This window comes from Lonchura striata, chromosome 4, assembly GCF_046129695.1.
Source record: "Lonchura striata isolate bLonStr1 chromosome 4, bLonStr1.mat, whole genome shotgun sequence".
In the NCBI taxonomy this organism is placed as follows: Eukaryota; Metazoa; Chordata; class Aves; order Passeriformes; family Estrildidae; genus Lonchura; species Lonchura striata.
This window is the reverse complement of record NC_134606.1, coordinates 62,026,318-62,269,624: the sequence shown is the minus strand read 5'-3', so window position 1 is coordinate 62,269,624 and position 243,307 is coordinate 62,026,318. Positions and strand designations below refer to the sequence as shown.

General features: G+C 40.7%; 4 protein-coding genes across 6 annotated transcripts; 1 reads left to right on the top strand and 3 right to left on the bottom strand.

Annotated features, from left to right (window-relative positions):
* The first annotated feature begins 8,290 nt into the window (after positions 1-8,290).
* On the top strand, positions 8,291-108,614 carry ZNF827 (zinc finger protein 827). Of its 3 annotated transcripts, none has more exons than XM_031504685.2 (15): positions 8,291-8,339; positions 8,574-8,642; positions 32,405-33,415; positions 37,296-37,468; positions 47,214-47,697; positions 58,829-59,062; positions 70,974-71,222; positions 71,904-71,961; positions 76,459-76,562; positions 94,899-95,036; positions 96,554-96,725; positions 98,202-98,368; positions 101,285-101,476; positions 101,570-101,747; positions 104,525-108,614. In XM_031504685.2, exons 2-15 carry the CDS (start codon positions 8,600-8,602, stop codon positions 105,330-105,332), a joined length of 4,011 nt encoding a protein of 1,336 aa, XP_031360545.2. In that variant the 5' UTR covers positions 8,291-8,339; positions 8,574-8,599; the 3' UTR covers positions 105,333-108,614. The 3 variants fall into 3 exon arrangements, 2 of the variants coding, with proteins under 2 accessions (XP_031360545.2, XP_031360546.2); XR_004148241.2 differs by lacking the exon at positions 8,291-8,339 and adding an exon at positions 103,028-103,173 and having other exon boundaries at positions 8,383-8,642; positions 104,093-104,632; XM_031504686.2 differs by lacking the exon at positions 8,291-8,339 and having other exon boundaries at positions 8,383-8,642; positions 103,028-104,632.
* On the bottom strand, positions 108,558-120,396 carry LOC144246230 (uncharacterized). The gene is made up of 5 exons (XM_077783009.1): positions 120,381-120,396; positions 113,746-114,016; positions 111,704-111,781; positions 111,096-111,225; positions 108,558-109,024 (listed from the first exon to the last, which is right to left on the bottom strand). Exons 2-5 carry the CDS (start codon positions 113,912-113,914, stop codon positions 109,000-109,002), a joined length of 402 nt encoding a protein of 133 aa, XP_077639135.1. The 5' UTR covers positions 113,915-114,016; positions 120,381-120,396; the 3' UTR covers positions 108,558-108,999.
* A 4,711-nt stretch (positions 120,397-125,107) lies between these two features.
* Positions 125,108-134,287, bottom strand: MMAA (metabolism of cobalamin associated A). Its single transcript, XM_021549234.3, has 7 exons — positions 134,268-134,287; positions 133,177-133,653; positions 132,040-132,162; positions 130,786-130,956; positions 130,397-130,482; positions 129,886-130,035; positions 125,108-128,614 (listed from the first exon to the last, which is right to left on the bottom strand). Exons 2-7 carry the CDS (start codon positions 133,595-133,597, stop codon positions 128,327-128,329), a joined length of 1,239 nt encoding a protein of 412 aa, XP_021404909.2. The 5' UTR covers positions 133,598-133,653; positions 134,268-134,287; the 3' UTR covers positions 125,108-128,326.
* Positions 134,288-150,863: 16,576 nt separating this feature from the next.
* On the bottom strand, positions 150,864-194,344 carry SMAD1 (SMAD family member 1). The gene is made up of 7 exons (XM_021549231.3): positions 194,195-194,344; positions 173,422-174,048; positions 161,664-161,921; positions 158,966-159,082; positions 155,869-156,090; positions 153,630-153,886; positions 150,864-152,246 (listed from the first exon to the last, which is right to left on the bottom strand). The coding sequence occupies exons 2-7, from the start codon at positions 173,819-173,821 to the stop codon at positions 152,103-152,105; spliced, it is 1,398 nt and encodes a 465-aa protein (XP_021404906.1). The 5' UTR covers positions 173,822-174,048; positions 194,195-194,344; the 3' UTR covers positions 150,864-152,102.
* Between the last annotated feature and the right edge of the window lie 48,963 nt (positions 194,345-243,307).

Below are 243,307 nucleotides of genomic sequence, written 5' to 3'. Positions count from 1 at the left end.
TGTTTGTTGTTCGAGTTGGGGGAAAAGAAGTTTGTGAGAGTGTGTTCCCTGGGACCGTGACTCCATCTGCAGGCAGGAGCACGCCATTCTTTACCGAGAGCCACCACGACCTCCGTGCAGCATATAGAGCCCCTTAGGTCTTGAGTGACACTGCTGAAATCCCCCGCTGTTTCTCAGTGCACAGCAGTATCTCTGTCCCTCCCAAAACCTAAATGAGAACTAGAGTAATAAAAAGTCAAATTATATGGGTACCTCATGAATTTTACTTCTGTGACCTAGGCACCTTCAGTGCAAGCAGCCAAATATATGAGGGGTTATATATTTGTGTGCTTAGTGGTGAAAGGAGAGAATAGCACTGAGGAAGTATGGCTGCAGGTTAGTGAAAAAAGCAATTAAATCCTGTGGCCACGGCACCTACATGTCAGGGATGTGTTGATGATAATGGTTTGCTGGGAACATCAGCCTTGAAATTCTTTATCTGGCTTTGTTGGTGAACTGGGGACATGCACTTTGCTGAAAGGTGGAAGTAATGATGCTTTGCAAATGTCTAAGAAAAAAGGCAGCCAACTTCCAGTGCTTGCATTTTAGAGGCATTAAAATACTGTCAGTCTTCTACTTGTTCTGCAGTTTCAAGTTAATTTAGTTTGTATAATCAGGATACTGAGGGAAGAAGAATGAGGAAGTAAAACACCAACCATGAGTTTGGAATGATTAATTAATGTTTTCCATTAAGTAGCTCATAAACCAGTAGCAATTCCAAGAAAAAGTATTTGGACATTAAAGAGTTCTGGATAACATAAGGATGTTTTTGATGAAGAGTCCTAGTAGCTAAAATAGCCTGGTGGAATATTTGTGTTCTGTAAACTACTCCCACAAAACTAGACATTAATATTATATTTAGGAAACAGTAAATGCTCATATTACAACTTTTTCACTTAGACTGGGAGAGTCCTTTTGAGATTATCTAGTCCAGTCTCAGTCCTCAAACAGGCAAGCTAAGTTGTTGAGGCAACCTCTCTGGTCAACTTGTGCCAGTGTTTGACTCTTCTAATGGTTAAAAAAAAAAAAAATATTGTCTTCTTGTGTTCAGATGGAGCACTGGTATTGTGGTGTTTGGTTTTGTTTTGGGGTGTTGCTCTGGTTCTGGTTGTTTTTTCCATTTTATGCCCCTTGCCTTTTTTCTGGCAATGGACACCCCTGAGAAGTGTCTGACTTCCTCAACCTCCTTCCCACCCATCAGACATTTGTACACATGGATGAGATGCCTCTGAGTCTTCTTTTCTCCAGGCCAGACAGTGTCAGTTTTTCAGCCTCTTCTCATGCAGTATATGCTCAAGTACTTTAATCATCTTTGTGGCTTGTACTGGACTAGCTCCAGTAAGTCCAGATCTTTCTTGTGCCAGGAAGCCCTGAATGAGATGCAGGATTCCAGAAACAGCCTCACCAGCACTGCACAGAGGTGCAGGATTACTTCTCTTGGCCTGCTGGCAGCTGTCTTCCTCCTGGTGGCCTTCTTGGCTGCAAGGGTGCATTGTTGACCTTCTTATTACAGGATCCCAAGGTCCTTCCTGGAAAAGCTGCTTTCCAGTGGGTAGATGCCTAGGATATGCTGGTGCTCAGGACTGTTCCTCATTACTTTGCATTTCCCCTTTTGAACTTTTGGACATTCCTCTGTTCACTTCTGTTGAGATAGTTGTGTCCTCTTTCAGAAGTACTATCTGGTTTTATCAGCCACTCCTTCCAGTTTTAAATAATTTGCACAATTGTTGAGGATGCAGTCCTCAACTTTTTTTTTGTATGGAAATGAAAGCTGCTTCTCTCCAGGTATTAATACTTCTCCTTTTTTCCTACTCATGAAGTTTAGCGCTTCTCTGTGGGGTTTTTTTAACTATTATTAGTCTATTTCTTTTTGACAAATAATTTGCATCTTCTGTAAACTACAGACTTGAAAGAGCATGCTGAAAAGTGGGGACTAGAAACAGAACTGCTGAAAAGTAAGGACTAGGAACAGTAATTCCATCAGTGTCAGCAGGGGTTGAGGAAGCCAACCTATATTTCTAATAACTCAAAAGACAAATACTTTTTTCCTATGTGTTGTGCAGCTCGATGGGGAAGTGCCAATGCAAGGAGAGACTTCCTGCAGGCTGCATGCCTTCATGCTCAGCAGGCTGCCTTGCAGCCCAAACCCTTCTGCCTGCCAGTAGGTGAGGGCTGGTCACTGAGAACATGAAGCATGGTCAAGCACAGCTGAATTCCCTGTGAAATTCATTACACCAGGCAGATGAACTCTGCTAGAAACTTGATCTCTATATGGTCCTTCCCTCCTTTATCCCAATGGGTTTCCTTCCCTTAGGAATGTAAATTCTCAGCACAACTGTATTTCCTTGTCTCCCAAATGCCCTTCTATCTTCACCCTTCTTTAGGTATTCCAAAGAGGGCATAGTTGGCACCAGTACCACTGCCATGCCCCCCTGTGCCTGCCTTCCTCCAGCTGTGTCAGAGGGAGATGTGAATGCACAGTCCTAGATGGTAGCTGAGCTCCTTGGGGTCTTGTCAGCTCTCATGGTCCAGTGCAGTCTCAGTATTACTCTGGTGTTTTAACAATAGAAAACTAGCTAGTTAATTGAGAAACCAGAATTGATTTCCCTGAGGAATTTGCCACCTTGTTGGTGCAGCAGAGACTCTGCCTTTCAACATAAATGTAACAAGGTGTTTAAAAACTTGGACACACTTCCATTTAGCAAACAGCTGTGGCTTAAAATGCTGTTGCCTTGCTACTTAACGAAGCTGCAAGACTTCTCACTGAAGTAGACAGGAGGATAAATACATTCTATTTTGCCAGTTTGGGAGGTGTTTTTTCCAGGAGGCAGTAATGCCTTAAACCATGGCAGGTGTTTGGTAAGACAGTGCCTAAATCTTCAGTTAACCAGTGACTAGCAAACTATTAAGCAGAAGCAAAATGAGAGAGAGAGTTCTCAGGGTCTTACTCTGATTTACCTTAGATGATTCTTAGGGTGGGTTAAAATTATTGATTTCAATGTACTTAAATGCAGTATAAAATTATGCAAAAATATCAGGATTGGAGCAGATAATTATTCTTTTTATTTCCATATTTGTAACTGCAGTAACCCTGAGCTAAGTGTTCCAGTCCTCAGTTGACTAAACAAATTCTTTTCATCAGTTCAGAAATTGCTTAGTGTTTTATGTTGTAAAATGTTAATTTATTTTTTCTATATTTAATCTGTACTGGGTAAGTGGTTGCTCACTCAGACTTGGGGGAGAAATTCTTCATTTCACATATCTGTAGGCCTAACTCCAATAGTCCTAGGGTCAGGTGAGTGGTTGGTTGTTTTTTGTTTTGGTGTTTGGTTGGTTTGGGGGTTTTTGTTTTTTTGCAAAATAGGCTTACAGTAAAGGGATGTGAAAGGGTGATATATAATATATGTAATTATATGTAATAACATTACATTATATATAAGTTATGGAATTATGAAATTGAAAAGCCAATTGCAGTTATGGTAAAATAATGAAACTCTTCAGTAACTCTGAAGAAGCATCCTATAGTATTTAAGTAGCAACAAAATTATATGGACACTAATATGTGGTCCTTCTTCAGACCCATAGACAATGAATTTCTGGCCTAAGAAATCTAGGATTTTATATCAGCATGGGTTTGAGGCCACCAGCCTTAAAGTGTTAATTTTTTTTTTTTTAATTGAAATTAGAAGCTATATCATCTTTCCTAGGTAGTGTGCTATTCTAACAGCTGAAAACTATGAACACAATGTTTTTTCTGAAGAAGTATTCATGTGTTAAATTTGCAGCTCAACTAGAAGCATCTTGTGCTAAAGTTTGTTATAAAGTGATGATGGCTAGTTAGTTTGCCAGGATTCAGACAAGATTCTGAGAAAACTGGTTGTGTTTTAGCAAAGAGGCATAGGTCATATTGCACTCTTTCTTCTTGATGCCTCTCCATTTGGAGGCTTTGAGACTGTAGTGGAATTCTTGGTCTTCAAGAACATTTGTGATTCAATATACCCTCTGCAAGAGTTCTTGCCTAGAAGTGGCTGTGGTCCTTTCATTTTAAGAAAGAAGAGGTCAAAAACTTTGCAGATGGAGAATTTGATGATCTTTTTTAAAAAGCTGAAGTCTTTGTGTCATTTAGGATCTACTGGTTATGTGAGTGCATCTCCCACTTGGTAATTGTTTGTTATCTGTCCTAGGATGATACTCATCAGGCAGCAATGGCTTCTGATGATTGCTCATTGGCCTTTGTGGGGTTGGTGGCTTTTCCAGTCACTAACTTGTCATTATTAATTATTCTTACAAACCTGTTACTTAATGCTATTTGTTTACAGAGCAACTTCAAGCATGGGATGGTGTCCATGAGCTGCTGTCCTGTGGGCTTGTTCATCCCTTTGTGTTTGCCTTTCAAATGTCTAGTAGCAAAGAGAAGTTTATAATCAAATGTTATTTGAAGGTCTGATTTGTAGTTACTGCTGAGCAAGGAAATACTGACATAAATTAAAGCCGTAGTAGTTTATGCTGTTAAGGGTAATGGCCAACACATGAGAGATGGTAATTTGAATTAAAACTAGTAGGCCTCATTGTCCAAAATGAAGATACAGAGGCTATAGCAGGTATTTGCCTATGTTCAACAGAAAATTAATCCAAAGATAGGAGTAACTTTTAAAAGAGCCTGTGGAGCCTGAATAATTCTCCGCTGCATCTTCAGGGACACACAGAACTGACCTGGCCTTCCTTTTGGTAGGTGATACTTAATGCAGAGGCAGCCATAGTTTCGTTTGAGAGGGCCCAGGAACTGGTTAAAATGGTCTCATTTTTCCTCTCAGTGCCCTTCTTTAAAAAAAATCTGACCCTGGGAGCAGAACTCTTTAAAGTTTCAAAGAATAAAGCAAGGATGCCAGCTATGTTTTAAGTTTCTGTTTAGCAACCTTTTCAAGTATTTGGTACATTGCATAAAGACAGTTTGGATGCTAGATATGCTGCAAAGGTTTTAGGTATGTTACATCATTTATTACTGTTTAAAACCTTATTTACTCAATTTATTTCATTTTCCTCATGTGCAAGTGAAGAAAATATTTACTTTGTTCAAAAGTGGTTCCTGCAGCTGAACTTAATTCATATGTGTAACTAGGTTTGGTGTTTGGAAGGTGCCATACAATCATTACTTATTAATAGCAGGACCTGCAAAAGCAATGCATTATTTATATTATGTTATCTGTGGAAGACTTGCAACTATTTTCTTGTGTTTGGACTAAAAATGTTCAAAAGTGTGGTCAGCTGACTTAATTTTTTCTTTTTGTGCTATACCACCAAACACATTATTGGAGATTATTTTTTAAATTATATTATGTCCTTAGTCACCTTCATTAAATCAATGTGTAAAATAGTGGGAAGGTGGGGACTGTTGTGCCTGTGGTTTCAGTGGGAAGGCTGGATACTAACCAGGACAAGACCTGGAGTAATGCACTTAGCCAGGATAGAGATGAAAAACCAAGTTGTTCCCAAAGAGAGTATTTCCAGGTGTGGGGCTAGAAACTCTTCAAAGCTCGAGTATATAAAGTTTCTCCCAAATAATTCATTCAAGCATTGGGATTTCTTTTACTGCAGAACACTCTTAAGGCTTGGCCCACTAAACTCCTAGGAAAATTGTTAGGATGTCTATGGAAGCCAAGGTCACCCTCAGAGAGATTTAATGCTGCTCTGCTGTGTGCCAGTCCCCATGGCCCTTTCAGAGAGCTGTGTTCCCGTGGTGCGTTTTTGCTGCAGCCACCTCAACTCCCCTAAAGGGGGTTTCAAATGATGGAGGGGAAAATAACCCACGTGGCACATTGTAAATTAATGCTGACAATGTCAACATTGATTTGTGCCAGAAACACATGAGGAATAGAGGGTGGAAAGAGTAATAGTGAAGAACAAAGTATTTCCTGTGTCCTGTTCTCCTAGAGCACCTGAGGAAGGGCTGTCACAGCAGTGGTGGATCATAGTACAGGGCCAGTACTCTTTCCCTCTCTGAAGGGGTTACTTTGTGGCCTCCTGCACAGACAGGATCACTGTGTCGCTGCTCACAAAGCTGGCTTATTTCAACACAGTTGCCATTAGAATGTATTGAAAAAAATAAGTGGGTCTAGCATTGCAACTCCTGCAGTGAACAAAGTTCTGTTGCTAGTTCCAGGCATGTCGACATTGAGGTTTGTGAGCAACAGAAAAGAACGCCTCTGATATTTTTGGTTATCACTACTAACATGGTAGGAATCGCCAAAACCCATATAAACTGGAGAACTGAGGGAAAAGACAGGACCTAAATCTTCTGAGGGAATTTGGTCCCTGGTACTCTTGGTCATGAGTAAGTGTAAGGCAGCTGCTTCGACTCATCCCTACCCCTAGAAATCTCCAGTACTGACAGTTACACACTTTGGTTTTACCCAGGGTTAAAAATAAATAAATCTCTCCATGAAAATGAAGCATTTTAGCTGTATTGTGGAATGATAAACCAGCTGAAGCCAGGAGGAATTTGTTTTGTTTCAGTAGATGTGTACCCTGTACATGCGGTTTCAAAACTCAGAATTGCATGGGCATGGTAGTGAACCTGAGATTGTCATATAGGTAATCTTTTAAATACTATTTAGATTTCTTTTTCTTTCTGAAAGGCTCAGTGTGGCTGTAAAATGAGTACGAGATTATGTGAAACCATTCTAAATTGAGGTGATTAAGAGTTTAAATTTGCTGTTTAAAAATATTTAGGTTTCAGATGTGGTGTTTTATGTTTGCCTCGGCAGCTGTTTATTTTTAAGAAATTGAAGTTAGGATGAAAAATAGTGTGATAAAATGTTGAGTCAGGTTCTTAAAAGCTGAAAGAATCTTAACAGGTATACATGCTAGAATAATGCTTATTTTTATTTTTGCAACATCTGACTCGTGATTTTGATTATGTATTCTGCTAAGTTCAAAGTTTTCTTACACAAAGAGAGAACTATACGAAACAACTATGCTTCAAATAATTTTACTTCAATTGTAGTAGCAGGTTTTGGCGTTTAAATCATTAACAACTTTTGTGTGAACTTTTATCCAAATGACTGCAAGTCACAAAGAGAACACTTCTCTTTCACGGAGTACCTTTTGTGCTTTAGTGAGACCCAATCCCTCTTCTATTTTTTTCTCCACCTTCATGTCTGTCTTTGAAGAAAGATGTGTGATTTGTGAAGTAATGAGAGTAAGTATCAGTTAATGAAAGCTGCTATCCTGGCTTCATAATGCACACTGGAATTGCTTCAGGATCAAGCTTCATATACCTGCATTACAGCAAGAAAAAAAAAGTAAATTTCAGAAGTCCAGATTGCTGTGTGCACTGTAGACATATCATGTAGCAGTTAAATCAACCATTAGGGGTGACCTAATCTTGATTTCCTCCCCCCTCCACACACACACACACACACACACACACACACACACACACACACACACTCTCAAGCAGTTGTGATTTTTGTGCTGTTTGTATTCTTCCCACTTTTTAAAACCTGCATTAGAAGTTGTCAGGATACCAACTTGCCCACCTTTCTTTCTGGCTTATTTTGGGTACTTGTTTTGGCCTGGAGGGAGTTGTATGTAAAGCAGCCTCTCCCTCCCACACCGAAGTTCGGCTGTATAAACCCCTTCGGCCCCTGTGCTTTATGAAGGGATAGCTGAGCCCATCCAAAAAATTCTATGGGGTTAGCTGTGCACCACCACAGTTTTGCTTTTCTAACACAGGATGACAAAACGCCTTAATTAAAAAAAAAAAAAAAAAAAAAAGGCTGATGCTATTATTTCCGTTCCCACCACAAACGAGGGGATTACACTGTGAATGGTCGAGACCCACAAATTCACACACACACACCTTTTTTTTAAAAAAAAATTAAATTTTTTTAATTTTTTTTTTTTTAAGAGCCGATTGGCAGCGGGTGCAGGACCGGGGCAGCGCATCCTCCGCCGCCGCGCAGCGCCGCGCCCGGAGCCCGTGGGGAGCGGGGGCACCGTCCCCTGCGCTCCAGCGGGGCGCGCGTGTGTCTGTGCGTGTGTCTGTGCGTGTGCCCGCCCGCCGGGGCTGTGCGGGGGTGTGTGCGGTGTCCCTGCCCGCCCGCGGGCGCGCCGGGAGCGCCGCCGCCGCCGCTGCCCTTTGATCCCGGCGTTAGTGTTAGTTAGGGGCCGGGAGGAGCGCGGGGCGCAGCCCTCGGCACCGCCGCGCCAGCCCTCGCCCCGGCACGGCGCCCGGCGCCCGCCCGCCCGCCGGGAACATCCCCGGCCGCTGAGGGATACTGCGACCGGGGACAAGCCAGGTGCACGACCGGGTTGCGGGGGGGTGGGGGGGTGGGGGGTGGGGGGGAGAGGAAAAGAAAGAGAGAGGGGGAGAGGGAGCCCTTCGCGGTGGCTCCGAGAAAACCGGCTTCAAGCCCCCTTTCCCCCGGCGAAGAGGGAAAACCCGCCCCGGCTAGCAGCTCCCCCGGGGGCCCCGGCTTTGTGCCTGTCCGTGCCCCCCCTCCCGGTCTTATTTGATCTCCCGTTAAACCAAGGAGGAGAATGTGAAAAAAGGGGGAAAATGCCCAGGAGGAAGCAGGAGCAGCCCAAGCGCCTCTCTTCACGTAAGTGCCCCCTCTTTTTGCCATTTTCTCCTTCCTCCTTTCCCCGTCTCCTTCCCCTCTGCAGCCGCCTCCGTCGTTTCGTGCATTAGTTTAGGGTTACAGAGGTGAAACTGACAAAGACACAGCCTGGGTTATTCCTCTTTTAGGTCTGAGCTAAGGCAGCCATGTTGGTGATGAACAGCCTTGTGCCCTTTTAATTTTTCCTCTCTCTCCTTTCCCCCCTTCTTTCTTCGCGTCTCTCGCCCTTTCCTCCCTCTCCCTCCCCTCGCCCGTGATTGTGCATTTGTGCTAAGGGGGGGCGGAGGGGGGGGCGGTGTGGGTTTCTCTTTGGGGCTGAAGGGAGGGGGGTCTGTTTTATTGGGGTGGGGAGGGGGGCTAAGCACGGGAGGGGAGGGCGGCGAGAGGGGAAGCGGCTGCTGGCGTCTTGTGCGGAACCAGCCGAGAGGTCTGTCCCCGGCTAAAGGTTGCGGCGGGGCTGGGCGGCCCGGGAGCGGGGGGTAGGCGGGCAGCGGTAGCGGAGGGGGCCGGCAGGGCACCCCACACCGACCCCAGGGCCACCCCGGAGGAGGCCGTGGCCGCCGGCGGCGGCGTGGGAGGGGGCGGCGGGGAGGCAGACCGTGGCAGGCGAGGTCCCTGCAGAGCAGGGAGAGGAGGCGGCGGCGGGCTCCGGGCTCCTCCTGGCCGCAGTGAAATGAAGGGTCAGGCGAGCTAGGCGAGACTCAGGCTTCGGCGGCGCTGCCCCAGACGAGAGCAGCAGAGCACAGGGCTAAAGTGCATCCGATCCTCCGCCCGCGGGCACCCACTGCGCTCGCACACACACACACGCACACACATCCCCTGACACGGCTCACCCTGCCCTGCTCCTGATCGCTCCCTCCCCCTCCCTGTTTTCTTCCCTCTTTGCAAAACAGTTAACTTTTCTCCCGCTCCCTCTCCCCCCCTCTCCTTGTATTCAGCGCTCGGCAGCTATTGAGAGGGAGGCGGAGAGGAGGGGAAGGGACCTAAAAATACCCTGCCCCTGCATGGCCCCAGGGCTGCTTGAAGGAGAGCGTGGGGTGGATGGAGGGGTCATTTGTCTGTCCCCGACACATCTGCTCTGAGCGTGCCTGCAGCCCCTCCGCGCCAAGCGCGGGGCAGGGCGAGAGCTGAGCCGCCGGTGCCGGAGCCGGGCTCGGTCACCGGGAGTTCACCGGGGCGGCTCCTGCCCCTGCCCGCGGGGCGCCGCTGCGGGCGGAGCGCGGCCCGGCCCCCGCTCCGCTCTGCGGGCAGAGGGGCTGGGGCAGCGCTCCCCGCGCCCTTCCCGCACCGGCACAGGGGCCAGGATGGGAGATCTGGGCGCGGGGGGCGGCAGGCTGGGGGCGAGGGGGAAGCACTTGCAACCCCGCAAAGATTTGTCTCCCTTTTTCCTTTCTTGCCGACTCGAGGCAAGGGCATGAGTTGTGGTGGGCTTTGCTTCGGCGGGGATTGATGTTTGAGGTTGGTTCTGGGGGATTTCCCCCCCCCCTTCCCTTCCTCTCGCCGTTTGCCCCCGCATAGCCCTTTGGCGGCCCGCCCGCCGGAGGAGCAGAGCCAGCAGCCCCGGTTCCTCCCGCAGGGCTCGGCTCGGCTCGTGGGGAGCGGCGGGAGCGCGGCGCTCGCCTCTGCAGCGCCCCGGCCCCGGCGCGGCGGGCGGGGGCAGGGGCCAAGCCCGGGCGCTCGGGGCCGAGCGCGGCCGCGCAGGGGCGTTCCGGGGGCGGCCGTGCGGGGCCCGGCTCGGCAGAAGCCCCGCGGGGCTCCCGGGGCGGGCGGAGGCGGCGGGGCCGCGCCGGGCTGGCGGCTGACCTTGCCCTCGCCCCCGCCCCGGCGCGCTGCCCTCCGCCCGCCCCTGGGGCTGACATCAAACCTGGGCTCCATCTTAGCTCGGCCGGGCGCCGCCGAGCGCGGCGGCGGGGGCTCGGCTCGGCTCGGCTCGGCTCGGCTCCGCCGGGCCCGGCCCGGCCCTGCGCTGCCCCCGCCTCCGGGTTGCGGCTGAGGCCGCCCGCGGCCCCGACCTCCTGACCGCCGCGCCGGGGGAAGTCACGGCTTTTTCTGGGCCGAGGAACAATTGCCTTCATTGTGCACATAAGTTCGGCGTGTGTTATTATTTTGATTTTTAATTTTTTTTTAATATACGGCCTAATTTGTACTTCTTTTGGATTAATTTTTTAGTTCAATTCATGGGAGGAGGGATTTTTTTTTTTTTTCCTGGTTTGTGAAAGGCACACCCACCTTCGTCCCACACAAATGCTACCTTTCAGTGGGATTTATTTATTTGAGTTTCTTTTGCAACTAGATTGCACTGGATCAAAAGCTGTTATCTGACAGTAGTAATAATACTTTGGATAACTCAATAATAGTGTTCTAGATTAAGAAAATACCTTAGAATTCAGTGTGCAGATGATATAAATTGTTATTTGGTTTGGGTGGATTTTTTTGTTTGATTCTTTTTTTCTTGTTTCGGGGTTGTTTTTTTTTTTTTAAGCAACACGTTGCTTTAATGGGTACTCAGTGTAAAATACTTCTATATTCTCTGTTTCTCGCTGGTTTCAGCAATACATTTCTTAGCAGGACAGAGGGTGTATTTCATGTTGAAGTATTAATGGTGGCAGAAGAATGTAAAGTGCCCCACGCACATCCCAAAAGAAGCTGTCAGCTGCTGTGCTCAACCTTGACTCTGTCCCACTGAGGGCATCGTGCTGTGATTCACTCCCAAGTCATGTTACAGGTTGCTGCTGGTGCGTGAATGCTCTCCAGGACACCTAAGCGATGTAGCATCTTACCGAACCTCCCTGGGATATTTTGGCTTCTGTTGCAATTGTTTGAGAAAAAATAATCATTTGTCGATACACAGAATAATTTGTGAGTGTTACAGTGTAACTGAGCAAATGTAACTTAGCTTGGCAAGTCCTTGTGGGCTCTAGTACTACTTGGGTAGGAAGCCCTGTTCTCAGGGTTTCTAGGCCTTCATTAATTCCTCACACATTGTTATATACCCTGCAGAGCACCTGAAGATTGCTCTCACTGCTGACAAGCACCCTGATTTTTTGCTTCTGCCCACTGACTCCACTGGACAGCCCACACCTACGTTTGCAGGTAGTTTCACTTGAGAAGACTGCACTGCCAAAAAACATACGACAGTGAAGAAGTTCTCTGTACAAGACTTTGCTGGAGACATACTGGGCTGCTGCAAAAGTTTAATACAGTTCCAAGGGAGTTGGTAGATACTAACACCTCAATGTTTGAGGGAAGATAGGGGTTGATATTATTGGATACAATAATAATGTGTTTGGGTGGCATCTGTTTAAAATGGCAGAGTTAAGGTTGAGCTTTCAGTCGCTGGAGTTTGCAGCATAATTTAGTTTGGAAGGGTCCTTTGCAGGTCGTCTGGCCTAGCCCCCTGCTCAAAGCAGGATGAGCTCCAGGGTTTGGTCAGATGGATGGGCCCTTTGAGGTTCCAGTATTTACGTGTATTGTGGAGTTTTTGCACCCAAAGAAGTTAGGTTTGGGGAACTGTTTAGTCACAGATGCCAGCAGAATGTCTTCAGTCACACTCTGTGAAACACAAAAGAAACTGCATCCTTTTTAATTTAAGATACAAATGAATGAGGAAAGGATTTTAGAAATTCCTGGACAGACAATGGCTTGTTCATACCCAAATGAAATACTGCAACTATGTGGACTTGGTTTGCAGTGTCAGAATTAAGTCTACAACTTAAAATTTTGCCCAGTACATGTGTGCCTTATGATTACCTTTGGTTGTGGCTAACTTGGGCAAGTCAATTCACTTTCACTGGAATGTTTTAAGATATTTTGCTCATTTCTGTGTGTATGTGTGTTAGGAGTTTTTTCCTTTCAGCTACTTTAGCAGTTAGATATTTGTTTCTCACTTACTCAGCAAAAGAATCTTTATATGCATAAACACAACCTTATCTTTCTTCTCCTTGTTGCCTCACTTTCCATTCTACCTCAGGCTGTTTTCTTTACCAAGGATTTCTGAAAGTCTGCTACCTCTGAACTGCTCCATGTGACTCGGAAGAGCTCAGCCTGAAAAGTAAAAGTTTTGGGAGGTCTTCAGGCACTCGAGTAAACATTTAAGATCTAGACCACTATGTTGCCTTAAGTGCAGCAATCGATACTCCTTGGGGTTTGGTTTTGTCTCAGGCTTGTCAGCAATGCAATTTGCGAATTAATGCCACAATTCAATTTATTCAAAACTTGCATTTATTACAGTCGCAGGCAGAATTAAATACTACATTGAGAAGTTTGAACTGCTGCTGGTTCCTGAGGAATGTTTTCAATGCAGGACAAACTGCAGTGGCAGTTTCTGTTGGATTTGTTTTGTTAAAGGAGGAGATGCAGAATTGATACAGTATTAATTTCCATATCAAAAGCTGGGTGTCTGACTATAAGCAGGTGTAACTCTTCTTTTCATGGTCAGGTACAGTGTTGGATGTTCCAGATACTGTGTTGAATTCTTCAGCTGTTTCTATACAGTAAAAAAAAGCATTGAACTCTGAAGCTTTTTATTATATTGTGTCTTTATTGCTTGATTATATCATCAGAGGGGGGAAAATGCTGTCAAATAAGTAAATTAACAGTGATTTAGAGCTTCCTTATTTTTTTATTTCTGCAGCTCGCTTAATCTGATACTTTCTGAAAGCAAGACAGGATGCATTGGATGGGTTTTTTAAAAGACTTCCCAATATCTAGAGTGTTTTTGCTGTTATTTGGTATTTAAGAGTTGCCTCCAGGACAAAACACTTTTGCCAGGAGCAGGAATCTTTCTTTCAGATGAATTTTTTACTTTACTAGTACACATGGCATGTATAAGGGGGAACCTTTTATTTATTCTTCTAACATGTTTTATTTATTCTTCTAACATACTATTTTTGACCTCTTAGCACTGCAGGGATCTTGATATGGCACATAGTCCACAAGAGAATCCACATAGGGAAAATTATTATTCTTTGGTATGATGAGGTTAATAATTTCAATGCTTTCATTATGGTTGTCCTGGTAGTGCTGTAATGCACCTCTCAAATAAACAGCAGTCTTCTGGTGGATTGAGTAACAACCCCATTACTCCATCTGAAAACACTTTTCTCATTTTGTTGTCTTGTGCTAATGAAATCCTCACAGATTTTTCAAAAATATCTTCTCCCTTTGTGGGGACCCTTTCTGACGTGTAATGTCTGTATCTTTAAATTTGTATGCTGATTTCTTTTTCTTTGCTTGTTATGCAACCTAAGTCACTTTTCTAAGATCATTCAGAGATAAATGTCTAAAGCACATCAATGGTAGGCTATGTCTTAGTGTTGTCTGATGGTACAAAATATGGATCCATCACTCTGGAGTATAGACTGGGCTACCAAAGAGTCAGTGTTATGCTCATTAAGTTAATTAAATCTTTAGGATCTTATGTGTGAGATTTTAGAGGGGGTAGGCATGCCAAAGATTTAGAACAAACCTGCAAACTTTATAGTTGACCAAACAGCAAAACCAGCAGGGAGAGCAGTGAAATAGGAAATGTAAGAAGATGTGGACAGAACACATTTTTACTTTTAAAATGGATGAAGAATTAGTATGACTTAGTCTTTCTAGCAGAGCGATTGTTGTCTGTTTCATATGTAAGAAGGCAGGAGTAGGAGGAATTAAGTTTAGAAAAAAAAGAAGGAAGACGAGGAGCCAGGAGGAGCTGGCTGTTCAAAGTGAAGTATTAGTAATTTCCTATAATTTAATCAGACCAGATCCCAGAGCAAGATAATGAGAGCATGACCTACAAAAGAGGACTTTTTGGAAGTTAAAAGGGTTTCTAACATGAAGCTTCACAAGGCATGTGATTTGTCATTAAGCACTCTATAGAGGACTTTTTTTTTCCCTTTCACATTGCAAAGAAATCATAATATAGACATGAGCTCAGATCTTAGGGAATCCTTTTACTATTGCAGCTTCTCTAGCATGACTCTGGAGTTCTTTAAGAGTTTATCTTCTAAGTATCAATTTGTTTTTTTTCTGTATTTTTTTGTTGCCTAGTTTGCAATTCATGGTACATGATTTGTATCATTTGGGTTTACACATACAAATCCCTCCAGGATTTTTGGAGGCTAAAGTACCATATGGCTTTCAATAATAATATTAATATACAAAATACCTGGACTGCAAAGTAGCCAGCAGTATGTATTAGAATTCAGTTTTCATGGGAATGGGGGGGAGTTTTCTTCCTCTTTCTTTTGCCTCCCAGAGTAAAACATATTTTTGTTTTGCCTTAAATGTTTTCTCTGAACAATACATGCTATGTATTGATATGGGCATGAAAAATAATAAATTATATTGGGGTAAAGAGAAGAAAAAAGCCAAACCTTCTAAAGGGTGGACAATATCCCTTTCTCCAGGGATTTTCTTTTTAAAATGTAATTAAATAATAAAACTCAGACCCATACTTCATTTGAAGGGGTACATTCTCTAGGGTACAGACAGCATCAATGCTGCACTTACACACTGTGTTGTGGCTACTACAGTGAAGGACAGAGCAACTCTACCCATAAGCTCACTTGAAAGCTTGTCTTTCAAGTTTTCTTTTTTGCAGACTTACAGTCACCTTTATGGTAATGTTATGCTCCCAAATACAGTTTCTCTTTTTCTCACTTGGTATCCTTCTTGATCTAGACACCGAATATTTTGAATGTCCAGATTGAATATCCTGTTTGAACCTGACAGCTTTGGAACTAGCTCTATTCCTTGAAATATCTCCTACCTTTCAAGGGATTTTCTCATTTGTGGCGTAATTATACTGAGTATTGGAGTTCCAAGTTAAGCCTAACACTGAAATAAGGCTGTTTCATTTTGCAGGTTAAGAATTCACAGAGTCTGAGTTAGGGTAGTTTAGGTAAAAACTCATGTTTGGGTTTTTTTTCTGAGAAACATTCAGTGAAGAGAGAAAAACTGTGCTGCATAAACAGTCCTTTCCCTCATTCTTTTCAGCAGATAGACAACAGGTTTGGGAGCAGAGGGGAAAGAGTGACTAGTGCTGATAGCACAGCAGATGAGGAGAGAGAAGGTTGCATGTGAGACTGATGATTTAGTTGCTGTTTAGAATAAATCCCATTAAAAATTAAAGGGTTACCAAGTGGTGGCGGTATTTTAATGAGTAGTATAATCAGCAGTTTCAGCAGATGAAATTAGGTTCTGAACACCTGCACTGTTTTTTTCTTTTATTTGGGGTGCTCTCACTAGAGTAAAAATAACATTTTTGAAGCAACTCAAAGCCAAGTTACTGTCATCATCTCTTTGAATTCCACATGGTCCTAATCTAAGGGGTTCCCTTCCTCAGGAAGGGTTTGTAGCTCTGCTGGCCCTCATCTGGGGTTTGCATCTTGGTTGTGGTTTTCCTCTGTTGCAAGGCTTTCTATGCAGGTGCTAATAATTCTCTCCTGCATGGACTCAAGTTTTATCTGAAAGGGAAAATATTTGGCATAAGCTTGCTTTAAAGTTACAACTTCTTAGTTTGAACTAATGTTTTGGACATGTCCTGAATGTTGGTGCCTGTTAGATTTTGTATCAGGGCAAGTAACTTTTAGAAAAAATGCATTAAAAGAACTGTTTTTACTTAGTGTGTATTTAGCTTAATGAATAATCCCCATGTGTGACTTTAATGAACACAAATTCTTTGCAAGCTTCTAGACTTCACTTTGATTTGTGTAGTAGGACAAATAATTACTCATCTCAAAAATTGAAATACGAACAGATCTTCCTCAACTAGATGATCATTATCTGGAGTGCAAAGTAAGGAACAGAGAGGGTGGCAGACAAGTGTATTTAGACAGCAGCTGGTGGTGTAGCTGTGTTTGTGTGCTTTCCTGAAGCACAGCCAGAGTCTCCCCCTTTATAAACCACTGTGCCAAATCTAGACCTGGCAAGTAATGACTGAGGACCCATTTCTTTATGTGTTTGGAGCAGACCTTCCTCTTACCTACCTCTGTTTCTGGCACTTCGAGCTGACGAGGAGCCCTTCTCAGGCACCAGAGTAAGCATAACAGCCTAGAGCTGCTCCAATTTCTGCTGCCCCCAGGCTCTCACCCTGCTTCTCATTCTGGAAAGGAAAGGCTGACATAATCCTTTTGTCAATTCTACATTGCCAAAGGGAGTTTTTGCACAGTGAATAGCTCTGAAGGGAGCTCTTCTGCCCACCTTGAGGTACTTGAACATTGCCCTTAAGACCTAACTATGCTTCATCATAATTGTTTATATTGTCTTCCTGCACCGTGCTGTGCCACACTGAGATAACAAAGCAAGCTCTAAATAAGCTGCCTTGTGTAGAGGAGGCCGTTATCACAGCAGTGTGCCCAGGTTAATTCTGCTCTACTACTTGTGGGTATACTCCAGTTGGCTCAGGTATCACCACATAGCACTGTGTTATTTAGTATGGACACACTCTCAGGAGGATCAAAATTGTTGTCTTTGAAGGCTTTTACTGGCCTTCATAAAAGTTCTTGGTAAAGCCCATGGAGTTCTCAGCCAAGAAATGCGCTTTGGAAAAATATAATCAAATTCCACTACCACTGTCACACCTGTTTGTTCTTTCTGCAGAAAAAGCCAGGAATGGATTGGACATGAACATGGAACTTCCTCTTCACTTCTAACTATTCCCCTTTATCATAATTTTAGGTGGATTTTTACACAGAATGTCAAAACACATTGCTGTCATTTCTGCTGTGCCTGTGCTCTAAGTAGTCATAGCAGTAATTTCTTGTCCTGGGAGCTTGGCACAGAATTCTAACTTTCTTTAAAATAAGATAAGGTTTGAGGAATGTCCACTTCTAGTTGAGTGCTTGCACATTAATTATATGACCTCTGAATTAAGGTTGAAAGCTGAGGTGTAGTGCCTAAAACCATGTGTCTGGGTGTGAGCAGTGCCTATTCCACATGGTCTGCTGCTGTGTGCTCTCCTGCCACTATGAGTAGCTTCCTAATCCTCTCTTATTTGGCTTTGTTTGTTAACCCCAAGCAATCCTCTCAGGGACAGAGAAAGCAGCTGTCTTTGGTAGCAAAGACAGCAAGACAAAAGAAATACTTCTTGAAACTTCCCTCAGATACCATAATATAATCCTTGTGGGAGGAATTAGAAACTCAGGGAATATAATTTGCCATTTTAAATCTGACTTTGGGAGAGAGGAAAAGATGAAATTATAGGCAACTAGATTCCTGTGATGTGTACAGGAGGGAATAATTTCAATATCTGGAATCTAAACTTTTTGTTTCTGAACTACTTGGAAGGCTAATGAGAACAAAATACCTTGGGTGAGTAATGGGGCAGAGTAAAATGGTAAATGAAGAGCCCGTTACTTACCAGAAATCAAGCAGGAGAAGTTTGCTTATAGCAAAAATAAACAGAAGCTAGTTAAAATGAAAAGGGTTTTTTGTTAAAGCAGGTGCTCTTGTTGTTGTCACCTGCTGTGGTTGAATATTGCCATCCACAGTTTGTGAGCTCCTCCCTTTGCTTTGTGACCCCTTGATAGGGGTTGTGAGCACAGTAGGGATAATTACAGGAACTGTAGCACCTTGATCTGAGGCTTCCCATGTTCTGTTTACTGCCACCTGCATATTAAGATGACAGGGATTTCTAGTTGACTTTGTTGTTTCTTTTACTTTATTGATCCCTGGAACATCTGTAATAAATGTGTTCTAAAGCAACAATTTCGTGTGTTTTAAAAGTCCTTCTCCAAGAGTCAATGTTTTGATGCTTAACATGGCTTTTTCTCTTTCTGTATATTAGTAAAAGATAAAGAAAATTCATAGTATTTGTTGTTGCTACCTTTCTGACTTCAATATTTAGAATAATTAAAGGGAAGTGCCCTTAACATTATTTTTAAAATTGCACTTAATTTCTCTTATCAGCAATGGGCCATCTTTGCAGCCTTCTTCTGATCTCCCTTGTAGTGCTAGGGTGATGCAAATGTTATGGAAGTTGTGTTGGTTCCCAGATGGAGATTCTTATTGCAGGGGGATGTTTCTAGGAGAGGAATAATCCTATTATTTCATACAACTTCATATCACTGCAGCTTGGCTGTGCATCAGAGATGGGAAGGGTTAGATGAAACCACAGCTGGAATGCATTCTGATCTACTTACTGCTTGTTAAGAGCCATTTCCAGCTGCTGCTGATAAGGTGATCTCCAGGCTGAGGCTGGGTTAGAAAACACAAGGTGCAATCAGAGCTCATGCTGTGTTCCTCCTTTGCCAAATACCCACGTATCTCACAGGAGAGAACCTGGGCCTGCATGGAAATTGGACAGAAGTGTTTGGATTATCGAATGTGTAGTGGTAACTATTCTTCTGAATTTAGTGTAATGAACTGCTTTTGCCAGGATACCACAGGGATTGCTGGGAAATTAGGATGTCTTATTAATGCTCAGAGAAGGAAATAATGAGCCAGCCAAAAAAAGTCAAAGTAGGCATAGGTCAGGATGTACAACAGCACATCATCTTATCAAGGTAGGCAAACAACCAGTTCTTTGACAGTTTTTCAAACTCCAGTATGTCCTTTATGTGAAGAGCAGCCAGCCAGACACCTGCAGCAATAGAGACAATATGTTGTTCTGCCTTCCCCAGAAGCTACCTAGGTTAACCTTGTACCTGGGAGATTAAAACCTCCCATCAGCAAGCAAGATTTTACTCTCTTCCAAATTTACTGGTGCTGTAACTGTGTTCCTTAAACAGTTTTGGGTCCAGGAGTTCTAGACTGCAATGACAGAGCTGTTGGGGTATATGATCATTGTGGAGGATGTTTGGAGGCTCAGCAGGATAGTATACAGACATCAGATCTCTCTTTTTGAGTGTTTGGTTATCTTTTTTTTTTTCCTTATGGCTCAACAGGAAATTTTCTTTAGAGAATCTTCACACCTATTGGCAGAGCTTCACACATGGCTTTTTTCAGCTTTAGCCCTTGTATAGTAATAGTGCAGTGATGAGATTTATTTTTCTTCTTTTTCTTCAGAAACACTTGTGGTGTAATCACTGCTTTTATCGCTGATAATTCTTCTCTTTTTCACCCTTGGCCAGTCAGTATTTATGATAAGCTTTCTATGCCATCTGAAGAAGATTGGTCAGGAAAAGGTAGGCAAGTAGAGAAAGAAATAGCTATTTTTCATTTTAGCAATAGCAGTATTTTATCAGTGTCACACCCTGAGTGCTATTGGTGGTTTCAGAAGTTAATAGAAAGGGAAGTTATTTGGAACCGGTTCAAGAGAAGATACAACATGCCTTTAAGCATTGGAAAGGAGAGGAAAAGTAAAGGTTGCCATTTGTATCATCCCTGACATTTTTGGCCTGCCTTAGGAAATTAGAGACAGTAGTCGTGGAGAGGGCAGATCAGAAGCACCATGTTCTTCTGTAGGACTTCTGATTACTCTTTCAGCTGAATGTCTCCTGAATTTCTATTTTCTGTGGTAGCAGTAAGACATTAGAAAGTGCTCTCAAAGATTACCTTGTGCACAAGAGACAAGGAAATTCTGTTTCCTCCACATTTGTTGGTTATGTACAGTGCATAGGAGTACAAGCCAGAGAGTTAAACTGCTGTCCTGGGCACATATGACCTACCAAAAAAATAGTTTCAGCCTAAATGACAGCCCAAGATACACTTAGTAGTTTCTTGGGGAAGCTGAGGTAAGTTAATGAGGTTGTGCACCTGTAGAGACTTGTGCCTCAGAGGAGCAGAGGTCAGTGGGGAAAAAGTTGGAAAACATGCTTCTTTAAATGACTAGATGTGTTCTGGATGCTGCTCTGTGTTTTGCAGTGCTGTTGAAAACTCCTAACAGAGCTTTCCTCAAGTATTGGAGCTGTGCTAGGTTTACATCAGTCTGACCCTGTACAAACCCTGGTCACAGTTTGTCACCTCTGAATTTCAAAACTTGACTATGTCTTTGAAGAGATACAGGAAACCAGTTCTATTGCACAGTCCATTGTGTTTAATAACTTCTATGTGTAGAGGAAGAAGGATGATGCATCCAATAATTCTTTCGGTTTTGGCATCTGTGAATGCGCATTTTCTGTTCTCCTGTTCTGGGAATCTCTTGCTATTATTGGTGAGAGAGGAGGTATGGAAAGGGAAATTTTGCCTGAGATCATGTGCCAAAAATGGAATATAAAACCTTGCCATAGATTTAATATTCCATTTTTAGCCCAAATCAGCTCACTGGCAAGGACCATGGCCTGTAGATTTTTTACAGTCTTCTGCCACCTGTGAGAATTGGACTGTTCTTTAGATTCCCACCAGGGGCACTGAAGCAGCTCTGCATTGAAGATTAAATCAATAATTGCAGTGTTTCAGTAGTGTTTGTTTGTCTTTACCTTCCTCTGTATGTTAAATATTTCTCCCTATTTTATAGACATGAGGGGAGTGCATGGCTTGGGGAGGAAGGTGATTTAGACATCATAGGAGAAGTTGAGGAGACTGGGACCCTCCTGCCCTGTGTTTGTGCTAGCCAGGCAAGGAGTAGTGATGGAGAGAATGCAGCTGCTCTGTCTGTGATGTTCAGGTGGGCTGAGGCAATTCTGAGGGTTCTACACAGAGCCAGAGTTAATGTGGAACCAGCAGCCTCAAATAATAACAGCAGGGGAGCTTTATTTTCTGGAACTATCACTTTGGTATTTAGAAACCTTTTTTAAACAAGACTGTTGTAATCTTGTTTATAGGAATTAAGGATTTGCTAGTAATTTAAATAGGTTTTGGCAACGTGCAGGTCATCTTCTTATAGGTATTGCTAATGTCAGGTTGAAAACATTTACACAAGAATAAAAATCAAGGAAGCAGGTAATTGACTGATTTATCAACCTTAGCAGACAATCTTTTCTGATACATTGTGATGGCTATGGTAAATTTACTCTGGATTGCTTAAGGGCACGATCCTATATGGTGTGTACAACACATGAGGGCAACTCCTTGGAATGAATGGGTGAAGGAGCAGGTAATCAGCCAGCCTGGTTTTGGTGCCTCAATTAGCCTTTTGGTCAATGGCTTGTCTCCTAGGAAAGTTGGGAATTGCTATGCACAGCTCAGAACATAGGTGATTTACAGCTTTTTCATGGAGATTTTAGATCAATTTTGGTCTTTCGGGTAATGTGAGAGCTTTTTAAAACTTACGACCATGCCTAGGCCATAATGCTGAATTGCAGTTGTGATCAGGGAATTATTTCTTTTCATTGAAAATTGTCTCTATGCAACCAAGTGATCTGTTTGAACACTTTTTTTCACTTCTTTTGCCAGCTGCATTGATGCTTGCAAGTTCTCTGCTTCCTTTCCACCTGTAAGGGTGGCAAAAATCATGTTGCTGTGGTGACCTTGTCAGTTTTAGATGACAGGCCACACTAAAATGGGTCACAGCTATTGAGGGTTAATCAGCAGTGCAATAATCTGTAGCACAAATGGATCACTTTGTTCTTGGCTGCTGTAAGTTGCAAGGAATATTTGAGAATTCCTGTGCCTCCTTTTTTTTACTGTTGGGGTTGTGGCTGCTGAAGTTTGCAGTGCATTTCAGGCAATGAAGATGCATTTTGTCACAGTAAATAGTTCGAGACACCTGTCACTGCACCCAGGTCTGGGGAGGTGGCAGGTCAGGGGCAAGCTTTAATGAAGATGAATTGTTGGCTGATGAAGACACTCAATAAGAGTAAGCAGTTTACAGATGTAGCTCAAGACCAGAGAACACAGGTATACAAGATATAGGTGACCACTAATTTTATTTGTTACCAGGTTAAATGAAGATTAGAAAGCAAAGCTTTCCTGTGGTTTTTTTGGGAGGTTTGGTTTTATTTTGTTTTTTGGCACCTAGAGGATACAAAATGTGACCTAAGAAACTGTAAAATTCATATTTACTTCAGTTTTGGTATGGAAGGCTCCTGTGGCCGCAAACTGAACTACCAGAAAGCACGTAGCCATTTGCTTATTTGGAAATGAGTAACTGAGCCTTTGCTTTGCAGCTAGACTGTGTTTAAGATAAGGTAGTTTTGTGTTTCTGCTTAGAATTTCCTAATAGACACCAGTTCTGTGTTTCACAGGCAACTTCTTAAAGAAGGTTTCATTAATGACCTGCCAAAATATATAAAATCTTATTAATGGAGTTAGATGCTGTTGAAGGATGGTGTTAAAATATTATGGATTACTATATTGAATATTTGGCATTTGTGTGATTCTCCCACAATAATTTGATCTAGAGTGGAAACTAAAATTCTTCCTTTAGAGACTTTTCTGGTTGTAGTCAGCTTTTGCAAATTGTTTGCTGAAGTTGTTTGAGGTTTCATTTTCATTGAAGGCCCATCTTATGAAATTTTGGAATATTTTCCCTCCTTTATGAGGTAAGCTGACATGATACGTCTTGTCTCTGTATGCTAAAGATAAGAGAAGTCTTGAGAGTAATCCTTAGCTCTTCTTATTTTGAAGGTGCCAGCATCCCTATTATCATTTGGTAGTTGATATTTTCTCACTGCAGCAGCCTATTGAGTTAGACATCTCTCTAGAGCAAAACAAATGAGCAAAGTAAATTTTGACTAACTAGGAGCAATTTTAAGGAGTTTTAAAGCTTCTTTATAACTAATAAAAGGTAGAATTTTTAATTGCTGTGCTGAACTTTATGTGTAGGTGGCAAGTGTTCATTGATGTCGAGGATACACTACAATTCCAGGTGCAGGGAATCTCTCTGGATAGACTTGCACGTGAACCATTTGAACAACCACAGATTTTTAATACTGTTTCCCATTTCCAGCAGAGCTGTGGGAAAAACAGTGGAACTCCTGTTCATACAGTTTTTCTTCTACTTTATAATAATCTATCAGAGTCAAAACCTGATATAATAGGTGGTTTTAAAAGACACAGGGAAGCCTGAAATTCCTTATGAGAAACTTCAATCTAGCTTAGAATTTGCTGCCTAAAAATTGTTTGGTTTTATAGGGAATGTTTTATCATCTTCTCTGTTTACATCAGGAAGAAGAGGTATACTCCTTTGATATGTTAATGTGCCAACTCTTAGGTTGTATATATGTAGTGTATAACTAGTCTGATCAGTATCATGTGGTCTATGAAAAGTGTGCCCAGCCTCAACTACAGGATGCTTGTAAGGACCTGTGGAAGAAACTTTCAGTAAGTCTGGCTCTGATATTTTGCTCAGCCTCCATAAAACTGTTGCAAGCACACTGGTAACATAAAATAGGTTTTGCAAGGAACATGATTCTTTATTGTTTTACTGACACTTCATGTGTTTTATGAACCTGTCTTGGGGCTACTAGGCAGCCTTTGCAGCATAAGTTGACCTTGGAAATATTTGTTTCTTCTGAAAACCTCTATCATAAAAATCAGCTGTCTTTGTATACCTTCTCTCCAGTTATTCTGTGTGTTGATCACAGAGCCACAGAATGGCTCAGGTTGGAGGGGACCACTGTGGGTCATCTGTTCCAACCTCCCTGCCCAAGCAGGGTCATCCCAGAGCACATGGCACAGGATTGTGTCCAGATGGTTCTTGAATATCTCCGGCAGGGGAGACTCCACAGCCTCTCTGGACAATCTGTTCCAGTGTGTGGTCACTGCACAGTAAAGAAGTTCTTCCTCATGTTCAGGTGGAACTTCCTGGGCCTCGGTTTCTGCTCATTGCCTCTTGTCTTATTGCCCAGTACCACTGAGCAGAGCCTAGACCATCCTCTTGACGCCCTCTCTTTTGGATACTTTTATATACTGATGGTCCCTTCTCGGTTGTCTCTCTACCTATTCTACTCTGAATGGGTCCAAGTTTCTTGTAAGAAAGATGCTCTAGTCCCTTAAATGTCTTTGTAGCTGGGCTGGAGCCCAACATCTCTCTTGTACTGAGGAGCCCAGAACTGGACACAGCCTTCCAGGTATGCATCACCAGAGCTGAGTAGAAAGGTCAGGATCACCTCCCTGGTGATCAAGTTGAGTAAAGTCAGCTGATGGCATCTTTTTGTGCAGGCTGTTCTTTTGTGCACTTCTTGAGAGATGGTCTTCAAAAACATTCTCCTCCTGTAAGGCTGTGTGAATTTTGTTCTGTTTCACATGCACACTGCAAGTTCTTCAGCTCACTGGGCCTAAAATACTGGCAAAATCCAGCTAGAGTTAACTAATTCTAAATTATAGTAAGCAAATATCAAATATCATACATGTATTAATATACATGTGTGCTATTTATATTTAACATTGTTATTGATTACTTTATAAGACATACTGCTCTGCCCTTCGACTTTCATGGTTGCTGATTACTGTGCCTCACTGTTAAGATATTATTTCTGGGTCTTTAGAACTCTTCTTATCTCAGAAAGATGCTGCCTACCAGTTTTAGAGAAGAGGGATTTTTAAATTAGGAGTATATGGGGCTAAGCCAGCTACCGATGTCCCAGATTAGACTGCTAAAGAATCCTATATGATATTGAGTGCTGTGGCCATCCTGACTGCAGAGGCCAGCTCTTCCCTGAGGGGTGTAGTATGTTGTTGATGTTTGGGATGGGAGAAAGAATCCTCAGTTGGTTTTTCACCAACAAGATATGATGTACTTCGTACCCCACACAAGACTAGAGGTTATAGGTGGCTCGGATTGTTGAGTCCACTTATTTTCTCATTCCTGTCTCCTTTGCATCAATTTTTTCTTGATTTCTTGACAGAGTGAATAGCTTTCTGCCAAATTAGTGAGTTGAAATTGGCTCATGAAGCCGTCAAACAACAGAGCAAATCTAAGGGAGGGCACAGGACCACCACTTCTGTTGGTCTTGAGCTTTTGTCACCTCACTGTACTTACTGTAAGGTGATGCCTGTTTCCTTGTGTTTCTTTGTAGCTTAAAACATCTGTGTCCCAGTGGAAGCAACCCTCCTCAAACACTAATCCCACATCTACTCACTATAACCTCCTGCTTAGAACAGAAGAATTGCTAATATTTCTTGGGGGAAATCAGTCATTCTAGGAGTTCTCTTTTGAACTTGCTTTTGGGAGAGATCAGACATGTCTTTGTAAGGTCCTATCTTGTGGTCTGTCAACCAGCCCTGAGAACCTTCAACAAGTAGTGACAGCTCTTCTCAGGAGAAACCATGTGTTTCTGTCCCCTTCCATGGATTCTAGCTAGAAAAAGATGGATCTTTTTGGCAGCTAGTGAAACATGCTTGGCACAATTATTCTGGGGTTTGTGAAAATAGAAGGCTACTGCCTCTGTTTCCCATCTACCACAACTTCTCTCTCCTCTGAGGATTAGGAAAAAAAGGTGGTTTTATGTTGTCTGTGACGAGCTTTTTCAGTAATTTGTCCTGCTTCCCTTTTTCCTTGGGAGAGTCCATCACACCTGCATTCTGCCTTTGAGAGGAAAGTAAGATGTTGTGCATGCATTTTTATAATCTATAGCTGTCTAGCAGTTTGAAACCTGATGTAATATTTGGGCACATTCAGTTGTTTGTGTGTATAGGCAAACCATCTTGAAGAGTTCTAGTTACTGCAAAATAATTATCATTGTCTAATCTTTTTTGGCTCCGAGTCCTTTTTAAAAAAAGCAGTACTAGAGAATTTGTTAGGTGAATATTCTGGGGTTTTCTTGTATGTTGATTTTTCAAAGTCACTTTAAGTTAGGGATAAAAGTAGGGAATGTATGCCCTGTCTTTAAAAGCTGTGCCTTCCTTTTCCCCTTTCCTCCTTCCCTCCAGTTAGGAAAATCATTATCTTGGAAGATGTGGAGATGAAATACAGAGTCCTACCTAGGGCTTCTTTCCCTGTCTAATTGTGTGACATAACCTAAACACAGGGGAGAAGGACAGAACAGAAGAGCTGTGGCTTTTTGGCAGATCCTTCTTGCAGCTGTGCTGCTCTCTTTAGGTCAGCCTGCAGTAGAGAAATTTGGTTCAAGCACCAGCAACACTACTAAACCATTTTGTGAGGAGGTCAAGAGTTGAATAATCATCCCGTTGATAAGGAGCGAGCCAGAAATTCCACTCAAAGAGGATGGTGACTTTCTGTGCTGCTTACCTATTATAGGTCACAGAAATCATGAAGGGAAAATGGGGGACCAACACCACTCCAGCACGACTATTTATGCAACTGTAACTTTTAAGTTTTATTTGCTGCTGTAGATATATTAAAAGGAGTTAAGGCAGGCCTTTGTGTTTTTATTAAAATCATGATTTTCTAGTGAGCATCCCTGTGGCAAAATCAACGCAGCTGCTGCTCTGGATATACAGCCTTATCACATGTGGCTGTAAATGATTTTTAGAGGTGGAAACTGTGGGTTGTGGGCACACAGTGTGCCCCACTTCTTGGGGGTAGTTTTACAGCACACACATCTGCATGGTTTGATGGGTGTGGAAACCCATGAAAGTTGTTCAGCCCAAAGATATTATGTTCACCTTTTTTTTTTATTTTTTCTAATGCTTAAAAATCAGCCTGAATACCAGAAGTGTAGTTTGTAGGCAGGCAGCTAGACTGCGTAATTTATGTAGGATACCACAGAATAGACTTTCCAGATATGACTGTCATTTTTAGGTCTCTGCCTTCTGATTTCTGTAGTACCTGACTGTGAAATAAGCAAGGGCTTATATGCAGCTGACACTCAGACAAAATGTGCAATAGAAAGTGATGTGATATTAGCAAGTGATCTCTTGCAATTATTCTTTACCCTTGCTAAAGTGATGCTCTTACACAGTTTACATAATTCACCTAAAGGTATCCATTGTATTTGGTCTTTAGCTCTTTCTTCCTTTTCTCCTCCATATTGTCTGGTCTGCAGAGGTAAGATAGGGACAAGAGGAGCCGGTGCTGATCTTGAATTAACAGCCACCATGTGATGGGAAAACATGTCTTGTTTGGATATGATGGTGATGACAAGTCATGATGGAACCTGGGTTACAGCAGGAGAGGGTAACCTGAACTGGACTGCCAGGACAGCGAATTCTGGCCTGTGGCCTGATTTCCCAGTCCTTATTTGAGGGTTCTAAGAAAACAATCAGGAAGGACTAGAACAAGAGAACCCATATTGGAGGCTGCATATGAGCTTTCCAGTTCACTCTCTGTTTCACCTCTCCTTGTCCATGACTGCTCAAAGGCCTTTACAGTTATCCTTGCCTTCTTGGTTGTTGACTGTTTCTTCTCTTCTCTCATTCCACTTTTCTTGCTGTCACTGATAAAAGTCACCCAAGGCTAAGTCCTAGCTTGCTCAGGTATTGTCTTTGCCTTATTTTTGATGCATCTGCCTATTTACTTGGCCTTAAACTGCTCAACCGACTCAGTGTTTCTGCAGAACTCCTCTTGGATGACTTCCTGCTTCATTTAAGTTTAATACATTCTTTTAAATTCTTTAGGTATCTTTGCAGAGCTCCTCAGTTCCCTAGTGTAAAGCTATCACTTAATCCCAGCTCTTTTAGTAAGCCTAGGTACAGGGCTCAGTGTAAAATAATCCAAAGGATGGTTTATGGTAGGCGTTAGAGATGAAATGATAGAATTGTTGGGGCAGCAAATTAGGAAGATGATCTGGGTGTCAAATGGACAACAAATGTAATTGTAACTTTATTTAGATTGATGCAAACTTGAATGATCATATCTGAAATACTTATACAAATCAGGGTAATTGATATCAAGATGGTAAAGATGAAGTTTGGCTCCCCTATATCTTTAAATCTTGGTTCTGTAGGTTCCCAGTTTTTCCTTGAAATGTAAGTGCTGAAAAAAGGGCAATTTTGATTAATTTATCTCATCAGCAATTTTTCTGTGTGCTTTTCTTTGAAATTATTTGACTTCTACCTACTTTAACGTTTGCTTTAATTTTCATTCTGTAATCCCGTCATTACTGTATGTTCCTTATCACTGTAGCATATGGATTTCTATATTGAAGTTCTGTAATTTACTCATTACATTGAATGATTAAAGTAAAATTTTGTCCTGTTTAGCATGAAAAATCATTCCCTGGGGTGGGTTCCTTAGCTGTAGACTCTTCTCAGATAATTTCTAGTGTTTCAAATGGTGTTCTTCCCATCATGCTTTCACTGCCCATGTCTGGTGCTTAGTAACACAACTTTGAGACTCTTCCTTTTCCTGGAGATCTAACTCACTGTGTTGATATTTCTCCCCTCCAAGTTCCACAAAGCGAAGTTGTGGATCATCTCACACTTGCCACTTTCTGGAATGGCATGTGTACATTGCAGTGGGTACAGTTAAAATTTCCAGCATTTGAACTGAGTGACTCAGTGTATAAATCAACAAACATGTTTGTCTTTTTCAATTTTCAGATATAAGTCGTTTGAGCAAGTTAATATTTACCTTTCTATTGGTACCAGGGTCAGATTCTAATCAGCACTCTAAATAAGAGGGCAGATGGTCACAAAGTGAAATAACATACTTTGGGATCAATAAGATTTGTCTGTCAAACTGGTCTCTTGAAGAAGAAAATGAACTTCTCTGTATTTGAAAGCAAGCAGATGAATTGGCAAGCGAGGGAAACTGGCATTTCTTCAAACAGTGCTTTCTGCACACATTTGTGGCTTTGCCAGAGATGGATACATGGGCTACATCAGTGGCAGCAGTCACCCAGCAGTACTTTGCTGCCTTTTGTCATTGCTGACAAGAGTGGAAAATATTTTTTGAGGCTCCTGGGTGGTGTGTAATGTGATAGTCCCGAAACATGTCGGCTGTCTGTAATTCCCAACTAGCCTCTGCCAGTTGCAAAAGGCTTAAGAAGCAGTTCTTGTTTCAGAATCGCTCTGGAAATCAGGACGTAGCAATAATGACAGGCCTCGGCTCTTGAAGCATGATGAGAAGAGCTCCATAACTGTGTTGTGGGAGAAGGGAAAAACATGTCATGCAGATTTCTGCCACAGATGTGAAATACAGCTGAAATTTCTTGACAGACATAGAGGTTGGGTCCTACTTCAGACAAACCTGTTCTGGGTGACCCATGAATCCCCTGGGTTCTGAGGGAGGCTCTTATATAATTTGAAATCATAAAGAAACTGTTGGGTTGATTTCTCCTGGAGTGTTCAAGCTTGTTCAAACTCACAAGTCAATGAGAATTAAAATTCTGCCCTGAAGGCCTTGAAAGGCAACTTTGCTTAGCAATGAAATTGCCAGGCTTCGCTGTTCTGCTTCTAAACCAATTCACTGGTGTTTAAAGGGAGGCTTGACTGAGCTTGTGATAAGACACTGATGCTGGCTTTTTCAGCATTAACCTTACAGCCTTCAAATACAGTGGGCTTGATGCTGCAGCAACTGGGAATTACTGAGAAGAGGAAAATTAGAACAGTGTCAGCAGTTAGAGGTCTGATTTCTGGCTACAGAAAGAAGCTGCACTGGTGGGGAAAAAAAGTATCCTGCTGGCTTTTGGGATAGTGAGACTGGAGAGAAAATTTGCCCTTTATTATAGAAACTGAATAGAGCTTTGAGAGGCCTTGAGTGGTCACAGGTAGATTAGCAACAGGAGAGGGAGCTCTCAGTGTGTTACCTAAAGAGGAGGGAAATGTTGAGCTTGGGAGCAAGCCTTTAAATGGAGAATCCCCCTCTCCTGCTGCTCCCTGTCAGTAACATTGTGGTGGCTGCCCTTTTGTATAGGCAAGACCAATGGGGAATGTGCATGTTTGGAAAAAGAAAGAAATTGAGGTACACTGCAAGGAACAGAGAATTTTGGATGCTTAGTAAGTTGTGGATTTCTCTAAAACAAAAGCAGTATCTATCTACACTTAAATATGCCTCAGACTGTAACATTTGAGTGGCTTTCTGGGTGAAGGGAAATTCAATTCTCCCTATGAATGGATGGGAAGTACAAAGACAGAGAGAGTGGGGTTTGCACGGGAGAGGAGAGATTGTTTCAACAGACAGATGAGTGGTAGGAAGCAGGCTGGCTCTGGCTCCAGAGCTGTGTAGTGGTGTCAGCTCCAGGCTGTGTCCCGGAGGATGTGCCCTGCACTTGGTGTATGAATTCAGACAAAGTGCCAGTAAGATGCTTTTTTGGCTTCCAATCCAGAACTTGTTTGCATCTGGGATGAGTGAATGGATCTCTCACGTGAGAGCACTCAGGTGTACAGACATGCTCAAGTTACTTTTTTAATGTTGATGGGGTGAAGAGGGAATACATTCAGTTCTCCTCTAACCTACATAAGTGCTGGTTCAACTGATTAGCATCTATCTCCTTTATTTAAATGTGCACAGTACTTGGCCTTTATGCACATGTTATTGCTGAGTCTGTGTTGTTAACTTGGACAATACCAAAATAATTCTAGCTAAGAGCTTGGATGTTTGTTTGGTTTTTGCTTGTTTTGAAAAGGGAATATGCTAACCTTCTTCTTGAATTACAAACCTAAGGTAATTGAGTTTATTGCCAGCTTCTAAAATATTGGTGACTTTTTTCCAAAGGGTTTTGAATAAAAGAAACTTTTTGTGAGAGACTGTGCCTCATATTCCATGTAACATAAAAAGCTCCAAAGACTTTACTTTCAGAGTGTGCATTTGTATCTCTATATTCATGATACATTTGTCTGAGGTTTTCCTCCTTAAATTCTTTGGATCAAAGCAATAATAGAAACCTAAGTTTAAATAATTAACTTCTCTCCAAGTTTTGTAATTTGCTGGAATTAAATTGGGAATCTGGGAATATTACATGATCATAGACACAATGCATATTATGCAGGCTTATTTCCAGAATGTCAGTGGAGGGTTATATTAAAAACTTTTGTCTTGCTGTAGTGTGATTACAAAGATGCTTGTGCAGCTTGGGACATTTTGTCTAAAAGCAAGAAATATGAGATGTATCTGGCAAGAGGAGATAATAATATGAATTTAATTCCAGCATTGCTGTTATTCTTTACTGTGTTCTGATTGGGTAAGAAGATCTGCCAAAAAAAAAAAAAAAGAATTGGTCACATCTGTATGACTTTGAATACCTGTCAGAAAGAGGAGCAATCCAGGGTCACAGTGCTTTAAACACTGGCAGGTCTCAGGAGAGACTCAGGTGTTTTGCAGTTACCAGAAAGGAGAAAATGTAATTTAACTGCAGTGAGACCAACACTTTCCCTTTTTTTTCTTTTCAGCTAAAATAAGTTGAGTTTAGGATGATCTTTAAAACTTTATTAAACAGTGACAAATAAATAAAAACAACTAGAGTCTGTATATGACAACACTGTGTGTATGATACTCCTTTCCCAAGTAGTTGGAGAGATGAGAGCTTTAGTCTGCATTGTTGTATTAGTCATTGCAGCTATTGAGGAATGAATTATCAGTACAAATTTATTTTATTTTATTTTAGATAGGGGTCACTGCAGGATTGGTCTGAGATTTGAGTAGCTACACACCTGATCTGCCTTTGAAGGCACACCTGTGCTGGCTGTACAAATACAGAAGTATCCAGTAATTTCTGATCTCTTAAATCCCTGCCTTATACCAGAGAGTTCATAATATTTTGCAGGATGTACAGACATGGCCAATAAAGAGTTGTTTGCAATATATGAATATATATTATGTTTATATGTATTGTTGCAGTTTTAGCTGCTTTAGTTATGCAGACTGGAAGATGACAGGTTTGTCATCATTTTGTCTTTTAAGAAAGATTTATTAATTTTAAAAAGCTCATTTACTGGTCACTGAATCCAGGCTGATTCCAAGCCCATCTACGTTAGGGGGATGTGCTAGGGGACTGTTTAGGAGGGTCATGCAGAGGTCAGATCAGGCATGCTTCATGCTAAGAACTGCTTTGCACAGATTTGGGAATAATGCTGTCGTTCATGGTTCCACACAGATGGTACCAGACAGGAAGAAGTGGAAGGTGAGCTCAGTGAAGAAGAACGCTGGTTTGGGAATTCTTCAGAAACTCCTTCAGAAGCATCATATGGAGAAGTCCAGGAGAACTTTAAGTTGTCTCTTGAGGACAGAATTCAAGAGCAGTCCACCTCCCCCGATACCTCTTTGGGAAGTGCAACGCCGAGCAGCAACACAGCGGAGCTGGGATCCATTGAAAATGAGGCACTAAGAGACACGCTACAGAGCAAGGAGCATCTTTCTCCAGATGTGTCTTCTCTGGGTGAGGAGGAACCTCCTGGTCCAAACAAGCCGCTGAGCAGTAACCTGAGGCGGCTCCTGGAGGCTGGCTCCCTCAAGCTAGATGCTGCTGTTACAGTCAATGGCAGAGTTGAGTCCCCCATAAATCTTGGCTCAAGCATCTCCTTCTCTCCTCCTGCTCACCATGCCCAGCAGCTAAGTGTGCTTGCCAGAAAGCTTGCTGAGAAACAGGAACAAAGTGACCAATACAATGCAGGCAGTCACTTTATATGGAATCAAGGTAAGTGGTTGCCAAACTCAACCACCACCTGTGGTTTGTCCCCTGATTCAGCTATCCTGAAGCTGAAAGCCGCAGCCAATGCCGTTCTGCAGGACAAATCTTTTTCCAGGACTGAGGACACGATACGATTCGAATCCTTTTCCTCACCTTTTAGCTCTCAGTCAGCCAGCTCCACGTTAGCAGCTTTATCTAAGAAAGTGAGTGAAAGAAGCATGACTCCTGGGCAGGAGCACCCGCCTCCAGCCAGCTCTTTCCTTTCCCTGGCTTCCATGACCTCTTCAGCTGCCCTTCTCAAGGAGGTTGCTGCAAGGGCTGCAGGCACCCTCCTGGCTGAGAAGAAGAAATCACTGGTTCCTGAGGATCCCCTGCAGCTTTCAGAGATGAAACAAGAGAAAGCAACTCCACCGCAGTCTTTGGAATTACTGTTACTACCAGTCCCGAAGGGAAGAGCATCCAAACCCACTAGTACAGGTATGGATACAATTTGAACCACAAAGTAGAATGTATTTGTTTTTCTATAGGCTTATATAACATCTCTTCAGTGGGTCTGGATTTGGTTGATTCCATGTCTTATGAAAATAAGAAATAGATACTTTAGGTGAACAATAGGAAAGCTTTTTGAAGTACCACTTTGAGACCAAGCTGTCACAAATGTTTCCCTGTTTTAAAGGTATGAGTGTACAGTTTGGTACATTTTTTCCCTATTTTATTCCACACAATAGTATTTTCCTCTCTTACCAAGTTTATTATGTGTCCACAAATATATTTAATAGAGAAGATCAAAGAATCCCTGTGAGAGAGCTCACAGTATCAGTGAGCATGTACAAAACTAGTGCTTTTGAAATATCTGACAAGGGAGAATTCTCCCTCCTGCTGTCTTTGTCACAAATGGACTTTTGTGTAATCGCTTACTATCCTGTCCTAATTTACCAGAGTATATTATTGAAAAGTTGCCACTTTTCATTAAAATTTTTTTACAATCCTTTGTTGTTAACAAAAAAAAAAAAAAAAAATCCAACTAAACTGCATTTCTCTAATTTGCTCAACAAGAACCATTTTACACATCTGATTTTCCTCCATCAGTTCCAGCTGTTGACAGTCAAGGAATCAGGGTTATAGGGGAGAAGAAGAAACTGTCTGGGTAACAAAAGCTTTAAAGAACTGGCAAGCCATGCAAGGGAATTAAAATGATCCATCTTCAAAATAGGGAAAAATAATTTTTTTCATCTCTTTCTATAAAAAGTTCACACATGAATTAAAATTTCCGGTGGAACATATGGCTTTAGGTGTCATCAGTGTTCTGCTGCAGAGGAAAAGGAAGCATGGCAGGTATCTTCATGAGATGCACAAGGTAGTTTAGTATATTCCAGCTTTATCAGGCTGAGTTTTATCAGGAATACTAGCCTGGTTGCACAGATGTAGCAAGCCAGATACGAAGTCTGACATGGATGTTGTGTAATTGGCCTGCTGATTTTCTGGCCTAACCTCTTTGTTTAGGGGTATCCTGAGGCCTGGTCTGTCCCTGTGCAGCTCTTGGCCAACACTCATGGGTTAGAATCTATTGGATGGACAGCAATGCTCATCCCTCCCTTGGGAGAGGAGGGAGAGGGATGCAATGAGTTACAACCAGTAACCAGTTTTCTGCTCTGTGTTGTACATGTGTTCTACAAATGCTTAACTGCTGTGTTTTGCCAAGGCAATTAAAATGGCAAACTATTCTTGGCATGGGTCTGGTCTAAGGTTTTCATTAGTTTAGATGAAGTCCTTCTTGGAGTAACATATGCTAAAAGCTGAATGTGTACATTTGCCATGAAAATAAATGCTATACGTTCCTGATTCCTTTTGCTCAGAGAGCCTTATGGCACTAAAATTTTTTTATTAAAAAAAGGCATACAGTTGCATAATGCTCTATCTTCTTGTGTCTGTCTGGTTGTTCCTTGAGACTTTTTTTGGCTTATTCCCAGAGAGAAGTATCTTTTCCCAGTAGGTATAGCTTGAGAGGTCTTTTTCCCCACACTCATACATTGAATTTTTAATGCACTGATGAGTTTGCTTTGCTGTTAAGAATCTGATTCACTTCCCCACCAGTAACATGTAGCTTTGGTTACGAGATCAATACTCAGTGAGATTAATTAGATGTAAGTAAGGAGCAGCAAGGATTGAGGCTGTTTAAAGAGGAGTAAGTTAATATCAAGAGCATGCCTGCTGCTCTTTTGTCCACCACGTTGAGCTATTTGCTTAGAATTATTTCAGGCAAGAAGCTGGAACCATGGCTTATCAGAGTGTAGCTGCCTCTGAAATGGCATGTCAGGTTTGGTCAACCTCATCATGACCTGCATGTTTATTACAGTAAATTGGTACAGAGGAGATTAACTTTTCTATCAATCTCTTAATATTGCTGGTTTTATAAACTGCTTACACATTTGGGATGAAGTTGAAAAGGAAGTCTGGAATATCTGTTAAGTTCTGATTGCTTTGAAAGAGTGTAGGTGACAGACCTTTCTTTTACTGATTGAATAATTATTTGGTGTAAAATAATGCCTGTGATACTTGTAATTTTGTTCCAAAACTTCTTTGGGAAGCACTGGCTGATTCTGTCCTCACTGGAGTAATATTGTGATATAAAACAGGCATCAATATAAATGCAGGAAAGCTGAAACCCCTGATTTTCTCTTTATTCTGAGCTTCATGAAGTATAGAGCTAACATGGTTCAACTTTGGAGCACGCTGACACAATTCCTGAGTAACACTTGTTGCCACTTTTATTGGTGAGGTCATATGCATTCATCCCACTTGTTTGCATATGTTGTAATGTGCTAAATCACCATTGGTTCATCTTGATTGCAGATTTATTTTTAAGGGGGTTAAAACCAGGTAATATCTTGTTACACATTTCTCTTCTGGGTGATAACTAGAAGCCGAAGAAAAGGTGTGATAGAAGGAAAAGATGTGATAGGTAAAAAAGCCACCCGTGTATTTTTTTCTGTGGTTTGTCTCTCTCCTGCCTTTTTTGAATAAAAAAGTAAAAATATTTTAAAACAAACGTAAGCAGTTATGACATTGATTTTGGCCTACTCTTTAGAGAGGCAGAGAGGGGAACAATTTGATATTTTAAGTGTGATAGAATATTTTACAAGGAGAATTTCTGAACTTGCAATATACATGCTTTGACATTGTGTCCCTTTCTGTACTTACATAATGGCTACCTAATCAGTTGAATTACAGTGGGTTTGTTTCCTACTTAATTGCAAGAATTGTATTTTGGGACGTGACAAATCTTTCTGGAGGTTTTTATCACTTAGTTCCTCATCAAGGGAATTTGATGTTTGCTAGATTCTTATCAGTGATAGTAATGAGATTAAATAGTCTGAGAGAATTTTTTGAATAGAGAGATGCACATCGCTGAGCTCTGGATATTTGAAAACAGTCTTGTCTTTTAAAGTGAGGAAAAGGACATAAATTCCACTGTAATAGTAGGCCTTCCTTTATAATAATGAGAGGAAATTGTTGTGAGATGTTGGATGGATGGAGGGTTAGTTGTGCAAAGTCAGCAGCAAGGAATTTCTCTCTCCTTCAACCTTATGATGCTTCTGCACTTGAGGTCTAACCATATTTTCCTGATCAGTGCCACAAAATATTTTTTTTAGGCGAATTGGACAGTAAAGCAGAGTGCAGACATTTAGGAAGGCAGTAGATTTAAAGCCCTGGCAATTAGAGGAGCAGAAGGAAGCCTATAATCTGAAGACGTTTGATGGCTGATCTGCAGCAGTATCTTCTTGAACTATAACTAGACAATTTCAGCAGCAGGACTTCCAAAGTCTTTCAGTTCTGGTGTTAAATATATTTGTTGTGCAATACCAGCATGCTTTTCAGTTAATTTGTGGATTCTTCTGTGTTTTATATCCTGCTTCCCTGCTGGCTAACCATCACATGTGGAAATGGATAATTTTTTAACAGTTATCCATATTTTCCATACTCTGCTACAACCAGCCTTTGATAGGAAATGAAGCAGAAAAGTGATGATTATGAGAGACATTCATCTCAATGGAGTTAAATTATAAGGAACATTAGGACCCAGGTGAGAGAGAGTAGCATCCTCTACTGATTAGCGAAAGGAAGTTTGGGGCATTAACCTTTTATAAATTATGGTGACCTTTCTCAGAGGGATAATAACTAGATCCAGGGGAAAAGGTATATGCAGGGGAGAATGGAAACTTCTGCTACCTGTTGTTTAACTGATGTCTTTACAGATGAAATTCTAGCATTGAGAAATGATATTTTGAGTATGTTTACAAGGGGAAAGTATTTGACAAGTGGCTGTAAAGGATCCTCTCTTTTTCTTCCTGCTAAGCCTCAGAAGAAGAAGGGGGAAAACCTTTCCAGTGTCCCATCTGTGGTTTGGTTATCAAGAGGAAGAGCTACTGGAAACGGCACATGGTGATTCACACAGGTTTGAAGAGCCATCAGTGCCCACTCTGTCCTTTCCGCTGTGCACGCAAGGACAATCTCAAATCACACATGAAGGTAAGGGAAATCTTTACTGACAATCAGAATACTCAAATCATCAATCAAAAACTGATAGTATAGCAAAGCTATTTCATTTGCATTTGCAAGAACAAAATTTCCCTAGTTGTACTACGAATTATGCCTGTACTTAAGTAAAGAAGCCATAAAAAGAAAGAAATAACTTTTATTCCATTGCTTGCTTTTCTATTTGATGCAATGTGGAAACTGCCTTGGGTTATGTCAATTGGGTGCAGCACAAGCTGTCTGTGACTGATTCAGTTCCAGACCTGGAACCACCAGAGGCAGGGATGTTGGTTGGGATGTGACACCAAGCAATCCTATCAGTGCTACTCCCAGGATGCCAGCTAATAACCCTACATGCCAGTGTCTCATTCTAACTGGGCAAACCAACTTGGCCAGCTCTAGCAGGGATCTCTCCATTGCTTTCTACAGGCAGGCCTGCAGTTTTAACTTTTTTCTTGCTGTAGCTTTTAACTGTGGGCATTTCAGCAGTGAATCATCTAAACCAAAATGAATGACAGATTATACTGTAATATTTTGTTTTCAAGTTTAAAGTGTGTTTTTTACTCAGCCTAAGTTTTTGGCTCATGCTGAGGATGACCTTCTGAAGGAAGCAACATCTGTGTTGATACAGAAAAATATAAAAATGTGAAGAAACTCATTGTCTGCTTAGCTGAAGTACTATGTGGTTGCAACACAAAGTGCTGAGTCTTGCAAGCTGTAGAATATTCTTGAGGATGTTAAAATGGTACCTGTCCTCAGCCCTTTGATAAGATGAAGTGAAAACATTTCCCTTGTTAATGCAGTTGAGTTTTATAACAATAGGGAAATGTTTTATTATAGTTACCATTTTGTCTGTTTTAGATGAATGTGTGTAACAGGGTATCAGACTGGTGTGAGGAGGGATAGAAATGCCTCTTCAGGTTTCATACATGCTATTGCAGAATCTGAACTTAGTGAGCTCACTTTCTTGAGTAGGGCCTTGCTTATACTCAAGAAGCTGTTCCCTTCTGTGTAAATTATTCAGATTCCTCTTGTCACAACATCAGATCTTGCTATGGTTTAAGTTGTTGCTAGATCTTAAATCATCCCCCCTGTAGTCTGAAGGCTCATTCCTCAACACTTTTACTGTAGATCAGTGCACTGTTCCCAGGCATCCTCAGTGTATCGTGCTAATCCTTACCAAGTAGGCTCAGTGCTTATGGCTCTCTCTTTTAGGACTTGCTGTTCCATGTTGACTAGGGGGCACAGATGGCCAACCTAACCAGAGGATGAATAGACAGGATGGGAACACAGCCTGGAAAGACAGTCTGGGGGTTTTTGTTTGTTTGTTTTCAGCTGTTGACAACCTGCTCAGAAGTGTGCATCACCTAGAAGCTTACTAGTCCCTGGCAAAGACCTGTTGTTATCCCCTGCTTTGTAAAGGACATCCCTATTGTTCCCTGCAGAGATAATGGTTCTCTGCATTTTTTTGCCTTACTGGCAAAAAATGTTGTTTGAAGGTTGAGGATCTATCCCTTCCTTTTTGGCATAGTGATTTCTGCAGGTGGTCACAGGTAGGATGTTGGACAAAATCAGGGATTTTTTCACTGTCTCTGTGTGTTCTCAAAGTGATGGCTTTCTGAGGTCCTTGTGCTCTTTTCTACTCCCCTCCCAGCATTAATGCTTTCATTAACTGAGCCTGCATCTGCTTAAAACATGCTTCCTTGTGCAATCATGTAGCATGTAGTGTTAATTATTTGGTAATATTTTAATTATGATTGGATAATGCTCAGTTAGAAACCCCTGAGGTCAGAGTCAGGCCTGTTTGACTCAATGTAAGCAATTACAGCCACCTTCAGCCTTACTGTGGAGGCCTGATCTGAAGTCTTCTCCATCACTGCAGTCCAGTCATAAAGGTTATGATGGACTTGGGCATCTTTGCTGGTAGAACTGTCCTTATTTGAGGTGAAAGCAATTGTCTTACAAAACCAGGTGGTTTGCATTTGTTTTTTGGTGTTACAGATAGATGCAAAGAATCACAAATACAACAATTTGAAAGATAATTTTACCCTAGTTTCAAACAGTTTCATACAGTTTTCTCAACTGACTAAGCCATTAATAAAATTATTTTCTATCACATCAAAACTGAAGTAGGTAAATGAGGAAGGGGCATATTAGTCTTGTGTCCAAAAGCATCAGGCATAATTTGAATTCCTTTTGGTGGAAGTATAAATTGATAACAAGATTAAAAATAAAATAAATACCAGATTTCTTTTCTCTTTATAAATAGTGCTTCCTTTAAATCTATATGTATATGATATTATAAAAACTGGAACATATATAATCCAACAGCATTCAAAATGGACGAATACACATGAGAAATTGTAAACTACGGCTAGAAGCTACTTAGGATGCAGTATTCTGGTCATGCCAACTGGATGTGTTGGTGTTCCTATTGTCTTAAAATCCTTTGGGAGCTACCTGACCTTATCTCCTTTCTGCCAGGCAGCCCATGAAGGTAGAACTGCTTCTGCTTCTCCACCCATTTCTCCCCATGTGTCAGCTGTGGCTACAGGTGAAGACACATTTTTCAAAACCAAAAAGGCCACTCAGAACTAAGGTACTGGGCTGGTCTTTGTCATTCATTACAAGCCAACTTTTATTCCAGGATGCTGAACCAAACCAAGCTTTTTTCCTTTATGCTGCACTTTGGTTTTCAGTTGTTTGTTTTTTTTTTCTCTATTGATAAGGATAACAGGCAAAATGTGTTTTGTTCAGCTGCAGTCCTCAAAATCTGATTATTTTGGTTTTGTGTCCTCATAGGCAGCATAGCCATGGGCTTGAACCACCTTGTTTTTTTTTCTAGGTTCTTGTAGGCATTCTCCACTGAAACTGGTTATTTGGAGATTTCATTTCCATGAGTGGTCTGTGTGTCCATGTGGGTTTTCCTTGCTGTGTCTTTAGGCTAATGACCAATAACTATATAATATATATACTGTGTAATTTTATGATAATTGCAACATGTCTAAATGACGGACCCAGAACACAACGTTGCCAACATTTTTGGTGTCCCATCCCCTGCTATGGAGAAAATCTTAATAGAGAGCTGGAATGATTCCAGCCCTGACCCGTATTCAGATCTGCATGTACTACCCACCACATGGATGAAGCTTTCTTCCACTAAGGGCATTTTGCCAGGGCCAGCTCACAACTGGAGGCGAGGAAGTGAAAGGCACAAGAAGGGAAACAGAAGGAAAGTTTCCACACACACAACAAACAAGGGGGGCTGAGTAGCCTGCCTTTTAAGGCACAGAGTGTTAACTATAATTTGTGTTTAGATTCCACAGTGATAGGCACCTTATAGAAATCCTAAAATAGATGCAGTACAGAATTTTATTAGGTTTTCTTTGGATGCAAACTGTAGTACATGTAGTGCACTCCTTGGTCTCTTACTCCCAAGAATCAGGAGGGAGCATCTCAGCAGCTGATTCTGGTATCACAGCATGGTTTCCAGGGGTGCTGAGAGCACTGAACTGAAAATGAAGCTGGACAAAATGAATGGGTAAGTGAGAGAGGTGTCTTGTCCAAGCAGGGAGCAAGTATTATGCTTAAGTCCTTCTCTCTGTTTATCAAAATATATGTTCAGTTGGATTGTGTTTTCTTCTTGAGACAGTATACTATGTACTTCTTCTGCAGAAAGCAATGGAAAGTTGTGGTGTAATTCAGCAATATGTAGTCAGGTTTTTCTGTTTTTCCTGGTAGGGATTACATTTTCCTCAGAGCAATACCACAAGCATCAGTCAGACTTGGCCAATTGGTGCCTTTGAATCATGCACATATCTTCCTCAGCAATTGGTGGACAGATAGGCTGTGAGATCATGCAGATATGTTCCAAGAAAGCAACGGGATATTAGCTGAGCACTTGGAAGGGGGAGTGAGGAAGAGGAGCATATGGCCAAAACCACTATCTATAAATGTTCCTTGTGCTTCTATATAGGCATAAGGCAGGAATGGGTGAGCTATCTGTTGTAGCAGTGGAAAAGAAGTTTGGCATTGTGAACATGTGGTGAAATATGAGGATTTGATAGAAAATGAGGAAAGGGAAGATGAAGCTTAACAGGAAGGCTCAATGCAGTGGTAGGCAGGTCATGTGATGCTCAACCACAGGGTTTTCCTGCTTATGAAGAGCAACCATCTCAGTGAGATCCACATTAGTGTTCGTGTCTAATACAAAGAGGGTTATAATCAGCCCTGCAGTTGGGAGCCTATTAATGATATGATAGTGGGAATCAGAAAAGGTCCTGAGGAATGGGGCCAGGTGTTCAGTTCTCCTTGGTGATTTCCTTTTTCTTCTTTCTTCCTCAGCTAGTGCCAGATAACTGAATAAGCTTTCCTAATCAATTTTGGTGAAGTATAGGACTGGTTATTTCAAAGCATCTTTATTTCTTGGGAGAGGGAGGTTGAATGTGTTTTATGGGAGGGGGTTTTGTTTATTTTCAAGTTAAACTTGAAGAGCCCTGGGAGGCAACTGTGATTCCATGACCTCCCCAGCAGCTGAGAGGAGCTAATGCAAACTTGCACAACTTTTCAGCACATAAAATGTGTGCCCAGAGTCTCAGACAGGCACCACAAATGACTGCAAGTATCTTTTAATCTCACTTTTTGCATATGAGACAAGGATAAAACAGGACCTTAAATTAAAAAAAAAAAAAAAACACCAAACCAAAAAAAAAAAAAAAAACCCAAAAAACTTAACACCTAATCCAGCAGTCCAGCACTGCAGAGAGGCCTTCCCCCCTCCCATCCCCCCCAGCCCTTGTTTTCAAGCAAAGCAAGGAAATGCTTTAAAAAAGAAAATACTATATAAATAACATATGTGTCTTGAGGGGAAAGGATCAAAACTAGCACCACAGCACTCAACTTTTGACAATGCAATATTTTTAAAATGAGGGAATTTGTTGGAAAAGAGCATGAAATGAAAAACCAGAGGGTACATACTAGATGTTAAAATGGAAAGTTTACTCAATTTTTAAAATAATTCTACAAAAGAAACGTGAATGCCTGTATCTCATAACCAGAAAGTAGAGTCTGTGCAAAGCATTACCCAGCTTTAGGGAAGGGGAAAGGAAAAGATCAACCTCAGCAGTACCACAGAATTGCAGGATGTGCCTGTGTCACCCTTTTTCTCACCCTTAATCCTTTTTTACCCTGTGTGGTGGGATCACATGTAACTGTGGTACATCTGTATGGCTGGTAAATTAGCAGGGCTGTTGCTTTTAAGTATGAAAAGATGACTTAAGAAATGGCTTATGATACCAGGAAAGTTACAATGTCCACAAAAAAAAAAAAAAAAAAAAAAAAAAAAGAAAAAACAACACAAAAACAAACAACCCAAAGAAAAGTAACAGAAAAAAGGAAAACCAGCACATTGATACAAATGATGTGATAGGATAGGGACATGTGGTTTCTGTAAAAGAAAATCATGTGTTCCTCTACTAAGATGTTTTGAGCATGTCAGGAAAATCATGGACTTTAAAATCAGTTAAAATTTATTTGGTCTATAAAAAAAGCCTTTGGCAAAGCTTCTCACAGAGACACTGCCAAATAAATTAAGCAATGTGATGTACTATGGCAAATTAGATATTCACCAAGAGACAGTAAAACAAAGGGTAGGAAGGAATTAGCAATTTTAAGCATGACAAAAGGCTAACAGAGGGGTGTTCCATTACTAAAAGTGAAATTGTGAATATTTTAGCAAACATGATCTACACAGACTGATGACTGTATGTAAAAGAATTATAGATGGTGCAACCTTATGTGCATGAATCAAAATTTAAAAAGGCAAAGCTTGAAAGGGAGCAAAAGGAGGCTGTCTGCCTGATAAACAAGGGGGCAAATGAAGTTATTGTTGACAAATAGAAGGTACTGTACCTTGGAAACCAGAGTCTAATAATGCACCTGCCTGATGGATATAATGAACTGCAACTGCTCAGGAAAAATATCTGGATATTGTTATAGGCAGTTCAATGAAAACCTTTTCTTAGCATGCACAGCAGTTGTTAAAAAGCACATTAGTTATTTGAGTGTCTGGAGAATAAAATAGAAATAACGCTGAAAATGTAACAATGTTACTATTAGCATACAGTATGCTGCTACTTCTGGTCACTGCATTAGAAAAGACATGAGAAATAGAAGGGATTTTAAAAGCTGGCAGTGAAAATTATTAGTGGGATGTCAAGAAAGGACTGCCTTTGAAGAAAGAAGCTGAAAAGAATGGGACTGCCAGGAGGGTGAGAAAGGTGTGATCATAATAATGCTTGATAAAGAAGATGAGCTGAATGGCCTTTTTTTCCTTTCTTGTAATGTGAGAATGAGGGGGCAGCAAGAGAAACTGAGAGAAACAAAAATTTAAAATTTTGACCAACCAATAACTTGTACCCAAGTCCTCAAACAAGGCCGAAAGTTTGTAAGGACACTGTAATTCTGTTGTCATAGCAAGCACACACTGAAAAAACTGCAGAACCACAAAATATCATTTGAGACTGGGCATCTGCAGGCTGCAGATGATACAAGTCCTTTGCCCAGTCAAGGAGAACATCCCTGGTTAAAGGAAATAAACTCCAAAGCCAGAAGCCCTTAAGTGGTTTGGCATAAGTCAAACAGTAGTTTTATGGGATTTTGAAAGAATCATTGTGTATGAGCAGGTTGTGCACTGTGCTTTGTTGCAGTGTAATCCAGGGAGATCCAAATCTGGCAGCAGCTGGGCTCAGACTGGCACTCTGGGGAAAACCTGCCAGCTGCACTCTTGTCTCCTCCTGCCTGTGGTTCTTGCAGGAAGAGCCTGTTGGAGTCTAAAGAAGACATCTGATGGTTTGGGTAGCATTAGCACAGTACAAGAGCCATTCTCTGCCTCGTGGAGGGAGCAGGCAGCTTTTTGGACTGTAATATTGCATGGCCTAAATCTCCCCTGTGGCTTTCTGTGTAGCTCTACGGGGTTTCTTGTTTTTTATTCTGCATCGAGTAGTTGCTGCCTTGACTCTAACCCCTAAATGGCAAAGAGTGGCAATTCTTGGCTCTTTTAGCTGCTGTTGAATCAGAGAATGAGGAATAGTTTTTCCTTTAGAGGGATTTTAGCTTAGCTTTAGTGTTCAGATTTTTAAATTAATGGTGGGAATGGACTCTGAACATGGGGGGGCTAAATCTTTGGCTTAATGTTTTTTTCTTTTTTTCTTTTTCTAGGTCTAAAATTTTTCCTTTCAATACTCAAAATATTTGGGTTTGAACTCTGTCATTCCTTGGCTGTGAGTTAGAAACGTTCTTTATTTTATGAGAAATCCATTGGTGATGAAGCTACTGTCTTTGGGCAGAAGAAAAAAATTCAAATCAAATGAATCAGTGGCTCCTATTTTCATCCATTCTCAAAAGATATTGCAGAGGTGGCATGCCATACTCCCAGGGAGAGGAGGTGGGCTCCCACACAGGCTCTGTCACCTGCCTGCAGCAGTGACAGCCTTCTGAAGGCATTGGATCGATGGTTGTGATAAGGAACTCTGGAAGATGTGGTTAAACACATAGGCAGGGAAATGCTGATTGAAAGGGATCCTGGAGAGAAACCCTGGCACACAGAATCTGTGGGTGTAAGAGATAAAGTTGCCATGGTGAGGGTGCTTGCTGCCCTGAGTACATCTCGGTGTTCTCTGTGAAGAGTGCTCACTCACTGCTGTGCTCACAGACCATCCTGCTTCCACTAGTGTACACAAGCAATCTGCTTGGCATTTTCATTGTAACCTGCTAATATTTAGAATTTATTGTGCTGCTGTACTTCTGCAAGGTTACTTTAAATATGTGTCAGGTTAGCACTAGCTTCTTTCTTTTTTTTTTTTTTTTTTCTTTTTGTTGTCAGGTGCAATTATAGGATTCCAGAATTGCTTTGTCTGTAAATGTCATGCTTAGATAGTATTGAGAATGTCATTCTGGCTAAGAGAAATTCTCTCTTGCTGTCTGTCTAGCACCTCCAGAGCCACCAAAGAACCACTGAATGAAAAGTTACGCAGCACTGGTGAAATGTGTCTTTACTGAATGCAAAAACTACAAAAAGAGGGACATCCCCAGCTTCACATTTCAGCACACCTGAGTTGAGGGTTTGTGTAGAACTGGAAATCCTGGATCTGAGCTTGTGACTGAGTTCCTCTTACAATATAGGAAATCAGTCAAGCCAAGCCTACTGCTATGTGAAACTCCAGCCTGAATTCTGAAGGAGCTTTGTTTGGGAAATGCTGCTGTTGCCCTGGAGCACTGTGGTGTCTGCCCCAGGATCCTCAGGATCTAGATCTCAGCTCTACAGGAGACTGGAAAGTGCTGAAAGCCTTAGCTAAAGTTAGGTTTTCCAAGCTCCCTCATGTAGATCTGAAGCCATCAGGGCTTTTGGACTCCCAGGCTGTAGCAGAAAGTCTTAGATCCCTGGCACAGCTGGCTGCTTCTGACCCAAGCCCAGGGAGCAGGGGAAAGGAAGAGTGCCACTCAGTAGGGTAGGGGAATCACACCTTGTTTGCCAAGAGTTCATCAAACCTCTCCATGTTTCAGGTGAAATATTTTACATTCAACAAATTGCCATTTTCCAACAAAAATCTGTCTCACTGAAATGTTTCCAACCAACTTGAGTCACAAGTGAAAGCAAATGTGTGGAGCTCAGCTGGTGCCAGTGTGCCCTGATCACATGTTCATCCATTAGTAAGGAACAAATGTATGTATTTTTTTTGCAGGGAGTAGCCTGGAGTGCTGCTGTCAGGATTTAAAATTTATTTGTGAAGCCATAGCGAAAAGATTTTTCAACAGCCTTGCTGCTATTATGCTGGGCTCAGTTGCTCCTTCTCTTTAATGAGTGCTGTATGAAGCAAGAAATTGTATAATTATATGTCTGTAGCTTATACAGTTTAATGAGTGTCTGTCCATATAATACGTGAGCCGTTACGTACGGATGGATGGAGTTCCCTCTCAAAGGTATTCGGGATTGAGCCTGAGGATGGTAAGTTTTGTATTCATATGGAGCATGCAGGCTCCATGACAAAGAGCCTGCAGTCCAAATATGAGGGCAGTAAGATTAACTGTGTTCCTTAATTGACTGATAAACTAGAATAAATGGCAGACACCATCTCTCATGTTTCTATTGTATCATAAAAGAGCTGTTTATTTTGTGGTAGAATTAATTTGCAGCAAAGTGTTTCACTAGCTGCTTGGTATTGCCAGGTGCTGTGTTTTTACTCTAATGATACATAAATCAGTGATGGACATTGCTGTGTTGGGGTTTTTTTTTAGCTGCATTGCTCTGAACAGTTTTTATTAGTTAGGTTGCACAGAGTGATGTTTGTTTTTTAATCAAGAAAGCTATTAGTTATAGCTTGAAAGTCTTTATGCACTGACAGGTCATCAGGATCTGATTGTAAGGAGTGTTTGATCCAAAGCAGACATCATCATTTCCAAGCTGCAGAAACAGATGTTCCTGATTGTTTTGTTTTGTTTTGTTTTCACTTTAATCTGATGCTTACGTTCTTCTTTGACTTGTGTGAAAGAATTCTACTATTCTTGGAGTCTGACCACTTTCCAAGTGCTCAGAATGAAGAGTTTACTCCTTAGTTAATATTTTCATGGTTTTTAGTTTGTTTTTTTTTTCAAACACTGTGAGAAACAGAGTTGAGATTTCTGCAATTCTATTAATCTGCTTGGTTTAATACAACATTTTGTCTTTCACCTCTTGAACCAGGTTCATCAGCATCAAGACAGAGGTGAGACCTTCCAATGCCAGCTATGCCCTTTTACCTCCTCCCGCCACTTCAGCCTGAAGCTCCACATGCGCTGCCATCAACATTTCCTCAGGACAGAGTCTAAAGTGAAGGAGGAAATGCCAGAAACTGAGGTGAAGGGGTCACCACAGCTAAACAGTGACTGCTGCCCGGGACCACAGAGGGAAGGAGCAGGGCCTGACCTTGCAGGATCAGCATCTGTATCCAAAACACCCGATGTGGCTGGGCAGCCTGGTGGGGGGGTTCCGCCTTTGCTGGTGAAAGAAGAGCCCAAAGATGACCCTGGCGCCTCAGCTGCACCTTTTGCTCTTAGCACGGCTGACAGAGCCCCAAACAACACAAAGCTGAAAGACTCCTCTGACTTCGTGGCCAATGCAGCATCAGCACTATTCAGCCAAGACATCTCTGTCAAGATGGCATCAGATTTTCTTATGAAGCTGTCAGGTAATTGAGCAGCAGCATTGCTGCTTCTACTCTCTTACAGGCTAAGAGACACTTTGTCTTGGTTTTACTAAGTCAAGGAATTGCTAGGAGCAAAAACATTGTAGCTTCTTAACTTATAATTTCCTGGTTTTTTTGATAGCAGAGGTGTATGGTGGAGGGCAGAGGGGAAACAGTGAGAGGAGAGAGGGGTTTTGCTATTTAATTGCTGGGATTAGGAGTGAGAACTGTTTATCCAGGCTTTCATGTTCATTAATATTTACCTTGGTAAATCTCTTGTGATGAATTTTCCAGGCATGCTAAGTACCTGTAGTTTCAGTTTGAAATCACTGAGGGTCACCCAAGTGCTCAGCATATTCAAAAATTCAGTTTTTAAGTTTTCTGCCTTCACTCATCTGTTAAAAAGGATCAATAAAATATTGCTCACCTTCCTTTTCAAGTAGTATTTGAGGCCTATGTAGTAAATGCATGTGAAGTGTGAATGTTATTGCTTTTGGGTTTTGTTGCTACTATTAAAAGAATAGTAGTCCTAAAGATTTATGTAGAGCTTGTAAAAATTATTATTTTAATTGGAATCCATATCTAATGCCAAACATGTGTTTAGTGCTTTTTCACTTTGAGAATATTGCTGTAAGAATGATATTCATGTGTCACACTCAAGTGTAGGACATGTTTAGGTTGGATCTGTTATATTTTATGTGCTCTTTTATTGATTTGACTGAATACTTCAGAACAGTTGATATGCTGGAGAGGTGTTCTATGCCAAATGTTTTTGAAATTGGCCTTGAATTTTTTGAAGAGAAAGAAGTCAGGAAAAATGTCACTCAAGGAGTTTCTGTTTCACAAGGAGATCTCAGTCCCTATGGGATATTTTAGGCTTTGGAGAGAGAAGAAAACCTTTATAACAGAAAATAATTCGTGAGCTTTCTCCTTTAAATGGAAAGTTGTATTTGAGCAAATTTTATTAACAGATAAACTAAGGAATTAGTTCTGTCTTAATGCCCAGTCTTGGTGAAACCTCAGCGGTTTGTTTAGGAAAATCTTTCTTTCCTCATCATCCCAGATCTTTATACTTCTGGGATCACTGTTCTGTGAGGAATTGAGTAGAATGGGTTAATACAAGAAATTGAGACTGAGGCTTCATAGAGCCATCCAGGAAAAGAGAAAACAGCTGAGGGCAAGCAAGAGGTGAATTGGGCTGGCACAAATGGCTTGCTGTGTTGGTTGGAAGAAGCCACAGGACTGCCCCCTGAAAAAAATATTAAATAATCCATCAATATAAGTGACTATTCTGACTGACAAAAAGGAGGCAGGATGAGTCTGTTTGGATTTGCTTGTACATTTCTCTAGTTGAGTTTCAAATTTGGATTTGATATGAAATCCATATTACACTGTCCAACAGCTGCCCCACATATGTTGCTGTTCGATGTCGATCTTAAATTCGGGCTGCTGTGCATGAAGAGGCTCTGCACATCAGCAGGGCTGGCCTGGGGAGGGTGGTGCTCGGGATGGCTGCATGTAGCAGGAATGAGAGCAGAGTGCAGGAGTGGTGGGGAAAGCCTGAAAGCTGAGAGAACATGCAACAATTTGGTGTGTGGCTTTTCATGTAGCAGTTGACGGGAAGCTGTTCACAGTTTGGCAGACAGTCATGTTTTCAGTGTCTGCTCTATTGGCATCAGAGAAAGGATACAAATGTACATTATTCATGCAAAAGGCCTATGCAGTTATTTTATGGTGACTTACTAAAGGTCTTGAAACCTGACTTGTATGCACTGTTACCTAGCAACATGTTATAAAGTCGCTGGGGGAGCAAGATGTATCTGTAATTTTGTATGTGCGCATATTTGGATTAAAATGTACTGCCAGTCACCAAGTTTGCCATGCAGGAAGAGCAATGTCAGAAGGAGAGGAATTTCTTTTCTTCTGAGATTTATATTGTTTTACATACATTTGGTTCATGCTTTCCTCTATACCGAGTGCATAAATTTAGAGTAGAACTAATTCTCTTTTAGCAAGTTGTCTGAGTATTAGCAGCAGTTTTGATAGTTCAGCTCTGCCGAACGAAGTTCCTTTGAGTGATTTATTTCTTTATTACTACAGTTTTGTTAGGCCCATCAGAGCTTCAATTATTTGCCCTACCTTTCCAATGATCTAAATCTTTTGACATCTCAAATTGTATATGCCAATTTTAACAGCCAGCACAGATTTTTCGAGACCAAATTATGTCAAAACAACCTAATTTTCTTCTCTGACAGGCCTTGTGGCTAGGAAAGAAGCAGTAGATAGATATATAGACTTTTAGAATTTGGCATTTATTCTTATTGAATATTGATCTTCTAAATTAACATTTAGAGGATGTTAATGCCTATGTTTATTGCTTCTCTTCTTGCTTGGTGTCAATCTGTAAGCTTTCAGTTTCATGGGAAACCTGCTGAAGTCCATCCATCATATCCATGTCTCTCCAGTTTAGAGACAAGGGTGTCACATATGACAGTGTCAAATGTTTGGCACAAGCCTGTTCTGCCCCTGTCCACAGGTGTTGTAGCTCCACCATAAAAAGCCACCAAATTTGTCAGGCGCGATTTGCCCCTGGTGAAGCCACATTGGCTGTCACCAGCCATTTCTTTGTTTTCCATGTGCCATAGCAGTTTCCAGGAGAATGGAGATTATAGTAAATAATCATAAATTCATTGTAATTAGGACCAAAAGTAACAGGATTGTATGGCTGTAAGGTTTAAGTTCGTATTAGGAAAATCTTTCCCAAGCTGAGGTATTTATACCTCTAGAATAGTTTGGATGGAGAGATTGAGGCAGCTCGGCCACTGGGGGGATGTAGGAACAGCTGCCTGTCAGATATGGCTGGTCATCTATTAAGCAGTAAGATGGACTACATCTGTGTATCTCAATCAGTGGACCATATAATGTCATTCATTAAACAGTGGCAAGAAATGTTATCTTAACAAAAACAAGCAGCAAGATACAGAGATGCAAATTGGGGGGAAATTTACAAATGTTCGAAGTTTAGGCCTGATTTGGAGTGGGCCAGAGATGAATTATGGAGACATGGTCCAAAACAGACACTCAGTTGTTTTTTTTTTTTTTTTTTTTTCCAAAAGGCCCAGGGGAGCTTTAGTTTTAAAGCGATTGAGAAATACTGGTGTAGGTGACCTTTTCAAGACCACTTCATGCCCAATTCTGTGCCATTGCTTGCCAGAAAGATCTTTAGTTATGTGTTTTATGAAATAAGGCATAACACAAATCACCAAATGTAAATCTAAAACTTAGACCAAATCTTGATTTTGTTTCCTAGATTCAATTCTCTAGGTCCTAGTTTAAGGTAGGAGAGGATATTAAATTAACAAGAAATTTAAGAGGGTTCTCAGAAACTTTATTCAGATTTTTTTGCAAAGATAATTAGCAGACTCAACACATAAAGAGAAGACTATTTAAGCATGGCCATGTTTTTACCTTCAAATCTTGCTCCTCTGATTTTAGTATGTCTGCTTGTACACTTTAAATTTTTACAGTATTTTGCTGAAGCAGTGCTTTGTCAGAATGTTTTCCTCCCCCAGTCCATTAATTCCATGTTGAAACTTTATAACAGCATTCATATCTTAACTTAAAGAGTATTTGATTTTCCTGTTTCAAAGGTTTCAGTGGCAGACATAATACAACACATTTCTTTAAATACTGGTGTCCTTCCACCCACTTTTCAGGCTTGAGGTTTTTTTTTTTTCTTCAATAAAAATTTCTTTCACAATGATCCAAACTACAATGGCCAGTGTACCCTAGTGATGTTATTACTGTGCCTACGTTATGTGCTGCAGTAACTTTTAACATTCGGAAATAAATGAATCCCAACACAATGAATGGGATTCTTGCACTATTGCTCTCCATGGGATTCTGTGTGGAAACAGTAATTGGTACACATCCTTCATTGCTGGCCTCTCTCCCCCACCTCTCTGGGTTTAAACAAGTGCATTGCTCCAGCAAGCAGGTCTCTTCATCTTGTGGAGTGGTATCAAGTGTGCCCTGCCTCTGCTGTTCTTTTAATGTTCCCCAAGTTACTTGCATGGAAAACCTTAAAAAAAAGACAGGAGGAAGAAGCAAAAATGCTGAGGGTTTGGGGCTGGCCATCTTAAACCAATTAGAAACTGCTTTCTCTCACTTTGTCCTATCTGCTGTCACTGTCATGTGAGGAGTCAAGTCTTTATTTTGGGAAATAAAGCCACCGTGGGACTTTTGTGACTGTCCAAAATATTTGGGCTTTTCATTTCTGTTTTGTTAGCTGATTCCATTAATGGAATAATGAGAGAGTAAATCATCAGACAGCTACATACAGTATATTAGTAGAAAAGCTAATTAATCACTTAGATTATTTGTTCTGTTTGGCTCTTAAAAATTGCTGCATTCCTTAAAGGTAACACAAGTAATTTGAAATGTTTTATAATTTGCCATTGACTGCGCTGAACTGGCTAGCTTGAACTCTTCAAACAGCTATTTTTAATAAAATAAAAGCATATCCAATTTAATTGCCATAATTGATGTATTTGAGTAGCAAGTTCCAGAGAAAAGACCAGGCTGTCTATATTTGGGATTCATAGTTTATGTCAGAATATGTAAGTGCACAGGACTGGCAATTATTGAGCCATGTCCTTAATTTTAAGAAACTGTGAATTCCATAATGCTGCTGTCAGTGCAAATACCCCTGATGTCATCAAGTTCTCTCTTTGAAGTCTCTCCAGATTCATTTTCCTAGTTTCCATACAGACCTTTAGTTTGAAGTAAAATTCTGATATGCAATATCACATCTACTTAAAACTTGGGCAAATAAAATCTTGTTCTAATCTTTGCTACTGATATATCATCACCGTTATAATCTCTTTTCAGCAATTTCTAGTCTTGCATCCACAGTTTCCCTGCATCCTAAAAATCACACTGTTGTGTTTTGCATCTTGAAAGAGTATGCAGAATTTAGCAAGATAAAGCAGTATAGTATCTGTTCTAATTCAGCAATTTAAAATGCAGAATAACAAACACCTTTTTTTTTTTTTTTGTGTACTCAGTCCAATACAACATAAAAGAAGCCAGCAATATAATTCTGGACCATGTCTGTGCTTACAATTTAGTTTTAATGTCTACACAAACTCTTACATTAGTAGTGTAGGACTGGACTAGGCTAATGGCTTCTTTGTTTCCCTGAATACACCATTACTCTGGGCAGAAGTCCGAGTTCATGAGCCTTTCTCTCTCATCTATCCAAAATGGGATTTGAAAACACTGTTAGTTTAATCATCTCTGATTGTTTGTTTTGTTTTTTGTTTTGTTAAACAAATATGAAGGCCAGTCTGGTGATATTTCTCTCCCCTGTTTTTGCTCCTTTGTAGCGAGAAGACATTCCAATATTGCAAGTAATTCTTTCTTATCAGCAATAAATTCCTTCTTGCTCCTTTCACTGCTCCCTCTCTTTTCTCCAGTATCCTCACAATCTTACCTGTTCTGTTGCTGTTTTGGTTTTTGCCTGGAAAGGAGGAAATGGTCTTAGCAGATGCTGCAGCCTTGTTTAGCCTGTGGGACTCTGGCTGCATAGGAGACATCTTGGGGTGTCAGGAGGGATGTGTGCTTCTGCACCTGTCTTAGCAATTTGCCTGATTCCTTCCTTCCACTTGGACTAGAACATGGGGAGATTTTGAAGGCATAGTAACAGGACTGGTCATTCTCCTTTGCTATGTCTCATTGTGTTTGACTCCAGCTTTCTAAACACAGAGCAGCTCTAAAGATCAGTTTACTTAGCTGGCCTTTCTTAACCTATGCTTGCAGTTTTTAATGTACTTAGGCAATATGGTTTGGAAGACCTACTATTTTAAGTGATGTCCTGAAGCCCAAGGGTGTCAAGTCATGGCATCATTGTATTTGTGATTGTCTATTCTGCCATTGCACTGCTTTGATAAAAAGAAATGTAATGCTGAGCACCCTTGAGTCAGGAGCAGCTTTTTCATTGGTAATGCCCATTCTGTCCCTTATAGTCCTATAGGTTAGTTAGGGCAGAGTAGAGAGCTTTAAAATTCAGGTGTAATTGACTGAGAATTCCTAGAAGGGTTAGGTAGTGCATGAAGTGCTCTGGGACATATTAATACTCCAGGGTAAAGGCACTAAAAGGAAATGATAGACCAGCTAGAATATCCTGCCAGAAGAACAGTATTTCTCCTTTTGGGCTACTTACAGTGTATACAGCCTCTGTGTTTAAAATAATTTATCAGCCCAATTGGATTTTAGTCTGGAGGTTCTCCAACAGGTTCCAATACCATAGATTTTTCTCACAAAGCAATTAGCTGACTGGGGGCTGCTTCTGCAGCGTTTGTGCCTCTTTCCTAGTTCTTGAATGTCATAAAATACAAGCCATGTTCACCATGCAGAATGCCAATTCCTACCTGGACATTTCAACTGCTAGAAAAAAAACAGTAGATGACCCAAGTCACACCGTTTATTGACCACAGCTGCCTTCAGGGTGATGTGATGCCCACGGTCATGGGACTGTGTCCCCCAAATACGGCAGAACTGATCTGTCAAAGGCCCTTGGTTCATTTTAACCTCCGCAGCTCAGAGCTTCATCACAGCTCCTTTCAACCCAGACTCTATGGATGCTGTTTCTCATGGCCTTTTTTGTGGCAGAATTTTTGTTGTGGATTCTGTTTTTTCCTTCATGTTTTTCCCTCAGACAGATGGAGCAGTGACCAGCTTCTTGCTAATTATGACTTGTAACATTGAGCTTGGCTTGGAAGTAATCAGCCCATTTTTCCTCATTCAGTTATAAACATTTTGAGCATTTAGAAATCCTCTTAAGTGGACTGATGGAGTTAGCAGCTTCTACTGAGTGTTGCAGATTAGTGGCAGATGCCCAAAGCTTTTCTTGTGGCATTTGGCAGTTTCAGGAAAGCGTTATAACTTTCATCATCTACTTTTGCCAAATGGCTCAAATGGTTCCAGTTGCCAGGAAGATAAAAATCAGCAGTCTGGAAGTTTCTTTGATCTGTGTTTTTTCTGGATATGGAATGGAACAAATGGAGCATTATCCACCGTGCTTGAGAGATTCCTGCCTGTTGGTTTCATTTGCTATGTGGGTTTGTTTTGTTTCCTCATTGTATATTTCAAAATTAAATTGCTGGGGTTTTTTTATTCAGTCTGCAGACAACACATCCTTCATTCTGTTCTCACTGCTGTTCAGAATGAATGTCAATTAAATACAAATTAGGATATGTGTGTGTATCTATTTTTGTATGTAGATAGAAGATACTTTTCCTTCTGGGGAGTAATAATTCTGTCATTAATAATATTCAACATATTCTTTTTAATTTTGGTCTAGTTCTAATTTTTTCTAAAGATTCCTCACTCATGGGATTTTTAAAAACTGGCCATGGCAAACTTTTATTTCCCTTATTTGTAATGTTTTTTTCTTACATCTGTTTATTGTTTTCCCTTAAATGACTAGTGGATGCATCACACTTGCTATTCCCCATGTGTTAGCAATTTTGTCCATAGTTGTGGATCCAAGATGGGACAGGGACAAGAGTGGTGGGGACTTTTGTTGTTTAGGAGTCTTTTTTGTATTGTGGGGCTTTTCCCCCCTCTGAATTTAATGCACGGATCTGATAAATGAGACAGCTTGCCCTTTTTTATTTGCCCTTGTGTTTTGAGCTTAATTTACATTAGAATCTGCTTTTATGTATTTCAAGAAAGAGTAAAAGTCATATTAATAGTAGCAATTGGCTTGAAACTGACCCAGTAGTTGTCTGGTTTTATTTTTTTTTTGCTGAGGGAAGAAAAATGAGACTAATAACTCTTCTAATTTTGTGATTAATCTAGAATTTAAATGGTTTTTAGAAAACATCATCAGTTCAAGGAATGTGCTGTCAGTTAATTAAAGAAATAAGACTCTACTTCTTTCCTAATTTCTTCATTCCCTCTTCTGTCCAAAACAAAGCAGGTAGAGGCAGAAGCAGTGACAAGGGTAAGAACAGTCTGGGTTTCTTTTCCTTCATGTAATACTGCCTAAGGCACACCTTCAGGGCTTCCACTTTGTTGGGGCACCCTGACTTTGTTTTATTTTTCTCATTGGTGAAGTATAATAAACACACAGAGGACACATATCTCATGAAGAGATAATTTAGATGATGTCTGATGTTGTGCTGGTAGATTTGTTATCAACGTGGTTTTGTTTACCATTGTTACCCTGGATGATGGCTCAGAAGAGTGAGGAGGCAGTGGCTCCTGGCAGCACGTGCTGTCACTGCAGGAGGGACATGTGGGGTAGGGACAGAAAGGAAAAGGTGTACAAAGGAAAAGAGGGAAACTTGATTCATTCTGGATCTATCACCTCATGGGGTCAATCAGGCTGGAAAAGACCTCTGAGATCATTGAGTCCAATCCATGACCAAACACCCCCTTGTCAACCAGGCCACAGTGCTGAGTGTAACATCCAGTCTTTCCCTAAACACCTCCAGGGACAGTGATTCCACCACCTCCCTGGGCAGCCCATTCCAATGTCTGATCACTCTTTCTGGAAGAAATTCTTCCTGACATCCAACTTAAACTTCCCTTGGTGGATCTTGGGTCTCCTCTGACCTATTAGAACTTGTCTTCATCTTAGTAGGGTTTGAGGTTACCCTGGGATGAAGAGCACAGAGGCTACACCTGCCCTGGGACTGGGTCAAATTGGCTGCTAACTTTTGCCTTGGTGATAAGAGGATTAAAATAAAAATGCTAATTTCTTCCAAAATCATTCCTTTTGATCCTTTTTCTTGTGGTAAGATAATGCAATAAGTGTCTGCCACTGCATACCATTGCACCTAACTCTTGTAATAAGTACCTTGCGTTAGTCTGTGATATTCTATGAATTCTGTTGCATTCTGTTTGTTTATGGATGTTTTTGCCATGGCATATGGTTGCAAACTTACACTGATCTATGCAAGTCTAATATCACCTCTATTTTAAATGGTGGAAGAGTGTAGGCTCACCCAGCCTGTAGTGCTTGCTCTACCTGGCTCATTTTCTGCCCTGGTTCATGGTAGAGACAAGGCTAGGTCCACAGGTTAATGGTTGTTCTCAGTGGGTCATCTTTTCCTCTTCACTCAGACTCATGCTTCCTTTATTTTCTGGGACAAATTTGAATTAATACCTTTTTGAAATGAATAAATTCAAAAGACCTTTTCTTTTCCCCAGTGTTCTCTGAAACTCATGCAGACTGCTCTCTCTCAGTTGCACTCAGATCCTGGTGGAGGTATTTTTCATACCAGCATAGCAGCTGGAGTGGAATGTTTTAAAAGCAAAGGACAGCAGAAGGTAATTCAGCAGAGAAGGTTTGGGTCTCTTTGTTTTTGTGACCATTCATCACCCCAGGTCAAACCCCAGAATAGACTGTGGCCAGGATAAAGAAGACGGATGGAATTTTTTTGTTAGTATCTTAGTAAAGTTAACAGTGACTTGAGAACTCTAACTTGTATTTTTATGGTTTAAAGCATGTTTTAATGTTTCATAGTTCTGCTTTTGCTCTTCTTTAAAAAAAAGTAAAAAATGCAAAAGCAATTCCTAGTGCTGCTAAATGTGCCTATAGGTCATGTTAAAAATTCCAGATATAAGGTAAGGTAATTTTTGAAGTGACTAGAACTAATATGTATGTGCACGTTGCTTTTGTAATGGCTTGCCAAGCAACAAGGAGGAAAATCAAATAACTCTGAAATATAGATTGAAAAGATGTGTTGTTTATCGAGTAATGCAGTAGCTTTAAAAATCATTGGCACACCCCCAAAGACAAACATGAAAAATTTGACCTGTGTGGAAATGAACAAAGGCTCCAAGTTGCAAATGTAAGTGTCTGATTCTGATAGAGATGGCAATTGTACCTCATATTTTGGAGTTCAGGTCTCTGGTAGGATGAAGGAATTCAAGTTCTTTAGAGGTTTTGGGAGAGTTGCTGAGAAGGAGTGTGTCTGAGGTAATAAGTCAAAAAAAGTGAGGAGACTGAGAGTAGGTAAGAAGCTGAATTGGAGGAGAGAGTAGACCAAGGGTTTAAGCAGGTAAATGTTGCCAGATTTTGTCAGGCACAGTGCTCTGTCTTCTGTGTTTGTGGAGACAGAAGTGTAGAGATGTGGGAAAAATGTAAACTTGCCAAAGTTAAAGGCACTCAACAAGTCATCTGCTATGTGTTACTGGGAATTTAGAATGATATTTTGGCCAAGAAAAGGTTGTGAAGAGACAGGGAAAGAAGTATCTCTTCATGGTTAAATTAAAAAAATATTAGAATATTTACTTGAAAAATAGTGCAAATTCATTAGCTTTCTGCTTGTCATGCTTCTGCCCATGAATTTATGTTGGCTGGGCTTGGAAGTATTGTTTAGGAGCTGTTCTGGTGTTATCCTTTTAACCAAACACCGTGCAGAGGTTCTGCTGCTGTCAAGGGGTATCGGAAAGACCCTTCAAGAGCAGCATTGCTCAGTGTGTAGATCTTCAGCAGCTTCCCAAAGTCTCCTTACCCTCCTCTGAGGCTGTACAGCTGCTAAGGAGGAGTATTTGAAAGGCATATTTTAAACTTTCTTTCTTTTTACGTATATAGAACTTGGAACAGTGCAGAGCTGTCTTCTGATAATCCCTTAGGTCTCTACTTAATACAGCAACTTTTAGGATTGAAGAATTTGCTATCTTTTCTCTTTTACTCCCCTCTTAGGTTTTCTTTCTTCCTCCTTCATATCTTGACTCTCTTTCATTAATTAAAACCTTAGTATGTTATACCCATGGGCTTTGCCAAATTTGCTTTTATGTGAAATGATGTTTTAAACTTCCACCAAGCCAGTAGAAAACCTACAAACCAATGACTAGGGAAGAGCTTTCAGGAGGAGTAGGGGGATACCAGTGAGAGAATGTTCTCCTGAGCTTCAGCACATGCAGTTGCTGTGTTTCAAAACTGCTCCTTTGTAGAAAAGGTGCAGAAGTTTGTCCCTTGAAGCATGTTTGAGCACAATTTGATGTGTCTGCTGCCTGTACCTGCTCTAGCATTTCTCAGGTTATGGTTTCTTCCTCTTACTAGCTGTTCTAGGATTATGTATTACACTAAGTCTCACTTCTTTCCTTCTCTTAACAGCTGCAAATCAAAAAGAGCCCTTGACTCCTAATTTTAAACTGAAAGAGGAGCCTAAGGATGAAGAAGCTGGAAGTTCAGCCGTGTCTCAGCCCAGCTATGTGTTCAGCCAAGAGCCTGAAGCCTCAGCTCCAAATGTCCCTGAAGAGAAACTCAAGCCACAAGAAGCACAGACAAATGTGATGAGGCAGGATGTGTCAGTCAAGGCAGCATCTGAGCTACTCATGAAACTCTCAGGTAGATATTTCATTTCATAATATTGAATTTTTTTTTTTATTTTTTTTTTTTTATATGTTGGCAGGGTTACCTTGCAAGAAGGTAGGTTCAGCTTTACCAGCAAGCCAAGGAGCAATTGAAAAGGCCTGTCTATGAAGTGTCACGTACATGAAACATCTGTTTGGTCTGTAGCCACACTATCTATTTATCTCTACTCTGATTTTCAAATTAATGACTATGGAATAAGTCAAAAGGATGATGCCTGATAGCTTTTAGGTGCTATAATTTCTTAAATGTACAAAACCATGTTAATATTAATTTATTCACAGGTGTCTCTTCATTAACATTGTAAGAACATTTTTGTACTTTACTGTACCTGACATATCTTTATAAAATATGACTTCTAAAGCTTTTATTTTTTCTGACAATATATTGTACTTAAAATTACAATATATACTGTTAAAAAAATGTGTAAACTGAGCCAGCTTTCTGCATTTAGCAAGACCACTTGAACTTGCTTACATTGCCTCAGTGATAGATTCTTCTGCCAGACAAGTAGACAGTGTACACACATAGGCAAGGTTAAAGCTGGAGTGAGTCAATTAAAATGTATGTTCTGCTGATTATGATTCGTCTACGTTTCAGAATCAAGGTTTAAGAGAAAGTAAAAAGGTTGAATTCTTCCCACTGGGATCAAGTTAAGTGAATGATGAAATGGCTTTGAACGTCTAACAGACCAATTTTTAGGACCAGGACATGAAAGTTGGTCTGGCAGGCTGGGTTTTGTGCATCTGCACCTGAACTGGATCTGATCGATTTTATGTCTTCTCCAAAACTGGAAAGACTTACTTTTTTAATTGTGCCAAAGTCATGCAACAAGTGCTGGTGGGAATGCTTACAGGTTTAGTAACTTCTGACATCCCTGTCAAACCTAAGTGAAACTGTAGGACACTGTCAGCTGTGAATTTGAACTCAAACTTCTATCTGAAAGACTTGAGCTGACTGGGATCTCCCCCATAAAACATGCAATTAATTCACTCCTGTTCATGCCTCCACATTTTAATTTGCAGAAGAATTTGAAGAAAGCCTTCCATGTTAGTGGTGCACAGTGTTTCCCAAGTACAAAGGCTGACCAGAGCACCAGTTTCCAGATTTTTTCTCAGACTCCCAAATACAAAACACTTGGTTATTGGTGTAATTCACAGTTGCTGCTGGTAACTGGTTTGAGTGAGGTGTTTTGGTAACAAAACTTTGCAGCCTAATGAATGCTAAGTTGTGACTATTTTTCTTGGTGCATATAAATTTACATAACTATATTTATGAACAAAGAGCTCTGTAATTTAATGTTTTGTGGAGTACTTCAGAGACATGAGGGTTCTGGATTGTCAGTCTGGAGTTCAGCACTGGCAGGCTGTGTTTAAATAGTTCTATTGCTGCCTATTATGTTAGAATATTTGTGTCTTAAAATACCTGTTTATATGAGAGAAATCCAGTTTGTATTAAACCTTGGTCAAGTCTTCAGCTTGTGTTGGGATCTCCCAGGCTTTAAAGGCTGTAGTAAGAAATACACCAGTGTGACACTTCTCTTACAAGCTCTTAGGGACTGAGCAGTTTTTGCTGACAGTGGTCTTTTTGGCTAATCCATAGTTAGGATGTGAAGAGTGATTTGGATTTACAGAGTCAGTGTTGCTGCCATCAGTATTCCCGCATCAGCCATGGGGTGGGGTTACACCCAGCTTTTCACAAGTTTTCAACTTGCACTCCCCTGAATTACCACCTAAGGCAGAAACTAGAGAGGAAAACACTGAGATACAGTTTAATGTAGGACAACTACAAGAGGAAAATCTTAAAATGATTAGCCTCTTTAGTGGTTTATTTGGGTTTCTTTGAATCTTTACCTTATCTGGTAGAATACTCGCATATCAATGTTGGCTTCACAGCCTACTGTAAGTAATTTTGCAGCGTGGTTTTGGTGGCTTAAAAATTAAGTCACTTCATAGAATCATAGAAGGTGCTGCTTTAAGTTTTAGCTTTCATATTTTCCAGATTCTGTACTGCATTAACTCTGAACTTCATATGAGGTGTTATCAAGTTCTCCTCAGAGTTTAGTTAGGCAAAACAATCCTTTTCCAGCCCTAGAACCAAGGACACCATTGCAGCTTCAGGCCCAAAAAGTGTAAACACAACAGATTGAGGAGAGCAATCTGGGAGGGTGGGACTTCATAACCTGAAGCTATAATTGGACATTTAACCCTGAGATGTAAATGTAAATTTATAAAAGTGTGAAAACTCATGACCCATCATCATCTTGGGTGTAGCCTCATCCAGGCTCTTGTACTGCCCACGGTGTATGCTTTGAAGGCCTTTTTAACAAACACCTACTTTGTTCCTTTAACAAGGTTTAGTATCTGTTCTAGGTAGCCTCTCAAGGCATCAGGGGATGTTAAAGATGACAGAATAATTTAGACTGGAAAAGACCACCAAGGTCATTCACTCCAGCCTCTGACTGATCGTCACCTTGTCCTGGGCCACAGCACTGAGTGCCACATCCAGTCTTTTCTTGAACACTTCCAGGGATGGTGGCTTCACCACCTCCCTGGGTAGCCTGTTCCAATGCTTGGCAAACTTTTCTGTGAAACAATTCCTGATGTCAAGCCTGAACCTCCCCTGGTGCAACTTGAGGCCATTTCCTCTTGTCCTGTTTATGGTTGCTTGGGAGAAGAGACTTCCCCAGCTACAACCTCCTTTCAGGGAGCTGTAGAGAACAATCATCTGGTTCCAACCCCCCTGCCATGGGCAGGAACATCTTCCACGAGAAGATACTGCTCAGAGCCTCATCCAATGTGGCCTTGAACACTTCTAGGGATGAGGCATCCACACTTTTTCCTAAGCCACCTCTTGAAATTAAAAGGAAAACAAGAACAAGCTTCCTCCTTTGTCATGGTACTGGAAAGAAAAAAAAAATAGAACGAGTCTGTCTTGATGTTTTATTCTCTGTGGGAATTCCTCAGTCAAGTGCCCTTGTTAGATCTGATATTTTATAATTGGGTTTAAATCAAGCCCTTACAGATTCTCTCTATGCTAGGTAAGGACCGAATGGATTGTGTTCTTGCTTTGTTCTTTTCACTTTCTTCTGCATTATACTAATCACCAAAAACTGTATCACATACAAATTCAGGAGGGAATTTCCAACATAGCAGTGTTGATCTTCCTGCATTCATGACATACATGCTGCTGTTATCCTCTAAGCAAGAATACTACTGATTGTTGCAGCTTCATCGGTGGGAGCCACTCAGGATTTTGGCATAGATCTTGCTGTTTCCTTCTATATGAAAGATAAACCGGTTTATATTTTTCACTGGGAAATCTTTTTTCCCAAACAGAGGTGCTGTGTTGTCAGTTCTTAGCTGTGTAGGGTAGTGGAAAGCACTTCTACCCCAGAGCGTGATTTGGTCTAGTGCATATTGTAAGGTAGGTTTACTCCAAATCCCAGCCCATTGTCAGCCTCCATTTGTCAGCTACTCAGAAATTACTCTAGACCTAGGAAAAGTTAGAAGAAAAAATGTATTTTCTTGTAGTAGAACATTAACAGAACATTTGTTAGCTGCTATTGTAGAAGCAGGTGGAAAGAGACAAGAGAAAATCACACACAGCTGTTATGTGTAGTAGATATAATTCGCGCCATTTCTAATATTGTATATGTGATATTGAATATTTGTTAGAGTATACACGTTTATATTAGGATTCCTCCCACCCTCGCAGGCGAGACCAGGTGTATATTGGAAACTGATTTACAAGTAAGAAGGTACAGCTCCCCAGGAGATGGGCCATGCCTGGAGAGATACGGGAACCCCAGGTGCTGATCATCGTGTGAATGACCCGAGATGGATGTCATGGAAATCCTCAGGCAGATACATGTGAATACAGCGTTCCCGAATTCCCGTAAATTTCATCAAGGGATTCAACAAACTCCAAACACTGAATTGTTCTCCCTCATCACCAAAAAAAAGAAAATCTTATTAACATATAAACTCTGAATAGAAGAAAAGACTGATTGCTGAAATCTTGGCCTCAGGCAGAATTTTTCCTATAAAAACCACTTGTGCCAAGATAGAGGTATGTAGGCATGGAGGAAAACCTCTGCTGAGGCTGACTCCTTGTTGCACACCCAGGGCCGCCCCGGGCTCAGCTCTGTTCTTTCCTTGTGGCTGGCTAGATAGAATTTGATTGCAAAATAAATATTTTATTTTTTCATATTAATTTGGCTAGACAAATTTTCATTTATAACAGCCATTTTAATTCTACAAGACAAGACTCTCTCCTTCAAGCTGAAGGGCTCTTTGGACACTTGCTTCTAGCAACATGACTAGAGTTTGGGATCAAGCCCTTTTCTCACACATTACTTTGGAATTTGACTTTTTACACCAGTTCTTTCTCTCCCATGTTCCTTGGGATTCAGGTGTCCTATCTCATGGTTCCTAGACTTGATACCTACTCACACCTCTTCCAAAGGATTATCCAGGCTCAGAGGGCTCAGGTCTCTTGGGCGTGTCTGGGCAGAACCCACTTCCACCCAAACGGCCAGGACAAAACTTTCTAACAATCAAACTGCTATTTCAGAATAAATCAAATGCCCATTTGAAAGAAACAGTGTTTGGGAGTTAACAGGTAGAGTTTGAGCAGATTTTCAACCTCCATTCTACAGAAGAAAATAAAACTACCACTGTGGTATATATGAGTGCACAAAGGTGAGCTGGGAATTCTGTCCATTGCTGAGTCTTGACTGAGACTAGGTCCAGTGGTTAGCAAATAGATTTGAAGAGATAGTGGAGTGGGGCAAATTGCTCTCATCTCTGTTTGGAAGGGTGCCATCCCTGAAAGATTTTAAATTCCCATAAAATATTGTAGAAAATCAGTTAGAAGAAATGGGAGTAATGTGTTTCAAATACACCTGTTTTTTACATTTTTACCAGTTCTCTTTCATGGAAAAGCTAATTTATTGCTCAAAATGTTTAATTAAGTGGTGCCCTCAATGATTCCTGGTCAGCTTTATACACTCAGTCTTGTAAATTGAAAGGTGCGTTTCAGAGGAGACTGAAATTAAAAATAAATATTTGCATTTACATGCTAATGTTAGAGATGAAAAACTCATTTTCTGCTGAAATTGTCATGCTGCTGATATGTTTGGGGCATGTATTAGCTTTCAGAAGCATATAATGTTTTGTCTTCTTGTCTAAAAATGAGTGTATAGGTGGAAGAGTATAAAATCTATCCCAGGTGCTAGCACTTTTTAAGTAATGTTTTACCCAGGGACATTAGCATGTCCTTGCCTTCCTTAGAAATGTTTTCTGAATCACATTTACCTTTATTTCACATGTATCTTATTTTTGAAATATGTTCATTTTGCATGTAACTCAGGTTGTTTTCTTCCTTTCTTTTTTCTGTGGGTCAGTTTCCCATGTATTGTACATCTCCTGGTCAGCCCAAGCAGGTGCATCACATTTGTACTCTTTGGTTCCTTTGGATTTTTTGTTCTTCAATCCTCAGTGATTTCTTGTAATACACCAGTACCACCAAAGTGTCTTAATTTTGGTTATCAATACATGCAGTTAGTGCAGACTTACTTCATGACCTCAGCACACAAAGTGAGGTCCTACCTACAACTGAGTCCAAAAGCATTCCTGATCAACTCCATTTATTACCAGCTAATTATATGATAGTTCCTCTTTTGGAACAACTGGTTATTACAGGGGAGAAGTGTGATGGAGGTTTTGGCATTTTTTTGATTAAGCCTTTACCCACTTAAAAGTGTTTATGGCAATTTTGTATTTCATGCCTTGTTGTTATTTTTTTTGACACTGTATCATACATTTAATTGAAATCACATGGATTAGAACAACTATTTCAAAATAATGAAATAAGGAGAAAAGAATGATAGTACAATTCTAGCATAAAGTAAAGGTCAGAACTAATCTTACTGCATATTTATTTTCCACAACATTGTGGACTGCTCTGGGAAGTGCCCATGTGAAGTTAGGCTGCTGTCTCTGGAGATCCCTGCTGCTGGTACCTTGTGAGAGTCCCTGCACCTGGATTGATTGCAGGAGAGTGGTCAAGGCTTTCATCCCTGCTTCGAAAGGGATATTGGGCAGAGAAGGGAAAGTACAGGGAAATCTTTTGTTCTTTGGGGCTTCTGTAGGAGCCCAGAACGTAAATGGGGAAGTGTATTATCCAAAATAAGACTTTTTCTTTGTGGGAAGTAGAGTAATGGCAAACCATGGCAAGTCACATTCCCAGATTAAACCCTGCCACTAGCCAAGTGGGTTTTGTTGGGGCTTTTTCTGGTTTTGGTTTTTTATTTTAACCAGGTTCTTCAAGTAGGGTCTTGCAGGTAAGCACCATGTTCCTACCATTTAAATGGAAGGGGCAGCTGATGTCTGTCACAACTCTAATTAGTCTATGGCTTTAATTTGTTCCATTTTTTTCCCCTTGGATCACATTTCTGTGAAGCAGCTTGTAGCTGCAAAATTCTGTAACATGGGAGTTCAAATGTTCCACTTTAATAAATGAGCCACTTCATGATATTTTTTTAATGCAGGATCCTGTTACATTGATTCATTGACATAGTCTTATATAAAACAGCAGTTTGAAAAAAATACTAGCAAAATAAAGCATCAAGCACAGTGCCCTAGGGAACGTCAGATGTTCCTTGTTGTGTCTCTGTAGCAAAACCTTCAGGGCTTGCCAACTGTTCCCTACCTCTGAGGTTTTATTTAAGCTGTTTTAGGGCATGTTTATTTCTAGCAAATCAGAACAATTAGCATAACAAAATGCCTGATTCTCCATGCTGAAAGCTTTTGAAGTTGGTACAAGTTGACCCACTATTTACCCCTGTCTGCTTCATTGTGGAGACTGGTACATCAGTCCAATTTATGAGACATATGGGAAAGGCTTTCTTCTCTAGATTGATTCATAAAGTTGATTTGTAAAGCTGATGGGCATTTCAGCAAATATGAGCAACTTCAAATTTTAGTAGTGAAGTTTTAGTGTGAAGTTTAGGGTGAAGTTTTAAGTAAAATGGTGGGAAGAAATAGGAATGATTTAACAAGTATTCATTTGCTTTTGGCAATGCAAAGTTATTGGACAGCTGTTGTGTCAGCCAAAGCAATATTTACTGCATGACTTGTGTTTTTTTATGAAATCTATCCCTTTTCTTGACTTAAATCTATCCCTTTTCTTGACTTCTATCTCAATAGGAAAAGCAGTGTGCTGCATTAGGAAGGGTACGTTCAGTGTCCCCTCCAGAGCATGTGAGTGCTGCATGGAATCACAGAATGGTCTGGGACAGAAGGGACCTTTAAAGGTCATCCAGTCCAACCCCTCAGCAATGAGCAGGGACATCTTCATCAAGATCAGGTTCCTCAGAGCCCTATCCTACCTGACCTTGAACGTTTCCAGGGATGGACCATTTACCACCTCTCTGGACGACCTGTTCCCATGTTTCAACACTCATATTGTAAAAAATTCTTCCCTTATATATAGTCTGAATCTACCTTCTTTTGGGTTAAAACCACTGTCTCTTATTATATTACAACAGGCTAAACAGCCTGTCCTCACCTCTCTCACAAGGCTGCTGTAAGGTCTCCCTGGAGCCTTCCCCTCTCCAGGCTGAGCAACCACAGCTCTCTCAGCCTGTCTCCACAGGGAAAGTGTTCCAGCCTTCTGATCAGGTCCATCAGATCATGGCTTCCATGTGCTGCAAGGCACTGGGGGAGCTGAGCCTGTTCAGCTTGGCACAGGGGAACAAAAGGCCAATCTAATTGCAGCCTGCACCTACTTGAAGGAAACTTAGAAAAGCAGTGGAGTTAAACTGTTCTCCCTCCTGGCAGATGGTAAAAGAAGGGGGAACAGCTGCCAGCTACAGTTTGGGAAGTTCAGAGTGGACATTAAGAAAAAATACTAATGCTGCATTAGAACAAGTCTTACCTTCCTTTTGAAAGTTCTGCAAGATGAACCTGCAGCTGGCCTAGTGCTGAAGGTTTATGAAATAATTTTGTTTAGAGGGGAACTCCAGGGTCATCTATTGCAGACCTTTGCTCAGAGATGGTCAAGCCAGGCAGGCTGCTGAGGGTTTTACCAGGTTTAGAATGTGTTCAGAGATGGAGAACCTAACCTCTCTCAGCAATGTTTGTCAGCATTTCCCCATCCTGATGGGAATTCTTTTTATTGTATTTCTAAACAGAATTCCCCATGTTCCATCTTGTCTGTTGACTCATACGATCACTGTGCATTTATGAGAGAAATCTGACTTGAGCTTCTCTGAACCTTCCCTTTATTCCTTAGAGAGCTGTTGACAGCAATAAAGTGTCCCTTTAGTGTTGTTTTCTTGAGGCTGAACAAACCCAGTTCTCACAGCTGATCTCCTCTTCTGTCTTGCAGCAGTACTCTGACAACCTCAGTTGCCTTCCAGTGAACATGCTCTGGGGATGTCAGTGGCTGTCCTGTACTGGGGAGCCCCAGATAGGGCACAATACCCTAAATGCAGCCTCATAAGTGCAGAATAGAGGATAAGAATCCCTTCCTCTGTTTGATGGCTGCAGATCTGATAATGGGGCCCATAATAGGGTTGGCCTTGGGTGCCACAAGGGCAGTTTGCTGACTTGTGCTCAATTGGACCTGGATTGTGATAGTCCCAACTTCCAGAGAGTTTGAATAATGTCTTTCTAGAACTTGCCAGCCTCTGTTCTAGACTGTAGAATGTGCTGTCTGAGACTAAATTCTGGAAGTACTGCTGCATGTTATAGAGGTGACACTGTCAGGCCTTCAGGGATAAATGTTGTACCCTGAGATGTTAGGGCTTTTAGGCTTTACTCAGCACAAGAATTGTTCAACATTTCTGCTGGTTTAGGTTTGGAGGGGCTTTTCAGCAAGTATCACTACTTTGTGATTCCTTGCATCTGGAATGCCTGAGAACCTGAAAACTGTGGAAGAAATTGCTTCCTCTTGGAATGAGCCTGTCCAGCACTCTATTTTTCATATCTGATGTGGAAAATTGTCTAGGATGACATTCATTAAGGCTTTTGTAGATAAGATGATTAAAAGTCACACTGCTCTGATGGCCTTCTTTACAGCCATCTCTGTGCCTTGATAAAGTACATCTATGTATAAAATAGTTTCCTGTTATTTTGTTAAGGTGTTTCTGTATCACAAAGTTAATAGCAGAAAAAGACATATTGGGTGATTTAGTTCATCTTTTGCCCTATGAAGTGTCTCAGCACTGCTGTGCTGTTATTATGAGCCTCACCCAGGTTAGTTTTGAATGAATAGCAGACTGTGTTTTGGAGATCATGGTCTTGGATACATCTGAGCTATTTGAGTCTCTTTAGCCCATAGAGTTTGCTGTACTATTATAGAAATCTGACCTGAAGAAAAAAACCTGACTCTCATATACTAACTTCATATTCTGATGCATTACAGATTATTTAACCAGCTCACCTACTAGGTCTCTTATAAAAGTCAAAGACAAAATGATAGAGTTATTTAAAGCAGGAGACTTTTTTGTGTACCTATACTTGACTTGAAAAACTTTAGCTGTGCTATAACCATGTGAGATACCTATGTAAAGAAATAAGGGCTATCACCTTACTCCACAATGAACAGCACAGAAGGAAAAATAATTCGCAAGAAGCTGGAGTTTGACTGCCTATATGGTGAGACAGGTATGGGCATAACCTTAATTATAGTGTTTTGCCAGCACAAGACCTAGCACAACAGGGTTTTATGCCTATGATTGCTGCTTGTGGGACAGACTGACTGTGTTTCCCTTTCATTATCTCTTGTAAAGTTATCAGAAGCCCTCCTTCAGTCTTCTCTTTGTGTGTTTGCTTTGGGGATTTAGAGTAGGACAGAATTCACATTTGGCAGGGACATTCTGTCAGATCAAAAGGGTGCAGCTGGAAAGATAAAGGTCAGAGGAAATGATCAAATATGTAGATGTAGTTAGGGCAATTGCAGTGCTCGCTGATGGCGAGGGAGAGAACGTCACTGGTATTGCTTGACTCTTGCCTTAGTTGGGGTCCTATCAGTTTGTCTGATACAAAAGCATTTGCAGGACAGGGAACTAAACTGTGTGGAGCAGGAACAGAAATAGAAAGAATATTTTAAAAGCAGAGAGAGCGGCAAAGGTCAGCTTGACTCTACACCTAAATTTGGCAGCTGGATGCAGAGCCCAGTCCGTCAGACATCTGAAGAACTCATTTGTTTGTGGAGTTACCTGAGCTTTTGATTGACACTGTTTGACACTGTTACCTGATGCATTCCTTTGCTGCTCTGTGTTCACTTTCAATGCACAGCATGGTATTTTTACACTTTTTAACACAGATGCAAGGTTCTGTGGTTTTATAATAAGAAAATAATGGAAGCTTTAAACAAAATTTTAAAAAGAGAAAAATCTTCTTAACAGGGCAAAAAAAAGGCATTATGATATTTTGACCTAGTCTTCAGCTGAGAATTCACTATAAAAAATTCTGAAGTCTGAGATGTATCTGTGGATAGTAGAGGGTAAAGATTTTTATCAATGTTTAGATGTGTCTTTTAAAGGTCAAGAAATGTCATAAAAAAAGATTGAAAGCACTTCATGTAAATTGTTCCTGGAACATATCCAAGTGGCATTTATCTCCTGGCTTCAATTTTTTTTTTTTTTTTTTTCTTTAAGAGCTGTAGGAAGTAAGGCTACTCTTTCTCTACTCCAGGAATGTGGAGAGAGGCAAAAACCAAGGTAATGAAAGAGGACTTGGTGATAACATATTTGTTTAATTTTAGGTAGAATGCTTATGCCTTCATGATAAAGGGATTCTGTCCATCTTTTGATGAAGGGGACAACATGACACCAACCAGCTGAGGAAGTTGAAAGCATTTTTGGGGATAACCAAACCATGTTTTGATGCCTCTGAGATCCATTGTAATATTGGGTAATTGAAAATGAAAGGCCTGAATCTTTCACACTTGGAATAAAATCTGTAAAGCTGACACACTCACACATGAGTTAGAAAGGATGGGAAAACCAGAGCAAACAAATTTTGTTGGAATGATTCGTTACCTGGATGTTCCTTGTGGTATTTAACTCTGGTCATGCATGTATTTACATTCTTGGTTCTCCAGACATATTGCCTTTTTTATGTTGTCTCTGGGATTTCTAGAACTTGGCTTCTAGACTATGGTTTTGTTTGCTATAGACCTGGGACACTGGAGAGGAAGGCAAGGAGGGGATGATATGGACTTAAGAAAACTGTTCATTAAAGTTAATGGACCTTGTAATGCATGAGGGAATATCTGTCAGCCTTGAGAAAAGCATGAACCTCAGAATATTCCTCTCATCTAGAAAGCTTGTGCAGGTGTAATGAACAGGTTCTTCACATGGTTGCCTGGAATTTTCCATAAAAGAGAAAGACAGGAGAAGATGAGGTTTCTTCCTCTGCCCCTATCCCCATACTGGTACTTCTGACTGTCAGTGCTGGTACTTCTGCTGAAACAGAGTAATTTGGAGTTTGTAAGAGGCCTTCAGTGGCCACTTCAGGAGAGCTGGGGTGGAGCTGCAACTTCATTTAATAAATAGAAACAAAGCTAGTGTCATCATACACACAGTATTCATAGAAAGTGATGTAACTCTCATATTTGCAAACATGCAACTGTTTTCTGCTTTCTAGTTTGAAAAATTATTTTCAAGAGCTTGCTTCTATTTATAACAGCCAGAAGAATACTGAGGCTGTCAGCTGCTTGCTTTCCTTCCCATTTGCAGGGATGCGGTACACAAATTATAACTTGGTAATTGTGATTTCTGCTTTGAGCACTCTGAAAAATTACTGCCTAATTAAATAATTATGGCAGTTGTTTATTCTTTTTTATTTATTATTTTTTTAATACATATTTACAGCTGAGAGTTTCAAGGAAATCCAGATGGTAAAGATAAAGGAAGAACCGATGGAAGTTGACATCCACGACTCGCAGGCTTCGGTGTCACCCAGCCAAGCCGGCCACAGCGTTGGCTACAGCACTTTATTGGGGCGGGACAGCAGCGAGCACATCCAGAAGGCACCCGAGGGCCGTGTGCTCCCAGAGAGAAATCTCTTCAGCCAGGACATATCAGTGAAGATGGCATCTGAGCTGCTCTTCCAGCTATCAGGTAAATCCAGTGCAAACTGCTCAATAGCTGAAGTTAAAGAGCAAAACCAGATATTTTTTTTGTGTAACCCCAAAGTTCTATGAAACTGTGAGATCACCAGAGCTGAAAACTAATACTCACACTTGAAACACAGAGGCCTTGCCAAATGTCCACCATAGCCTGCATATACTTTTAAAGCACTGTGGCAGCCAGGTCTCGCAGTATTTCAACCGAGTTGGAAAAGCCAGAGTTCAGCTCCTGTATTTTTGAAAGCTAATTAAATAATTTGTGACAACTGCTTTGATCCCTGTAGAGGGGAATCTGCAGATGGCAGTAGCTGGTCTAAGTGGCCAGTGGCTGCAGGATGCAGCTCTCCTGGGGCTGCATTGCCCACTTCCCTTGGCAAAGAAGGTGAATATCATCTGTCACCCAAAGGCAGTGGGACCAGCAGTGGGTTCAATGAACACTTGTATTGCACACTCTGCATGGAGCTCTAACGCTGACATGTGGAGCTGAAAAAACTTGTTGGGTATTAATTTAAATAAAGTCATGCCCATTCTCTAATAATGCTGGAAACCATTCACCCTAAATTACCCTGGGTTATGCTATTACTTGAAAGCATTAAAATAATTCTCTGAATAAAATTTGATAGAGAATATGTGGCATATACTAATCACAAAACTCATGTGTGTTCCTTTGCAGAAAAGGTGAGCAAAGAGCACAACCACAATAAAGATAACACGATCAGAACTACAGCCAGGTAAGTACAGCTGTGGTTACCTGCAAAACTGCACTTTTAATAGCACTAAATAGCATTGCCTCCTTTTGCCTTGTGAACTCAAACCTGTCTTCTTCTTGCAAAAATGACCTGATAGTACAAATGTAAGATATTTCCATGAGTAATGGAACCCATATCTGAAAAGCTACAACTATAGATCTGATTGCTTAGGGTTCATAAGTCAAAAAGGCCCAAAAGGCTTTTGTCTGTTCTCTGATCAAGCAGTCAAACATCATTTTAAGGATTATTTTTTCTATTTTTTTCACTAAAAATTGAAGCTTAAAAGAAACTGCATAGTACATGCAGTGCTTGAGGGAATACCAGACTGACCAACTGGGTTTTAAGACATGGACCAATGTAAGAAGAGGTGATTTTGATTGTTTTCTGTCTAACTAGATTTCTTTAGAAAATGTTCAATTTAGTATTTCTGTCATCTTAATACATTCTAGAGATGAGTTTTTTAAAGTCAGACTGTAAGACAGTGCTAACAAAATGTGTTAAAGATTACAGTTATATTATTATAATAATTTAAATTAAGTAGGAGTTAAAAACATGATCCTATTGCGGCCTGTGCTGTTAAACAAATGTGCACTTTACAGTACTATGGCTGCGAACAAGCCCACAAGGTGTTTATATATCCATGGGCAGCAAGGTGTCCCTATGGGAGGATATAAAGCTCTTATACAGTAAGTGGTATCTGGAATTGGTAAAGACTTAGGAGCCCTTGGTAGGGTAGGAGGAGTAGTCAGGAATTGGCAAGGATATATTTATTTCTTACCTTAAAGTTCCCTAAGTGTTGTGGATGGGTTGCAGGCTGAGAACACTGAAGTGATGAAGAGTTCATTCAAAGATAGAGTAAGAGCTTCTTGCCTCTGCAACCCCTTTACAAAAGTTCTCAATGCTAACTTATAACAACTTTGCCCAGACAGAATGGAAAAGCATTTCAATTGCAAAGAAAAGGTCTCTGAAACACATTGTACTTAAATTTCTAGGCCTATCCAATTCATTCATGGTAGCTGCAATAAATAACTTGTTTTTAATAAACTGACCAGCTCAGAAAATGTACATTAGGGACTTCTTGATGTTACAAGTTGGAAGATAATTCAATTGAGCTTTTGGCTTCTGGTTACAGTGAATGTTTCCCATATTTGCTAGCGTGGGAATTTGTCAGATATGCAGCCTGCACAGCCTTTCTGTGCTACTTAAAAAGCATAAGCCTGAGACACAAACAGAGAGAAATGCACATATTGTCCAACTACTCATTAACCATACAGGGTGTGCTGCAGGGATGGGCTGACAAATAGTTGAAAATAGATTTCAGTGTCTCATGATGTTACCAGCAGGACTGGTGTGAGAATCCAGAGCTACTTTTGGATCTATCAAAGATAATCCCAATTGGAAAGGTTGAGGACGGTTCAATGATAACTTGCCCTTCTTTTGGCTGCCAACTTTTAAGAGGATAGCACAGTTGGCTGTTGTCAAACTTGTGTTGAGCTTTACTGAGACGTCCTTACAGTGGCTACTACTCATCAGGGCATGAAATGCTAAGTGCCTGGTTCAGTTTCTCTGGGTGCTTTTCTTATCTTGCCTATTTATCAGCAGAAGAAGACATGAATGAGAAGAGCGTCTTAAGAGGGGAAGTGAGTCAATCTACTAAATCCTGTGAGTTCAAACAGATTGACTTGAAAAACCTTGCCAAAAAAAAACCCAACCAGTCCACCCCAAACCACGCAAACAGCTGGAAGTCTTTACTGGTGAGGGTATGACGCCTTCTCAAAAATAGAATGTGATGGAGTAGCTAGTGGAGGATAGAGGCACTTGGACTGCATTAAGAAAACATGTGGTGTTGCAGTTTGGCTCACCAACCCACATCTGGAGTAATGACAAAAAGGCATTTGAATCACAATTGCTGTGTGAAATGTGCTGACAGCTGCAGAGAGCCAAGGTCAGTGTTGTCCACCTGTGAGTAGCTGGGAAGCACAAAGATTTAGTGTCACTGGTGAGGCTTAAGTCAACAAACCCCAGCAAGATGGGTACACAAGCACTTTTTGCTGTCTTATTCCTTATTAACATTTCTAACTGTCCCCTATCTGTTGCTGTTCCTCCTGTGAGTATTGCTGGACTTTGCCAGCATATACTTCCATGTGACTTTGCTTAAGCAGCCAGAACTGGCAAGGATTCCTCCCAGTTCAGTGGCTGAGTGAGATGGTAGAGCCTGCCATCTGTGATGAGAAGACAGAAAGTGGAGAAGCGAGTGATCTGGAAGTGAGTATGCCAGCATAAGATGCCAAGATAAGTTTCTTTCATCTGGAGAACTGTTTAGCCATGAAACTGGAAAAGTGCAGCCAGAGGAAAAATAAAAAATATCCTAAAGCTTAGCCTTCATCAGAAAGGATTTTGCACAGTGATTGAGGACAATGTGTAATTTCTTGTTATGATGCAGAAGCGCCTCCCTCCACATTTTGCACTGGGAATCAGAGGACAGACCTGCTGAAATAGAAATAGTAATAGGGCCTCCTCTGAAGAGACTGCTGCCATTCTAGAGAGGAAGGCAGAAAAGAGGTATGCAAGGATGGTTCTGTAATTCACCAGAGGCCAATGAAGGAGAGGGAAATCCTTGGGATATGACATGATGAGGCGTTCAGCAGCACCTGCTCATGACCTATGGCCTAACCTGAAATAGATAAGCCCTGCACCATCTATTTTGCTTAGAGCCAGCAGTGAGCAGTATCCCAGTGACTGAATCTAAGACCCAAGCAGGAAGGCCAACATGAAAACCTGAGAAGATTACAAGATTTTGAAGAGTTACGAAAGTAATAAAGCATATTTATTGCTGTTTTTCTTTCAAATCATTATTAAACCAGTGAGAGGAATGTTGCAATAAATCATGGCGTATTTTTATACTGTGTCAGTCTGTTTTGTATTATGTCACCCCTGAGTGGGAGTGTGAGTCTTGGAAGAAGTTAAGTTTTGCACATGTGTGTTGGAGCTGTTTTGGTTTATCCTGTTCACTTGTTTTCTGGAGTATCCTGCATTGTTCAGCTATTGGCATTCACCAAACTGTTCAGGTTTGGGGCAACTTCACACCTTCCCCTCCAGCACAGCCTAATGCTGACTGCTTATGGTTGTGTTCAAACTTCTGTAGAAATACCAAAATATCCCATTAACTGTCAAATATGGAACAGCACAAAATGAATAGTGTCCAAAAATCTTAATAAGGAAGTAAAACAACATGGTTGCCAAAAGTGTTTCACAGTCAAGTCAACTAATTACCAGTAAGTTTCCCTGAGGCAGAAGAGATGTGACTAAGAATGCAAGTGACTTGGTGGGGACACCTTGTTCACTCTCTGCAGAAAAACTGCATGAGGGAAAGCACAAGCAAGTGATGCCTTTTGGACAGAAACTTTGGGTATCTGGACTGGTCAGGTCAGCTTGGGTGCAGTTGGCACATGCTTTGAGTCTGGACTAACCACTGTGCAACACCTGGTGAGGCCTCGTAGTAGGTCCTTTATCCTGAAATGATTCTTGGATTTTATTCCTGGGTAAGAAAAGGCTGCAGAAAAGGTTTGGCCTCCTGTTCTGTGCCTTTAAAACACCCACTGTATACCAGCCTGTTAAGGATTCTCAGTCTGGGAGAGATCAGATTTAAAGTGATTCTTACTTTGCTTAGAAGAAATTTATATTTTGCACGCAGGTAGAATACATCCCCTTAGAAAGCATTTTTCCAAGAAGACTGTAGTTTTCAATTTTGAATTTTTTAGGTACCTATTGCTGATGTCTTTCTGTACTGCAAACAAGGTATTCTTATTTCTGTTATGATCTTTAATTGAGCAGAAAGCAAATACTTTGCTGGAGATGCCATTTCACTATTGAAATTAACTTTCTTCTGCCTGTTAATTAAAAGTTAAAATATTCTTTTTGGAATCATGTAGCTGGTATTTTTTGTACTCTTTGGGATACACACATTCAGTTTATTAATTGTTTCCTGCTTTAAAAATCAAATTCAGGGAGGCATGGAATTCATGGAAGGCCATGTCAGGATAGAACTATGCAGCATCTTAACCTAGTATTTGGAAAGTTCTAGTTTAAAGATGACTACTTATGCTTCAGATTATTAAGTAATAATAATTTTTACCTTTCCTGATTGCCCTCTCTAGATATGACAATGGAATGTAAATTTTTGAAGTGTTAATTTTAATGATCCATATTGTGTTGTGATATAGCAAATGTGAGTTGTTGAAATGTAGCTAAAAGCCTTTTGTGAGGTCCTCACTTTTCACTCCAAAATGCAATTTTACCAAAGCATGCTGCTTCACGGTCTGCCTATTTTTCAGCATGAATTCTGTAAGTGAAACTGTTTCTTTAATAAGATGGTATTTCTTGCAATATTAAGATGTTGAGGTCAAAATTAATATTTACTTCTTCTTCTGTTAACTGCTGTTTTCTTTTAAAAAAGGCATCTTGTTTTTTTTCCTATAGCCCTTTCTTTTCTGAAGACACATTTAGACAATCACCATTCACTTCCAACTCAAAAGATCTCCTGCCCAGCGAAACTACTATTCATGGAAGGACGTCTGTACCAGGTCAGATACCTTTTTCTTCCATTACTCCCAGTTAACATATTTTAAAATTTTTCTTACTATAAACTCCACCAGCTGACCAATGCTCTTAAAATATGGTTTGCTTTGTCAAAAGACAGTTATTTCTCCATTATAATAAGTGCTTATTATTTAGAAGAAAAAGAGAAAAGTTAAATATTGCTGGAGCATTTGTGTTAATAGTCTTTAGGCTGCTGTTTCTATGAATTGTACAATAGTCTATAGCAGATTAAATGTAGCAATATCAAGAAAGGTGAGGAATTTTTTTTGTGTTTGTGTGTCTGCCACTGTACTGATGCTGAATTCCTGTCTGCTGTTCTCCTGTTCCTGGACATCTCCATCTCTGGAGTACAGATAAAATGTTTGCAGGACATGTACCAGGTGGCTGAGCTTGGCAATACAGTTTTCCTGCCTTTAGCAGTAATTTAGAACCCTTTCTGGAAGGATATGGAGTTCTTCAAATGTACTACTGGAAGGCCACAGTGTCTGTGGGTGCCTTCCCACTGATTTTCTGAACTAATTGACAGGCATTTTATGTCCAGATATAGCTTGGGTTATATTCTGCATTAAAATGGAAAATACAGGCATGTAATAATACTATTCAAGGTCACACTGAACACATGCAAAAACTTGATATGTGCCTTCACTGTTCTGCTGCAAAATAACTCGTTTGCTAGTTCACTGCTATCTGTTCTTAAATTAATAGCTCTGGGGTTCTAAAGGTCAGTAATTACACAGTCAGCTGTAGGGGGGGGTTATTCACCTTTTCTTAGCAATCAATAAACTTTTGGGCACGTTACTGCTAATTTTCAGCTATAGACTGTCATTTAATTTACAACTTAACAGACCCTTCATTTTTTTTTAATGCTTGAATAGTCATTTGACAGCTTGCAAAGTGGCAGATGAGGGTAAGAGCTAGATGCTGTCTAAGGGTAAATATGCATATCAAGAAGAAAAAAAAAATTGTAGGATAAGGACAAGGGTCTCCAGACTGTGCACAGACACACTTCTGCAAGGAGGCAGTGGATTCTGTACCTCTGGGTGAGGAGAACCAAATCAGGTGTGGTGTTCTAAGTATTAAAATGTAAACCAGGTTAGCACTTTCAATCCTGGCTATTGACCTTGGCATAACATGGAATATTCATTCATATGCCCAGATGAAAGATGAGAATTCACAGACTCCTCAGGCAGGGCTCAATACCTCAGAGGACATGGCCTCTAGCAGCAAGACTCTTACATCATACCAAGATAAATGCATAAGAATTTTAATTTTCTCTAAGACTTTACTTTCAGTGAGGCCACTAAAAATACAGGTGGGTTTTGGTGACATGTTTGATCTTCTGCTTAAAAGATGTAAAGTATCTTGTTGGTTAGATCATCCTGGAGTGTTAGAAAGGCTTCTGAGGAACTGGGTTTTCATATGTTTGTGCTGCTCCATAATCTGTTTTGTGACCGTGATAGGTCTGTGTATTATAATACATACTGCTCTGTGGTTATGAGAGTCTGATATATAATAGTAGCAAGTATACTGAAAATCTTAAAATGCCATTTCTGCTACATTTTAATTTTTGGAATGACTCTTATCATTCCAAATATGTTGTTTTTTTCTCAGCTTCACAACAAATTCTTGGGCTTGAAATGCAACTTCACAGTAGCACCAAGAATGTGATTTAAATTTGTAATCAATTACAAATATTTTATTCATGTAAAAGAACAGCAGAATACCCACAGGTAAATTTCCTATTAGTTTCAGCCTTGCAAGAAGAAATAGCCTATGTACTGCTATGGATAGCTCTGAAAACATTTTATCCCTTCAAAGAGCAGCATTAAGGAACGGAAACAAGCCATTGTGCAAGGCCTACAGAAAGTGTAATGGAAAATGCTGTGGAAGTGTGTATATGGTCTCCCACATAAAAATGCTTTCGTTTGAGATTTGTTTCATGTTATTCCATCCCTGAAACAGGACAGTAAGAAGTAGAAAAGAGCAGCATAAAAAAATGATAGGGAAGACCAGTGGCCCTGGTGTAACCCCATGTACATGGTTGCCGCTTCTCAAGTGAGCACCAAAACAACAGGCAGCTGTGTCCCCAGACTCCTGCAGCTTTCTGGCTGCAGACTTTTTGGCACCTTAGCTGCAGAGGAATTGGGAAAAGTGACAGGAACACAGGACAGTAGGATATTTCATGTGTCAAATTCAATTCTTTTCTGTACTAGGTAACATTATACAATCTTATTCATTACCAAGCTCCATCTTAAACCCCATCATCCTTATTATTTTTATGAGGGTGCTGTTTCAGAAGCTCACCCCCTTGAAGAACTGGGACCACACTCTTTCCAGCCTGAATTTATTCACAGCAAGTTCTACTTTTGTTATCTCACCAATGCTGTCCTTCAACTTTGATAATTCTTCCTTGTGATGTTCACCATCTGATGTGCCATTCCTTACATTCCTCTATTCCTGCCTTCATTTTGGGAAAGTGAGCCAGGCAGTCTTTTAGTCTCTTTTAGTACGATAGGGTTTCCATTTCCTACCCTTTTTCTGCCTCTGTTTAGGGGCATTAATTTCTGCAAATATGAGTAGTCAGAGCTATATGTGCTCTTTCATAGGAGGTTTTATCCCTGACTTTTTCAGCAGCCTGCAGTCTTCTGAGTGCATATTGGAAATGCCTCTCCTGATTAATCACTGCTTTGTAACTAGAACATGCTGGTGCCTCTCTTACTGGTCAAATAGTAACATGTTTTTCTTTGCTTTATAATTTCAGCTGATGATTTCAGCATGCAACAGAAATTCTTGTTCCTGCACTCTTAGGCATATGACCTTGTAATTTGAATTGTTTCATTTGTTATTCTAGCTCTCAAGATGATTTCTTTAGTACTCTGAAATTTCTTCATATTGATATTGCTTTCATTAATGCACTTCTGGTTTGTTTCGGGGTTTTTGTGTGTGTGTGTGTGTTGAAGCTATTAAAGAGGATTTTTAAGTACAGCCAGTCCAAAGTTCAGTCCTTGAGACTTAAGCTTAGTGGCCCCCTCAGTGCAAACAACTTCACTTTATAGCCAGTTTATAAGAAAATTGCAAATTTGGGTCTTTAGGTGGCAGAGCACTCTTTGTAGGACGTTGAGTAGATAAGATGCCCCAAGGAGTATGAAATAATTAGGGAAAAATATTAAAAGATGTGTGAATGCAATGCACTGATCAGGGCATTTAGTGGAGGAAGAAAATATTAAATAAATAATGATATTGTAATTGATTCAGCCTGAAAAAAGGGTGGAATGTTCCTAATCAGCAGCAGTATCACAGGCAGGAGAGTTAATTTTAATTCAGGTATCCAGGGAACTAACAATGAATTCTCCAACAGCTGTCAGAAAGGGACTCATCAGACACACAGAAGTCATGGTATCTCCCTGATAATCTGTGGTGAATTCCTAATACTCTGAGAAGGGAAAACAGAGTTTCCTAGGGCATATAGTTCAAATGTACTGGTTAGCTGTGGGGAATTGCTTCTCTCACTTTTTAAGGTATTTTCTATGCTAATAACTATATTATTATATTGCATTTTCTGTATTAGTCTTACTAATACAGAAAATGTCCAAATAACTTCATTTTTACTCAAAAATGGAAATAAAATAGTTTTGATATCTACATCAACCAAACACTTTGCTCAAAAATTACCATCGTATCAAAGTAATATCTATTACAAAGTCATATCCAAACCAATTCAATAATTTCAGCTACTCTCTCTAAGAATGTGGCCTCTTTTAATCTAGCAAAAGGTAGGGAGAAGAAATAATTTTTTTTATTTCAAACAGTCATTTTAAAAAAGGACATTTTCATCTTCTGTTTTATAAGGTTCTTCTTTTGACAGAATAATTTTATGTCAGACTATATAGTTCAGTTCAGATCACTGGATAAATTAAAAACTTGATCTTATGCTGCTTTTCCTGACCCTTAGTCAGTCTTTAATGTACTTTAATAGTTTTCCACCATCTCATTGACTCATTCTGTAAATCAAACCTGCCTTCATGGAAGCCAGATGAGTGATACTCATTATTTCTTTTCTGGATGGTTCATTAATATTAGTGAAAACCTCAGCCATGTTTTTTTGGGATTTTTTTTCTCTATATATATCTATTTGTGTGTAGTATATTAATATTTCATTATTTTCTTTCCTGTTTATCAAGGACTTGGTATTCTCCTTCATTTCCATTTACAGTGCCAAATACTAAAACAATCCCATCTGTAGTGGATTAATTTTTTTTAAATCCATCTTTTTGTGAGAATTTAGTACTACTTGCAACACTGTAATTTTGATGGTGGTAAATGAATTTCACATGGCTCAAATAAACTTTTGGAACTGGAAGATGTAGGTTTTGGGGAGTTGTAGTCTAGGAATACTCCTCTCTTTTCAAATTTTGCCACAGCTTAATTTACTGGTTGTTGGTTTGGTTCAGTGAGATAAAGCCAGTAAAGCTCTGGTCCCTTTTTGAAATACATCAGAGCCTGCTCTGCCATGTGTGTCCACACTGTGCACTGGCCTGTAAGATGGCAGACAGGCCGTGCTTCCTCTCCAGGATTGTCCAGAATCAGTAGCATAGTGCTTAGTTCAGTAGAAATTTGGAAACATAGTGCAAAATTTTTGCATTTTAGAAGTGTTAGTTGTTCTTTTAGTGATAATGTAATTAGTGGGATCAGCCCATTTTTATATTTATGGATCTAAGGTAATATGTGGAACAAAGATTGCAGTATGTTTGGAACTCCAGGACTGTTCTGCAAATGTGCAGGTTTCTCCTGTTACTGTTCATACTCACACTGGCCTTTTCTCTAGAGCAGTAATTCCCCTGTAACTTCACTAACACTAAAAGGTGAAAACCTGCCTCTCCCAGGACCTCATCTTGGCACATTCTGCTCTCAGCAGTACAAACACCTGTGTGGCCACAGCAGGGGAAGTAGTGAACCAATCTCCTTTTTTCCTCTCATAGCATGTGGGAATGGTAGGATGTGAGCAGGGTGAAGGGAGGCTGTATCCTTCAACCATGTGAAATTTCAGCATTTGTGTGACATTGGTGTGCCCATGAGCACATTTCATCTGGTTTATTTTCTTCTGTTACTGGAGCTGGAAAATACCTCCTGAGGGTTTAGAATTTTAGCTTGAATATGATAAATAATCGTGGTGGTGGTGTGCAGATACCACATTCTTTAGTATGAGTTTGCATGTATCTTCCTGCCTAATTCCTCTTTAAAGGTGCTTTAAGGCCAATATAGCTCTTGATGTTGTAATTTTCTGTGACATTTAAACATCTACGAAGTAGATAGCAAGAGCATTTTTGGTCCAACCAACAGAGGTGCTCATATTCACTATTTTCTGGCAGTATTTGTGGTCTGTTCTGATTTCCTGTACTCTGCTGGAAACTGAACTTCTGCAACCTTCTGCAGGGACCAGCTCTGAATTTTGGGTCATCACCATGAGACGACTGTAAGCACACTGCAAAATGAAGGGACACCTTAAGGGTTTGATTTCTGTGTGTGGGACCACTGCTGCTTCTGTCACCCTGGAAAATACCCTTAGGTCTTAGGGGACTATGAAACACACAAACCCTGTGAATTTCCACTGAAGTGACCAGCGGTGAAATGTTGGCATTTAAATTTCCCTTGGGTAGCTTCCCTGCTATGTACCTATGGAGTTAATTAGAATGATTCACACCTTCTTACTGTTGTTTGCTTACATCTGCCAAAAAGCCGCTAACTCCACATTGTGGGTAATCCTATTTACTGTAGGAAGACTTTCTTAAAATGTTCAAATGTTAGAATTTGTAAATGAAAGACAGGGCTTAAGAGCATGATTGCAAGCAATCAATTTTGAATTTATTCAGGACATAAGAACCCGTGGATTATTATTTTTGAGAGAATCACAGAATGGCTGAGGAATGAAGTCAAATTCCAGTCCCTTTCTCAGAGCAGAATCATCTTGCTGCTCAAGGCTATGTCCAGTCAGGTTCTGAATATCTCCAGGAATGGAGACTCTGGACATTCTCTAAGCCAGCCATGCCAGTGTTTGACCTTGCTCACCATAAGAAAAATTATTTTCTTATGTTTAAACGAATTTTCTTGTGTTTAATTTGTGCCCTTGCCTCTTCTCCACTGGCAGCGCTAAGAAGAGTTGTTCATCTTCTTCACTTCATCTTATTTCACCCTATCAGGTATTTATCCAGGTTGGAAAGATCCCACCAAGTCACCTTTTTTCCACACTGAGCAGTCCTAGTTCTCTCAGACTCTCCTTGTATGACATCTGCTGCATTCCCTTAATCATGTTTGCTGGACTTCAGACTTTTTTGAAAGCCTAAAAGAATATTTCATGCCCTTGCAGCTGTTTCCATCCCTGTGATGGAACAGCATTTTTTATTGCCCGTGTAATTGCGGGGGGGGGGGGGCGGGGTGGCCGTGCACGTGAATTGACTTACACGGTGCTTTTTCTCCACCTTGCTTTGTCCCATTATTAGTGCTTATGATCATTTTATCTGCTTTCGCTGTTGGTCTGAGTTATGAGCTCTGCCCATCCAAGACATTGGATACCCCTTTCAGATTTCCTGATGACAGGAGTCCCTGACCCCTGTTGGCTTCTTGTCAGGGTAGAAAAGTGAGAGTGGCACTTAATTCACTACCAAGGTATGTTCTATCAGGCACTTGGTCCTGCTCTTCATTTCTGTCTCAGAATTTCTGTGAATTGTGCTTGGGGAAAGTGGTGCTGGAAGCAGATGCCACACAGTCATTGCTGCCTTCAGGGCATAACTGTAGGTACTCCCTAAGCTGTGCAAAGTCTGCCTCTCTCAGTCCTCAAAAGCCCCCTTTTGATTTTATTTTTCTTCTGGTACTGGTCTGGGAATAAGATTCAACCAAATATTCTTCTTTGTGTGTGTACACATGGGTGTGCAAGTGTATGGCTGTGTAAAAATCCATGCAGATGCATGAAAAAGGATGCTGGAGAGATATCCCTCTTACAAATCCAACCTGTGTGACACCTTTATAGATGGTAGGAAAGGGTTTTTTTTTTTGTGAGAGAGTGGCAGATTGATTTTAGTAACTGATTTGAATTCCTTATCTCCCACATGCTAATTCTTCCCACAAAAAGAGTGACTTGTGGGTACAAGTGCCTCATGTGAACTCTCTGGAAGGCCCGGGACTGTCAGCCACTGGGATGGCTCTCTGCAGTCTGATAGCAGGAGACAGATAGCTGGTGACTTGTGGGAAGTCATTCTAGAAAGGTGAGATAGTTGGACTGCTGTAGAAGTGGGCTGTACTTGGCATAGTTCTCCAAAGTAAGACAGATTTTGCAGAATTTGTTCAACATAATTCAGTGCTAAAGTGCCCGATAGCAGCTCTGGCACGTTTTCCATCCTATCGCATCCTGTCTTCAGTCCCCATGCCCGTCTGCCTGCGTGCAGCCTTCCCCCTGTGCACTCAGCTGCCTTGACAACCACTCTGCACCACAGGCATCGAGCAGAGGCTTCCACATTTCTGAGTCAATCCATGGGATCATAACCAAGGCGGCTTCAACTGATTGCAGTGCTTTCTGGATCTGCTCCCAGGCAGGTTTGCATCTCCTGCACGTGAGGCACAGATCTGTGGTGCAGCAATAGAGGCTGTCTCCTGAGCAGCCACACAGTTTTCAATAGTAGCAGAGTCTCCTTCAGAGCTGAAAATATCATTTATTATGCAGAACAAACAATTTCAAATCAGCAGATTTGAAAAAAAATGCTCAAGCATGTGTATGCTGTGTTCTCTAGCTAAAGCAGGACAAGTTAAATGTGCAGCACGTGCATTGTTGTACATGTCTTAGGTTTTCTTAACCATCAGTATTTACTGGGCAGGGAATGTGATCATATCCTTCTGAGCATCCCATGAAACTCCTGGTGAATTGGCCAGTCTCTCAATACAGGCTAAACAGCAGGGCTTTGCACAAATTGATGTGGCCATATAGATAATTCCACTTCTTTTCCCTGTGAAGTCACTGCACTAATTATTTTGCCAATTGTTTACAGGACCTTCAAGATGAAAGGTGTGAATTAAAACAAGCAGAAGAGTTCATGACTAATGGCTGTCTTGGAAGGCACTTGACATCTATCTGAAAACTTGTGTTTCTTGTTTTACTATGGGCTGCCTTTATACAGGGGAAACCTTATTTTCCAGTACTATGCAGTGTTCTCTTACAGGCAAAAATACTTATTGACATCTCTTATTATTTAACTTATCATAATAAGTTTGCTGAGTAATAGTTACTCAATAATAAGTGATTTTTGAAAAAGCAAAATCACTGTTGCCATAAATATTTTTAACCATATAACACAAATGGAGGTCAAATTTGAGAAAGGTTTTTTGAGCAGCTACAATCATTGGAAGGACTTGGTGAGAAATGTGGGACTTTGTCTACCATGTGTTATTCTGGAAAGTGAATTTGGGACAGCACAGGCTGCCAAGCAAGTTCTTGGGAGCTGTCTTCTGATGCAGGTGATGGAAGACAGCTTGGGGGAGAATGACACAAAGTCATAGAATTGGTTTTGGGAAAGGGAGAAGGGAAAACAGCAAAATAAAGCCTGTCGGCTTCCGAAGGGCAACTGGAATCAACTTGGAGTGAAGCTTCTGTTGTGTCCTCCCACAATATGCCCATGGTGAGCAGGGAAACTCAGGGTAGGTACAGCTCTAATTAAGGCTGAAGTCAAAGCCCAGGGACCATGTGGGGTCTGCAAGAGGCTGTGCTTGCTCTGGCATTCATTCATTTATTTCATTAACATTGTGAATGATGGAGGAGAAAGGGTGTTTATTAAATGTCTGCGGCACACCTCGCAAGGAGGTGCTATGAGCACTTCAGAGGACAGAACTAGAGTTCAGACTTACCTTGAGGAACTGAAAAAATTATGAAAAATAGCAACCAATGCAGTGAGATCAAAGTCCTGTGCCTGGGGAATGGTGAGTGCCATGAAGAAAGGTGAGGGATGAATGCCCAGGCAGTGCAGCTTGAGGTAGGGATCTGGAGTAGTGTTGGTCAGACACTGTGTTTAGAGGTGGCATTGCAGAAAGGACAAACATCTGGCTGAGGTGTTGGGAATGTTGTCTGTAAGGCACATGTGGTAATTCTGCTCTGCAGCTGGAGCCCAGAGTTCAATTTTGGGCTCCGTAATCCAAGAACAATGTGGAGGAGACAGCAGTGGTCAGAGGTTTAGAACACATGAGCTGTGAATGAAGGATGAAGAATTTTACTAATTTATTTAGTCTGGAGAAGAAGAGAGGGGATATATGATAATGGCATTCAGATATGTAAAATGACAACTTTGAGAGGAAAATAATAAACTTTGCCTGTGTTGATATGAGCAGAATAAGGAATAACTAGCTTAAATGACAGCAGAGGAGATTGCAGCTAAACACCAAGTGAAACTTTCTAGAAATGGGGTGTTTTTTGCACTGGCACAACTGTCAGAGGAGCCTCTGGAGCCCCTGTCACAGGAGGGCTTTTTAAAAAAATTAGTAAGAAAAGCATCTGTTGGGACTGGTAGGTAAGTTTAGTGAGTTATGAGCCTCTGGGTGTGGGAGAGAAAAGCTGGCCTCTGGGAGTCCCTTCCTGCTCTAATTCTGGGATATAAATTTAGTAACAAAGCTACAGTGGTGATTGAACCACTTCCTGAAAAAGATTTGATAGATGAGGCATTTGGCTTACTGATACTCAGCATGCTGTGATTTAGAATCTGCATCTCATTCAAACCTATCTCTGGTTTCATATCCTCTTTTGTTTTTGCTAATATCAGAATCACTGAGCACTGAGTCAAATTGTTTCCCAAAGATTAAACTTTTCCAAATACAAGCTCAACTTGAAATAGAAAGACGAATTTTAAAATTACTTTTTTAGCTCTGCAAAAGGAATTGGAACACATAATTCCTGACATTTCTTTTTCGAGTTACCTTGAGACTCTTCAGTCCTCACCTATCTTACCTTGTACAAGTTTGTCTTCGATAACATTTGTCTGCCTAAGAGTAAATTAAGTGCAGAATTCATCAGCTGTTTGGACAGATGGATAGATAGACATAAAGAGCATTGTTTAAAAATCATCTAAGCAAAGCTGAAGACAGGTTTGGGTTTTTTTTCTTCTACAGTATGATTTCAATTTGAGTACAATTTGCCCTTATTTGTTGCTGAGTGTTTTAGTTGAGTTTGGGGCAGTTGTGGTGCTCACTGGTGCCCTGCAAAAGCAAAAGGCAGATGGGAGAATTATGCAGAAGAAGGGGATGATTTACAGATAGATGCATGTGCTGGTGATAGGAGAGAGAGCAAGGGGAGACGTTGGTATCTTAAAAAGAGTGAATTAAAGGCCTGAAGGAAATGGCAGATTCAAGTGTTTATCACTTGGGGAATCTGCAATAAAAGCAGCAAAAACGTTTTCTTTCACAGCAGCAATCACAAGCACCTTGGGAAAGGTGGCTCTGGCCAAATGCTTGTAGTTACTTGTTCATCCAGTGTTGATTATTTTGTGTTAATTCGCTCAGCTCAGGAACTCAACATGCATTTGGTGCTTTATTTTATTTTTATCCCTCACTGAGGTTGCTGCTCATCAGCTTCATCCAAGTACATAAAATTTTGCTTCACCCCAAAAGAGACAGCTGAAAAGAAAAATACACTTTGTCTTTATTTATATCTGAATGCTGGATGGGGAACTACTAGTGTTAGTCTCTGCAAAGTGCCTTAGGTGTGTTTATTATCTTTTCTTTAGAAAAGAAAAACCCTTATTTCCCGTGGACTTGCAAGCAGAAATTGTCGCATTGACAAAAACTAAAGGAAAAAGGAAAATTTGTATGCCCCATAATGGTCCTAATGTGCACAAATGTTTGAGTGATTTTTAAAAGTGTTTCTTGGAAGTGTGTCTTAAGCAGAATTGTATGGGAAAATTTAAAAGGTAGAAACCTGTTGGCATTATGGAAATTAATTAATTTTTATTTAAAAATAGCAATAGGAGCAAATTATAATTATAATTATAGGAACTCAGTGTTGGGGCACCCAAAAGAAGTGTTGCAAGCAGTGTAAATGCTTGAGATAGATGTGAGGGCTACCTGCCTGGGAGTAAATTAGAGGAAACTTATGCAAGTTTATTATGGTACAACTATTGTCATGAATATATTTTCAGGAGGAAATGAAATTAAATATATTATGCAAAGATAAGATAAGAGAGCACATTACCAGGTTTTTCTCTGACAATAGATGCAGGATTGAACTTCAGTTGTTATTTCTAAACAACAAAAAAAAAGTAATAATGGTGATAAAGCCTTTTGCTACTTAAAGGCTCAGTTGTTCTTGGTAACAACGATGAGGTAAAACTTTGAAAAACACTTTTTGGGGAGCAGATTTGTTGGTGCCTCCTTTGCCTTTCTTGAAATGTCTCGGCACCCTCAATGGAAAAAAAAAAAAAAAAGAAAAGGTGATTTTTCATCTGGGCCATACTGAATTACTTCATGTGCAATCACGAAACCCAGCTGATGTTCTCTGTGATAACTGTGAGTGATGGAGGAGCTCTTGGAGCCATGCAGTGAGATAATGGGATTCTCCCAGGACTGCTATTTCCCAACCAGCAAATTCACAGCTTGGGGAGGGTCTGACTTTGCATCTGTTGTGAATTTTACATTGTTCTATTCTTTCTTGTTGTCTAAGGGATGCAGTTACCACAAGACAGTGCTGTTTGTGCTTTATTCTGTAGCAAGGCAGTGGTAAATACAAGCTGGGGAAAAGAGAGGTTGTTGCCCAGCATTATCCTCAAATTGATGCCATGATGTACCCATTGTACATCATGGCATTGTACATCATGTACATTGTGGTTTTCAAGTAATGACTGCAACATAATTGTAGCTTTAAAGTTCCTTACAAATCTGCAACTTCAGCCACCTTGCACAGAATTCACTAGATTTTTTTTCTCTCTTCTTGGTTGTTTTTTAAGTTTTGAGTTTAATGCAGAGAATAAAAGCAAATCCCAGAGCTTTGTAATGCAGATGAAGGTTATCGCAAGGTATCTGATGGTTTGTTCAGAAGTCTTCTGTTGTAAAAGAGAAGTGAAAATAGGTGTGAGATTTGATGCAAAGGTAGAACATGGGAGTGGCTTTGTGTTTTAAAATCAGATGTTGTAGTCCCAATCTTTTCTTTGCCCTTTCTCCTGTTTCTGATTGTCCATTTCTGAGCAATGGGCTCAATCTTAGCAGTGAAGAGGGCTTCACTTTTATTCCCATGTTTCTCTATAGAATCAGCTTTAAAGTTCATCTTTTACCTGTTTTCACTCTTTTCCCAAACCCTGGCATCTTTATTGTTTCTCAGCAATCTTTTCAAGTGCTGCTGTCTGTTGTGCGCTTGGACTACTTCTGTGCACAATATTAATGTTTCTTTTGGTGGGCTGTGCAAGCACTTCAATGAAGTATTTCCAACTTTGATGGTTGCTGTTTTCAGAAAGAGCAGCTTAAGTACTGCACTACTGATAGATAAAATCACTTGGGTTCTACTTTCTTCCATATCAAGGATTTTAAATTATCATAACATTACTGCTTTTTATCAAGCTCCACAGTAACATTACACATTTGCAAAGCTTTAGAGGGAAAAAAAATAAGAGCATTAATTGGTAAAGTTTTTCTTTTGGAAAGTAGACTTTTTCTGCTTCCTCTGTGCATTTGTTCTGTCATTCAGGTTGATTATGTGCAGATTTTTGGGGATTATGAAACAAAAAGGACATGACTCCCTCACACATCGAGTTTTCTATCTTATTTGTATTTTTGTGGGGAATATTAGAAAATGTTATCCCTAGAAAACAACTGCTTATCTCAGTTAATAGTGGATGAGTCTGCTCACAGTAAAAGATACACCCTGAACCAAGACCAGACAGGATGCAACAATGCAGGGGGTGACAAATTAAGACTGCAGGGCCAGTCAGGGTCTCTGACACCTTAGATAAATTGAGAAATATCTTACTCAGGAACTACAGTACCTGGAAGGATTCCACTGTTTATTTTAACTGACTTACTAGAAATAAGGATTCTGGCCCTACAAATAAAACCTTTGTGGAAGCAAGTTGGAAAGGGAGTAAGAGATATAATATTTGGAACACTGCAATTCTGTACAGTCAATATATTTTTGAGCTTGGGAACATTTCACAGGCTTTTGGCAAACAAGCTTGCAACAGAGCCATAATTATATATTTCATAAAAGGAGTTTTCAATTTTTAAATACAGTGTGCTTGCCAGAGGTGATGGATGAACATGTAAGGGGAAGACTCCAAAGCAATAAAATGCATCTTTGATGATGGGAACACTGCAGAAATAGGAAGACTGTATAATAAGATAGTTAAATGCAAACAGAAGAAGGAAATAAAATTTCTTTAAGCAAATAAATGTTTTTAAAGCAATGTTTGCATGATTATCTGACCTTAAATAATTTCTTGAAGGTTTTGTCTTTTACACATAACCAAACAGAAATAGCCTTACAAATGGAGCAAGTTTTCAGACATTCCTGTAGAGCTGCATGCAGTGTATTTACCTCTTGGGTAAATGTGGTGTACTGGACAGATCTCAAAGGAAAAAGCAGCAATTCACCTCAGGCTGGAGCAGCCACAAGTTACCTGATGATTGTTTAGTGTCCCAAGTCTTTCTGTTGGACATCTGCACAGGAGTGTTCATCCTCTTGCCATGAGAATGAACTCACCAAACCCTGGTTACCTTGTCCACTGTTTCTCAGGCAGTTTATTAATTTTCTGGTTTGGTGGCTTGCAAGCAGCATTTATTGAAAACACTCTAACCACCACTCTCTATTTTCACAGGATTTCTGTTCATTTAATTTTCAAAATTACTTGCCCGGTTTCTCCTTGACCATTTGTATGGTGTCAAAATGTCTGAATAACCCAAAATACAACCCTGACACACACTTCCAGAAGAATGGAGAGAAAAGGAATTTTGACCTTCCATGCTAAGGCTTATCAGCACCTCTCAGTCTCATCTCTACATGGAATACTTATTGCAGAGAACAATCTATTTCATTTATATCCATGGGATTCCATCTGACCATAAGGATCTACCCTTTGGTATTTGTTTGCTTCCAAGGTCTATGGAGGTGTGAAGATAAAACAGAGAAGCAGCTGTTTTAAGTGAGTTACAGGATGTGAGAACAGTAAACCAGCAAAGGTTATAAACGTGATTTTGAATGATACCTCAGGACACTTTTTGTTTGTCTTCTTAGCCTTGTCTTTTTCACTTAAATAGTGGATTCATTCTTTCCATTGTTTATATCAAGAGATAAAGTTGGGTATGACATTGGACAGCATATGCAAACATAATGTAGCATAAAACATTGTGAAGCAGTAATTGACAAATACGTCAAAGTAAAAGAAAATAAATAATCAAAATATCAGAGTCCAAAGCCAGTTCCTGGGGAGTTCTTGAGATTGACAGCCACCAGCAGTCACAAGGCTGAGTGAGTGACTCCAGACAGTCACTTTTGTATGCAGGCCACACCTCGTCCTCTTCTTCAATTACAGCTTCCACTGGATATGGTGTCTTCTCTCCAAGCATATCCTGACAAGTTAGGGTGAAGACTTTTCAGAAGAGGTGGTTAACACATTCTCTCATGTGTAACAATAGAGCTCACCAGTTGGAGAGGGAGGGGAAAAGATTAATTACTAAATGTGAAAACTGAAAATACAAATGTGTTCAGAATTATGCCCAACACCTCAGGAAAGGGGTAAATGGTGACTCTTTTGAGCTGCAGTGCTTTGTTTGCCAGAAATTAAATCTGTTTGGAAGGGGCAGAGGAGGCAGGGAACAATGTTTCTGCAGTTGATGTCCTCATCTCGTAAAAAATAGAAATGGTGGCAGTTCCTAACCTTCTTGGATGATCAGCTCTACAGAGCTACTCATTATGAAGCTGACTTGCAGCTAGAAGGGGAGATACCAGGTGATGCAGGAGGGCAGGAAAGGTGTCCATAAAGATGTATTTCACTGTATTTATTAAGTCTTACCTTTACATAAGATTTTTAGCTCTTAAGTGTTCTGTGCAAAGTTATTTCAAAATAATTTTTTCGCTAGCTTTGGAATATCCAGAGTCTTAATCCTTCTGTTTCTTTTTAATGTTTCACTGGAGAACTTGGAGGCCTTTCATTTTACTGAGCATATTTTGTTTTAAACTCCAAAACTCATACAGAAATGCAATCTGTTGCTCAATAATTGCAATATAACTTTGTCTTTTATGATTTTCTAACATAGGAGTTTTGGAATTTACTGTGGACACTTAAAGCAGAAATCTTGTTTCAAGTCCTTTTTTTTTTTCCCCCTCTCTCTTTTTGTTTTCCTTTTCATTTTAGTATAGGGGATGTCATGGTGAACAATGGATTTCTTTGAGACACCTTTCACAACAGTGATTTATTATTTGACATTAGAGGGTCTCAGTTCATTTTCTTCCTGGCCACTGTGTAAGGTGTTCTTTAAGGCTAACAATACTGACTGCCTGGGAACAGGGCTTAGGCATGCACAGAGAGCACAGCCCAGTGTTGTGGTCTTGGAGTCACTGGGCCTGTACTCACTTCCCATTCCCTGGCATCAATTAGAGCAGTGCCCAAGGAATGCATGCAGAAGTTGACTCATGTGACTCTTCAGGTCACTGGCAAGGTCAGGTGCCAGACATGTTCTGGGAAGATTTCTGGACCACTGTGTGGACACAGAGCTCCAATTTCCAGGATGCAGTCAAAGCTTGCCCAGAGGGTAGGATGGATGGAAATAGGTGGTTTCCCTTGGGGCCGAGAAATCTCTCACAAAGTGCTGAGGCTCCTGTTGTAAGAGATCAGCTCTGGTTTGCCATGAGCAAGCTAAGAAGCAGCTGAATAGAAAAAGCACTTTGCTGCAGCAAGAAGGAAGAAGCACTGTAGTTATGACCTAACAAACACATCTTTCAAGTAAACAGAAGTACTTTCAAAACACTTCAGTGTCCTCTTTTGCATCAATGAAAAATATGCAGCTGCTTTGCAAGGGACTGGTTGTCAACAGTTTGACATTATCAGAAAGCTGCTGTTTTTCCAGCTTCCCATGAGCTTCTCCCAGGACAATCATAGGGAAGAAGTTATTATATTTCTTTTTCTTAAGAGATAAAAGAGGGCTGATGACTAATACTGAAGTGAATTGTTAAGAGACTTATTTACTTAATTGAGCCTTCTTGTTTGGTACATGTCCCAATTAATTCATTTTTTTGTTGTGACCATATTGAAGCAACCTACACCCTTGTGACCTTCTCTTATAATTATTACTATTTTCCTCATTTGAAGTACTGTTTTGATTATGTACTCAAAAAGCTCTGCTGAAACATCTGTAGTGCTACCAGAGTCAGATTTTTCTGTTGTCTGGAACTCAAGGGTAGCAAGAAAAAGAATCCTTCTTTATTGAAGTTCTTAGAGGTTATGGGTCACTTACAGCTCTTAGGGGATGGGGGGGGTGTCTTCCTTTTTAATCTTACAAAATGAGTATTTTGAATAGGTAGAACTTGTTTTCTAACTAGAAGTTTTTTTAAGAAAAATGCTTTGTTGGATGGTAGCACGCAGAGGTAGCTCAGAATTCCTCTGGTATGAATATTGTATATATTGTAGGATCACAGGAGAATGAAACAGCAGTGGAGAAGGGGCTGGCAAATATGGCCAGCCCTAAATTTGCTGAGATTGCTATGTGGACTCTCTGCCCCAAATGAGGCATTGTTTTTATTATTGCTTAAATTAAATACATTATTTGACAGCTCTTTGCTTAAACCACAGTAGAGCTGTCTGAAAAGCTCTCTCTGAAGGAGAGACTCTCTCAGCCATGGCAGCAACATCTGCAGCAGTAGCTGTCAGTGAGGGGCTGCCCATGCAGGGGGGGTGTTCATTCCTCAGTGCTTCATGGAATGAAGATTTTGCCATTTGTGCCAAACTCCACCATGTTGACTTCTGCACACTATAATGTTTTTGAGCTCCTGTCCCCAACTCCTCTCCCCACATTTACCTGGAAATGCCAGCCAAGTGGTTTTCCTCCATCAGGCCATGTTCACACGTGCTGGTGGAGCTTGTTCTGGGCAGCGATCCCAGAGGTGTTGTTGGTCTGGGGAAAGGTGCTCTGCCAGTGGCATCCTTCCTTCCAGTGGAACTAGAAGAGTTACACCAAGACCCTCACTGCTGGCTGCTGTGTTTAAAAAGTACCCTTGTAGTTCTGTGCAGCTCTTACAAAAGCAGTCCCTTCTTCTCAGGGAACAGGACCCCTGCAACAAGGTATTTTTTCACTCAAGGTTTGCTGATGCTCTTTCTCTTACTGTTTTAAGTAGTACACTGCTTTCCCCAGTCTCTCCCTGCTTTTTGCTCCATTCTGTCCAAATCAAAACTGGCTATGCTTTCAACTTCTTGAAGCATTGGGTAACCTTTTTCCCTCTTCTTCATTCTAAGTCCCTTTCCCTTGACTTCCTTACAAAGTGCTTTCATATCTGTGCTCTATGCTCTGAGGGCTTTCTTTTTTCTGTATTGCAGACTCTATCTGTTCCTGAAACAATTAAAACCACTTATTAAAAGATAATAGCTCACAGTGGGTCACAGTTTTTCCATGGCCCTCTAAGCAGCTGGGATTTTGATGCCAGAGGACAGCAGTGCTGGGTAGAGCTTATCTTGGATGCCAGCCAAATACTGGGGTGCTGTGTCCTTTTGTTTTAATGTTTGTCTGAGCAATCTTCTGGTCTCGTGTGTGTGTAGATGTGGCACTTTAGAACATGGTTTTAGTGATGAACCTGGCAGTGTCAGGTTAATAGGTAGACTTGATCCTAGAGGTCTTTTCCAACCTAAATGATTCTGTCATCTATGTAGCAAGAATTCCTGCCTCAGTAGAAAAGAAACTGTCTGAAAAATCTTTATTGAGCTTTGAATATTCCAGACAGACCATCTCAGACCAGGCTTCTTCATGCACCAGGCAAAGGTGGGTGACTGAAAAAGCCAAAGGAGTGGCTGTTCCACAAAACCATAATTAGGGCTTAATGCTTGCTCTGCTCACTCTTGACTTTCTCTCTGTACATAACCTGGTTTAACTTTTTGGTTGTGCCTATGTCCAGAGCACTTTGGCTCAGCATTCTGGTTTAGAATGTGTATGAAAGATTAATTTCCTTTCCAGCAATGGAGTTTCCTTTCTAAATGAACTCATGTGCCAGATCACACAGCATGCTGCAGAAGTGCTGCATTTTATATGACACCTACAGGGCTCTACTGAATGAAATCTGCAAGTCTTGAGTTCTGAAGATGGCTTTGTGTTTTTTGGCATAGAAACAGAAAAGCTGGGGCTGGAGGTGGGAAATGGATTGCCATCTTGGAAATTTAACGACCAGCTGTTTCCCTGTGATGTGTGTGGAAAAGTGTTTGGTCGCCAGCAGACTCTGTCCCGGCATCTCTCGTTGCACACAGGTAAGGCAGAGCTTGCCTGTGGTTGTCACTGCACTCGGGAATTCTGTGGGGTTTGTTTTAGGGAGGAGAAAGATGGTAAGGAGAGGAGTGTGCGAGCCATCCTCAGCTCACCTGGGGCATAGCCAAGTGCAGGAGCAGGACACAATGTCAGAGTGGGCTTGGAGTGAACATTTTATTTCTTTGCAGCCTTCTGAAATGTCTCCTTACAAAACCTGTCAATTCAAGTTTGTCCAGGTTCTAGCAGATCAGACTGTAGACACCAACTGATAACCAAGCTTGGTAATGGAGTTCTGAAGAGAAGGCAAAACTTTTTTTTTTTTTTTTGGCAGATTTGGGGTTTTTTTTAACAGAAATATCATTCACGTGATGAACTTTTCAAGTGTCACTGAACAACAAAAGATTGGCCTTGGTGTTCTGAAACTGAAAGGATTGAATAACTCATTCATCTTTGCTCTCATGATACAGTTCTGAGAGGAACAGGGGCTGTTCTACTCCATATCAACTTTCTTAAAGTGAATCTGCTCCAAATCATCTGAGACAGAGTTTCTATATGGATGATGCACTCTGTCAGCCTGCTGAGGTGCACTGCATAAAATAACATTTGGATGCAAGAATTTCCCATGTAGTGCTGAGAAATCCTGTTGGTATAATGTCAGTGTATGTTGAGCCATCCAGCAGAGCCGTCCTGAAAAGGCTCAGATGCTCCATGGTCTTAGTGGGGTTTCCTTAGTCCTAAGCTGTTTTATGGAATGTCTTTCCCCTCACACTTGCAGCATTATATTTCAATTTCAGAGGACTAGACCCTCAAAGGAAAAGGTTGTAAAAGCAGACATAATGTTTGGTTATTTTAATCAATGCTTTGCAAAATGCATGCACAAAAACTGTGCTGCCAGGATCTAGAAATGATTAATTTAAAACAAAAAAAGAGGAATATTTAAAATTGTGACGCATCAGAAACTCATGATGAATTAGTTTATTTTTTTGACTGTTCTTTGAGTCAGCTTTTTCATTAGTTCATTTTTGGAACTGGACTGATGATATACAGTGTTCTCCTTCCTCCTACCATCAGATATCATTACAAAATCATCAACTATCAGCTCTCTGCAAGTTATCACATGGGCAAACTCAACAATAATCAGGTCCAAAAATCAAATAAAATATGCTGGGTACAGGAAATAGTTGTAGACTATTGACCTGTTTCTCCACTGGCTTTGCTGCAGCTCCCAGAACAGCAGTTGCCCCAGTTTTCCAGTTTATAATTTTATATTGTCCAACTACAAAGAGTAGAGCAAATTAAAAAAAGCTTGCCCTAAACTACCTTCAAATTAGTTGGGGTTTTTTTCTGAGTAATTGCTGTGGACTCCTATAAACTTCTAAAATGTCAAGCTTCCAAAGTACCTCATCCTGAAAGCTGCTTGGAGAAACCCAAAGGAATGCACGCTTGGTTACTGGCAGCTTTCAAAGCAGCTGCCTTCAGGCTGAGGTATAAACTCATATCTTTCTGCTCCTTTTTTCAGAAGAGAGAAAATACAAATGCCACTTGTGCCCCTATGCTGCTAAGTGCCGTGCTAACCTGAACCAGCACCTGACTGTGCACTCGGTGAAGCTGGTGAGCACCGACACCGAGGACATCGTCAGCGCCGTCACGGCCGAGGGCAGCGATGGAAAGAAGCACCCTTATTACTACAGGTGAGCACCCAGGAGAGGGCTGTGCACCAGGCAGCACCCCCTGTGCCTGCTGAGGATGTGTGACAGGGCCACCCTTCTGGTGCTGCGGGCTTGGAGCCATGACTGCAGGATTTGTCTTGCCCATATCTGGCTTAGGATGAGCAGTGAACCCCCGCTGGCTGCTTCGTGCTGTTTGACTTGGCTGGCCATTGGGAAGGACCCGGGGGTTTGCTGTGGGGTTGGTGTGAGGCAGCTGGGCTGCTAGAAGCCCCTCTAACTTTTTAAGCAGTGTTCCTTTAAGTTTTGTGTTCGGAAGCATCCCATCATGTACACAGATACACAGTGAATCTAAAGCCCGGTGCTTCCAGTCGCCTCTGATTGTTCCAACCCTTGTCCTCAGCCAAATCTTTGAAATCAAGTAGCTTTAAAGTGTTATCAAGAATTTTTATATCAGTCTACACATTTCTTCTGTTTGTTAGAGGTATATACATTTGGTGAAATGTATATACATGGTGAAAGAAAGAAAACCTTCAGGAGAATTTGCCTGAAAAATTGAAAGGAATTTCCCAGATAAAATGGGTATTTAGACATTCTTCTTGTTGTATGCACTGTTGTGCACTTTGCAAACTGTGATGTGCACTCTAGTGGCCAAGCAGATTACCAAATAATTCTTACTTTTAGTCAAAGTGCCAGGAGCAGATTTAATTACAAAATCATAGAAGTAAGAAATAAATGAGACCTGCTGGATTAGATTATCTAGTGCTTCCCCTTGGGAAAGCAGAATAGTGCCCTGGAGTATATGCCTTTTGCAGTCTTTCTGGCTTGTTTTAAATGTTAATGGCCTAATCAAAGCAAGAGGAGGACTCTGCAAAGAAAGTTAAATTAAAGGGTCCTTTCCACTGCCTCTCAGTATCACTGTCTTTATGTACTAGCTGCAAAATCTGTATCCCTGCTAATTATTCGCATAGCTGAAGACTGCTGTTTTCCAGTCAAGCATAAGAAATGTTTGAACCCATTTTTACTTGCTTATACTGAAACTACCAGGCAGTTTTGCACAAGATCCCAGTTTGGCATGGGAACCATTCCAGGGCTTGAAAATCACTCCTGGAGTGTGCAGCAAGCTCTCTGTTTGTCAGTGTATCAGCTGTACTAAACATCTTGGCAAAGCTGCAGTGCCTCTTATTGCCCAAAGGAATCAGTTAGGTGATGCACAGCATCTGGAATCTGTAGTTTTTAATTAACTTTATGATTATTTAGCATCATTATAGCATGTACAGGATTGTTGCATTGTGCCTGCCCTTAATCACATTGGCATGGCCATCAGTTCAAAGGCAGTTCAGCAGACAAAAGAAATTTGCAGTGAACACTGAGCAGTGAGGAAGAGCAGAAAGCTGTGCTGTGAGTTTCTTTTTGCAAATTTGGTGAAAGGCGATAGCCTTCTGTTTGTGGTTTGGTTTTTAATGTTTCTTTTACTCTTGAATTCTCTTCTGCCTGCAGCTGCCATGTGTGTGGGTTTGAGACAGAGATGAATGTCCAGTTTGTCAGTCATATGTCCCTCCACGTGGATAAGGAGCAGTGGATGTTCTCCATTTGCTGCACGGCGTGCGATTTTGTCACTATGGAAGAGGCAGATATGAAGGCTCATGTCAACAACAAGCACACAGGTGATGATCCCTCTCTCCCAGCTGCAGTGATCTCTCTCTTCCTTGCTTTTTAGGTGCAACCTTCACACTTCCCATTAGCACTCTGCTTTCACTGAAATGCTTGCTAATTAAGGCCTGATCTCTCAAAGTTGAAGAGAATTGGACTCCAGCCAGGCAAATAATCTGGTAGTGCAGATCAATTTTCAAGCTTAGTGAAATAAATGAAGGACTACTTAGCCATTCTTCTTCCTATTCCCCTTATCCCACAAATCCCCTCTCCTACTGGAGTCAGTCAAATATTTCATTTGTTTTTCTGGTTTACTATTTCATCAAAATCCTGCTTTGACTTCAGCGATGATAAGGTGACTTTGTGCTAATTGTGCATACCTGGCTCTAGGTCTGAAATAAACATTATGTTGAGCTTTGCTCCTTGCTGTGTTTGCCCCCCCAGTCCATCAGTTTGGAATTTCATGCTGATGTTTAGTTGACACTGTGATTCAGCAATACTGTAAATGTACTTTATATTTAATAGCAGAAAAGTCATGCTCTCTCCCTGGTCCTGCTCACTTAATAGCCAAGGATAAGAGCAATAGCAGTTTTCAAACAAGCTCCATATGCTTAGTCCAACTCAAGAAGTCTGGCATAACTTAAGAAGAAGAAAATTGCAATCTTCTTAATTAATTTCTTTACTAAGACCAGGCAGAAGCATTTTTGCCGCCACAAGCTACTCACAGTTGTATTTACAGTACAGAACCTGATTTCATCCAGCACAACTTTTCCATTGCTAAGTTGCTTTTCTTGTCCTACCAGCAATAAAATTGGGAAAACAGGAGGGATGAAGAAGAGGGGAGAGAAGAATAAAACTGGTTGTGTTCACAGATACATAAGTTAAATGGAACTACAAAAATATGAACTACTGGAAAGCTCTCAAGGGATTTTATGCCAGCATAGCTCTCAGCACTACTTCACTTCATAAAGAGGAGTTCAAGGCAAATGAGAAACACCACCCATAGCTATGTGAAAAGCCTCAGAGCTCAAAAGTGAGCTATGCTCTGCTGTATTTTCCTATTGTGGCTAAAAGATTGAAACTGCTACTTGTCTTTTGATTATAGGCAAAACCCCCTTGTTCTTCCTTCACCCTGCCCAACTGAGCCCCTCAGCTGGTGATTCAGGCAAATGTTCACACAAATATGGCAAATACAGAGTAAAAAATAGAATGGATTTTCTGGGTCACTTGACTCCAGTTCCTTATCCTGTGATGTTACCAGGTCATAAAGGGACTGTTTGTGAGGATATTGCATATGCCTTCAAAGAAGTTTCATTGTTTTAAATGAACTATTTTGAGACAGGCAGCTGTAGGCTTCTTGCATTAAAAATTAGGGACCTTTTTAAAATTTCCAGTGTGTGTTGTAGTGATAATCAGAGTACATATACATTGTTCTTGTCCAGAACTGCCCTCTATCTGAAACAGCAGTCCTCCTTTTCCTCCCTCCACCTTTCATCCCTCTTTCCACGCTATTTATTCCCTTAGTAAATTTATGGAGAACAACACTCTGCCCTCTAAATGTACACTGAGCCTTTTCCTATATGGAACACAATTTTCCTGCTGTACCAATCCCTCACTGCATGTGTTCTTGTTGGAACCCCTGCTCTGGACATGTGCAATCACAGCTGTACATGGTGAAATGAAATAAGCAGTGGTGGCAGTACAAACCACCAGCAGCTACTGGGAATAGGTGACACAATAACATTCTGTGATCATATTTACCTTCCTTGAAGGCTCCCCAACACTGATTGCTCATATTCATCCCCTGTTCTGCTCCAATTCTGCTTTTGTTTTCCTTGACTGTTTCCAACCTAAGAACTTCTCATTTGTAGCAAAAATTCTTGTTACTGGCCCTTCAGGTCATAACCTTGTTCTCTGTGCTATTAAATTTCATTCCATTTGTATTACTCTTGTCCCCAAGGTCAGTGAATCTTTCTGTATGATATCCAGTCATCCTCCCTATTGGCAGCTCGGGTCATCAGATTTCATTAGTGCATTCCTGTGTTTTTATCTTAAAGGTGCCACTCAGTTTAAAGTTAAGTACACGTGTGCTGGTGTTTGCAGAGGCCTTGATCAGGGAATTGTATCACATGGAGAATTTGAAGTTTTAGTGAAGTCTCTTTTTAACACAGCTCTCGTTGAACCAGGACATGGGTGGGAGGGAATAATTTGCCCATCCTTGCCTCATGGGGTCATGGAAGTTCTCATGTGTGTGATAGGGTTTGGGATTTAGACTTCATGCATTTATTGCACACATAAGGAAGCTCTGATGCTTTCTTTCTTCCATAAAGAAGCTCTGTCTCTAGGTCCAGTTAAATAACATGCTTTTCAATTATCTTTGAAGGAGATCCTAATAAAAATATATAAATCTTGAGACCATGCTGTTACCTCTGCAATGATTACTGAGGACGCTCTTCAGTACAATGAGGAAGATTATTCTCCTTTATCCTTCATTCCAAATTTACTCGCTGGACCCACATAAATTGAAAGGTGGGGGAAGTTTAGCTTGGACCAGTAGGTACTTTTGATTTCTGCCTCTCAAACCTACAGAAATTCTGCTTCCTTTTTGAGTGACAAGTGTTTGAACTCAGAGTAATCAAAGTGTTTTCTTGGGATTCTTTTCAGTCCAGAAATGAGGTAGAATTGTATAATCCCTTACCTCTACCATCACAGAAGCACTCAATTGCAGGATAAACTGAGAGATGTACTGTGGTTAAAAGCTATTAAAAAGGAAGAAGGCCCAACAATGTTTTTTTTTTAATCAGCTCAATTAATTTCAGACTTGTTTTGCATTAACTTTGAATATAAGTATTTCCTGAATTTAAGTTTAAAACAGAATCATGGAGACTCCATCTAATCTGCTGAACTAGTTATTGTTCTTTGTTTTTCAGCTGAAGAGAGGAAGACACCCAGTGAATCTAACAGCCCATCTTCATCTTCGCTGTCAGCATTGAGTGACTCTGCCAACAGCAAAGAAGATGCAGATATAACCCCAAAAAACAAGGGGTCAAACAACCTACTGGTCATTTCTGTAGTGCCTGGTAGTCAGACCTCAGTGAACACTGAAGAGAAGTCAGAGAAAGGTAAAAAATTTGTTTAGCAAACACAAACTCTCACTCTCTATGCAATCAATCTGGCTACATTGTAAGGACTAAGTTTCCTGTTCTATTTTTCAGGCTTCGAATGTGTTTTCTGTAACTTTGTCTGCAAAACAAAAAATATGTTTGAGCGACACCTGCAAATCCACCTGATCACACGGATGTTCGAGTGTGATGTGTGCCACAAGTTCATGAAGACACCTGAGCAATTACTGGAGCACAAGAAATGCCACACTGTCCCCACCGGTGGGCTCAAGTAAGGAAAGCAAGTACACAAACTTTTACTGTGTTAAGCACCTTAATACTGTGGGAATAGAACAAAAGGAAATCAGTCAGAAAGGGTTGGTTAACTAATAATCCAGATTTGGGCCTTCCTTGTATTTAGATGACCCAAGACTATCCTTCAGCATGCAGATACCAATCTGCATCATTACAGCAGATTGGTAACCTAGCAGCAGAGGAGCTGTAACCCCATTCAAGTCAAAGGGGAAACAGGATATGATGGGCCCTATAGAGAATGAAGCAGTATTGCAAAGAGCTTTTGGCAAAATAAGGTTTTTTTCCAAGGCATCCGAGCAAAAAGAAGCACCCAGCACAGGCTCTGTTTTGCACCTGGCTCAAAAAAACTAAATCCTGTACAGCCTCTAGGTATGAAGTTACAACCCTGAGGTTATAGTCTTTGTATATGCAAAGTCACTTCTCCAAGAATGAACAACCTGGATGCTTTCTGCTTTGTTTGCATGCCCAGCAATATTCACTACTGTATAAATTAACATGTAATAAGTAATACAGTCTTTTAATATAAAACCGCTTTGGTTTTGGCTGTAGTGGCACCCTTTAAAGTCTTTTGGTGCAGAGCAGTGTTTCTAGAGAATGAGCGTGCCTTTTTGTCAAAGTCTGACCCCTGGGGGAAGGAGGAACTGCTGGGGCCATATGCTTGTCTCTGGGCAGGCAGTATGATGTTATGAAAGAGGCACATCCCTGACCTCTGTCTGGTCCAGCTGCTGCAGGAAAAAAGCTGGAACCACTTGGAGCCCAGCTAGGGTTCAGCACAGGGCTCCCAGCTTCTGCTGCTCTTGCTGAGCAGGCTGATGTTGGCGCGCTGCGGCTGCGACATGAGGAGCGCACCACGTCCAACGTTGCCGCGTGCAGCTCCCTCGGTTTGCGCTGCAGCTTTGGAAAATTGGTCCTGTTTGCCAGGCAGCCTCTGGTGTCCAGCTCAGTAGTTCCACAGACTGGGATCTGTGGTCACTTGAGATGAGATGACTGAATCTGGGAAGAAGACCAGATTGAGAAACAAGCACTGTCAGAACGACGGGATGTCTGCCTTGGAATACAGACCAGTTGTCTAATGCACATTTGGTTTAAGCTGAGTAAAATCTGTTCTGTTTACCAAGGAAAAACCATGACCATAATATGACTCAAGTCTTCCCTACAGAATGTGTTTCTCAGTCTATATTCCTGCCCAACTCAAGTAATAATTAGGTACCTTGAAAGCAGCATCTAAGAAAAAGCTCTGATTTATTTTTTTTTAAGGCATCCAGAAGAGCCTGAAGAGTTCTAAGTAAATTGTATTTTTCTGTCTCCTGTTTGCTGTGGGGGAAGAGAAAAAAAAACATGATTCTTCCAGCTCCAGGTCAAAATCTGAGATTCTGATCCAGAGAGCACCCAGCCCAGGAGAGGTATGTGTGCATTGACAGCCAAGTCCTCTGGTGAAAGAGAATCACATTAGAAGCCTCAGTGACAGGCTCCTTCTCTGCATCAGAGTACTTGATGTGCATCAGGAAATGTGTCCAGGTGTTTTAGTATCTCTTTGTCCTCCTGTTATTACTCACTTTCCTCAAAAATCTCTTGATTAACTTGTAGATTATTATTATACCTGTATATGCAACCAGATGTAGCAAGGAAAACAAGCTTAGGGAGAGAGAGAATCTCAGCTTAGAAATTATCCAAAATGACATGCTAAATAGTGAATGTTGATGTGTGGCAGCTAGGGATGTTGGAAGACAGCAGCCAGCTGCCTCAGCTGTAAGTTTTTATCCAGCCCTGCTCTCTGAGCTCACCAGTTCCATGTGAAAGGTGTGTGCTTGGTTCAGTACAGCAGAGACCCTTGGCAGGGAGCTGTCCCCAACTTCCTCTTAGCTGCACCAAGCAACAGTGGGTGTGATTTGGGTTTGGTGGGTGGCCAGGCTTGTTCAGCATGCAGCTCAGGCTTCCTTCCAAACTTTCATGATTCCCTCCTCTACCCTTCTCAGCCTCTCCTGGCTCAGGAACTGGGGTGAGGCCCTTTGCCATGTCCACCCCAGGCCGGATGCTTGCTGCTGTGAGTAAGAAGAACCCACATCCTGTTCCTACACAGGAGCAATTCCTGCCATGGCAGAGGCAGCTGTAGGCAAACATTGCCAAGCACACACCCCTTTCAGCATGGCTAGCTCATCTTCCAGAAATGGGAGTCCCTACAAATCATCCTAACAGCCTGGCTTTCAGCTGCTCCTAGCAGGATACCCAGCAAGCTTATTGTTCATGGTCACATAAAAGGGAATTCCTAAGCTTTTGCTGTACATGTGGTATTACAAGTTTATTCCATCTTTACTTAAACAGCTGTTTTCATACTCATCTGTAAACATTCACTTTAAACCACTTCTTAATGGAAAAAATGACCAAAGTGACTTCGTGCAAACACTAGGAATCGTTACACAAAGTACCTGTGCATCAGTCACCCACCCTGCACTCCCCGGCCTGCTTTGGGGGAAGACCCCATCAAGGTAAGCCAGAAGGTTAAAGGGTTGCTCCTTCAGAGCAAATCAATGTTTTTCTAGGAATGCCATTAAGTGGGCAAACCTCCTTTAAGTAGAGATGTGTCGAGGTGAACCAGATATTGGAAAGAGGCTTCACAAGGAGAACTGAGTGCCTTTTTCTCCTCCTTAGTAGGTCAGAAAGGGGCCGAGTGCCAGGGTTAAAGCAGGAAGGCAGGTCTGCCAGCCGAGTGACTCCTCTTTTCTTTATCCCTGCCCTTCCTTGCTGTGTTTCCAGGTGCCCGTTCTGCATCTACTCCACGAACCGCCCCGCAGCCATGGAGTGCCACCTGAAGACTCACTACAAGATGGAGTACAAGTGTCGGATCTGCCAGACAGTGAAAGCCAACCAGCTGGAGCTGGAGATGCACATCCGAGAGCACCGCCTTGGCAACCATTACAAGTGTGACCAGTGTGGCTACCTGTCCAAGACGGCCAACAAGCTGATCGAGCACGTGCGTGTCCACACCGGCGAGCGCCCTTTTCACTGTGACCAGTGCAGCTACAGCTGCAAACGCAAAGACAATCTCAACTTGCACAAGAAACTGAAGCACGCTCCACGCCAGACCTTCAGCTGTGACGAGTGCCTGTTCAAGACTACCCACCCTTTTGTCTTCAGCCGCCACGTGAAGAAGCACCAGAACGGGGACTGCTCTGAAGAGGAGAAGAAGGGCCAGTATTCAACCTCCAAGGAAGCCAGTCCGCTCCTACCAGTGATTAGCTCCAGGAACCTTCTGTCACCCTTCTCAGTTATGTCTGCCTCCCAGGCTCTGCAAACAGTAGCCATGTCAGCTGCACAAGGCAGCGGGGCAGAGCCAAACTTGGCGGTGAAAGCCTTGGCCATCAATGGCACTTCCCTGTGCTTTGATAAATACTGGAACTCAGAGTTTGCCCACCTTATTCCTTTAACAATGTTTTTCCCCAAAAACCACTACGATCTCACATTCCATCCACCCAGACCTCAGACTGCACCAGGGGGTGCCTCTTCACCTAAACACTCCTTCCTTGCCTACCTTGGACTAACAGAAAGGGCAGAAACTGTCTGAGGGCAGTTGCATTCTGTACCAAAAATCCCCCAACAAACCCAGCAGGTTACACATTGCTGCAAAACGTAGCCCCAAGAGGTAACGAACACTTGTACTATATCATTAGTAAGGTTTAGCAAATGGCTATGTGTGTATACTTATTGCATTGACATGAAAGCTGCTTTATTAAATCTCCAAGAGGTGACCTACTGCATACTTCTACCTTCAGAGGCATGTTCCCAGTACTCTTATCTAAGAAACTATTTTGTCTTGTTAAGCTGAAAAAAAAAAAAAAAAAGAGTGTCCTTATTGGCAATCAGCACTTGTAAGATGACATATTGACGCATTTTATTTTTGGGCTTCGTGCGGGTGCGTGGAAGAGAGGCTGCCTGTAGTGTGCCATGACATTGCTTTTGCACATCCCTTGGATTCGCTTCTTTAATCATCCTTCTTTTCCCCTTTCCACACCTTCACTCCCTGCCTTCCCCCTGCCTGCCCCTGAACTGTGGAGCAGTTCAGGAGCAATGTTTGGGGAGGGGCAGGTGGAAAACTGGTGTATTCTTTCAGTGCTGTTTGCAGCTTCCTTTAGTTTTTTGATGCCTTGTATTCAGTTGTCAAGGTTTGAGGCTTTGGGGTAGAACTGGTGAGGAAAAGAAGTTGCTTTCAGCATTGCAGGATGAGGGCATGACAATGAAAAGAGTGTGTATGTCCACACACATGCTGTGTGCAGCCTACACACCCACACAGCAGGCCCAATTCTCCACTCTTACACAGGTGTGACAAACACCTGCCCCTGGGCCACAGCATACATCTTTTGTTTTAAAAGGGCATATAAATATTATATATATACTGTATTATGCAGTGGTTACCTTTTACTTTGCAGGAACAACTTGTATAACTAGAATTCTATGGTGGAAAAAAAATCCAACAAGGGGATTTAAAAAAGGGTATGGATAAATTCTGGGTATAAATACTCAGACTAAAAAAAAATGGCAGTTTTGCACAGTGCTTTAGTCTTGCACTAGTTTGTTTCTCACTTGCAAAAAAAAAATAAAAAAAACAAATTGTGGGATGAAGTTAATAAGACTGTTTATTTGAAAAGGTACCAGTAACTTCTTTGAAATATAAAGCTATAAAAAGATGCTTTTGGAACCATAAAGTTCTCTTTTATACCCTCAGTATTTCACTTGTACTTGCAAATTTGACAGTCCTCTCACTCCCCTCCATGTCATCAGTAATACTTTATTCCTTTCTGTTGATGGCAGATAGAGTGTGTCCTGCTACGAAGATAACTTTGTACTTATTTAATGCTCCTACTTGTGGTCATTAAAATGACATGTTATATGTAGCACTTTATTGCAGGAAGAAGTGAATGCAGATTGGTTGTATAACCTTTGTTAATCTCAAAATGCCAAGAGTGATCTTAATGCAAGAGAAGCTAACCCACTGTTAATTGATTTCTGTTCCCTAGACAACTTAATACATTGGGAAGAAAGACTGGGATTAAAAGCACTCTGTTTTACAATTGGAAGTAAAAAATGTGAAGCATTTCAAAATGATCATGTGATGTACAGGAATGCCTTCATTCTGAATTATTGTTTTCCGTGGTGTCTCTTGGATTTGGATCTGGCTGTCCTTTACCAGCTATTAGAAGTGTCTGACCTAGCTTTTGCCACAGTCCCCTCCCTGTCCCTTGGCCAAGCCACTGTAGGAGGTGCCCTGAGTCACATCTTTCATGCTATCTACCCACCCTCATGCTTTCCTGAAGGAACTTCCTCTACAGGTTGTTGTGGGATGGGGGAATCCAACCACCCCAGCAGGAAAGCATTTCTTGTCCACAAGGGCTCTTAGCCATGTGGACAAGTAGAAATGTAACTCCATCTTCATTAGTTCTTAAATGAAACTTGTGTAGAAAGACTTTCTGGATGCAAAACTTGCATCATTTTAACCCATTTGCAAGATTCCTACATTTGTTTTGTACTGAGATGGCCAAACATTCTCCACTGTCATGACCAAATAGTTCCTGTATGTGGAGGACATCCTAATCTGCACACTCCTGTTACCATACTGGAAGCTAGTTACAAGGGGGAAATATCCAAAATCACAGCAGGTTATCATTTGGCATTATTAATTACAGGACAGAGAAGTCTCACCATTTGTTTACATTCCAGCAGACGGTTTTGGTTCTAATGAGCACTTGGCAGTTCTGTCTATGCAGTGAGGAAAACCCATCTGCTCCAAACTGCGTGTAAACCTCTGTAAACAACTTACCTAACTCAGGGCCCTGCTCTCCACACTTTACTCCATCAGAGCTCCTGCTCACACCTCCCTGGGAGTACAGACAAAATAGAAAACACTGTGTTGGAAAGTACTCAGAGCATAAAATAGTTACTATCTTGAAGCATGAAATCTGCACTCTGTATCCAGCAGCTCTACCAGTTCTGTAAAACACGCTCCACATGCACATCTCTGACCACACCACAGAAAACCAAACACTCCCAAATCAAAAACTTGTTTTTTACACCAACTACAGGTAAAGTACAGCTGTCCAGGAGGAAGAAGAAGGAGGAATGTTATAATAGTAGGCCACTGTATCTAAACCAAATGGCAGCTTAAGTGGGGCTGTAACTTCCAAGAATGGGCTGCCCGCATGCGACCACCACGTGTTTTTGACCATGTTCCACTGCACCAGTATCTGACCTGGCAATGTTTAGTGTACCTGGGAAATTTGTTTAGCACTTTGGAAAGGACAAATTCATCCTTTCTGGCAAGTTATAGAAGTTTTCTCTGTAAGGAAAAGTGTGTTAGGAGGCTTTTATTTTTTTAAGAAAAAAAATACCCTATTTATCAGAGCTCTTGCATATTAAAATAATTTGTTTGCAGTTCAAGACTAAAGACAGGAATGTTCTCCAGAGGTTTCCCCTACTGATTAATGACCAACAGTTCTGATAAATTCCCCCCACCATAAAGGTAATTTCATACTGGTTTTCACTATGCATTCTTTAATGAAAGCTGGAGTGTTTTTCCATTCAGTAATTCAGTTAAAGTTCTCAGCACTTTTTTCTTTCTTCCTTTTTTTTTTTTTTTTTTTTTTACTTGTTGTATTATGTTCAAATATTATTCTGTCAAGGTTTGTGTACATTAATTAAAATTTGTATTGTATAAAGCTTTTTGCATTATAAGGCTGTACAGGGTCATTTTGACAGTAACTGGTATATTTCTTTGCATTTTATGTTGCATTGCCAATTTCTAGTGTATCCAGTTTGGAAGTACAATATACTCTAATTAAAAAGGTTGGCTATATTCTGGTTTCTTTTGGTTTTCCTTCCTCTCTTTTCTTTTTACCTTAACTATATTTAGAGTTGATTTGTAGGGAGGGGGAAAAGATTCTCCTACAAGACAACATCTTTACTTTTTTTCTTCCTATCAGTGATATTAATCTTCAATTTTGAAATTGTAAAGGGAAGCTCTGTGTCTTACTCCTGATGAGGAAATACAGCAAATAGTCCGAGGACAGCTCCAGGATGTCACTCTGTGGGCTTGTAGCAACCTTCCAGGTCAGTCCTGCAAGGGGGATAATTCCTCTTCTGCGTACTCTGTCCTTCCTTCAGTTACACATTTCAAAAAATCAGATCCTTAAGCAGTAGTTTGGTGGACTTGCTCTTGCTTGGAAGTAGACCAAACGAAGTCAAGGAAATTTCATTAAAGATGAGCTAAGCAGTGAATGAAAGAACACAGTGCACTAAAACACTGTCATGAAAATAATTTATTTTTAATTGTAAAAATATTGTGTACTCATTTTATCAGCATTTTAGAAAAACCTGTTATTAACCACAGATTATTGGAACATTTAAAATGCACAGAGGACACTAAAGACGGAAACCCTAAGAGCAGACAATTTCCAAGAAGCAAAGGTACTATTGACTCCACTGAACAAGAAAAGATACTCAACATCTTCAAAGAAAATTAGACTACTTAAACACTAACCAAGGAAAGAAAATAATCTGGGTGTTCATTAGATAAGAATTATCCTCAGATATATTAATGTTAACACTAAATACATGTGGACTGCCTTTTTCTTGCAGCTAGGGCAATGCTAATGTCTACTCAACTGAAAAAACTTCTTACATTATTTCTACTCTCCTGAGATGTAAATACTAATTTTCAGGGCCTTTATCAGTACCTTGTACAGGTTGCTGGCTGTTGGAATGCACTGCTCCTCTTCTGCTGCTGACTAGCTGATACAAAAGCTTTGACACAGAGCTGGTAAGTGATGGTGTGTCTCTCTCTTCCTGCCCATGTTGTACCTCTAATAGAAAATATACAAGAGACTCTCTGTGGAGTTTTTTGCACTAGACATTAATAGTTATCCTAGCAATTAAAAGGCAATCGTGCAAATCATGCCCAGAGCAGCTGTGAATGCCCCATCCCTGTAAATGTTCAAGGCCAGCCTGGTGGGGACTCTGAACAATCTGGTCCAGCAGAAGGTGTCCCTGTCTGTGGCAGGAGGGTTGGAACTGAATGACTTTAAGGTCCCTTCCAGTGCAAACCATTCTGTGATTCTACGAAAAAGTGGCTTAATTGTTTAAATAAGTTCTAAATCACTAAAACCAGACTGAAGAATTACTTAAAATAAGCTGGGAGAGCCCTGAATTATCTTACTGAATTATTCTGACTGCCAGTCTCAACCAAAACATGAACTGCCTGCAATCAGCCCCTGTAGCTTTAGTCTGATAGAAAACCCCTGTGATCCCCCAAATAGGGGTGTTAGTGTGGCATGCTGAGATGTGATAAGAAGCCCCTGCCCTTTGCAGCAGGAGGCTATAACAGCCTTGTAGGCCTGCATGATTTTAATCAACTCAAATTTCCCTAGTCTGTATTTTCTGATAATATTCCAATAATGATGTTTGATTACAGAAAACAGCTCCAGTTGTGTACTGACTCTTTCAGGAAAACAAGAAGTGCCCTGTTTTCATTCTGAATCTATGTACATTTTTTAACCTATGTTTAGAAAAAATAAGCCTAAAATTGTCATTTTTTTCATAGTTATTTCTTACAATCCTACACATGCCATAGTCATAATGAGCCTAGCAGAACAAGGCTTTAAGAGAGAATTTACTGGAGGGAAAAAAAGCCAAACCAAACTAAAACAACAAACCTACAATTTTCTGTAACTCCACTGTCGAGAGGGCTTCTCGACAGTGGAGGGGATGGCATCATTTATGCAGAGCCATGTTTTAAGATCCTTGTTGTGTTAAAAATACATCAGTTATGCTCCTAACAGACAGACATCTGCATTATATCACCCACCATCTTATCTGCTGCTAATTGGCCTCCTTGTTGACAAGTCTTAGCAGCAAGGTTAAGTGCTGGCTGTAAAAGCAATGTAGCCTCTTGCCCGAGGGGTCAGAGCTCAGGCAGACTGTGCTGGAGCCTCCATGGCCTCTTTCCCTGCTATATATTTTCTGGTAGCTAATAAAACACCAGGGCAATCACTCCTGCCTGGAGTCTGCCAGCCACCACAGTGTCTGTGGAGCTGCAGCAAATGGAACATCATCTCCCCAGTGCAGAGCACTCAAGGAGTCTGCAAAGGAAAAAGGCATCTTCTCTTGCACCAAAGTTTTAAAAACTCCCTGAGATGCAATTAAAAATCCCTGAACTAACAGCTAACCTTGAACATGGGGCAGCTGATGCCTCAATGTCCAGCACAGCCCTTGGAAAAGGGATGGGGCACACCTCGACTGAATTCACAGGTTCCATTTGAACCAAATACTGGGATTTTACCTGGCTGCTGGGCTCCTTGCAGAGCTCTTGGGAACATATCCTAGAAAGCCATCCAGGTGGATTCCAGACAGTACATCAGGAATACAGCTGCTGGGCTTCCACATGGACACAACACCTGCCTTTGACCAACCTGTCAGGGGTTTGATTTACATGTATGACAAGGAAAGGGAAGGAAACTTAGAGCTGGAACTGAGCAGTGGTAGGGGTGGGGGAACACACTGACTGGAAATGTTTCATTAAGTAAAAAAAAGAACCCCCCCAACAACTGTACAGGAGAAGAACAGAGCATCAAGTGATAGCATGGCACTATTTTTGCAGCATATGACAGCCTATTTCCCTATTTTAAATCGAGAAGGGTTTCCATGCTTGGTTTTGCTTTGTTTTGGTTTTCCTCATAATTGTTCTGTTTCACTCCACCTTAATCATGATTAAAATCAACATATGGCACAACTCTAAAAAAAAAAAGTTAGTATCCCCCAGTTTCATTTCCAGTTTAGACTGTAATTAATTTTTAAAAACTTCCAAGTTTCTGTAGTAGAAGTTCCTCTTCTGTTTGCATTTAGTTCTGCTCTACTTTACTTTTCAGACCTCTAGTTTCTATCACTTACCTTTCTTTTTACAGCACTTCTCAGACAGCATTTCACTAGAAGTGTAAACCCTGGATTGTAACTCTTCTGGGAATGTGCCTGTTTAAATAAAAAAGAGAAAAATGTTCTTTCGCTGAGCCCCTAGACCTTCATGCCAATGTTTGCAGCACAGCCTAAGGTGACCAAACCCAAAAATAGGCCTTGCTTCCTGGCTGGTCAACAAAGCATCAAATACTTTCTTGACTCTTTCCCTGCTATTCACAAGCCAGGCCAAAGAATCTGATTTTTAAGGGATTCTCCAGGAAGCCAGATGGGAGGGTCAAAGCCCTAACGAAAGTGCTCACACATGGGTGGGTAGGACTCTGGAGCCAGAGATGCTAGACTGCATCAATGAACAGGAGCAGGTTTCTCCCAGTTTGCTCTCACTGCCTCAAGTTGCCACAGGTTACCACATGAGCCTGGTCTAGGCCCTGCTCCAGGCTCAAACCAGCAAAACAAATTAAGACAAACTGAATTATCCACGTCTGGTATTCCTTCACTGCAGGGATTAACACTTCCCTGGCATCCAGGCTTCCAGTACATAGTGTGCAGAATTAGAAGCAGGGCTTGTTTTAATAATAAAAATTACTGGATATTTCTTTCCTGAAACAGAGAAAAACATTTTAAATGGGACGGGAATGTAAGTAAAGAAGTAAGTAAGTAAGTAAGGAAAGTTCCTTCCATCAGCAGGGTTCTGAAGCAATATGAATACATTGGTGGCTGTCACTCATGCCAGTGACACTTTTTAAATGTACCAGAATAGCTCTACTCACAGGTGTTACCAGAGCAATGCCCACTTGCACACTGAATATTTAGTAAGCAAACATTAAGACTTCATGGTTTTATACTTAGCTCCCTATTTTAATGCAGTATTAAGTTCTGCATACCCAGAACTTAATGAAAATATCTAAATATAATGTCGGTGTGATTTAAAAATATGCACTGCATCTTTTAAGTTGACATTTCAATTAAAAATAAATAAGATCCATTTATATGGTGATACTGTGATAAGATTGCATCAGTCAAGTTTCATTCCTACTCAAAGTGACAGATTTCTCGACGTTAGAGCCAGGAAATTCAGTCCTCCAGCAACTCCAACCAGAAAAATATAACTGAGGGTGAATTTAAGTACTTCACAAAAATTAGGGTATCATGTTTCAAGGATAAATGTATTTCATTTCACAGACTCCTATAATCATTAAGGTGGGAAAAAACCTCCAAGGCCTTCCTTTTATTACTAATGAATTTATTTAGACACTTTTTAATTATCTTTCACAGGGAAGGCCAGATTGAGTTGCAGCTGACCTTTCACCTTTCTAATTTTCTCTCTACGTGACCTAATGACATCCTTGTACTTTTCCTGAGTTGTCTGCCTCTTCTTCTAAAGGTCAGAAATTATTTTTCTTCCCTGAGTTCACCAAAAGCTCCCTATGCAGCCAGGTCAGTCTTCTTCCCCATCTTCACACTGTTACTATCCTGTGGCTAGTCTATTAAAACTAATAACTGCACTCAACTTTTGTATTTGCCATTCAGCCCAAGTCACATGAGTGTTGTCATTAGGTTGTTTTTTTCTGTCACCTAATCAATAGCTTGTCAAGATCCAGGCCCTTATTTGGTGGCAGAGATTTCAAGAATCCTCCACATTTAGAGAGCCAAAAGAAAACGGATGGAGTACAGTTTTACAGTGCTCAGAAAATCTGCTTCCCATTGAACTTTTTCAGTTTCTTGGGCTAGTTCTAAGAGAGGAACTGAGACAACTCGATAGTAGCAACCAGATATAAATAAAAATATCACCCAAAACTGTCACTGGCAGCCAAGAGGCCAGGACCCTGAAATGTCTAGTGGGAAAGTTTCCTAATCCGCCAGAAGCTTGCATGGTTCAAAGCTTGCTCTTGGCACTGCCAGATGACCAGGGACTGCCTCCTCCCATGTCATCTGCCAGTTCATGACAGGCCAAAAACTCAGAAGAAATCCCTTAGCTCTGCAGCTCTTTCTAGAAACCTCAAAAAAGCCAGGCTACTTACCTCTGACTCCTCTGAGATCTGCTGTCTGTAAGTATGTTGACATTGAATTCACTGTGCAAACACTGAAAGCCAGAGAATTTCCACCCCAGCAGAAGTGCACAGACCTGCTCTCCTCTTGCTCTGCTTTTGCAGAGGGCTGACTGCTTATTGTAACAAGTTGCAGTGTCATAGCAAACTCCAATCAATTATCTTGCTTCCAACGTAAAACTGCCAAGTTCCTTGCATCATCTCATCACAAGCTTTCTGAAAGGGACTTTCTGAGACTCTTTTCCTGCTAACAAAAAAGGAAAAAAACCTTACCCAGGAACACAACTAATATTGTCAGTCAAGCCAAGTGAAATCTGACATCTTACACCATCCCAAGGATGCATTCAACCTGAATTCTGACAGTATCTTTGTTTACCCTGTCCCTCCTGGCTATAAAGGGGACAGCCAGCAAAGAAAGCTACCCTCAAGGAAAGATACCCTCCCACCTCTTCCAAAGATCTTTGAAAGGTCTCCCAGCAAGGTGAGAGAACACAGGGAAACCTTCCACAGACAGAGACTGCTGCTAAGTGCAGGGGAAAAGTCTCACCCTCTTCAACTCCAGCAGGCAATCTGGGACCCTGGGCAAAGGCCACAGAAGACAGCAGCCTGTCCTCACACCATCCATCTGCCCAGCCCTACAGATCTTGGGGGATTCTTGGCATTTAGCACAGTTTCTCTTGCTAGTGGAAAATTAAGCATGTGCCAGACCCTATCCAGTCTTCAGTTCATTACAGGGAGGAGCTGAGACTGGCAATAAAACTCTCCAGGAATGGAGAGGCAGGAGTTCCAGACTCTAATCAAGACCTGTTGGAGGGTCCTGAAACCAGCCCTTTCTCATCAGCAAGATCAATATGGCTATGCCCTGACAGGGGCTGCAGGTTTTTTTGGACATGAAAGGAGTCAGAAAACAGATTAATGCAGCTTAACTAGGAAATGGGTAATGCAGCTTCCATGTCTCATAGGCTGGCCATGAAGACAAGCAATTGTTTTTTTTTTTTTCTTGATTTATAAGGCATGGGGGTTAACCCTGAGGTACTTCAGTTCCAAATGTGGTTCTTTTTTCCTGATAATGATGAAACAGAACAATGTAATTCAAACCCACATCCCAAAAAGGTGAACAGCAGCCTGCCATACCAAGTGCTCAGGGCACCTGCTGCCAATGATCTACTCCCTCCCTTGAACAAATGTCAGAAGATTAACACCTTCTTTAAGTAATTCCCCTTCCTCATCCCCTGCCTGCACATCTTGGTTTGTCTGTGCTCATATCACCACATACACCTTCAACTATTCAGGATCTCTTTAATTCATAACACAAATTAACATAATTACACTACATACCATCCTGCAGTAACTTTTTTGACACATCAAAAACAATATTTTCATTTTTTTTTCAAGAAAAAAACTGTAGACAACTCATATCTGCAGACAGATAAAAACAAACCAGTCTTTCTGAAAAAAAGGTGCTCTTTCTAGAGAGTTGGGGTCATCCATTATCTCCAGCTTTAATGAACTGCAGACTCCTCAGCTCCTGGGAAATACAATTTGACAGTTTGTAGAGGACGATTGATTTTATTTATACACATCTATAAATAAAGGCTCCATACTGTGGCATCAGCCAGTCAGATGCACGATACAATTTCAGCATCTCTTGAAGAGAAACAGCCTGGATTTTGAGCAAGGGACTATAGTGTAGATCATTTTCTAGCTCCAGATGAAAAATGCATTTTCCCTTATCTAAGTGGTGAAGAGGGCTGCACCTGTGAGGTGCCCCTGCCAGGCTAGAAAGGGGTCTGCCAGCCTTTGCTAAACAACTCACAAGACAGAGATGGAAAGATACAGAGTGGAAAGAAATGAGAGAGAAGTGCTTTGCAAAAGCAGGACTTTGCCCTTAGTAATTAAAGGTAGCATGGATTTCAACCCAGCTCTAGCAGCTTTCCATCTACAGGGAGAAATAAGGAAAAGGAGAACAATACACAATACAATTTATTGTGTGAATTATACAAATACACCTTCATAAAAATCTAAAAGCGTGAGCAGAAGAAAGCTTTGAGAAATGGATAGTTATAGCAAGGCCATACCACATAAACAAAAGATATCCAGAAAAAAAAAAAAAAAAAGGTGTTTGTGAGATGATCCAGGTGGATTTTAATCTGTTTGGGCTACAGAAAACAGGTTTCCTGACTAAGAGAATGCCTTGAACTACTTAACCACAAACAAGCCTCTTCAAAAAAGTTATTCCCTTAAAGCTATTTACACAACAGTTGCAACTCCTTACTTTCCCAGTCCTGCTTCTTCTCCAGCAACAAAACATTTTATATCCTCAGTACCTCTTGCCTGTTGCAAAGCAGTGAAAAAACCCTTGCCAAAAAGAGTCAGAAATGCAGAACCCTGAAGGAAATGAGACCTGAGACATCTGATTTAGGACTCTGCTCACAATTTTTTTTTCCCTTGGTTCCGAGTAGCCCGATATGCTTCTGAAGGACCATGGGACCATGGAGCAGTTTGACACATTGAGGAGAGGGGAAAAAAAAAGATGGTAACAAGTGGTTGTTCTTTTTACCTCAGCTGTAAATCAGTGCACAACACCCAGGGCACAGCATCAATTCCAAACAAGCGCAGGCAGATATACAACGTGCTGCTTGCCCTGATCAAGCCACAGAGCGGCACAAAAAAAATAAGGCTCTCTAGCAAGACATAAAAATACTCAAATCCATTGTAAGCAGCTCAGTTTTGAGGAGGTTTAAACTCTCCTAACTCCAAAAAAACAACACCACTACCTAGACAAAGCAAGCCCACCCATAGTCCCAAACAGAATTCCTATAGCAGATGCAAATTTCAGCTGGTAATGTGAGCATTTTTAAGGAGCAGTGTGGTGCAAGAAGGCTAAAGACTGGGGAAAAACATATTCAAATCACCTAAAACAGAATCTTTGATAGGGGCAACATGATAGTTAGATTCTGATAAGTTTTTAGGGAGAATTAAAGAGGCTCTGAGAAAGCACAACTGTCCCCATGTCAACCATCCAGGAATTTTACAGTAGGCAATCTAATTGCCAGCACCATGATTGCTTTGCTCTAGGTCCAGCCAATCCAGATGCCACAAAATCCATGGGCTGTTCCATGCCATGCTTGGTGCTTTAATCCTGTATGTTTTGACAGGTTTGTACGGGGAAAGTTGAGGACTGAGAGCAACTCTCTGAGCTCCTGGAAAGGATTCACACTGTGAAGAACCACAAAAGCATGTGATGCCAGAAAATACAAACCTCCCTTTCTAGCACAAGAACTCAAGCATGCTCCAGACCAAGAGCATGAACTGAGACACTCTAGAGAGATCTTTTGTCTCTTTTTTTATAGGATGTTTTACTCGGGCCTCTCTTGAGTTCCCTAGCAGGGAAGGCAGATGTAGTCAAGGCTGAAATTATGTATCCTTTAGCATTTGCCATTAATCATTTGGCCTCAATCACAAGAAGGGGTTTTCATCTCTCTCAGAAAGTGTACTGGTTTTCCTGTGTGGCACTGCTTGACTACGTCTGGCTGACTTCATCATCTGCAGGAATGAAAGCAGGATGCCAAATCAAGTACCAAACATCACTCAAACCCACTAAGATTTACAATTCAATCTCTGATCAACCAGTTTCAGTTGTGAAAGCTCAACTGTTGTTCAAAAAACCAAACCAAAGGGAAGGAAACCAAATTTCAAAAACTATGAATCCACCAGAAGATAGTTTAAGAGATAAATTATTAAAACAAGAACAAAACAATCACAATTCAGCACAAACAACAAACTAGATAAAGGCAGGGAATACTGACATTGCTTTTTCAAAGCAGTGACTATTATGGCTGGTACCTCTGAGAATAAAACAGAGCAAGCTCTCCAGTGCTTTGACCTCCAGAAGGTCATGTTCACAAGTCAGTGACCTTAACAGCCAAGCTGCCATTCCCAATGCCCACAATAGATCCAATTACTTCAACCAACAAGCATTAAAAGGCACATGCAGCACATAAAGCTCACATTGCTCTGTTAATTCAAATACATGTATACACAGACATGAAGAGGAGAGAACAGCACCCTTGCCATCTCTGGATGCTGCACGTGCTATGCTTAACTTTCCTTACACATTTTGGCTTCCACATTTCTTTTCCTGATGTTTCCCTGTTTGGAGACTCTTCACCCAAACTCAAACCCTAATGAGACCGAATAAATTGATTCAATACCTATTTGCATTGTCATTCTTCCCATCGTTATTCACTGGAATTCTTCAGATTTGGCTAAGGCAAAATACCATTTTGTTCTTCTTTCAATTGCATAGATCCAGGTGAAAAAATAAACTTGTATCCTGCATAGCACTTTTCAATTTGCTGAATAACCTAGCAGGTCAAATAATCAATTCTGAGAAGAAACAAAATCCTTTGGTAAGTACATTGCTGAAGTACATGAGTTCAAAGGGGATCAACAGCATTTCATAAAAGTATGAAGTAGAAATCTACAAGATCCAACAACTGCTACCAAATACCCCATCTCCAAGGTCTTGTGAGGCACAGCTGGGACCAAATCTCAGTGAAAACCCCTTCACAAGTATTGGCACCCTCTACCCTGTCCCACTGGGTGGGGATGGGTTTGCCTGCCTCCCTAGGAGGCCTAAGGCCATCAGCAAACCTGGCAGCCCTGTGGGCTCCCATCACTGAACCCCAGCTCCTGCAGTGCCAGGTATGACTGCCACCAAAATCCCCTGTCACCTCTCTGTTCTCCACAGGCAGACAGAGCTGTGCTCAGTGGCTTCCAAGGGGCAGAGGAACTGTGCTGACCTGAAAGGTGAGCTGGATATTGCAGTTTAATGTGGCTGCTAATCAGGAGGCTTTTCATGCCTACTTAGTAAATGTCCCTATTTACTTTAAATAAAACTGTGTTAGAAGAGCCAAGACAAAAGTACCTATCCAGAGTAAAGCAGACAAAACTAACTGAAAGTGATACTGCTGCAGAAAAATATGATGTAGCACATTTTGCAAGGTTGCTAAATTATGTATTACTAAGATTGGCACACAGTTACCTATTAATACATCTAGAGCCCTTTGTTGCCCTATTATCAATAACAAACCTGCACTATTTTGGGAAATGACCTTACTCCACAGCCTGGTGTAGCACGAGCCAGGAACCTCCAGAGCTGTAATTCCAGCTCTGCCATTGACTTGCTGCATGGTGAGGGAAAGTGGCTTTAACCTCCCAGGTGCTGTTTCTTTTTCTATAAAGCTGTAGCAACACTGGCCTCCCTCTCAGCTCAATGGAGTGCCTTACTAAGTTCAAATACTTAAGCAGAGCTTTGGGTATGGAAAATGCCAGATCAGTGTGACACATTGCTGCAGCTGCTTAAATATATTAACAGTGCAGAAATTCAGCTGCAGCTGGAAGAACATATTGTGCAGAGCTACAAGGTTCACTTTTCACAGGTGAGAATTTATAGCCACCAACTTTAAGCTACAAATCACCACCCAGTAACTTGTCAGTGTTTTCAAGCCAGAGCTTCTTTCTCAACTCAAAGAAAATCTCAGTGCTTGGTCCCACCTACATAGCAGCAGAATTCAGGGTAATGTTAACAATCCACATAATGGTAAAGGATACACCTAAAATAACAGCATACAGGAACCACAGGATGAGAATTACTGGGACGAGAGGAACACACAGCAGATGCTCAGTTTATGCAGCCTGGGACATTTCAAATGTCAAAAAAGAAAAGCTGGGTTATAGGAAGTTCCAGAGATTGAAAAAATAGAGCAGAGAGAGCAGAGACTGTAACAACACGAGCTCTTTCTCTCTCACTTTAAATAAATAAAAGTTATGACTAAATGAAGTCATTCTGAAAACATGAACTATTTCATATTTCATTTGCTTTGGCAGAATATTCCCAGGCTTAACCCCCTCAAGCTGCAGGAACAGGTGGAAAACACTAACAAAATACAGGAATGTGCATGAGCACACAGTGAAGCTATAGGAAGGCTACATTCTCAACTTAGAAAAAAAAAAACCAGTCACAATTATTTTCCAAGGGGCAGAGATCAATTTGTTTTCAACACCTAACTTCTCTCCTGTGTTGTTACAAAAGATACCATCAGTATTTGAGAGTTGTCTAATAACCCTCTAATAATTTCACCAACAGTTTCCAAATAAAATTTACTTTGTGGCTTGAAACCCATCCTGCTAGAGGAAATTCCATTTCAATTCCATTGTAATTGACATCACAACTCAAATTCCTAAATCTGCATCCCTACTTCTTTAGAAATAGAGTTTCACGGTCTCGAAGATGTAACCCGAAAGCCACACCACCACACCCTTATTTGCCTGAGGAAGTTCCCAGGGTGAGCACTATTCTTCCATCAGGATGATCCTCAAATGCCCTTTAAAAACTCCTTAACTATTATTTAAAAGCCCTTTGTTTTACAGACAGAGAGCAATACATTTGCCATGGAAGTTTAAGCATGACATGATTCAAGTTTATAAGGATTAAATTACAGCAGCTATTGAAATCCATGTTTGAATTTAATATTTAATATGTCTCTATTGACAGATTTCATTTACTCATCCTAATTAACAGTGCCCAGAGATTGCTTTTTCACCTTCTTCGGACTGAACTGTGGCCAAATGCGAGCCCTAAGGTGGGGCACAGGCATCCCTGAGGCAGCGGAGGTGCCGGCGGGCCGAGCGCTGCCATACAGCACCATCTAAGGGCTCTCCATAAGTACTGCTCAGGGGATGTATGGAATGAGACCTATGGCTCGGCTCCTGGATGTCCCCAGCCAGCTCCCAGGCACACACCAGGGTCAGCACAGCAGAACCCTGAGCAACTGTTTCCTCTCCGAGTCGCTGCCAATGATTCGTCAGGAATCATCTGGAAAATGAAGTTAAGAGAAGCTGCCTGAGGAATAATTTTCAGAATAACCAGATTTACCCCTGTCATCAGCAGCAATTTGTTCCTCTCGGTGGCAATCTCTTGGCATGCAGACAAGGTGGTTTATTACTAACATTCTAGATTAAACACAGGAGGATAAAATGTTATGGCTTCAAGATTTATAAACTGAAAAACAAGAGTAGCTTTAATTCTATCCAGTTTGTACAGTATTTAAATCTCTATTTCAGCTTTTCCAGGCAAATTTTTTTCCTTTGTAATTTAATTTATACAAGTCTTGCTCGTAAAAATGTCTTCTTCCTGAGTGGTTTTGTGATGCAATCTACATAAGGAAATACCACACTAACCTGAGGATCCACTTAGTCCAGCCTTAATCTCAAGGAATACCCAATAAAGAAAAAAACTTATGAAAACAAAAGTATTCTAGCTGTCCCACAGAAATGCTCTTGCATGTTAGATGTTCATTAAGGTTCAATGTCCAAAAATGTCAGATGAGAGCTAGTCAGAGTAGACTAATTTATAAGATCTGTGCCTGTCTCCACAGCAATGTTTTCTGAGATGAAAGAATTGGCAATGGGCCAGACAAGTTTATTTTAATTATCCCAGTTTCCCTCTGAAATTTCCTGTCTCGTTGCATATGAAGTTTACCACCCCAAAAAAGGAAAAATGACCTGCCTAGCAGGACAAACCTCAGGCAGCCTGTATTCTAGGACCTTACTCCATCACGTGTAGGCACATGCTCCACTGCTGACCTCTCCCGACCTCAGGGTGTGGAGAGGCAGCAGCATTTCTAACATGGAAGGAATTGTGTGGTGAAAATGAGTGTCTGGAGCACTGTCTCCAGCTAAACTGAAAGCCACATGCAATGTGCAAGACATGAAACTGGGACTTTCAACGCACCATAATTCAAAATACCTGTTTAATGTCAGTACAGAAATAAAGCATTCAGTGGCTTTTAGCCATACTAATGCTGTACAGTAGGCCTGCTCTGCTCCATTGTTGCAAGTGTGGAAATGACAGTACTAAAGAAGCCCACATTAAAGACTCCTTCATTTCTAAGACTGTCACATGCTAATGATAGTGAAAAGGAAAAGTGAAGGACAACAATATTTGAAGCCTGAAATATTAATTTTCAAATATAATCAATTTCTATTGCCACTGCACACAGAAAGAACCAGTCTGGTTATAAATGCTGCATCGTACAACTCATAAACAACAAAAAAGGGTTTTTTTACTTTTACTGAAACTGTTTCTAAAAGCTTATTGATACTGAGTTCCCCACTTCTCCTGTAAATCCGAAGTTAAGAACATTACTTCAGCCTCTTGTTTTGAGTCCTGCAGATATCAGATATTAGCAGCTGTTCAGTAAAGACAGACAAATCATACTCACAGCTCAAAATAAAGAAATCCTGTTTGGATGAACACGTTCATCAAGCAAGGGCATGAAAAGTCGTTCTTCTCAGTCTCAGATACTAGTCAGGATTTCCAGGTGGATAATTTGGTTAAGATTCATGCAATATTTAAAAAAAAAAAAAAAAAAAAAAAAAAAAAAAAGAACAATATTTGCAATGTAATTCCTATTCCCACTTCTAATTATGAGTTGACTGAGCTCTGTCAGATACCATGCACTTGCCAGGCTTTTGACATGGCACTTGCGGCAGAAGCCAGTTTCTTATGTAGCTGCCTGTTCTGGAATGAACATCTGATCTCAATTAAGCAATTACAGCAATATTAGTAATCTCCACGAATTTTACAAGATTGGGATAGCTGAACAGCAGAGTTTCTCTTTAAACTTCAGAAGAGGAGGGACATGAGAGCTTAACAGGCTTATGAAACACATGCTGACCTTTTAACACATTGACCTGTAGTGCTCTGAAAAGCCACCAATGAATAAAGGGGAGAGGTCAGTGCGGGAGATGACAGGGTGGAAAGGAGAAAACCACCACACTGACAAGGTACAGTAATCCAGTGTCCATGAGCATAAAGGCGGCTCAGGATAACAACATTTCTGGCAGAAAAGGTATACAAATACTCATCTGTTTCTTATTCAGATCTAGGTGTGAAAGACAAACATCTGAGCAACAGTAAACGCTCCTGGTCTAAGCTTCTTAAGTGCTAAGGCACATTAAATGTTGCAGCTTCTGGTGTTACTAAAAAGCCTTTGTCCAGACAGACTAACAATTTACAGTTTAGAGTTAAGGTGAAACAAGCAACTTACTCCTTGCTCTTGTTTTACAGGCTTTGTCAGATTTGATCAGATAAAGGCACACATTCAGTGCAGACCCTCAATCATTTTCAGCCACATTCAATACCACTTCTGGTTCAGTTTGTGAAATCCCTTCTAAAAGATGTAAACCAAGAAATTCTTAGCGCCCTAATTGCCCTTTCCTCTATGGATTATTTTGCCTACTCTGAAATACTAGGAAAGCTTCTCTAAATAAGAAGAGACCTTACTGTGATGGCTGAAGTCTTTCTCCTTCCATGAGAGGAGGGTCTAACATCACAGACTGGGAACCAGCTTAGCTGCTCTTCCTGAAAAGAGGCAGGATACATCTTAGTATAGCTGACTTATCCCTCTATTTCCCATTCTCCAGACCTTCCTAGAACGTTGCCAGCTTTTTTCTAAGATTTGATGAGAGAGAGAAAGAGGAGTAAAGGGCAAAGGTAACCAAGAGGTCAAGAAGAGATGCTTTCCCTCTATGCTAACAAGGCACAGCACAGGAGTTTCACACAGCTTCAGAAACCCTTGTTCCCCGCTGGTGAGCTCCGTCCAAGCCCGGGTTCACCGAGGTTACAGCAAAAGAAAAGGTTGTACTTTTGTTGATCAACGCTGCTAAGCAACAAGTCATAAAAACCACCATCACCCTTGTCTTCTGCTGGCTGCAATTAGAGAACTACAAACAGGATCGCAGATTCAGGGCCGGGAGAAAACCTTTAGCAGTGTGAGTGTGCCCTGCTCCCAGCCACACAGCTCGTGCAGCAACTTCTCATTAGACACACAGCGGCATCCCCAGCCATTGCAGCCGCACAGGGCAGGTCAGCCCAGGCCTCTGAAGCTGCAATGGCCTTTGGCTTCTCACAAGCTGTAATCTTTAGGTTGCAGTGGTCACTTTCAATTGAAGAAACAAAGCAGAAGTGTTGTCAGTTCCAGATTAACTTCATGAATGCTAAAAGGTGCATAACTAAAGCTTTTATAGGCTACTCTACCAGTGGAAGAGACCGTAAGAGGAAACAAAGACACAGTGATAAAGAGCAGGAACTCACTTTGCCACAGTATTTTAAGGAAAAATACAGGAATTGTATCATGCATTCTGAAAGGTGAAGCTTTTAATTTGTTATAAGTAAACAACCTCTTACTCAAACTACAAGAACTTCTAACTATTCCCCACTTAGAGCACAATTACAAACAAACCAACCTAGTGCCAAAGGACAAGCACCACATGGTCCTATGCAACACACAAATCCAAAAGACAGGAACAGAGTTGAACTTATAATTTTTGTAAGCCTCACACAGCAAACATTGTCACTCACATCAGTTTCTGTGGCTTCACAGTGACTTATCTAAGATAATTCTTATGCTCCCTCGGGAGGAAAAATAGAGAAAAATATGTATTCCTCTTGCTGCTCCATAATATACCTTCTCCATACACTGTCATGGATGTCAGTCCCTCTTTTCTTTCCTTGTTCATCAGCTGAACCATGCCTTAGTATGACAGGAGGGAACAGAGTACGTTTGTCATCCTTCCATTCTAAGTTTGTACTCTAATTGCTTCTGAGTTTTTAATTTTGAAATTTTTATTCTCAATTTACAAATGCTGGTAATGTTCCATTATGAGGAGGTTTGGTTGCTTTTATTTAAACTGTAAGGAATACGACTGTGGAGTAGCTGGTTTTCCAAAGAGGAATCCTGTTGCTAGTCAGTGTGTGCACTGATGACTGTCAACTCTTCCAAGGAGCACACTAATGTTTCCTTAAATACACTCTTTATCAACTTTTGTTCAATCTTTCATCAAATTATAAATGTATTAGAACAGTCCAGCAGGAATAACTACAGAAGCACTAAACTCTGTAAAAATGTTTTTCTCATTTCAACTCATAGAGTATGTTACTTATCGACTGCATCCAAGGGGGAGCAACAGAGCACTCTGAGAAAGGAAAATAAAAAGGAAATAAGGATGTTTGTACCAGTACAGAGCAAGGCAGTAATTGAATCTTGCCACATTACAAAAGAAAACTTTAGGAAGGGAGCTTGCATACAGTTAAAAAAAAAAAGTTCCTTTGTATCCTTTAGCTTTACTCAGCTTTCATGCCCCAAAATCTCAAACAGCCAACACTTTGCAGATTGCACAAATAAGCAATGTGTGAGGAGAACATAAAGGCTGAAGCAGCATGCACAACAGGAAGTAATGCATTTACAGAAGGCAAGGGCAGATTAGATATCAAAGGAAAGTTTTTTATTACTTAAAGCAGGACATTACAACAGAACAGTAGTCAAGAAGGGGTCACTGGGTCCTGTCACTGAAAACAGAGAGATTAGATATGAAAGGAATAAGTCACACTAAGAGCATGAACTTGCTAAGAGCATTTTTCCAACCTTAAGTAACGTGGCTGTAAATATACGTGGGGCTCACAGTAAAGACTACTGAACTGTAACCCTTACACCCGCTGACCTGTTTCAGAGTCCTGGGTAAATCACTTGATCTCACCACACTTGTTTTCTCCAGCTGTGAAACACCAGCAACCTCTATTACACAGGGACCTGGGGAAAACTTTCACACTTACAGACAACTGCAAGACTTTGTAGAAAACAACTTTGTGTATCTAACCAGTTTATTCCTTACCTCCCATACTCGTGTGTCTAACAGTTTGTCATACCTCCAGCTACAAACTTCATCTTGCTATTGGCTTCTCATGAAGTTATATTATTTCCCCCTACTATTCTGCAATAGCTGTGGGTTTAAGTGTTAACATGAGAGCAGCTTGACAACTCCAGAAACTAAGAATATGTCAACATCCTACTCAACAGATTTGTTTACTATCTTTTTTCAGAAGGCTGTTTACTTGAAAAACAATATTTTAATGCATTTTAGCCAAGTTAATCCACAGAGCTAAAAATGATGAGCTGGAAACATTCTTCCCTATCTTGGACATAGTGGAATTTTATGGAATTGTAGCTGACCAGCTGAAGCTCTGCAGTCCTTCTAAAAACAATGCACCTGCCCAGCCCATGAGAACGTGAACAAAACTGCACAAACTGAGAAGCTGTTCATCACAGCAAAATTTTACAGGCTGTAAAACAAATGTTTTCATTAGCACATGGAAGGCTTAGTTCACAGTTTACACAGGACAGCTTTTCAGTTTGGTAGAGGAATCACTGAAAAACAAAACAGGGACCCTCATTTACTGTTTCATTTCCAAACACTCCTTTCAATATAAGGATATTACTCCATCTATTGAAGCATGAGACATAACTGAATACATAAAGAAGGCAAATCGTATTTTCATTTAATGCTCTGCTATAAGAGGAAAATGCAGTTCAAAGAACATGCTTAAGCCATTGCACTTTTGCTAAGAGTTCATTTGTAAATAAACAATATTATAAAAGAAGCAACAAAATGAGAAAATAATGATAGCCCACGGCTTGAGTGGATCAGTAGATCTGCATCCAGAAAATAAATACTGAAGAAGATGTACAACATATTCTGCATGAGCAGGTGTCATTTAAACAAAGCTGAAGGTTCTGTTTTACTTGGCAGCTCATGTATAACAGACATGAACAGTCCTGACAGAAGTAGTAATAACTATAATAAGGTTTTGATCTAACAGATAAACGCAAATGAGGTCACCTCAAAAACTGCCACCTGAAACAAGGGGACTATCAAAAAATTGAGAACTTACTGGTTAGAACTCTGCTGCTCTCATTAATTAATTTCCTACCTGACTGTCATTTCATCTACAAGGTACCAAAAAATACTTAAAGCTGAAAAGACGCAAAGGACACAAGACGTTGCTTTTGGTTTTGGGCACTCTCTGTCATATTCAATAGAGGTTGTTTAAATAAAAAAGAAACTGTAAGCACTGCATTTCTCTCACAATTCAGCATGGTCATAACGAAGTCACTGTACTTTTGCTACTCCATACATTCCTTCAGCTGCTTCTCTGTAACTGATTGCAGCAGCCCCAAAGCAGCGATTAAGAAACAGGAGTAAGTGGTCAGAGCTCAGAAGTTCTGACAATTTAGGTTGTGGACACCACTAACACCAGTTACCCCAGTGCAAACTTTCTTACCAAAGAAGTGCCTCAGCTGTACTGTGTGCCCCAGAACATCACAATGCTCTTCCTTAGTGTTTCACTGCAAACAGCGCCTAGCAGGCAAAAGGGATCATTATGTAACAACTGGAACAAGGGGAAAGGTAAAGGAAAAAATATTTTGAGGGGAAAAAAACACTGAAAAAAAAAAACCAAACATCATGAAGGTAAAAAGAGGATTTAAGTAACCCAATTCACTGCTATACTGGAATTAGGTTGCTAGAAGCCAAAAAGGTGATATTGAGCTTAAGTCACCATACCTTTTTACATGCATGTCCAGAAAATCAAAACTTTGAAAATTATCACTTCTGATATATTTCTTTTAAAATTAATTTATCTAAGTACCAACAGGCTCACAAATTCTCCTGTTTTACTGCTTTTACTGTCAGGTCTCCAAAAATCAGCACTTTTCCACTTCATCCTTCACATTTAGTGGGTACCAGATGAGCTCTGCCTTCTAGATCACGGATCAGGAAAGAGAAAATAGAAAATAAAACATGCTTTTGGTTGGAAGCAGTCCTGTCTTCTGCAAGAGGCAAAGAAAAAATACCAAGCACGACTGGCCATTTTGTTTGAATCCAAAAAACCTAAGTTAGATCAGAAAACCACAAAATATTATTTTTAGAGACAAATAATTATAGTATAAAGACATTTGCTATTAAAACATCATGGGTAACATTTGTCCAATCTGATGTCTGCATGTAAAAAAAAACTCTAACTACATTTTGCTCTTTAATAAAACATCTATTTTGAAACCAGATGGTTAAAATTCCCTTCTCCTACTGTACAGTGTGTAATAACTAACTACAGCTTCCAAAGAGGGACCAAACACCACTGTGTTCTATTTATATTCATACAATTTATTTAAAACTAAGGCTGTGGTCTGGTGCTGTCAGGCAGTGCAATGTTCTTGCTGTCACTCAAGGTGAGGAAAGAAAATGCAATCCATTCTGGCAACAGCTGCTGCTATATTAGAATGGAAAGCTGCAGTGTCAACTGCTCTGAGATGACCCCACAACGAGAATCAAACCCTGCACCACCAACCTCACTCTCCTGCCCTCCCCAAACCCAATCATTTTACATGGGCATCCAGTTTTTATCAACAGATCTACGGCATGTAGAAATAGAAGATTTGAAAATTCATTTTTTTCCAATAGTGTGCAGTAATCTCTTAATGAGTGTTTAGAATTGTCATGATCACTGCATATACAGAATCCAACAGAATTCTTTGAGTACTGGATAGGTTTTCTATTCATTTCTGCTGCAGCAAAACATCTGAACCCACACATAGAAAAAGTGTATTTAATGTTCACTTTTACATATCAAGAACAGAGTAGAAAACAATGCTTAGAGACCATCTTTGAATGCCTTCAGCAGCAGGTCTGCTGCCAGCCCAGGAGACAAGACTCCTCTGAGAACTTTTTCTTCCAGAAGTGGGATCTTATCCTTGACTGCCAAGTGATTCCGGAAATGCTCCAGCATGTTTTCCTGGATGAGGTTCCACATCCACACTTTCTGCTGCTTCCGCCGTTTGGCAAGCAGCTCGCCGCTTGTGAGCATGAGGTCCCGGAACTCGCTCATTTTATCCCACATATCCAAGATGCCCTCCCCGGTTTTGGCGGAGATGCGCATCACCTGAGGGATTCAGAGGAACTGTCAAAGCCAAGGCAGCTGCTGGCCTGGAGGCTTCAAGTATTGGATGAGGTAGATTGAATGGAAATTAAGAAATGTGTGAGGGAAGCTTTCTTCAATACTCGCTTCATGAGGCTCTAAGCATTTCTGTGCCTTCCCCCCCAATCCCCCCAAAAATCTAGGATTCTACTAACTAGAAGTAGACCCTGAGATTCATACTACTTGGGATATTTGTCCAGCTGCTTGTTATGAGAATCACTTTTAGCAAGTCCTTCAGCTAAGAGGCACATTATTACTCTTTTACTTAAATGCAGAGTTAAGTGCATATTCTGGTAGCTATTCTTTTGTACTTAAAATATGCCAGAAACAAGGATTTTTTGATTGGTCTTTTTTTTTTTTTTTTTTTGTCTTTTCTTTCCACACCAGGAATTAATTTTGCCAGTAATATTTCAGAAATTCAGCACAATCTTTCAAATTGAACAGATTGTCTTTTAAAAAAAAAAAAAAATTCAAGAAAGGCTAATCCTCAGGCAGCACAGCTGATTTAAACTCACCTTAATGGGTCAATTTCAATACCACAGTAGAACAAACCTCCTTTAGAGATAGCTTATTTATAAAGGAAGTGAGAGTGTGTGTGTGCTTATTCTATATACACATCTTAAAAACTAGCTCTGGATCTTCTCCTTAAAAATCCACCAAAACCTTTTAGTAGATAAAATACAGCAATAAAACTGAAGATCTACAGGATAAGAATTCCAATTATCTAGCCATTTCTATTATGTGAAAAACTAAAAAAAATTAAAGCAATAAAGGAAACACATGAACTAGTGAAAGAATAAAGATAATCACAGGCTTCAGAGTTAAAATGGAGGGAGAAGTAGACTAAGGGACATTTTTAGATATGAACAGTTTACAAAAAGCAAGTAAAGTTTGCACCACTCCTAATGTCAGTAATAGCTCTGCTAGTGCAGAGATTGTAGCTCAGGGCAGGAGTCCTGGGGAGGAGGACTGGCTCTGCAGTGTTTCATGTGGCACACCTGGAGACCAGAGGTGAGGCACAGACAGTAGCAATCACCTCTCCAGCACACCGAGACTAAACAACCAACTGTAATTTTTAAAAAGAGCCCAGGGAGACTAGGACAGCTAGATGAGAAGATACCAAATTTAAATCATTCAGCACATTTTCTGGGAGGGAAAAATACAAAAAAAAAAAAAACCAAACAAAACCAAACCAGACCCAAGGATCCCCACAAAACACAGTGAAGTGCACAGACCTTTGGCCTCCAAACCTTTGAACGCTTGCGAAGCAGCTTCATAGCACTGATGTACTCAGCCTGGATCCTCCGGGCAGGCACAACTAAATCACCATCAGCCTTATTGATAGCAACCAGGTCTGCCATCTCAATGATGCCCCGTTTGATGCCCTAAATGCAACAGGGACAGAAATCAGGAGTACCCAGAGGGGCTGTGACACGCTGATTCATCACAAAAAGCGGGTCAAAATGCTTTGGTAGTTTCTAGTTTTCCCCCCCAAAAAATATATATATAACTAGTAAACATGTTAAAGTCAACCACAGGGAATGAAAAGTTTATATCCTAATACTTTTAAAATCAAAAAAGGGAGCTTAACTGTGCAGTAAGTGGAAGACACTGAAAATACTTAATAATAACAGTATAATGGACAAAACACTATTGATATGGACTTTCTGCACAGATACGACATGCTGAATTTAAGTTTCTCTTTCTAGTCCCAGGTAGTAACCAATAAGAGAAACTGAAAAATACCTGTAATTCATCTCCACCCGCAGGTGGTAGTAGTAATATAAACATATCAACCATATCAGCCACAGCAAATTCTGACTGGCCCACACCTAAAAAATTAAATTCAGAATTTACCAATTGCTACAAACTTTCAGTCCCATTAATGACAGTAATTGTGATAGATGCCAGCATTGCCCCATGAACAAATCCCACTAACACAACAAAGGCAACAGGAAACATTACAGTATAGTAAAAGACATACAAGACTAGAAAACAAGACAGAATGAGTATTTGTGTTCAATCAGTGACCACATACAAAAACACAGGCAAAATCAAGGCAGAGGTATGCAATTATTAGCACAGCTTATTTTCATATCACAACAGGACAATCAAAGCAAACCCTAAGCACATACCTACTGTTTCCACAAGAACAATATCGTAGCCTCCTCCTTCACAGAGCAGAATGGCTTCATTTGTGGTCCTTGTGACACCTCCCAGTGTCCCACTGGTTGGAGATGGTCTGATGTATGCATTCATGTCTCTTGACAACTCAGTCATCCGTGTTTTATCACCCAGTAGGGAACCTTAATGTTAAATTATTTCTGAAGTGCAACACAGCCACACTCCCCCTTCTCCCCGCTCCACACCAATAAATGAGTGAGGAAAGACAGATTTCTTGTACAAAGTCAATCAAATAAGAATATCCTAGTCATAGTTGCTCAAGACTTAGCTGAGGACTAGGAAGCTACTGTCTGGTTCTTCTACTTCTCAGAAGCTGCAAAGGCCTGACAGACAGACCTTACTGCTACCAAACACAAAAAAATCCGTGCTAGGGCAGAATGAATTCTACAACTCCTGAATGGCTTTTTGAAGCCCACACGTCAGGCCACACAGCCGATTCTTGTCTGCTCCTGTCCAAAGGGACAAATCCCTGTGCATGATGATTCTGACACACCTGGATGCTGGATGTTTTAAGAGAGCTGACATGTGTCCCTGCCTTCCTTCTACTCAGACAATCTGCAAATCAGATTCAGCAAGATCTACGCACTCGACACACACTCCAAAAGATGAGAGATGCTCAATTCTTCCAGCTGCTGCAGTTGTGCTGTCACATTTTGCTACTCTACTGATGCATCCTGAAAGCATGCATTAAAGAACACAGTATGTCTTAGCTTTGTGTCATTGCAATGCTCTAGCTATTTCTTTATAAATAGTTACACACCTCTAACAGCACAGAAGCTGGAAAAACTAATGATGCTGCATGACAAACGGTCCCTTACAGAAAAATCAAAATCAATATTGTGTTATTTGTATCAGAGATACCACGAATCAGGTGTGGTCAGCTTGTAATTTCCCTACATTTTTTTAATGGAGAGTTACAGATTGCAGCCTGCCATGAGTAATCCTGCACGAGTTCAAAAAAAATTCAAATTTAGAAAAATAATTTGTCAGCCAACATTTGAACCCTGGAAAAGAGAAAATCTGAAAGAATTACAACACATATACCTATTTTCCAATTTTGTATCACATAGAAAGAAATATGAAAACTTGATTTATTTTACATTTTACTGTTATAGGCACCAAATTTTCTTTCACTTGGCCCAAAGACATACTTCTGTAGTTGACAAGGTATTAGAAACTTGACTCAAACTTTGATTCACACTCACCACCACTTGTACTAGAGGAAGGGTCCACAGCCAACACAGACACTTTATGGTTTCTTTCTGTAAGCATCTTCCCAAAGCATTCTATGAAGGTCGACTTTCCAGCACCAGGAGGACCGGACAACCCTAAATAATCACATTAGGAAGAAAAAAAATTTTGTTACAAAAAATACATCTCATGAATACCATCAACATCTACGTTGATTACAATTCATACTTTAATACAGCATCACAACAAAAGCAAATAAAAGCTATGCCAAAACAAAATAGGAGCTTGGCAACACAGCAGCACTTCACCACCCATCATCACACTGATACCAACGTAACACTGGGTTTATCTATTTCTTCCCCTCCAAATAAAAATACTTATACTATATGACTTTTCCTTTAGAACTTTCAAAATATTAGAACTGAATTTTTCATATTTACTACAAAAGAAACTCTCCAAAAGGAAAAGCAAGCCCTTACCTTGAAGAGCTGCTCTTTCAAAAAAATGAGGCCATTTATTTGCATGTCAAAGCTCACAAAGATTAGCACCAAACTTTTCTCATTCCCATGCCCCAGTTCTTGTTCTTATTACCTTTGTATGGGCAGGAGAGAAGACAGCTGGGCATGACTCATGTTAGCAAATCCTTCTCTTCACAAGGGAAAAATATTTTACAGCTTCCAAGAGAAGCAGGTTCAAGTCTCCTTCAGCAAAAAATCAGGCTGCTTAAGAGAGGGCCAGAAAACAGGAAGGTGCATGTTTTTCCTTCTGTAGACTAAAATGGGATTCAGGAAGTATTTGAGAAACTACCTTCTTTGGGAAGAGACCAGGTCTGCTAGACTACATCTTTCCCTAAGTGTAGATGACATCTGCATCAATCTGCAAACGAACTACTGTTTCACCTCACAATGGTTACAAAACCCACCATGGATAATACTCTGAAGAAGCAACAATAATTTCTAAATAATTTTCAAAACCATTTTTCATCTCATGCCATAATTCCACAGGACAAAGTAAGTAATCTAGATTGGTTATAAACAACAAAAAAATAACAATCCAAGACCACAGACCACAAACAACAGTGATAATAAAAGGTGAGGACAGTAATTACACGTAAGCAACTACTAGACAAGACAAAACATAAAAGGACTAACCCACTCTAAAGGCAAGTGGCCTTCCTTGATTTAACTTTTCTTGTTCCCTGTGGTAGGATAATACCTTCTGAAGGAGCACCTGTGCTACTTTCTTCTTCCCACTGTGAGTGGATTCTATGAGTGTAATGGCTTCGGCTAAAGAGGCTCTCTGGCGCTGGATTAGCCCATGGTAAAGTCTGTCTACAAGTCTCTGCTCCCGGTCAGAAAGTCCCTCTGCTTGCTGCTCAGGGGCTGCTTGCTGGCACAGCTCTCTCCTCAAACCATTCCATGAACAAATCCATTTTGTATGGCAGCGGTGCGCTGGCCCAAGAGACCCAGCACCCAGGAAATCTGCTCGGGAAGCGAAGCCAAAGTTCACGGAGTAAGTTCTTCTGGAGAAATAACAGCGAGGGAATCTCAGCAGCAAACAGGGGATCTTCATCTTGCTTGGAACTAAAAAGTACCAAAGTTGTCAGTTCACTTCTGTTTGCCAACACCCTAAAGAGAAGGAAAAACATTTTTACTTTCCTCAAAGCACTTGTGAGGACTCAAATTAAATTTACGTACACCTGTGATCATCAGCTTTAGTTTTATCTGTACCCACTGCCTTGAATAAAAAAAATTACCATCCCCTTTTCCCATTAAACAGACACAATAAAAACACGCTAGAATCAAAGGCACAGCATCTCTTTATTATCATACTTCATAAATGAAAATATTAAAAAAAACTACTTTCAAATAAGGCTCTGAGAGCAGCACACTAGAATCCAGAACACTCAATCCTTACACTTAGGTTAAGGACGGTATATTCTACTTTGACGGGCTATGCTGAGGGCTGTTTTTAACAATTTTTCGGGATGAGGGCATATTGGCACTTATTTCAATCAGAAAGAGGAAAACGGGGGGGTGGGGGAGAGTTCAGACACAAAAACATTTAGAAATAAACAGGAGAGCTGAAGCCTCCCCGAGGCACCGGCGGCCCCAGCCCCGCTCCCGCTTCGCCGCCGAGAGCGCGGCAGAGCCGCCACTGAGGGAACATCCCCGCCATTCCCGGCACATTCCCGGCACATCCCCGCCATCCCCGGCACATCCCCGCCATCCCCGGCACCTACCGGAGCCGCCCCGCTCCGCCCCGGGAAGTGACGCCCTCAGGCTGAGCCGGAACGCGCAGGGAAGGCCGGGCAGGGCTGGAGAGGCGATGCCGGAGGACGAGGAGCTGCCCCGCCACTCTCCAGGACCCCGGGGGAGCGGTCCGGGGCTCAGGGCTCAGCTCTGGCCATTCCACGAGCACGCGAACTTCCATGGCCGTGGAGTCACAGTCTCCCTGCCCCGGCCTTACAGTGCAGGTTGTTTCAAATCATAATTTCTCTCCTGATTTAGAGGTACTCACTCTGAATCTGTGCGGGGCGATTTACCAGTCCTCCCATTTCGCTTCATACACCAAGGAGGGAGAAGAAAAGCTTAAATCCCTGCATGTGCTTATTAAATCATGTTTATTTTCAGCCTTATTAAAGTTCCTCTTTAAACTTTCCTGATGTGGAATGTTGGTTTATTGTGAAGCAGTGTTTGTTTTGCTTCCTTAATTTTTTTTTTTTAACAGTTATTATTTCTCCAGTCATCTCAGCATCCTTTTTCTGCCTGGCTTCTTGTTAAAGTACACAGATCTACTTCCAATGAATGTAATCACACCGAATCCACTGGCTGTTCCCAGTGCCTCGCATTGTCCTGCAAAACTTTTTCACAGTGTCATCACACGAGCAGTGAAAATGACAGACTATTAAATGGCAAAAGTTTTGTTCTGAACTGCTGAATGCACAATTTAATCTCGCTGCTATTATTCGGCCCAGAAGATGATGATACATAGAGAACTGTACACTTCAGGGCTAAGAAAATATGCAATCTTCTGTGCCTATCAGCATGGGATGAAACCATGGCAGAAAGAGAACAGAAGTTCCATTTCAAAGTAGCCTTGTGAGGTCTTTCTGTTTAACAGGTCTTTATTCACCAGAGTTAGCCTGGATCACTATAATCTCTTCATTAACAAGGGTCTCTGTTTCAAGTGCTGTACTTGCACATCCCCACTACTATTTTAGAAACAGCAGAAGCAAAAAAAAAAAAAAAAAAAGACCACAAAACAAAACAATCAAACAAAACCCCACAAAATAGAAACACAACACATTCTAGTACTGCTTAATTGATCATTCAGTTTATGCCCCTTTGTGTTCTCCCAAATTGAATACTTTTGTCAGTGATCTTGATGGAAAACTGCACATTTCATGAATGCGGAAAAGGAGAGGGGATTGTTCAGTTCTCTATTATAACCTTGTGGACAGGAATAATGGGAGTGAGAGTAAAGTGTGCACTCAGCAGTTCACAACAAAACTGCTGCTCTTTTATACAGCCCATCAGGCTGTACTGCCAATTTGATATGGCCACAAGCAGGCATGAATGTGCTGTAGAGTCATCGTCCTGCAAGAACTGTTCTCAAGATTTTGCACACTGGTGAGGTCTGGAACTCCAAATTGCTCAAGTCATCCTCTTTATTATTCCCCTATCCCCCAACTCTGTTTTTCAACAAATTTGCTTTTCACCAGTCAGAGACTATGGTCTCCAAATGCCAGATATGCAAGCTAGACTTCCTATTGCCTTGTCAATTATATACATCCTTTCCTTCAATAGTCTTTCATATATCAGAGATTATATGGTCTTCTACCGTCTCTGATTTTCTTTTACTATAACCTCATACAAAATAGGCAAAATACTCCCTTAGAGCCTGGATCATATCTTGAGTCTTCTTAATCTACGTCCTGCCATACTGTACAGTGTTCTTGTGTTTCTCCTATGGTCTTCAATGTATGCACTAAAGACAGGGGTGTTTGGTTGTTATTACACACAGCCCAATAAATTTTGGTCAGACTCACTGCATTTGTGCTTTCTGATTTGCAATATACAGATTTTTCTTGGCTTCTGTATTCTTTATCCATTCATAATTAATTTACCTAACATTGTTGCTGAGCTATTCAGGAGGGTAATTCAGTAGCTTTCCACATCAAGCTCTGTTTCTCCTTTTTTTAAAAATTATCTTTCAAATTCGGGGTGAGGCGAGTGTATTTGTGGATCTGGGTTTTTTTAAATTTCAAATTTAACTCATATTCTGTGTTCTCTTTGCTTCTTTTCCCCATGGGTGTCAGAAGAATAAAAATGCATGCCCCATAGTTATTCCATCTCAGCCTGCAAACTTGTCCAAGATTTAAGAAAATTATCTGTTTTAACCTTCTTGCTGCAAATTTATCCCAGTGTTAAAGAAAAGAGTATTGCTGGTAACTCATGAAATAGCAGTCTTCCTTCTGAGCCAATACTAAATCAAACATCCTGTAAAGTGTTATAAATATTGGGCAATGAGCAAAAGGTGCAGGGAGGCACAGACATTCAGGCAAAATGTGCAACCGAATCCAGATCATTACAAAAGAATAGAAAAAGACCCTTCTGTAACTTCTCACAGCAGGAATAGAATTAACACTAGAATCTGCCAAATTCAACCATGCAAATTTACATTCCATCTAACTGGCTTCCCCTTGCAGTTTTAGCTGGATTAACTCATTCTTTCTCTGGCAACACTGATTTCCTTGCTCTGTTCACCTGCTCTTTAAGAAAACCCATAGTAATCTTTGTGCACATAATTAATACAATGATATTTAATATCATCAGAGACATTTCTCTACAGCAATATGCTGTAAAGGTCAATACAAAACCACATTCCCTGCCATGGTACAAACTGAAACTACAGAGGTGACCAAATGACCATTTGCCCTTTATTTCAGAATGCACCCCTCAATTAATTTCAGTTTTCACAGAAGCAGAAAGGTTTGATCCAACCTCCTTTTTACTGCAAAACATGAAGCAAGGTAACTACTGATTACAAGAAGAAAGGCTAAGCTTTTCAATGACAGTCTTAGCACTCTGGACAAAACACACCTCCTGCCTTATCTTGAAAGATAATTGGACACCTGAAATGCAAACACTAGAAAGCATAGTCACAGTGAAAGTTTGCCTGCTGAAATGCAATTTGAGTCCAGGCCTCAGATCTGCAATCACAACTCAGGCAAGGGAATACCAGAAAAAAAGGCCATTTCCCCAAAAGCTCTGTAGCAACTGCTACACAAATGGGTGTTTGCTGACTGTGAGCATCCCAAGGTTTTTCCACAAAGGCCATGACCAAGCAGCAGGACAGCTGCCTGCCTAGGTGTGGAGAAAGCCTTTCCACAGCTTCCCAGGGCCAGCCACCTACACAGAGGAGACAACTCCATGGCTGAGCAGACTCTCTGTACCTGTGCTGGTGAGAAGCCGTAAGGTTGTCAGGGCTGCTGGAGCCTGAAAGCCTGGAAGAAATTTGCTCTATTTGCTTTGGCTGAGACCTACAAGAGTGCAACTGAAGAAAACAGAAGGAAAAATGATCTTAAATAATTATGGTTTCTATTTGTGCAATGTTTTTATCAACAAGGGAGCTGAAGTTTCTTCACAAAACCTTAGAGCAGTAACTTCAATGTTTCCTTGTTGGTATGAACTGAGCAGTGATTGCACATTAGTGAGAAATGATATCAGCCATTACAGGAAAGTTTTCTAATGCTTATGCACAAGTTTTTAAATTGTTAATGATGAACTGCCTGATGTGAAATGATTTTTAAATGGGACAAATAAAACTATCTTTTCCTATAAAAGCAACTATCTCTTCTGTAAAAAAAGGAAGGACATTTACTATATAAGCAAAACCCCCAAATATTATTCATACATTACTAGTAGTTGTAAAAGCCATTTAAATAATGTTCTCAAAGACTGATTCATTGTTAAAATTATAAACCTGGAAAAGCAAGTCACTTGCCAGTAAAATATTTCTTTTTCTTTCAATTAAAAAAAGTATTTAAAAGCTTAGCTTAAAGAGTATGGTTTTTTCCGTGGCCACCAATGACTCATGATATCAAAGTATCTCTCATGTACTTCATTATTACACAGCCAGAAAGGAAATCATTAGTTGCCTTCTCCAGTTGTTTTTTTTTTTTTTCAATACAGCAATGAAAGCATACTAAGCATATTAGCAAACATAAAAAATATAATACAAAATATAATCTGACATTTGACTTTGCTGAGACACCCTCATTCCCAGCTACTTTTTGCTTAAGGAAAGGCCTGATTGGCCGCAGTTTTTAAGTTCTGTAGTTGCCAAAAACTCAGTCCTCAGCAGAGGACTGAGACTTTCAAGTGGCTAAATACAATCCTCCTTTCCTCCATCCCAGGGTACTAAAGGTTTATTAAGTCAGTTTGAAATGAGCACTACCTTATACACCAAAAAGTGAATACTGTAGTTCACAAGGTGAAGAATCAGTTGGGGCAAGGAATCAATGATGAATGCATAACTCAGTTTACCACTGAAGACAATCTGAACATCGAGATTGAAAGCATAGATCTCTCATATGTTCAGGTGTTTTCCCCTGCATCTCCAACAGCATTGGTGCTCAGAGTTCTTTGTCCCATGCTGAGTGCTTCACTAGCATGTGAAACTCACAAGTGGTAGACGTGAGACAGCGGGGAGAAGTAGCCATAGGAATATAACATTGCAGCAAAACATATCAAGACATTCTCTGTTCCAAGATGGCACAGCCAGGATGAAGAGGAAGACCAAGGCCATGGTAACTCTGATGGGCAGGATTCAAGACTGAGATGTAGGAAAACCTAAGTGTTTCCAGCTGGGACCAAACCTGTGGTGTGAACAGGGAAGGCTGTTTCTAGCAGGCCGCCTGAGCACCTTAAACAGAAGGTACTGCTTATCATGCTGGAAGTCTCTGTATTTGCTTGCTTACTCTCCAACATACCCACAAAAGCAAGACTTTGGTTTTACAGTCCAATATTGTGTGCAGGATAAATGTCCCATTTTTTCCAAGCAGCTATAGCAGATGGGCATGAAAAGGATAAAAAGGGAAGATTCTGCTAAGATTCAATGCTGTATGATCAGCCCATCCAGAAATACAGCACAACAGCATTCTAAAAGGCCGACTGACTCAGAAAGGGCTTGTTAAAAAGCCTGTTAGGTCATAAGGTGTGTCATTGCTTTACACCACTAAGTAGACAAATACCTTCATATAAGTACACCCTACATTTACTAAGCTTAGCCTAATGATACAAAATACCGTATCATAGAATTAAGATGAAAGACGAATCCTTAAATAAGGCAAAAAGGGAAGCAAAACTCCAATGTCCAAACAACAAACCTACTGCAATCATAATTGATGCAATTGCATGGGGAAAATTAGCATAGAGCATATAGAAAGAAGTAAAATGTTTGTTTTGAGGACCAGCTAATAGAGGTCCAGAAGGGAAATTTGGAATCTTTTTTTCAGAAGTTGGTATTTTCATCTAATTTCTTTCCTGACTAGGTCTATGTTTAGAAAAGAATTGTACATTCAAGCAGCAAGCCCATCTCAAATGTATCATTATATTATGTTGCAAGAATCAAAGATGTTCCACTTGCACTTCCCTGCCACTGGAAGTTAGCCATGAATTTGCTGTCTGAAAATTTGTGTTTATCTTTAGTGCAGAGGCGGCTTCCCTTACTCCTTCTGGCCAGAAGGGGAAGCTAGCGCCATGTGGCTGAGCCACACAGCCCGGATGGATCCTGAACACATGGTAAATCTGCCCTGTTTGGCCACGGCAGAGTTTAACTACCTGAGGAACTTAAACATACCGAGCATTTATTGAGAGCGCATCCAGGAGGCTTCAGAGTGTAAAATACAAGAGCAAGCTTGGGTTCCATCTCGATCTGGAAAATTACTCACAGAAGACCAGCAGCAAGTGGCTGTAACCCTGTTTAGCAGTCTCTTACAGCAAGTTTCTGACTTCCCAGCAGGATTTTGCTGTTGCCTTATCTCTGGTCTCTGCAGCAAGTCGGGGATTTCTGTGTAACACAAGATTTACATAGAAATGGCATCTTATTTCCACACCTAAACCAGAAACAAAATACAAAGTATACATTTTTAACCAGTATTCTGCTACTGTGTTAAGACACCCGCTCAGAGCATCAGTGTGGGAAACAAACAGAAAACTTTATAGGAAAAATATTAATAGTTGCCTTGTTGCATTAATATTAAAGGTTTTGTTCTGTTGTTTAGAATAAAGACAAGATCTCTGGCAGTACTCACAGCTCAAGATGGCTTGTGGTTATCAGCATCCTTCATTCTTTTCAGAGCAGATTCAACTGCATTTATTTCATATCTTGCAATTTTAGTATGGAAGTTGTTTTTTTCTGATCAGCTATTCCATTTCAGTTTCTCAGCATTAAAAACCCAGCTGTTTATTTGACTTAAGCTAATCTATCAGATAAGTTAGATGGCCCTTCCCACAGGGCTGTGGAAAGAAACAGCAGCAGTCAGATGCCAAAATCTCTAAGTAGGTCTGTCCAAAATTTCAAGTTTACTATCTATCTGCGTGTCTCTAGTCTGGCCTAGACTCAGGCTTCCTGCCATTTCTGAAAGGAAACTTCCAGGAATACTTCACTTCTAGGAACTTCCAGGAATGCTCTCTCTAGCTCAGCCAGAGGCAGACTATTCAAATCATCAGTAGATGAAATATTAAAAAAAGTAACATAGGAAGTCTTGAATACAAGTCTATGTTATATACACACACACATCATCCCTTGTCACTGTTTGCCATTTATTCCAAGAGAACATATCCCTGGTGCTACTTTCCTCTCATGAAGCAAGATGGATACTAAAACAGATGCTGAATATGTCAATGAGATGGCAGTCACCAATAGTGGAGGTCTAACAGAAGGCCTTACAAACCCATTCATTTTTAAAAATAATCTGAAAGGATGGAATAAGCAAAGAATTGATAGTGTGGCATTAAAAGTATTCTAGGAGGCCTCCTGTGTTGCATTCTCTCCCCATCATCATCTCTTTCTGCTGCTAACTTCTTGTATGGCCTTATTCTAAAAAAGACAGAATGAGCAGAGACTGAAAAGATTAAAACAGCAGTTACTTGCAAAATGAGATGTTCCTTGAAGGGAAGACATATGGATTTTGTCTTCTTATATTTTATACCGAACACTGAGCTATAAAGAATTTTTTGCTAATATCAAATCAAAAAATGCAAGAAAATTACAGTTCAAGTCAGAGCTCTCAGCTCTCACTTCACATTTCAGAATCACATGTCAATGACATTCCACCTTCCTAGTGCTCCCGTTCCAGTGAAGGAAAAGTATGCAGTCATTCAAATCCATACTTCCTTTAGCTGGTGTTCTGGAAAAACAACAGTACATATGTTAAAGCCTACCCATCTAGTTGTGGAAAGCATAACAATTCTGATATCATCTCCTTAGAGTGAATCCATTCTTGTAATTAAGCCTATGAAAAGAATAAATGTGGCATCAACAATCTGTTTTAATGACAGTATTTGTATCATTTCCAATTACACAAGTAACACTTCTCCAAAGTCATTAGTGCCCTGCCATTACAGCTGTCACTGCTTCTTCAGTCTTGCTGCTCTCAGAGCAAAGACTCTGTAGGTTCCTGTAAGGAATATTGATAAGCTTCAGGAAAAGCTCTTTTCCAGATGGTCTTGTATGAGACATTCATACTCCAGCATTCCCAGTGATGGTTAAACACTTGTACAGAACACACTCCTGAGCAGAAAGTGAGGTTTGCTACTAGCATAACTGTGCAAATCAATACATTTTTTAGCTGCAACTCATCTTTAACTACACAGGCATATGGAACAAGGAGAAGAGAAGGAAAATAGTTTTGCCTACTTTATATTAAATCACTATATCTCAGTAGGCATGAAAATATATTCAGGTGACAAAGGCATCTCAACATCTCTGACAGAATTCAGCTTTGCGAAGTTCAGACCAAGCCCTAAACACTCACAGCACACAGCAGGAAAGCATCAAGAAGACATTTGCTATTCCTAATATGCATTTTTCTAACCTGTCATTGACAATTGCCAATGACCAACTCTCCAAAACCTAGCTAGATAACTTATGTTTAGTATCTTAACTGACACAAATTTTTTCTCCCTGCCCTTAGCATTAGACTCAATTTTATTCTGTGCAGTTTAAGACTGCTATTTCTTGTCCTATTATGTGAAAGCAGAGAAAAGGAATTTAACTCTTCTTCATCAGAGTAGCTACCTACACATACTTCAAAACCTCCAGGTTTGACCCTTTCAGTTAATTTTAAAGCACATTTTACTTACCATGATGTTTTAGAACAAAATTCAGTGAGCAGGCAGTTTTCTCACTTGATTCTGGCGCCATGCACACAAACACTCTTGCATTAGTTACTGCTGCCTGCAGTGTCTCAGAGGCTCAGACAGCAGGGCAGCAAGTAATTCAGCAAAGGTTACTTCTGAAAACCCTTTGGTCAGCTTTTCTGGAAGAAGACTACAAATACCTAATGCTAGTTATCTAACCACATACTTTCTTAATTAATGCATTCTAAATAACAAAGACCACATTTTAAAGTCTGACCTGTAAAAGAAAACTCTTTTTAAGGTTCCTTGTGATCTAAGAAAAAGATGACAGCACACACATTTTTTTCCATTGAAATAAGACAAAATGAAAAAAAAACCCACCCAACTTTTGTCTCCTCACTTTAAGGCAATTTTTTAAAACAGTAACTCTCAGATGCTTCTTGGATAAATGTTTTAACTCTTATTTTAAAAAGAACAGTGAATACTTAGCAAACAAGCAAACAACAATTTTAAGACTTTTAGTATTAAAAGATACCAGAGAAACAGTCAAAAAAATAAAGGGCAAGAACAAAAATAACAGTTTAATCCAAGGGGATAATATTTGTCAATCAGTTCAACTAATATTTTCTGAGCACTAATCTGGACATTCCTGATCAATTTCCAGGAGATATAAAATTTTTAAATTTTAGCTCAATTATGTAAGAGTCCTGAGATTAGGCCAAGTTTTTCATAGAATCATTGCTCATTCTCACAAGAGCTTATGAAAGCATCATGAAATGAAGAATGCCTCAGGATTCCCAGGAAAACATGATAGAAACCCGCTGTATTCCTAGTGGAGTGACAATCATTAAAGGCAAATGCAAAAGACAATATAAAATACACAGACATAATACATAACTATAAAGAAAGCCCATTTTGTAGAACAGTGAATTTTAACCAAATAGTAGAAGAAACATTCTAACTACAAAAGTAATTAGTAAGTGGAAGATGGTATGCAGGGAAGCTGAAAATACCTTCTAAATTTTACTTTAATTCTACACAAAGCCCTTCTGACCATCCCATACACCACTGAAAGGATGCATGATGCAGCCAGCCCCTCACCTGACCAGCATTTACTGCACTTCTGCATGTGCAGAACATGTACAAGGCTCAAATATGCTTCCAATGCAGCATTCCTGAAAGAACTTCTCACAAATCTTTATGCACCCAAAGTGATGCTTTAGTTTTTCAAAGTTATTTTCCCACCCCTCACAGCCCTCTGGCTTTTAAACTGATTCTTTCAGAGGCTGAAATTCATAATTCATCTGAAGAACACTACATCTGTTCCATTTTGAGATCTCTCCCTGTAGCTGGGTCAGCTTTAGCCAGAGGGAAACCACATGGAGCAAGTCCCTCCAGATTTTTCCCCTTCCTCCCATAAAACTACAGAAGAATAATTCCTTCTGGGGAGGTGGAAGGGAAGAAAGTGAAGCAGATCCCTGTAGTCTTCCTCTGCAGGTATGAGGACTTAAATTTCTCACCTGTTTTCACCCAGCTTGCCAGAAAAACAAAACAAAAAACCAACCAAAAGTATTTCTTAAATGTAGGACTATTATCTTATAGAATGTGCCTTCTCTAGAAAAGGGAATTTTAAATTATTTCCAATTCTGTAATTTGTACCTTAGTAACAAACCTGCAATACCAGGTTAACCATCTCAGACTTGTAGTCTGGAAGCTACATTTCTAAAAAATCCACAAAAAAATAAACAGGATACTTCAAAAATACCCAACAACAGAAATTAAAATACCCCTCACACACCTGTTTGTTCTTCCAGGTGTGCACTAAGTATCTTCTCATGGTATCACATGAACTCATACTCTAATTTTTTTTCTGTAACCAGCCCTTTTACCATGCTCTCCAAATTTCTCTAAGAATGCAGGAAGAAAGGCTGTGGAAAGAGGGAGCAGGCTACAAGTACTGAGAGGTAGGAACTTCACAAGGAGCCTTCTGGTTCTGCATTTGGAAAACTAAAACCAGACACAGGATATAATCCATTGCCCATAAATTTGAAAATACAGAAATTAAGAGTGCCTAATTATTACATATGCCCTAAGAGGATATCATCAGTCTATTGTACATTCCATGGGGTTCTCTTTGAGGAAATGAGGCCAGCTTTCACAGACTTACTAGCCAGCACTTAGAAGTACAATGCATTCCACCTCTGACAACTGTGCATTTAATTTGCTACCTCTCGGGTTTGTAGTGCTTACTGTCAGCAGAAACTTCAGATGACCAGAGAAACCTCCACCCTGCCTCCAGTGGTGCAAGTCCAGCCATGTTCCTGTGCAAACACCAAAACATTCACATGTGCAGGCTTTCACCCACAAGTGCTGGAGATAGAACATTTGTGTCTCAGATGGAATTTAGAGAAAAAGAGCTGAATGAGTAAAGCAACATCTGGTACCCGCCATTCATCCCACATGTGGAAGCCAGTCACAACCACGATTTCCAAACTTGTGTGGCACTGAAAGGTTCCCAGATGGAGATGTTATTTGGGTTAGGCTTTCAGCTATGCTCAGTCCCTTACAAGGGCTGTTTCCTGTTTATGTGATGGGCAATGTCATATTTTTCAGGCATTCCAGATGCAGTTGTAGAGAGAATGAAGTTTTACTGAGCTTCTTGTATACCCCACCTGTGTCAGGCCATGGTAATTCCCAACACAAGGAGGCACAGTAATGTTTTACAAAATACAAGGGGTCAGCAGAACATGGACCAAAAAAAGAGGAAAGCCCACATATTCTGCATATCCTTTTATCCACCTTACTATCAAAAGAACAACAGTGCATGAGCACACAGACAACTCTGAAACAACAATTAAATAAACACCAAATACAACAAGAACACTCATAGTGTGGTCAGGTGATTCTTTCCCCCCACTTTACCCAACAAAATGCTCACATGCAACACCAGCCTCCATGCTCATTCAGCTATCAAGTTCCAGGTCTGACAATGCTTGGGATTGTTCCATGTCATGGCACTGCCACACCCCTGTCACCCACCCACTGCTGCTGGCACAGAAATGGGCATTTCCTGTACTTTCTCAGGTGATGGTAAGAAAACCTGGCTGTGAACCTTCCCTTGCCACGGTACACACATGGATTTTTTCCATTGCTTCTGTTGATCACTCACAATATGGATTCATCTGGGGTTCGTATGGTGCCAGCAGATCCTGTGAGGAAATGGATGGCCCCTTACTCAAAGTACACACTGCCAAATCAGGGTCCCCAGACTTGAGGTTCCCACCTTGAGGTGACAGCTCAAACTGCTGTACGTGCCCTTGCCAACATTAAGGCAACCCAGTGCTTTCCTAAGAATCTTTTTGAAGATGGTCAATTTCTAGAGACTTTAGTGGTTTAATATTTTGATCGTAAGTTGCTTTCTATCAGTGTAAGATCAAATTCAACTAAAGATCTACCGCTTTATCTGTTGAAACTTGCTCCTGTGACCTGGGGAAATCACAGGGACACCTGAGGCAATGACGTGATTCCTGAAAGACCAAGACCAAGTGGGTCAGAAAACTGAATGGCCTCAGTGCCCAGAATGTATTCTGAATTAGAGCCATATCAATCATTAACAGTAGGGGCTACAAAGAAACCCCACACTGCAATTAAAAGCTATCCCATGACACAGTATTTACAGAACTGCTCTCTTAGCACAAGATAAAAACCCAGTTCCTGGACTTTTGAGTCTCCCGTGCATGCAGATCAAGGTAGCTTTTTTCTGTGCTGCTTGAGAAAACAGAGGGATCAAGCTGTGTTTGAGAGGTTTGAAAAGCATTTGTAGTGAAACCATTGGCTGAATCACATTCAAAATTAAGCCATGCTTGGATCCAGTTTCTAAATAGTGCTGTTGCCAACACTATGGCCTATGGTGATTTTGACTTGAGGAGACTGGTCCACAAACTTGGAGAAATATCTGATGGGACAGCAGCCATCTTTCAGTCTCCACATGTATATCTGAAAACACTCAGGATTACCAATCTGTAAAGTATCAACAGAAGGCAGAAATGAAGGGCTTAGAGATGAGATAGACCCTGCTCTCCCGCCAAGAACCAAGTGCTCCAAAAAAATAGTAAAGTGTTACTGCAGCACTACACACATCAAGTCTCATTCTCCTGCTTGTTCTAAGCTCAGGCTCAGTAATCTAAAAGAACAGCAGACCAAGAAGTTCAAAGTTATATTAGGAGAAAGGGGAAGGCAAAGTTATGCACACCATTTTTCTTTATAGAAAAGAATGTTGTTACACATTACAGGGACACTGGGGAAAGCTGCAACAGAAAAATCAGAATCTATTTTAAAAAGGCAAACTGTGCTCTTCCCAGCATGTCTAAGCAAGTGACCACTCCACAAAAACCAAACTCCTTGAACAAATTAAGCCTGTAATATAATTATAGCTCATTTTCTATTTACTATAGAACACAACTGCAAGTGGCAAGTTTTTATCACTGCTATGAGATAGCTTAGCTCTGGGGCAAGTGGCAATGCTTACTTCTTCAAAATTAAACTACACCAGATTCTTTTGAGCTTTAGAGATTTAGAGTCTCAGATGAGCTGGCAGGATCATGAAGAGAACACGCAGATTTTTCAATTTATGCCTTAGCGGCAGGATTAAAAGGGGAAACCACAAGCCAATTCTTAAGAAAAAATGAACAATCTACACACATTAAAACAAAAAAATCTTAACATTCCTTAAAGATGATTTAATCAAATTCCACACTCTTGGACTGTTTGTAAAATTTGGGGGTTTGTTTGACATTACTTTTGATTACTTCGGTCGCACAAGATCAATTAACAACATACACTGAGGATCACTTTTAACTGCAAGGCATTCATCAGACCTGCATAAAAACTGTACCCATCTCGTCTATTCCCTGCAATAGACCCACTCAGCTCTGTAACCACATCAAGCCCAGTGGATGCTTACATTGTCAGTTTTACCGGAGCCACTTCTGTGCTTGCAAGAGGCTTTGATCAGGAGGCTGCCTCTCCATCACACCTGCCTCATGAAAAACAGTTCACCACACACCCCAGGGGACACAGCCCTCCCCGCTGAAGGGTCTGCAGGTGGGGTGAATGAAACAGGAGCCACCTGTCAGACACTTCCATTAAACTGAACGAAAGTGGGGAACCAGAGCCCTCTGCCTCAGCAGCTCCCAGCATATGGTGACACACAGACACATGATCCAGGGACAGCACCTCCTGGGGATGACAAAAAGCAATTTGCATGCAGAATTCAAAAAAAACAAGGACAGTCATCCAGAATATAGAAGTCAGTGAAGGGAGCTTAAGGAACAAAGACGAGAGAACGTCCCCTGAAGGACAAACATGGCAAGGGTGTCTTTCTTCACTGAATTAAGTCAAGGACAGAGAGGGCCAGAGGAAAATATTAGCCATTTTCCCTTCCCTCCTGCACAGAATCACAAATGTATTTAAGAAAATGAACTGTGAGATGATGCATGTAAAAAATATACTGCTCCACCACTGCTGGTGATGGTAGAGTTATGTTGTATATTTAGGCAAGTGTCCAGAAAAAGGTGACTGCCAGTTCATGGCCATGAATCACAAATCTCAAGAGCACACTAAGAAGCTTCAGTGTGCTTCACAGAACAAACCAGCAGCAGTTCCTAAAGAGAGCACCAAATCACAGCTAACTTCCAAGGTGTCCATCAAAGGTTTAGAGTGGGACAAGGCAAAGGAAAAATCAAAGAGATTGGCACACCAAAGAAGGTCCATATGAATTTCAGACACCTCTGCACTGATCTGGTGTCTTCAAACAGTGATACTCACACCTGTATTGCTTAGAGGCTAAAAAAGACAGCTATTGTTGTCTTAAGATAATAAAGGACAATAGCTACAGTAGCAAGAGCAGTGATTTAGCAGTAAATGGCTTTAACAAAGTAGACAGCAATACCAGGTTAGCAAGCATTAAAAGATCAGGCCCATGATTATGACACAGGATATGATACAACATGAATTATTTTTTCCATACCTTCCTAAACCCATAAAGGTATGTATAACTACCTCTCTTAGCTTTCAACAAATCTTTTAAGCATTCACCAGATCCTCCTAAATAATTAAAAAACCATCTCCACTCAGGGAGAATTATTTGATTTCCAGCACTTAAAAGCCAAAGCAGAGATTTCAAAACACATTCAACTCCATGGAATTATTTGTATCCACATATACTGCTTTTCCTTAATAAATATATCCCTGTCTTTTCAGTTTCTCCTAACAGAGACTTGTCTTGGCTTTTAAGTAGCGTCTTTTGTGTTTAACTCTTGTTCAGAAGATTAAATGGAGGAAATTATGAGGAAATAAAACCAAATAAGCAACAGAAACTTACCTGGTTACAGAGCTGACACTGTAGGCTCTGTCCATATTTTTAGTTCTCAGCATTCTCTGTTTTGTGAGAGGTCAGCAAGAAACTCTTTTCCTTTCACTCTTGTCTTGCCTTTAAAAACTTTCTGACTCCAACTATCCAAAGCAGGGCAAAGCAGAAGGAAGACTTCTTCTAAATGCTCCAAAAATTTTCACAACTTCCTGAAGCCAGCAGTTGCTTCCTCCCAGGTAACCTCTGTCCTACGTCTTCTGTTTCTGGCTGTTAGTTTGTTGTGGTTTGGCCTCAGCTGGTAACTAATCACCACTCAGTGGCTGCTCCTTCACTCACCCCAGGTGGGATGGAGAAGAAAATTGAAAGGGTGAAAGTAAGAACACTTGTGGGCTGAGATAATGTCAATTTAATAAGCAAAGCCAAAGTTGCACACACAAGGAAAGCAAAACCAGGAATTCATTCACTACTTCCCACGAGCAGGCAGGTGTTCAGCCATCTCCAGGAAACCCGGGCACCATCACACATAACTGTAACTTGGGAAGACAACTCCATCACTCCTAACACCCCTCCCTCCTTCTTCCCATTTTACATGCTGAGCATGACTCCATATGTTACAGGATATATGTTGGGTCATCTGGGGTTGGTTGTCCCAGCTGTGTCCTCTCCCAGCTCCTTATGCATCCCCAGTCTCTTCACTGGTGGGGTGGGAGGCAGAAAAATCCTTGGATCTATGCAAGCCCTGCTCAGCAATAAGGAAAACATCCCTGTGTTATCAGCACTGTTTCCAAATCTAAAACAGCCCCATACAAGTACTGTGAAAAAAAAATTAACACAGATAAAACCACCTGAGAGTCTCAGGTGCTACTCCAGTCCACTCATCTTATGTAATGAAATGCAGCTGAGATACCCTGTGCCATCATATGAAGGTACACGTTTTCTTTGCACTTAATATCACCACAACACAAGCAAAAAACTGGATAACAGATAACAAAAATATTATGTACCCAGCACTTCAACAGTATTATAGAAAAATTGACAACAGAAGGAACTCAGAAAAACGGGGATCCTGCACATCCCACTTAATTCAGATTACCACTGAAAGCTTCTGATGCATTGTAGAGCTACTATTTTCTAATTTTAATCCCTATTTAGGAAAAACAGAGAGGCATTACAGCCCAAAACATAAAAGACAGCAACATTCAAAGCAGTCACAACATAAAACTGTCTTTTCTTACTCCAACACTTTTTCAAAGTTTATCAAAACTTGCACAGGATCATCCAAATAGGAAAACATCCAAGTAGAAACACTCCTTAAGACTTGCATGATGGATGGTTACAGCACTAATTAAAAAAGAAGTCACTAACTCACAGCTGCATTCCATAAAAAGCAATGAAACTGTTGAGAACAGCTGGGAGTTTAAGCAGCAGGGGCTGAAGATATAAAAAAACAAAGACAGTGCCTGAGTAGCAAACAGCATTCTTCCACTTTTTGATCATCTCTAAATTTTATTTATTTTTAAGACTTACATTTCTGCTATGACCACTTCTTTATGAAAAAGATATGTTAAACTGAATCTGAAAAGAAACCAAAAAACCTGTTCTTCTTGGAATGTAAAAGTATCAGGTATTGGGTTCTTCTCCATAGAGAACTTATACATTATGGATTTTTTTTTTCCCTGAGCAAGGGGAGAATTTTTAGTTTTTAATTTAAAAAATGTATATACTGAGCCAAGTTGTAGAATTAACTTTAACAAAAACACACACACACACAAAAAAAATTAAAAAAAAAAAAAAGAAGAAGAGGGAAAAAAGAAGAGAAAAAGGTGGCATTGACTCATACTCCAAAAAGGGCTATTTACTCAATTACTCATTACACAGACAGAGATGCTTTCTCTGTCTGGCTGAACACACACTGAGCTCTGCTGCTCAGCCTCCCCTTGCTCCTGCGTTTAGCAGGGCTACTGACCTGTACTAATCACTACATTTAAGCTCAGCACATCTTCATTTCTAGTTGTTCCTCCCCCAAGTTCACACCTTTATCTGATTTGTTAAAGAGTCTGCTAAGAAGTGGACAAGACAAGGTTTTAATCAAATGTAAGCAGTAACAACAGGTTTTATTCAAAATTTCCAGTAAAGAGGACCCACTAGTTTTGGAATAAAAGTACTTGAAAGTATTACAGCTTACATGAATATAAAAGAGCAAAGAGAAGAAAATAAACCAAGCAGGGAAAAAAAAAAATTAAAAAAAAAATTCTTTTTGAGTTTGAAATTGACCCCCACAGGGATACTGAAGTCCTCCAGACAATTAACAGTTCCTTGGTTTGGCAAAACAAGATTATCTCACAGAATTAAAAGCCTACTTTTGTTACATAAACTGTATAAAACTGATCAATTGTTAAAGAGCACTCTGTACAAATTCGCCTTGAAATACATAGAGCTACAGCCTTCAAACTGCAAAAATTAATAAATTTTTCCTCTTCATGGGTAAAAGAAGTTGCACAATTGCTTTGGGTGAAAAGGAAGAGGCAAAAATAGTCAGAACTAACAAGATGAAGCCACTATGAAAACAAAATGCACAACAAAATTCAGACTTCAGTTTAAACTAACACACTATGTTTACAATATATTCTACATTTCAGCTGTCATTTTCCCCTCCCACTCCCACCTCCCCCCATTCAAATATTCCTAGTTCCTTTATGGTCTAAATCTAATTAATTTCTAAACTTTCAAATACACCATACATACATTTAGCGAAAGAACATACCTAACATTCTTACATCAGTACGGTCAGGACACAGTTTCAGAGATAGCACACAGTTATTGAGATTAAACCTTATGCCTTCTTTTACTTTGAAAGAGAACAGCAACCATCAGTGTAATGTTTCTAAGAGGTACTGAAGAGAGGCTGCAAAAAGCAGACTTGGCCAACATCCACTCTTCCCTCCAGAGGACGTGGGGGAAACCAGTGAGTGCTGAATGTAAGGAAGGAGAACCTTAAGAGTGACGGCTGCAGAAAAATCCTCGGGAACTCTGTCCAGCACGCTGAGTTTGGCTTTGGCTCTGTTGTCCCTCTTGTACTAAGCCCTGTAAATCAACTCCACAATAGTACATTACAATGTAAACTAAAATTCTTTATACCAACAGTATGTCAAAGGGGTTTATTTATCTTTGTTTTCTGAACCCAGCAGTTGGTCACAGAAGTCAAGTGTTTTCATGGCTCTTTTTCAGCTGTTGCCAGCTGAGGGGGGGAAAAAAGGAAAAACGTGTGTCTGACTCATACATCTTTCAAGTACATGCAAGGCTCAACTGTTTCCAAAATGCAGGAGCTTGGGACCTTTTAAGACACTGAAGAAATAGGATTATGAGGAGAGCCCATCTGAGTAAGTACTTTATCCAGCCACTGAAGGGGACCATGGAGATGTATCTCTATCCAGCATGGAGTGCTCGTTACATCCTGGCGATGATATTCAGCTCCCCAACCCTGGAAATAGAATCATAAGCAGGGAAAGAAAAAACAAATCACCTCATATTATAATACTAAATACCTGAAAAGCATACTTCTTCCAAAATAGCTTTCAACACTCATTATCAGCAGGGTGGCACAGCACCCACAGCACCCACCAACTATTATCACATTTCAATGAACAAATCAGAAGCTAAAAAATTATAAATGTGGAAAAGTATCATTTCGGATCTCTTGGAATGGAAATCTTTAAAGACGTAACTGCAAAATTTCCCCATACATCATTGCCAGCTGCCTGAGGTCCCTATAAAGCCTCTAAAGAGAGGGATATTCAAATACTCTCTGCCAAGACTGAAAACAGAACAAATTGGGTGGAAATGCTGTCAACAGATCGAAAAATTAAAAGATGAGGTGACAAGATTGATGTAGAAATGGGGGTGAAGTATCTGTTTGACAAGAACTAAAATATCATTCTCAGGATGGGGGTGATAAACTGAACAGTAAGTCAGAAGCATTCCTCCTTGGAGAAAGAGGGAATGGTTATCCCCCATCAGACTGTTTCTCAATTTAGTACAGATTTTGTTTCAGCTCATACCTGATTCTGTTACAGTAACTGCCGAAGATATAAAGAGATATTTAAAAGCATTCAAAATTGTTTTGTAATTGAACTAGTTTTGGGGCAGGTCTGAAGAGAAGACTATGACATCTGCAGGCACAGTTTGCTCCACTCTGTATTAATCCCTAATGAAGGGATTTCCCAGCTCCCAGCACAGCTGGCAGCAGCTCTGAACGACACTGTGCAGTGCAACTTCCAATGCACAAGACATCCTGTTTGACTCTTTAGGCAATACTGTCCTACACTCCATAGGATGCAGAGCTGTAAACAGCCTATTCCATTTTAGGAACCCCTGTCTTAATACACCTGAAAGTTTTCATCCTTCCATCATGGAGAGGAGTGCAGCATATCACCATCTTCATTTGATTACTTTCATTTAAGGACCAACCCTTTCATATCAGTACCTACGCTGGCACTCACACAACAGCCACATCACAAATCCTGACCTTGTGTGCCTTCCTAGAATAGACAGGTATGCATATAATTCTAAATAATGACTGCAGCTCCTAATCTGGGAGTTGCTGGTCAAGATTTAGAGGACTTATGTAAAGAAATATCTTCTGTAAGTCACCTCAAGCTTTCAAAGTATGTGAAAGATGTTTTTTTGTCCACAAATACTTCATTTCATTAAGATCTGTCTTAGACTTAATGAGCAATTCCATCCTTAAAATTCAACAACCATTAATAAGCTGATAAAGGGAGTTCCTGGACCATTCAAAATCACTGCATTAAGAAAAAATAATTTACTTTGCTTACAAAATAATCTCAAGCAAATATCCACATACCTTTACAAAACTCATCCGGAGAGTGCACATCTTAGTAAGCTCATACACTGTCTCAAAGCCATGGTTCACGGACTGAGCCAGGAGCTGAGCAAACTCTTGATTATTGAAAATCTTCAGACTGCAGCCACTGGGGATTTTGCAGACCGTGGTGGGATGGAACCCGTGGTGGTAGTTGCAGTTCCGACTTTGCACAAAGATGCTGCTGTCACTCAAACATTCAGCGTACACCTCCCCTCCAACGTAGTAGAGATGAACACCTGCGAGGAGAAGGTTGGTAAATTCACACTCTGTCTGTTTTCATGCTCTGTCTCCACAGAGATAGGCTTCTGTTCAAAGAGATAAACCTTAATTACATATCAGAGTATCATCTGTCTTCATTTTTGCTTTTCTCTTTCATCAGCAGGCCAATCTGAAAGAAGAGTATGTATGTATGTATGTATATATGTATGTATGGAGATTCAACATGTTGTATATTCAGCAACACCAAACTATCAAGCACAGTAGTTTTGATGCCTTCCATTGGACAACCTGACCACTTGAACTTTTTCTCATTACATTTAAGTGAAGCAGTAATTGGGAATGCAAGCAGAGAGAGCAGAAACCTGCCACATCAATTGTAGATACTGAAGCAGCCCCAAGCTCAATTCTCTGGAAAAGTCCTGAATACTAATTTGGGTAGCCTGAGTTTTGTCAACTAGCTTTAATTCCAGAAAGTTAGGTGGGGAAAAAAAGGCCTTTGTATTCCTCAAACCTATCTGCCAAATGAGGGTACACACCAATTTTACAGTCCTTTCCCCTACTAGTGCCTGCTCCTTCACCTGTCATCCACAGCAGAAAGGCCACAAAAAAAGTAACAGAGAACTTTGTGTCAGTAGGAGTCAATTCTAAAGGTTTTGAGAACGCAATAAAATTTACCTTCTGTGTTTAAAAATGGTTTATTTGCTACTTAAACCCTTCACCTCCCACAATGTCACAAATCACAGGGGTGAACACAGAGAATTAGAAAACTCGACTGCAGTCCAGTAAGAAAGCCTTGATTGTGCTCTGTCACATAAGATTTTGCCACTGACTGTGTGGGTAGATACATACTCCCACATGATCTGCAAAAAACATTTATGGCTATGTCTTCAAGTTTGGGATTTACTCCTCCTTTCTCAAAGACTAACAGTTCTACATCACCATTACTCATACACATTTACTTATTCAAACTGCATCCTTGTCTCTCCCACGCTCTGCTTTGGTACACATGCAGTTAAGTGCTTCAGCAGAACTCTGCCTGCAGCTGGGTTACTCCTAACAGGAAAAATGAATGAGGTGTTAAATAAATATCCTGATACTTGGGAAGATGGATGGGGAGGAAAAGAAGGAAGAAGTATTAACACTTGAGTGGCAGCACAACACAGGTGTGGTGCACTACTGAGAGCTACACAAGTTCTCACGAAGAGAAAAGCTCTCCAGACTGGGGGCTCAGACTTGAGGATCTGACAGTTCTCTTCAGCTTCAGCTCTTTCCTCCTCTACATGAACTCGCACATCTACCCCACTGTTTGGGCATGCTGAACCCTCAACTGTCTCAGAAACTTTACAGTTTACTAAAAATATAAATACCTAAAAAATGTGCCTTGCAGGAATGGCCCACTGGAGGGGGCAACATCAGCTTTGCCTGCCATTTGCATTACAGGTGAGTTCTCAGAAAAGAGGACTGTATTAGTCAGGCATAAAGGTGAAGATTTTCTCTTTTGCAAGACTTTCACAGACACAGAAGGGAAGCACAAAATTCCCTCTGAAAGGATCACCAGCCTGTGAAAAATGCACTTGGAATAAACTGTTTTAGCAGGTTATCTCCCAAAATACATGTTAGGATAGCTAATTTATGTTAGAACTAAGGTTAGCTAAAACATTTGGTGCCAAGAACCACAATTTGGATTTCCATATACAACAATAATCAAGATAAATCAAGACATTTCATTAGACAAACTGCCTTAACCTCTAATTTAGATTTCGATAGCCTTCAGGCAACTAAAAATTGATTAAGGGTAAAAGCTTCCTGTAATTACAAACTAGGTAGGAACAATACTTTGTTTATAAGACTAGGCCAGAAAATTACATGTTTACCAACACAAGCACTTCTCCCACATGCTAGGGAAGAGCAGTTTACTCTTGAGGGAAGTGGCCCAGGTTGTCAATGTCTCAGGAAACACCACCCCCACCCAAAATGGACGGCCAGATCCCAAACTCACCTTTGCCAATGTGCCGCCTCGTGTTCTCAATGGTGGAGTTGCGGTTGACGTTGGAGAGCAGCCCCAGGCAGAACCTGTTCTTGTTGTTGGAGGGGTCAGTGAAGCCATCCACCAGGATGCTGGTGGAGGACGCGTGGAACGCCTCCCCAACGCGGTTGTTCAGCTCGTAGTAGACAATGGAGCACCAGTGCTTCGGCTCTTCGTAAGCAACGGCCTGGACATCTGGAAAGCCACAATGGAAACCTTACAGCCTAACAGTGCTGGAACACAGGCTCGAGGAGAAAAGAGTCCTAACCTGGCAGATTTGGGTTACATAGAGTAAAATAATTTCAACTCAAGATTCAAGAGAGATGAAGGCTGGCACTAGGTATGAACAGAAAAGTATAGAAAGCTCCTGGGCACGTCCCAAGGAGTACCCTAATATCCTTGCCCCGTTTTCTCACAACATGCACAGGCCCAGAAAGCAGAGAAATGCTGTAACCCTACAACTCGGCTTTCTTTCCTACTCCGTAGACAGATTTTTACTTCAGTTCATTTTAATAACAAACTACAAGTCACCTGTTTGCTTACTGCAAAGTTGTACAGCAACTGGAAGAAACAGCATCACAAGTGCATCATAGACCATTCCTCACTTTACAAAGAAGTACAGCAAGGCAGCTTAAATATAGTCAGCAGATCAATCTTTCAGCATTCAGAGCATGAATCTTTCTCCTGGGTTTTTTGGGAGAACAGTAGCAGACTTCAAAAAACCTGAGAGGGATTGATATTTGTCTGCAGAACATGCATGAAGCACAGTCCCAAATTAAAAGGAGGCTACAGAGGGGTTGTGGCTGCTTTATGTGTGCCTTCTTTTAAATGAAGGACAGTATTTCACTACTAAGACTAGAAAAGTTGTACTTGCTGCTGAAACACCAACTTTGCAGATCTCACTACAGAGCAAAGTGCTAAAATGAAAATCAGACTGGTAATACGGGAAGACTTTTTTTTTCTGGCCAGAGGTTTCCTTCTCCCAGCTCCAAGATTTTACTGATATCAATCAACTAAGATTAGCGCTCATATTTTCCTCTGTTCACAGATCACACCACTATGAGTTTTTGTTACAAAAACACTAAACCTAAAGTCCCCCTCAAACCAGCAGTACACAGTAAATATAAAAGGTGGCAAATAATCAAGAGCAGGATAACACATCCACATCACTGTGGCAAAACTTCTGAGCATAGTGTTTATTGCTAATAACTTGCTTAAAAACATTGGTAAAAAAGCTGATCTTTCCTGATAATCTGGCAGTTTCTATCCCTTCACATCACTGTTGAAAAGGGAAAAAAAATGAAGAAAAAACAGTCTTTATTATTAAGAGGTTGCTACATTTTTAATTCCCATAAAGATGCCAGCAATTATCAAAGCTGCAGCTTTGCCCCAGTTCTCAAACTCAGGAAGAAATCTTGCCAGCTGGCCATTCTTACAGAATTAATCATATCTCTCTCATACAGATTTCATACTGACTTCCTTACATTTGCTTTAAGTCATGCAGAGCAGGTGCATTTAGTCTCTCTATTCCCAGCATGGGCCAACAATGGAAATTACCCAACTTCATTGACAGGATGCAGCTTGTTAAATCAAATCTCTTAAGAGTAATAAATCATCATGAAGAACACACTTCTATGAAGTTTGCAACAAGAAATGGTGCACTAAGTTCACAGTAAAATTTTTTCTTCTACAACCTGCAGCAATTTTTTTAAAGTCGTGCAATCACAGTATACGTATGTGAATAATAAACATGTGAAGGCACCTAAAAGTTTTTCTTTTTAATGAAGGGACAGAGAGGAAAATCAATTGTACTAAACTACTAGAAGGGGAAAATATCGATAGACAATTTTTATTTTTAAATGGCTGAATGATAAAGAGGAAGAAGAAAACTGTAAACTCTTTTTTATTTATAATCTCTCACATATTAGAGGAATTCTATAGTATGCATTTTGGTAGAGGGACACACATGCAGAGGTCTGCAGTTAGGCATAAAGTTTGAGAAATGTATTTTGGGGCAGTAAATTTCTGGACCAAAATTCCTGCAAACTACTCATACACTCAAAGTGTAATCTGTGTGGTCAACAAAAAGTGGAAGTGCTACCAACTGAGTTTATCACACGCAAAACTCATTCCAAGAAGAGAGTAAATGTGCTAACAGAAAAAGCCATCCAAATTGTGCTGAGGGCAGATACACTTCCTGAAACCAGACATCGAGCTTAGCAGCAAAACAAGTACAAAAAAAACCAAAAAAAACCCCACAAAAAAACCCACAAAAAAAACCAAACAAACAAACAAACAAAAACAAAAAAAAAAACCCAAAAAAACCCCCCAAAAAAAAAACAACCACAAAACCCCAAAAACCCCCACCAACACCGAAAACTCCAAAACACAACAGTTCAATTGTTCATAGCCTTGTGATCTTGATAATCGTTCTGGCACAGCATCCAGCTTGCTGCTCTTTCTTGGCATGGGCCACAAGTGTGTAAGCTGAAGTATTCTCTGAAGGGGTCATTTCTCACAATGTGATGATGAATGCACCGAATCCTTTACTCAGCAGCCACAGCCGCTGCTGCAGCTTTAACAAGCAACGTGTAAAAAGATGTCTGTGTCACAGTGCATGAAGCAATAGGCTTTTATTTCATATAGAATTCTAAAGTTTGCAGCAATACCACACCACAGGCAGATAATTCTGTATTCTGCAGCCTCAGAGGAGTTCTTTCCATTCAGAGATTAGTGGAAGTTCCCAATAGAAAACATAAAATTATTTTGGTCTTTTGAGTTGGCTGGGAGAAAGAAAGAAATAAACCCCATATATTTTACATTTTTAAAGAGTCATGGGATAGATTCCTCTCATAAATAAATATTTACATTTATAAATAATCTGCAGCTTTACTATCTTATCCCTTACAACAACAGAAGAAAAATTATGTGGACTTTTTTTTTTTCTTTTCCGCAGAAAAGAATTTTCATGAACATCCATCCAAAATTAAAACTCAGTTATTGCTCCTAAGTTCTGGAGGTTCTTTACTCTTAAGGAGAGAAACAGAAAACATGAAGGAAGTGTTCTTACCTCCTCTGTGCACGTCAGGGGGAATTGCAGGTGCCATCATGTTGGTATCCATGGGCTGGGAGGTATCGTGTGTCATCGGGTCTTCTGGAGGCAGGTAAGTGGGCGGGGGAGTATCAGCTAAATATAGAAAACATGAGTATATAGATACATGAGTCCTTTCCTCTCTTCAAAGCACATCTACATATCCACATAAACAGTTTGAGCCTGGAAATGCTTCCAGTCTGACTCAGCTATAAACTTCCACCCACCAGAAATCTGAAAAAGCAATCATGAACCTCGAATAAGGAAAGCAAAGAATTACTGTGTATATTAAGCACAACTCTAATAAAAACAAGTCACTTCACCCCCACATAAAGCCACAAAAGAAAGCTCAGCTGTGTTTCCAACCCAGAGTTCTGCAGGCTGAAAGTGCCATACAAACATCAGGGCACAAAGAGGTCTCAGGGCCCAGCCAGCAGTAGATACTGAGTATGTTAAAAGTGAACAGAAGCTTTTCTGTTTCAAACACAATTCTACCAGCAAATTATTTAAACATCCCAGCTAAATCCAGGGCCTTATCATTGTCAGTGCAAAGCATTAGCTCTGTTTCCCTAGACTGGGAATAGTAGAAACTGTTCAGGAACCCAAATCCTACAAAAATGGCCTTGTGGGTCTGGAATTTCTCTGTCAGTGTTTCTGTCCTGTCCCATTCAGGGCTGCATCACCAGCATGGGAGCCCATGCACAATGCCCACGCTCATTAACACATGGCTGTCAGCTCTCTTTGAAGTGTCCCAGCCAAGACTGCCCTTCAGCTGCCTATTCCACTCCTGGGAAAGCTTCCCAAAAGGTCTCCTACAAGCTGCAGGAAATTGCCAATGTCACCATTTCCCAATACACCAGAGGACACTCTCCTCCAGATCAATTGCACAGAGGAACATCCAAGAGCTAGAAACCCTTGCCTGATCCCTGCAAGCTTTTGCTGCAAAAACTGGGATTAGATTACCACTGTGATGTCTCTGCTGCTGCTCATCCCACATTTATTTCCATTACTGAGAGTATGGATTGTAAACTAGCTCAGCAAATAATCACAGGGGATTCCAAAACTCTGAAAACCAAATTAGCATCAACAAAAAGCAAAACTTACAGAATACCCTGTAAGTTTGGGGCTTTTTTGCGGAGTAGTAGTGTTTTTTGGATTTTTTAATGTATTTTTTTAAGAAAACGCATGTTCGTGAAATTTATTAACTAACTTATTGTTCAGCAGGTATTTTGTTGAGACCTTTACATCTAATGCTGGCAGGTGCCTGGCTAATTCCATTACTTGAACACATTCATGGGGATGAGAAAGCAGCAGAGAAATACAGAGATGGCAAAAGGGTTGCATTAAAAGCTTAACAAACTGCACTGGATTTTGAGTCTCATGTCTTACTAAGCCTTAAATACTTGTGTGTGTGCAAACATGATGCTGGTCATGCAAAAGATTCCCAGGCCACGGGCAACAAATTAAGCAGTATCTAGAAAGTTTTCAAGGCTAACTGCTTTGGACCTTTGTTTTTGTATTTTCCAGATGTCAGCCTCTTTCCCCATTAATGCAAGATGGACAACTGTCCAGGGCTAAGCATCAAGGACATCAGTATCCTGACCTCCCTCTAACTCAGTTTCTTCACTGCAGCTGCCAACATTAAGGGCATGTGGACAGAACAGACCTTCAAAGATCAAGTGAACTTCCACAAGCCAGCATTCTGGAAGACCTTGTTAGGTCTTTATCTCTGTTGGAAGGGCCCCAGCCACAACAATCATGTTAAAAAAAAAAAAAAAAGACAGCTGGTTTCACAGCAAATTCTCACATCTTTTAGAAAAGCCAATACAAACTCTTTCCTTCCTTCCAGCAAATTCAGTAGTTTTCACTCACAAAAGAAAAATTTGCAACAATGAGCAAGAGAAGAAATCTATCTATATTAATATCATGCAATAGGAAACAGATTTTCACAAATCCACTGCTTTGTTTACACATACCATCCCCTTAGCCCCTGAAGGAAACAGGCAAACAACATCAGTAAGCATTTATACTGCATCCTTCCCCCAGCATTTAGATCAAGAAATCCACCACAGACTGCTTCTGCAGTATTTTTATCCAGCTGCATGTAAAGTGCAAAAAAAGGCAGCTTCACGGAATTTTCTACAAACAGCAGTCAACAAAGGAAGGCTCTTCTCTAACTGTAGGTAGTAAAACAGCTTCAAGAGTTATTTCAAGGGCCTGTTTTTCAGTTGAAGCATCTTTGAATTACACCACAATGAGAAGAAATTGTGTATCAAGAAGCAATAACACGATCACCTTGAGAAATATCCATTTTCTGCAGAACTAAAGTCTTGTGCTGAACTCATGATCATATGCAAGGAGATCTCTAGTGTCACACCTCTGGTGCATTGAACACTACACTTTGTGGGCTAAACTTCTGAACTAGTACCCAAAACATTTTGGATCCCTCCCCACACCTCACAAGAGTTTTTCTGTAATGTTTTAAGTGGGTTTGAAAGAGGCACAGTACTAATTCCTTCAATATTACCAAAGAGATTCTATACTCTTTATTACCTTCCATCTCTTAGCTTGCTATTGAACACAAGTGTTGGTGATCATTTGGTGTTATTGAGCAAAAAATCCATGACAGAAGTGATGTCCAACCACCTTCTCCCTTCTCAAGGGAAGCTGACTGTACCTGGCATCTGGAAAGGGCTTCCTGGGTCTGAGCTGGCCGGAGAATGCGGGTAGGTGCTACTGCTGCTCCCAGGTGAGTTTGGGTAGCTGCTGCTGGGCGAGTGGGGGAAGGGGTGACTGCTGGGCTGCTGGAAAGAGTCTGGGAAGGTCGCGTTGTGCGGCATGTGGGGCTCGTTTTGCCCCAGGTTGCGGAACTGCGCCAAGAGGCTGTGCTGGGGGTTGTACTCGCTGTGCCTCGGAACCAGCACCGGAGGAAGAACTGGAAAGGGAGAAAGAGAGAAAAGCCAAGTGTTAAGAGACTCAGTTCTGAAGGTGTACAGGGGAAGAAAACCCACATTCTTCCCCTGCCCCGGCATATCTGCATCTGCCTCAGAAACAAGGTAGTCAAACCTAGAAGCACATGTCCAAGCAAGAACTCTTTCCCTCACATCCGGCTACTGCACGGCTCGAATCTGCAGCTCCCCGGTTTGCCAGATGGGAACTTGTTTTCACAGAGGGCCAGTGAAGAAGAGCCAAGAACAAACCACAGTTACGTGTTTCAAGCTCACTCGCTCAAAGAGATGCTGGGAAGTGTCTGACAATGCTGACATGCAGTTCCTCCTGCTGCACTTGTCATCTGACTAATCACCTAATGGCCTGTAACCCAATCCCTTGCTCATAAGAACACTTTTTTTGTTTTTTCTGAAGACAATACTAATAAGCCTTGAACTCAGTCTGGTTCCAACAGCTGTAATTTTATTTTTAACCTGAACTATGTTCTTACAAGTTTCTATTAAAACAGTTATTAACTCTTCAAGTCAGTTTACAAAATGTGCAATTTAAACAAAATTATGTAGTTCAAAGAAACCAACTGAGCAGCAATTGAGCTGCAACTATGTGCCACTATGGGATCAGAGAAACAGCAGAAACTACAAGTCTCACCACACTTCTGAAGCCTTCTCAACTGCAAAACAAAGGTCTCTTTCAAACTGGGAATATGAACATGATACCAGATACACTAAGATAAAAGAATCAATTCTTTTCCCAGTTCCTCAGATTCTATCTTTGAATGCTTCACAGCAAAATCCAAGCTAACCGAAGGATTAAAAGCTCTTCTTTCCACAGAAATTTTTGGGTGACGGATAGAAGAGGAGAGGCAAGTCAGGGAGAAAGAGGTCCATGCACAAAGTAGTGGAAGAGAAATAATAAATCAAGTCCTCTTCACGTCTTCCCCCTTTGGAACCTCCTTTTCCCAGCTCCAAATCTGAGCAGGACTGGAAGAAACACCCCCTTCTCCTCCCGACAGTCTGCCTTTAAGAGTGCCAAAAACTCAACAAAACCCAGGAAAAACAAGCCAAGGCCACCACCCCCCACCCCCTTTCCTTGAGACTCTTGCTCTGGTATCTACACCTGGATGCACAGAAGAGGAACAGGAGCATGTGTAGTCAACAAGCCTACACAGACGTAGCTATCATTCAGATTAAGAGAGGTGTTTTGGAGACAGCTGCTTTATTAAAAGCCTGAATTATAAACTAATTGAAAAAAAAAAAAAAAAAAAGCACCAAACAACACTTTCTTCACATGAAAAACAGGTTCTTCCAGGACACTGGGGCATCTTTATTTTTCCAGCTCTTTCTCTTTGCTATTACAGAAGCAGCACTCAGGCAGTTACTTTAGTGTCCTGGAGTCCAAGAGTACCAGGACAACCACACAACACATAGACCAGGTCTGAGGTCTAGGTTCATTCATTTATATCCCTTCTAAGCATGTCACACTAAAAACTAACTCTCTATTCCTATAGTCACAGATTAACTACAAAGAAAAAAAGTAGGTTTTCCTTGCTCAGATTTTTTTTTTTTTTGCATATGCCTAGGAGAGTAATTAAGCTCCCATTTTTGCCTGCTAGTGGCATTAATGCAGGAGCAGTCTGATCCCAGAAATCTTTATTGAACATCCACTGAAAAAACCCCAAACCCTCACTACTGAAATTTACGCTGCCCAAGCAGAAGCAGGTTTTAAGCATTTAATCTGATCTTTCAATTGCTTAGAGCAATTTTGCCGAGATTCCAAAATATCTCAAATATTTGAGGCAGATGTCACCCTTAAGTAATTTGTTTAGATGTCAAAAAATCCAACTCCACTTTACAAGGCATAGGCAAAGTTCCTAATTATGGTGTTTTCTGAAACAAAACACATCCATCTGTCATTCTGTGGAAGTTCTCTATTGCAAAACACCCCAGCAGAAGCTGCATCTCCCCCAGCTGTGCAGACTGTTTCTTGCTTCAGCACAACCATTCTGACATGCCACTGGAAAAGGCTGTTCAAAAAAAGTTACTCAGCATTCAGGTGGACATCACAAATCCCTCATTCTCAATATGTCAGAGCCAAGCTCTCTGAATATTACAGTTTCTGAGAATTAAGCTTGTTCTGTTACATCAAGCAGTCCTTCTGCAGCTAGGTCAAGTACTATTTAATTGTCATAGTCAACATTTGCTGGGCTAATAAATTACCAGTGAAAAAATTAACAATGAGATCATGTGCTAAAATGTATTTTCCCTTTCCTGTCTTTATGATTCTTCTGTACTTTTCTGAGCATTAAAAACACAGCTTTCCTACCTCTTCCTTTCCTATGGATGAAGGTCAAACCATTAACTTTTATGGAGTTAATTTGTGCAGAAAGTACATCACCTACCTTTCCCATCCCTTACCTCACATTAAACAATGACACACATGACATCAGAGGAAGCCAAATGATTTACAGCATTTTAACATAGCAGGAGAACAGGATATTTTCTGTATGTTTTCTGTAATTAAATTAATGCAGTGCCAGATTTTCCCAAGGTATATATACATGTTTTCTCCTGTTGGGCAGAACCACTGACAAAATTTAGAAGGACTTGAGATAAAAACAAGTCTCCTTTTCCCAGGTGTCCTTCATGCAAACCCACACTTTTTGTCCAAATCCACCAACCTCAAGTGATTAAATGCCAACTTCTTCATAATGCACATGGAAAAGGGGGGAAAAAGAATACAACTGGTATTGATACAAAACAAATAGTCTCAAAAATATCACTGCAGAATTTATATTAAGTGCTGCCCCTAATTCACATCCTCTCACAAAACCTTCAATGAGGAGGAAAAGTCCTGAAAGGCCACATCAGGTAGGATGGAGATTGCAGTGCTCCAATTAGTCCAGTCCAAGTCACTCACTGCCAGAACCTGATCTCTCTGCAGCTCCTGGCCATTTTTTTGCAGGGAGGCTGCTCCTAGTGGAGCCACAGAGGAGTTAATTTGAGCACTGTTCGCTCAGGAGTAAAGACACAAGCAGGGACTGGGCCCTTTGGAGCATGGAAGGCTGCCAGGAGTTCAAACCATAAAGGGGGATGTGCACCCTTCTTGCTCCCCTTGCCCCTGTGTAAGGCGCCGAGCTTCTGGTCAGGTTGCAGACCTCAGCCACATGGAATAACAAATTACTCAGGCTCAGTCCAGCAGGGGAGGAGGCTGATCTCTGCTGCAGCTGCCAGCTCCAGGAAGAGGTATAATTGAAGGGGAGAGAGCATGAGAGAGTTATTCAGTGCTAAGCCAGCACACCTGTTGCTATGAAATAATGAAGCAGCACACATCTTTGCTGTGCAGATCTCCGCAGGATGTGGCTCTGACCATTTGCAAACACAATTCCTCCCTTCCTTTTCAGCGGAAGGGAGCACTGATACAATAAAATATTAATTTTCTTTTTTTTTTTTTTTAATTTAACATCAGCATCATCAGCATATATTTAAAGGAAACATAATATTGAATACACTGTTGTCTTAAAAAGCTGCTGCAACAGATTTGCCAACTCAACCTCATTAAAGTTAATGGAGTAGAACCACAAGTCATTCAACAGCTTGATTTCGGTAATTCTTCAAACACCAGATTAAAAGGTTTTATGTGCTATATTGTGGCTAAATTTTGCTCCCAAGTTTTTCTATCAATGCCGACCTGCAGTTGAGAGTTAATACAGGACTACTACCAGTAAGGTTACTAGTAAGGAAGAGGGGGATAAACCCCCAGGAACCAGGCTGGGTATGTTTGTGGAACTGTAGCTGAGATCCTGTGTCTGTCAAGCCAGCCTGGGAATTGGGGAGCTTGTTTTTACCATGCAAATAAGACCAAGTATGCCTGCACCAAACAAGAGGAGCTATATTAATTAGAGCTACAGGGCAATTTAACCCACAGGGCTATTTCATCTAGGAGCCAAGAATGCCAAAAATACAGAAGATAGACCAAAGGCAACCTGGCTGTTCAGATAAATGTTCTGACTAACCACACCAAGGAAGAAATGCTTTTATGAAAATTTAATAGTGGCCTTTGAAGAAACTAACTGATCTCTACTCTTTTTATCTCCAGCATGTCACCCTGTTCTTCTTCAGAAAACTGTGCTATCCTAAATAAAGATCTTCTTACTTTTCTTTTTTGTTCTATTTTCACATTCCAGAGGTAATTATTTTAGCAAACACAGAAAGTATCCAATTTATGAACATAACTTCTTTTTTTTTTTAAGTTTCTCTATGAAAAACCTCAAACTAATTCAATCCTAAGGACCTGCTGTACTTTCAAAGAAGCGTATTTTCTATCCAGATGGGTTTTGATTACCTTACACAAGGCCCAGATGACAGCTATCTTCCCTCAAGGGCTCATTTTTTCCACACCCTTTGCATGTTATGTGAAAATTTGGGTAGGTATCTCTCTTTCCATGTATGGAAATTGGAAGACCATGTAAGGAAATACAAGGGGTCACATATAAGAGAGCAGACTTTAATCCACTTTCCTTGCCAAAGTAGATTCTACTTCCTCTGTAAAAAAATTATTTATAAAATAAATGAAAGAAGAAAAATATAAGCAATTGGTGCTCCACTTTTTGCTCTTAAAAACCATGCCTTGGTTGATACATGTTCTGTAAAAGGGTTTGTACCACAACAGGGTCCTCAGTGCTAATGAAGACCTGACAACACTATAATTAGATAGAGTACTTTTATTTCCAAGCATTACGTAGCTGCATTTTCATCTGAATTTATGCAAAGCCACATCTGTTTTGCCAAAAAAACAGAACTGAAGGTTGGGAAAGAGGAAAATCCTAAAACAAAAATTCATGCTATCTGGAAATAAGAAAATCCTGCAAAGACTAAATTGTAACAAAAAGGAAGAGTCAGGAGAAGGGGAAAAAAAACCAAAACCAACAAAAGACAACAGCAGTTAAACTAACAAATTTGAACCCTCCTCAAGACTCCCAGCTTCATTTCCTGCCTTTGAGGTTACAGCAGCTGAAGCTGTGGCATCCTGATGAGCACTCCAGTCCCACGGTGGGAGCAGAGCAGGTACCAACACATGCTCAGCTGAACGTGCTGCTCTCTGCAGCACCAGGGAGTCACTGAAGCATTTTGACTGCCAGCCCTTGCCAAGATCTTGCTTGTAAACAGTAAAATACTGTGTAGAGAGAAAACTTTTCATGTCATTAGGTTTTCTCATGTTGCCTGAATTATTCTCGGTTAAAAATATAAAATTAATAAGCATTGTGTCAAAAGCAATCTCTGAGGATCAAACTACTTAAAGCTCTTCCAACAACCCTTGGCTATGGTATCACAGTTTTGCTTTGCTGGTTTCTCAAAAGGAGAAATTTCAGTCTCTGAGACTTTCACTCCAAACTTCTGTTCTAGTATTTATAGCTGTTCAGCAATCTGTTTCGGGTGACAAGAAGACAAACTTTCTACTACAGGAGAAAGCTTACAGCTGTCTTGTTTCCTCAACTCTTAATTTTATTTTGCAGTTTTGGGAGACCCCAAAGCTTGATTTTTCATTTTGCATAGTTACAAATGAAGACTTTATGTCTTGGGGGGGGGGAGAAATAGCAGAACAGTTGTTACTTTACTGACTTTGCTTTTACATCAGACATCTGGTCCAAATGCATTTGACAAGTAATATTAGGACATTTCCTGCATTACAATATTCAGCTAACGTTAGATTTTATTTGCGGATGCTCTGATAAGCTGGCATTCTGATTAAACCGACATTTGTCAAGGTCAATTTCAGAATTTAGTACTAATTGTATGCACATTAGTGATGCAGTCTTTGTAAGCAGATTTGGTGGAGGAGCAGTCACAGCGATAGTGTGTATTAACCCAGACATTTACACAGACCAGAGTTCAAATTACCTGTACCAAAGCCACAGCCACCATCCTACTGAGTAGGTTAAAAATTGGAAGTCTGGTCTTTCCAATCAGAAGAAACATCTGTGTCTGGTTAATTTTGAAGAAAGAAAACACACATAAAATATGACAGAAACATATCTTTCTTTACAACTTTTATCCCTCTATTGCAGTTTCTCTTTCTGACACGTGGTGAGGCTAGACAAGGAAAGCCCTGCTGTTAGACCATTCCCTCCTTCCACCTCTTCATTTCAATTCCTCTCCCCCATCTTGGCTCTGGTGGGGAATTTTAGAACTGAATTCTGCAAAGCCAAAATGAAGGAAGTTTTTTTCTGCTTGCCAAGCAAACCAACAGTTGCTTTTGCTATTTTGGGGAACCATCCTATAATTGTGCCCACCTGTTGTAGCAATGCTATTTTTAAAGTCACACCCAAGTGCACACATGGCTGCACAGCAAAATTTCTCAGGGATGACACTGCTCCCTTGCCCCTAGCCTGCAGAGGTGCAGAAATTCTGCTATGGGAATCATACAGGAACAAGGATTTTTGTAACTTGGTTCTACATATTAACTCTGAAGGGATGCAGCAATTTTGCCCTCCCTTACACCTTAGAAGCAGCTTCCCGTTCACTTTTTCCACTCCTCGCCCTCCTCTTCCCTTCTCCTAGAGGCCTGGCACTGTTGGCATTATCCTCCACCAGGCCTGGTTCTGTGGGAGCCTGCAGTAGGTGTGCTGCCTTTCAGAGCCTCACTGAGAGCAAAAGCAGAGGAGATCAAAGACAAATATGGAAATAATCATGTTAAAGTCATAGGCAGAGAGTCCACACCAAGAGCAAAATCAGCATGACACACCTACCGCTGTACTCAGAGCCTGGGGACCTGGCCTGCTCTTATGGCAAAAAGCAGCTGTACATACAGGTGAAATGTTTCTGGCCAGCAACAAGCTTGCAGAAGCAGACACACACTTTGAATTCATGGTTATAATTAAGAGGAACATCACAGTTTTCAGCTGTGAAAATTCAACTGTTATGACACTGCATTTGTCTGCATTCCCAAAAAGCCACCACTGTTTGCCCCCAGTTTGGCTGGAACATTGGCACCATCAACTTTATAAAGCCCCTTGATATAGAGCAACCAGCTCTCTAAAGAAGAGAAGCTTAACAGAAAAACCATCCAGCCCTTTTTATTTATGTTTAATTGGTAATTGCAAAAAAATGGGGGATAGCCATTTTTGGGGGAAACACTGCACTTTCAACCACTTACACACTTTAAACATGAAAACAAAGTTAATTTCTCTTTTGCTTCCTTTGTAACATATTATAAAGTCAGAACCTGGCAGGATGATGGGGCAAAGACAGTAGGGGCAAACAGAAATCTGCATCAGAATGGAGGAGAGCTGGTGTTCACTAGCACTTTAAGAAAATTAAATATTCAGTTTCTTCATCTTCCTTCCTTTTCCCTTTAGCTAAGGCAAAAGAACTGAACCTCCTCCCCTAAAGCCACATTAGAGGTGTGACTTATTATTATTATTTTTAATAGCAGTGGCAATTTAAGTACCTCTTCTTCCTCCCTGTTCCGTATTCCATTCTTCTTGTTTTGCTGTTAGAGCAAACAGGATCCAGGCGTTTTTTACCCCTAAAATTCTGGATGATAGCTTTCATCTGGTTCTGCTGACATAACTGAGGACAGAGGAAGGCAGCAGAGGCTGTTTCTCCACAGAAACCTAATGAATAAGATACTGGAAGGAAGTGTCTCAGGAGGGACACATTCTCCAGCAAACCCTGAGAGGTCATCTGTGGCATTTTCAGAGGGATGAGAAACGTTGTGTCAGGTTTTTCCTCCCAGCCTCTGTGTATGCAGTACACCTAATTACTTAGCAAGTCTTGATCATACTTAAGGATAATCCCAACAGGTATCTCTAAACCAAAAAATAAAACTGAGGAGAAGCAGCAGATTCAGCCAAGCAAGCACACCAGTTCAGAAAAGTGTACCAATTTTTAAGAGGCATCAAATTCAGACCTTGCTCTCCTTAATTAAAAGCTTTGCTTTGCCTTGCCAAGGGAGAAATCTGACAGCCATTAACTACCCTGTTCCAGAAATAATTCTGCACACAACAGACCTAGGGAACAGCAGCAGTGAGCTTCTTTAACCCATCTCAAGGAGATATTTACTCTGGCACTCAAAGCGCAAGGCTGCATTCCCACTCTCAGCAACAAGTCTCTACTTTCTCCCCTCCTGTCCCTCCACCTCCACTCCTTCCCAGATGTCCTCCACAGGGCCATGCTGCTACAGATGTTCCTGCAGCCAGAATGAAAGCCTCTGCGCTGCTCTGATCAGCCTGAAAGATAACACAGCAGGGAGAGGAAAAGTGACTGTGATCTGGCTCAGCACAAGGGAACAGCTGGGCTGGCACAACACAAGGAGCAGGAGCAGCCCAGGCACCCTGCCACGGAGCGCAGCTCCATCGCTCCAGCAGCTCAGCTCACTGCTTCCAGGCTGAAGGAGTGTCACAGTGTCACAGGAGGGCCACTCTTCCTCACATCCACCCTGGGCTCCCACGCTGCTGTGCCACCATCTGGTTCCAAGGGAGAGAGCTAAGGGCACTGAGCTTGCCAAGTTAATTGTGCCAAAGAGCAGTTTTCTGTGAGTTTAGTTTTCTTGATTGACATACCACAGAACAGACAGGCCCCTGTGCCTGTGCAGAGCCTCCTGATCAGGTCAGGCATGAGCATGGTCCCATCATGTCACACCCATGTGCCTACCAGATGCCACGTTCCCCTCTGTGTACAGGGACACTGGGTGATGCTCTCTTTGAGACTGCTGATAGTTTTCTGCCTCCTCTCACTGTTTACAACCTGTTCCTGTCTACGTTGGCTAACAGAAAAATCTCACTTGGATTCACGTGTAGCTTTGTAGCTGGCAGACACACCACAGAGTGCCAGTTCTCATGCTTTCCAAGCTTATCTTCACAAGCTAAACAGTGAGGATGGAATACGGTGTTAAGGCAGAAAATCCATTTATGCCTCTGGCACTGTGGAAACTGAGATGTATCCACAGCACTGACTTCCCAACGGAGAACACTACCTTACTTTACATATTTGAGGATTTACCACTAATCCATTCCTCAAACCTTACACAACACTGAAACAAATCACACAACAATCAGCAGAAGAATGAAGGGATAGATGCCATCCCATGCATGGATCATACCCTTCAGATCTCCAGTAACTGGTTCTGCATGAAACAGTTAAACAGAAACCACGCTGTCATGCAGAGCCTCGGATGTACCTCGCACACAAAACATGTATCATATACAATATGAGTTTCCAATTTTGTTTTTTCAAGAGAAGGCAAGACTTCTGGGAAATACAAACCTTGACATCTGCCTGAGTCCATAGATTGTTGTAAATAGTGACTCATGCATGAATTCCCACTACCCATTAATCTCAAAGTGTAAGCAATAATGGTGTTTTAATGTCCTGGCAAAAATGGGAAAAAATGGTTAACAGAAATTGGGAGTGACTGTCACAAAATGAAGATAAATATCATGTTTGGAGGACAGCAAGAACAAAAAAGGGAAAGGGAAAAAGAAGTCAGAAGTTACAGAGCACAGCTCTCCAAGCCAAATGGGAGTTCAGCTACCCCCTATTTCCAAAAGCTGTTTTCCCACTCAGCTGTGTGCAATATCCCTCAAAACAATCTGTGGCTGACTAAACACAAACCCCTCCTACAATACATACCCAGCTGAAAACGTACATTTTAGTTAGACATCTTTTTAAAGTTTTATTCTGTCTTGCATAACTCACTGAAGTGAACACAGAATACAGACAGAGTCCCCAGCTGCACCAGGGGAGGTTTAGGTTGGACATTAGGAAGAATTCTTTCACAGAAAGGTTGATCAGACGTAGGAATGGGCTGCTCAGGAGGTGGTGGAGTCACCATCTCTGAAGGTGTTTAAGGAAAGACTGGATGTGGCACTCAGTGCCATGGGCTGGCTGACATGGTTGTGTCTGGTCAAAGGTTGGACTCAATGATCTCAGAGGTCTTCTCCAACCTAAGTGATTCTGTGATTCTGTGAAGTGACAGGATATTTACAAATACCTGGTTTTAAATATGACATAAATGGTCCATATGAGAATGTTCTCAAACTCAGTAGTTGTCTTCAAGACTAAAGCAAAATGAGCTAGAACATGTAATCTGGCATTACAGTAAGAGCCCAACTGTTGCTCAGTCTAATAGAAAGAGAGGTGTTTCAGGAATCTTAATTTTCAGTATTTTGGAATACTGAACACAAGCAACCAACCCAGACATAGGCACACAGCTAGCAGTACAAGTACACTACTGTTTTATTATCCCTCTTGTACTTAATATGAAATTGTTGAGATTTTTAAAATATTTTTTCACAACTGTTTTTCCAGAGCTGAATTCCTTTGTTCAAGCTGCTGCTGCATAAATACAAACATTATGGGTATTCCATCTGCCATTCACATGACTTCCAAGTTAATACTAACACAGCAAAGGGAAATATTTAACATCAAGATATGCACTGTGCATTGCAGATCCAAGACAAATGCAATTTCCATCCTCAGCAAAACAATCTTTCAACAACCTCATTTCCATCATGGTTCTGTGTATCCTTGCCACTCTACAGATAGCTGCAGAGTTTCTGAAAAGGCTAACACTGATTGCCTTCCCACATTTAAACCAGGGAAATCCACCCATGCCTACAGTGCATTTCTGCAGCTGTCCCTGTACACCCTCACAAACAGCTGGAGACTAGTGATGACACATCCAAGTACAGCTCATCTTAGTCCCTGGAAGCATTCCCTGATAATAAACTTGCATGAGTGAAATTAAGCGTGAAGTTATCAAAGAGAGGTTTGGCCCTTGAAGAGGAGACTAGACAGAGAATGGGTGGCACCTTCAGAAAGAAGTGAGGCAGTGGGTAACAGGTATGAAAACTGTTTGCTGAACAGCTGACAGTAGAATTTCACATACAATCAAACAGGGCTATCAAAGTTCAAATTGAGGTGATTACAATCTGCTGTCTAAACTCAAAATCTTTTTAAAAGGCAACAATTCTGAGAGACACTAAAACCAATATCATTTTCTGTAGGTTGAAGAAAGTGAAGTGATAAACTGAAATAATAATTTGAAAATACTACCATTGCTAATACTAGCAGTATTACTACTGCTGTGTGTCAGAATAGTTTTCAAGCACAAATAATGCAAATAAATCCTTTATGTTAGCCTGCAATGCTTCATACAAAATCACAGATTTGCCCAGTTGAGTAACCAACAAATTAACTGAGGGATAGTGGGTACCAACATTCCCAGATGATACCAGGCCCAGCATCCTAAGATACATACTAAGACTACCTCTGTGCAGTGATAAAACATTTACACAAGTGAAGCATTCGCCCCCATGAAAGGGAGAACTGCTAATTAAAGCTTACATCCAGATAAACTGCAGAGGAAGAATCTGACATGTGCAAACAGCCACTTTTGCTTATTTAAGCCGATGAGTCACATAATTAATTGCCACACTTTGCATTGTTCAGATAAGGTGTAAAGGTACAAACAAGGAAGAACCTTACCAGGACTTTCCACCCGCTTGTAGTGGTAGGGATTGATGCAAACCTCCTTCTGTTTTGAACCAAAGGGGAACTCGCAGCATTCCAGAGGTTTCAGTTCGTGATGGCTCTGCAGGTCGGGCCAGCGCCACACTCTGCAGTAAATGACATGCGGGAGCCCCTTGCGGTGTGACACCTGCAGCCGGCCATCCAAGGAACGAGGAATTGTCACACAGTTGCTGGGCTGACCAGGACAGCTTAGTGCTTTTTCCAGTTCCTCCATAGCACCTTTTTTCTTCTTCAGTTTTTTCACTAATGCATCAACAGCTTTCTCTGCCCACTTCTCTTCTTCGTCCCCTTGCTTCCACCCCAACAGCCTCTTCACTGCTGGGCTGGTGAAGGAGAATAAGCTTGTTACATTCATAGTGACCCTGCTGTGGTGACACCACAGAACCAAGCAGGAACAACTGCCCTGTTCTTCCACCACCACCACCAGGGAACAGCAGATTGTGTCAGCAGTCAAAAGCAGCCTGGATCAAACAGTTCTGGTCCTTTCTCCATTTCAATCCTCCAGTCCCAGGAAGGCAGTGCTGACATCCCCCCTTGATGGTCACAACCTTCTCGTTATTCTAAAACCTTCTGGTTGACAACCTAAAGGAGAGTATCAAAGAGAAAGAGAAAAAAAAAAAGGATTTTACCCTTCAAGTTAACATACAGCAGTTAAAAATATCCCCCACCTCAACCCAGGAGAGTGATGTGATCAAAAAACAACCAACAACAAAACAACAACAAATACTGACAACTTCCAGGACTGGACTCAAGGCAGATCTGATGAAAACTTAAGCAGCAGGACTTGCTGCTGAACACAGTACACCCCTATCTTAGAAATGTAGTTCACCTTAAATCTATCCTCTAACAGTCCCTCAATTTAAATTTTTCACTATTAAGTGTGAGGGGTGCTACAATCTGCCTGTCAGCCGTTGCAACCTTAACCAACAAAACATCCCAAGGAAACAGGGCAGGATCACCACTGCTTTTTTTATTATTTATTTTACAGAGCAGCTGGAAGCAATATTCATCAACAGCAATGTGCTACCCAGGTCTCTCCAAACTGCCTGGCATGATGTTCAAAAATCACTGCACTAGACCTAAGCATAACTCAGTCTGAAAAAAAACCCAAACCAGTTCAGTTTTACCTACTTTGAGGAACAAATAAAAATAAAATAAAAAATAATTAAAAAAAACCAAGTGAAACTAGAAAGATCTTATCCCTCACTCACTCAAATGAGAAAGAAAACTGCATCTGCTCACCCCATCCAAGAGCTCTCAGAGCTCCTGAGCAGCCTGAGCAGTAAGGGAAAACTATCATGAACTTCACTGATTACCCAATGACCCTTCATGCTGCAATGTGTGCCTGTTAGATTCAAGAACTCATGAAAGAGTAGGAAGGACAAGGAAGTCCAGATAAGAGGATTTTAGACAGTACAGTAGTCCTCAAGCTGGGAGACAAGGAATGGAACTGAAGAGATGGGTCAAGAGGGGGAGGAATGCCACATCTGAAGGAGTCCCAACAGTGAGCAGCAGGTTTTGTCCTTGTCCAGGCTGGGAGCAGGCAAAAGGCTCTGGCAAGGGAAACAGAAGAGACCCAGGACTGGCGGGGCGGCAGGGGAGGGGAGAATGAGACAAAGAGCACTACACCACTGATTTTCAAATAGACAAGACAGGAAACATATCCTGGACTGAATACCAACAGGTTGCAGAGGAAGGGGGAAGGGGAAAAGGATATGTATGCTTTTGTTGCCATCAGAACAACATAAAAAACACCCAACCAACCAGCAATCTATACACACAGAGAATAAAAGGTGTCAACACACCCACGTCAGACAGGATTTCACAGCTATACCAAGAAAGGATCGTAGACCTTAAAATTACGAATGCTATGGCACACTTACCCTCTTGACTGTCATACACTGCAATGGTTTCATAGTATACCACTATATTCGAAGAATTTTAAGCTGAAAACCATCCACTTTATTCAAATTAACTTATCACTAGAACAGTTACTTAATTGCAGAGGTTCAGTTTTATTGGGCTGACTGCAGAAACTACATTTATGTGAATAATGATTATGGACTAAGACACAGGCCACATCTACCTACACTTCAAACTGGTACATCCCATTTCTTTTATGCTAAGAACTGTATTTGAAATAATAATGTTAATGCAAGGGAAGATTTGCATGAGCCTGGGGCAAATTTAAGAATTTGTTTTGTTACATAGGCATGTGCTATACTGTTAAATGAACTGAAACTCCATTACTGTCACTGACTGTATTCCAGGTATACTTTATCCTTACATGCACTGTAAAGTGCTCTATTAAAATGCTGTGCTAATTTAAGAACTGAATTACCAGAACCCCAGTGCATGTGCTTTAAATACATTTGTAACTGAGTTATTCCCAATTCATATATAGTCTGTATCAACCAATATTCTAAGTATCTTTTCTCTGCACTTGTCAAACAAAAGATACAAGTTCCACACACAAAGTTACAAGTTCCAGTAGTTTATCAAGTAAAGCTTTCTCCTTCACTTCCCTTTGAATTAAACCAAAGAGATTTAAACTGCTTGAGTTGAAGCTCTAATAAAGGAGGAAGTACAAAGTCTACATTTTGACCCGAGCTTCATTCAACACTGATAATGTTTGCAGATGCAGTTCTACCTAAGCTTGACCCATTTTTCACCCAGCTACTTGCTGTGAAAAAGGAAAAGTGGAAAAGTCCTTCCTGTTAAGACTGTATGTTTATATCAGTGCCTGAAAATACAGCCCTAACATGGGCTAGTGCACAAGCTCTGCACAGACTAAGATGATGCTCCAATGCAGCCCCAAGCAGTCAGACCAAAGGAACAGATTCTCTGAAGTTTTTGGATCAAATCCTGCAGCACACACATATTCCACTCCCACAAACATGCACTCCAAAACAAGTTTCAGCCTCACCAAAGCTATGGTGGCATCTCAGTGGCAACAGCTGCTGGGAGCAGGAGGAACAGCGTTAGACACAGGGCTTGGAGGTGAGCTTGGAAGTACAGCAGCTCAGCAGGACTCAGCTGGGCACCAGCCTCCAGCCAGGGATTCCTACTGAAGTCCTGCCTCCAAAACAAAGCCTAAGCACACTCCAAGCCCTGAACAAGCAGCAAGAAAAGGGAGGGGGAACAAACTCACAGGCTGCTGTACACTAGTTGCTCTAAGCTCCAAAACCTTAAGCTAAAAAAACCCAAAAAAACAAACAAGCAGACAAAGAGAAAACAACAACAAAACCAAGCAAATAAAACCCAAACCACAATGTATGTGGAGATTTTTGTTTCCAAGAAGCAGAGAGCTTGTCTGCAGGGCTGAGCCCTTGCCAGTACATTCCATTTCCCTTTCTGCCGCTCTTGGTTTCTGCACTGCATCATTTCCTGTATTACTTCTTCACAAAGTGGTCTTATCAGCTGGAAGTGCAAAATAAAGATTAAACCACGAGTCAGCAGATGACACAGTCTGCGTGTTTCTTCCCCAAATCCACGTGCCCTTCTGGGAAAGTGGGAGTTAGTATTTCCAGCAGTTAAATGACCACCAGCCCTGGAAGGGCCTGGTTATTCACAAGGTAGGGATGAAACAGAAACCTGGGCCAAACAACAGAACACTTTCCAAAAGGCATCTGGCATCAGTTTAAAGGAAATTGAGTTGTTACCCACTTACCAGACACTCTCTACACATCCAAACCTATGCACTTTTTACTATGTGTTCTGTCTGCTGATGGATGTGTTGGAATCAACAAACTCCTTTCAAATCCTGATGTTTTATTTGTCTTCCTTCACTGCTATTGTCTTTTTTGTAATCTTTGTATTAGCACACAAACCTGTACACAGCCTATAAAAAATGAGTATTTATATATATATATATATATATATATATATATATATGTTCAGGCGGCCTTGTATTTAAACATAGCCAAAATGCCTAAGAGTGAAGTCCTATTTTCTTGGCCCTCAAAGAAAAGATAGTTACTCCACCAGCAACATGAAGCAGACATTAAAATATTCAATGTGAGTGCTTTCAAATTCCCACAGGAGATCCCATAGGAAACTATCCCACTTTACACAAATTACTGTTTTTGATGGGTGGAGAAAGGGTTTGGACAATTAGATGATCCTCTCCCAGAGGGGTGGATGGGAGAAGAAAACAACTTCTAGCCCAAGTTTCAGGCAAACAAGAAATTACTCTAACTCTTCTACTAATTTCATTATTTGTATTACAGGTTCAGTGATGCAGTCAAAAAGGATCCTATTAAATATTTTTAATATATGCTTTGCACAGTTAGGCATAAAAATGGGCAGAAACCACAGTAAGGATAATTGTTAATAGTAAAAACTGTCTAGTCTATGACTACATTTTAAAAATTCAATTTATCTTAGTCAATATACCTCTTCCTAGCACCATTACTTAGTAACACTATAAAGAAATAACAAGCAGAGAGATTTTAATTTGCTTCTTTAAAAATATTTAGTCACTTACCCTCTCTGAGAGATACATATTTTCAGCAACTCATGTAACCAGTACAATATTTAGACCTTAAAACAAAAACAAACACAAACAGATTTTGGCATAGACGGCAGGGAGCTGTCTCTTTATTCCACCAGGAATAAATACAGTTTCCATGTATTACTAAAAGGCATGAAGTCTAAGTAGCTGCAATGCTAGAATGTGTAACAACATATTGTGCACTAACTTAATCTAGCTCCCTATTCTTGGAGCAAGTAGCAAAAACTTTCAGTTTCTTTCTCCAAGCAATGTGATTTGTGAAACAAAGTCTAGAGTTTTCTGCTGAATTACCCTTCTTTTAGTCAACAAATTCTTTCTTTGCACCTTCTTATGGCAGAAGATCAGATCTTGCTCAGCTTGGAAAAATGCATTAAACCTGGTAGAAAGAAACCTCAGTAACATTACAACACACATGCAAAAAGAAAACATGTTTCACATCAGAGTGCTGTAGAACTCATTAGAGAGCTTGTACAGAATCTGACTTGGCTTCCTTCATAGGTTTGGAAAATGACAAGAAGAAAAAAAAATATTAACTCTTGTATGTTCTCTTGGCAGGGCAGAAAGCATTCAAAAAACCACTGAAATAAGAATTCAAAAAACCAATTTATAACAGAAACCTGTATTCTGATATACAACATGTTTTTCAAGAAAAGAGGAAGACATTGGTATTGAAAATACCTCATCATGCCCAACAGAGTAGGCAGGGTTTTTCCTGACATTGTATTAGACTCCCTTCCTTACTTAGACCCAGCAAGGGCCAGGAGGATGGGTATCTGCAGCCTGTTCTGCGAAGTAACCTCTGTTACAGCCCAAAATACCCACTCTGTCAGAACTCCTCTTGGGCCATCCCTCTTGCTATTTGGCTGAGGGACTGCCCTTCCAAGAAAATCTCCCATGTATCCTGTACAGCCCACAGGGAAACTCCTGTCACATAACCAAAACCACCCTTTAGTTCAGCAGGTGGGGGGAAGCAAAATGAAACTGCAGGGGCAATGTAGAGTTTACCTGTGGAGGGGAGGAGGACAACAAAAACCCAAAAAGCCCTTTGCCCTGTTTGTCCAGAGCATGAAGGGATAACCTTAACACCATCAGGATCTGCCAGCTCCTTCCCAGTGCTCCCCAAAGTTCAAACCAAGAACACAGTGTTCGGCCAGTTTCTACAGTGAACTGCAGCTTTTCCTCCGCCCGCCTCCCCACTTGGCTTCTGGCAGACAAGGCACTGCTCCTTGCCCTTGAAGTCTCAACTATCATGATTGCAGGAGTAAGAAAACAGCAAATTCTTACAGGTTTTCTAGATTTGAAAGTACTAGATTTGCCAGATTTATGGTAACTTTGCTGTTGCTTCCCCAGAAAAAACCCGCTTTCCATACATTAGATACCAAATCCTGTGTTAAAATACAATAGAAGTCTTTCTAAGCAAGTGTATCATTGTGAGAAAAGCCCATGGCAAAAGCTTTTTCCCAGTTTTAGCAGACATGCATCAACAATTAGACCTGCCCTTGTCCTGGTTAAGAACTCTTCTTCCCAATACCTTTGCAACTGTTTTTGATCTACTTAAAACCATACTCCTGAAAGCAAATTTAAACACCACATTCTTCATAAATTTTATCTCCACCATGTTTACAAAAAACACTAACACTATACAGCCTCTTAAGTGATCACCAGATCCTCAAATCTTGCTTTTTCACCAGAGATGAGAAACACATTGCTGAATTTTACTCATTCTTGCATTCAGATGCATATGTGATTCTACAAAGTCACAAAACACCTTTACTGCCTCCTGGTATCCTTGCCGTGCTTCTTTTACATATATTTTCTATTACCAAGACTGAAAAAAACTAAAACCAAGTTTGCCAAGGTAGTTGTTCAGGAAGTTGGGTAAGCCTGGTACACAGCAGGACTAGGACAAGTAGGATAGATCAAAACTTCCACCCAGGTGTGCACAAATCCCTTCTGGTGTCAGCAAGCAGTTGGACTGAATCAGATGTGCTTTCAAAGATTATCTCTAAAACCGCAGCCTAGTACTTCAACCAAGGTCAGGAAGGAACTGTAACTTGATGATTCAGTCAAAACTCTGGCACAGATGGGATTGCAAAATATGAACTTCACTAAAATAACCTGTAAGATGAATACAAGGCTGTGAATCACAAAACTTGCCAGAACAGTGTTCACAAGGAGTTGGTTTTTTTTCCCTAAATCCTATGTAGGAAGAGACTCTTCACTGTCTCCAAGCTAAAGGCTTCTTACAGAAATCCTTGAACTATGACAAGACATTCAAAAGAAAAACACATCCAAAGAAACAGTTGTCAAGAGACATTATGAATTACCAGCCATCACAGTGGGTATTTCACTGTGCATCTTTGGAGCAGGTTTATTCATTTCATTTGTATTGTGGTGTACTTAAATTCCACACATTGTCCCACCAGGACACTAAGAGCACTCAGGAGTACAGGAGCAGCCAAGGATCTCAGTCAGCATTGTTAGATGACACAGACCAAGTCCTGAAAAATGCAGGAGAACCTCTAAGACCAGTCTGCAGCACTGGCCATGGCTTTGTGAACATCCACCTATCAAAGTAAGTTAGCAGACCTTTTCTAAAAGGTGAAAAATCTGGGGGAAACAGATTTTTTTTTTTCCCCTTTCATCATAAAACTCCATGTAACTCCCTTTTTCCACAAAGACCATTCCCTTTCCTGACTTTTTGAATTTTCTTTAGAAAACAGGTGTTGTTTACAACAATAACAAACACACATCTGTGTGGGTGTGTTAATACACACACAAAGGCAGGATAACTGAAACCTCTTCCTATATTTAGATCTGTCTGGTCAGCTCTAATTGCATAATTTAATCAAAACCCTCTCCAAGGGAAACACATCCATATTCATCAGAGGCATCAAAGGAAACATCTTTACAAACTATATCCTTTTACAAACCAACACATGGTCCCACATCACTTGTCCAATTGTTGAATTCCTCCTTTGGGAAGGGCATGGAATTTTATTTCTTTTTATCAGCTGAAAAAAGCATTTCCCTCCAATTCATCAGCACAGGGCGGGAGGAACTTCCTTCACAGGTGAGATGTGGAAAATTTACTGACATGTCACTTTCAGGGGTTTTTTTTAGGCAGTTAAAACATACATCTGCAGCACAAAGGAAAACCTTTAAAATAGAAAAGAAAGAAAAATGCCCATCACCACTCAGACATCAAATTTTTTGAGTGACGCTCATAAAATGCAAGATGTGTTTTGTCTTCAGAGAACAGGACAGTCTAGCACAAACTGCATTAATTTAAAAAGGGATTTGTTAGCCCTAGCCAGAGCAGTGTTCCAATAGGGTACATTTTAAGGAGGGGAACCCCACCAAATGCACTCCAGTTATGCTCAGCTGAGGCAAGTCACTGCTCCTACAAATTATTCATTTCACCAAGAGCCTGCACCAATACAGTTACATCAGCTGCATTAAACCACTTCTAAAGACTGTGACCCAGACCTCATTTATCAGAGATTAAGTAAAGACGTTAAATTACAACTCAAGATCCCCAGCTTTAAAGCAGAATCCTTCACCAAATCAGAAGATGACAAAAACTGAGAAGAAAAATTACTTATTCACTAATAAAAGAGTTATTGGGTCAAGCCTCAGCAAAGCAGAACAAACTGATGAAAATTAAACCAAAAAAAAAGTAATGCTGTTAAATTAAATAAATCTTTCCACAAATGAGTCCTCCACTCACCAATTATGCACCTGAAATAAGAATAGTCAGTTTGCCAATGTTAAAGATATTTCAGTGCATTTCATGTGATGCATGCTTTACTTTGTTTTTAAAGGATTCTTCCAGCTTTCCTGGTTTTTGCCTTATCTGTAAAAACCCAACAGCTATTTTTCTGCCTTTAAACAACTTTTAAAATGCTGTACCTTCTTCATGTCTTTAAAATGTCTACGTCAAATTTCATCAAGTGCCCTGCAATTCACAACTACCATTCTGGACAGAGAAAGTGTTTAAAGATGACAAAGCTTTCCAAGCCATGTTTATACAACTCAGACACAAACACCAATATTTGCAGAACTTCCACCGTCCAGTGAAACATTATTTAATTATAGCATGCCACGTGTGGCCCACTGAAAACCAGGACAGGACTTCAGATGACACAAAGCCCAAGCGTGCTCCAGGTCCTCAGGACACTGAGGAGCAGCTGCACAACTGATCACAGCAAATACTCCCTGGCAGTTCCTTGGTATTTATCAAGCCATCCTAAGTCACAGAGTCTTTATAAATGGAAGATCACAATGTTTATAGATGCCCTTTCAGCTCCCACACAAGACAGTTAAACTCTTTAAAGTTTACGATTTACAGGCAAGCACAAGACAGGGATCCACTTGAGACCAAGTCAAGGACACTTTGGGTTAACACTTAAAATACACCCACAAACACATATAAAGGGTTGATGGCAGCCTTTACCAGCAGTTGAGGTACAACTCTGAGTGTGCCTACACTAAAAACAGACCCAGAAGTCACAGACACACCTTTCCCCCTCCAAAAGGGCAAAACAAGGGCGCAGACATACACGAGTCAGAAAGATCCAAAAAACTGTGGGATGAGGCAAAAGCAGCTGTCACAACCCTGTGCCAGAACATCTGCAGAATCTCACGTCAAACTGTTTTCTCATATTCCTGAGATCAAGGCTTTGCAGCGTTCTGTACAAAGGCTTCAACCCACAGATAGGAACTGATAGCTAATACAGCAGTTGGGAACAGCATAGCTTGAAAGGAAGTGGGAGATATCCTCCTACAGTGCTTACTGGGAATATAGAGGTTTTACAACAGGAGAAAAGGGCTGTAATCTGTCTGATTCCCTGGTTATCTGTAAGCTTTTCATGACTTTTGGAAGAGGAATCAAGGCACAAAAAAAATTACTCATTACCCTTCCCTTATCTGCAAGCTTTTCTTCTTAACAGAGCCTGTATGGCTCTGCATATGGCAATAAGACAGCCTATTAATCACTCCACCATAATTTTTTGAGACCAGTTTGAAGTTTCAAAAGTCAAGTTTTGCAAAATTGCAAGTCTCTTACAGCTGAGACACCAAAACACAGCATTTTCCAAACAGCTTGTGCTCTGCAAAGACAGCAGCAGGCTAGCTTAAAACAGCCATAATGCTTCCAAATTTTCCACTGCTGCCTGCTACTGAACAGTCACAGCTGGCCTGGCATTGAGGATGGACAGAAGAACTCCAAGTTTCAAAGTTGCTCGCCAAGACTACTTACTTCTAGGCTACAAGCTAGTGCACAGAAAGCACACACAAAGATTTCAGACTCCTTGTATTTTAGCTATTCCATAGATGTCTTTAATTCTGGGGCTGAAACCAGCACTCCCTAGCTCCCAAGATAAGAAGTGTTTAGGCTCAAACAACCCTGACTGCTGGCTGGCCTGGAAGATTAAGAGTCCTCATGTCCCAAATCAGTGAAAGTAAGAAGGCAGACAAAGGTGTGAGGGAAAAAATCAGGAATATCAGACTTGAGCCAAAGCAGCCTTCCACCAGCACTGCCACTTCTCAACTGCTCCCTGCTCACAAAACCACAGGAGATGCATTGGGTCTGACCATGGGCAAGAGTCATTCCTGATAAACTGGTGGGGAGAAGGGCAAAGGGAACAGTTATCCTGTCAACTGCAGTAAATAGCCCTGGGACATTTTTGCCAGTTATGCTGATGCTTTCTGCAAAGAAGTCTCTAGCCAAGCCAAAAATAAAAATGAAAAAAGATGTTACAGTCAGATTCCCATATTCTGAAGAGTTCTCCAGCACAGCAGAAGGCTACAAGGGAATTCAGTGAGTACCTCATTCCAGCACTAGGAAAAGTAGTAGCTCCTGCTACTAGGGAAATACCTACAGTTTGTAGTTTAAATCTGCAGATAGTCTAATTCCTTAATGTTAATAAATATACTACAAAGATCCAAGCAACAAAAATGAGTAAGGGCTTTTAAGCACATTTACCATATAGCACCAAAACAAATGCTTTCTAAATTTCTTTTGAGAAAACTGTATCAAAAGCCAAAAAATTTGGAAGTGATTTATGTAGTGGTGCAGAACCCAGGAAAGTTACAAACACTGCACTGGCTCACAGCACAGATCAGCTTCAGGTGTCCTAACTGTCATCACTGGCAGTGATTTCTGGCAGCACCAATCTGCCCTTACAGAAGGGTTTTTAGTGGATTTAGTATTTGCCTTTTCTCTGATTTCTTGACAATGCTGCTAACTGTACCCAGTTTGCCAATTGTTTCAAGTAATTTCATCCTCTAAAGATGAAAATAAAGTTTTCACTACCAAGAAGTTAAACTTGGACATTCTTTTCCTCCTGTGGAAAAACACTTGCCCTGTCTCACACAGGACACGCACTAGATGTGTTCTGCTCATGCAGTTGCATTAAACTAGAAAAACATCTCTAAGACAGCTTGCAGTTTATACTAGCAAAACAACACTTGTCCAGGAAAGCTTGTTTAAGTGTTGCTCTCCATCCGTCCTCCCTCACCCCCATAAAAGATACTGCACCATTAATCACTGTCGTTTTCCTGCCAATAGAGCTACATTGGGGCTTTGTGGCTGACGTAACTGCTGGCAGTCAAGTCTCTCCCTGCTAATCACCAATATAAGTATCTGAGAAAAAAAACCTGTAAATTAGACCTTCCCTTGGCAAGCACTTTAAGGAAGGCTTCATCTGGGAGTGCTACAGCACTCGCCTCTGATTTGCTACCTCCAGCAGCTGCCTTGGGCCAGCAAGGTCACAGGTCCACAAGCCAATGAGCAGCCCCAAGGGCTCGCTCCCACTCAGAGAGAAAAGGTTTCCCTTTACTCCCTTGCACCAGCCTGGGTAGTGCAACATAACTTCCCCTCTACCTGCCAGTCAGTTCACCCCCTAACCTGGCAGAACCAACATAAACTGAAAAGCACCTTCTGCGGGATCAGCTCAAAGCACCAAAGCCACCCAGCCAGCCTACAGGAAGAAACTCATGGCTGGGACTGAGAGAAACCCACCTCTTAAGAGTTCTTTCCATCTCAGGGAGCTGCCACCCTCAAATCTTAAGTGAAATCCAGGTCAACGATGAGCTCACACTCAGACGTGAGTACTTCAGCTGATTTGCAAAACCTGCTCTCATCCCCAGAGCAAGGAGCCCTGCCTTGGCTGGTTCTGAATAACCAAACACTCCAGCAGCAATTCAATCCCCCCTCTACTGCCACTGCCTTCTGCTCTAGTAAGTACACAGCAAACTTGGGGAAAAAAGAGCGATTTCATGTCCATCTATCCAAAAATACCACACACTGCAAAGTTTTAACCCGAGAGCATTTATAAAACATTTTCCACATGAAATAGAATACGACACATTACAGAAACTATAATTCCATTATTCTAAGTTTTAAGCTAATAAAGACAAAGACTTTTCCTTTGGCTACTACATCCAATAGAAAGCACTTAACACTGACACTAGCTACCACAGATAATAAAGGGCCTGTTATTAAATATGCCAGACTGTAAAGCCAGCAGCAGGCAAAAATGCAGAACAGGAAACTGCAACAGTCAAGATGGCAACCTATATGTAAGTCAGCTTTTCCAAGACATTCAGCAAGGTCAAAATTCACATTTTTCAGATTAGTGTACTTCATCACTGCATTCACCAGGTAATTAGCAGAACTAAGATGATGACATAATCGAGGTCTGTTCTATCTTTCTATCTATCACATATCTATCTTCTTAGCGATAAAAAGAAAAAGAAGTGTCTGGCAAAAGCAAGAGACTGTGTGAAGGGAGATGAAATTTTGGACTTGAATGTTGGAGACTCATGGTAAGACCTCCACTCAAGTTGGATGTCTGTCCCTCCCATCTCTCCCTTCCCTCCATGTACAGGGGAGCAAGCACATTTTAGATGTGTTTGGGATTCCTAAAATACTACCACACATTTGAAATTAACCAGTGTAATGGTATTATGTGTGTAGCAATCCCTGAAGCCATCATGTACATGTTGGCAGGTCTTTTCATGTTCAAATAAATTTCAAATCTACTTTATTCACTGTTGGGACACAACAATAGAGCAGTTGTCACACAACTGGAGAAACAGAAGTCATCCAGATATGGTCCTGGGCAACCTATATGGCCATGACTGAGCATGGGGCTGGACCAGATGATCTCCAGAGGTCCCATCCAATCTCAACCATACTCTGATTCTGTCAAGTTCTCAAAACAACCACCTGCCAATTTATTTGGTCACACATCAGAAAAGTAACTGGATCAAGAAAACTGTATAGAACTCCACTTGCCTTGGCAGAACTACAACACCACATCAAGGGCTACCAAACTGAGGTAGGGACTGAACTCTGCTTGCTGTGCACAGGCAGACACACAAGAAAGCTGCTTTCTCCCCGATTTTGACCACTTCAGAGAATCCAGAAGCCTTCTGAATTGCCTCACTCTTCCTCCCTTCATGCTTGTACCCCTGAAGTTTGGCTTCATGTATGGCTCTGTTCGATTAAAACACAAGTCCCCATCACTGTCACCTTGCTTTACATACAGCCTTGGTAAGAAGCCGCTTTTCACCCCATTTTTCACTGCTTGTGAGCTACTGGAAGATTCTGATCTACAGAGGTTCCCATCCCATGCTCATCACTATAGCACCAGATACCTTAAGCAGCCATGACTAAGGCCTGTCCTGTTCACGACCTGTTTGTCACCCAACCTACCTGCAAAGGCAGGATGGATTATTTTATTACACGTGAAATTAAATCAACAGAAAAAAAATCATCTTGTAGTTTGTAGTTTTACTAACCTAAATAAAGCCCTTCCTAGATTAAAATAAATCCAAACCCACCTTCCCCGAAGTATATTTCAGCCCAGAAACCATAACAGTGGTAAAAATATGTCAAATTTCACACCAGAGCATTTAGGTACCAAAAGAAATATCCTTCATCTAACAGGACTGTGTTTTATTGATGAGCCAGTTTTAGTAATTTTCAGGACCTACAGACAGCAGACTCTACACTCCTAAGCAGGTGCTAGTGTGTGGCCTAACTTAAAAGTAAATTTCTTGCTTCATGGAAGACAGCTTGGAAACCCTTGGAAAAAAGACAACTGGCCAACAGTGAGCAAGAGTGTTCTGCCAACTATTTTGTCCTACCAAACCACTAGCAGAGTTTGTTTTACAACATATTGGGAGGGCTAGAAAGAAAAGGACAAAGAGTTAAAAAACAACAGAGAACAAAAGAACCCAACCCATATATTTGTTGCTATTCTTCAGGATATAATTCTGGAAAAATCTCAGGGACATCCCAGAGAATTAAACCATCAACTGATAAGAGCAGGAGATGTCAGTTCCACACCACCTTCCATGCTCACTCTTGCACACATTACCATGTTTATCTTGACAAAATTTTGAGAGCCCTCTCTCCCCTGCCACAGAAAATATGTCCGGTTACAAGCTACTTATTTTTCCCTCAACAGATCAGTTGAAGCAAACTCCTTACTAGTAAGATGCATGTAAGACAACAAGGGCACTTGATCCTCCCACGTCAATATTCAATTGAAACCTAACAGACACAAAGGTGAAATACACTGGCAGAATGAAGTCAAATATGCAGCTCATGAACAGCATCTGACCAAACAGCAGATGTTTCCTCCTCCTATCACCCTTAGGAACACATTTAAGGGGAAGCCACAATTTGTTGTAACATGATTCTCCAGTTATTTACTTCATCATTAACCAAAACTGATTTTAAGCTTTTAAGCATTTAAACAGCATTATAACTTTTTAGATATAAATAGTTATTACATACACAGACCTTGATAAATTTACAGTCTCTTCTCAACTATATATAGGTGTAGCCTACCTTTATCTGGTCCAAGCAATTTAACTTTCAACAGCAGTGACTATTGTTTTAGGTATTCATTTGTGCAGACACACACATACAGCATACCTATCCACTTGAAGGATCCTACATATACACCATTGCAAGAATAAAATATCTTTAAGAGTCTCATACCTTGGTTTCAACATGCTACACCAGATAGAATGCTGATATTATTCTCAATGCCTTAAAATGCTTGAAATCACAAACCTGAAATTATTTACAAGAAAACCATATCACTAATTTAACTTTTCATGTCAGCAGAGAAGAATGAGATACCAGTTTGCAGTGTTGAACAAAGTGAGAAAGAAAACCAAGTAAAGGTATCATCAGCTAGAGTCACTGCATGCACCAATCAATCTGAACATACAAGATTCCCCGAACACATGGGAAATTTCTCAGCCTGCTACAGAAGTGTCAAGTGTGTGCACATATGCTTTTTTTGCTTTCATCTACTTAGATATCTCCTTAAACATATACGTCAGTCTTGCCACCTCTGTAGAAAGAAACTCTGTAATGCTGCAAACCCTGAAATCCAAGTTCTACTCAGGGATGAAATCTGTATTGAGCTGAGACCTATATTTTCAGCTTCCCCACAAACAAGTTCCAAGTACTGAAGGAAGCAAGTCCATCAGTCAAAACTGGAGGGCGGATGAGATTCTTACACCCATGCTGGGGAAAGACACGAGGAGTCGGTGACAACTCTCATGATTCTGTTTATAATAACTTCAACAGTGCAAAAAATTTTAATGGGTATCTTATTTTCAAGTTACCCAATACTGGATTGATAGCCCATAGACAACTTTGATGTGGATTGTCATTTTAGTAGTTTTAATGACAAAAACATGCAACAAGTGATATACTTCTGAATACCATTAAGTGCTATAATTCAGACTGTCTACACTGGCTTAGACAGTCTCATCTGCTGCCATATTGGGAAGAGTGTTCCCTTTATAAGTACAGAAATATGAAATAATGCTTCAGAAATCACTGGTGAACCACATTAATCATTTGCTTACATGCCAACTCAACATAATTGTTGGGTTTGGATGATACTGCTTTGAACAGTGCCTAAATATAATGACTTATATAAAGGCATGTTTAAAAATAATTTGTTTTTCTCCTTGTACTCTAGACTTTGCCTGTGCATGCTGGAGAATGGATGAGGGAAGAACCAAATGGAAGAGACATCTGTTCTAATATCACTCTCCCAAGTGGATAACACATATTGGAATACGTAGTCCAGAACAATTACAGAGTTATGTCAGAACAACCAAATTGTGCAAGTATCCAGAACAACTCTACTGGCCAGCTTCCCTACACTGGCAAGTCTAGAGACAGAAAGAAAAAAGCTTCAACTCTTTATCTAAACTAAGCTTCTACACAGTCTCCCAAGACAGCAGTCACCAGAAGAGTACAACTGAGCAAAGCAATCCCTGCTTGCAGAAAACCCTTTGGAATCTAATGATAGCTCAACCCAGCTGCTGTGTGGCACTACAGCCCCACAACCCTTCCAGCAGAGCAATCCCACTGCCACAGTTCCTGACATATCCTTCCACCTTTCCCAAAATCAAAAAAATAATACAAATGGACCCATCTCCACAGCTCAACGGAGTTTGGCGTTTCATGCGTGGAACACTTGACCTCACACGGTCTAATTAGGAGTACTGTGCTCAACCTTTGCTCCCATTAAACCGGGAGGAACTTCCAGTGCCAACACATGCAAGTGACAAATGGATGCAGGGAGAGAATCCTGTATGATCTGGGGTCATTCTAGAAAATGTTTTCATTCCTGGAAATCAGCACACTTTATGAAGCCTTTGCCTTCTCTATCCCGTTAAAAAACACACACGTGGGGCATCCCCCACTCAAATACACAGCAACCTGAAAAAGCTTCTGTAATGCAAATTACCATTTGTCTGAGGAGGAGGAGGATAGGGATCTTTGTGGCAGCCATTAGCCAAGGGTGTCCTCACCCCTGAATCCACCCTCTGTAAAGCCCTCTGCAGAAGGCCCAATCAAACATTTTCTCTGGTTATTTCAAATCTTCAAGAGTAGCAACATTCCAATGGAAACAGTTATACCTCAGACTGTGAGGATGCAACACTAAAACTTTAAAAATATCAATTTACAATAATTTCCTTCCCATCCCAGGCAAGACCCTCCCTTCTAATGTAAAAATTCTCTCTCTGCTGTTGTACAGCTTGGGCAAAATAGCTTGAGAATTGCAAGATGCCTGTGTAGATGAGCCTGTAAGTCACCAGCATTTCAAACCTCGCTTGCCAATCTGGGGTTTATATTTTAAACTCAAATTTTCCACCCAGTATATTTCAAAGAAAAACTTCTAGGAACTACATATCGTCTTTTAATTATTAAGACTGGTATGCATTCAGTTTTTTACTTATACACAGAAGAAAGGACAGTGGAAGAACATTAGTCTGCTACTACTACAGGGAAAAACAGTAAAGCTTTTATGGGCAGAACAGGCCTTTCCCCACTCTGAAAGCAAAACTGAGTGAGTTGGTAATGAAAACCTAAACTAGGAATTAAAAAAAAATAACCAGAAACAAAACCAACAAAAACCAAAACCTACACACATCAGATCACTTCATTGACCATAAAGCAATTTGTGCAATCTGACTTGGACTTTCACAGATTAAAATCTGGCTCTCTCTCCAATACAGTAATTTCTTCATCTGCACTGACACAGCAGAAGACAGCTCCACATCCACATTTTAAAAGCCACTGCACTCCAAAGTGAGCTTTAATTCTTTTATCTGCCACTCAAAAACACCTTAGCTAAAGCACATGCTCTTGAGGTGCAACTGAACCTGGAGACTAATAAATCTCTTACCACTAGTGACCATTTATTTTGTCTGCTTCACTTGCATGCCTCAAAATTATTTTTTTTTACTTATATTTATAACTAAAAATAAGGTACGATTCTTTCTGGGCTGGAAGAACCTCAGGAGATTAAAAACTCACACCATTTCAGGTATGAGGAGTTGGTTTAAACACTAACAAATGCAAAACTCTCAAATCCCCAGGCAGCACACTGACTAGCAGAAAGAGAAAAAAAAGATAGTTTTTGCAGGACTTTTCCCAAAACACATCATAGTGATTTTAGCAGCAGAAACAGCAAGACCTAAGATGCTGAGTATTTAGCAAACATTTTACTAACTGTGGCATGCTGTTTTCTAGGGCTGTTTGAGGAAAACACGAATCTGAAGCCACAGTTGTCTTCACTAAGAAAAGTGACCTATGCCAACTCATATTCAAAATTACAGACTCTGTTCTAGAAGTTTGGCCATATAGTTCAAGAAATTACTACAATGCTCTGTCAGATCTGCAGGAATGCTTCAACAGGCAGTTACAAAATTCAGTAGGATAGAAATAATAGGGGGAAAAAAGCCAAATAATTGGCTTGTTTGCCTGTTTGTTCCTTTGGTATCTGATAGCACAGTCTGCAGGTAAAGTCTAGCTGAGCCTTAAAAAAAGGATATATAAATATCAGAGATTCATTCACAGCCACTTCCCCACTCATACATCCCGTAGCTGCATATTCCTTCATCTATTTCAGCTCCTAATGACTGCAAGGAAGAGGTTGAGAGTCAACCTAAATTGGTTCAGCTTTTACTCTTCACAGGGCACAAACTTTAATTTCAACTACTCTTTACATAATTTAAATAATACACACGGTGCTCTCTTTATTTGATTCTCAAACCAGCTGTATCTCAAGCACAATGGGACATGTCACCGACACTTGCTTTGCTGCCCTCATAATATGGTTTAATTATGATGACTGAACTAACAGGCTCACATCATAGACTTTTACAGGTTGACCCTGTGTCATCCTGATGTATCATTTTGCACCAGTTCAGTGCTGTAAATCAATTTAAGATCTCCAGCAGGTTGAAAAGGCTGGTAATGATGCTTTCTCTGCAGTCTCTGGGGACTCCACATTATACACAACTTACATTATTTATAAAGCTGAGATGATGCCTCCATTAGGCCTGTAAGACTACTCAAATGATATTTTACGCACACAGCTTGGGCTGCACAGAGCAGAATACTGGCAATATGTAATATCCAGTGCATTCATGCTTTAATTTAAAGAAAAATAACCAAAACAGTCATAACCCCTTCATTTTTAAAATTTAAATCTTTATAGCAAGCAAAGAAATTAACAGTTTAATCTGAATAATTTTCTAGTACTCAGAAACACAAGTAGCACTTTTATTAACCTTTGTATTGTTTTTCTTCATGTTCACCTATTCTGTTTTCAAACTACAGAGGAAAAACAAACACCAAACTCATCAGTTTCAAATAGTTGATTTGATAGTTACTATTTATATGAAAACAGAAAGATCTCCATCTGTTTACTCAGTCACTTGTCTCAAATGTATCAGATCATCACATCTTCAAGGGTACACAAAAAAGCAAGTTGAACAGAACAGAATAGGAAAAAAATGTATTTGATTACATACCCAATGGTAATGGGGTCAAAACAGATGCAAGGACAAATCCCTACCCTTAGGGTAACCTGATCAGCCTTGAACTGATCATTTCTCATAGCTGTGGAAGGCTTCTGGATCACCCAAATCAAGGGAAATTTCTCTCAAGTGCCTACTTACAGTCTGAAGTAAATTGCAAGACTTCAGCCCTAAGACCACAGCAAGGACTCCCAAAAGGGCCAGATCACTCTCATTTTCATACTGATGTTCTTTCAGTCATAACAGAGAAGTAAGCACCCAAACCCTGCACTAAAATCCAATGGGAACCTTGAAAAACCTTCATAGCACTGCTCTCTGGTTTAAGGGGGAAATTAAATACTAATCAGCTGCAACTAAAAACTCACGTCCCATAATTCAGCCAAATCATTACTCACAAGTAAAAGAAAAAAATAAGCCAAACTTATGTTCCCTCACATGATTTGCTCCTATTGTTTGACATGACAAGGTGCATACAGTCAGCCACATGAAGAATTACAGACACACACCTGCAAAGAAAAGTGTTCTCTGTGGGCTGGGTAAGCTACTGTTTTTAATCTTACTCCTGAATGCTGCTTGAAAATACATATAATTATTGGAAGAAAAAATTTTAAACAAGTTTTTTTTTCTGACTTCCCCTCTGTGTGCAAAACAGATTCAAACTATCAGCTATGACCGCTCTTTCCTAAGAAGCATGTTAGTTTTAAGGTGCAATATCTTTGAACACTGACATCCATTAAACACTGACATGTTTCAGGCAATGATCTTTTCCATTTGCCTGTATCTGAAATACACATTTACTTTTACTCCTCCCCATCTGGCTCTAACAATACAGTTTTCATTAAGCTCTGTTGAAAATACTTCCCCAAATAAAACTGTAGACACGCAGTGAGCATCATGTTATCCTAAAGTACACCAAAAAAATGATTAATTTTCAGAATAAGCTGTTGTTATCCAGATACTGTAAAAGCAAACTGTAAGGTCGGACTGTGTACCTTCTTCAGATTGATCTTCTAACAAAAGAGCAATCACAGCAACCCTGCCTCGGTCAGAACTCTCTCTGACTTCAGTTTATATTAAAAAAAAAAAAAAAAAAAGTCAGTATTTGGCCCAGATCATTTTGAACGCATGACTGAATATTTCCATGCCAGTAAATTTTAATAAGCTTTAAAGATCTATATTCAGGATAAGATTATTTGGCTGTACAAGTATATGAAGCAACTATACTGAAGAGGGGGAAAATCTCAAGCATCCAAACCCTCTAACAGGGAAAAGAAAAAAAAAAAGTGAACTTTCCTTGACCTCTAAGCGCAGATTTGTCATTAAAGAAGAAAGAAGGGGACGGGAGGGAAAAAAAAGCAGGAGGGGAAGGGGCTGCGGAAAGAAAGGAAGGGAGAAAAAAGAAGAAAGAAGATAAATTAGAGGGAGAGGGACGCGGCCGGGCCGCGGCGGGAGGCGAAGGGCTGCTCCCGCACACACAAAGGCGGCCCCTGCCCCGGCTCCGCCGCGTCCCCGCGATGGGGCCGGGGCCGGGGCCGGGGAGGAGCCGCAGGACGGCGCTTCCCGGCAGGGAAGGGCTCTGCCGCCCGCCGGGCCCGGCGCGGCACCTACCCACCAACTCGGAGCCGGGAGCGGTCCCCGCCGGGCCGCCATCATGCCGGGAGGCGAGCGGGAGCACCGCTGCCCGGAGCCGCTCCCGCCGCGCCGCACGGCCCCGCCGCCGGGAACACCACCGCAAGGACCGCGGAGGAGGAGGAGGAGGAGGGGAGGATGCGCGGGCACAGCCGCCCGGCCTCGGGGACAGTGAGCGGGGAGAGGTGCGGGGGAACGCGAAGTTGTTACCGGCTGGCGGGCGGTGACGGGCGGCCAGCAGGCAGCTCCTCCGCGCCGGAATCGGGATCGGGATCGGGATGGATGTGGCCCGGCCGGCGTCAGGCGGCCGGAGCCGCCCCGCGCCGCTCACCGGCACACTCACACACACACTCGCATACACACACGCACCGGCCCGGCCAGGGATCCTCCCCAAATTCCCGCCCCCGCCGCCGCGCCGCCGGGTCCCGCTGGGAGCGCTGCGCCCGCCGCCGGAGAGCGGCCGCGGCACGGCACGGCACGGCCCCGCACGGCACGGCACGGCACGGCCGCTGTGTGCCCTAGCCCGACCCTCGCCCCGGCTGTGAGCCCCCTCCGACACCGTCACTGGGGCTTAGGAGGCGTTTCTGCCCCGCCGGAGCGGCCGGGGAGCTCCGGCAGCGGGGCTTCGGGGACAGCGGAGGATGCTGTCGGACTTGGAGTTAAAGTCCATTCCTGACGGAACAGGATTATGTCCTGCCGCTTGCTACAGGTGATTCAGGCTTGACTTGGTCTAGTCTTAATACTGAAATAATTGCTGTAATACCTCCCAATGACAGAGCACTCTCTAACCCCAGGTGTTTTACACGTGGACATTCTCCTGCCCGTAGGTATTGCTGCACTTAGTCCTCATTCATGCGAGTAAAGCTATTACAGTGCTGGAGGCTTCTTGTGCAGTCAGAGCCACAGTAATGAAGCCTCAAGTCGCTGTCCCTGGGACTTGAAGTCCATTTGGATCTGCAAGTGTCGGCTCCAAAGTGGAACTGACTGAAAGTTTGGAGCTCACATGTGGAATGGCAAGCCTCTCCTGCCCGCTCACAGGATCTTTACAGTAGTCAGGTAAGTGTTGCGCAAGCAAGATTGAACTGAAACTGATTCTTTGGCTTTTACCCAGTCATCGTTCCTGGAAGGAGATTTCAAGCAACAAGTGCAAGATGTTCCTACGTGGCAAAATATTCTGATATGCCTATACACATAATTGTACCCCTAGACTTAGGCCAGTAAATTTTGACATGTATAGACAGTTCTGGTATGACTTTAAACTAATTTTAAAGTCCAGGAACACTGAGGCCTGGAGGACTTAAGGCCCTGAGAGTTTTACCAGATGAACAGTTGTCCTGCCCACCCAAGTGCATTGTGAGTCTGAAGACACAGAAGTGGAATGGCTTGCCCAAGATCACAGAAGGAGCACAACAGCAGCAGTAAAAAATACCCAGGTCTATGCCTGTGAAGGTATCAGCGCTTCTTTCTAACTTCATAATCTAAAATTCATCCATTTCATTGCCACATATGCCACATAAATACCACATATATTGCAAACAGGTGAATTGTACAATTTTGTTAGGGATTATGCTACAATAATAGTAGAGGAACTCCCACACAGGATGATGCCATAATATTGATGGGGAAAGCCTGGAATAAAATTACTCTTTTACTGCTTAAATTTTGAACCTTGAATGATTCAAGATGAGTGAACTTTGGTAATCAGCTTTAATGTGTATTTTGTGCTTGCACTGTACACAACTACACTTAGCAAGTAAACTTCTTTCTATGTGCAATCACAGATATAGTGCAGCACTGGACTGCAAATACAACTGGTGGAGTTTATCTCAAGACAAACTGAATGGTCTTTAAAGTTTGGCAGTGTAATGAAGGCATTTGCGAGTAAAGTACAGGAGAAACATGAAACTGATATCTGGTTTTTGTACTGTGGTAGTGTCCTGGATCAAGAGTAGTGGATGCAGCAGTAGTACCTGCCCAAGAGCTTGGCAGTCTCAGTGATCCAGTCTCACACAGAGAAAAACATGGAAAAGGCCTTTCATGTGCTTGAGCTCTGCTGTAATGTGCTCTGCAGGCTGACTTCGTGGGCACAAGCTCCATCCACTGGATCCTGGTTGCTGAAGTATCAATTCATGATTCACACTAAACAGATATGACAAGGAGATAATTAGGGAAGCACTGCAGTTTGTCAGGTGTCTTGTTAGAACCACATTTTTACTGCTTTTGTTGTTGTTGTTAGGGTTGACCGGTTGGTTGGCTTTGGCATGAGAGAATTAAATTATTTTCTACTTACATTGAGGCTTGGGGAGGATCACATTAATATGCTGCTTTCCTTAAAAAAGGCTATGAAACAGCCTAGGAGAGTCTTTCTCTGATGTTTAATAACCAGAGTGGTTGTCCTGGAGGGGGCTGGGTAGCCTGGCTTCAGACAGAGCAGTGGTGTGAGAAGACCAGGGGAAAAGGCAGAAACAGTGTGCCCTGGTCAGATCTTCCTCAAGGCTTCCCTGCCTGGGCTGTTCTGGCACACTAGCCAGAATAAAACTTCAAGTCTGCCCCCTGCTTTAGGATGTGCAGGTGGAGCTGACTGTCCAAACCCATTACTCTGTGGGTGAGCAGCATCAGCAGTGTCTTACTGCACACTCACCACTTCTAAATCCACTGGCTAATTTAATACCCTGAATCATTAACTTCTTCCTGCCTTTTCTGAATAACATTAGAAAACTGAAAAAAGGAAATCAGAGAGGTATGTACACCTGGGTATCAACCTTGATGCTCCTCTGCACTGGGCTGAATAACTGTGCTATCTCAAGAGGCAACAGAGAATAGGTTTTTTCTCTTTTTGCTCTGCAGCTACATGATCATTCAGACTAGTGCAAGGAAAATAGGCCGTGAGGCTGGGGCAATGAAGAAAGAGAAGAACCATTCCGTCTGTAAACTGCCTGTCTTTTCATCAGATTAGGTGCACAATCTGATGGCACCATCAGTCATAAGGCCTGTGGACCTGAATTTTAATGGAGTAGGGGCACTTACACAGATAAATGTCTATTATGATTCTCAAAGGAAACTTTAATCTCACAGACACTTTCTAGCATCTCACCAAGCACCTGCCCAATCAGCTTTAAAATCTGTGTCTCGGAAACTGATTATCAGAAGGCTGAGTTCTAAAAGACATTCATTATGCTGCATATTTTAGACTATTCTATTATGTAACAAGCATTTAAGAAATACTACTACTACTACTAATACTGTGGCTACAACAACTATTGGCTTTTGATCTTCCTCCAAAATCCAATTTTGTATGTAGGTTATGATTTGGTATTTCTTGTTAACTTCAGCCAGGCTTCATCTGGCTTAATCAAGAAGTTCCAGGGATAGTGACTGTCTTCTGGAGACAGTTTAGCTCCAAAGTCAGTAACTTTGCTTTACCTTCATGTACACTAGGTTTCTGCCAGAAATTAGGAGTTTCATGGATAATTAAATAATTAAATTATATCAAACAGACAACTTATTATTTACATTAAAATCACTGGAGTAATTTTCTTTTCAGCCATTACACTTTTTGTTGCCTAGTGTGGGAAAATACCAACAATATTTTCAGAGAGAAGAGGCAGCTCTCTCAAGAAGAATAATAGCTTCCTAAGGATACTGGATTTCATTATTTCCTTCTTTCTTGGGCTGGGTGACAAAATGTATCACCCTCTATCCTTCATGGCTTCTCTGCTTTGTCTTTGAGTAGGCGAGGTATTAAACAAGACTCCTACCTCAGCATTATTAACATAGGATATGCAGACGGCTTAGCAACTGCATAGATCTATTTGGGAACAGTGCCTCAGGCAGAAGACAGCATGTGAGAGAAGGTAAGGAGCATTTTTAGGAGGTCATCATAACTGTGCAGCACTGCATATGGTTTTCCAAGTCCATCTGGATACAAGGTCCTGTATAGCCACAGTACAAGCCCAGGAAATAAGGAACTAAGTTGTAAAAGGCCTTGAAGGCAACACTTGAGGGCTCTCTGTAGTCTTGCTCTGGGAGTCTGGCCATTTTCTAGAATGAGCCCTGCATGAGTTTGACTCTATAGAGAGTCAAATACCTGCTTGGGACCTGCCTTAGTATTGTGACTCACTGTCATAGGCAAAAGAACAAAGAATTCATTTCACTCTCAGAAGTTCTTCCTAAACTGGCCCACTATGATTAAGTGGGATTCATATAGAATAAATGTGGAACTTGATAATTTTACAAGGTTATTATGTGTATACCTCTGTTATATTAAATAAGGCTTCTGCCATAAATCTATCTGCAGATACCAGAAAGGTTTTTGATCAGATTGAGTAGTCATTCATCTTTTCCACCCATTGGGATGATGGGAATCAGACCTAAATTCATTACTTTCTTAAGATTAATGTGCCCAGCTAAAGCTGCCAAGATCCTTATTAAAAGTTACAATTCCAAAAGGTTTGGGTTGAAATAAAGTATTAAGCAGGGCACTCCCTTATCTCCATTATTGGTTGTTTTCTCATCAGACTCTGATGCAAGGACTTTCCTCCAGCAATGTTACTTTTCTGGTAAAGAAGGGAGATTGCCCTCTGTTCTGACAGCTCATCACGTGCATCCACGAAGGACAGCATTCCTGTTCACTGCATTGCACCAGTACTGTACTTTATAGAGAATGGAATTCTCTCTTTGGATCTTGCCTGAATCAACATAGAAGCTTTTGAAAGTAGTTTCACTTTCTCCTGGCTATCACCTCATCAAGGGATAATGGACTCGGTGCAATCAAACATTATTGGTTCTTTGAAAATTAAATTTCTCTTCAGTCATTCAGCTTAAAAAGATTTACATAACTGGAATAACCTAGCTCTGTTGCTGGTTTCTTGGAAGACACCGCTAAGATTAATCTTATCTCCCACTTTAATTACTGTTTTCAAGTTCTTACAGTCCTTGTCCCAGTTACATCTTGTTGCGAAAACCACCAGAGAATGATATATTAAAATTTATTCAGGCAGGTGGCAGAGACAAAATTAAAGATAATAACTCTATGAGAAAAGAAATCAAAGGTGGTTTGGCAATCCTGAGGTGTTATTTCTTGGTCCCTCAGTTGCAGTGGCTGCACAAGCAGGGTCCAAATGCCTGGGCTGTGTGAGTGTCTGTGTGCCACAGCTTTGCTGTGCAGGACTCGGGACTGCCACGGTCCCACAGCTGCACTAGCATCCATGGGATAAAGAGCCTTGGAGCAGGACTGCTTGTGGAAAAACCATGGTAAGTGTCTCATTAGAGGGTTCTGTCTCATTTATACCCAAAGAGGAGACTACGGTAACATACCTCTGGAAGACTAATGAAATTACACATACTGCATCTAAATGCATCCCTTCACTTCTGTGTTCTTTGTTGATTTTTTGTGACAAAATACTCAGCCCGTTTTATATGATGATTAAAAACATAAAAGGAGAAGGCTCTGAATGCTAAGTCAGGTTGCCTGAGCTCAGTGTCACTCTTGGCTGAGTAAGTCAGTAGGGAAACAGTCCCACCCTCCCTGCTCCACAAGGGCTGCTCAGCCCTAACCCCGTGTCACCCACCCGCTCTGTGCTGGCACAGTTGTTGTGCAGCTGTGAGCTGAACAGGCCCAGGGAACTCAGATGGCTGGGGAGAGCAAATGTTTCAGGGGCCAAGCGTCTTTTTAATTTGGATCAGTTTCCTGATCTGGCTCGTTGTGTGGTTGTCCAAATCCTTGTGCTGATCTTGTGCAGAGGCAGGACTGAGGTAGGAGGAAGGGTGAAACTTATCTTTTTGATTGTGTTGTTGACTTCTATCAGTTTAAGGTGATTATGAAACTTCGTGAGAGACTAAGAGAGCTATTTTTTTTTTTTAACCAAGGAAAAATACTTAATTTTGAGTGTAACTGCAAAGATGTTTGTAGAACTGCACTCACCATATGCACAGGGCTCACTGGTGAATAACAAAAGACAAAGAGAATGTGTGACTGGACTGAGAAATTCAGTGAGCTGATGTGATCACTGCATATTAGAAAAGGCAGCGGTTGGACATTGCACTACATGGTAAAAAGAAAAAAACGTGCTGCTCTTCTGCTGTTCATAAACCAACCAGAGGCCAAAGAACTGCAAGGATCCCACCAAAAATTATTAATTAACTCTTCAAAAGACAGAGTTATTCTCAGCTGGCTTAAAAGAAGCTGATACCTCAGTGCTAGGTATGCCTGCATTCCCGTGGTTTTTTTTCCTTTCCCATGTTCTCCAGAGTCTTCCTTTACTCTTTGCTTAAGGCGTGGAAGAAAGTGAACTTTGGAGAGTAAGTAAATCAGATTTAATTAGTCATCACAAGGCAATGGGCTCTTAGTGAGTTCTCAATAGCAGACAGCTCTGACAATGAATGTATGTGTGTTACATTAGTTTGCACTTTGAGGAGGAAATTACCTTGCAGGTTTCAGACAACCTGGCAGTCCCACAAAGTGTTGGAAAAGGTTGCCCACATGACAAAAGCTTTTAGACCAATTTTAAATGCCACTATTTTCTTGTTTCACCCAAAATTGTCAAAATTTTGACAAACAGGTTTGAGCAGCTTTTAGATAAAAACCCTTCACATTTCATGAAATGTTACACAAATCACATTGGTAAATCCTCTGTATAAGAAATTAAAAAAAAAAAAAACAACAAACTAAACACTTGAAAGTTGCAACCAATCCAAACTAGCATTACTAGTATAATGTTAGTTAAGCACTCAGTTTGAGTGCATCCTGGTACCTGTCTTTAATTAAGTGATCATTTATGTTTCTTCCTAAAGACCCTCTCTTATTCAGTGAACAGAACAAATAGTGGCCAAATAATGGGAAATTATTTTGTTTTCTCCCCAGGTTCATGCTGGAGCTAGTCATTATGAATGCTGGTTTTGCAATATTTAGTTGCAAAACTAAGACTAATTCACAGCTCATCCTCAACACAGCTCACCCCTCATCTTCCCTTTCCCTGCCAAATTTAAGCTCCCTTCTTGAGTGAATAGGAGCCTTAGAGCTTCTAAAAAAAAAAAAAAATTCTCTGGTATTTTCACCCCTGAAAAATAAATGCATTATTTTTATCCTATTTTCAGATACACTTAAGCTGTTTCACTGATATTTTCTACATATACTCTGCCCAAAGCACACACCAAGTACAATTAATGTTTGATGATGTTCTAAACACATAAAATCAATATAGTCTCAATGGGGGATGTACTGGGCAACTTGAATTACAAGTGATGATCTCACTCCACTAATAATATAGTTTAACGGAACTATAAGCATCTAGTGCACATCCAGAGATCCTGCTGTTGTTGGAGGTGTCGGAGAGAAGAGAAAGGTCTACATGGCTTTAAATACCACAGTTAGTGGCTCTTTAGAAAGGGGTGAAAAAAAAAACAATAAGGCACACATTTCACATGAGCATTTACATGCTCACACATTTCAAAAAAATAAATAAGGCCCACTCTTCAGACAAAAAGTAGCTTTTAGTGTAAAGCATTTTATCTGGATGTCTAAAAGTACCATATTTTTACAGACAAAGATCAAACATTCAGTGCGGACATTACCACAGAAGGCCCCAGAAGAAAACTGCACGTAGCAAGGGACAGCAGCAGTGCCTTATTCTGTCTGAAAACCTGTAGCCAAAGAGGCCTCCCAGTCAGTGCACAGCTGGTCCAGCAGCTACCATGTCCATTTGCACAGAATTTCACAAGATCTTGGGGGACCCTACAGCTACTGCACCATGTTCATGTGCCCAAGGCTGCAGCACCTGGCAGACAGCGCTGATGGACCACATTCACTTGTCAGAGAGCGACCAGATGGAGGGAGGATTGCAATTTATGGCCTGCAGACTTGCACTGTGATCTAATCAAATCCTGCACAAAATAGGTCAAGGTTGGTCAGCGTTCAGATGAGATACACTCTAGGGAAAACATGGATACCGTAAGAAAAAAGTTGAGGATTCAGATTTAGGATTCATCTGACAGAGCTCCCAAGGCACAGTCCCAATTTTAGGCTAGATTCCCAGACGTCTGAGGTACCCAAACAGGTCCCTGGTCTGTTATGCAGAAGGGGCACTGTACTGCTGGAACCACATTTCTCATTTTTCAGACCAGAAATAAAATTACAGTCATGCCTTGTGATTAATTAAATAAATCATGCTTGTCTTTTCTTGTGGACATGACATTTTCAGAGGCAACATAAATGGAGAAAAGGAGCTTGTTTGGTTTCTATGATCCTCGTACAACCTGCTAGCCTTCTCTCTGCAAAATCCCATTTTAAAACTTTTCAATACGAGGGCACCAGACTCAAGAAATTTAAATTCCTCTAAGACTGCAAACACCATGAGAACTTTTGAGCAAGACACATGCAAAATAAAGTAAATTATATAATCTGTTGCTTTACAGATACATTCCTTTTCCTTTACATTTACATTTCCCATCCATTCACACTCCCACCTAACAGTCTTTACCCCAACTCATTTCCCCAGACACTGGTCTAATGTGGTTTCATTTATATAATTATTTTCATCTCCTTGGTTTCAATTCTGTATCTTTTTCTTTGCCTGAAAAATACAGTATTATAGTAAAAATGTATGGGTAACTATTATTCTCAAAAAAACATGCATGTTCTTATCTCCAAATAATCAAAGATGATGACAAGTATGTTACTTGGGAAATTAAGTAGTGAGAATGTAACAAATCAAACTGAAATTGAGCCAGGACACTGAAATTACATGATGGGCTAGACAGAAATATGATCCTCAAGGATTTAGGTAATTTCAAGTGGTCAGGACTCATTCTGCTCTCCTATTGCCCTCTCAGCAGAACACCTCCTGCGTGCTGTTTGGTGCAGGATGCTGCAGAGGGAATGCTAAGGCCAAAATTAATTTATAAACCTTGCATTCTCTCTATGATTTTATCAGTTTACAAAATAATTAATTTCTAGATTTTTTTAGTCTGCAAAGCATTCCCATATTATGTGCTTTGTTTTGACTTTAGTTTTTCTTTGCCTTATGGTCATTCATCTTTGCTGAAAGTGAATCAGAGGAGCAATGCCTGCCTTATCGTTGGTTTGTGGTGCATAATCACGTTAAGGACAGATCACTGGTCTCCTCCTTACTCTGGTGCCATTTATAACAGACAATTACCCCTGCATGGTGCAGTTGTCAGGATCTCAGGATTGCAAATGCTCATTATCAGTACGGAGACAGCTGAATGCAGTGTTTCTCTTTAAAGCTGATTGGATTTTCCAGAGCTGTCTGTCATCCTGGATTTTTTTTCTAGTGAAGCTCAGTTTTCCATCTACAGCCAAGTAAGGTCCTTTTGATGTGAAGCATGAGGGGCAGAATCTGGGTACTGCTCCTGCCTATTCCAGGACTAGAATCCAGAGGAAAGAACAGCAATGTGCCTGCCCTGAGAGATCTCCAGCCAGTGAGCTGTGTTTAAAGAAGCCCTGCTATAATGGCAGGGACCATGTGCAAATGCCAAAATAAGGGTGGGGGAAGGGGGGGGGGGGAAGAGGGGAGGGGGGTTTGGTTGCAGTGGAATTGCCTACAAAAAGAAAATGTACCAAACACTCTAGTTGGTTTTAAAATTAGGTGGGGAAGATGCAAGGAGTTCTAAGTCTTAATGACCTCAGTTCTGCAATTTGCCACTAATTAGTTCTACAATGAGTAACTGGGAACAAAACAAGGAGTGACAGACTAGGTCAGCCAGTGGTTTGCCAACCCCTTGTCTTGTGTTTCCTACTGGGGCTTTTATGTGATAATTCTTGATTGTGTATACACTGTCTTTTACTAGCAATCAGGAGTGAAATTGCATGTGTTGTATGCTATACAAACATGCACTGAAACACTACACTTGCTTGTTGGTCCTGGAAAGCATGGCTGATATTGTGCAGCTCTTTCTGGTGGGCATGCACATGGCTTGGTTTTTTCCCTGCCAACCATCTCCCTGACTCCTGTTGTCCTAACCCAGTAAAATCCACACTTGTTTCTTCTATGTCTCTTTTTGCAGCTTACATTTTGTTTATGCTCTGGAACTACTTTTCTGTGTTTATTTACCTCCCTGATCTCACCCTTAACATTTTGTTCTTTCTCTCCCTCTTTCCCACCCAATGAAGACTTCATTAACTCTGTCAATGGAGTATCTTATTTACTCCATCTACATTTTTTTTTTTCTGCAAGTTAGCTATTTTTTCTCAGAGCGATGCACATATATACAGCATGCTGAAGAAAGATTTCTGGAAGCCTCGAATATTCTATCACTCCCAAATGCCTCATTCCTCCTTAAAATCCATCAGGCTTCCTCAGACCACATAGGATCTGTACTTTGAGGATTCCTGGACATGTTATGCATTACTGTATCCAAAGCAATTGCACATACCCCAGTTCAGCTTAACATATGTCATAAGCAGTCAGTCAACACTGAGAAACTGAAACACTATTGGTTTGATGAGAAAACTGTGGTGCACAGCTCCCACATGATCTGGAATTGCTTTGTATTCTGCTTGCTAGGATTTGCCATTTGAGTTTATCTTGGAGGGAGGTGCCTTTGTGTGCCCTTTTTTTTCCTTTTAAAACTCATCAGCTCGGTGGCTACCACAAACACAAATGCTGTAAAAAGGATATTAGGAATACTCTGTGTTACTACATCACCGAGGATCTGGCAGATGCTACCTCAGCGTCCTCACATTAATAGGCTGGATAGAGAAACATCCCAAACCTAGACCACTCCACCACCAGGTATTATTAAGGTATACAAGCTATCAAGAAGACAGTACCCTGCAGGTATGCAGGTGTTGCTTATGCAGGGGTGGGGCACAGCTCAGCAACAGCGTTTAGAAAAGGAGGCCAAGGCTTTTAAAGGGACCATGCTCCTCTCACGAGTGAAACAGTAAAACCCATTAGTCAGTCAGTCTTTTGTCCATTAAAGGGATTTCCATAGGTAGTAATGCTGTAGTTCTCTTCACACCATTAGTCTTTATTTTGTTTTTGGTAAGTGCTTTAATCAGCAGGTGCCTGTTTACCAAGCAGTGGGTAGCTGGGAAGATTTCAGCCCTTTCATCCAGCTGGGCCAGCAGAGTGGGTATTCCATAGCTCTCCTTCCATCCCTGTGGGGATTAGTGTGTTCCTGTGTTCCTCCTCACCACACACATATTTTAGTAAGATTACTAAAAATGCCAGCTTCATTCTCAGCTACTGGCCATACCTACAGAGGCACACATCCAGCACACACCCTGCTGACAGAACTTTTTCCCCCTTCTTGTGAGGAAAGCCGTGGTAACCTTCGAGCATCAACCTGTAAGAAAGCAGACTCAGTTACACACTCTAGCCAGCAATCTTGTGAACCCAGAGCCTTGCTTTCAGCAAGACAGGCATGATAAAATCTTCTCTCTTTCTTCAATAACATGACTAATAAATGTAGAAATTCCTTTCTCGTCTTCCCTTTGCCAATATCTGTCTTATCTCCGGTTCTTCCTCAGACATAATTTCAAACATGAAAGACATGTCTATACTACGAACAGGCAACCTTGATTCTGGCATGAGATCCATGGCACGCTGCAGCTTAGTGCTGGAGAGCTGGAGCTTAGGATCTGGCATCTGCAAAACCTGGTAACTGGAATTTCTGCTGCTGGGTGTGATCCTGCGCCTGGGGTTAGCCTACTCTGTCTTGTGAGGGCAGCACCAAACTCCAATGCAAATTTCTTTCCAAAGCGGGTGCACAGCTGAACAAACATGGCAAGAATTTATGAAATGAGCTTGTCATTAAACACTCTATCCAGCAAGTAAAGGGAGCCATCATGAAGCCTTCCTGGAATTTTGGCAGCATTTCCAAGAGATCATCTGCAAATTGCTTGAGATGAGTATTACATGTGTGCTATTACATGTGTAGGCAATAAATAAGAGTGATTTTAAGGGGCAGTGTATATTGACAAAGTAACACCTCTCAGAATAGAACACAACCACTGGCATAAGCAGTAGAGACACACTAACAAAACCAGTATCTAGGGAGTGTCTTAAATGTGTAGCACAAATACCAGATAAACACCAAAGTCCAAAGAATGCAAAAGGTTACAACCACACTAAACCCCACTCAGTTAACGTGCTGGTTTATTGTTACTAAAGATCACAGTAACTATATGTTTACTTAAGCACCCAGAATACTCCCAAACTCCTGGGTGTGCAAGCCAGCTACATTACAGCCTTATCTTGGACAGATGCATTCATCAGACTCCCACTTTGCCTTCCACCACAGGGGGAGAAACAGGTACACTAGCTGAGGGGGAACCGTGGCATGCTTTGGCCAGATCCCTGGTCACAGAATTACAAACCATAACAGTCTACTCATATTTTGCCCCCAGGTATGAATTTTGCAAAACAATTTTTTATTTTGTTGTTATTTTTTGTTGTTGTTGTTTTTGTTGTTGCTGTTGTCGTTTTCCCTTGAGACCATACATTTTTCCTCTGATTTTGTCTCTTTGTTTCCAGTACAAGTGGCTACAAGGAAGGGAAAAAATCCTCTGGCACTGCCTTAAATGCAAACACTGAACCTTTGTTGCACATGGAGGAAAACCTGCAGGCAAAATTGGTAAGGAGCAGAAACAAAATAGCTGTTTCCATCGCCAGGCATGAACACCAGGCAACTTGTGTGTTGTGACACAAGTCATAGAATCACAAAATGGACTGGGTTGGAAGGAGCCTTTAAAGATAATCTACTTCAATGCCCCAGCAATGACATCTTCAACCAGATCAGATTGTACAGAGCCCTATCCAGCCTGACCTTGGATGTTTCCAGGGATGCGGCATCCCCCACCTCTTTGAGCAAGCCTTCCCAGTGTTCTACTGCCCCCATAAAAATGTCTTCCTTATATCTAGTCTGAACCTACCCTCTTTTAGTTGAAGACCTTTGTCCCTTGTCCTGTTGCTACAGGTCCAATTAAAAGTCTGTTCCCAGTCGTGATCATGGCCAAGACTGAGATTGTCCTCTGAGAAACCTGGTGTTTATGTGCAAGGTGAGGAAAGTGTTAGGGCATATACTACACAGGCAGGTATTCATCTCAAAGCACAATTAATTTCTGTGTAATAATACTAAGGAAACTATAGCAGTGGTGCCATTCTTAGCCTGCTCCAGTAGGTTATGACATTTCTTTTGGTACTCTTTTCCAAACCTGAATCAATTCCTTTCCAAATGAATTCCTCTTGCTCTGCTCCCAGAGCCAGTAGATTATTTACTGGGACACTGACCTAATCCGATAGATCCATTGAACACTGGATGATGTGTGTGGGGGGTGTCTTGTAGGTGCAGCTACACAACCTGTTATGTGCAGATGAAAATTGCTCCTGCTTCATGCTCCAAGCTGAGCTGAAGCTCTTCAGCTCCATGACCATAGTACTGAGCTGGAACTAGTAAGAACTGTTAAAAGTGCTGGGTTAGGGCAGCTCTATAACTTTGCTGGCTGGTAGACAGTAAAAAGGCAGATGCCTGCAACATTCCATCTCGTGTTTCAAGCCTTCCCACTGAAGGTGGGATGCTTGTGCTTTTTCAACACCCAGTGATGTTTGGCAGAGGTGGGAAGGCTCCTACTAAACCAGAAGGATGCCAGAAGGTGCTTTCAGACTTTTGAATTACCTTCACTAACACAGAATCTTTAAAAATATGCTTTAAAAATTTAAAATTCACTCTTTCTTTTATGGGAAAGGCAGTTGTCCAAGCTAAACAAGGTAAGTTTATGGTTTAAAAATAGCTTTTAAAACTGCATCATTGCCCAGCCCACCCGAACTTTAAAGCACTATGCAACCACATTACCCTACTGTGAATGACCACTAGCTAATGCCAATGACTGCAAAGCAGCTCTTTTATTTTGTACTATCTGTTTACATTAAACAGAGTTCAACATGTAGTTCTGCCAAACCTGGGGTCATAGCAGAATGGGAATTTGGTAAGAATTTTAGATGGATCAAAAGGAAGAGAAAAAGAGAAAATTCTGAGAGTTCAGAATTCTGAGTGTTCAGAATTTGGTCAGTGACAAAAGAAAACAAGAATTTATTTTCTGTTGATTGTTTTGCCCTTCTGAGCAGAAATAACAAGAAGGTATAGAGGAAATGGGTTTTGCAAACTATTATAGATATAAAAGATAATAAAGCCTTGAAATTCTGCTGTCTCAACTTTTTTAACCCAGTCTAGCTTTTGTCTGTGAATTAAGACTACTCTCCTTGCCCAGGAAAAGCAACTTCATGCTAGAAGAGGCCACAGATGGGGAAACAGTTTGATCAGTGTGGGAGGGATCAGCATAAAATACCAGCAAGATATATTATACCATCAAAAAATGGCATGTCTGGAAGGAAAGTCTTGAGCACAAATTAATATTGACCTTAGCCAGAACAACTTGCTCTCTTCAACATCTGCAGCTGTGTGGTTACTAGGGAGTTATCTGGCATCATATGCTTTTTCACATCTGTCTACTAAATCAGAGATAGAAACACAGAGATCTAGCACTAAGGGAGATTATATGGGTTTGTGACACTCCCAGAGGGACTTAGAGTCTTTAAACTAACAAAGATATTACAATGGCACACAGGTATACTATTGGACTAACGTTGTGTCTGCTCCACTGTGCAGTTGAAAAACTACATCTATTTTCCTCTCATGAGCTCTCTGAAACTTCCAAACATGGATAAACATGAACTACAGTATATATGAGACAATAGTTTGGCATACATACATGAAACTTCATACTTCTGGGATGAGCAAAATGAATAATCACAATTTATATTAATTGCCTTACAACACCATGTGTGAGGGAAAGGAACAGTGGGAATAGATTGAGAGAGGACAGAGAGAATCACAGTTTAGTTCATATGGTATTTTCATCATTCTTCATCATTTTCTACCTCACTAGTAAATTCCAAGGACTGAGCTGTGAAAGTAGAAATGGGTATGATAGGGTTATTCACAAGGAGTAACAGCATTTTTCAGCATGTTGCATGTGAGTTAGTGAAATGAGTGGTATGTTGTGTTTTCCCTGCCTGCATCATCTCAGGTTCTGTTATGGTCCCGTCTAAATGACAAGGTGATGAAATTGCATAGGTGTAATGTGCCTTTATTTCAGCAGCATGCATGACACAAAGTACTAAAATCCCCGAAGTATAACAGTCTTGAATAATATGGATCTAAATTTTCAGGTGTCAGTGGGGTATTTGTATGTTATTGCCCCATGCTTGTAAAATACGGGAGTTGTTCTTAAATTATGTGCTGAGCATGTATTAAAAAGGTCAACTAAATAAAAATGCAATAACACTTGCCCTCATTTTGAATAGTGGAACTTTTAATTCATAAAATATTTGTATTCCTTTTCATCTTAATCATAGTATAAACTACATTTAGGTTAAAAAAATAGGTGAAATTTCAAATGGGCGGTTCAAATTGATACAATTTGAATGTACTAAGAGATTGGAGAGCACAAAACCATACATAGGCAACCAATATCAAACAAATATATGCATGAACAAACATAAACAAAGAAAAAAGTCAGTTTTAATTTATAGTCATTGGGCAAGATGAAGGAATGCTATGTGATTTCCTTGGGAGAGCCACAAATATGACTTGAACCTTACAGAAATGGAATAACAGAATCATAGAAATGCTTGGGATGGAAGGGACCTTAAAGATCATCTCATTCCATCCCCCCAGCCACGGGCAGGGACACCTCCCACTGGATCAGGCTGCTCAGAGCCCCATCCAACCAGGCCATGAACATTCCAGAGATGGGGCATCCACAGCTTCTCTGGGCAACATGTGCCAGTGCCTCCACACCCTCAAAGTAAGGAATTTCTTCCAAACATGTAATCTAAATATATTTTCTTTTAGTTTAAAACCATTTTCCTTTGTCCAAATAACATTTTAGTATAGCAAGAAGAACTGAGAAGGAGATTATAGACACAAGGTAAGCAAAAGTAGTGGTGACAGATATTAGGAGTAGTAGAAATACTCCTTATGTAGCAGAAAACTATTGAATTTACTTTCTGCTGGATGAGCATAACAGGGCAGCTCAGAAAGATGTCAGCACTAGTGCAAAGGAAGGGCTGCAGCAGCAACATTGGTTTAGATGACTGAGAATAGAGCTGCTGCTTTGAAGGAGATGCTTTTAAAATAGCTCTAATACTATGAAATATGATGTGCATCATTATCATGAGTAATGTGATAATATGGGCCTATTTCTTGATATTTCTTTCTGGAGTGAAAAAGTTCTTCTCTTCTTGCTTCTTACCAGATAGTGGACTTTGCCCAAAGATGGCCTGTTCCTAAAATAATAGCATTTTATAGCATGCTAAAAATCTGGCTCAAGCAGACACTAAATGAAATGCCCGTGGAATGAGTACTTTGGATTTGTGTTTACTTGCCCCAAGTTTTGACTGACTTATAATAATTTCTGGCATTTGGGTGTACCTATGGCTCTGATTCTCATAAAATATATCTTTAAAATACTCTGATCTCCAAGGGTTAATTTGAAAACACACACATTCAATTAATGGAACAGATTACTTAGAGCAAGGGAACTCAGAAGCATAATTGCAGCACAAAAAAAATTACAAATCTAAAGTGAATTTAGATTTTAAAATTAATTTTGTTAATCTTTTGCTTGATCCTGCTTTTTTCCCTGTGAACACTGAAGTTGCTTGTGTATACATGTATACAGAAAGCAAATTTCAGTTGCAGAAGAAGCTCAGTTTACTTTCACAGATAGCAAAAAATAGATAAAAGAAAATTTCTGCACATTAAAATAGCATACCTAGCTAATAACAGCCAGCTAAACATTGGCATAAAGCAAATAATAAAGAGCTTCTTAAATGTTCAAGCAATGCAGTAAAGATGCTGTAATGTGGAAAAGTGAGAGTTTTTTTCCCAATCATAAATAAAAAAGCAGTTGCCCTAAATACATGTAAACGAGGCCACAGCTGGAGGTGAGGTTTCCCTGAAGGTGCTGTTTGGTGGCAGCCCCAGCGTAGCCTCACAGCCTCCACATCACCATTACTGCCTCTCGCTGCAGCCCACCAACGCATCCCCGCAGGTTACTGCCATACAGATGTTCCTTTCAGGGGCCCAGCTGTTGCACCATTCCTCCTCCAAGCCACATCATGAGCATTCTGTGGGACAGCTTATCAGGGCTGCTCTTTAGGAAAAGTGTGATTGTGCATTCAGCCCTGCAGCCAATGTGTGGGCTACACTCACATCGCCACTCCAGCTTTTCCATTTTTGGCTCTACCCTCCTTAGACTTGTGTAATCTAAAATTCAAGCTTTTAAGCTTTAGCCACTACAGCCAACACAAAAACACATCCAACAACCTCTTAATATCTATGAAGTTCTTTCAAGTAAATCCAACATTTCTTGAGAAGATAAAACTGGTTGTTTTGTGATGATTTGGAATTGAAAACAGACAGCCTGGGTAACTGGAACTTAAAAATAAAAAGTTGACAGTGAATCCAGTTTAGCTTTTGGCATTGCATTGTGTTTGTCTCAACAGTAATAACAGTTATTATGTTTTAAAGCAAATATCTAGCAAAGAAACAGTTAAGATGGTGTTCAAAAAGTGAAAGGCAGTGTATTTTTTTCCACTTGTTTGACAAGGTGATTAATTTCCACACTCCTTACTAAATCACATGGTGATTTTAACAGGAGGAGAAATTTGGGGTTGCCTGACATGGATAACTGGGTCAAGTTGCCCTCTGGAAGAAGTCGGGGAACAAAATGTGAAGCAGAGGAATACACTGCCTTTCTGAGTTTCATGCAAATCTGCTCTGGAAACTCGGTTATGTCTCATTTTCTAGGGCTTAACCACAGTAGCAGGCCTGCAGGGATGTACTTTCACCAACACCTTAAGCAGCCTCTGCTGCTGAAATAAAACCCCAGAATCCTTTCCCTCCACTCCCATGCCCCACTCTTCCTGCCCCCTTGCCATTCATCTGTGAAACTATGTTATTAGAGCTGAGCAATAGTTTGGCTGGTTCGGCTTTGGAGCCTGGCACAGTTCATCAGCTGGCTGTGCAAATGCTGGTGCTGGCACAAGGAGGGGGCAGAGGGGAGAAAAAACCAAGAGCTGTGTGGGACTGCAGCAGGGTTAGCTCTGCTTCCAGCTAGAAGAGGCAGCCAAGCTGATTTACTGGCTTGCTGCTGCCAAAAACATCAGTCCCACACCCTCCTTCTGCCTCTCCTCTGCACCTGCCTGCAGCTGTGGAGCCAGGTCCTTCTTGCTTGTGCATCCCAGAAGTCCAAGTGACCTTGTAGTGAGCCAGCTCAGCTCATTAAATCATGGGACAACTGCTGATGTGTTTTATCTGCATTGGAGCTGGAACAGCTCACCAAAGGAGCAAAGAAATACAGAGCCAGGGCAAGAGAAGTGGAAGGAGTGCATGGCCATCAGGCAGGGAGGCAGGCTGAGGAGAAGGACAGAAGAATCTCCTCCTTTCAGCAGCAATGACCTGTTAGTTTGGCTCAACTGGACCTTCTAATTCCACTCTTGCACTATTTTGGGCAGCAGTGCTGGCTTATGTCAGCTAAAAGTATTGTGAAACAACATCCTTGTCTCATTTCAGCCATGCAGGTAAACAAGATTTCACATACCTATAGTTAAGAATATGCTGATACACATTTTGCATTAAAGCCCTATCTCAGGAACCACATATACTTTCACAGGAAGCCCAACAAATGGCCTTCAGAGAGGTTTGCTGATCTGCATTTCAAAACTGTAGACCATTATGCCAGTAGTAGCTCTCTCCTGAATGATAGCTTTAAGCACTTGTTATTGATTTAAATTTTGAACTAGTTTGTTTTGATTCAAAACATCATTACACCTACAACTTCATTTGTGCTGAGTTACTGTCCAAGCCTTCACATAAATTACTTCATCAGCTTGCCAGAGTCCCAAGGCTGTGGTTCCCTGTGCAGACACTGAGGCTGCAGGAACTCCCAGAATTCCCCTTCTGTTTGTCCCAACCTCAAGTTGCTGCATCCTGTTCCTTCAGCTTTACCATTTTGTGGGACTATACTGCAAAATGGATATCCAAACTCAGGCACAATAAAAGTATTCCAGATGCTCCCTTTTATTTTTGGGGGGAGGTAGTGCCTCAGGCTGTAGCTCCAGCAGTAGTACTGGCTTTTTGTGTAGCTAAACACTGTAATTTCCCCCTGTACATAACATAGAGTTTATACCTGTCCAAATTTCACTTACAGCATCCCTTTCCCTTGTGCCAGTGTGCACAGCTGTGCCTGAGAATGGGAATAAGGGACCTAATCAAGCTGCAAGAAAAAAGAACTAAAGGCACTTAATTCTCTTCACTGGTTCACAGCAAAGCTACACAGTTACTGTGATATGCTCATCTGATTGAGGCCATAGTTAAACAGATACTTGCAGATATTTTCCCTACAGAAATCCCCACTGTTCTTTTTGCTTCCTCCTGGCATATTCCCATCCTTGAGCATTTTCCTGCATTGTGCCAGAACACAGGCAATTTGATTAGTGTGTTAATGTCTATAATAGCAGACAGCTTTTAGAAACATAAATTCTCCATCCACTTCAGTATTTATGCAAGCATTTTGTATTTTTAACCAAGCCAAGGTTTAAAACAGTTCCAGAACTCACCCAAACAGTCACAAAACAATCAATGACATCCAAATCTGTAGCAACCTTCTTAAGAAGATCATCCAGCATGGAATAGAAAAGCTACTGAGCAAGAGCAAAGCACCCTCTGCACTACCAACAGGCACAACAGGCTGTCCTGGGTGCCCCAGGCACTATTGGCTTTGGCAGAGCAGACCATGCCAGATCCAAACCAGTTAAACTGGCTCCAGAAGCAGCAAAGGAGCCCAAAGGCAGGTAGTTGTTCACCTGACTGGGATGGATACAGAAGTAAAACAGTGTCAGAGGTTCTTTCCCATTGCTGTTGTCAGTTTTGATTACTGGGGTTGCTGGGCTGACAAATAAGACTGGAAAATGTGTGAACCTTGGAGATGGCAATTCTGCCATATCCAAATATCCGAGCCCTGGTGAAATCTGCACTGTGGTAGGCAGGTTCTGCCTAGCACTGGTGTGTCCACTGTGAGAGCCATGTCCCCTGATGATGAATTGTCCAGCAGTGTTTTGGCAGTGTGTGAGGTGAAGGGATTGCAGTTATCCGAGGAACGCTGCTGGCTATGTTGTGTCTGTGATAATTTTGCTGCTGATGAAATAGGGTTCCTGGTCTGATAAGGAAGAGGTGGGGTATGTAATTAAGCAACCAAGTAGCTGGGAGCAAGTCTTGGGGTATTTGTGTAATGGTTCTTTGGGTGGACTGTACCTGTTTGGAAGAAACAACTTCTGCTCTTTATTAAACAAACAGTAAAGATAATTTACATGTCAACACCGTTAACTATTTCAGCAGTAGGCAGGAGATACAGTCACAGACCTGCCAAATTAACTGTGAGCAATGTCTCATTTTGGTGCCACGGTTCAATAATATTTGGAGTTACCTTGATTTCTGTCCTTCTGAAGAAAAAAGTTCAATGGAACTCAAAACATATTGAAGCCAAATCAAGATGCCCAGGCAAGCAAAGCAGCAACTCAACCTACTGCCTTTTCATGATCCATGTGAAGAGGGTTCAGTTTAGAAGAGGGTCTTAGAGTGGTCAACTCATCTGTGGATTCCACTGCTGTCAGAACGTCTTTGCTTTGTTAAACCTTCCAAAAATGTTCAGTTGGTGGAAATGAAGTTCACAGCTCACCACTGCTGCTCACCTGTCTTCTCACAGCAGCATGATCAGTCTGCTTACCAGCTGCACCCCTCAAAGCTTGTCAGACCCATTTCCTAGGCCAGTTCAAATCACCAATAGAGCAGAAAAGGGATCCAAGTATAGAAAGGAGGTGTCTAGACTTTTGCTGGGCAAGTACTCTGAGCAGAGTGTAACAGAATGCAGCATATATCAGAAGTTATTCAAAAGTGAAGGGACAACACATTTGAGAGCCATGGAAGTGTGGAGTTAGTTTCCAATAATTATCCTTCTACTGTCCAGAACCCATTAAGATGTAGGATTCCCCCCTTTTCTTTTTATCACATGCCCCAAACTAGTCAAGTTTTGCCTTCAGTGCAGTAATAGAGTGGTTATTTTTTTGCTTGTTGGTGAGTGAACTCTAAAATGGTCTAAATTTCTGATACTGACTGGGCAATTTCATTAGCATGATGAGGGGATTTAGATGATCAGGCTGAAGTTAGCTAACATGTTCTCAAAAATTAAGATTTTATCCAAGTCTAGACTAGCACATTTGAAGAGTGAGTGATTCTGGAGGTTCATATGCTGACTTTACCAATAAACAGGTGATAATCCACTGAGTCATGCTTTTTCATCCTCAGGCATGGTTTTAGAGAGTGATCAGTGAAGGTGACAAAAGCAATTTGCAAATTCAAGCTGATGTCAGTAAGAGGGAAGAATTTTGAGCAACTTGCAAATATTCCAACAAAGCCACTGTAGAATAGGATCCTAAACGATACAGATTCACAGAATGATGTGGATTTTGCAGAAACATTTGCATTAAGTTTTCCTCTGCTTCTGCCACTGTTCCTCCCACACAACAGTAGCCCACTGAGGCAGGTGGGATATTTGATCTATTTTAAGTAACACAAATGCAGATTTTGTCAGGTATTCCGAAAAGCTGTATTTATTTGCTGAGCTGCCTCACAAGAAGGGGGGTGTATTTCCCAACCATTTCATATCACTGAAAGACAACCTTGCAATGAAGACAAAGTCATTGCTAATATTGGACAGCAGGACACATTGCTTACATGAAAGGTTTTATGACTAAGTACTTAAAATGACCAGACATAATTTCTGGATAAACAAAGACACAGGAAATTCTTCCATCCCTAGCTAGCCAGAGAGATGTTCTACTCTTCACTCAAGATGGTGTCTTTACCTCCAGCCCCCAAATCAGTCTTCACAAGCTGCTAAAGCAAGAGAAAGAAAGTTCAAGGCTGATCCAATGTTTAAGTAGCAACCAGTTGAAGTAACTTCCCAGCTTTAGGAAGTTTTCAACACCTATTTGTTTTTTTGTAAAGTATTGTTAGCATTTTCAGTCCTTTTGTCATCCTTCTTTGTTCCATTCCTGTTTATTCCTATCTTCACCTTCATGCCTGTCCCAACCCAGGTGCTCCAGTTCTTGAAGTGAAACAGTACGCACCTTCTGTTCTCCCCGCCCCAAGTCTTTGCATGAAAAAATCTCCAGCAGATTATGTGCAGGCTTCATCCAGGCAATCCTGCTGCCCATGTTCCAGCGGGAGCCCCCAGCACCCCTAGCTGGTTCTCTGCACTCCTCAGAGCCTCATCAAAGCGCTGCCTCCGGGCCCTGCCCTTCATTTCCCTAATACCTGCACCTTCTGCTTGCTAAGGCGCCTCCTCATACAACCAGCTCTTGCCCTACAGCCTTGCCCTTCAGAGCTGCCTTCCACAGCAGCCGTGCTCAAACCAGTGAGCCCGGGCTTGGGCAGGAAAGGGAGAACCACCGGGCTGCCGTGGCAGCAGCGTGGCTCACCCTAGGCAGGCAGAGGGAAGGGCACAGGGGAGGAGAAGGAGGCAGTGGTTTGGATGCTCTTGAAAGCAAAGGTTTTTTCTGCGAGCCACGTCATTCCCCAGTTTCAACTTAATGTGCTATCTACTGCCATACATTCTCCAGTCAGCTGCCTTTCCCTCTTCTCTTTTCCCACTTCTCTCCCAGGATATGCATATTATTTTCTCTCCCTTTTTAAAGCTTCTTCAAATATTAGGCAGACCTCCCTGGAGAGGTGATAGCCTGGCCCAAAGAAGTGCAAGACTGAAACACATATAATACCAGCCTCCAGCTGGGAATATGCATTGGTGCCCTTAGCCAGACAGTGGCCTGGCACTTATATCTATGAGATTTGTATCACTTTGTCATAATAATTTCCCTTTTATTAGCAGAAGAATATCCTTTTAAAAAGGCCCAAGTCAGAATCAGAAAAACAAAACGGGAATATTACTTTCAGTTTCTACAGAGTTTTCACTAAGCCAGCAAAATAGTATTTCTGTGCTGGGTTAAGTGAAATGGAAATCAATCACCTGGAAAAGGCAATTGCTTCTGAAAACTCAAGAGAAACACTCTTTTTAACAAAAAATGCTATCTACAGAACATATCTTTGTTACAAACTCACTAAATTTACAGGAGTCAGACTCCTATATTTCTTCATGGGTTGGAGAAGAGATGCTATCACAAGATTTGAAACCATAAAGGTGAATGCCAGGAAATGTATCAGTAATTAATCTTCCTTCCTTTTCTCCCACTTCTAATCTCCTCTAGCTCTTCTGTGTCAGCTATCTTTGTAATGCTCCCAACAAACTTCTCCCTTGGTTGTATTTCTATTTCTGTGTTCCTGCAGAACATTAACAAAATGTCAGGATTTTCCTGAGAACACTGTTAACAGTTAATTACTCATGATAATTACAAAGAGGTGAAATGTTTGCTTTACTAGGCTCTACAAAGATACATTTTAAACGCTTTAGGATAATCTAGTTGCAAAGAGAAGTTTGTTGTTTGTTTGGGGGCTTTTTAAAGTCGATATTACAGTTTGGATGCTGTGGAATGCAATTAAGCAGATAGGTTTAGCTTGGTGAACAAGGAAAACCTGAACAGACTATTCCCATTTCTCCAAGAAACCTATTTTTAAAGCAAAGAAGTATGGAATGTTATTTCTGGTTAGAAATAATGGATATTAACTTAAAAAAAAATCCTTTTAAGTCACAATGAATAGTATATGCCCCATTTTTTCCAGCCCTATGACAATATTTTTCACCCGTAACTGCCCCTAGCATTGCTAAAAATCACAGAATTTTTCTGCATCCTGCAGAAAGTTACCTTCATAGGGCAACACTTCACAACTCTTACTCTGCAATTCACCAATCCCATCCTACAAGACAGCAGTCACATTGGTATCAAAAGTGTGAGTAAGAAAAGCTTGGCTCTCCTATTAAAGACAAAAAACCCTACAGGAAAATGTCAACTCCTTACTGCTCCAGCTCAGAATGTATTCTCAAAACTCAGCCCACTGACATTCAAAAATGTTTGCAGTATATAATGGTATTGCCTGCAATATCTGTGAGATAAATTTTAATCCTTTTTTAACATAAGAAGCATTCTTATATTGATCAAAACTCACACACAACCTCATCAGATGTTATTCCTGAGGTGAGATGTTATAAATGCCGCAACTGAAGTAGAAAGACCAAATGATTTGTCCACAATTATTCATGAAATCAGTTGAAGAGTTGGTGTTGGTAAATAAGATCTTCCTGGGTCCCAAAACCATGTCCTAATTACAAATCATGATGACCTGCCCATGTTTGTTATGTATAAATCGTATAACCATGCAGATGTAGGAAGTGACTTTAACCTGACTGCAAAAGAAATGGAAGCAAACCTTTCCCTGGGGAGTTTTCAAATCACAGAAGTTTCCTGGTAAAGCTATTAATCCCTTATACTTAAAAAAAAAAAAAAATCTGTGTAATGCTGAATTATATCAAGGTAAAATTAACGCAAAGTTCATTTTCAATGCAACAGAAATACAGTTAACCTCATTCTGGTCACCAGGCTATAAACTGGTGCAATGAAACCAGATCAGATTTATTTCCTTTCTGCTTTTTAATTTTTTAAAAATATACATCTGCCAGGTATTTGGTTCCCTCTCTAAAAAAGTTCTGATCTTTTCAGACTCTTATTCAAAAATCTCTCTATAATAACCTTTTGAATTCCATCTATTTCTGCTATGCTTTGCAATATTATAAACCAAGGTTTGCAGTAAGAGGTAAAGTCTTTTATTAGAATAAGTGTTAGGGATGGGAAAATCATCCAAGATTTCACATATAAAAGACAGGACGTCTTTTTGATGTAGACAGTATTATAATTGAGCAAAGGCTCCCAGGTGAGTATCAATGAGTTAAAGAAGGAATTAAAATACGTCTGTTTATTGAGAAGCCTTGAATTACGTTTTATTTTAGAAAGTTTGTATGTAAGCAAGCTTTCACAAAAGCATTAAGTAGTGTGAACTTTACCAACACTTTTTGTTAAACGCTTAATCCACACCCACATCAAAACAAAGACAGACGGCTGAGCTCTTTAGATATGAGAAGGTGACTTTTCACACATAGCCTTAACAGTAAAACTTTTGCCTTTTTTTCACGGAAATACAAAGCTCCGAGATAATAAAGTTACCTTAATTTACATTTCTCCCAAGAAGTGGAAATTACAAAACTACAGACAACAAACATTGGCTAATCAGTCTAGGGAAAAAGGTCCAAAGGGAAAACTCAGAAATGGGTTTGTTCAAAAGCTACAACAGGCAGCAAGAACGTTGAGCTATGAATGCTTTTGTTTTGCTAATCTACCTAATGTTCTATTGAAAAAAAAAAAAAAAAAGAAATCCTTGAATGAATTATTCTAACTTTGTTCTAGTGTGAATTGAGTGGCAGCTTCTTTTAAAATTTCCAATATGGTAGTTTATATTTAAACAATTCTTCCTGAAGACCTTTTCTCAAACAGGTCTTTATATGAGAAAAACAGCTGTTGATTTTGTAGTCATCATGTGAGTAACTCTAATAAAAGTCAGTAGGGCCTTCCTTGCCAACTGTGAGATTTTTTTGAACCTGTAACCCTTAATCAGGATTGCTGTCAGCTGTAGAGCCTGAGGAAGCTGTCATACAGACAATATTCAAATGGAGCTGTGTTTTTCCCACAGCGCTGTTGGAAGGAAACCCTTTTCTGTTAGCAAAGCCTGAGATACATCAGGATCCTGAACTGGAAATAGAGTGAAGAAGGGTGTCCCAGCCCGATAAACACTTTCCAAGTGCAATGTGTCCCCAGAGCTGGAGCTGTGCACCACCGGCGATTTTAAAATATCTTTCCCAAATATAGGTTAGAAGTGCTAAGAATTTGTGGGAAAGTTTTCCTTCGGAGTAGACCACGGCTTAATGTTTATTCATATGCTGTAGTAAGCAAATGAGAAACTAAGCACTTTGTAAATGCTGCATCATTTTGACTGCTTGATCCACTCCACTGACAGAACAGTTTGGCATAATTGCTGGCATACATAATATTTTCAAATGACAATTCTCCAAACAAGTCAGGGCCTGAGCTAACAGCAGTGAAAGGTGAGGTGATGCTGCCTACATGTTGAGCTGAATTCTAGACGATTAAATGCCACAGACAATTAAGATTTATATTTGATGTTGTCCACAACATAAATGCATTCCTCTGCCTTCAGTACTTTCAGTTCCACAGCAGGTACTGGTATCTGTCTTCAGCTGTAGTTTTACATGTGAAGGCTAATTTTTCTGCTCTACCCTTTCCTTGCCATTTGACCACAACTGTTTTGAAAAAGGTCCCAAACACTTTCAGTGCTGCCTCTACCAGCAGTTTTGATTTTACACTGGTAGTACCACTCATGCTGTTGCTTCTGAGTCATGCCAGGTGTGGAGAAGCTTCAGCTCTAGGCTGCTGTGTATCTTCCCTTGTAAATCAGGCAGGATTACACATAGGGTTGCTTTGCTAATGAGAAAAACACTTTTTCAAGAGTGACTGGCAGAAAACAACGGACAGCACTTTAAAGAAATTCAAGAGGCAACAATGTATGACAAATAAAGAAGGTCTAGGGCTTTCAGCAACCATTCAGTACTACACTGATGCTAGGACACTGTCATGAGATTAGGATATACATTTTCAATCACAGCCTATTTTGTTTTGGCATCTCAGTGTTTGGCTATCAAATTCCCAACATTCAGCTGCTACCACAATTAAAGAGCATCTTTTGTAGAAGCAGCCAGACAAGCAAAGATACAGTGACAGCAGCAACACTGATGGCAAGAGGGACCCACAGAGCAGAATACTGGTCAATACCCCTGTAATGCCTACAGATACTCTGGGTTAGGAAAAAAAAAAAACAAGTCTACAGAAAAACACAGTGTCAGTTTGTCAGCTATGAGCAGCCTGTAGTTGCATGAGCAGCAATGTGGAGCTGCTCAGAGTCCCTGCAGGGATGAGTTGCACCAGGGAAAGATATCTTTCTGTAAGGAAGAGCCTGCACAGCACAAATGACGAGCGGCTCTTAATGTGTCTGCTTATACCTGGTCTCAGAACAAACGCTTGGTATTGAAAGTATTTTCCCTATTGCCAGAAAGAAGCACTTTTCATTTTTGCCCTAAATCTCCCAAAGATATAAGGCCTACAGAATTTGCCAATACATAAAACAGGTTCTGAAACCTTAATTTTTTTCCATAACAGGAGAAGATCCAGATTTCCTATCCTGTAATGCTGTTTGGAACAAGAAAACGTTGTAAGCAGTGATACCATAACACCATAATGCAACACATAATGCAATTTTAGGTCCTTTGAATGTTTGACCTATATTACATAGGCCAGCCAGTAGTTACTATCAGTGCTCTCTGCTCCACCTGGTCAAACTACACCTTGTGTTATACTCAGATTATCCTTCCTGATACGTATTAGGGAGTTTGCCACAGCCTCTTGCTCTGATTGATAGCATCACAGATTGCCTTCCCAGAAAATTCTGTGGCATACGGCTATACTTTTCTCTCCAGATCTAAGTTTCTGACAGAGATCCACAAATAACCTATTAAATTTCACAAAAATCTGTGACCAGTCTTCCACCTGAGTGAATTTTTTTTAATCGTGCTATATTTTCAAGGCACTCTTCATAAGGAAAAAACCAGAAGTATTTTGAAATCTCTTTCATCTTCCAGGCCTCACAAACTGGAGAGGATAGACAGTCACAGTCTTTGGCAATCTACAAAATGCTAGACTTTACTTGCAGTTGATACTTTATCTTCTTACTTTGACTACTAGCAAAGGTAATAGCTGTGATGCTAGTCTTAATGATTTTGCTGTCAGACAGAAAAAGCTTCCACAGCAGCACATCCAGTTTGAAGACCAATATTATCTAATCAATAATACATGAAAAAGATACCTATATGGCTAAAAAAAGACTAGGACTGACAACTTTCTAGAGATGTCTTCCACACTGTATTTTTTTCTTGCCCAAATTACAAATTAAAGTCATGCTAGTCAGCTATTTCTCTTAAATAAACAGGCACTGACAGTGACACCTTGAAAAGCACTACCAGCACCCCTATATAGAAGTCAGAGCATGCACACAGCCTCTTTGTTAGCTGCACACCCACTGTGGCTCCTGGGATTTAAGTACAACAGAGGAATCAATGGGATGCACACAGAGCAAGCGTACTCCAGATGAGCAGCAGCTTGCTGGAATCCTGATACCTCCCACCTCAGCAATAATACATCTCTCCTGTCCCTGGGGTTACTAAGCTAAAGGCACAGTCTGGGAATGGGAGCTCTTTGTTTTAGCACAGTGATGGAATTCTGGTTTCAGGCTGGACCACTCTCCTCACGTAAGCTGCAATTATTTTGTGACAAGGCCCATTTTGAAGAAGGCAAAGCACAAGCCTACCACATTAATACATACAAGATTTTTCCTTTATCATTAGGAGTTTTGGAAAGCTGAAAGGTTACTGAACTTCTTAAGAATAACTAATACAATTTCTCTTTATTTTTTGTCCTAATGGAAACAAAATCATTATGATCCCAGTGCCTCCCTGCCCATCTTTCTGTCAACCTGAATACCTTTTGCATCCATGCAGCTGGATTTGATAAAGCACAGAGATCTCAAGACAATTAGGTTCCTGCAAAGTTTTATGCAGAAAGGGAATGCACAAAGGGCAAACACTCTGAAAATATTTCTCTATGTATGCCTATCAGGTATGTGTCAGGGAAAGGCAGAAGCATAAAATTATTAAACATCTGGCAATCCACAGAGTCCTCCTTTTACAGACATTGTCCTGAGACTATGAGGAAAACAAAACTCTGTCAGACCTTGCACATTCTTGGACACTGTCAAACAACAAGATGCAAACTGACCAGAAAACTGAATCCATCCCTAGACCAGCCTATCTCATTCCAGCACTTGGCCTAAATAACAGATTCCTTGTTTTCCTGGGTTTTGACCTTGAACAGTCAGGTTTATCTTACTGAGTTCCGTTTGGCCTTGGCACACCAGCCGTCTGAAAGAATTTCCAAATCCAGTCCGCAATGACTCTGTTTGTCCTGGCACATCATACCCTGACCTAACATCTGAGTGGGGCAATGGGGGTGAACTGTTTAGAATGCTCTAGTACACTGATGCAAGGGTCACCTGAATTTCCAGCTCCTTTTGAATGGGATAGCACACAAGCTCAGACAATTAACAAGCAGGCAGTACAGTCTGTGGGCTTATTGTCTTTATCCTAAGCATTTCTGACTGCCCACTGCTGCTCCAAAATGGAAGTTAGGCTACACAGATTTATGTGTCTTCATAGAAACAGTACTTATGTTCAGGTATTCTAACTGTTTACTAAATTACTTCCTAGCTCTTCATCAACCTCTAGTTTTAGCAACACTGTCCAGAGTCTGTGTCATAAGCTGTGGCCAGCTCTGGGTACCCCAACATCAGCAGGCCATTACCCTCTTGGAGTGAGTCCAGAGGAAGGTGATGAAGATTATCAGAGGGCTGGAGCACCTGTCCTGTGAAGACAGGCTGAGAGCTGGGGCTGTTCAGTATAGAGAAGGCTCCAGGGTGATCTTATTGCAGCCTTCCAGTATTTAAAAGGGGGCTTATAAAACAGATGGAGAGCAACTTTTTACATTATAGTGATCAGACAGGGTAATGGTTTTATGCTAAAAGAGCAGAGATATAGATTGGATGTAGGAGGAAATTCTTTACTCAGAGGGTGCTGTGTTACTGGAACAGGTTGCCCAGAGAATTGTGGATGCCTCATCCCTGGAAGTGTTCAGGTGTTGGATGGGGGCCCTGAGAAACCTAATCTAATGGGTGGCCTCCCTGCCCATGACAGGGGTGGGTGGAACTACAAAATCTTTAAGTCCCTTCTCCCCAAACCATTCTACACATAATTGATACATGCTTCATAAAAAATAGTGTCACGGTATGCGATGGTGGCTGTGAGGAGAGAAGCACCTTTCCAGAATGTCACTATTTTTAAATGATCCAGGCTTTGAGCTAATATTTGTTGCTAGCATAAAGAGATTGGGGGTTTCCATTAATATATTTCTTCCTTTTAAAATTTATCTTATGCAAGCAAGTAGAAACTTTTAATCAGGCAAGGCAATAAAACATGGGCAAAGCATGGACAAGACTGCAGGACTGTACAGGAAAAGCAAATAGTGCAGCTATTCTGGAATGGTGGTGTCAGCCTGGAAGGACTCCCTGCTGTGACATTTTTATTCCACAAAATCTGTGATTTATTTTGGATGACAGTTCACATATGCACAATTATTCTGAAGAGCTATTCTGGCCAACGACAGCATGATTTTCAGAGCCATAGGCAGTTTTATTGCTGTCCAGGTCACTTCAAAATCTGTGGGAAAATCATGGTTTCAGCCTCTCAAATCCCAACACAAGCCAGAGCAGGGTGAAGTATTTTCATTTATGTTAGCAGAATTTTATTTCTTTAAAACTTAACTTCTTTAAAAACATAAAAGCTGTTCTAAAAACCTCTTAGTTTTAAATGCAGATTAAAACCAAGAGAACATAAGATGGAAAACATGAATAGATTTTCCTCTTCATATTTTAACCAGCTAAAGAATTAATAAAACTTTGATAAACTTCCATTTATGTTTTGTACTGAAAATAAAACAGATTGTGTCTGTGCATGTGTGAATGAGTACAGACTTTCAAGATCTTTCTGAGAGTTTTTTCAGCAGAGCCCTGAACAGGCCTAGAACCTTGAACAATTTTCAGCTGCAGAGCCACAAAAATGCAGGAGCTTGTGGAATTCAAGATGTCTCTAGGTGGCTTCCAGAGGGTCATGGAGAGATAAGGAACTAAAACCAGCAAATGAAAGTTTGCTGGGCAGATAGCTGAACTGTCGTAAGGAACATTTTATGAGTCTGCAAATAGGGGGAGGCTGATCTAGACTGTTATCAACAATTAAAGAGGAACCATCTGTGCCTGCACAAGGTCCATGTACAGAAATATCTGAAGACGTTTGCAAAGTCACTGTTGTGTGTTGGCCTTGAATCCTATCAGTATCGATTAAAATATCAATATTGTTAAAGAGCTTATCACTACTACAGCTATCAGTTTTAGTTGGGACAAAACAAAATTTTTTACTGCTTATTCAGGGAATTGAACATTTTGGACTTTAACCTACAGGGTTTATTCTTTCTAAGTTCTAACACCATACAGACAATGAGTTTTAAAAGTCATACGATTAAGTTAAGGGTTGAAGAGATAAAACAAACAGAAAAATACCTGGCATAAAGAACCTATATGCTTGTGTTGTTCTACATATATATTCTTCGCAGAGGCCACAGATGTATTTATGCCAGAATTTCTGTGACTATCAGACAAGTTTCATTTCTTTCACAAATATTTGTATTCAGTGCTTTTGAAAAAATGAAACTAAGAGAAAAGGTAGTAGCAGATGCCACAGCTAGGAATAAGCTCCTCTGTAATTGGGAACATTTTCAAAGGTGCTAAGCTTTAACTTTAAAACACTAGAATGGTTATATTGTTTCCATTACCTGTGGCACATAAGCAAACCTTAGCAGCAAGGTTAAACCTGTAATAGTCAACCAGACATTCCAATATTTTTAGACACACAGATGAAATAAAAATAACCTCAAAAAGCTCTTAAAAAAAAAGTGGAAAAAACCCCCAACCAAATAACCCCAACAAAACCAACAACAATGAAAAAAGAAGTATCAGGAGTGTGAAAGTGTATTTTGCACAGGATTAACTACTTAGAAAGGCTCAGCATGAAAAGCATATTAATCCTAATGTAGCTAAGAACTCTGTCTCCTATTGAGCAAATAATTAAAAAAAACCTGTCTGAGATCAACTGGAGCTAATGACATTAGATTTAAAATGCTTAACTTTATACTCAGATTCATACTGTTTTCTGAATTGGCATCATTGATAGCAAGGGATTTTTTTTAAAGGGGAGAAAAATAAACTAAACAAATCCTTCCTGCAGCTTACCTCTCACTTAAGCTGAATAAAGTGCAGAATAATTCAAACCTTATTTATGTAATTATTGAAAGTGAGCAGTGGTATCAGAAACACACATTTAGGGACAGAAATAGCTGTCAAGTCATTCAGCTGTGTCATGCAGAACTCTTATACATATATATATATTTCATAATTATAAATATTACTTGAAACTGCTTGTTTGCAGGATAAGAGGAGACCTTGACCCTTCTGATTTCAAACAATTTAAAAAGTCACTAGACTTTCTTTCCAGTTTCATGCAGCCACAGGCATAGCAATTGCTAATAATCTATTCTACTAAAATCTTTCTTGCAGCCACTTTGTGGTATTTCAGTCTATACAGGACTTAGATACCGTTTTAAGAAAATTCTGGTTTAACCATCTATTATTTAAATAAATCTATTATTTAAATAAAATACCTACCATATGAAACAAAAGTCTGTATTTCTGGTTGTTTCCAGACTTGTCAATGTAGCTCTCTCCTCAGTGTAGCTCTTTTTCTAATAAACACTTCAGCTCTTTATTTTATGGCAAGTATATTGTTATTCTTAAGCAATTTTGTAAAAATTAACATTAAAAAGGGATACTGATAACTGGGAAGCATACCTAAGGAACTGTGTACTAGTGCCTCAAGCTACCTTAGGCTGAGCACTGGCTCTATATCTCAAAAATTGCATTACCAGTGTTAGTATTTTTACAAGATTTGTTATACATTGATTATCTGAGTAGAGCTGGAAGCCACTGAAAGAGGACTTAGAAAGAAATGTCATTGTATATTGTGTAACTCATCAGCCTCCACTTATCCCTGTATCTCTTGACATGCAGAGTACTGGAAAAGGCAGTCCCTTTGAAGAAAACTGAGAACATACTTACATGGCATAAAGAGAACAGATAAACTGAAGAATTATATATTATTCTATTCAAATGGGAAAAAACCCCAGGACATTGTAGTACCTAGACAAAGGAAGTTTTACAACCACAGATAACACACACCCAGATCTATGATACATCTAAACATTTGTTGCAGGTGCAACAAACATTATGTTTGCAAGATAGAGAGGCTCCATGGAAAATTCAGTTTCTAAGAGATGTAGACTAAGTACAAAAAGGAAAAAAAAGGATAGAAAAAGTGTAGTTGTATGGAAAAGGTGATATTGCTAGCCAAAATTGGGGGGGCGGGAAGACAACGGACATGTGGTCTCTTTAAGTGGTGTTAAGCAGGAGCCTGAGCAAATGCTCCCCCATCACATGTAGGTTCCCCTCACACTGTCACCAAAGTGACCTGCTCAGAGCTCTGGTTCTCTAGTGACACCACCCAGGGGCTGGGCACTTAACACAGGTATCCTGATGGGATAACCACCTGCTTTCTAGGTGTTGGAAAGGCTGAGCTAGGCCCTCATGGCTAAGTAGACATCCTTTAGTACACAACAGACTGTTTGACATCAGTTATAAGAAAGGAAGTGCATGGATGCATCTTTTCTGAGTCACTTGTATATACAGCAAATTCTGGCTTAACCCAAGTGCTCCTTCTGTTATGAATTCCAGTTATTTGTCTCACTCACTAAAGTAAACTCTTGATTTTCTCCTGTTAGCAAAAACTGACTTGGAAGATAGTTCCTTTATCACAGAATTTCTTCAAGATGTATTTTCATAGTCTTTTTTCAAAGTAGCAGCCTACAATACGGAATCAGAGAATTTCAGAATCTATTAGGTTGGAAAAGACTTCTGAGATCATCAAGTTCAACCTCTGAACACCACCATGTCAACCAGACTATGGCACTTTCCTTAAGCAGCTCCAGGGATGGTGATTGCACCATGTCCCTGGGCAGTTTATTCCAATGTTTAGTCACCCTTTCTTTGAAGAAATTCCTCCTGATGTCCAACCTGAATCTCCCCTGGTGCAGTTTGAGACTATGTCCTTTCACCCTGAAAGAAGTAACCCACACAGGTATATTTAGTTTAGTAGGTGTGTTACAAGCAACAATAATATATTTGCCAGTTATCTCAAATATTGCAATTTTCCCAAAGGATAATCTACTCCAAGCACATTAATAAACTTAATCTCTAGCCATGTTCAAATCTCAGTAATTACCACACAAGAGCTATGATGTAGTTGCCATCACAGAAACAAGAAAAGAAAGCAAGGAAATTGTTTTGTTAAGGACACCTGGAAGGTTCTGTCATAAATAAAAAATCAGAAAGTAAATTTTGAAGAAAAATATTAGACTGATATCCTTGAGGGGGACATATTTAGTAAGCAGCATTACCACAACCTCATTTCTCCTAACCAATAGGCCTCAATTATAAAGATGAAAGCACTTTGCACTCTCCTAGACTCCAGGTACATCTCTGCTCTAACATAGTCTGTCCTCTGATGCAAGAAAAAAAAAATTACCTTGTGCTCATGTGTAAATGGCTCAACTTCCTTAAAACTTAAGATTCAACATACATTTTATAGAGATAAGAGAGTGTTTCAGAGATACTTACTGGGCTTCCCTCACAGCAGCAGCTCTGTCCTTCCACCCAAGACTAAAAAAAGTGTTGAGACTTGTATCCTGACCACTGCTCTGAAAGTAAGGCCAATAAATAGCCCCTCGGATTGGGTTCCTGATGAGGTAAACTGCTGACACACAGCAGCCTGCCTCTCCTCACACTGCTGGGACGCACACAGACGGTGAGGCAAAGTGCTTCCAAATAGCAGCCTTATGCTTACAGACTCCCTGGTTTTCAGAATCTATTTTCCCTCAAGAATAAGTGTTTTTTTAAATACTTGCAGCTTTTCAGCTCTAAGGAGAGCCTCAAGAAAGTCTGTCAGCAATTCACTGTGAGGACAGAGGGGAAGGGAATTTGATTTTTCATAGCAGATTATCACCAGCTATCACAGACTTTATGTGCTGGCAGGTATCAGGCTGGAAACAAGTTAGTGTTATTTTATCAGAGCTCAAACTCGGTTCCTTAACAATACGGCCCCAATGATGTAGCTGCTGAGTAGAAGACCATGATTTGGACTGTGCTTATTAGATTTTTATATACAAGCAATTCAGTACAATAGGAGCAAAAACTTGCGTTCCGTACAGCTACTTGGTATTAGCTGCATCTATGCTTACAAAGAAGAGAAAGTTGGCAGAGCAGTAAAAGCATATCTGTGTACATTATTCATGCACATTTATCTGCCAGCAGATACAGTCAAAATCCTCTCGATAACCACTTTCAATATTGATTAAAATAGTGTGCATGTTTTACCATAACTGGAGACAGTATTGTATGCATTCAATAAGCAACACTTGATAACTCACCAGTGATACAGACAAGGTTATTTAAAAGACAGAGCAAAATTTTGGCTTCCTTGACATTCCTTTATGAGCATCATAGGAATTTTACTTCTAAACTGCCAAGGTGCTACAACTCTCTATTGACAAGTCTCCTAATTCAAATTCACTAGACCGTATTTATTTGGTGTGCTAAAGGAGACTAATGGTTAAAGCACTCACATCTCATTGTGGCTGAGGGAAAGCATCAGAGCTCTATACTTCACAGATTTCTGGGAAGCTAATAAGATGTGTGGCTGAGGCTGTAAGCCAAGAAGTGGGCAAATGGCAGCAGAAAATCATTTCAAGTTACTTCAGGACCTTTGCTGAGTCATATCAGTTTCAATGTCTGTATGAGCAAGTCTGTGTGGATTCCACATCACACTGAAACTACCAGAAGGGATTTTTTTGCCTGCCTTTAATATTTTTATAGGTAATTTACAACATCTGCCTGAAAAAAATACCACAACAGATTGAAAAATGCAGACTCATATGGTGTGTTTCAATATCTCATGTAGCCATGATTTGACAGATCCAAATCCAATTGCCTTGTACCATTACTGAAAAGCAGTGTTCTCTAAACAGTCTATATGGTAGATGGTGACATTATCATCAATACAGACAGAACCACTGTAGTATAATATTTCTGCTGATTCCTTTCCATTTTTTTGATGTAGTAGCTGATGAGTCTGTTATTCTCATCTATGCCTCATCTCTTTTAGGCCCAGAGAGTGCCTCAAGGCACTTGCTTTCTACAAGGTGGATGGACAGAGTACAAACTGATTTATTTATCAGATGAGGCACTGAGAGGCACTTTCACACAGAGAAATGAGTTCTGAATCCCATTTTTCCTCCCTGCTTTCTTCACTGCTTCATGGAAGGAAAACAGGCCATGCCTACCAAGCAGCAACTTATAATAACCATGCTCAGCTCAACAGTGTTTTATCATGGATTTGGTTGACCAATTTGGTCAAAAGGTGAGAAAACTCTTCATGGGAAACTACTCCCATGGAGAACAAAGGTGGCAGCTCTGTATCATCTGTGACAGAAACAGGCACAATTCTCACCTTAGCTTTGCCTGCTTCCCGTGGACCAGCACTGCCCCATATTTATCTCTAGGTAGCTCTCACCTGTACTCAAATTAACCAGACAAACTTTTCCATGGTAGGAAATGGACAGGGATAAACCTTGTCTTCACTGGCACATCAAAGCAGACCTGCAACTCACCTTCTTTGCTGTCACCCTTTCAATAAATTCCAGTTTATGCAGTTAATGGATGGACAGAACCAGCTCTGTCATTCTTATGACAGAGATGTGTTATGTGGTCATTTACAATATCAGTTCTGTAGGGCTTTTTATTTTAATGTGAGTTTTTCTTTTTAAAAAACAGTATATTGAAAATTTATGCTTCAAATCTAAACCAGTTTATGGGATCGTAATTTTAACAGAGTTCCAAAATAAAGTTTTGCCAATGGAAAAAAGTAAATCTATCAGGGAGAAATAAACATACTCTCATGCTCACTGCTACCATTTCTATTGTCAGAGAGCTTCCTGTATCCCTAGATCATAAAGACTTAGAACAGTATAGCCTAGGAGTTAGTGGTAAAAAGATTTATTATGTCATCCTATTTACTACAACAGTGTGCTTTGTTCAGTCTAGAAGCTTCTTCCATTTCACTCAGAATATCATGCGAACTAAAATAACTCAGAATCAAGAAAAACTTCTAGACTGTATGCTGCAGTTTATCCCATCTGTTTCTAATTTAATCATACTAATTAGCTGAGCTATCATAAATACATTCTCCTTCTGTCATCGCTGTTCACATTCTCTGTATTTATCTGCAGATGCCAGGAGCACTTATTTGTTCCTGCTACACGGTAAACATTGTTGTGTCAGGAACCCTGCTGTGATAAAACTTCCCTGACAAACAGCCACCCTCAGGGAAAAAACCAGTGCCCAGCTCAGTAACAAGTGGTAGCAGGCTATCAGGTGGTGACAAACACTCCAAGATTTTACATCTAACAGTTTGTCACTCTTCAGCAGTTCAAAGCAAAGATTTTCAGGAGCCCAGGACTAATCTTAACTATTTCTAAAAATCTGTACTAGCATATTTACCACATGGTTTAACTCTGTGTTATCTATTATGTATAGGGAAATAGCAAATATAAGAGGGAATGTGATTACATATGGTACTATGGTATTATTTTGTAGCCAGGTAGAGAGGAACAGTGCCCCTAAACTCTTGGGATCACAGACAGGAGCTGCAGCCAGTTCAAAAAAAAAAAAAAAAAAAAAAAAAAAAAAAAAAAAAAAAAAAGGAAGAACAAGAGTACTCTTAAAATTTTGACAGTTTGTTTAAAATCACAATTCAGTGCCATCCAGTTTCTACACAACAACATCTCTTAAACATATGATTTGTTTGGATACAGCAGTCACAAAATTTAGCTTGAGAAACTTCACAGAAAAACATTGAATTTCTATTTTCTGTTTCTCTGTTGATATTTCATACACTATAATCAGGTTGTCATAATGATGCCTGTTGTTAAAAATGGATAAATAAATAATTTAAATCAAATGTTCAATGTCAGATTTCAAGGTTTTATGCAGTCTCATTGTAATCCAGGTCATGGATTTAGAAGATACACTTTTCTAACAAAGAAGTAGATTCTGCATAATTTAGAAGAGTTTTACACAGAACTATATTCTCAGATGGATAAAGATGTGTAAATTCCTCAAAATCAAAGGGAAATGATACCCAGGAGGGCAAAGCAGACAAAACAGCCCATCAGCAACTCAACCACATGAAAGACCACAAAGAAACTCCAAAGCCACCCACGCAGCTGCCTGAGGAGTCTGTCAAGGAATGAGAGGCTCTTGTTCAGCTCATGTTGCTGCTGGAAATGTGTTTGAAGAGCTTGGCAATACAGCTGGATTTTACAAGTGGCACACAAAGATGAGAAAAATGAAATCAGATTGAATTAAGTGCTGCAGTACACTGGTGGTGTCACATCTCAGCTAACTAGAATGTAATTTAATTTACAAGATAATGGAACGATCTCCTGCATTTGTTACTTCCAGAGGGGCAACTGACAATCATCCACAGTGTAAGTACAAACTTAACTAGACAGTCACCTAAAAGGCAAAGAAGATAGGATCCTTTTTCTAGTATATTAAACTGTATTTATTTTTTATCTATTCTAGAAACCTAGAAAGCTTCAATTTATGAAAAATGAGTACCAGGCCTTGAACATCAAAGATCTATAAAGCCAGAAGAGGAAGGGTGAAGAATCAATTCTTTTTTTTCTGCATCCTTCTGAAACTACCAGTACTTATTGGTAAAGTAACAGAACAGCTATCGTATCACTTGTTATCACTTTCTACCTTTTTGGTTTATATAGAGCTGACAGAAATGCCCCATCTTACTGTCTTTCCACCCAGAAACCTGGAGATATCCCTTCTCAAAATTCTGCTTTCTTTAGTAAGGAAGAAGGATGGCAAGAGACCTAAATTTTCAAAGTATTTGTCAATAACCATTCAAAATATTTTCAAAGTATTTGTCAATAACCATTCCAAATAACACATCTTAAATTTTGTTCTCTCCTACACTAACATAGCTGGTGAAATATGAAGGAAGTTTTTGATGAGAAAACACTTATTTTAAACAAATTATTTTATATGCCTTCTGTTTGCTGCAAGGAGTAGAAGGGAGAATGAGGCAAAACCTGGAACACTGAAGGCATTTGTCTTCAACACTTGTCCAATCCCCCCTTGTTTTGTTCATGCTGTCAATCTGTAGTAAAATGAACAGGATCTTAAATACACATGGTGAAGACTGTGAACTCCTTCGTCAGTCTCTGTTTAATCTTCCACAAAACTTTTAAACTTTTTGTTTAAATTTGTGAGTGACTCATAGCGGTGGCTTCAGCCAAGCTTAGCACAGACAGACTTTGTGCGTGCCCATACAAATACTGATGAGTCTGTTCCCACTGGTAGCTTGAAGGATTCCCACTATCACTATCTTGAGCTTTTTGGAGAAGAGATTATTCTCTGCATAGGCCTCTGCCAAAATGTCTCATATTCTGGTGTTGGGAGTAGTTGGAGACAAAAGTGTCTATATGTTCATTTTCATTTATGACCTAATATTGCAGATTACTTTTTACATTAACTCAATTGAAACACTTGTCCTGTGAGTTATACTTTTATAGGCTTCTGCATAATATTATTTTATTTACAGTGCCTTTTAAAACAAATTTATGTTGCAACAGCATTTGCAAAGAAAAGGATCTATTCACATGCCATTGTTCATTGTTCCACAATGTTAGGGGACTTCTGTGACTTCCCTCCTTATCAGCCCTGTGCTCCAGACCCTTCCCCAGCTCCAGTGCCCTTCTCTGGGCTCACTCCAGCCCCTCAGTGACTTTCTTTAGTGAGGGGCCCAGAACAGGACACAGCACTCGAGGTGTGGCCCTGCCAAGTTCAGTGGGACAGTCCCTGCTCTGGTCTTGCTGGCCAGACTGTTGCTGATCCAGGCCAGGATGCCATTGGCCTTCTTGGCCACCTGGACACAGCTGATTCATGGTCAGGGGCTGTTGAGCACCTGCAGGTCCTTTTTTGCCAGGAATATTTCCAGCCTGTATCTTAAAAAGCCCATGTGATCATTATATGATACAGAAAGGATTCTACTCCAGATCACTTTTTTTTTGGTGCTGGATTCTTGTCTTTTAGTGAGACAGTTTTAAGTCACAACCATTTTGTCATCTGGCCTGTTTCCTGGCTGCTCTAATGCTTATGTCAAGCCTGAGGGAGGTTGTGGAAATGCACACCTTGGGGCAGAGTAGGATCTTTCCTTTTGGCACCAGCCCTGAGTTTAGGTTAGTGCAAGTGATCCTGGCACCACACTTGAGGATTCTGGTGTGGATATCTCTATTATTAAGTGCACCAGGAGTGAATTCTAACAGGATTTAGTTGTGCTTGAAGTTTCACAGCAGTTCAGTATAGTGCTTTGAAACACTCTTGTATAATTCAGGGTCTAAGAGCCACCCAGTTCTTAATTCTGTCTTTTAAGTCATTAAATATGCAAGACTGTGCCAGATAGTGAGACACCATGGGAAAGCATATAGACTTTAGGATTGGGATAGGGCTGAATTAACCAAATTTGACATCAAAATTGAGATGGGGAGTTGGCTATCCTGGAATACCATCCTAAGAGCTTTTGCACTAGTTTTGATGCAAACCCTGTGCCTTTTTACTGGTTTTCTATTGCATTGAGCTGCATCTGATAACAGGATACTTCTAGCTCAAGATCTGCCTCAGTGAAAAGCAGACTTGTCAAGTTTGTATTCAGGGAATTAATTAAAGTCAGGTGTTTTCCTGAAGAAACTTGGTGGTGGCAGCTCTGATTTCAAGTTACACATTTCAGGACTTTTTTCTGGCATTTATGCAAGTAGGCTAGGGCTTTCCTTGTCTATAAGGAGACTATTACCCATAGTGGACTTGGAGAGCTGAAGATTTTCCTGTGTTTAGATGAAAGATCTAAGGTAGATAAATTCTGAATTGGTAAACCTTAATTTTTGCTCCTCACTTCACCTTTTTTTTAAAGAAGGGATCTGTTTCTCAGACTTTGCATAAGACTACTATAATTATCTCTGTATTTATAAAGTCTCATTTTTTTAATCCAAGTCATCCAGAATAACCTTTAGTTAAAATTCTTACTTAAAAATCCTACCCTTTGATTTCATAACTAAATAAGGCTGATGTAATCTTTTTTTTTTTTGTGCACAGCTGAAGACTCCACATGTACCAAGAGATGCATTTCACAATTGACCAGCTAATTAAGATCTTTGAGTGTATGGTGTCAATAGGTCAGGCTAGACCTCAGGGCAGCAAATATGAGTCATTTCTTTTCTGATTATATCATACCTTTTCCTGTTTTCAGATCTATTTCTACAGCAATCTCATTGACAAATTGAGTAAAATTAGGTGGAACTTGGTATTACGTATGTAGGTTTACATAGTACATAATGTACCATAATTTACAGGCAGTGACAGTCAGAGAAGTATCTGGAAAATCTGCTTAGTTATTCCCATTTATTGTAATCTATAATACAGTGCCAACTTGTAAAATGAGAGGTGAAAGCTACTGCTGCCCAGGGACGGAAACATTTCTTCTGTTCCTATTCTGGTGTAACCCATTAAACACCAGGATAGAACTACAATTTAGATGCCTTTCACTGCCAGCTATCTTTGACAATGGTAACCAAAGTGGTTAATAATTATCCACTTCCTTTCCTATATGTTGTTGAAGTAAATTATATTACAGATACTTAAATGTATCAATTTATCTAAACTTTTGATGAAATTTGGCAGTTTTCACATTCAAGCATCCTCCAAGCTTCTGAGCAGGCTGCGAGAAGTTCACAATACTGTTTGCTGCTAATGCTGCAACATGAAATAAGTTCTGGGCTTCTCATCAGCTGTGATGCCTCATCAAAACAATGGGGCCTAGTGAAAGGAGAAAGAAGTAGTTTCAAATAATATTTGGGTTCACATGATCCAAATGGCTACCAGATGGGGCTCTGAGCTGCCTGGGGATCTGCCTGGGGCGGTAGGAGTTGCCCATGCACGGTGCAGAGGGATGAATGGGCTCTCTGTGTCCCCACTGCCCCGAGTGGGAAATCCGGCTGAACACATCTGGTGAGAGCCTTGAGCTGGGCTGCTGGGGTAGACATCAATAGGGAACCCATGGGCAGAGGGGCTGACAGTGCTTCCTAAGCTGTCAAGTTGTTCCTTAACTGTCCCTTTTACATGATTTATTAATTCTCTGGCATTAGGCAGCAAGCTTTGCAGCTAGAGAGAGGAGAATATTTTCAGTAGCTGCATGAATTTTAGTGCTATTGGCTTAAAAAAGCCTTTCCGAGTCAGAAGTAGAGTTACAACAATGGGAACATGAAATTTAAAAAATGACTGAAATGTATATATATAAGTATCCAATTATCAGAATATATCATATAAATAGCAAAGCATACCAGGGAATGTAATCAGGGAATTTTAACAGTAGCTACAATATTTGTACTTTTGGTGTATTTGGTTTAGCTACGTATCATACACCTAAAATTACAGCTACTTTTCTAATACTTGAAACATTTGTTCTCAAAGATGGCAAATGGATGTTTACCAGTAGTGATTTACCAGTGAACTTGAGAATCAATCACAAATGTATACATTAGGCTAAAAAAAACCCCTATAAAACATCTTCTCTACAATTCATACATTAGTCATGAATCTCAAAGCATTGAAAAAAGTGGAACTCAAAGCTAATATTCACTTACAGTTTTTATGTGTGAAACCAGCTGTTCTAATAAGCTACTCCATTTGGAAATTAAATGTATTCTGTATTATTTTGTTTGAAAAAAAATTGAAATTAGAAATATGATCATTTTTAGCTTGTGGAACAGTATGCAGTGTGTTATTTGGTTGTTGTGAAATATCTCATCAGGTGTTTGCTATTTTGCTTCTTGGACTCTATCTTGTTGTATATTCCCAATAGTGGCATTGGGTTAAGAAATCCATATTGGGCAGAGAAAACACGGTGGGATGATTTGCAATGGTTCTTAGGTGTCCTAGAGAGATGGTTGAGAAAAATGTGTTTCTCTCTCTGACAAGTGTTAGTTTCCTTATGGCAAATACCTTTGCATGATTGAGCTGGACACTATCCCTTGTGTCCTGGCCTAGTGGATTCCATGTATGTAGGCAGGATACAGCTCATTCCCTACCACGAAAAGAGACATCTTGTAGCACTCTGTGATTGAAAGCAAGATGAATAGGCAAAATCTGGCCTGGGTAAGTGTATTCTATTGAGCTGAACCTCACTTTTCTCCTAGCTGTCCCACAGTTTCGCATTGATAACCAGTAACCACAATTAAGCCCAGAAGTAGCTGCCTTTTAATATTAAATGTGAAGACACTTCATGTGTAAATACTGGTTTATCCTGAGTACTGTGTTCACTGAAACATGAACACAAAAGTGTCTGACTCTTGTGGTATGTCTAACACAAATGAAACAAGAAAGCACTTAAATCATGCAAGATGTTGAGGTTTTCAATCTGATTTTTAAAACTGTTTCGATTTACTTCAGAAACTAATTTAATCTGGATTCTTACAGGGAAAAAAAATCCAGCTGAACTCATAATTTTTATGCTTGAAAGAATTTCTCTCTTTATAGCAACACCAGAATTCCAATGACTTACAAGCTTTTTTTGGACTGTCTTTTACTATGTAGTATAAGGGGCAATAGGCAGTCTCCTAAATAAACAACTAACTCCATGTTGCATGACAGATACTTCAATGTCAGATGCTCCTAAGGAAGCATGTCCTCATCACATGGTTCTTGCAAGTCATTCACCAATTTATTAAGCATTGACTCAAAAATTTCAAATCAAAGATGGGAAAAAAAAAATCCCTTTCAAGGATTGCTGCAGCTTTGAGAGAGGAAATGAGGCATGGCAGTAAATGCTGAAGCAGAAATGAAGGGTACAAAAGCAGCCTGACCAGTGTCTCAGAACACTCTACTTCTACCACCCCCGTACTATATTTTTTTACAGGAAAGAATTTTATTTCTATTTTGCATTCAATTCACCCTTCTTGGGCCTGATTTTTTTAGTGGAACTAAGAAAATCTACAAAACAAGTGCTTTTTGTAGGAGGTGTGGAAACATCGTCCCTTTTCAACAAAGAGGTTTTGTGTGTTTTCCTTACCTGCTGCACTATGGTAAGTAAAACAAACTTCCATTCACTTTGTGCAAACTGTAATCATCTTTACTCTTGTTTTACTGTGCCCATTGCTGCAATTATTGAATTTTCACATTCTCTGAAAAAATATATTGTAATCAAAAATGCACATATACACATATATACTTCTGACTATTTTGCAAGCTGAGAGAGGGGAAAATTACTCACTGGCTTGTCAGTGTAAGGGCTGATGCTTTCACAGAATAAAACTGACCTGTTCCAGAATTTATAGAAATATGTCTACACAGGCAAAGAATAGACACAAACAGTGAGAAAAAAACACTTGGACAATTGAAATAAATAGGAGTAACCAAATATATTTTCCTCCATTCCATCTCATACTATGGAATGGAAATGTTTATTTTGTTGGCTGATGTTTATCCACTAAAAATAGCAACAGACAGATATTTTATAAGATGTGATATATTTGTATGAAGGTTGAGTGAACTGAATAAATCAATGACTAATATAGTGATGAGGGACATAATGGCTTATTTCTACCCATACTTGACATCATGCATTAATTTTGTAGAATTATTCAGGTCTTGAAATAGGGCAGAGGAACAATCTTGATGCCTCTCAAAGGAAATGGTGAGGAGACAGCTAGGAGAAAAAGAGCTAATAGAATCAGAACATAAAAAATGTTTATGAAATGTGTCAAGGCAGGCATTGTGAGCTCCAATTAGTAAATCTAGAAGAAATATCCATATCCCAAAAATGAAAGTGTAAAATGTTTTGTGATAGAAGTGATAGAAGAAAGATGTCCAATTAAGCATGAGAGGAAGAAAAAATGTCGCTGCATTGCAATGAGTCCAGTTCAAATTTTAGTAAGCAAATGAGAATTTCTACACATAGGATTATAGAATCACAGAATTGATAATGCTGCTAAAGGCCTTTAAGACCACGGAGTCCCACTGTTTAGCCAGAACTGCCAAGTCTGCCACTAAACCATGGCCCTAAGTGGCACAACCATATGTTTTTTGAACACTTCCAGTGACACTTCCACTACTTCCCTGGGCAGCCTGTTCCACTGCCTGGAACCACTGCCACCACCCTTCGGGGGAAGAAATTTTTCCTAACGTCCAACCTTAGCCTCCTCTGGCACTACCTGAGGCTGTCTTGTTGTGTGTTATTACCTGGGAGAAGAGCCAACTCCCACCTGGCTCCAAACTCCTCTCAGGCACTTGCAGAGTGAAAAGGTCATCCCTGAGCCTCCTCCAAGCTAAACATCCTCAGCTCTCTCAGCTGTTTCTCATCAGACCAGTGCTCCAGACCCTTCACCAGCTCCATTGCCCTTCTCTGGGCTCTCTCCAGCCCCTCAATGTATTTCTCACAGTGAGTGGCCCATCTTCCACTAATGCCAGTTGTTGGTGCTTCATTCCCACAGATAACCACAGGGATAGATGACAGGCAATCCTCAAGGAGCTATGGTACCTCCTAGGCTGAATCCAAACTGGAAACTTTTCTGTTAGCACAGTCCAGCTGGGCAAGTCTTGAGGCTGGTACAGACCTCAGCACAAATGTGACAAGCTTCTCCAGCTTCCAGCAGGCGTCACCTGGGAAGAATTCTCCACAGAGCCACATATCTGGCCCACAGATCAGGCCAGCAGCTCACTGACCTGAACACACAGGGACAGCACAGGCTCATTCTGTGAGGGGACACCAGGAGCCAGAGTGTTACAGAAGAGTCAAGGTGGGCTGGGAGCTGGGTCAGTCGTTGTGAGAATGGGGACATCAGTGTCAGTGTGGGACAGCCTGAGGGGGCCATCACTACTCTGGAGGTATATTTCTCACATCTGAAATGGTGTAACTACTGCTTACACAAGGGTTTACCTGTGTTCATGGGGGCACACACATGTAAGTCTAGTTTGGGATCTGTGATAACAAAATGGTTTAACAAAATGTGGTTTAGCTAAGGGGGAAGATCCCAGTGTTAGGACCATATTTGGGAGAGGAATGGTTTTCAAGTTTCCTTTGAAATCCTTAATATATTTTTAGTTCAAAATTTTTTATGAAAATTGACTTCTCTAGCTGATTTTATGAGTACAGAGCCAAAACCCTGAAATGAGAAAACTTTATTCCTACTTAAATGAGAAATTTATAGTTACCCATAGAAACACTGCTCCCACAGACACACACACTGCCAGCACAAAAAGGGAATCTGGTCTATTATGTTCTGCTCCTAGTACTGCACTCAGCAAAACACATCAAAACACATGTCATTTTAAACACATGCTTAACCCTTTACTGAATTGGAGCTTAAAATGTTCCCAGTATTCCTTCCAGCCCGGTATAATGACTACATTAGATACATGAGGAGAACAGCATAAGGACATCATATGTGCCTATTCTATAGGACAGACTATTTATTTTAGACTTTCTTCACACACTGTATTCTTCCTTGTCTATTCCTGCTTCATTAATATTAATAAAAGCTTATGTATTCAAGACATTTGTAATACTGAATTACATTACTCAGTGGCTCTAATTATGTTATTTCTTGAGTTCCAAATTGACTCCCAGCTGTACTCATATTACCAGGTATAAATAAGAATATGATTCATCATTTACAGAAAGCACATTACATAAGTCAGTTACACAGTTGCACAACTGAGCACACAGACTGTCTGCATTGAAAGTACAAATAGGAATAGGAATGGAAATAGAGCAGATTTTCTATCCTTAGTTTGAAATCAAACTTAGACTACTATACTAATCATGTGAGCTCTGGCTGAAATAAGAAGAGAAAACATTCATCACATGTTTTAGATGTTTCAAACTAATAATAGTCTGGGACTGGTTTTCAAAGAAAGATATAGCCGTGCTTAGGAAGTGTGTGAATCCCAAGTACAACTGCTGCGAATAAAAGCTGTGTTTCTTTGATTCTGTCTGATTCCTTGTGAGAAAAATTTACTCCATATGTAGTACATATAATGGTTTTGCAATTCTAATGGAAAGTGTTAGCTACAGGCAGATTATACAGCATCCAAACTCTGCTACATTCAGCATTGTGCTGTGGCCTACAGATGTGGCTCCAATAATAGTAAGTGAGCTCATCCTCAGTGTGGGAGATTATTCATTAGGGAGAGAATAATGTAAGTGATATGATCATTACATCACCTTTTCCTGTACATTATTCTCACTATAGCTGACAGGGACAACATTTCTCAGTCTAAAGTTACATTATTTTCAAATTTTGCAGAGTCTAGATAGAAGTGCTGTTTGAAAGTATATGTAAAGATTTATTTGATGGTAAAGAAGACCTAGTGCTGCAGGATTGAATTGTTTGTTAAATTTTTCTCTTTTCTTCATGTAAAATAGTTATTCCATAGTGTTACATGCCATATCTATCAACAGTAACTATTGTAATTTGTAAAGGACTTTTAAATTTTTTTTAGGAAAAAGGTTTTTAAATCTATATAATAACAGAATCACAGAATGAGAGCTTTTAGTTGAAATAAAGGGCCAATCTGATCAGCATGTAAAAGAAGTCTTAAACTAAAAATTGCCAGAAATTATGATCTCAGGGAAAATTGTGTTCTGATTGCAGCAACCACATATTTTAATGATGATGGAGTCAGTGAAGAAATATGAAAAGATTTCTTAGCTTTTTCTGTGCTTTTGATAATAATGGTTTATATAGCTATAGTCAAGGATGAGGAAAGAATCATGTTCATTATGATTGAGATGAAATTTATAATGATATTGTGTTTCCTGATACTTCTGCATAAATAAGAGTAATAAGGTAAATCAAGAGCAGAAGTCTTCCTAATATTGAAATTATGTGTATTTTTGGCTTATTTTTCCAAATTGGACTGTTGTTCCACATTCTCAGCACCTGCCATCGGAATGAGAATTACTATCAAAAGTTTGTAAAAACTTTAGCCTAGCCTATATTAGTACAAACATACACATTTGTATGTCATGGCCTAGTTTTTCAAATTTCCATTAAATAAGGACATTGTGAGTACTCAGAATGATCCTGTGCAAATCTCAGCGAGCATTTCTAGAGCTGAACTGATGTAGCAAAAAATACTGCATTTCAAAATGCAAACAGCTGTCCTATTTTTGCAGACAACTAATAAAGTTTTAAAAATAAACCCCATTCTCTCCATTTAGTGTGTTTGATTGAACATTGAGGTGGGAAACAGGAACAGACTTTTCAATCAGTTCCACTGCTTTCCCTGGTGAGGACCTCTTTGCATAACCACCCACATGCCACTGCCAGTGTCCATAGAAAAGAAACATGTTGTTGGCTTAAACACAGAAGAGTGCAACTGATCCAAATACCTTGCTTAAGGAAATCAGCACAAAATATTTACCCTTGTTTTGGCTTCTTTGCTATGGTATCTACCTCGTGCACTTGTTGCAATCACAAGGATTTCCTGCGGTTGTGTGTACCAAGCTGGTTTACTGCAGGTGTTTCTGCTTCTGTACTATATTGTTTTTCCTGTCCAAACAGTTACCAAGCAATGCAGTATCAGTCACCACACAGCGTAAGTGCTACAACATCAACAGACAAGTCTCCCAAATGAAATTAAATTAAATTCTGGAAACCTGCTCACAGAGAGAAAATTCCTTTTTTCTCTTGTTCCTCTCATTCCCAGATGTGAATGGAATAGAAGAAATTCTCTCTTTTTTTTTAAACTTGGGTATTTCACACTTGACAACTATGATTTATAAGTTTTCTTTACATGAAAGATTTTCCTGATAGAAAGCATTTAAAGATTATTACAGTGTACTACCAGTAACAAACAGTCTGACTGTAAAGGGTTCACTCCCATAGAAAAATAGCAGTAGGTGTTATCTATGTGACCAGAATGCTTCTCCATCACCTCTTAGAAGACCTGTTAATATGCCCCCCTATATAAAAAATGACTGTTTAAGAAATGTTTGCTATGAGCTGGGGCAGGAGCTCCTGGATGCCACTGCTGCAGCGTCACAAGCAGAGTGGTTGGTGGCTGAGGGCTGCTGTGGGATGGGGAGTTTCATCCTGAGTAAGGGTTGTTTTGCCAGCTTACAAACTCGTGTGGAAACACTAGGCAACTTTGCTTGGTGGTGCAGATGAGGCCTGAGGAAATGAGGCTCTCTGGTTCCAAGGCCACTTCTCA

Excerpts from the sequence above, each read along its gene's own strand:
- MMAA (XM_021549234.3), bottom strand. The coding sequence starts at position 133,597 with ATGAAGATCCCCTGTTTGCTGCTGAGATTCCCTCGCTGTTATTTCTCC. Across the intron at positions 132,163-133,176 it reads GCCACTTGCCTTTAGAGTGG|GGTTGTCCGGTCCTCCTGGT; the intron begins GTTAGTCCTTTT and ends GTGATTATTTAG. Across the intron at positions 130,957-132,039 it reads TTCCTCTAGTACAAGTGGTG|GTTCCCTACTGGGTGATAAA; the intron begins GTGAGTGTGAAT and ends TTTAACATTAAG.
- ZNF827 (XM_031504685.2), top strand. The coding sequence starts at position 8,600 with ATGCCCAGGAGGAAGCAGGAGCAGCCCAAGCGCCTCTCTTCAC. Across the intron at positions 76,563-94,898 it reads TGGAAGGACGTCTGTACCAG|AAACAGAAAAGCTGGGGCTG; the intron begins GTCAGATACCTT and ends TTTTTGGCATAG. Across the intron at positions 98,369-101,284 it reads TGTCAACAACAAGCACACAG|CTGAAGAGAGGAAGACACCC; the intron begins GTGATGATCCCT and ends TTTGTTTTTCAG.
- SMAD1 (XM_021549231.3), bottom strand. The coding sequence starts at position 173,821 with ATGAATGTAACAAGCTTATTCTCCTTCACCAGCCCAGCAGTGAAGAGG. Across the intron at positions 156,091-158,965 it reads CCCTGACGTGCACAGAGGAG|ATGTCCAGGCCGTTGCTTAC; the intron begins GTAAGAACACTT and ends GTGGCTTTCCAG. Across the intron at positions 153,887-155,868 it reads GAGGCGGCACATTGGCAAAG|GTGTTCATCTCTACTACGTT; the intron begins GTGAGTTTGGGA and ends TTCTCCTCGCAG.
- LOC144246230 (XM_077783009.1), bottom strand. The coding sequence starts at position 113,914 with ATGACACTGCAACTTGTTACAATAAGCAGTCAGCCCTCTGCAAAAGCA. Across the intron at positions 111,226-111,703 it reads GAAGTGCTGTAAAAAGAAAG|GTTGGTCAAAGGCAGGTGTT; the intron begins GTAAGTGATAGA and ends AACCCCTGACAG. Across the intron at positions 109,025-111,095 it reads GCAAGGAGCCCAGCAGCCAG|CTCATCTTTAATGAAATTTC; the intron begins GTAAAATCCCAG and ends TTCACTGCTTAG.